This window comes from Phalacrocorax carbo, chromosome 4 (genome assembly GCF_963921805.1).
Source record: "Phalacrocorax carbo chromosome 4, bPhaCar2.1, whole genome shotgun sequence".
In the NCBI taxonomy this organism is placed as follows: Eukaryota; Metazoa; Chordata; class Aves; order Suliformes; family Phalacrocoracidae; genus Phalacrocorax; species Phalacrocorax carbo.
In genome coordinates this window covers 2570276-2805407 of record NC_087516.1, presented here as the reverse complement: position 1 = coordinate 2805407, position 235132 = coordinate 2570276, and the positions used below count along the sequence as shown (strand labels likewise).

Here is a 235132-nt window from a genome sequence, read left to right as displayed (position 1 = left end):
CATTCTACACGCCCCCCCCCCCCGCGCCGCTCATGGGCGCGTCCAGCCCCCCCCCCGGCCCCCTCCCCCCGCTATGGTTGGGCTCGTCCGAACCCCCGGAGCCCCGTGGGACGGTGTGACACGGACCCCCGGAGCCCGCTGTGACACTGACCCCCACAGACCCCCGCTGTGACACTGACCCCCCACAGACCCCCGCTGTGACACGGACCCCCCGAGCCCCGCTGTGACACGGACCCCCCGAGCCCCGCTGTGACACGGACCCCCCACAGACCCCCGCTGTGACACGGACCCCCCTGATCCCCGCTGTGACACGGACCCCCCGAGCCCTGCTGTGACACGGACCCCCACGGACCCCCGCTGTGACACGGACCCCCCGATCCCCGCTGTGACACGGACCCCCCCGAGCCCTGCTGTGACACGGACCCCCACGGACCCCCACGCGACGCTGTGACACGGAGCCCCACGAAACCCCACAGGACGGTGTGCCCTGGCCTCCCCCAAAGCATTGCCCCCCCAAATGCCCTACAGCACATGGCTGTGCCCCGCCCTGCCCCCCGCCCCCCCAGCATTGCACCCCCCCATCCCGAAATACCATTTCCCACACCGCTGTGCCCCAAAACAGCGGCAGCCCTGTTCAGGCACCCCTCTGGGGCGAGTCACCAGCACCCCCACTATCTCCCATTGTAACAGTCCCCAGGAGATCCCCCTTCCCCGCCAGCATATCGCCCCAGTCTGTGCTGGCCATGCCCTGGTACCAGCACAACCGCCCTCACGGACACCTTTTATTCAGTTTACATCAGAAATTCGGGGGGCAAAGGGAGCAAAGCCCCCAGCCCCTCCTGCAAACAGAGCTGAGCTTCGCCTCCTCTGTCCAGCCCTGTCCTGCCCAGCCCGGAGGTGCCAGCCTCACCACAGACCCTGGACTTTGACCCCCCCTTTCCCAGTCTCTCCCATTTTTCTGTTATTGCATTTTCCTGCCATCCCCTTGGCCCTGCGTGTTGCATCCAGCTTCCAGCACCATGATGCCGGAGCAGGGATTTTAGGTCCCTCACACAAACACCCCCAAGTACCAGTAACTAAAGGACTGAGGTCAACACGATGTGGGGAAGGATCTGGAGCCGGGGTTTGATGAACCATGCAGGGGCACATAGCTTGAAACCTATTAATCACGCACCCCCTGGCTGTGGGGAACGCATCATTCTCCCCCTGCATCCTCCTGCCTCGTCATCATAGCCCCCGGGGAAAGGACGGCCGCCCCGTGGCATGACAAGCGGTTGAGTAAGCATTAAGGAAAATTGAATTTGCTGTCGCTGCTCTCACCCCGCCATGTGGTCCTCTGCCCCCCCCCAGAGAAAGCCCAACGTCAATCTGTGACGGCCCAGCTCGCTGCGCTCGTCGTTGTCCCCGTTAATCACCCTGGCTCCTCGTCCCTGGTGGACAACGAGATAAGACCGTTTGTCTGCTTCTAATTTTAATTACACTACCATTTGCCAAGAGCAGCATAAAGCCCAGAATCTGCAGCCTTTGGGGGCGATGGAGACGTGGGCTGCTAAAAGCAAACTCCTCCTCGCTTTGCAATGGACCCCAACGCAAACGGGGGGCACACGGGGAGCGATCGGGGGCTCTGCACTCCCCCCAAACACCTCACTCTTAACTCAGTGCAGACAAGAACAGGTTCCATAGTGTTATTTCCTTTTTTCTCCCAAAGCCAAAATTGGACTTTGCTCACTGCCACAGAGCGGAGAAGACAAGATAAATACGCTGCGCCATGACCCAGCTGCCCTGGGGCAACTGGGAAATGTTTTAGCTGGCCTCACGGATAAATCTCAGATGGGATCGATGCACGGCTGTCCCTAAGCCATGGGTTACACCACCCGGCCCCGACTCCTGTGCCGACAGGGAGCTGGCACCGTCTCGATCGCAAGCTCTCCCTATGTTTTTAAGCCCCTGGACGTGTTTTGAAATGAGCTTGCTAAGGCAGCGTCAACAATGGGAACTGAAGCACCAAAAGGAAAAGCAGACCCCGTCGGTCTTCGTCAGCATTGCTAAAAACCCTTGGCTTCCCTCCAGAAAGCCCCTAAAACATGGCCCTCCTGTTCTCTTGTTGTGTGCTGAATGGGTCAGCCTCCTGCAGAGCTCCTTCCAGTTGCTCCTGTCCTAGCCTGTGGACCTCCAGCCTCCAAAAGGTTTTCCCAGGCTCCCTCCACACCCAGCACCCGTGCAGGGAAGGGGACATGTCCTAACAGTGTGCCCTTGCCGTCCTTTCCCTTCAACGAGCCCCTTTCTTAACATCTGAATGCCATGTTGGCTCCTTCCATCTTCCCCTTGGCATGCAACCAAGACGCTGATGGCCGTGATCCATCACCGTAAGGGTGTTCACGTGCCTGCCCAGGGGCTTGCAGAGCTCCAGAGCCCCAGAACCACAGCAAGACCTTTTTGAGAGAGGAGAGGAGAGGGGACAGGGATCTTCCCAGGACTGGGGGTAGTGCAATTTTGCTCCTAAGGCTCCTTTTTCTTCCAACAAGGGAAGACATTTTGCACCACTGGTGCGTTGCACCAGGCTGTTATCTGCAGCCTTGCATTTCCCTTGGGTGCAGGGTGATGCAAAAGCAGATCAACAGCCTGGAAAACACCCAACAGAGAGGTCAGACTTCCTGGAGAAGGAGTGAAGGGGAAGGGGTGTCTGGCAGCACGGCTGGGAAAGGGCACGACGTCAGCTGTTGTTCCTGCTCCCTGGCTTCCTGAGCTTCGCTGTCTACTATTGTTCCACATTTTGAAGACAGCAAAAGCTGAATGAAATCCATAACAATTACCAAAGGAAGAAAGAGGAAAGCGGAGTGCTTTGGAAAAGGGGGAAAGCTGCTGCTGATGTTCCTTGGTAGGTCCTCCTGACCTAGATCTTGTCCAACAGTAAACCACCAAATCTGGGTTAAGTCTCTATTCGCTTGACCTGAGAGGGCTCTCTCTCGCTGTGCTTTCGGCTTGGGTACCTCAACATTGGCATCTGCCTATGGAAACAGCTGCCTTCGCACCCTCTCCCAGGAATACCTTTTTATTTTTAGTAAATCCCTGCTGCGCTGATGGAGGAAACAATATTGGATACACAGAGGCCAAAAATAGCCCTCGTTCGCCCCGAGACATGCACCTGGAGAGGTCTTCTGTCCCCCCACCCACCGGGGACACATGAACTTCTCACCCTGGGCTGGCAACTGCTTGGGAGGTCGCATTTGATTTAAAAATTAATTCAAACATCCCGTGCTGCTGGCCCGTGCACAACACTTCCCCGCGAAAGGCGTGGGCTGCTGGGTTTGTTGGCTGCGGGAAGGCTTTAATGTCCTGGTGCATCCCACAGAGCCACCCATGAGCCATCCTGGAGGACTTTCTAGGATGATCAAACCTCAGTTTACCAGCAGGAAGACCTACCTCCATCCCTTGTGTTCGACTGGGGAGAGGCAACCGCAGAAATAAAGCCAGAGGTCACAGCTCCGGCTCTGGCTCTTGTGACGGTGCCTGGCACAGCTGAGATGCAGCTGGTAACTGCAGAAGCAATAGCACAACGGCTACAAATACAAACGAACAGAAAAGCTTTATGGCTTACAGAAATCTCACTGTGAGCTTCCAGCTTCCTCCGAGCCAAGGATCCATCTTTTGGGGCTTTCAAGTGTTGTTTTTTTTTTTTCCTATCCCTATATAGCATCAAGAATACAATGAACCATTTTCGCACCGTAACAGCACTTTTAAGGAAATAATTCAGACTTCTCGGAGAGCAAAAATGAAGCGTGCCATCCTTCCACGGTAAACAAACAAGGGAGTCCCCTGCTGTGTTTCATAAGAACTGTTTTTCCTCCCTTCCGTTCAGATTTACGGGATCCCATTGCATTTATGGGCTCCCATAAATGTTTCAGCAGGATCCACCCTCCAGGCAGTGTCCTGAGATCAGTGGATGTTCGTACCGAGAACAAACTTGCTGCCTACAGAGCTATTCATGAAAAATTTATGAATAGCAGCAGACAGGGATAAACCAAGACTGTAACAAAAGTTTCCCACTTTTTACCTCGGGAGGGAGAACTGAATAATAAACTAGGATGGCGATAAAAACCTCCTTCTCCATTTATCCAAGTTCTTCAGGCTAAAAGATCTTAGTTCATCTCAAGCGCTGTTTTGGGAGGAGAGATATTAAGATTTCCTCTACCCTTAAATTATTGTTTTATTCTCAATGCAAAAGGCAGCCCCCAAGTCAAAGGAAATAAAGAGGCGACTTAGTTGCCCAGCGGGCTGAGGTCTGCACGTTTGTGCCACCATGAGTCTGGCACCGTGTGACCATGAAACACAGGGTGGGGATGCAGAGGATGAGGGACACGTGACACACTGAGATCCTGCAAGCACAGGAAACATATCACAAAAATAGCAGTGCTGACCCAGAGTTACGCAGAGTTTTTTCTCTTGTAGCCACTACTTTTTGTAAATGGAGAGTGTAGCTGAGAGAGAGATGAGGCTGAGGGTGACTGTGAACTGGAAGGGGTTTGTTAGATGTTCTGCTTGCAATAGCTAACTCCATGCAAGCAGGGAATGTGGTGCTTGTCCTGGTTTTGGCTGGGATAGAGCTGATTATCTTCACAGTACCAGTACGGGGCTGTGGTTTGGGTTTGGGCTGGAAACAGTGGTGATAATGTGGAGATGTTTTAGTTGCTGCTGAGCAGCGCTTACACTAGTCAAGGACTTTTTCAGCTCCCCACGCTCTGCCGGGCGCACAAGGGGTTGGGAGGGGACACGGCTGGGACGGTGACCCCAACTGACCCCAGGGATGTCCCACACCGCATGGGTCATGCTCGGCACATAGAGCTGGGGGGGGGGGAAGGAGGAAGGGGGTACATCTGGAGTGATGGTGTTTCCCTTCCCCAGTCACCGTTAGGCGTGATGGAGCCCGGCTGTCCTGGGGATGGCTGAGCTCCTGCCTGCCCGTGGGAAGCAGTGAATGAATTCCTTGGTTTGCTTTGCTTTTGCATGCAGCTTTTGCTTTACCTGTTAAATGGTCTTATCTCAAACCACTAGTTTTCTCACTTTTACCTTGCAATTCACTCCCCCATCCCACCAGGGGGGAGTGAGCGAGCAGCTGCATGGGGCTTGGTTGCTGACTGGGGCTAAACCATGACAGTGCTGTTGGTGGTCATTGCTGAAGTTGCCTTTGACTCCAGCGGTGGTTGGAGCAGAGAGGTGTTTGCTGCCAGATGGGGGAACCACCACCCCTAAGGAAAATTTAGTGTCATGGCTTCTTAATCCCAACACGGTCTGAGACATCTCCAGGTGCTACTGTACAGCACTCCTTGATGAGAAAAGAAATATTATTATTTTCTAAATTCCTGTCCAGCATTATTTCCACTGTGTTACTCTGTATGGCTCCATGGAATAAAACTCAGATCTCACAGAATCACAGAATCCCAGACTGGAGGGGCTGGAAGGGACCTCTGGAGCTCATCCCGTCCCACCCCATGCTGGAGCAGGCACCCCCAGAGCAGGGGCACAGGGCCGCGGCCAGGCGGGGGGTGAATGTCTCCAGGGAAGGGACCCCACAGCCTCTCTGGGCAGCCTGTGCCCCTGCTCTGGCACCCTCGAGCGGTTAAATTCACTTGGTTTGTTCAGCCTAATCTCATCTACCCATTCACCGTGTGACCCTGGAGGTTAAAGGCAGCATTTTCTGAAGCTGTTCGGCAACGTCAGATTTACCAGTGTGGGATTTTGCCTGACAAAAGACAGGAAATAATTGACGGGAGTGATGCGCTGGCTTCTCTCCCCTAACACCCTGGATGCTCTGGAAAGGCTCTGCAATGTGGGAACAGTCTGGATATGTCTTAGGATTATAGGATCACAGGGAAATTCAGCTTGGAAGGAACCTCAGGAGGTCTCTACTCCAACCTCCTGCTCAAAACAGGGTCAGTCATGAGGTCAGACCAGGTTGCACAGGGCTGTATTCAGTCTGCTTTGAAAGCCTCCAAGGCTGGAGATGGTGCAACCTCAAAGATTTCCCTGGGACCTTCTCTTCAAGTGCTTGCCCACGGCCACCACCCGCTCACCCTCAGCACTACAGCTGTCCTCCCGTTGGGTGGCCACCAGCTCTTGGATGCAACCAGCCCTGCACCCATCTTTTTTCCCTTCCTTTGATATAGTTGTTTCAACCTCAGATGAACAGAAGAAGCTGAGACCTACAGCGCTTGCTGTGTGGCCTCCCCTGCATCTCATTATCTCCAGGAACAGCTTCCCACCTCTCCCACCCTGCTTCCTCCAGGGCTCAAATCCCTCCTCTCACTGTGCTTCGCCCTTCCAGGAGCCGCCTCTCAACGCTGCCTGGGGATACACTTCTTAAAACATGATTTAAGCCAACAGCATCTGATTTTACAACTCTCCAGCTCGTTCTCAAGTCTCTACGTGTTGGCCTCAACCATCAGGCTGGGAAAAGGCTGCAACTTCAGGAAATGAAAGGTCTTCAAAGGCTGGATGTGTAAGTGAAGTGCATCTCTGAGCCTTTCCGTCTTCGGCAGAGCTCCTCAGCTGGTGGACCTGCAGAGCTCTGGGCTCCTCCTAAGGGGCCCACAGAAGGTGACTAAGAAAGCAAATTTGCCAGCATGCATATATTCACTTCAAATCCATTGCATCATACTGGAAAATTTTTAGGGGCTCTATGAAGATACGAATGAGCCATGTTGCACTGGTGCACATCTCCTCTCGGCTTTCCTCTCCTAAACAGACTGCCAGAAGCTGTTTCTCTCTCTCCGAGACTGTTTCCCTCCACCTCTCACCCACTGCTTTCCCCAGAAAAACAGCCAGAATTTCTCCATATCTAGAGTTTCGCACTCTTGGACTCCCTGTTTCCAGCTTGCAATGGTTTCTGGCTCAGAAGGTTGTGAGCTGACAAGGCCAGGGATGTCAGGAAGGGAAAATCCACCTAAGGTTTTCATCTCCTTTTGCCAACATTTCATTTAAGTACAATATTCATGTGGCCAATGCCAACACCTTCCTCAGCGTCCCACCCGCCTCCACATTCAGTCCAGTGCTGTGCACCCACAGAATCACAGCATCCCAGACTGGCGGGGGTTGGAAGGGCCCTCTGGAGCTCACCCCGTCCCACCCCTGCTGGAGCAGGCACCCCCAGAGCAGGGGCACAGGGCCGCGTCCAGGCGGGGGGTGAATGTCTCCAGGGAAGGGACCCCACAGCCTCTCTGGGCAGCCTGTGCCCCTGCTCTGGCACCCGCACAGGGAAGGGGTTTGTCCTCATGTTCAGGGGGAACTTCCCGTGTTCCAGCTTGTGCCCATGGCCCCTTGGCCTGGCGTTGGGCACCGCTGAAAAGAGTCCGGCCCATCCCCCTGACACCCACCCTTCAGATATTTATAGGCATTGATGAGATCCCCCCTCAGCCTTCTCTTCTCCAGGCTGAATAAGCCCAGGTCTCTCAGCCTTTCCTCACAAGGGAGATGCTCCAGTCCCCATGAGCATCTCTGTAGGTCTGTGCTGGGCTTTGCAAGAGGAGGCAACCACCACCAGTGCAGTGGGAACTGGGACCTAACTGCTCTGAACCCCCTTGTTGCCTTTTTTCTCCAAAGAAGGACATTTATGTCCTCAGACTCCATCACTAATTTCCAACCAACAGAGCCACCGCTGCCTTTCCACCTCCTTTTAAACCTCTTTTCTGGCAAAATGCAGCACCTGACCAGGGCCTCCTGCAGAGTTTCCTGGCTCTCTGGTGAAGCAGTACCTTGCTGACCACTTCGCCTCCCGCTCTGCCTTTTGGGTCCAGGGGAAGGAAACAGTAATGAGATCATTTGGAAAGCTATTTTTTTCTGATTTGGCTTACCCAGCAGGAAGCCAGGAGTCAGATCAGCAAACTCCGAATGGCAATTGCCTTCGCCCTTGGTGATAAATTAAACTTATTTTCTCTCATCTGTGAAAACGAAGGTGATAATTGAAACCAGCGGCACTCCATCCTCCTCCATCCTGCCTCGGTCCAGAGGGAGGAAGGCTGAGCTCACAGGTGCAGCCCCGTTTGGCGGAGGGGCCGTGGGAACCGGCGGGGACCCGCGAGTGGGACAAAGCCAGCAGCTGAAGCACCACTCCGGGCTCAGCTCCCAGGTTTTGTTCGGTGACGGATGGGGACGAACGCATTGTTCCCCCTCTGAGCCGTGTATTCATGGATTTGATGTTCGGCACGGATCCCGATGATCTACCGGGCGCACGCCATAGGCAGGCTGGGATGCGCTCAGCAAGCATCTCTGCGTGGCAGCATTCACGGCTCGCGAGCCGCCGCGTCCCTCTGTTACCAAGACAAATTAGAGAAATACGGTTTCATTTTATGGCTTGCTCCAACAGGGTCAGCTCTGAAGCCACTAGCAAAAGGATCCTTTGCAAATCAGATACATGATTACAGAGATTTTGAAGGGGATGTGCGGGGCGGTGGGGGGGAATGTTGTATTTGGTCAATTCGCTGCCCTTTGGCATGCGGTATTTTTGCGTCTGCAAGCGAGAAAAACAAAACCGCTCGTTTACGAAACAATAAGCAGAGACTAAAACCCAGCCTTGGGAAGGAAAACTGCTGAGAGCTTTCCCACTCCCAATTATTCTTGTGAAATACGCAGCTTGGGAAAGCACACAGGCGTAACCAGCCATAAATCTTGGTTTACTAATGAACTCCTCTCTCCCTACCTCTAGGACAGTTATGGCTGGAAAGTGAAATGCTGCAGCCTGTTGCTTAACAGCTGGGGAAAACTCCACCGAAAATCAGAGCTGGCAGGCAGGCTTCGGAGAAACTCTATTCTGATACCATCAAGCAACGTTTATTGTGTTTCATGAGCTAAAAAGTCTTAAAACACTTAAGGGAAAGCATCTAGAAGTAAGATCCAGCCGTGAAGAGCTTACGGAGAAGACACCACATTGATGTTAGGCACAGCCAGCTGCTGAGGCTCCCTGTAAGCTGTGCTTTGGCCCCACGTCTCTAAGAAATAACGTCCCAAAATCTGCTTTTTGGCTGGTGTTCGCTGCAGGACTGAACACTGAGCGCTGGAGAGGTCACGCTTTGCTGGAGCCAACTTCTTCATGACTCAAGAAACTTCAGCTCTTGCATCACCCTGGCCTCATTCAGCAGCTCCCATCCGTTTTCTGCAGTTTACTGCAGGGAGAGCCACTGGTCTATGCTGCGGGACAAGCGTGAAGCGCTTGGGTGGAGGATTATTTCAGATTATTTCACCTTTGCCAACATCATCATGTTGTTGCACACACCACGGGCCAAGGGAGAAGATCAAAGATGAATCCCACATCTTTCACATTGAAAAAAATGCTGATTCCATAGGGACGGCGGCCCTGACTTCTCGTCCCTAGGCGTGGGCAGGAATTGTCACTCCAACCCGGAGTACAAAAGCCTTTGTGGGCTCTTTATGCCTTGCACTAAACCCGCTCCAGCCTCTACAAGACCATGATTTACGACTTTCTATCTTCTCCGAGGGCTGTCCCAGCTGGTGCGACAGCGATTTGAGCAGGAACGGCTTTCTCAGCGGGTGTTGGTAAAGCACTAGATGCAACGGAGCGATATCTCAGTGGGGAATCCCATCGGCCTTAATGTATTGATTATCATTAGTAGTAATAATACTAATACAGCAGCAGAGAGATTAAAATGCTCGGTGCAGAGGCATAGGAACCCTCCCAGAGCTCGGTGAGCCGGCGACCAGCTCATGGGCTTGCCAGGAAGTGGTACCACCAGTTCTTTAACTGCACGGTGATATCTCTGTATTTCACCCCAAAGATGGCATCCATCTCATCGCCCACACGTATTTCCGAGAGGGGCAGTTAAATCCCCCGGAGCACATATGCGTGTCGCTGTCACCTAAGGTCACTCGGTTTGACGGGCAGCGTGGAAAGGAGGCGGCTGGTTTTCCCGTTCCCCGAGAAACGCAGCGCTGAGCCGGCTGGGCAGCCGCTTCCCAAGGGGTTTTCCCACCGCTCCGGTTCACACTTGCCAGCTTTCCTTCGGGAAAGGGCATGGTCAGCCCTTTCCTGGGAGTCATGCGTGACACCCGGTAGCAGCAGCTGGGTTATTTATGTAGCTCTGCTTGTCGGCTGGGGATACAGCACACAAAACGATCTCTAGTGGCTACTCGCGCAGGGATGCAGGGCAAAACTGAAATCGCAGCATTCATTTAAGCAAAGGCTCTGCACGCCTCCGAATACCAGGAGAGAGGAAAAAAACCCTCTTTAAAAAAAACACATGCTTTTCTTCCCAGCACCTTATGAGCCTCCTTCAATGGGAGAGTGCAGTGAGTCAACTGCGGCTATTATAATCTTTCCTCATGTAGAAGCTTTCATTCCTGCAGATATTTCGAATGAAACCACAAAATGAATCTACCAATCTTTTTGCCCCCACCATCCGATGCAGCTGCGTCTGAGATGCAACATGCCAGCCTGTGTCCACCGGCTAAAAGTCCCCCAAAATACAGCAGGCAGCCCTCATTAGCTATTTCTGGCTTGGGGCTGCCTATGCAAGTACTGAACATGTAGGGGAGATTTGTGGTGTCAAAGCACCAACTGAGGTTACCCTGCACCGACCCCGGGGCAAAACCCAGCCAAGATTACACGGACACGTTACAGTTGGGCTGGGAGGAGGGAAAGGAGGAGGATGCCGGTGTGCCACACCACAGATACACCTCCAGGTAGATCAGGAAGCAAAATCCATCATCGCAGGCTCATGAGAGCACAGCAGGGATGTGAGAGTCCCGATGATCTTGTGCAAAAGGCTCTGGATGCTCAAGCAAAGCAGCTGGTAACAGATTTTAGGTAGAAGACAGCACCCCATACGCTATGTTACCCCACTGGACCTCTATAGTTTGCTCCCATGAAAGAAAATCAGCTTTTTGCAGCTCCCATTTTTCCCGGGGCAGTTCTGCTGCCAGTTGCCCCGGTGATAAATCTTCCTGCCGATAGCCCTCAGCAGGCAGTGCAGAAGGGGTGCTTAGTCTATAATCCTGTTAAATATGTAGCGAAATTTCTTACTTCTTACTCTACAGCAGTTTTTCTCCTTCTTCACTCGCAAGGGGTAGAGCATGAGCCCTTTGCGAACATCTGCTGGCTCTGAGGGTCATGGGGAAGCTGGGCAGCAGCTGTAAGCCAATGCACAGAGCAAACGATGTCCCCATTCCCTCTTCACCCTACACTGGACTTCGTTGCTTTGACACTCTTCTCGAGACATGAATCATAGCCATGCAAATTGGCAGAGCCCCAGCATTTTAGGAAGAGATGATAACCAAAGCAGCAGGCTCAGCTCCCCGGTCCACAAAGAAAAACAGGGGAAAACTCCCATGTTTGGCTTCCCCAAGGAACCAGTTGCCCATCTTGGCTGTTACCGGCACCGTGGTGGCACCTAGAAGCCCCAAGAGAGACGTGAGTCCCCGATGGATGGATAAATATCTGTGCAGATCGCTGTTGGTGTGACGATGCTGCTGCCCGTGTCCCCAGCAATGAGCACAGCGGCGGGGCTCAGCCAGGCCGGGATCTCCGTTTCAAAGGCAGGAGCTGCCGGCGGAGGTCACGAGCTGGGGGCTGCCCGGGAGGGCTGGGACGGAGCTGCAGCACATACCTGAAAAAAGGAGCCAATTTTTTCACAAACCGACGTCCGTGTCCCCGTTTCGCCGTACACGAAACCCCCAGCGCTTTGCTGGGAGCCACAAGCGAAACATATGGGGACAGAAAGGCAACCTCAAGTGTCATTAGCGGGGAAAATAAATACACGCTAGGTGTCTCACCTCCCTTGTCCAGTTTGATATCTGGAACTAATTTTGTTGTCATTCTGATGAGTGACGAGATAATTGATGCAGCTGGGCTATTCAGCCCATTCCAAAGAAACGCTTTTTTCATTATTTCAGGCAGTGATTACACGCTCCCAGCCAAATTGCTTCTGCATGTAACTCCATTAAGGCAGCGCCTTTACCCTGGGGATGGGCTTAGCCCTCACTGTTTAAACAGCGTGTTCGCATTTCTTTGTTCTGTGGGAGACAAAGGAAAAGCTTTTTTCCTAAATAGAAAAAAAATAGGGAAATCTGGTGTCTTCCCGTGCAAAACAGGACACTTAAGATGAAATCGCAGATAATGAGAAATGATCCATGCTTGCCCCAGAGTCAGGAAAATGGCCAAAATACTGTCTTCAGAATACCTTCAAAATACTCTCTGTTTTCTAGAGCGCGCCGAGCGTGGGGAAGGAGGAGCGTGCCGCTCACCTGGCACAGCGGAGATGCTGCATTTGCGTGACAGATCTGGGGACGATGATCAGTAACGATTCCCCGACCAGCTGGGAGACATTTCTAGTCGAGGGGTGCTTTATGCAGGCGAGGGGACTGCAGAAAGCGAGACGAGAGCTAAAATGGGAGGAGGGGGGAAGCAGCCCAGGATAATCACTGTGGCAGCATCTGCGGAAACATCCGCAAAGCCCTTCGTGTCGATGCTCTGGGCTTTTTTTCCACACTCGGGAGCGAACAGCACGACGCCCGCCGTGCTGTGCTGGCAATGTAATACAACAAGGTCCAGTGGTACGAAATGAGATTTCATTGCTGCTAGTTTTCAAAATAATAACATGAGGAAACAGGGTTGTGCATTGAATAGGAAGTATCTGCAAAATGCAAGTGGGGTTTGTGTGAGTACAATTCCTATTTAGCCAGCACAGTAATATTCACTGTTTACAAGCTAAAAGGAAGCTAAAATGAGGATATAAAACAGTGTCCTCCACCGAAAGCACAGAAATAGGATCGCCCTATTGTCAAGAGAAGGGCGTGAGGAAACTCCCGTCTTTGACCTTGACTTTGACCTTGTCTGCCTTCTGTCCTGTGTTATCCTGAGCTTTTCATTTAGAGCTTTACCTTGTTGATCTTTAAAAAGGCAACAATAGGAACCGAGCTGTCAAGTTAAATGGCAATTTATTGCTGTCGCCCGGCATCAGAAACAAAGGAGTTGGGCTTTTACACGGCCGCCTCCTGGCAACACTAATTTCAAGCACAGCCCTTCAGCAAAGTGCTCTCTTGCAGCCCATTCAATGAAAATGTGTCACTGATCTCACGAGCAAAGGCCTCGCAGGGCAGGGCCCTTCGGCCGCCGGCTTTGGGCTGCTCCGAAGGCGAACGAGACAAAATCCTGCAAAGGCCAAATACCCTATTTTTTTGTGAAAAGCGGTGTTTTTACAATGAGATGGCTCACTGGAGATAGCTTTTATCATCACAGACCTGTGTATAGCCCCGGGGGTGAGGAAGGAGGGCGATGTTCACAGAATCCCACAATCCCAGATCAGGAGGGGTTGGAAGGGCCCTCTGGAGCTCATCCCGTCCCACCCCTGCTGGAGCAGGCACCCCCAGAGCAGGGGCACAGGGCCACGGCCAGGCGGGGGGTGAATGTCTCCAGGGAAGGGACCCCACAGCCTCTCTGGGCAGCCTGTGCCCCTGCTCTGGCACCCGCACAGGGAAGGGGTTTGTCCTCATGTTCAGGGGGAACTTCCCGTGTTCCAGCTTGTGCCCGTGGCCCCTTGGCCTGGCGTTGGGCACCGCTGAAAAGAGCCTGGCCCATCCCCCTGACACCCACCCTTCAGATATTTATAGGCACTGATGAGATCCCCCCTCAGCCTTCTCTTCTCCAGGCTGAACAAGCCCAGGTCTCTCAGCCTTTCCTCACAAGGGAGATGCTCCAGCCCCTGATCACCTTGGCAGCTCTGCGCTGGGCTTGCTCCAGCAGTTCCCTGCCCTTCTTGAACTGGGAAGCCCAGACCTGGACGCAGCCCCCCAGATGTGGCCTCACTGGGGCAGAGCAGAGGGGGAGGAGAACCTCCCTTGCCCTGCTGGCCACACGCCTTTCCATGCACCCCAGGGCACCGCTGGCCCCCTTGGCCCCAAGGGCCCGGTGCTGGCTCAGGGTCACCTCGCTGCCCCCCAGCACCCACCCAGAGCCGCCCTCCAACAGGTCCCCCCCAGCCTGTGCTGGTGCGGGGGGTTGTTCCTCCCCAGGGGCAGGACCTCACATCACGCTGATATTGCATGCAGGGGTACCTGCCTCTGCCCTCTCTCCCTTGGGACTTTATGTCTACTTTCGGTACAAATCACAGCATTATCTTCCCTTCCATTAAAACTATGACATCTCAGAAATCTGTGTTGAAATTCTAGCTCAGTACAAGCCCCCAACAGCTCAAAACCTGCTATGAAACCACAAGCCTGCAAAATGGACCTTCAGATAAGAGCTGGGGAAGAGGAAGTTGAGGTGAAACTCACTTCATTTTTAACACATACCTTACACTTACCCCGCGGCACCTCCCCAGGCAGTAGGAGTGATCTATGTGTCATCCCAAGTCTGCCTGTGACAAGTAGAGCCAAGCACACTTTACTTCAACCGTGTCATTGTAACTCCTCCATGAAGGAGGAGGCACAGTGTCCACATCAACATGAGACCTTTAGGATTGTGCTAGTTATAGCACGTCAGGTCACTTGGTGTAAAAGCATCCACTGACTTAGAAAACCATTTGGGTTTTTTAAAGCCTGGAGCTTTGCCTTTGCTGTGCTGTCCCAGAAGAAGTCTTTACGAGAGGTGGTCAAGATAACTTTGCTATCATGGTTTTAAGAGATGAACCAGGAATATAAAATGTATGGTTTCATAGAGTTGTAGGATCAATCAAAGAATCAATCATAGAATCATAGAATTTGGGTTGGAAGGGACTTTTAGAGGCCATCCAGCCCAACCCCCTGCAGTGAGCAGGGACACCCCCAACCAGACCAGGTCGCTCAGAGCCCCGTCCAACCTGACCTTGGGTGTTCCCAGGGATGGGGCATCGACCACCTCTCGGGGCAGCCTGGGCCAGGGTTTCACCACCCTCATAGTAAAAAATTACTTCCTTATATGTAGTCTTTCTAGTTTCATATTGGAAGATCTCACTGCTATTGCTGAGCCCAGGCAGAAGAGCAGGGCTGAGGGGATGGGATTTCACTAACATCTTGTTTCAGGGAAGGAGTCATGAAATCACCACACTTCACTTATCCCATCATAAAACGCAAAGAAGGTGCATCAGCCTTTGTAAACTTCTTGATGCAGATGAGTTAAAACTATCCGAGGGCCTGCTACCATTGCAGTTGCATTGTAGATCTTCCCGCAATCAAACAGCATCCCCTAGTTCCTCTTGGTATTCAAAAGCAGTTAGAAAACTCTTTTAAAAAATAGGAGAAAAGAATATGTAATGCGTAAGGGTTTTCTTAGGAAACAGCCCCAGAAGAAAACCATGAACCACCTCCTGCCACAGAGAGGGGATTACAGCAGTGAGAGGTGAGGGCAACCCAGCGGCACATTCCCGAGCGGACGCAGAGGGTGCAGGGAGGCTTTCAGGAGCGGATTACGCCGGGCTGGGTGTTCCTCCGCTTAATAGGAGGCAGGATTTCTTTTCTCTCTGAATTTATATTTCTCCCTTCTGCAGTGCACTAACTTTCTTTGTTAACACCGCTGCACCACGGGCCCAACGAGTCGGCACCCGTCCGCAGAGCCACGCGCCGCTCCGCTCGGGCGCAGACCTAAATGTCAAGCACAAAACCCACGGCGCTGGGGATGCGCCTTTTAAATATCAGGAGTTTCGAAGTTGGTGATGGGTCATTTCTTGACCCTATTTATGATCCAAAGAAGGTTCAGCTAAAGCACAGGAAGGGGCAGACGACGAGTCAGCAGGGTGAGACTCGAGTGCCCGCCGCATGTGCAAAACCCTCACTTGAGCTGGGTATATCTTCTCCCTAGATGGGCTACAAAATGCTTCTGGGATTAACACTCTTATTAACTTAAATATATCGTATTAACTTAAATAACAACTCAGAAATGTTTACATACTTGAGAAAACTTTGCTTGCATAGGAAATTCTCTGCACTGGGAAGATTTTTCACCTCCCGCTATCTGAATTTATAAAAAATCCTTTCTCTGTAGGCGCACCTATATATGCATAGGTGAGTAAGCTCCCCATTTCTAAGAGCATCCGCAGTGGAGGCTGGCCCAATTTTGCTATCAAATAGCAGAAAATATCTAAGGCTGGATGTGCACTGGGTCGTGAGCCGATGTTTCCATAGATCTCCTGCGGCTTCGTGCCTCTCGCCTTTGCTGCAGTGCTGCCATTGCCGCCTGCACGGAAAAGTGCTCAGAGGAGTCCTTGCTTCGTGGGCACCAGGAGGCAGCAAATACACAATAAAGATGCAAAGCCAAAGAGAAAATATATCCTGACTGTTGCTTTGCCTCCTATAGCTGTTGCTTTGCCTCCTGTAATTGTTGCTTTGCCTATTGATGTTGCTTAGCTGGGGAAGTATCAAAATGTACCACCACGTTCCTGTTTTCAATTGCAGCAGCTTCTTCCTTCTGGGGCTGCAGAGTTTTGCTGGCTCACGCCGTCCCTTTTCCTCCAGGCAAAACCTGACATTTTGCTTTCACCTGCAGCACGAGATGCAGCTGGATCCTGAAAGGAGCCCTGTGCCATGGTGCCAGGGCTGGAAACTCTGCAGGAAAGTAACAGCCCTCCTGGCTTCTGCACAGACACGGAGTTTGCTTCTGGAGGTAGAAAATACAGTGGCGTTTGCGTCACTCTGTGCCTTAACATTTGGTAATGTGGTGTAACGTGGGGTCTGTGATTTACTCCTGGGAATGCAAGGACGGCTGCACTGGACCAGGGGAGATCCCGTTAGCCAGTGCTCATCTCTGCAATGGGCGCACACCAAGAGCCCTTTCTCCAAAGCCTCCTGCGAGCGGGTGCTCGCAAACTGGCTGAAGACACCTTTCTGGGCTGAGCAGGCAAATATCGATACCACCCTCAAAAATCCTGGAGGGGGCAATCACAGATGAGAAGTTCCCAAATTAAGTCGAGGGATAAAGAGTCTGTGAAGGAATCACCACGGCCAGCAAAATACGGGTGCAGCAGGTCCCTGGGGCAAAATCACCTTCCCGTAATGGTCACATCCTTAAAGCAAGGCATAGTCGTTTCTGGAGGGCACTGATACCAGGGCCTAGCAGCAAAGTGTGAGCACTCAGTGATTAATTCTCTCTGCCACCCACTAAAAGCATTTTTCCTCCCTCCTCCCCACCCCAAAGAATCACCCAGTTAGAGTGAAAAGCCAAAAGGGCGAGACTAACCCTGGAGGGCAAACCAGGATTGTCAAGAGACTGCCACGGAGAAGAGCGTGCCCATCTACAGCAGGATGAGCTCACGCACACCGCCAGATTATTTTCTTCAAAACTTCCTCTGAAGCGATGCAAGGTTTGGTGCAGCAGACATAGTCCCTGCAGAAATGCTGCAGCAGATGAGACGTACGAATTCCCGGCACAGCAGATCTTTGATATTACATAGCTCTTCCATATAACCAACACCCGAGAGTCAGAAGTTAATGAAGCCATATTTATATGGGAAATAAAAAGGGCTCTTAACATATTTTTTAAATAGAAAAGGAGATTCCCTCTCCGAACAGGTTGCTGAGGGGTGGGTGGGGATATTGCAGCACCGGTTCCGTTCGCTGAGATGCCTCCAAGCACAGGTGCTCCAGTTTCACCCCCAGTCACCGCACTTGGCGGAGGGCTGTCACCCCCACGGCGGGTGCAGAAGGTCACCGGGAGGTGCACGGTGCTTCCAGCCTTGCAGCCTCTCCCCTTGCTGTCCGACAAAACCCGCTGTGGATATTCTGCTGCTCGGCTGGATTTGAAAGCGATGCAGCAAAGCGGCTCGGCCCCCTGAGACTTTGGAATAAATCAGCTTTTATTGCTCCTCCAGTGTCGCTGCATTGTGTCATACCCTTCTGGACAGACCTCCGAGGTGTCAGTGCTGACAAGGTTGAGACAGGTCGTCTAGGGCCCTCTTCTGGCACGCAGTTAGACTAAGTCTTAAAATTTGGACCTGGCATAGATTTAACTAAGCCATTCCACTTGCACAGCAAAATTCAGCCTCATGATGTCATGCCCGTCCTCTCCAGAAGCGGTCGTGGTGGCTTGGTAACCAGTGAGCCGACCGCCCAGAGGAATGCAGCCGGACGCGTTTCAGCCAGGTGTCAAGAAACATGGTACTGGCTGGGCGTGATCCGATGCTTGCCGTGTTTCTGGGTAGGTGTCATGGTTTTAGCTGGGATAGAGTTAACTTCACCGCAGCTGGCGCAGCGCTGTGCTTTGGGCTTAGTCTGAAAGCAACGCTGATAACACACAGCTGTTGTAGCTGTTGCTCGGTAGCCCTTGTACTAGCCAAGGGCTTTTGCAGCTTCCCAGGCTCTGCCGGGCGCAGGGGAGGCCGGGAGGGGAGGGGGCACAGCCGAGAGAGCAGATCCAAACTGGCCACAGGGATATTCCATACCATGTAACGTCACACCCAGTGTGTTACCTGGGGGGGGCTGGCTGGGGGAGGCGGGCAGCGATCGCGGCTCGGGGATGGGCAGCGTCGGTCGGCGGGTGGTGAGCGGCTGTATGGCTTGTGGGTTTTTTTCCCTTTTCCTTTCTATATTATTATTATTATTATCATCACCATCATTATTATCACAATCATTATTACTATCATTAACTATTTTAATTATTAAACTGTTCTTATCTCCACCCACAATTTTTCTCCTTTTGCTACTCCGATTCCCTCCCCCGTCCCACCGGGGTGGGGGCAGCGAGCGAGCGGCTGCGGGGTGTTTAGTTGCCGACTGGGGCTGAACCACGGCAGCAGGAAACAGCTCGTCATTGGTAAGGCAAAGAAGCCAATGTGAAAGCCTAGCGGCCGACCTCGCTAAATTTGTAGGCAGACATCTCTGTAAGTTCAGCTTGACCTTTAAGGTTGTTTCTGGACCATTGCTGAAATCCAGGACTTACCAAAGGAGGTGGCTACACTGAGTTTTGTTCTCGTATTTATTCTGAGGTGCATGTTTAAGGAGGCTTTCTCTTCTGGAAGGGCTGACCGTGCAGCAGAAGCCGTACAGTGATGCCTTGGGCCATGTGTTGCCTGCAACACGAACTTTCATGCTCCAGGCCCAGGGCTGGGATCCTTGGGCTGGAATCCCTGGGGGGTGATCAGGACTTTGGTGATGGGGGTCTCCAGCTGAATGGAGAAAAGGCATTTCCAGCCAAGACGGGGAGTCACGAACCTGGACGAGGAGCTGCAAGTGCAGTTTCTAGTGGGAAGAAACCATCGTGGCCTGTGAGACTGCTCCTCCACACGGCTCGCAGTACCAAATAAATCACTGGTCTAAATAAATCACTGGTGATCCAAAGGGCATCGGCCTGGCAGTTTCTTTTTCCTGCAGGAGGCTCAGGTCCTGGGGCCCCTCTCTGAAACATCTACAGCAATTACACACCTGAGATCTCTGTGTATTTGCAGTTCAGAGTGCTGGGAGGTTTGCTCTGAGCACAGGATCAAGCTCTTCCTCCATCTCTCTCTCTAGGGAGGCCCCTTAACAGCTATTGACTCAGTAAAGCACAAAATGAACTAAACAGCAGTGCTGTGACATATTGGTTATTCCTCTATTTACTGTTTGGACCTTGAGCAATGCCAAGTGCAGACAGCAGGACTGAAATAGCGTTCCCTTGCTCCCCTAAGCTCCCTGCAGCATATGCAAAAGCCCTGAGGACCCCGTCCTATCTTCTTCCTAATTTGTATTAGGAAAAAATTATATTTCCGCCTCCCCATGAAAATTATTATCCTTCCAGCCAAGAGCTGAGCACGGCTCTAGGGATCCCATCAGGACGGCTGAGTCCGTGGCCAGAGTTAAGTGGGATGGAAATGTGCAAACTCTTTAGGATTCTGCCCAAATTCTCCCGCCGTGTAATTCAGCTTGGCAGCACAGGATAATGCAAGTTTCACTAACTTGATGAATGTCTTAGATCATCTGCAGACCAAACAGATGCTGTGCTGAATAAATACACCTATAACTTATTCATCGTAGTGTGCTGAATGGCATCCTTAGTGCGGCTAGGGAGGAGGAAAGTGGAGACGCTTACCATAACACGCTGCAGGAAGAGGACTGCCCTAATATTGATGCTGGATACTGCATCCTGAATAAACAAGTTAATATGCACCTAAGCTGCTAGGCCCATTACTTTTTTTTTTTTGGGGGGGGGGGGTGTGTATTTCAGCCTTATTTCCAAAGCACAACACCCCGCTGGAGTAAATCACTCCAGGAGGCAGAAATGAAAACTAAAGGTGCAGGGAAGAGCAACCCAAATTTAGGACTCTCTGACATTGCTGAGGTCTTTGCAATGCGCTGGATTTGTCTTCCCAGCGCAGATGTGGTAGAGATGCTGCCCTCCCCACCTTACAGAGTTGGCTCAAAGGTGTTTGAAACGAATACCAAATTTATTTAAGCTTCAGTCTCTCATGGATTCCCTTAGAAATTTTGCACCCGAATGCTTTAAAGGATTAGCACAGTGCCCTGCTGCAGCTGGGTGGGAAGTGAGCTTTCATTGCTAGACTGGTTGGAGGGTAAAATCATCTGTGCTGGAGCCATACCTCTGCAGGAGCTTTGCAGGGATTGAAAATCCAATTTCAAGTTATTCAACCACTGTGAAACCTTTAATCCTTGCAAAATTCAAGGTAAAAGAAAAATTAAAGAAACAAGAACAACACACCGTCAGCTTCTCTACTCTCTGACAGGATAAATGTATCCAACAAGGTGAAGTAATCAGGTATGCACCTGACAGGCCACAAGCATGTCAAAAAGACTCAAAAACTCACTTTTGATATTGATCTCCTACAATTCCCTCGGGATTAGAGCAGTTTTTCCCCACCCTTGAATCACAAGCAGCAGCACAGACACGCATGGAGGGTGCAGGGGAGCTGGGAATGCGTTTTGCTCCGGGACAGAATAGCCCACGCTGTAAGACTGGAGACAGATTTCAGTTTTGAGGGGTAGATTTTCAGCTGCAGAAGCAAAGCAGAACAGTAACGACTCCTCGTGCCTGACAGCCTCGGCGAATACCATGGCCTGGGCCAGAAGAGACACGACCCAGGGGAGTCAGTCTGGGCTATCCAACCAGTGAGTGGTTGGGCTCGTTGGAAATACGGGCTTGTTTTTGAAAAACATTGGTTCACCTGAATGTTTTGTCCAGATTTGCATCTGACACCCCCCCGTGAGTCTACCTCGAAGCTAAGGACCACGCTTCTGCACAGCAGGACCAGGCTTTCCGGGAGAGTTCAGGAGCAGCTGCCAAGTCTAGGGGCTTCTAGCTTTCCAAGGGAGAGGAAGGGGGAAGCGGTTTCTGGTTTGGAGTGAAAACACCAAAATAAAGCTCTCCACTTCCCAAAGAACATCCACGTTGCAGCCAGGCCAACTAAATGATGTCAGCCTGGATTTTGGCTCTGCATGGACCTTCTTGCATTGAAATGGCTTCTCTGTTGCTGGATGACAGGCAGAAGGTAAAGCCTGACCTTTGCATCTCTGCTTCTCTCTGCCACGTTGGACTGGACCTCTGTAGTGGCCGATCCGAGCTATCGTGGTGTCTCCCACACATCCATCTCCAGACCAAATCAAGAGGGACACCATTCTCTTGGAGCAGGAACGTCTGGGCTGCAACCCTCCACTTGGGAATGAATTGCTGACTGGCTGCGCCGTGCAGCAGAAGGACAACACGGAATACAGTTGTTCTCCACCTTGGTTCGTTCGTATAGTTTGAAGACGATTTGTTATAGCTGTGCCTGCAAAATGGCACGCGGGTGCCTCATCCGTGCCCTCAGCTACCCAGCCAGGAGGGACAACCTGGCCATGCCTTGTCCCACAGCATCCCACAGACCGCGACGAACCCTTTCATTCCCACCAAGACAGGTAATGGCCTTGTAGAGCCTGGAAAGATGGGGGGAAATGCTTTTACATGCAGGTTAAGTAATTCAGGATTTGGTTCTGAAGCTCTGCTTTTAAAAGGACATTGGATTCTTGCCTCGTTTGCGCTGGAGTGAGCAGCATTAGCACGGGTAATTCAGAGTCCTGCCTTGTTGGCTGGTTGCCACATCTACGCATTTCTCACAGATGTTTTTGCTTCCACTCTAGCCCGTTGCACTGTCTGGCTGTGAAAAATGGGATGTTGGGTTTGGGCTCAAACCACCTGATCCTAAGGACACCCCAAGAGCTTGTAGTTTGAGGTTTATTCTTTCTTTTTTAGTTCAGCTCCCTTCGGGACCATCTTTCTGCAGAGATTTGCTGGTTCTCAGCCCTAAACTACCCTACAGCGATGGTCCCTGGGCTGACTGCAAAGCTTGGGGTAACGTGGAGCGGCTCTGCCTTGAGCAGCCAAGTCAAGACCTGAGCTTCTGAGGTTTGGATCTGCTTCTGTCTCTGTTAACTGCACTAACTGAGACTTTGTCGGGAAGCATGAGCACCCGAGCAACAAACAACCCACCACTGCGTGGAAAATGCTCAGCTGGGATCTTAGTTTGATTTTCTACCTTCAAGTACCTGAAGGTAGAAACCAAAACCACCCTCAGCGCAACGCGATGTCCGTCATTCCCATCTCGCACCACCGCGAGCCAGGTCCATGTCCCAACCTGCAAGTCTTTTTAGCCTCATCATGGTGTTAATGAAGACAACCGCCTTGGCTCGGTTGCCTTTCGTATGGTCCTCAGGCATCCCTGATCCCTATCTCATCACCTGGGTGCTTGACAAGTCCCTGTGCGCTCTTTGAAGTTTGATGGTAGGCTTGTGCAGAAATCTCAGCCCTACCTTCAGCTTCTGCTGGCGATACCTGGACCCCGAAGAAAGGTTTGGTCTCTGCTGGACCTGCAGAGAAGGGATTCACCGGAACCTTTTCCTCCTGCAGGCTCAGACAGTTTTTCTGCTTGGTTTTTGTGATCTGTCCATGCATTTCCCTTCTCCTCCGCTGTCACATCTGTACACCAATTACACCCAGGCTGCTGTAAGCAGCGTTCATAACTGCCAAAACCAAAGCAGGCTTCCTCTAGGAAAACAAAAGTCATTAAAATTAATAACCTGCCAGGAACTCATGATACAGTGAATCAGCATTTAAACTCAGATCTCGCTAGGCTCTCTGCAGCCCAGCCTCGTAGGGCTTGGAAGCTGGAAGAAACAAGTTTCAAATAATTGTGTGTTCATGCTTGGATTTTAATTATATCCACATGCAGACACCATCTGACATTTTATGAGCGGTTCTCTTAAAGGCACGAGTTCGGGATAACCACAAAATCCAAGGGTGGCAGTGCACGAATTATGCATTTTACTCCAGCAAGGTGTAACTACACCTATTTATTCCACATGTACATGTGTTTAAAGCTCTTTGTCCGTCCATCCTTCCACCCATCCAGATATAAATTATGTTTGAACGTGATTTCAAGACCCTGCCTCTCTGTTTATCAGAGACAGCTCACCCCAGCCTACTAAATCCTGTGCAAAGGCAATGGGAGGAAAGCCAGCCCTGAACTGCAAGGTCTGTAACGAGCTCCCAGACAGCTGCTCTGTAAATCAGGGGACTTGCATGATCCTATAAATCATGACTCTGATTAGGGTCAGAGGCTGCACGTGCTACACAAAGTAATGCCCGGGACTGCTGGGATCACTGGGCTCCCATGGGAAGAGAGCCAGCCTTTCTCTGCACAGCAAACTGCAAATTACTGGGCTCTGCAAAGTCCTTGGCTCAGAGGAGTCCAGCACCAAACAAAATAAATCCTGGTCTTTTAGGGATTCTGCTCTCACCTGATCTAGATGTCTGTCTCTAGAGGAGGAGGAAAAAGAGCTGCACTGCCAGATTTAATATCTTATAATGGCTCCACTCGGAAACTGCTCAGAGCTTTGCAATATGCCAAGCAATCCTGGTGGAGACGGATCAGCAGTCAGAGTGCAGGCGAAGGGGGTCAGCCATGCAAAAGAAAAGTAGTTTATCCACATTTCTGAGGCCCAGAAATTACACAGAGCCACAAACTAGAATAGCTGCCACGCTAGTATCAGCCACGTGAGTCTCAGCACGTTTGACACGCAGCAAGTCACCGGCACGTGGCCCCCTCGTCTGTCAGATAAAAATCATTTACTTGAAGCCAAGGAAAAAGGAATATTTCGTGTAGGGCCACAAAAATGCTCTGAGATCTGGAGCCCCTCTGCTACGAGGCCAGGCTGGGAGAGCTGGGGTGGTTCAGCCTGGGGAAGGGAAGGCTGCGGGGAGACCTTATTGTGGCCTTCCAGTGCTTAGAGGGGTCTGATAAGAAAGAGGGGGACAGACTTCTTAGCAGGGCCTGTGTCAATAGGACAAGGGGTGATGGTTTTAAACTAGAAGAGGGTAGATTCAGGCTAGATCTAAGGAAGAGATTTTTTACAATGAGGGTGGTGAAACCCTGGCCCAGGCTGCCCCGAGAGGTGGTCGATGCCCCATCCCTGGGAACACCCAAGGCCAGGCTGGACGGGGCTCTGAGCGACCTGGTCTGGTTGAAGATGTCCCTGCTTATGCCAGGGGGTTGGGCTGGATGGGCTCTAAAGGTCCCTCCCAACCCAAACCATGCCATGATTCTACAATTCTATGATTACAAGATTAAGCCAACTTCAGTCACGCTCTCATCTGCTCAGCAACTAAACATGGCATTGTTTTCATGACACTCTTTCTCCGTAAGGCACCAAACACACCTGTGAACGTCACCCATCTGAAGGCACAGGATGGGCGCCAGACACAAGCCGGGAGGAGACAGACCAGCAGCGATGCTGATGTTCCAGCGGAGAAGGGAATACGCAGCGGGACTTGATTCACTTGCACAAACGCTGAGCAGGCACAGCCGGCGCAGGTGTGTTTCTGGTTATACTCATCTGCGGGGTTATCCTTGGGCCAGGCTTCATAGGCTGCATGGGAACCAGAAACGTGCTGCCTGTTTAATATCTGTATTTTCTTGTTTGTTCAACACTCTAAGAAGATGACCGGAAATTCTTTACATTTAATGCCGGGCAGGTTACATCCTGCAGTGTAATTTCATTAGCTTCTCTGGGTACGTGGAGCACGAATTTGATCGGTTCAAAGCTGTACTCTGTTCGCCAGCCACACAAACAAGGAGGGAAAAATCAATCCATAAAGTAGCAGTGATTTTGCTGCAGCTGAATGCAAACTGACACAAACAGCCTCTTAATTAGCTAAAGAGATAATGAAACCACTTAGTCATGGAAGCATGCACGCGTACACACACAGACATATACACAAGTTCGCTTTGGGAAGGTCTACCCGGGGCTACCAGTGAAAAACATGGGGTATCCTACAGATCTGCTCGATAGTGGGCTAGTAATTTTGGAGGAAGGAAGATCTATAAAGGCCCCAGGTGGAGTTTGACCAGTGCTTCCTAGGAGCAGCCGCTGATGCTCTGATCTTTACTGGGCACGTGAGACGGAGCCAGAGATTTGCAGAGGACCTGAGAGCAGCAGAAACTTCATCCAGGGCATCAGGACCTGCCTTGCTTGCATGCTGCCCTCCCTCCCCAGGCTTTCATCTTTTATGCTTATAGTTTAGGATCTGCAGCCTCCTGAGACGGCATCGTATCCCTGCACGTCTGAGCTGTAACCTAGTCGGTCCCACCTTGCCATTTGTCTCCCAGCTGGTCTCTCCCAGCCATGCCCGCCTGGCAGCAGTGTAAGCTGTTAGCTGGTGGAGACAGCTCTGCCCCATACCCTCTAGCTGCTGCCCAGCAGCTTTTAGGTTGACGTATACGACAATATATTTACATGTCAACTCTAAAATGAAAGCCAAAATCCCCTACGACTGCGCGGGTCAATGCCACAGGTCCAGCTTTCAGCCTCCTCACACCCAACCCTTGCAAAGCACGCTCCGCACCCCCAGCAGCGCGGCTCAGGGCGGCAGTGCGTGAACAGCGCGGACGATGACACGGGCAGACGTTTCGCTTCAGAAAAGCCTTGCAAAGCCAGCAGGCATCTTACACCGCTCCCCGTCCGCGGGGCTGGGCAGGGAAAGGCTGGGCTGCTCCCTCTGGGGATGGGCACGTCCCGTGGCAGGTCCTGCTCGCGCGGAGGTTGTCCCATAGTGGCACACAGCTCTTGGCTCTGCGTGGTGGGGGAGGCTGATGAACCCTGCAAATATAATCAGAGTCCTGGAGAACAAGCAAAAACTCCTGATACTTTGCCACAGACAATATATTCATTTTCTGATTAAGGTTAAGCATCAGAAAAATGGACTCGTGGATGGATGTTTGCATGGCAGATGAGAAGGCAAAGCAGAGGCAGCAATAGGGATGTTATTCTTAATTTAACCTGTTGCATGAAGAGTTACCACCCATGACAACATGGTGCCGTCACACAGCAATAACCTCTTGTGCCAGACATTGCGGGGTGGTATGTTGTGATGTTAAGAAGGAATTGGCTGACTCAGAAGAGGCAACAGGGCTTTCAGCTCCATTTTGCCACTTCAGAGCTCACTGATGAGAAAATGAGAAAAGCGATGGTTGCACACAGCTTGAAAAGCAGGGAAACACCTCGCCAAGCTCATCACACCCCGTAACTCCTGGAGGCAAATTTCTACCAGAGCACCAAGCTTCTCCAGTTAGCCCATCACCTCCTGCATAGCTCGCCCTGCACCTGCTCCGTTCGCCCCATCCTGTAGAGGGGAGTTAAAATCATCACACTTTTAATGTTCTACTTCCAATTTCAAGAAGCTCTTGATCTGGGTGCCAGCTCTTAGAGGGCAATGAAGACTCCCCATTCGGGGTCACGATGAGCTCAGATGTTCCCAGCTGCAACAGGACACCTGGCTATGGCCAGAAAAAATCAAAGGGTGGAGGAGCTGCTGCATAAGCCCAGGTCCACGGCTGTCGCTGTCAGCACCTCTGTCAGATGCTTCACAGGAAGGGACAAGGCGCTTCTGCATTTGTCTGGGGGTAAGCCAGCAGTTTTTACATCATCTTCCTTCTTGCTCAGCTTTGTGGAGCACCTAATCATTGACCACCATTGGGAGGGAGACTAAATCCTGGAAGGACAGATCAGTGGTGATGACAAGCTGAGCCTAAGGAAGGCTCACTATTAAAAGCCCTTCTTGTCCTGAGGGACTTTAGCGTGTCCCTTATGGCACTTGACCAGAAGGGAGTGCCAAAACACAGTAGAAATGACCACCCTGTAGGAATCTGCTCCGTCACCAGTGTTTTCAAAACTGCCTCTTTAAATCATGAAAATGCAACCTCCTCCTGGGAAAGGGGGAATTTGATAACCAGCCAAAAAACTGTTACACAGTCATTCGTGGTCACGATGAAGAGTACTGTGTCTAAATGAAGCCACAGATGCAATTTATATCAAAGGTTTTCAGGATCTGAAGTCTAAGTTTAGCTTCTTAAATCAGTAAATTTGAGTTCCTGTGGTTTTCCAAGCTGAGATCTGATATTTCTCACTAACCTCAGCGAGAGTCAGCTTGTTCCAGCGTGGACAGTGCTAATCACGAGGTCTGTGTTGCAGGGGGTGAGAGGAAGAGGAAGGATGGTGGTACAGAAACTGCTTCCCAGGTGGACAGTGCATCACTCATCGCAGGTGCCTCACTGCAGAGTCAAGTGGATGGGTGTTTTATAAGACAAGAATTGCATGGCAGGAAAGAACAGCATAAATGAGCAGTTTTTACAGAGAAGGCTTTTAGCAGGGTTTGTGGATGAAGCAGGAGTGGGAACACGCACAATCTATATGTCCCAAGCAAAGCAAGGGCACCGTGTGGTCCAGAACCCCCGGGGTGGCCAGCTATTAAAAATACCAGTAGTCCCCAAGGTTTAAGGTGATGGGATGCCTTCAGATCCCTCTGATATTACTCACAGCCCAGGTTTTGGTGTCCCACAGCTACTTGCTTCTTTAGGCAGAAAGGGAGCAAACTGTGATGGGCTGCGCTTCATCGCTGCCAGTGGGAACCGGTGTTAGATCTGATCGATATCTGAGCCCTGATTCCGGCTTTTCACGGCATCATGATCTAACGGGATGGAGGAGATGAACAGACAAGGGAGGGGTTTTTGGAGGACCTGCCTCTTTGCCAAAAGCACCACAGGACCACAGAAGAAATAAAATGAATCGAATCTCCCTGCAAGGCTGGAGAAGTTTTTAAAACTTATTGTTTGGAGAGGGGAAAAACATACACTGTGAGGTTTGACTCGCGCCAGGACCATCTGGGATCTGAGCACGCCGCCCTGAACCACCCCGCGCTTCGCATCGCCAATGCCCACGGCTTTGGGAGACGCTCTGGTAACTTTGGAGGCAGGTTGTTCCCGTGAGGCTAAAAGCACTGGTAAACTGGGACAGCAGCTGAGCAGCCTGCACCTATGCTTCAGAGCGAAAAATACTCCGAAACAGGCACAGGCTTAACAGAGAGGGAAATGAAGAGGAAAAATGGCTTTTCCAGGCCCAGAAAGCAGATGGAGGCGGGCAGCACACTGCTTTCCCAATGGGTGCTTGAAAAGGACTTGCATATGACACCTCCTCTCCTGCAGGGTTATTTCTTATCAATTTAAAAGAAAAACTCCTCCCTGACACCTCTTTTTTCCCCTCTGCTCCTTCCCATCCCTCCAGGCCCCTGTGCAATTTCGCTGGATTTGCAGCATCTTGTTCACTGTGGTCCGAGGAGGGCTGAGCGAGTGTGCAGTTCCCGGGCAGATTTAGTAAGAACCAGCTATTTATCATTCTCCTGGCTCTTACGAAACGCAGACAAATCCACCCTCCAGTCAAGTTTATTTGTGGCCTTTTACGTTGCATTTTGGAGCGTGTCATTCTGTGTATTTTTGCAGGAACAAGAGCAATCTTAAAGAAGCATTAAATAATGAATTGCCTTAAGTAATAGCCCTGCTGATACTGCTAATGACCAGGAATCCTGTCATCTTTGGTTAGAAGTACAATAATACATGGCTTACGCGTGGGTATTTTAAGCATGCATCAGCAAAACATCTGGAAGTTTAAGTTAGTGATTAAATAAACCGCTGTGTATCTTTTAGGGTGATAGTTTTAGAGTTACTGTTTTGGTAAATAACCCACAGACACAAAATAATGTTACATAAATAAACGTACTTAATCTTTCATCTTCTGGTTTTTATGCCTCTTCACTAGCTGGCATCTGCAAAAGCAAAAGGGCGTTTTTTTTTAATTCTCCCATTAATAACAGAGCATAAAACATAAAGGAAAAATAACTCCAGTACCAGCTGGGTACAGAGGGACCGATGCCAGTGTGGAATCTGGGTCGATTTACGTACACTGAGATTTTCAAGTGACAGATTAATTGGCTTGATAATGATTCACTGAAAGCAGGGAGAACTGGAGATGTCACGCTCCCCATCCCCCTGCCTCTACACGTGACAGCCAAGGGTTATTCTGCTCACTTTGCTCGGGTGCTTTGTGGGGTTCTCCCACCACCTCTGGAGAAATGAAGGGGGTTCATATCACCTTCTGAGGTTTCTCCCCAAGCCAGTTAGATCCAGGAGGGCTGGTGCCTTCAACAGCAAGCCCCCTTCCGAACTGCAGAGAATAAATGCTGGTCGCAATTATAAAAAGAAAATAGTACAGGAGACCAGTGAAGGAACTGTGAAATGAAAGTCAGTTTTGTTTTTTTTTTATTTATATTTGCACAGGCCAAAAAAAATTGTGTCTGGTTAAGAAGATGTAAGCAAAGATCCATCGCAGAGCCACCACCATTAACTTGTGATGTTGAAATGGAGTTGGGATGATGACAGTAGCAAGATAAGTGGAACACAAATAATGACGTGCCCTATCAATAATCTGCAGGAAGCCCTGCTTCCCCACCTCTGCGGGAGCTGCGGAGAGGAGATCTGCGCTGTCAGCATTAATCAAACCAGGGAGACTGGTCTGGGTGGTGGAGACATTGCCTGTGGTCCAGCAGATGCCAACCCTGGCCATTGTCCAGGGGCACATCTGGATGCAAGGTGGATTTGGGCGAGTAGGGCATGGACAGGAGGTACATGTCTCTTAGGAGACATGGTATTGTTGGGTTGACAATTGGACTTGATCCTAGAGGTCTTTTCCAACCTTAATGATTCTATAATTCCACAGGGGTGAGGTCTACAGCCCCTGTGGCTCCTCTTTCCCACCCTGAGTAAAGCACGGGGTGTCCCATGTGGACAGTCCGGTGGCTTTTATGGAAAACAAGCGTCAACAACTTCTGAATGTAGTGTGACTTGCAACCACATTGATGGGAAACCACAGGAAAAATGAAACAAACCAGGAGTTTCTGGACTTCCAAGTTGGTGTCTGGGATCTCCAGCTAATTCAAGTGAAATGGGGTGGGGTTTTCTTCAGGTCTCTAGGGTTTGGCTGAGTGTCTGATTTCTTTTCACAGTGGAGCTCTAGCACATTTGCCTTCTGCTTCCCCAAGGGTGCTGGAGGACAGGGGTGTGAGGACTGGTCCCAGCAGAGCTTAGTGGTGGGCCCTTAGCTGGGCCCTCCAAGGAGACTCAAGCCAGGAGGCAGAAAGGCGCACACAAGACATGGGACTTTCTTCTTCTGCAATGACTGTAGATATTGGCCCTTAGGCACCACTCAGCTGAAAATTCCCAGTTTTATTGCGCTGTCTCCGATGTATTCATTCCTTACTGCATGGGGGGTTTTTTATTCACATGGAGCAACACCTTCTTCAATTTATTTCTTTGACCTTTAGATACCAGAGATCCCCAACCACCTCCCCAGTCCCGTTTCCGAGGTGCCTCCCCACAACCTATTTTCCCATGACCATCATGATGAAAGATCCCTGGCCTTCTTCCCCATGCAATCACGCCTCCAAAAAAACCAACCCATCTTTTTCATTTCCTTTGATATTAGCTCCACAGATTTCGTTTTCTCAGAGAGATCGATACCCAAATGTCTGTGTGATTATTGCAGCTTCACGAGTCTACAGCTGGAGGTCACCTCCAGGCTCGTTCATAAATAAATCATAAAATGTTATTATTTATATAGTGTCAACAGTGTGATAAATGCAACATAAGGCAAATTTGCTCTGGCAGCCAACTTCCAATCTGTTTTCTTCCTGCAGATTTCTGATCCAGCTAAATGGAGCGCTCTCTGTGCAATTGCTCAGCTCCTCTGAGAAGCGAGATTTAACCCCCTTGCAGTCAGTGGGGTCTCACCATTGATTCACAGCCCATCCGAGGCTCACCCCTTGTGCCTCATCTCCCACGTGGATAGGCTGGGAGCTCCTTTGCAGTCTCATTTCCCCCCCCTTCAACCATCCAACCTGAGTACTGATGTCTACGATCATGGCTGGTCAGTTTGCGGGGCTCAAAGACCACCACGCCGCAGCCGTGAGGATGTGTCGGTGATGGGAATGAGGGTTAGAAATAGCTTGAGACAGGGAGGGGTTTTCCATTTCTTGCTAATCTGCTAAGAAATGAAGGTTGCAGGCGGCTTCTTGCCTCTAGCGTTGTATGGGGATGGCCAAACCCTCGGAGCCTGAACAGGCAATGGAGCAAGCCTGGAGAGCCAGGGTTCAAAAGAGCATTTTGCTCCCACTGCATCACAAATGTCAGGGCAAACAGCAGCTGCAATTAGGCAAAGCCTCAGCTGGCCAATTAGACAGACACTTCCAAGGAGTTTTTCCCACTGAACAAGTTATTTCTGCTGCTGGGACAGTCTCCTGCGAGAGATAACGGCAGCAGATTGGTTATTTTAATTGCTTCATTTAGTTTGTGTAAATATTATCAGAAAGCGACCTTTAGCATCTACCAGCACGGCGTGAAGTCCTTCCCTGCGCAGAAACCTGTTTCACAGAGCCTCTGAACCACTTCCCTTACATATAAATGACCCAGGAGATACTTCACTCTGACAGGGCAAACCGGGCGCTTTGAAATAACCCGCAAGCAAGCGCGCAATTTAGCTAGAGAGCCGGCCGTGCGTCTCCTCCGCGATGGGTTTGCACCAAGAAAGGACGAACCCAAAGCGTGGCTGCAGCCTGGATTTCACAACTCCGGCATCTCCCCTGACTTGTTGAATAGCCCCGTGGAGCACAAGCTTCGAGTCCCAGTCAACTAATGTTGAGAGCTGGTCTTCCTCCGTGCGCCTGAAGGCAGCAAGCTCTGGTCTGAAGGCACCGGGATGTGCAGGCTCCAGCAAGAGGAGAGCACCTCCGGAGCAGAGTTTGCTTCAGTCCTGTGGGCTTTGGAGGAAGGACGGGTCTGTGCAGAGAAACTCTGCCTTGCCCTCAGTTTGGAGGAATAAAACCCAGCCTATATCTGCAGGGTACAAGGCAAATCCTTTAGATCCATATTTTCTATAGCTAGTAGTTTTTATTGGACTAAGTTGAAATATTTGCCGATGCAAATGAGAGGTAAGTTTCACTGAGAATGAAGATTTAATTAAAACTCAGCTTGGAAAAAGAATATAAATAGCTTACAAGTGTTTCAAAGGTAGCAAAACAGAACATTTTAACATTCAAGAGTGAAGCCTTTTTGTTTTTCATTTCAGAAGGGCTTTTCATTTCAGTGTCTTACATACTGAAAAAGAAAAGAGTCAAAATAGAAGCAGAACATTTTGATTGACCAGAAGGTTTGGGGGATTTTCAGTGGTACTCTCCAGGAGAGGTTGCAATGTTTTCTCTGACTCAGAGCAAGAACCTGATTTGGAAGTGTGGCATTTTTTCATGCTGAAATGGTGCCCTCCCTGTAACCCACCGGCGATTACAGATGATTTACATACTGGGCTTGAGCGAAACACGGTGGAGGAACACCACCCAGTCATTTAGGGCAGGAAGCAAAGAATATTTTATCTAACCGAGACAACGATGTGCTGGGAAGTGGGCTGGAAAATTGGGCTTCTCATCTCCAGCTTTTGGAAACAACGCGGAGACCTGCCAGCGCCGTCACGCCGTCGAGCCCTCAGCTTCATCCAGAAGCAGCGCATCCCACCACGTCGCCTAAGACAACACCGAAGCGATGGTCCTGTACAGGCTCAGGGGCGACAGCGCAAAAAATCTGCTCTCCCAGGCTGGGTTAATGGGGACACGCTTGGAGCGACCAGTTTCCTACCCTCTTCTCTCCACAGACGTGCTCCTAGGGCTGCTGGCAGCCGCAAGATGGTCCCTATGTATTTTCTTCCTCCAAGACTGAGCTGGAAATAAAAATATTTCTACAGCCTCAACATTTTTTTTTTGAACAACCTCGATGCTACCTGCATTGCAGTTCTGCAAATTAATCTTGCGGATGCTCGCACACACACACACAGAGTCACTATCGGTACGGTCGGTACATGAAAACAAACCCACCGTGCAGACAGCCTGAGTCACCGCTGGTAGGAAGGGAGGCTGGTGCGGGGGAAAATACAGCTAGAGAGATCGATATGCTTGACTCGGTGTATCACAAGCACTGGAGAAAATCCCATCAATAAGATATTAATCAACCCACAAAACACCTTTACCTCCCTCCTTCCTCAAACATTTGATCAGTGAATATAAAAGCACACAAAGGTCACGGAAAGAAAAGCAGCTGTAAGAGGTGGTTGGTGTCTCCGTGTGGTTGTTAACAGGAAAGAGGAGAAGCAGAGAAAGCAGCAATGGGGGAAGAAAACAGGGATGTCAAAGGGCCTTTGGATAAAAGAGAACCTCGTCAGCATCCTTGATAACGAAGGGTTACAGCTCACGCTCACCGGGGCAGACACCTGGGCGTGTGAGCAGGCACCTTCATCGCTTCTGCTTCAGCTTTGTGCCTCCTGTTCACCAGGGACATGATCCTTCCAAAACATGGGGAGCCACAACCCTGGGAGGGTGTGAAATTCCAGGAGGGCAGGGAAGGAAAAAGCAAGATGTCTGTTTTCTGCTCTAAAGGCACTTTGCTTTAGCAGATTTGCAACCTCCTCATCTGGATCACCCAAGAGAGGACGGCTGGGTTGAAACCTGCCTGTCGAATTTGCCCTGCCTGCGGAGACGATCTCAGCCAACATGAATTAAAATTCAATTGCTTTCCATTGTTGACGCTGCTCCTCTGCTGCGTGGCACGTCATTCAGCAGGGACAGCGGAAAGGCACGAGAGTTTTTGAGCCTCGTTGCCTCTTCATCAGTGCTACCAGGAGGCTTTCAGCCAAGGGCATGACTCTGTTTGGATTAGGTTTAATGCGGAGGAGAGCCTTTGGACATGGCAAACAATATTTACATCCACCGAGACCGGAGGAAGAATGATCTGAGGAGAAACAGGCAGCAAAGAAGGAGTCCTGAAAGATTCAGTCCTGGAAGACGAGGAAGAAACATCAAAAGGGATAAACAAAGAAGCAAAAAGCTGATGAGCTGGGTGACATATTTGGGTGAAAACCACAGCAACAATCCCTGTCTGTATGTCAGGGATCAGATGCTCTCTAAGTGAGAGAAAAGGGATTGAAATGGAATTTGAACCAAGTAATTGCATATTTTATCTCCTGTTTTCAGTCTTGTTAGTTCAAAAGGAAAAAAAAAAAAAACCACTGAAAAGAAACAACAACCTCCTTTGTCTTACCGTGCTAAATATTTTGCCTTCCCAAATCAATGAAAATGAAATTCCTCTTTCTCCTTCAGCCCTCTACCAGCTATTCCGTCTCCCGTGCGAGAAAGGGCTGTGAATACATTAACATACAGATGCACCTGATCACTGCCCGAGCTAAAGACAAGGAGCTTTCTCTGGAGCAGACTGCACGGTGCAGCTGGAGCAATTATCACTTCACCAGTCCTGGAGACAGTAAAATTGGTCTGGGACATAAAAAAAAAAAAAAGGAGAAGGGAAAGAAGAGATTCGTGTCTTCGATTTAACTAGGTGATGGCTCTCAATTAGCACAGAATAAAGGTTTCTTGCGATTTCAGAGTCATCCTCCACACCTCTCCAATGCAGAGAGTGAGCAGATCAGAAGAGAGAAATTCAAGACACGCACTTCTTGTTGTCCAGCTGGTTTTTGTTCCTCTTCGACGCTTGGGACTGGAGTACTTTCCTACCCGGGTAGTTGATCAAGAACATCTCAGGTCTGGTTGCATTTTATACAAAGATGTCTCGTATCTGTGGTAACTTGCTCTTTTCCCCCCCTGGACTGTCATGGTAGGGCCACGGTTACAGCAGTATCACAGATGCTACACTAAGAGGTATTGATGCAGCAGCTGGGTCCAAGGTTGGAGCCAGTAGCCCATAAAGCAGATTTAATGACGATTTAATGAAGATTTTTAAAGCAGATTTAAAGCAGATTTAATCATTTCATATGCAACAGAACGGACTTGGGCTGCAAAGTCAAGTGGACAGGAACGAAACCATCTTTGGCATCATCTCCTTGTGCATCCTGCCTGGACACTGAACGAGGACATTGCCACGTGGAATAGGTCCTTTTGCAAGATCCCTGGGCATTTTCTGCTTGTTTTTTTTTGTTTTGTTTTGTTTTAAATGAATATGGGGATTTGTACCAGGTGAGAAGAACCGCTCCCTCCTTGCAGCCCTTGATGTCTGCAGGCTGAGTGGTTGCGTTAGCCTGGGGGCAAGGCTTGCCCCAGGGTCTCTGGTCCAGCTGAGGTGCTCATCCCTAACGCAGGCGCCAGCCCGGCTGTATAAAGGCAGCACAGATGATGCTCCACTCCCTCCCTTCCCCTCTTTGGGGGAATTTGGCAGCCCGGGTGGGATGCTAACGGCAGTATCTGTCACTGACTCATTGTTTATGTCGCTTAAAAGCCAATAAAGCTGCTACGTGGAGGAAAAGCCACCCCACGCACTGCCAGTGCCACGCGGCTCCTCAGCCGCATCCAGAGCCACAGCTGACGGTGCGTCCCCACTGCCAAGGTCGGGGCCATGGGACCTCGTCGTGTCCCCTGTCCCCGCTCCATCCCTTCCCCTCCTTGGGCCAGGAGGGCTTCTTCCATGGCCAGTGGCCCCAAGGAGCTTCAGCACCCTCCTCACATCCTTGCTGGATGAGGGATTCAACTTGTAGCCTGCACTAGGGGTTTTCAAGAGAGAAAAATCAGGAAAACCATGAAAATAAGCAAGCAATGGTATTTTTACCCTTCCTATACCAGCAGAGTTAATGCTAAGGGAGTTTGTAGATCTGGACAAAAAGAGGGAGGTTTAAAGAAAGACTGAGCAAGATCAACCTCTGTCTTAACGAAAAGGCTTCAGAGGTGCTGCAGAATTGGACTAATTAATCAAATGAATTAAATGACTGCAAGATTGACTAGTAGTGTGGCTTGGTGAAAGGAAGGGGAAGAGAAGAGAGACTGGAAATTGTATGTCCTTTTTCTAGAAAGATGCTGAATTTAGTTTCCAATGCCTCAGTTCAGCCAGGCAGGTTTTAAACGTGGCCTGCTCAGACCTGATCAGAAATCTTTGTTGTTTAGATTAAGCAGCCTATCTTTATTTACCCTGGAATTTCTATAATACACAAACTCTTTGGGCAAACCCTTCTTTAGGATTTAGGCTTTATTTTTAATGGGCGTTTGAATGTAGGCTGGTGAGACACCACCCTGACTTTTCCCTTCCCTTGAGGAAACAAGCAAGGCAGTGTGTCATAAATTAGTTAATTTTCCTTCACAAAGAGGACGTTTACTATTAACTGTCCCTGTTAATTTCTTGCACTGCCTGGTAATGAAATACTTAATGCCAAGGTCTTTATGCTGCCCTCTGACTTGCCAGCACCATAAGGATGTGAATGAGGATATTAAATGCAGAGGAAAGAAAAGGCCTGAGAGGTCAGGGAAGCGTCTCAGGAGGAGCCCAGGAGCAGCAATAGCAAAACATTTGTGATGAACATGTTATTTCCATGGAAATGAGGCGGCCCGCAGGAATAGTGAGCAGTTTCATAGCTCGGCTTTACTGGCAAGCACTCGTCTTGCCGGGGAGGGGGGGATGCACTGAGAGCTGGGGACCCCTGAGAGACACGGAGGAAAAACCTCCACAACCAGTTCAATGGCCCCAGTTGATGCTTGATGGCGATTTGGCCACTTTTTTTTCTCAGAATGCCTCTATGTGGCAGTGTGAAGCTCCAAGGCAGTTTTTCCTGGCTCTGAAGGTAGAGCGGCCAAGGAAGGGATGACCTCTTGGTCTTGCTCAGCCGCTCAGCACTTAGAGCATCAGCTTGGACAAGGCTATGCTTAAACAGGTTGATATGTACGTGCAAAGTCTAAGGATCGCTTTTCCTATAGGTTTCTGCCCATGGAAGGAATGTTGGTTTTATTTTTTCCCCGTTGATCTAATCTGTCTGGTTTTTCCCTCAGTCAGCTGAGCTCGTGAGTCATTTGTAACTCAGGAAAGGCAGTCATGGCAAGTCATGCCAAGCCAAGCCCAGCTTCAAAACGAATCCGACCCAACCCTCCTCCCAGAGACTTCCACCTCCCTTCATTAAGAGGCTCTTTGTCTCTTCTATTGTCAAGTGGGATTGCGGGGAAAAAAAAAAACAAGAAAAAAATTTTCCCACTGTGTCCTGTCTAGTTTCATAAATTATTCGTATAATTTCTGGCTTCTCTGAGCTGAAGCAATCTCAATTTAAAGCAGTTATTATTCTCTGTGGGCCAGATCTTTGACACATAAAAGAATGGTTCTTGTTGGCTTTATTCACAGATTTTGAGGCTGAAAAGGATCATTGTGTTTGTGCAATTGGACCCCCAGAATAATTCAAGCCATGGGATTTGGCTGAATTAATTTGCATTTCAAGCGTGTAGGATTTGAAGATCCTACAAATGGCCAGAGTGGTTCAACCTAAAGCTTCCCTTAGCCCTGGATCCTGGGTGCCCCTGGCTAATGACAGAGTATCACAGTAAATGCAGAGTGGTCTTTCCCTGGAGACCCCCGTAGCCTGCAGCTTGCCATGGCTCAGGGAATGCCAGGGACAAACTGGATGGTCTGGTGTTTAACAGAGTTGGCCGGTTGCTTTCTGAACCCATGAAATGTGTTAGCTTCCACATAGAATCACAGAATCATTAAGGTTGGAAAAGACCTCTAGGATCAGCAAGTCCAACCACCAACCCAGCACCCCCAGGCCTCCTAAACCATGTCCCCAGGTGCCACGTCTGCACGGTGTCTGACCCCCCCAGGGATGGTGACTCCCCCACCTCTCTGGGCAGCCTGTGCCAGGGCCTGACCGCTCTGGCAGGGAAGGCATTTTCCCTCATCTCCAACCTAAACCTCCCCTGACGCAGCCTGAGGCCGTTCCCTCTCGTCCTGTCACTGGTGACTTGGGAGCAGAGACCGACCCCCCCCTCACTCCAGCCCCTCTCAGGCAGCTGCAGAGAGCGAGAAGGGCTCCCCTCAGCCCCCTCTTCTCCAGGCTAAACCCCCCCAGCCCCCTCAGCCGCCCCCCAGCACACTTGTGCTCCAGACCCTGCCCCAGCCCCGCTGCCCTTCTCTGGACACGCTCCAGCCCCTCAAGGCCCTTCTTGTCCAGAGGGGCCCAAAACATAAGCCTACAGACACCAGCAGCACTGGTTAACCCTCCTCTGTGCCTGTTTTGAACCAGCTAACCTATAATCTCACTTAATGCCCCCAAACTGTTCCACCATCGGCGTGGATGGACGTCACCTCCTCCGTGCGCCGCTTCTCAAGAGCACAGACTTTAGGAAAAAAATGCCGGTCTTGACTTTGATCTTGGAGAAGTCAACACACCTATGTTAAGTTATAGCTGGTGGTCAGAGGAGACAGATTCTTCATCTTAGCTGCAAACCTGGACCTATTCGTAAGCCCTCCTGCAGCCCCAACCCTGGAGCAGAGGGGTCCATCCTGCCCAAGACCTGATGTGGTCTCCTCCTCACGCTGTGGCCGGTCCTGCCCTGCTGCCTCCCTGAGTAGTCATCAGCACATCCGTGGGCTCCCCAACTTCTACCACATTGGTGGTGAGAGGGGGCCCTGGTGCAACTTGCGCTGGCCAGCTGCCATCCCCATCCCCACTGCCTCCAAAATGTCATTTTTACAGCCCCTCTAGGTCAGGGGACCTCTTCACCCCTCAGCTTTGACCAAACTGGACAAAATGTGGCGGTGGGACCTGAGGGTCAGCATGGAAACTGCGCCCACCTGCAGGAGTGGTGCTCAGCTTGGTCTTCCCGCAGTGCATTCACCAAACTCTTGGCCTTCACACCCCTTCCTGCTTCTCATTAGTTTAAATTTCATTATTTTTCTTCTAAAAAGAGAAGGACAAAAGATCCCGTTTGCCTGGCCACCCCCGCCCTGCACCTGCTTCTGAGGGCGATCACAGATGTCGAACAGGACTTCACCAAACCACCGGTGCCCCAGCAAAACCCCATCTGCAGATGCCCTGAACCACGAGTGCTGTTGCAGCATCGCCAGCTAAGCCAGGACCACCGCTTAGCCCAGGCATATTTGGGCCGAGTTCATTTCTTCACAGCAATATCCAGCTCTCCACTTTGCAACCAGGATAATATTTTTGAAGGAAATACCTCCAAGCATAATAAAACACAAAATGCAAATGGAAGGTGCTAGAGGCTTGCTCGTAGGACACTTCTATTTTTCTCCCCACCTTTTCAAGCCAGTATCTTCCCCTTCCACTCCTCCATCCTTCCAGGGAAGCTTTTCTTGTCTTTTACCAGGTTCATGGCTGTAAGTGAACGGGAGCGTATTGAAGAAACCAAATGCCCTGGTGCAGGAATCGCCTGTAAGGCTCCGACCTCCAAAGGGGTAACCCCAGAGAGATGTCCATCCTCCTCAGAGCCAAAGGACGTGGGGCTCTGTAGCAGAGCCCTGCAGCGCTGCACTGTGCAGCATTTTGGGTTCCATTGCAGGAAACCACTTAGGTACGTGTTTAATTTTAAAGACATGCTTAACTCCTTCCCCAGAGCAGGTTTTCTTTCCCCAGCGAGAGCTGAGGCAAACACCGTCTTTGATTTCCAGGGTATTCATCCGGAATTTTTCATGAGCCCTGAACTCGGTAAAAGCGCTTTTAATCTCTTACCAGCAAACAAGTTTCTTTGGTTAATAAAATATGACTCCACCTAGAAGGATTCAAGGCATCCTTTGATTTGTGCTCCTTGAGCAGGAATCGAGCTGCCTTGAGTTGTCCTTGAAGGGGAGCAATGGAAGGGGACAGAAAAACTTTATACAGCTGCTGGCAATAAATTATTAAAACCTTTATGAATACAACATATTATCTGTCCCAGTGCCTTCAGGCATTTTCTGTTCCTTTTGTGCTTTCAAAGCAATTAATCTTGCGACTGCTCATCACTTTCAGAGCCAGTCTTACAAGTCTGGAGAATGTGTGAAAATCAAAGAAATTGCAGACGGCAAGCGGCGGCTGAGCTCAGGCGGCCGCCCTGCCCACCAGCGTGGGCTTGCACCACGGGACCATCCTCAGCGGGATGTTTTCTGGGGTTGTGCCTATCGGAAATTGCACGTTCCCCATGCTGGGACCCTCATCCCTTGCTTGGTGAGCTGCTCCTGGCTGTTAGAAAATGCTTCTTCCTCGCCAGCCTTTTCCTCCTTCTTATATTAATCACATTAGTCCCAACTCCCTCATCTGTGCGACCCCTGAATCACTTATTTCTTGTTGGCAGTCCTTGTCTGCCTCCCAAGTGCCAAACAGATAATTGCGCTGTTTTGTTACTTTTTTTCTTGTCATAACCCAAAAAAATTAAAATCTTCATTTACTTCTACGCTTGTCAGGAATGTTTCACTTGATGTAAAACCACATGGGCCCCTACACAGCATGCAAAGAGCGCAGTTCTTCGTAGCCTCCCCGCTCATGCAGTATCTCCTGGTGGGAAACACGGACCAGGGGGCCCTGCCCAGGGAGATCCCAGGCTCCCAGATGGAAGTGGGAGCTGAAGGATGCTCTTCTCCATCTCTCTGCTGGCGTTGGGCAATTCTGTGTGAGTAATGAAAGAGAAAAGAGAAGGATCCTTCAATTTTCTTTTCTTTCTGGGAGAAGGCCCTACACCATGAGCTAGAGATATTCCCAGCATCACCTTGGCAAATACTTAAGTGCTTCACACTTGGTTGAACGGCTCGATCAGGACAGATCATGAGAGAGCCCCGATCCACGTCAGACACCAGCCAGCCTTGTTATGGCAAGGGAGAAGCGGTTTAGATTTAAGCACTGGTGCGTGGATTGTGGGGACCCTAAAACTGCCCCTTTAGACTGTTGCGTGGGGTTGAAGGCATCCTACAGCCCTGCCGGGCCAGTCCCAGGGGCAGGTTGGTGCAGCCGCTGCTGACTTTACCACTAAAACAGGGCTTCACCTGTCGCTCCAGCAACCTCTCTGCCCAGATTCTGCAGGGTTTTTTTGCCTGCCAAAAATAATCTGGCTTGTATTTGTAAATAGCCCGAGATCCTAATTTTGGCAAATCTAGCCTTGCTGAGAAAGTTTCTCCTTGCGATGGCACAGCCTGTGGAAGCTGGGCTTCTCCAAACGCTGTCATGGTGGGTTGCAAAGCCTCTTCCCAGCAGCTTGGGAGGAGAGCCTGCAGCTCGGGCAGCGCTTCTCACCACGGGGAGGTCAGAGCCGTCAGCCACATCCCCTGAAGAGCTGATGATCGGCTCAGCTGGAAGGTGCTACAGATCCAACCTGGCGGGTGAAGTATGGGGTGATTACACCCAGCTCCAAAAGGAAGGGCGGAAGGGGTGAGGTTGGAGCCGCTCACTTCGCAACAGGAGCACATCCTGGGGAAAAACCCTGGCAACTGGGATGTGATTTGTCAGCTCTTTAGGAAAAGGAGAGGCTGCAAAGCATGGCTGCATGGAGAAGTGTCCAGGAGGGAGCAGAGAGGTGGGGGTGGCAGTGCCCGCCCGGCTGGTGCTGTCCTTGCTGGGAGCCGGAGCACAGCAGCAGGGCTGGGGGCAGCGGGGTTTGCAGAGCAGCCAGGAGATGGAGCCCACACACAAGGCACCAGGGATGGAGCCTGATCTCACCCCTGCCAGACCACGCTGAAGGAGACCAGCGGCCTGGCGTGGGGGTGCTCTGGTGAGAGGCAGCCCTGGGCAGCCTCACATAAGGGGGCTTATGTGCACAATGGCTCATGCCACCTCCCCATCTTCTCAAGGGTCCCCCAGGTACAAGCAAAGAGCCACCAATGGCCTGTTCTTGTTGATGGTCTCAACGCCCGACTGTCACACGCATCAGTTGACCCAAACGTTGCCCCCCCTTGCACAGTGTCACAGACGGACGCCAGGTTACGGATGGGCTCAGCCGGGACGTCGGAGTAAAAGGACAGCTGTGCAGCTCTCGTGTCCAAGTACAGGGTCCCCCAGTGTGTGGCCACAACCCGGTCGTCTTGTGACAAGTGGGCTGGCACTGGGGTAGACCTTGTCACAAAACCAAGGGAAGAGGAGGAAGAGCACAAAGCCCCTGTGGGGTTTGTGGTCCAGCACAGCTGGAAGGTTCCCCGCTGCTGTCATCTCCATTGAACATACCCAGGATCGGCTCTGACCTGATTTTTCTTCCTGGCAGCTAAGTAGGAGTGTCTCTGCCTCTGCTCTGAGTCTGCCTGCAGAAGCAGTGGTCCCGGCTGTGGCCAACAGATAAACCAACCTCCTCCTCCTGAAAGGCTTGTGTGCTCACACCGCAGACAAGGCGGTGTGTCCCTCTGGTGTGACAAGCACACAGACGGGATTTGGGAGCTTCCATGTCATTGCCTCCTGGCTCAGTGAGGCACCCCGAGATATGGAGACAGAAGAACAGCCCTGACTTTTAGACCATTCTTTCTGCAGAAACCCGCAGATGCCTCTTGCCATGGCTGGGTACGTGGCTGTCCGGCATCAGCACCTCAAGGCAGCTGGCCCTCCAGCCAGAGAGCCAACAGTGGGAGACCCCACCCCAGAGGGAGGCCACCTGTTTGGGATCAAGCCTTCTTTATTTTGTCATCTATCACACTCATGCCTCCCTCCAGAGAGCTGTACTTCTTGGCTATTAGACCTTACTCATGCTATCAAGTGACCAAAGATAAGGAAAATCCTTTCCAGAGCCCAAGGATCTGATCAGGGGTTGGGGTATGATCACTAGTTTCCCATTAAGCAACAAGGGCTGAATTTCACCAGGTGGTCTTTTACCATTTTCACAGAAAAGCAGGGTTTTCTTGGTCTGGGCCATCCGACCAGTGTTGCCTAGATGTTCTGCAGCAGAGCAGCCCAGGACTCAAACTCCATCACCCCTATTTCAGCCATTACATGGTTATATTATGGTGGATTTCAGTTAAGCTGTTCAAGTCAGTTCACCCACATCGACTTCTCAGCTTCACAAACAGCTTCTCTATTGACCAGGAGGATGTTGTCATGGTTTAACCCCAGCCTGCAACCAAACCCCATGTGGCTGCTCGCTCACCGCCCCCACCCAAGTGGGATGGGGGAGAGAATCAGAAGGGTAACTGCGAACGTCCCCCCTTCCTCCTCCTTCCCCCCTTTCATATGCTGAGCGTGATGCCATGAGGTGTGGGACATCCCTGGGGTCAGCTGTCCTGGCTGTGTCCCCTCCCAACCCCTTGTGCGCCCGGCAGAGCGTGGGGAGCTGAAAAAGTCCTTGACTAGTGTAAGCGCTGCTCAGCAGCAACTAAAACATCTCCGCATTATCACCACTGTTTCCAGCCCAAACCCAAACCACAGCCCCGTACTGGTACTGTGAAGAAAATCAGCTCTATCCCAGCCAAAACCAGGACATTCTCCACCCTTTATTCCATACCATTTAGGTCAGAACCTCTTTAACTGCCAACTGCCTTTCCATCCTTTGATATAATACACAGATACAATTCTCTTAGCCTATGGACCACCCCCGTAAAATGCCTTTAAATTATCTTTAAAATGTCCACAAATGTCCACTGAGTTCATTCAGTCCATGGCTTTGGGCTCCATCTATCATAACAGTCTTTCAGGGCAGGAGGGATGGTGTTCTGGTGTTGCGTGCAGTTACTGGGCACCAAAGCCAGCTCAGGTCGGGTCACGGCTGCACTTGTGCTGCTTCTTGTAAGGCTCGTCCTCCATTGGTTCGGGTGGTTCCTGTAACATGCAACCGAAACCACAGGTTATAACAATTTAAAGGTAGAACCATCACAATCGCCACCCCTGGCCCCTTTGGGCCAGGTTATAGGCTTTAGCATTGCAGTGAACTCTCCCCCTTGCTCCCAGCCTGGCTAGCAACAAGGGGTTCCTGCTACAGTAAATCCCATACCCTACAACTCAAATCCTGGGTTACAACACTTTAAAGATACTGCCATTACAATCTCCACCCCCGGTCCCTTCGGACCAGACCATCGGGTTTAACATAGCAGTGAACTCCTGCCCTTGCCCCCGCTCTGAGCTGGGCTTATCCACAGACTGCAGTCCCTTACGGTTGTACCTGCTCCAAGGGGTACACCTGCTGTGGTGCAGACTTATCCACAGCCACAGTTGCTTCAGGGTGTGCCTTCTCCAGCGTGGACTTATCCTTGGGCCACAACCCCTTCAGAGTTATACCTGCTGCAGCACAGACATAACCACAGCCACGGATGCTCCAAGACATACCTGCTCTGGCATGGGCTTATCCACGGCTACAGACGCTTCGGGGTGTCCTGCTCCCACGTGGACTCATCCACAGGTCACAGTCCCTTCAACTCGAGTTCACGCTGGCGTCGCAGCACAGGAACAGCAGCGGGGCCCTGGCGGTCGGCCAGCCCAGGCACATGGCCACCGCTGTTATCAAACTGTTCCCAGGCACGGCAGGGGAAGGCGATAAGCACTACGGCAGAACAGCAAGCAGCGAAAGCAAAAAGCAGCCACTAACGAGCACTAGGCTCTAACATACAGTGAGGCAAGCAAGCCTCACGGCGAGCACAAAAGCCAGCCGATTAATAGCTAATCAGCAATAACAGCTAGAAATTCGATCTAGCACATTCCAGTCGAATCTGTCGCTATCTCAAACCCTTCGAGCCCCACGTTAGGTGCCAAAAAGGACTGTTGTGGTTTAACCCCAGCCAGGAACTCAGCCCCACGCAGCTGCTCGCTCACCCACCCCTGGTGGGACAGGGGAGAGGAGCAGGAGGGTAAAAGTGAGAAAACTCATGGGCTGAGATAAAGACAGTCTAACAGGTAAAGCAAAAGCCGCGCACACAAGCAAAGCAAACCAAGGAATCCATTCCCTCCTTCCCACGGGCAGGCAGGAGCTCAGCCATCCCCAGGACAGCAGGGCTCCATCATGGGTAAAGGTGACTTGGGAAGGGAAACGCCATCGCTCCCAATGTCCCCCCCTTCCTTCTTCTTCCCCCAGCTCTATGTGCTGAGCATGACCCATGTGGTGTGGGACATCCCTGGGGTCAGCTGGGGTCACTGTCCCAGCCGTGTCCCCTCCCAACCCCTTGTGAGCCCGGCAGAGCGTGGGGAGCTGAAAAAGTCCTTGACTAGTGTAAGCGCTGCTCAGCAGCAACTAAAACATCTCCGCATTATCACCACTGTTTCCAGCCCAAACCCAAACCACAGCCCCGTACTGGTACTGTGAAGATAATCAGCTCTATCCCAGCCGAAACCAGGACGGATGTTCTGAGCAGGGAGGTGGGAGCAATGGTCCCATTCCCAGCACATGGGAGCCCGGGTCCAAACTGGCTCCAGTATAAAACACCTCCTGGAGATTCCTGCTTCCCGCAGCTCCCTCTAGGGACAACCGCCCCAGCACATCCCGCCCGCCCGTGGGGGCCCCCCGCTCATAATGCCCTTTTATAAGGCTTCACAAAGCCCTTCTTGGTTCATATCCAGGCTGCTAAGAAAGGTTGCCAAGGGTGTCCCTGCAAACAATAAGGGGCCTCTGTTTGTAAGGCGGCTGCAGTCATAAATGCTTTTTTTGTGATCTCTAAACGAAAATAGCTTCTTCTTTCCCAGCAGATCTCCTTCTTCTGTGTCTTCAAGTCACATCTGATTGCTGAAGCACACAGGGGCCTTTCTGCTAGCAGTGTGGTAGTAACGACGCTGCTTGGGGGAAGCGAGCTCTCTCCTCCTTTGCTAACATCCTTGCCAGCTGGGTCCTTGTTGCAAGCTTATTTATCGCTTGTGGAGTCCAAAAGCCTCCAAGCGCAGTTGGCATCACCTGGCAGCGCTCTTCACAACGTAATTCTGTCGAGCCATTCAGCAAGCTAGATGGAAACCCTGCCGAGGAAAGCTGTGGAGCCCCCATCCCTGGAAGTGTTCAAGCTCTGGTTGGACGGGGCTTTGAGCAACCTGGTCTAGTGAAAGATGTCCCTGCCCATGGCAGGGGTTGGACTAGATGGCCTTTGAAGGTCCCTTCCAAACCCAAACCATGCTATGATTCCATGATTTCATGAGCTCTGTCTCCCAGAGGCCAGTAGAAAAGAGGTCTTAGGAAAGTCACATTTCTCCTTCCAACTCAAGCGGTTACGTGTGGAGCAAATTCCAAAAACTCACCTCTTTTTGTTTTTTTAATCTTAAAAAGCCCAAAGACACTTTTGGGTTGGGACAGGAGGAAACTTGTGTTAGACTAGACTTAAAAACCCTCACCATCGCAGACAGGCCACCTTAAGAGCACGCAGAGGCAGGGCGAAGCCTGCACCACATTCCTCTCTAACCACAGCCTGTGTGGAGACTTCTGAGCCTAATCACTGCCCTGCTTTGAAGGTGGTTGTTAGCATCTGTTAAGCACCTTCATGAAGGCAGGTAGCTGAAACAATAGCTCTTTCCACAGGCATGTGTCCCTTCAAAGTGAAGGTGGACATCTGTCCACCAAGGAGGTGGCAGAAAAGAATTTGCTAGAGTGGTTTGGGGCAGGGGCAGGCAGACGTATGAGGGGTAAATGGCTCCATCGAGGAGCTGAAGGACATGGGGACAAGTTCTGTGCCCCAGCATGGTGCCAAGGCTATGCTAATGCCTGGTGAGAATAACCCATCCCTTGCATCCCCGGGCACGGAGCGGTGCAGGCAGAGCGCAGGCAGCTCATTCACACAAAGCGTGCTCTAGCTTCCCAGGCTTCCAGGATCCCAAATAAACCCCACAGCCTGAAGGTGACAGAGCAGAGAAACGACCCTCAATACATAAAATGAACTTAAATAAAACCAGTTGCAAGTTGGTCACTATGAAATAAAACAATCTGATCAGAAGTTACGTAGATGGAGAACTCCTCAGGACAAACTTGCCCCTCTTCTGTGCTACTTGCCAGGAGCCAGCTAAGCTCTGCTCTTTCCCCAGACATCCCTACAGGGCCTGTGCATCGATTCCTTATTTTCAGATCTCCAGATTGAAGAAGGGTGTAGGATAACGGTGAGGGTTAAGAGATGCACAGAACTGGCCTTACACAAATAAATTTTAAAGAGATCCTGTAAAGCCTTCTACCATCTTGGCCGAGGGGGGAACGACTGAGAAGACAGAGGCACTGAGAGACAGACTTCCTAGAGATGCACAGCGAAGGGACAAGATGCAAGTTGCAGGAAAGAGAAATCCAGCTCGATGTAAGGAAGAAAATATGCACCGTGATGGTGACTAAACACAGGAACAGGAGCAGAGCAAGGCGCAGTCACTGTCTTTGTGCTCAAAACCCTGACCCCGAGCGACTTGATCCAACTTGGAAGTTAGCTCTGCTTTGAGCAGGGGTTGGACTGGAGATCTCCGAGGTACCCTCCAGCCTCAGTTGTTTTATGATTCTGTGTAATGAGGTGAAACCACTGATCAGGGGTTTCCAGGTAGGTGCACCGAAGGCTTGACCCACCCTATGCAACAGCTTATCTTTAGTTGTTATTTGTACTGCACAGGTGGTCTCAATGTGACCATATTACAACCTGTCTGATCATCAAACCAGCAGATAAAAGCTTGACCAGACTCTCTGCAGCCCTCTTGAAGCCACCTACAGCTAGTGCAGCCCTTTTTATTAATTCGCTGAATGGTTCCCCCAACACCTCTAGATAAGGCTGTCATTTCCTGCCTGTTGGCAGAGGACCTTCCCATCAGGGTCTCTTCTCCGAGGTGCCGTTGCCCTGTGGTCCACCAGAGGCCATTTCAGAGGAGAGCACCACAACCTCCAAGGCGTGGGGAAGCACGGATATGGCAGATAGTCCCCCAGCCCCGACAGATGAATCACGCTGTCGAAATCCCAGCTCTGGCGCAGGCATGGGTTTCCTGGGAAGAGGAAAGAGTTTCACCCTTGGGCTTTGAGGGAAGGGTGTTGGGGCAGCTCAGATATGGAAAAGGTACCGCTTGGAGCAGGAACATGTGCAGCTATCTGCTACTCTGCGGCATCGACTTTGTGCCAGCACACGGGCTCACACGGTGCATTTGAGATACGCTCACCTTTGGTTTCCTCGGTTGAAGTGCCAAAGCCCGGGAGAGCTGAGAACACCACTCTGCAGGCAGAGAGATCCAGGGACGTAAAATTTATGAGCACATGTTGCTGCACACTCGTCTGACCGATACTTCTCAACACGGTATGTGTTTTCCCCACCTCGCTCCCTGTAGAGTAACATCATCTATTAATTAACCTAAATGGCTGAACACATGCTTTCCTGTTAGTGAACAATAGGCAAAACCAGATGACCCATGAATGAAAAATAAGGTGGTGACACGCTCTGAGCAACGTTGCTCCATGATAGACACTGACACGGCAGGATGGATTGTCCTATGATAAAAAATCAGGCCCAGGAGTGATGGACTTGGCTTGAAGCAGGGCTAACTCTTGAGCAGCCGTGATATGGGCTTAAATAAACCACTGCAAGAAATCATCAGGGCTGAGAATGGACCAGAATGGCTGGGCAGCGGCCGAGCATCATTCCATCCGCTTTGCGCGATGAGTTTAGTGGCCTCCCTAGACCGGACAGGCTGCTTCAGCGAAGCTGTGGTGAGTAATTATCTCCTTTCATGGTAATATCAGGAGGATTTGGTGACAGAGACTGAACCCCTCCCTCCCCATAAAGCGCAGAGCCATGTTAGAAAGGCCAAGTGTGGGATGAACTGCTCGGACAGAGACTTGTTCTGCTGGTGAATCCTTCAGAGACCGAAATGTGCAGCTTGCCTTATCAGCGCCCGTGTGACAGCCCCACGGGGGGACCACCCTCTTCAGAGAGGCATGGCCAGCCTCTCCTCTGTGGTCATGGCCTCAGATGCTGCTGAGGAGCCAGCTAATATTATTAACGTTACTAATAAATAGCGAGAGAGATCAAGCTGCCCTCACAGAGGGAAATTTCTCCTTCCAGGGTAAGTAGCCTCCTCCAGGGTAAATTAACAACCACTTGCTTTCACCCCAACAGACCCCTCTGGCCACCTCGCTCAGCGGGGGGGGAGGCTTTACCAATCCCCTGAAAATCTAAGCCCCTGACTCCTGCATTATTCTGAGCAGCTGTGCCCTAAATCTGGGCTCATCAGCTAGAGCCCTGACAGCCTGTGCAGCTCAGCTGGGAGGCAGAATAAACACCCCATCATTTCTATCACATTTCAGAGCCCCCAGGGCTGAGGCTGGGCTATTAGGAGATAACGCTTGGAGATAGGAAGCAAGAGGAAAAATTGCTGCCTCAGGGAGATACAGAGAGTAAAGAGGGAAAATAGCGAAACGGCTGAGGTGTCTGCAACACAGGGTCCTGCTGGCATCGTCAATCTAAACGTAGGCACAGATAACAGCGCTGTGCATGCTGGAGATAAATCCCCATCTGTGGGCTGCGTGGATGTGAGACTGGATGTGGGACATGGCTGTAAAGGCAGAAGCCAGGACCTGCATCCTTTTAGCTGTGCCAGGACTTTGGGCTAAACCCCACGTGCAAGAACATCGCCAGTGAAAGTTTGCAGGAGGTCCCTCATCTGGACAATCCCTGGTATCACCTACCACCACCTGCTTTCAAACCAGAATACTCTTTTGTGTTCTTAGGAAGGTCTATCAACATTTCTTCCCAGACACCAGGAAGGATGCTTTCTTCTGCACAGCTCAGCAAGCCATAGGTGCCGTCATCGCTACGTGGGTCTCCATCACAGGTCGCTGCACAGAATCCCCTTCGGGCATTTCAGGGGGTCATCACTGAGGACCCCCACCATGGACACCTTGACACTACCCCTTGCAAGACCTCCAGAACAACTGTGGGACACCCCACGGTAACCGCTGCTGCTCCGTGGAGATGACTCTGCCTGTGCTGTCATTGGGACAAATATCTCAGACGCCCACTGCATTCCCACCAGTTTTCTTTGGCCAAATGCATGTGAAACACGCTCAACTCTGATGGTCAAGGGTGGCAAGGGTGGTGGGGGTGCTGGAGATGGGGAGGAGGATGGAGTCACCAGCACTTGCAGACTCTCAGGGTTGGGAGAAACACATGAAGATGATCTCCAAGACAAGGAATTAAAAAGACAAATGCACAGGTCTTGGATTAATCCTGCGGTGAAGCTTTGGAAATCCTGGACTCCAGGGTAGGAGAGGGTTAAGAAAAAGCTCTGAGCCGGGCCTTCACTCTCTGACTACATTGGATGCTCCGAAGGAGGAGCCCCAGAAGGCCTCCTACCCTTTTGATCAGGCTCAAAAGAGAATGTCTCTCATCATTAAAGTCAATTCTTCCAGGATGGCAGGGAGGGGCATTTTCACGGCTGATTAGCTTTGCAAAGCTCAGGCCAATTCAGCTGTTATGGGGAGATATATTGCGCTCCTGCCTTGCAATAGCCAGCCCAGTTTGCCCGAGCAGGTAACCAGCCGCGCTCAGAGCGATGCCCGGAGCGGGAGCCACTGCACCAAAAATACTGCACTGGGCACTGAAGAAGGTAGCAAAGCTTCAAAGCCAGATTTGAAGCCCTGCAGTTTCTTGCTTGCTGTCCTGGCTGTGGTTGCGTTAGATGTCTACGTTCAACTAAAAACTGAGGCCAGAGACGGGTGAATGCTATGAGAGCGGGGCAGAGAAGTGAGTTACTGAGGTGCTGTGCTCTGGAAAGCAAACCCTGATTTCAATAAGCTTTTCCTTTTCATTCCCTTCTTCTCCTTTTCCTTCTGGCTATGCCAAAAGGGAACCAAATCCCATACGACAAGTTTCCACCTGGCCTCCCCACAGTACCTCCCATTCAGAAGCAGCCGAACTGGGCTTTGGGGGAGACAAGGGCTCTGCCAGATTCTGGGAGGCTGCAAAGGGGGAGGGAGCCAATGCCTTCTTGAGGGCGTTTGCTGCTGCAAAAGGTTTTGTTCCCAGTTACTCCTGCACTTGATTTAAACGCTGCACAAAAATCCCCTTCTCTGATGCAAAGAGAAACCGTTTGAACCTGCCTGCAGCTGGGGTCGGCTGGGGAAGGTTAAGTGCAGGGCACAGAGGGACAGTCTCCTGCGTGCAAAATGGGGGATTTCTGGCTACCTGAGATGCTGTACCCTTGCTTCAGCGAGCTGGAAAGGAGAGGCGGTCGCTGGGGCTGTAGGCAGCCAGCGCGAGCTGGAGTGAACTTCGGCGTGCTCCCACTGGCATCAGGGAGCTGGGATGCATCGAGAGCATGCATCAGGAGGAGACGGGAAAGCACGGGGCTTTATCCCGTCTCTTTCATCTTAGAGTCAGACGCCAGAAATAGGTTTATAAGAAAAGCCACAGGACTGGGACGTACGATGCGCTGCGCCAAGGGCAGGTGAGCTGCGGCATCCCTGGAAAAGCTACTCGTGGCATTGATCCAGGCACTTGGTACAGAAACAGAGCAGTGCTGGTGGGATGGGCAAGCCCGCTGGGTAATTAGGGAAGATGTGAGGGACACAGAAGATGCCAGCGGGTCGTTTGTGAATGCTGGGTGCTGGCAGAGCCACCGGGATGCTCTCTGTGTATCTGCTCACGTGCAGCTTGGTTTGACTCAGCAGCGAGAAGCTGGCAGGCAGAGAACTTCACAGGCCAATTTCTGGCCATCTGCATGTTCTTGGCCCCGATTCTGTCACCCTGCAGCGGGGACAGGCCAAAGTGACGTTGACCCGAACTGTGTCTGGGCTGAGCTATCCCAGCTCAGTGGCCTGTGTACAATGGCTGAAGGCAGCAAACACAGAAGTCAGGGTATCCCAGGATGAGGATCTCAAGACTCACGTATTAGCAGCAGGTCCTCTGCTCCACCACTCGTTTCAGACCTGGTAAGGAAGAGCACAGGCACTGTGGAGAGCTTTTCCAGTCCGTACTTTGAGCCTTCCCAACAAGTGGTTGTCAACCCTGCACCCAGTCATCTCCAGAGACATTGCTTTGGTGGCTTCTCCACCCATCTCATATCAGAGCTTCATTATCCTGACCATGCCCTAAGAAACACTCCTCCAGTGATTAACTCGAGCCTCATTTGTTTCAGCTGAAGCCTGCATTTGGCCTGTTGACAGGGGCATGGAGGACAGCTTCTCTCTGGAGACAAGGGCTGGTCACTGATCCATGAAATCCCATGGCTTCTCACCCCAGCGACCTTGTCCACTGTGTCTCCTAAGCGCAGTTTGGGCTCACACGACAGAACTAAGCCCTGGATGATCGAGGTTAAAATAAGTTCATTATCTCAGCGCCTACAAAGAGAGCTAACTTCCCTGAGAGCACCCGGCCTCCTGAGTCACCCTCATCCAACCTCCTGCTTGCCCCTTTATCAGCCATCAGCACTTTCCGGGTAGACAGGTGACTTTTACAGCGTCATCTCACACAAGGCAAATCCTCTAAAAACAGTCAGCAGAGCATTTAATCGCTGTCTCCGCAGCGATGCTCATCTGAACACAAGACGAGCTCCCCTCCCTAAGCCTTTATAATCCTTATGCCTCTAACGTGAGATACCAGGCTGGGGAAAATAATATCAGCAGTTCCAATTCTTGGATTAGGTGTCCCCCAGCAGCTTCTGAAACTGCGCTAACCATCAGCCAGGAGTTCGCCGTGCTCCGTGGGCTTGTGGAGAAGAGGAAGGTATTTTCACACCAGGAGAAAAATAATATAGAAATGGGAAAAAAATATATTAACATCCCTCACAGAACAGCTCTCGCAGAAATATCCACTCTCCGAGGGAGAGGACTCCCTAAATTGATGTCAGGCGCTCACGGACCATGGCACGGTACACGTGAGGAAATTAAGGAGTTTGCGGTGTTAAAGCTGTGGCAAAAGACGTGGAAAAGAGGTTTACAGCTGGATATTTGCTGTAAAATACTTCCCCTTCACCTCTATTCTGACATTTTTATAAGACAATGTAAAAATGTTTATATTCAACAATGCCGTTTGCTGTTTATTTAAGTAATAACAATCGAGCCCGCAGGCATTTCCTGGAGATAACCTTCTGGCGAGGAGCTTTTCGCGTTTTAACTGCTCATTAATTCTCCAGTGAATATCTTGGTTTGACACCATTATCGAGACTGCTGTTTGATCACTGTTGAGACTATAATGCAATCACTTAATGGTAGGCTGTTATTTTTCAGCACTTAATTATAGTGGGGTGCTTGTTGTGTGTCGTTAAAATTACTCCACCGTAAAAATCCCTGTTCTTAAACCCCCCCACCTCCCACCCCCCACCCCCGTTCCCACTCATAAATCCCCGTGTCGCCTGCTGAGTTATTTCCCCCTCGTGCTCCTCTCTCCTTAGCCCGAGATCTGTGCACAGGTGAATCATGTTGGTTTTTTTGCTATTTTTGCCCCAAAGGTAATCTGTTCATTTCTGAGCAAAGGCAGAGTGAAAAAAAAAATAAAAATAAAAAGAGTTCATGGGCCTCGTCACGCAAAAGAACCACTTCACGTGGTCATGAGGTTTCTGTGCAAGCTGAAGGGACGGAAGCTGGCCGGAGGGGTAGGGTTATTTATGGCACCTCTCCATGAGCATGTTGGGACTCCCCCATAAAGCATCGCTGCTGGGATCATCTTCCCAGCTCACCCCTCAAACACATCGCCCGTGTGACTCCATCCTCCCACGGCCTCGCAGCCCGAGGCTGTGCCGAACAACAGCTCCTTCTTTTCAACCGCGATTCCTTTCTCCGTGTAGCTGCACCCTTTTGCAACCCCCAGAGTTTGACATTTTCACCTGCTTTTTCCTTAACGCTCTCCCCAGTCGTGCCCGTGGAACTCCCCTCCGGTGCCTGGAAGGCCACCTCTCGCTGAAGTCTGCAAGTCACAGCTCTTCAATGTTATGCTCATCATCCCTCTCACCCCCTTTGCTTGGCTCCTCCATTTGCTGAGCCCTGCTGGCCACTCGATCATAAGCCTTCTGCAGAAGAGATGTTCCGCTTTGCTTAACATCCCACGCTCCAAACCTCTAATCCTCACCCGAGGTCCTGACGATACACGTATGATTTAATCGACACGGGATAATAATTGAGATTTATAATCAAAATGGAGGCAAAGAAGAAGCAGTGTGAAAATTCTGAGATATGTATGGAAATATGGAGAAACCACTAGCAAATCAGCACATATTGCGTCCTCGGTGCAGGGAATGCTGGAGCACAGGAGCACTTGGGCCACCAGGCGTATGCATCAATCGTGCTTGACAATGGAAAAATTGAATACTCTACCGATAATTCCCACTAGAAACACCTTGATCTCTCTTAGAACTATTGCAATATACACACTCTCACTATGAGATGCGATTCAATACCATTTTAAAGAAAATACATGATCATTAGCCAGTGAAAGTTACCCGGGACCATCTGAAGATGTCAGCCTGGCAGACCCCGGCAGGGCACGTTTCTGTGCAGGGGTTTCAGGCCAGTTCCGGGACTGGTCGTAAGCATATGCGGCGTGTAGTAGATTACAATATCCATGTATGTGAGTCTGGAACATGTTCAAGTGCAGCGGTATGCTCCGGGCCGGAGAGACCACCACCACTGCCTGCTGCCACCGCAGCTCCAGGGTCTCCGAGACCTTCTCCTCAGGAGCAGCGGCTGAGCCCCCTTCCCCAGCTCCGCACACGTGTGTGCAAGCTATCACGAGCTACTTCTGGCTTCTGTATCACCAGTATGGGCTCACCTCCAGCTCACACAGCAGGCGACGTTTGTTTTCAGCGACCAGTAACTGAGCATACTGATATGCTCCAGGTCTGTAACAGCTCAACAGCCTTGCCATGGGACAGAGGACGGGCTAGAGACCTCCCAAAGCCGCCTACAGACATACAATTGTAAAATTGCACCCCGGAATTGCTTAGGAGAACATGTAGATCTAGAGCAGTGATCGTGCTTTATAGGTAGAAACCTGTATTGGAGACAGCACGTGCAAGACTGTTCCGCAGAGCCCCCTGTTGCACAGGCAGGCGTTCCCACGGCCGCAATGGCAGGACTCTGCGCTGCTAAAGCACCTAAGCAACATAACCCGAGCCCAAACCCACCAGAGCTGGCAGCAGCTGACTTGAGGACCTCAGAGAGCACGGTCCTCCAGCAGAGAGGACTCGTTCCCAGCAGCCCTAAGCACTGCAGCGCTGAGACCTCAGTCGGGAGCTCTGAAGCTCGGGCTGTGCCATGGGGCAGACGCAACAGGTTGCCCTCACGTAGGCGTGAGTGTCCCTGTATGAAAGCAAAACCCTGCCGTGCTTCGGTCGGTAGGTGAGCGGGATCCAGGTATGTGCTGTGTTTAGACAGCCTTTACAGTCCCAGGGGAGAGTACGTGCCACAGGGCTGCAACGTAGACATGTAGGGCAGCTCAAGAAAACCCCATGCTGAAACGTTCTCTATATAGAGAGAACCTCTGGGACTAGCTCAGATGGAGACATCTGTGCTGTCAGTGTCTCAGGCCAGCTGAGATGGGTCCCACCCTTCGAGAGAGAGGCAGTGCTATTGAACAAACATCAAACAACTGGGAGCCGATGCAGCACTTCTGGGCTGGAGCAAGGACGGCGTTCACGGCTTTGCAAAGGCCATCACCGCCTACTCATCGCTGGAACACGGTTCAGCCAAGGAATTCATTTTCTTGGCTCTCCCTGGCTGTTCAGGGCTTAACCACAACAACTTAACGCTGGTCTCTGCACGCCGTTAGCAAACGTGCTGGTCATATTGATTGCCTGAGTCTCAAAGCTGTTCCTTCCAGATGGGTAGTGTTCTATGTGCTTAAATAGCATCTTTATCTCCCAGTACCAAACATAAGCTGACTCACAGATCCCCAGATAACGCCTCTATCCAATGTTGTTTCTAAAACACAGGATCCTGCTACAAAGACACCTCTTGGGAGTGCCTTGGTGAAGCGCCCGCTCTGTTTTCTGTCTGCATTCTCAAACACAGCCGCAGCAGAAACTACCTCTGTGTGCAGGGAGTAGATCCTTTCAGCAAACTTCCTGCACAAGACAGTTCCAAACTCTTTCCAGACCATCATTTCTGGTTTTGGCAGGCGTCCCTTCGCCTCCCAACAGTCTTGGACTTGGACTTGCCTGTCGGGGGGAACACGGTGCTCATAAGCCGCCTCCGAGCCTGCCACCTTCGCCGGCGGAGCGTCCCTGCAGCCTCCCTGCGCAGGGATGTGCAACAAGCAACGTGCTGAGGGAGGGTTGTTTTTTCCCTATTCCTCCACCCCCCCACCTCTCCTCCTCTGCTGCCTTTGCTCAGACTGGACACTCACACGACGATGACGCCGAGGAGAGCTCAAAGCAGTGGAAGAAAAGCCGAAAAGCCTTTTTATATTAATTTTATAAATCACAATACATTTTACATTTTAGTAATATTAATTTAAACTGGAAAAAAATAAAACCAAACCCAACCCCCAAGACCTTTTCGGATTATAATGAGACACTGTTTCCTCCAGAGAAGCCCAAGGGATTACATAGCAATATTCTTCTTGAGCCAAATGTTACGCTTCCTTAAACAGCTGCACAGGGCTCAGCCTGCAGAGGCAATGACCCCGAATCGTGCCGCGGAGCTGAGCTCTTACAGCAGCACCTGGGAGCCCAGACACGCGAGGGCCTCAGGGCTGCAGATGGGGTGGGAGTACAAGTTGCACCGCGGGCAGGGGCAACAGGATGGAGGCAAACAGCCTCGATGATCTAAGCCTCGGTCTCTCCTTGCCTCTGACTCCACGAACTGTATCCCATAAATCCTACGAAAACAGAGCCTGGCAGTCCCATCTGTTTTCTTTTCACCTTCCTTCCCCCTTTCCCGCACCATCTCTCTACCCTTGCACCCTGGGTTTTACAACGATTCAGCCTGCTGAGCAAAGGCCGTTGCGGGTCTGCTCCCAGCAGTTTATTCCTCCTTCCCATGCCTCCCCAAAACCATGCCCTGGTGACTCCTCTTGACGGAATCATCCCGATTTAAACAAGTGAGGAGCGAGCATTCTTCCCTCCAAGTTTCTTTTGCTCCTAAAATTGGTTTAATCCTTTGTTAAGCCCTATAACGTGTAGGTATTTGCGGCTGTACTGGACTTAAGTAGCATGAAACTATTAATCTTGTTTTAGTGGTCAGAGGTGTTGACTAGCCATTTATTTCCAAGCCCCAAATATTGCCCTGAGGTGGTTTGAGCTGCTTGGAGGAAGGGGGGAGGGTTGAACCAAGTGATTTCTTCCAAGCTAAATTTTTCTGTGATTCCATGTTTCTGCTTGCTCCGTCCATAAGAAAACACATGCCTGTATTTTGTGCGTGCTCTGTAAGTAATCACGTATCCTCCTCTTTGAGGCATTTCCTACTCTAATGCTGTTCCTGCAACCTCTAGTAAAATACCTGCTCCAACGCTGTTATTACCCTGGCCTTTATTATCCCCATTATACTTTGCACAACTATTTTGCGCTGGGGTGCAAGAGGCGTTTAGAGAACTGGTTTCAATTTAAAATCAGTAAGTCCTTACTGGTTTGGCCTGTCACGATAGGAGGAAGTCAAATGTGTTGATGTAATCTAGAAAGCAAGTTCCTTTTGTGCTGTTTCAACAGCGCGTGGACAAGCCCACGGGGAAGTTTCACTCTCGTTAAGCTGCAGGCATAAGTTTAACTACACGTCCAGCCACTCCCACGGAAGCCAGCCAGACCATTCACCCTCTTAATTACAAGTCCATGTGTAAAAGTTTGGGTAAAGTGTAGTTTAATAAACTTTGTATAAATGCTAGGCTTCGGATCCCAGAGGACCTGTGTTTGCTGAAACCAAATGAGCCTGAGGTGGCTGAACAACAGGGTTTACAGCTGTTCTGCAAACACAGTCCTCAGCCAATTATTAAGTTGATTTAAACCAGCATAATTTCACCCAGGGAAATTACCAGCAGCCTAGCCCCTGTCTCACTTAGCACTGAATGCCGCAGCCCCAGTTCCCTTTTTGCTTATACTGTGCAAAAGGAGCAGCTCTCCTATAGCTGATGGTGTTAGACTGGTGTGAAACAGGAGCTACCTTCAGGCAGGCTCTTCCAAAGCTGGGCAGGCAATGCTCCGAAGCCCGGAGCCTCGCCGGCACCGGCGCGCTCTGCAGCTTGCAAGGCGTCTCAGGGATGACACCCATGAAACCCAACACAGTTGAACGCATAATTTCACTCCATTCCTCAGCCGTGAACATATAGATTTGGTGCACTTCTACAACAGCCCCCAGTGGAAATCTGGCTGAGAGTAAGCAAGGTGCAAGGAACTTCAGCGGCGTCACCACTAAGGGTGTAAGGGTATTAAAAAAAGGTATTAAGGCTTTGAGAAGAAAGGTGCTACTGATGGAGAAGAGCCCAAATTGAGACTCAGGCGTTTCTCTTCTCATAAAAGCCAGGATGAGGGTATTTGTGCTTTCAGTGACTTTATTTTTTTAATGATCTCTCTTTCCTCCAGCATGAAGCCAAGCTCATAATAGCTACTACCAGCCCTCCATGAAAGCTAATGGAGAGCTCGTGGACCAGCAGCCCAGTGTGGCACAGAAAGGCCACCGGACGGAGCGTGGTGGAGCCAGAGGTGTGGAATCCCATGGTGGTTTTTGCCTGGAATCCCGAGGAGTCAGCTGTGGAAAGGACTTTGCACTGGCTGGCTTTTTAGCAGGGCGTTTTCGTGCGCAGCCACATCAGGTCTTCAGCAGGAGCGGCTCTCCTGAGAGCTACTAACGAACGTGCTGGATTCATTAGCCTCCGCCAAGGGGCAGGTGCCTGAAGAACCGCAGCCAGCCCTGCTCTGTCCCCTGGGGAGCTCTGTCAGGGAGAAGTGAGCGAGCAAGAAGCGTACATTCCAGCTGTGGCTTTGACAGGGGGTCACCGAAACAGCCCTGAAGCCCACAGCTGGTGTTTCCTGGCACGGCTGCTCTCCTGGTCACAGCCAGGGAAGGTGGTTAAGGCTTCAAGCAGCTGAGAAAATGGAGATTAGCATCTTCTCCCAGATGGTGAATAACTTACAGTTGTCTTTCCCAAGAGCTAGAAGGAGTCAGCCTGATGTGTGAGCCAGAGTGAGGAAGAAGGAGAACTGGTAGCAGAGCTAAGAGACAGAAATAAAGCTAACCGGTGTCTACGGGTGTGTTTATGCTTCAATCCTTCAGTTAATTACTGCCTGTTGGTAGAATTGCACCCAGCAGAGGTTGGGTACGGCACAGGGTCTGTCTGTGCAGCAGCCAGAAACGCACCTGCATCCCTGGAGCGGTGCCTGACCTCCCTGTAATCCCGCTGACTCTGGTTCCCGGGCGGTGAAAGCCGCCACGGGGACGGCGGTGCCAGGGGCTGACGAGGGAAGGTGTTTCCATCCTGGCTACATGAGTCAGCCCGAGCCAGGCCGCATGTCAAGGGCAGCAATCGTGTTTCCTTGTAGCAGCATTGTCGAGGGTTGGGCGGCACCGTTCGACTCCCTCCAGAAGGGCAAAGGCAAGGAAGCGGTGCGCTTCCACGAGCCTCTAAAATGAGCTGGGAAAGAGGAGATGATGGGGAGGTACAAATGCAAGAGTGTCTCCCTCCCTCCCCTTGCTCCCTCCTCTTCCTCACCAATCTGATCTCTCTCCGGGAGGCGAGACCTCTTCAAACAGACCCAGCACCGTCTGCCTCCCTGTCTGCCGAAGCACCTTTGGGACGGTGTTGCTAGCGGGGTCTGGCACCCGTCGCGGGGATGCTGAGGCTCTCACTTTACCAAGCCACCATGGGCACCAGCTGCTCCCCCGGCCCCGACGTTGGAGGAGAGAGTCCCCGAGGTCAGACACAGCAGAGATGCTTCTCTGCGAGAAAGGCAGAGCGTCTGGCGCGGCCCCTAACAACATGCAGCCTGTCCTCACCGTTTTGTTCCGTTTTTTGTTCTGAACATACAAAACTGCCTCGCCTCCCTTTATTCCTCCCAAGAATACCCCGCATAATCATGGCAGCTCCTCTCTTTTCAGGCCTTGCCCTCCAGCTGAATGTGCCGAGGGCCACATTGTACCAGGCTTCGGCGGCGGCTCTGAATGCCTTTCGTTACCCTCTCGCTCTGTTTTGGGAGGAAGGAGGGAAGACAGAGCTATTTTTGTAGCATCTAGGCTCTCCCCAGACTGCATCTAACTTGCTATTGTTGGTCAATGATCTTTCAGTTACTGGCTACACTTGGGACTTTGGTCTGTTCTTGCAAAAAAGGGCTGATGTATTCAGCGCGCTCTTTCCAAAGAGCAGGCTTGGGTGGGACGATTAGGCTGCGCAGGAGAGTTGCTCGCAAACAAAGCCTTTCTTTTTAGAAATATGAGTTTGAAAGTGCAGCTGGCTCTTTTTTCTGCAGCAAATTTACCGTTCTGTGGTAGTTTTTGCGTGCTGGCGATTTTTCTGTTCCCAAGGAGTGCAAGCTACTTTCTTTTGATGTTATTTTTTTTCCTTTTTCCTCCTTACTCTTTATACAATACCCTGATTTTTGTTATGAAGCTGGAGGTTATCTCAAAATATGCCAGGATTCCAGAGGAGTGGCTTTACAGAGATTATGGCTCTGGGCTGGGAGCCACACTTTCCAGGTTTGGACCTAACTTTAGTCCCTGTCTATACACATGAACATTTTCCCAAACAGACACTCCGTTTTCATAGTTACCCAGCTTGAGGCAATCTGATGTTGGTCTTCAGAGCCTGCGCATCTTCCCACTAAAATCAGATGGAGATATACGGGTCAAACATTTCCATAAAGCTCTTTCAAGACACGACCTGGAAATAGAAAATCTATGAGAAAAACAGAAGCAGAGCGAGTATACTGCGAGTAACTCGGCCACCGCGCTGCTTTTTGCTGAACCGGCATCGATCCAACAGCCTGTACAGAATCGTACAGGATGAAATAGTGTTTCTTTTGAATTAGCTGTAAGTCCAAGGTCATTACATTTGTAACGACTAGAGCTCTGGCAGGGCTCTGCGCAGGGACCGGTGTTACAACCCAGGTCCGTGGGGGGTAGTTACCGGCTCACTAACCACCGTTGCCACAGCAGCTTTGGAAGGGCGCAATGTTCTTCTTTTCTCTCGTAATTCCTACAGTTCCAATAAAGTTTTATTACTAGTTTCCCCCTACCCTAAAAATGAAAGGTCTAAAGCAACTGTGCAGATGCAGGTATTTTTCAGCTATTCGTCGTCACCAATCAGACCTTTGTTCCTGGCAGCACTTTAGTTATTATATTTCGTTCCTTATTAAGCATATTTTCGAAGGACCTTTGGTCATTACGTCCGAATCGAAACGAAGGAAAAAGAGAGGTGAAAGCAGACCTCTAGCAAACTCCGAGTTTATGCCTAAATGTGCTTAATAATTGGATGTGTGTTGTCAGACATCCTCACGGCAGGATTTCCAGGTGGGTGGGTGGAAAATAGAGGGTTTCTGTGCTCACTCCTGCTGTTCTGACACTTGTATCAGCTGGGGACCTTCGGTGGGAAAGCTCCTTATTTGCATGAGAGAGGGAGGACTTGTGCCAGCGTGAGGTCTGGGGAATGATCACAGAAACCAAAAGAAAACACGGGTGAGGTGTTTGCAGGAAGGCTGAATTCTGGAAAGGAAAAAAAACCAACAACCTGAAGCAAGCCCTTCAAACGACCCAGAGAGTGTTTTGAAGGAAGATCACAGAGAGTTGTTAAGCGTGGGGTTGGCCCACACATTTCCCCAGACAGCAACCGAGCACCATCTCAATATATGAATATATTTCGGTCTGGGGCCGATCCTGTTCAGGCTCAGACTTCACCGGCGCTGCAGAGGCGAAGCACCAAGGGAAGAGGAGCTTTGGGGCAAACAGGTTTTTGTTTTGAGTCATTTCAGTTGCTTGGCCTGAAGTTGTATTTAGTGAGAAAGGCTTTAGCACTACATGTGAGCTGCTTTTTGCAATAGCAGGTATTTATTTCTTGCTGTTCTCTTCAGCCCAGAAAGGCGAGGAATTTCTGTTGGGGTGCAAAGGATGATCTCAGTGCTGTTTGGCAGGATGATATCCTTTTTCTTCCTCTCGCTGTTTGTAGAATGAGGAGGATGTTTTGGATATGGAGCAAGGACATGCTGCTGGAGCCAGACGACCCCGTGTTGTCTGGATACAAGCAGAGCAGCTGGAAGGACCTCCACTAGAAGGGACAGGGCTGGGAGCTGCTGAGGGTTTGGGAACATGGGCAGAGGTTGCAATGGGTGGAAACAGCAGGTCGGGTGAGGAACAGCAAAACAGGCGATGCTGGGTTATGAGCTAACTGGAAATAGCTGCTTCCAGGCCCTTGGGAAGGGAGTTATTGGTAGCGTTTAGGGTTCCTGTGAAACAGCTCATCTCAATAGAAGCAAAAAAAGCTTGTATAATGCAGCGTTATGGTTATGGCTTCATGTGATTTTTGACCCCAGATATCACCATGGCTTGATCCATTTTGAGTCGTGCAGATAAACAGACCAAGCAACCAGCTTCCCAGGGCAGCTCCATTGTTTACGCATCCGTGATACCCAGCTCAGCCGTGACTCAGCCGTCAGCAATGATGTTCTGACCTTATTAATATCAATAGGAGTCTTCTTAATGAGGACGTAATTTCACCCCAGAGGCCAATTCATTAATTAGCATCTCTGGCTATCCTGTCATTGGGCCTATGAAGAGGGTAGAAACTTGACTTAAATACTGAGCAAATATGTGCTGAGTAAATATGCGCTCAATTGCACTTATAACGACAACATACAGGGTCATAAAAGTTTGGCAGCAAGAGGGAAAAGAGGCAAGTGTAGCGTCTCACTCCGACCATAATTCAGTGCTGGTACCTGCTCATTGTAGCCTTGCATAAAATCAAGGAAATTCTTGCTTCATTATTTTTTGATTGCACGTGCTGCACAAAGCTGTGGGAGAGTCACTGAAATGCTGCTCCGATTTTGTTTTTTAGCGGTGATACCCGGGACTCTTCCATCCCTCACCACAATCCCCCCGCTTCGTGCGGTTTAGCAAAAACACCATTGTCCTGCTGCGCCTGTTTCCAGGAAAGGGTGTTTTAATCATTCTAGTGCATCTATTATGAAATATTTCTGTTTTCCGAAATAAAAATAGCCTAGCTTGCACTCTGGGCTAACCCAACTCCTCCCCTTCCAAAGCGTATTTTCATGTTGGAAAGTTGCCTGCTAATAAAAACAAACAGACAAAAAGGTATTTTTGAACATTCTTTGCATGTTAAAAATGAACAGATTAAACTTAATTTACCAGTAATGATCTCCCACAGTTAATGTTTCATGCAGACAGCAACGGGGCGCAGTGTGATCCCTAACAAGGTCAGGAAAGGATTTCTTCTATTGTGCAACATTCACGGATGTTAGTCTTCTCTAAAGTATTCGAGATTGGCCACCGGCAGCTGGTGAATGCTCTATTAGCTGCACTACTAACTTGTCACGGTGGGAGAACTCTCTCTCCCGACTCTCATTTGCTGGATGAGTTTCTTAACTCTTCATTTAAAGGAGTTAAAGTTTGCTTGATAAAAAAACACAGATCTGAGGAAATGTTAGGGAAAAATTGTCGGAAAAAGGGTGGGGAGACATATAAGGAGAGGTGGCGTCTTGTGTTTTTCCACCTAGCTGGAAAAAAACCCCACTCAGATTGTTAAGTGAGCGAGCTTCTTCAAGTCTGACACTGACGCGGAGGAGTTCAACGGAAGTCCAGGATGGGAACAGTTTCTCCAAGTTTATTCTCACCATGTTAACCAATGTTTTTGCTTTCAACCTCTTGTGCAACAACTGGCTACGTTTGGCAAGACAAGGGGAGAGCAGGTGTTGTGAAAATACAAGTATTGTTGTCTCTGGTAACTGCAAGCGAATACAAATAGATGTGGGGAGAGACAAAGCAGAGGATGGAGGTGATATTTGACAGCAGATGCCAACCTCAGGCCTGAGCTGGTAATATTTAACTAGCGCAGGCGGTACAGGAGCCGTGCCAGAGAAGTTTCCACCGTTGGGAGCCCTTTGGCTTGAGCTGGCGGGAGCAAGGTGTGCTGGCAGCACCTGTGTGACGCAGCGAGGACGATCCAGAGAGCATCGTCACGCGCTGGCTATGCCCTGAGCTGGGCGAGTCTCAGAGCCAGGCTGGCTTTTGCTGGCAGCACCTTGGATAACGGCAGCGGATGGTACCTGAATCGGCAGGTTCAGGGCATGGTGGCAGTTGTTTGTGTCCCAGGAATATATATATGTATATAGGAATACCCTCCCTGCGCCTCCACCTCTGGGTAGCCTAGAAGGTATTCGTAACCTATTTCTCATCTCTCGCATCTTTTTGGTTCCCCGTAACAGGTCAGCCCAGCACAACATTTTTAAACTGAATGCAAGACTTCATTTTCCTGCTTGGGGCCTCAAGCAGAGAAGGCAAAATACATGAACAATGGTTTTGTTGACAGAGGCTTGACTGACAAAAAGACCCAAACTGGTCTTTAGATGGTTTCTTTTCTATCTGCTCAGCACCCTCCATGGTAACTCACCTAGAAATCACGAGGTTCTGACTGAAGAACCTCCTGCAGCTCAGACAAGTAACTAATATTTTGATTTCTAAATAAAAAATGAACTATTTAAATATGGTGAGTTGGCTATTTCCATGCAGTCTGTTGTCCGTCTTTGTATTACTGTACCTAAAGACCGGTCACACTTTTTTATTGGAAAAAATGTGAATAGTATCTTTTTTCACCTTTTATTTAAAATAAAAATAACAATATTCCTCAGCTGTTGACATCCTTCCACATTTGAAACAAGGTTTTAAATTAACTACTTGAGTAACTCCAGTCAGATTAATGGAGACAGGCCAAAAGCAACGTTTACCCAAGAACTCCAACACTGTCAACTTTCTCACTCCTTCTTCACCCCACCGAAAATGAAAGGTCTGATCATTTCGAATGGCATCTGTGTTTCTGCTCCACCCTTCCTGCTGCAAGTGGCATCTTTGCTAGCATCTATAGAGAACACTCTGCTGCTCTGCCCACAAACTCAGGAAAGGACCAGAGATTTAACCTCTGCAATTCTTCTCCCTCAGTCCTTTGCTCTTAAAAATTAAGGCCTAAAAATCCTTGGAGAGCATTAGCTTAACTTGTTTTCCAGGGTAGGAAGGTATTCATTTTTGCAGATCCCTGTTTTCTTGCTTACAGAATCAAATAATAAGACAGATGCATATTCCCAATTTTAAAGAGGAAACCTTTGCTACCAAGCGATGACAGATGTCCCACGCTTGGTTTTTTTGTGCCACTGTAATTCTTGCATGAACAGCAGACTATTTACTTTGCTTAAGCCAGACCCAACCACAGCAGATCTCAGCACTAACCAAACCGGCGGTTGGAAAACCCCAAAGCACAACCTGAGCACAAACAACTCCCTCTTCAGCTGCTCCCGCTTCCAGCGCCTAACGCAGCATCCCCTCCCATGGCCTCAGCCCCGCGTGGAGACGCCCGTGGACGGGACACCCCTCTCCTCACGGCAAGCCCCTGCCCACACACAGGTGGAAGACCCTGTCACAAACTAAGCAAGATCCATCATTTAAACAAAAAAACCTCCAAACTCAGTGCTTTTTTCCCATATTTTCCCTCACTTTCACCCTCGAGGCCTCCCACATGCCTCAGTGCCGCCCTCACCGAGGCCTCCCTGCTCCCCCCCCCTCCCCCCGCCCTGCTGCTTTAGGGACGGTTTTGTGGCGGGGGGTGTAACCCTCTGACGGGTCTTTTACCCCCCGGGACAACCGGGGAGGGGGGGTACGGCGACACCCCCAGCGTGGCGGGAAACACCCCGCTCTATGCTCCTCGGGCGGCAGAAGCGCCCGGCGCGGGGCCGCTCTACCCAGCCCCCCGCCACCCGACTCGCTGGCAGGAGGAGGGGAAACCCGCTGCCAGTGGCCGGCGTGCGGGTGACGTCATCGGCCGCGGCCCGGCGGCGCCGCCTGGCTGCTGCGCGTTCCTCCCTCCGTCTCCTTCCCGCCCTTCGCGGCCACCGTAGCGGGAGCGGCGGAAGCCCCCACCCCCCCGCCCTCACCGGCCACCGTCCCGGGAGGCGCCGCCGCGGCGGCGGATGGTCCGCGTTGTCCCGCCGCCCCCCGCCCGCCCCTCCCGGAGTCGGCGTCGTCGTTGTCGTCGTCAGATGGCGCGGGAGCGCGCGGTGCGGCGGGGCCCGGCTTGGAGGAGCGGGAGGCCGCCGCCGCCGCGGCGGTTGTTGTTGGCTTTGCTGCTGTTGTTAATGCCGGCGTTACCGGGGTTGGGGCCCGCCGCTGCCGCCGCCGCTGAGGAGGAGGAGACGGTGGCGGTGAAGGAATGCGACAAGCCGTGCGCTAACGGCGGGCGGTGCCAGCCGGCCAGCGGGCAGTGCGAGTGTCAGCCCGGCTGGGTGGGCGACCAGTGCCAGCACTGCGGGGGGCGCTTCAGGTGGGTCCCCTGAAACGGGAGGGGGGGGCCTCTGCGGGTCCCCGGTCGGCGACAATATGGCCGTGGGTGCGAGGGGCCGGTGGGGGGTACGGGACGGCGCGGAGGGATGGGTGTGCGGGGATAGCCGGGGCCTGGTGTCCCCGGTTCGGGGGACACTCGGGGGCAACAGGGAGGGGGGTGCGAGAAGGGTTGGGGTTCAGGGTTTTGGGGTTCCAAAAAGGGGTGGGAGTCTCCGGGGGTGAGGCTGCCCAGGGGTGAGTCTTGGGGGGGGGAGGCATGGGTGCGAGGGGCACATCTGCGTGGCGGTAAGGGTGCAGGGGTAAGGGCGGGGTGGCAGCGTGTTGAGGGGGACAATAGAGGTTTGGGTGTCCCCGGTTGAGTTTATGTGGGGACAAGTCTGAGGGGAACAGGGGTGCGGGCGTGAGGGGCTGTTCCAGGGGGGGTGTGGGTGCTAAGGGCTGGTGGGAGCTGGGTGGGGGAACAACAGGGATTTGGGGGGTGTGTGTGTGTGTCTGGGAGCCACAGGGATGTGGCTGCGAGGGAGCAGGCTTAGGGGGTGACAGGAGCGTGGGTGCCAGCGTGTACAAGGCCAGATCTGGGGTGTAAGCGGTTGGGGCTGCACAGAGAGGGTCTGCGAGTAACGGGGTGTGGGTGTCGGGTGCCCCCCGCCAGCAGCGCTTGGCGTGGAAGCAGCGGTTGGTGAGTACAGGGTGTTTGTACGGCAAAGAAGTGCCTCTGAGGGGACGGTGGTTTGGGTGTTGGTTGCTGGGGTTGTACGGGGGTAACTGGGGATCCGTTGTGGGTGTGAGGGGCTGTGGCTGTGCAGGCGCAGGGGTGTGGGTGTAGGGCACCGGGTGGGTGTGGGTCTGGGCGCAATGGACTGCGCAGGGCTGAGCCTGGGAGTCGATGGGATGAGAATAGGTCTGGAGAGAAGGGAAAGGTGGGGGAGATTGGGGAGGGGGTCGTATTGGGGGCCGCAGAGGTGGGTTTGGGGGCCGCGTAGGTAGAAGTCTGAAGGGTGGTGGGTGAACGAGGGCTGGTTTTGTGTGCGGAGGTGGCTGGTGTTGAGGAGTGGGTGCCTGGGCTAGAGGACAGCAGGGTGGGGGGCCGGTTCCTGGGCAAGGGCAGACATGGGAGAGAGACTGGCGTGCAGATGGGGGACTGGATCCGGCTGGGAGCGGGTTGGAGTGGGAGAGGAAGGGCGTGCAAGTGGGTGTTAGGGCTGGGTGGAGGCAATAGGGGTGTTTGGTGGGGTTTAAGCAAGCTCATCTTGGCAGGTAGCGTAAGCAGGTGTTGGTTAAGGGTGCATTCGGGAGAGATATGCACAGGGGAGAGAAGCAGCGTCCTAAGGGGGGGCAGCTGGCACGTGGGGAGGGTCAGCTCGTGGGGCAGAGGGGTGCGTGCAGCAGTGGTGCTGGCTCTTGGGGAGGGGCAGTGGGAATAAGAGCCTGGTGGAGGGAAGCTCCTGGGTTTGCTGGGGGACAAGGCCAGATCTGGGCAGCTGGAGGGGATTGAACAGGACGGGGGGTGGTGTGAGAGTCCTGCCTCTTTGAGGGGAAAAAAAGGCTCAAGAGTGGTTCTGGGCAGAGGGACGGCGACCCCCCGGCTCTGCGCTTGTCCAGGCTGTGTGCATATTTGTGTGTTGGGGGGTGAGGGGTGGCTGCACAGGTGATCTTTGGGCTGTGCAGTCCTGGAAAGCACGTTGCCTGCAGTGCTGAGGCCGGTTCTGGTGGTGATGGGATACTCAGTTGGGTTGTGTGTCTAGAGCCTATCCCATAGGATGAGAAATGGGAAATCTTCATGGGAATAGGCTGGAAATGCACCCTGGCTTCTCTGTTTTCAGTGGATGAGGTTTCTGTAAGATGGTTACCTGCTTTGGTTTTATCAGCGAGAGAGGCAGCCTGTGTGTCTGCATGCGTTGGGTGAATTCCCCATGCAGGGGTCGTTCCTGGAAAGGAAGGAAATGTAAAAAGGGTGAATTTTCTAGGCAGCGATTGCTTTCTTGGGGAGCTGCGCCTGAAAAGTACCAACCACCCTTAACAACGCTCCTTGCTGGGGGAAGGGGAGCCGTCTGTGTAAGCCGAACTCATGGAGGAAAAACACTTTGCGTGCTTTAGGAGTTGAGGTTTCTATTTTTTTATTTGTATATTTTGACAGTCTGTAGATGGGGGTGTGATGCAGCTAGTTTGAAAGGGGTTTGTGTGGCAGCCATGCTAGGCTAGGTGAGCCCTGGAAGTCGAATGCTTCCTTTTTAATGTTTTTACCACTGTCACGTTAAGAATTTTCTTCTGGCTGGGAGAGAGCGTTGCGAGGTAGCCACCTTGAGCGGTTTAGGTTATTGGTCATTTTAGGGGGACCTGGTTTGGTTAAGGGCAGAGGGGCTTTTCTGGATGGCAAAACTGGTACTGCTGAATAGCAAAAGAATTGGTATATATCCACTGGTAATGGCTTTTTTTTTTAGCCTCTTGTCTGTTTTGGTAAAGCTTCTTGTGTCTTTTTCACATATAATTCCGGTCTAAAGTTTTGACTAAAAAATATAATGTATGTTTTTCTTTCCAGATGTTTTACTTAGCCGTTTATAAACGGCTAAATAATGTTTATAAACTTTGAACTCTGAGAAGCGCAAACAAGTGTTTTTAGCGATGTTTAGAGCTTTGCAGTCACAACTTTCACATGCCTTTGGGTTTACTCTGTCTCCTGTCAGAAATGGCACTGCAGGGTTTTTAGTTTTTGGTGCGGGGCTGTCAAGAGCTTGGCTTTAAAAGCCTTGGCGTGTTATTAGAGGCCGTAGGTACAAACGGGAAATAGGAAGACAGGTGAAAATTATTTTGTAAGTGTGGTATATTCCACATGCTTATCTGCTTGAGTGAGAGATGTAATTAAATTCGGTATGTTAACCTTCCGGTCCTTATCTAGATGTGTACGATGACTATATTTGTGGCCTTGACTTTTTTGTTTATGTTGAACGCCGGGTTTGTCATGATACAACTTGTGCTTCGCTGACCTACTAATCCCTCACACCTTCCTGCGGTAGCAGCGAAGAGCGAACGTCGCAGCTTCGCGTTGCAGCCCGCTAATATCCTACTTACCGCCTTCATTAGGAAAGTCTGTTTATTTAGATCGCGGTTAGAAACGCAGGTAACAAACGTGGGGTGGAAAGTTTTCTTTCTTGTTTCACCCAAACTGCGGAAGGGGAGATGATGCGTGGTGTGTTACTGTTCTAGCGTGGATGCGTGGGGGTTTTTCACATGGGTGTGGTGTGCTGTGACTTCTTGAAAAGAAAAGGGCATAGTAGAAGCGTGCGTGCACGTGGTTTTGTTAGTGATCGTTCCTGGTTGTAGGGATGGCTGCTGAGAAAACACTGGCCCCTGCACAGATCCGTGGTGCTCTTGGTAGGGTAGGTGATGGAGTTATGAAGGACTTCAGGTGATGCTCCTTTTTTTGAGATGTGGAACCAGCCGCTTGAATTCGTTAAAGATAAAGATCTTGGTTTTTCAAGGAAACTGAAATAGAAAATATAGGACATGCCTGATGCACCGGTGTTTTCTATTTCTGTACAAACCTCCCGTGGGCTTCTGTGCCAGCTGGAGTCTGCTGCAGGCCAGTGGCTCTAAGCTGCCGTGATCCGGGCAGGAGAGGACTACTGCTGGGAGGGCTGGGAAGCCTCCCAGTCGCAGAGCTGCAGCAGGATGCTGGAGAGAGCGTTTTCGAGCAGCGGAAGCTCAGGAGCGCCAAACTCGAGCGTGAACTTTCAGTGTTGGGTGTTGTACAGTCAGAAGGATGCTGCAAGCTCTGAGACCACAGGCTCTTCAAAGCGCTTCCCATAGCTCAGTGACACAACCTCTTCTCTTGCTTAAATTGGATTGTTTCAGCTGCTGATCAGCAGACAGACGAGGGCTGCCGAGGGAGGTAAAGCACAGGTTAAGAAATGACCGCTAGTTTACATAGATGTATTGGCCATTGATCGTAGAGGTTTGGATAAACAAATTTAGGACAGTGCTTGCCTTCTGGAACAGTAATTGTATGAGGATTGTGTGTATAGGCACGCTGATGGGCAACTTGATGTATGATTGTAGCTGAAAATACGACCAGACTGTATTTGTGACTGTATAATGCAGTACCAAATGATTCCAGAGAACTGTTTTTTGTGGGTAAAGGGAAAAGGGACTGGTTGTCCTTTCATGGTAATATTGGGTTTTTATTTTTATTTTTATTTTTGAGGTGGGAGATGGAAGATGCTAAGCAGTGCTTAGCAATGCAACACGACGGTTGGAAGGGAATAATAAAAGATTAGAGTGTATCTTTTAAACTACCTTTTTATTAATTTAATGGAGGCAGTTATGGGCTGCTGATTGAACGTATTAAGGAGTTGGTGGTAATGCAGTGTCCTTGGCCGAAGAATATTACAGTGAAGGGGAATTTCCTCTCTAGAAGATTTGGGTAAATCATAACCGCAGAGAGTGCCTATCTGGCAAAGAACTATCACAGTCCCCATTCTTAAATAAAGGGGAACTTTTGGTCAAAAGCTAACATAGAAAACCATTGTCTTAAAAAAGCTACCTGATGCAGTTTAAAGCTCTAGGAAGGTCAGGAAACTACTTAATATATCTGAGGATGTTGGCAATTTGAATCAAATCAGTTTAAGTGCTCAAATTAGATTTGGGTGCTGCATTTGTGCCTGATCCCCATCCTGTTTCTCTCTTTTCATTAGTCCATTATCGTGCTTTAATATGATTTTCTCTTCCATGTTGCTGTGTGAAAGGCTCGCTCAAATGTTGTGCACTGGTAATAAAAGAATAAGCTATTCAAGGAGGAAATACTTAAGCATTATCAATTTTAAAGAATCCACTGGGGAGAAAAGAACCTTCATATGCTTTTATTTCGTTCTTGGAGGCATTATTTCCATCTCTGGATTTATAATATTGCTAGGAGGTGTGTGTATACCTGTTTAAATATGTATGTCTGTATTTCTATCTATATATGTATTTAGATGGCCTGTTCATTGAGAGACATGCTCGTGGCTGACATTTCATCCTAATTCTCACTTTTATTGTTACTTTCATTGTTTTATTGGACAGTCTCATATTTTACTGGGGCTGTTTTAAGAACAAAAATCCATCTGTGAAGTAATTCAATATTTTTGAAATATCTGAGATGTTCGACGCTTTTTGCCTTGCACTGAATAGCCAGCATAAATATTTGCCTTGCGTGAGGTTTTGTTAATGTTCGCAAGAAGCTCAGTTCTTATCGTTGCTTTTCAGTCTGCTTTATAGAAAGGAGTCAATAGTGGAAAATTCAGAACAGTAAGACAGTGCAGCGCGGGCGCTAGATCCTTCCTGTCAGCCCTGCTTCGTGCACATCAAACCTCTTCACCGTTGGAGCACTAGTTATTGGAATTATTGAACAGCTCACTGTTCAGCTTGTGAGGGAGAGGAGTAAGCGTCCAGCTGCTGTCTTCTTGCTAAGCACGTCGGAGCGTTGGGACCTCCGGCAACGGTGCAGGTAGAGGATCATGTTCCTCCACCTGCCAGTTGCAGGAACATATCACTGCCTGAGACGTGATTGCGAATGTTGCCTTTCCTGCAGTGGTCGTCAGGGAAGACATTCCTGTCTCGCTTCTCTATGTCTGTTTGAATATCAGGGAATAGCTGCCTGAGTCACTTCAGCAGAAGTTGTCTGACACTGTTCTAGATTTTTCCATTATTTCACAATCTCGGTTGCTTCTTTCATTCTGGATCCAAAATAAGCTCACGTCCACCCGGGTGTTCGCTGCCATCTTAGTCAATTTACATTTAACATAAATGACTTCTATTGAAATCCCAACAAATGGCTGAGGTTAGCACTGCTTTCACGGAAACGGCTTTTTTTTTTTTTTAAGCTTTCAAAAGAAATAGGACCAGCAACGCTTTTATCGTGTGTCCTGATAAAGTTAAATAACATTTGGAATATATGTGGTGAATTTCACTTTCCTGGCTTGTTCCTCTGAAGCTTTCGTGAGCAATCAATTTTAAAACCATGAACTTACTGCGCCTAACGTGTCTATGAAGATCCACGCTGAAAATCCTCTCTATATTGAGATAATGCTGCTTCTGACCAAACTGTTGTATTATTGCATTAATTTAAGAGGCCCTCAGGTGCTCTTTTCTTAAACAGCTGGTTTCCTTGAAGAATTTTTTTCCTGTTTGAAGCACAGCACTTGGAGTTAGCTTCTTAATCTGGTAGAGCTTTGCTTTTTTCCCTTGCACTCAACGTGTTGTCAGCCAGTTGTTCTTTAGGAGCTCTTAAATCCCATCTTCGAAAGCAGAGTGAAAAGATACAGTAAAAAAATGCAGAAGGTGGGGCTGAGAATTATGTCATTTTGTAGGTAGAGTGGTTTTGGTGGAGGAGGAGCGAGGCACTCCAAACTGGAATTCACCCGAAGGAGGACTGCAACAATTTTATTACAGTACTTTGTTCTTGCACGGCCACGTGCTAACACCTGCCTGTGTAACCACGGCAGCGTCTTGAAAGCAGGGCTGGAAAACTTGGTGGTCAATTTTACAGCCAGAACAGCGATGATAAGTTGCTTTTGTGCTTGCTCGGAATCAAATTTTGCCTTCAAAAAAATTTTTTTTCTCTTTGCTTTGAATCAAATACTCATTTAGTCGCCGAAACATTGAACCAGTAATGATGTTTGCTCTTTGTTTCCTGCTTTTGTTCCCTCGCTTTGTCTGTGGCTGATCCACGTGGACTTCCTTTAGAGTCTACTTGAGACTGTCGCTGATACCCTTCCCTCCCTTTGCTTAAAATAAATATTTATCTGATAGAGATGCAGGTTGCTGCGAGGGTTTCATGCATATGATTCAGGGCACGGTCTTGGCTTGTAGAACCTGAAACCCGTGGGATTCTCAGAACGGAAGGGCTCTGTGCTGGTTGCAGAGTAGTGAAATCGTTGGGGTTGGTAAGAGACCTTCGCTGCACGCAGGGCAGGGCTTCGTGTGAAAACCTGCTGAGCTAAACTGGGTACCTCAGAATAGTGGGGGATTTTGAGAATAATGTTTGAAAGAAGATGGAGTCAGTGGTTTGGGCTGATAGCATCTCGTGTGACAAAGAATTTAAATGTTTAACTGATTGGCTGAGCTGTTCGTGCTAAAGAAGGGCAGCTGATCTCTGAATGTCGGTTGTATGAAATACTTCGAGGACACCCCAGGATCTAGTTAACGTTCCTCGTACTGATTGCGGCTTAATTTGGTAAACCAGGTATCCCTGCAGTATTGTCAGATTCAGTATTTTCAGTTCTCTGAAAGCGCAGAAGCGGAATGAAGCCGGTGCAAGGGAGATCATGGTAGCGGAGGTGGTCTGGGCTTTCCAACCAAGGGTTTTCCACTGTGTAAACTACCTATTTATTTTTTTTTTACGCCCCCCCGCCCCCCCCCCCGCCATGCCTGCTGAGCTTGTAGCTGCGGAAGAAGTTGTTCTGCTGTATACAGACACTCATCTTGGATGTGCTCGTTGCTTGTCACAAAAATTCAAGTAGGGGTTGTCGCTTTGTGTAGGTACAGGGTGTTACGTGTCCTGTCGTGGGGGAAAACTATCCATAATGTCTCTTACCATTAGTCAGTGCTGCTCGGCTTTCTGTGGAGGCTAACGCAGGGTGTACGGACGCAGCTGTGAAAATCCCAGTTTTTCTGTTATTTGTCTTCTCTTTCTATTTCCTGTTTTGTTTTGTTTTTTTTCAGAAACCTTGGGGGTGTTTTGCTAGTTTCTGTAATCTGAAAGGATCCAAAATAAGGAAGGCTACGTTCGGAAAACACCCTTTTGAAGGCTTTCTTATTAGTCAGTGTTTGTATTGCATGAAAATTTAATACCCGTCTCCAAGGTGGTGCTTGTCTGCTCGAACTATAAGAAGCTCGGCACAGATGAATTAGCATTTTTTGTAAACTCCTTTTAGGAACCCAAATACAGAAGATGAGAGCTATTTTTTCCATTCAGAAAATTTAGAGTTGGATTTAACATTATTTCATTGTGAAGTGAAAGAATGACTATGTCTTCAATTAATCTGCTTTTAAAGCTGCGGTAGTTTTCATCCCTGCTGTTTTTAACAGACATTGGTATTGCTATGAAAAAAAAATTATACCTCCAGCACATTTAGCTGTGGCGAGTTGCTGCGGGTGTAATGTATAGCTGTGCATTGAGTGGTTTGGGGTTTTTTTCCCCCCCGATGTCTTTGTGCGTGTGTCATTATATCCTTCCTTTCACAGTTTTGTAATGCTCCAAGTGTTAGTATTGCGGCTCTGTTGCCAGATATTTTGAATTTAATTGCCTTATCCGGAGAAAATCTATGATTGATGTTCACCCTGTGAACAATTTTTGGATTTCATTGCTTGCTACGATCGAGCACATGTTTGAGTTCTTCTAAAATAAACTTTTCGAGATGGCTTTGCGAAGGTTTTTTGTAGCTATGTGCAGCGTGTTTCCTGCCAAAGTTGTGCACCTGCCTGTTTAATGATTAATTTACAGGACTGATACCCTATTCATGCAGAGGGGAGAGGGTCACGTGAATTTTATAGCTATTTCAGAGCTTTGTATCTCCAATGCCTGGCCTGGTTGCATACTTTGATCTTGTGCGGAATCAGCAAAGGTGATGCCAAGAAGAAAATTTCTACCCATTGCAAGACCCGAGACGCAAAGTAGGAAGGGGCTGAAGCGCTGACTGTGCCGTCAGCGTTGCAAGACAAAATTCAGGGAAAACTCCTGCGTTATTTCCCGTCGAGGACTTCCGTGCTGCTAGAAAAGAAATCTTCTACTCCATCCGAATTATGAGCAGACATCGACGTTGCTGGTCCGCTGGAAGAGAAGTACTGAATTCCAAATAATCTGTTGGGAAGTGATTACTTTCGAGGTCACTGATGGTTCTGGGACAAGAAAAATCTCATGATGTTTATATTTTTTTCAAATGGAGATTAGGATGAGGCATAATTGTAGGGTCAGTTCCTTTTATTTTTGTAGAAACATATTGTTGGACAAGATACACTCTGTTTCCAGATGCGTTTATTTATAGTTGCTGCCTGCTTGCTTGACAGTATGTTAGTGCACTTTTGTTAACTGATTGATTTATTGCATTCAAACACATAACAGGCAGATCTTTAAATCTGGGTCAGTCAGTGTCTGTTTCCCACAAGCGCAGGTTGCAGCGATTCTTTAAAGTCAGTGTTTTTCGTTTTGGGAATGGTAATGGGTGTTTAAACATGCCCTCGTTCAACTTTTGGAGGATGAATCATTTTGAGGAGGTGTTGAAATAGTTCAAAGTCAAAAACAGAACTTGACTTCCCGCCTATGCACATGTTTTCTAAAACATCCTTTCTAATGTTGCTGGAAATACTTTTGTCGTCTTAGTGGATATCGGTGATATTCTGTTAACTTGTTTTATTTGGATTTATATGGTGAGCCCAAAGACAACTCGGAGCGTTGTAAATCATAACGTTAAAATAGTAATTCTTGGATGATTTGCAGCTATTCTCAGTAACCTGAACTGTTGAGGATTTCTGGGACGGCAGGCAAATGCTGCCTCAGTACCCCCATAATTCCCTAATGCGAATGGCACACTAACAACTTCTGTGCAGGTTTGGTGGTTGAATGTGAGAGGATGGGGAGTCGGATTTCTGGTGGAAAACAGGAATGTGTGATCCAGTTGGAAAAGCTGTAGCGAGTTTATAGCCTGTAACTTTTCTAGTGGCACCTAAGGAAGAACAGAGAAGGGGGTAAGGGGGTGTCAGTCCTGGAAGGGTGAGGGGGGTGAATAAATGGCGAACTGCCCAAGGTTGGCACGCTGGTTGGTTTGATAAAACGTGCAGGTCATTCCTTCCGAAACGCGTCTGGAGTTGCGACCGAAGCGGTTTGTTTTCCGCTCTCCGGTTCTGCCTGAGCCCCGGCGCTGGGTGGCTGCGCGCATCCTCGGCTGGCAGGCACGGCAGCCTCGGGGCCGGGGGTGGGAACCCGGCCCGAGCGGAGAGGGAGAGCTCCAGCGGTGCGCTTGTGCCAGCCCGGGGGTCGAGGAAGGGCGGTGGATGGCTGCACAAACTGAACTATCTGCAGGTCCTTGGTTACTGTGAGCTGTAACAAGGCTTATGGATAAGAAAATGTGGGTTCCCCTTGCTTAATGCTGGCGGGAAGGGAGGTGTGACGTGTTCTGGTGGCTTGGAGGTAGAGAGCAGCTTTTCTTCTTTGTCTGTGTTTCCCGGTAATGTCTTTCTAAGCAAAGATACTCAGGTTTTACATCGCTGTAAGTTGTGGGAGCGTCTCCTCTGCAAGAAAAGGACGGTATCACAGCCGGCATCGCTGCTCCTGTTTTTCCCCGCCTTCAGCTCTGCCAAAACTCTGAAGTACCACCGTATCAGTTTGTGCTTTACTTCAGAAAAGGCGTGGGGAGTAGCCTTAGCGTTCGCCGGGTGCGATTGCCTTGAAATCAGTGACCACGCAACTTGTAGGAATCAAACTGAAGTATGGTTCATCATCTAATCTCCTTGGTTCGGTTTCCCTGTCTATGAAAGAAGGACAAGTTATTTATCCGTTTTAAAGATGGTTTAATGATGATGCTGTTTACGCAGGAATTGGGGGGTTTAGAAGCCATACTTTAGTGGCAGCTTTTCATGGCAAATGGTATCCAACTTGTCTATTCTGAGGATAAATCTGTCCTACAGAAGAAATGTGGGTAACGTTACTATAAATATGCCTAAATCATCTTCACTGAGGCTTATGAAAAAGGATATTGTGTGTTGAAAGTGATGAAGTTTAAATGTGATCTTAATGTCTCTATCCGGTGCTGACAGGAATTTGTCATGTGGAATTAAAATTAAAAAAAAAAAAATCACCGTGAAAATCGTGTGATCCGATCAAAGCTGGTCAAGGCCTCAGAATATCTTCTGTGCCTCAAGTTTGCTTGTTTTCAGTGCAAGATGTGTATGTATGAGAGTATGCGTGAGATGAGACATCGTGCTGAAGGATCCTCCTAAAACCCACTGGTTTTTCAGCATCTCAAGGCAGATAGGACAGAAACAGGGTCAAACGTGAGTGTGGACATGAAGGTATAGTGCCTTACCCTGTAAAATTGTATACCAGGCCTCCTCAAGCAGTGAACTGTGGTGAGCTGTATTTTACCATGAGGCTCGTGAAAGCTGGTGAGACCTTGCAGGACCTCATCGCTGCTGGTGGTGGTGTCCCACAGAGAACGAGGAGCAGCCTCCGGAGCAAGTCGCTATGGCTGGGCTGGGCTGGAGCTTCTTTCTGGGAAGGTGGAGGGAGGTTTTCCCTTTTTTGTGGGTTGATGTAACTTCATGCATCTTTTTCTGGTGTAAAAACATAGGCTGTGCCATGGCACTCGGGGCATGCGCAACTGGTGTGATGCAAATACTTCTGCCGTTCCCATCTTCCAACCTCTGTGTTCCCCCTCAGTCCCGAGATCTTTCGCTACGTGTAGGCTTTATGCAGCCTTCTAGGAAGCAGCTGTGTTTCTGTGATCTCTTGAAGAAGGATTTGAGAGCCACTCTTTACACCCTGTGTGAGGAGGAGGGAAGGGCATTCTGCCCTGTTGCTTTGCAGAGCCACTGCAGTTTGGAAGTGGTTGTATGGAGTGAGCTTCCCCCTCCTCTGATTCTGTAGCATTACCAGAAAAAGAGGTTTAGTTTTCCCTCTGTTGAGGCTGGAGAACAGGAGAAGGCAGCTCTTGGAAAGGGATTCCTTGCTTTCACCTGTAGATTTGAAGAAGAAATTCTGTAGGAGGCAACTCTGTTATGTGTCCATTGATTTCTGTTTATACTTTAAATTTTTATACATTTCCTATTGATTTAAAATTATGATGGACATCAGCAAGTTTGCAAAAACCTGAGCATTTCATGGCTACGGTTCATGGGGTCCTCTCTGGGCATCAAGGCTGTCTTGCTTTTCTGTAGCAAGGTCAGTAAATAGGCGAACTCCTGTCATCCACCAAAGGAGATCTTACGGTTCAGGTTTAGGAAGACTTACAGGACACTGTAGACAGAACTGGAATTGCTGATTCCTGTGTTGTCTTGTAACATAAGTGTTGTGAATGGTGTGGCCAGAAGCACAAATTCACACTGAAAAATTAAGAGTAGCTGGATGAAGGCCACTATCCATTGATACTGGATGAGATAAACCGCTATGAATGACTTCTCTGGGATCTGACATATCTGAAGGAAAAAAAAAAGGCACTCATTTTGAGGCCAGAAGGTATTGTGGAGACTTAAGTTCTTCTAATTCACGCCTGTGATAGGAGCGGTACAAGTGCTGTGCCTAATGAACAGACTGTGCGGCCGAAGCCCTTCGGGAGCCTGGGCTGTTGATGGGCTAAAGATTTACAGCAGGTCAGGACTGTAACTTGGCACAACTTGTTATTGCCTTTAATCTCCAATTAAATAAAAAACCCCTGATAGCTATAATTTTAACGGGGTTAAGTGTGTGTGTGTATGTATATATATCTATATCTCTCTACACACACACACACACATATATATCTGTGCAGTGACTGTCTGGCATTTTGACAGAGGTTCTCCTTTCTGCTAATGACTCGGATTGGAAATCACTCTGTAGCAAAGAATCTTTTTATGAGTTTTTCCCTTGGTTGTACATGTTCATTGTTAGCTCTTGAATATACGGAAAGGTCTTTCAAAACAAACTCTGGAAAACCTTGGCCCTAATTAGTCTTGTCTTGCTGTAACTTTAGTGTGGAGTGAAAATAGTAGGAGTGGTAAGCTTCTAAATTTTCTTGCTGGGATGTTCTTTTGGCAGTTACCTCTGCGCCTCTTAGGTGTGAACCGCGTGTAGTGTAGGTAAAGCTGTACAGTTACCTAGGTGTGGAATTGAAGTAATGAATGTGCAGGTCACTTGATGTTCCTTAATATATAATGCTTATTTAAGTGATGGATCTGAGGAGAAGAGAGGACCGGGTCAGCAATGTGAAATAGTCGTCCAAAGTAGTTTTGAGATATATATATATATGTATATATAATGTGAAGTGTATTATGTATCATGTCATCCTAATCTTGTTAGCAAAGCTCTTACTGATTGTACAATAAAATATCACAGCCAGCAAATGTATCTTTAAGGTATTGTTTAGGACATTTGCTTACATGTAGAGTAAACTAAACCCAACCTTTTCACGTGTTGTATTTTGAAATTAAACCCTGCTCAGGAGCTAAAAATATAAGTAAGAAGTTAGGAGTTGCCTTTCGAGGAATGCTGTCCATAGACTGCATGGGAGGCGACCACGCTAACGTAGGCGCCGAGTCCTTCGGGTGACTAAGGACAGCTGATGCCAATACGCCACCTTCAGCCTTACTCCCAGCCATCTTCAGAAGTATCTCTGCAGGAGCTTAGCGTGTGCAGGTGAAGCCAAAGAGAGTGCAGCGTGCTTCTCCGCTGTCTTTGCTTCCCGGGGGTGTTGATGGCAAACTCATGGCAGCAAATTGCAACGGGATTGAAAACGGGGAAGAGAAATCTCTGCCCATCCGTTTGGGGTTTTTAAAATTTTTTTTCTTACACAGTCGTGCTTTGGACCTTGACTTCTTCCCCGTGTTTTCCATGAAGTTTCAGTTCAGAAGGGTGTAGCACGCTTCCCTCTCCAGGTGAATTAATGCAGGATAGAATTACAGGATTGATTTACGAACCGATTAACTGCTTTGATGTCTAACTGATTCAGTACAAGTACGTACTTCGCTGCTCTTGTTGGCTGAGGCTGGGGCGTTGTCAGACTACTGATGCAAATCAGAGTCCTAGCTGTCAATCTAAAACTGGTCTCGGAGAGCTGTTTTCCACACCAGCGTGTTGGAGAATGCGGAGTCCTTTCCGAAGTTGACTGTTAAACTGCTGAGCTCATCCTGAGCGCTCGAAATGAGAACGTGGCACATATGGATGCAGATCGTATTACTTATTTGTGCTGAGGGAGGACGTAGGAGTCCTAGTCATAACATTTGGATTGTGTTCCCCCTAAAATAGTCCATGTTGTACGTTGTCTTGATTATTTGTACCGATGGGATTCACGTTCACTGGTTCAGATATAAATTTTCTGCCTTTTTCACTGCTACTGTTTTTATCTTGATGCTTTGGTTCTGTTTTCAGAAGTTGTGCCACATCCTCTCTATCCTTAATTCACTTTTAAAATCTTTTCTCCGTGTAATTATAATCAAATTTTGCCCTTGGGCAGGTGTACTCATAATCTTTTTAAGAGCAGTTTTAAAAATAGTGAGGGTGAAGAGCTGATTATAGAAAGTAACGTTAGTTGAGTCTTTGGACTGTGGAATAGTGATGTGTGGTGTCTATTTAAAAAAAAAAAAGTTGTGGGGAAGATGATCTGTGCATCCACAGACCCATCAATCTGACCTTGAGAGCAAACAGGGCTTCGGGGCGGGTTAAAGGAAAGAATGATTGGAGACAGGCAGAAATTGCCAGCTAGGTTTGCCATTTGTAAGCGAGGCTATTTTAAACAAAATACATCTTTGGCAAGAGCGCTAATGATATATCTGTGTGTGGGGGGATGTGTTTTAAGCATCGTTTAGGATGAAAGCATCTGTAACAGATAAATGTCATGTGGTCTTTGGAAGCCCGTTTGATTCAATGTCACCTGGAGTATTATTGAAATCGAGAAGCTGGGCTACGCTACGTGATGTAGGAAGAACTTTTCACCTCTGGTGCGGTAGCCAGGAAAACTGGAGGAAGCTGACAATCAGGTTAATCTTCTGTTCTGTCATTTCTAGTGACATAAAATTAATCAGGCGCCTTCTCAAATGGCCGGTATCGAAGGGTAGCGGTTGATGAGGTGTTAAACAGGTGGCGTTTAAAAGGGGAGTATGCGTTTGATCAGAAGTTGGAGCTGGAACCTGATGTCATATTTTCGTTCATGACCTGGGTAGAGCGCACAGATGTGCACTTATGATGTAACTTATGACGTCGCTGGGTACGGAGATCACGCTGTCATCCTGGGAAAGCAGGGTGAATGAAGTGACAGAATGGGGATGAAACCGCGTTGTGCCATGCGGCGTTACGCTCGCGCCGATTTACAGACAAAAGCCTGTTAAGATGAAGTTACAGCAAAAAGGTCCAGAAACAGTAACCGGTCGTTGAATGGTGGTTATTTGTCAGCATGATGCGTTTCAAAAGGCAGTGAGGAGAGGGAGGGAAAATGATATTTAGGTTCAAAGCACTGGTAAGAACATCTCCTGGGTAATATCATCACCCTTTGATCAGCTGTTTTGTTTTTAATCACCTGTTAGCAAAGAAGATTCTTCTGCTCTTATTTTTAGGGGGTCTGATTGTCATTTATGCTCAGGTTCTTTACATCCGTTGATTAGGAAATGCTGTTGCCCGCAGCTATTTCTTGCCAGCGTCAGAAACGGTCGTATTCGTTCAGCGAGCCTTCGTGGGTGCTGAACATAAACTATTATTTCAGTTACTGAAGGCGCACTTTGCTAAGCACGTAACTCGTCTTGTGATTCGGAAAAATGGAACAAATAATGTCGGTTCCAAATGAAAAAAATCCCAACTTTTAATCCGGAGAGTTTGATGAGTCACTTTGGCACCAGTCATTCGATGATGCTGTGCGTGGCTCGCTCTACAACCCAGTGGTGCTGCCATCTACTTGGATGCGTTACGAACTGGAAGTCAGTAATTGCAGAGCCTTTTGTCATGCAGTCTTCCCTTTTAACCCTATTAAATTGTATTAGAAGTCGTTTGTTTTTTTTTCACACGTTGCCCTCCAGCTCACAGCTTGGACTGGGAGCAGATACAGATATTTTGTTTCCTCGTCATCACTATGTCACTATTTCCCCCAAATGGAAAAAAAATATTCTTGTATTAAATTTTAACTATGTGGAAAGTTATATAAAGGCCTGTAACACTCTTAATCTAGAACAACAGCCTCGAATGGAAACAATTAAAGCAAAATAATGTGTTTGTTATGGCTCAGCATTGTTCGGCGCGGTGAACTCGTGACCGCAGAGCAGGCTGGGTGTTCTCACCCTGAGCTTTCTACCCAGAGGTGAAGTTAACCCCAAAACCACTGTCGGAGGAAGCCTGATGTTTCGGAGGCCTCACAAGAGGTCTCAGGTGCTCCTCTGTATTAAAAATTAATTTGCTGGAAGTCCAATTTTTTTCACTGCTGGCAGTGATATAATGTTTGGGGTTGTTTGGGGTTTTTTTTTTTTTCCCTTTCATTTTGAAGTGCAAGGTTTTACGTTTCCAGCTTTCTGCTGGAACTTGTGTTCTCCCGGCTTTGTTGTGGATCAGTGGAACCTGTGCAACAGCGCTTATATATGTTAGAGTTTTTATGTAAAATTTCAATATGGCTTATTTGCAAATTCCTTTTTTCCTTCCCTAGATTCACTTATATAAATGATTTTCCATCTGTTGCACCCTTCCTCCCTGAGCCGCAAAGCGATTATTTGTAATACAACTCTGAGATGATGCTGTTGGTGACCTCGCAGCAGTTTCGCACTCACACGTTACTTTTACGTAACGCTTCACTACACTGAGACTTTCCTAAAATACTTCTCTTGCCAGCGCACCCCTGTTTGGTGCATGTGACTAGGTTAGGCAGGGTTCTAAAGGCTCTTCAGCAAATTAGCGACCGGACGAGGTTTTAGAGTATCAAGGCTCGCTTGGCCGAGCAATATACGCTTGTTGACAAGCCACAGCACAGCTCATGTAGAAATAATTCTGTCTCCAGAGAAAAGAGGACGCAGAGCCATGGGAAAACGGCAGCTTTTCAGTTCAATACGGAGCGGTGAGGATCAGAGGCGAAAGACAGATCTGAACCAAACACGGAATAAATGAATCAGCTGTGACTTTTACTACCCGGTCTCGGTGCGTGAATTACTTATTGATTATTATGCCAACCAACATTAACAGTGTGAAATCCTCCTTCTCGTTGAGGTAGCAAACCTGCCATGTAGATAGTAACTAAATTCCTTCGGGTTCGGAAGCAACGGCAATGATGAACTCACAAATTTAGTACGAGCTCTGTAAAAACGCCCTGTTTGCTTTCTGATGTTAAAAGGGGCTGTTGCGAAAGGTCCCGCCCTCCGTTGGATGGGCTAGTTTAATCATTGTCTTTGGCCAGAGCCCTGTTGGCATTCAACGACGTTGTGTTTCATGAACAGCAAACATACTCTTGGATTCGGCGTTAAAACTGTTGACCACACATAGCAGAAAATGGTGGCTCAAGTTAAGCTCTGAAATTAACGGCCCGGCTCTTAAAAAGGCTGAGCATTGAATATTTATCCTTTTTTTTTTGCTTTTTCTGTCTTTAAAATACCTGCCCTTTCACACAGTCGTTGCGGGGGAGAAAATAATTATGTAGTTTATTACGTAGTTGATGGTAAGGGTTCAAACGCTTCTGATCCTTCCTGCTTTTGTGGTGTTACTGCCTTCGTTTGAAGGTTTGTGCTGCTGTACGTAGGGCAGCTGCTGCTTTCTCACCTGTAATGTTTAACTACTGGTGAGGAGTTAACGTGCTTTAACTTTGCAGCTAAAATTTAAATCAACTTCTTTCCTGGGGAATGCCGTTTCATGGGTCGAGAGTTGTTGGATGCTTCAAGCTCCCGCTTGTTAAACTTGCAGAGGTGAGAAACGCACCCCCTAAGTAGAGGGTTACACAGCTTGAGAATCTAACTGAATACTTCCACTTTCTCTAAAACAGGGTTTATAATTAATGGAACAATTTGACTGTGAGCCAGTTTGACCAGCCTGGATTAAGCTAAATAAAACCCAAATGCTTTGAGCAAGTTTTGTCTCCCTTTTCCCAAATCGGGCTGTAATAAATAAAGTAACGCAATGCAAAAAGCTCAAAATAGTACGGCAGAGCTCTTGGCAGGCAAGAAAGCATGTGTTTCTGCAGGCAGGATGAAGGGAAAAACCAAGTTGGGTCTCCATCCTCGTCTTGCTTGGCCTTGCGGCAGTCTGCTGCGCCAGCTCTCCTTCGTCTCAGAGCTCATCCCGGCCGGTGACGCTCCTGAGAGCCGGGCACTGCCTTCCTCTCTGCTTTCCTGTGAATCGCGTTTGCTTTTTGAGCTTGCAGCTCTCCGTATTCAAGTATAAAAGAGCTGTGGCACGACCAGTGCTATAGGAACCCCACCCAGTGGTCCCGGTACTCGGGCTGCTCAGAGGGGCTCTGAAATGGGACGCGTGAGTTTTAAGATTTCTAAGGAAACATTGTGCAACCGTCGTTTTTATGGGTTTTTTTCGTCTTTGAAAGGGCTGCATGCGAGTCTCTTGAAGCTCGTAGTTAAAAGAGCTCTCTAGAGGCCACTATGAACCTTCTCTGCAGTATCAGCAGTGATTGCCAAGTACCACGTCTATAAAATACCTCCCGCTGCCTTTAAGCCTAGAAAGACACCAGCCACGCGAGTTTTTATTGATACCTTTGCATAGATAATTTTAGCACAAGAACAAAATGGTTCCTGAAAACTGTTACGTCCAGTGACTGATATCTATGTATTTTTTAATGTGTCAAAGAGGAATTTATTACCGTGATTGCTTCACCTCTTATTCCTTGTTCTATAAATTATCTCTGACAGATTAATTTAAAGCCCAGCAAATGAGAGGAAGTGACTGACCTTATGACGCATTGATACGTCTGTGGTTAGGGCTGGAACACATTCAGCTTGAAATTTCTTCCTTTTAATAACCTGAAGTTTGGTATTTATTGTGTTAAACCGCAGAAATGAGTACTAAGACTAAGCCCTCGGTCCTACGCCGTGAGATTCATAAGCCCAACAGCGGGGCGGGGAGCTGGCTAGGGCCAGGAATAAAAGGGCAGTCGAGAAAAGAGCCTTGTAGATGCACAAGTCGCATCAACACCTTGAAATCCTTCTCACGAATGCAGAGTGCGGCCGGGCGGACAATGCAGCGTTGTTCGAGTGTGCTGGAGGGAAGCACTTGACGTCAAGTGGGTTATTGCGTTCTGCTCTGGAGGACTCTGCCTAAGTGGTTCTCCTAATCCTTCCTGATAGGGTACACGGAAGCATCACGTCTTAGTTTCAGCAATTTTAAGGCAGGAATGTGCTTTTTCATGCAGGGTTTAAGGGTGCTTGCCGTAGGTGATTAAAAATAATGTTTTAAGACATCTCGGTTATGAATAGAGGAAACTAAATGAAACTACAAGAAGGTAACTGGGAGACTGGAACCAGGCAAAACCTTTTCCATTCCTGTTTTTCTTAATAAACAAATGTGAACAGAGCAACATTCGTGTGAGATTCCTTATTAGTGCAAACGTGCTTTTCCTATGGATGTTATCGGAGTGAGGAAAGAATCTCTGGTGACTAAATCCTAAATACGGAGGTGGGTTTTTTTTTATAGCCCATTAGTTGAGAGGTGGCCTGTAAATCCTGCTGGGCTTGGTAGTGAAGTGAGGGCTTAATTCGAAACTTTGCATAAGTGGTGTTGAGCCACCGTCTTTGTTTTTGTTGTTACGAATCTGTTGGGAGCAGATGGAATTTCATTTTTTTTTTTTTTCCTGCTACTGTCCAAGAATAACTCATTTCTAAGTCATTTCAGAGGCGATGGGAAAGGTGCATATGGCAGCCTTGGAGAGGGAAGCAATGATTTTTGCAGCTACGCCTTCCCTCGGGGAGTTTGGCTCTTTGCTGGATGGCTGTCAGCTCTGCAGACCCGCTCCTCCGGAGCGCCCGCCCCGACTCCGGCGCTCAGAGGACTCCCGTAACCGCGTTATTTTCTGTGTTGACCCCAGTGTTCATTAAATAGTTTGTCTGTTGGATTTGTTGTTTTGTAGTTTTGGGGGTTTGTTTTGGATTTTTTTCTTTTAAGGGAGAGTTTTTGCTCTGTAGTGATTACCGAGCGAGCTGTATGTTAGATGCTGCTGTACTACAAGAAAAGAGAGAAGAAAAATCCTCCGTGTATGCATGTATGCAACTGAGAAATCAGTAGGCTGGCGGTCGTGACCTTCCCTGCACCGCCGAGCTATTTCATAGCCAAATACTCAAGAGCTACTTATCTTATAAAGAAATGCTAACAGATCCAGGATTATAAAGATATCGTAGCGAGTCTGTTGCTAAGGCTGCGTTGACACAAACCATAAATTCTGCATTATGTGCCAATGAGTGCATTGTTTCCAAATTTATTCAAAACATTTATTCAAAAAATAAAATGGTTTCTCATCGTCTTTGCTTGGTTAAAATACACTTGAAAAGTCTATTGTTTGGAAGGTTTTTTCTTCTTTTTAAAGTGAGTTTTGCTGTTTCTTCCATCCCGGTAAGGAGTCATGGTGTGGTGTTTAAATAGCCAAGAATCTCTCTTGGTGGGTTAGGAAATATCTGATACGCATCGTAAAATTAATTGTTCAGATGCATTTAATAAAGCGTAGCAGTTTATAGTGGCTAAAAATACCCCTTTTCCTAAGGGACTTTTACTTGCTGGTCCCAGCGGGGCTGACAGACAGGCTCTGGTATTTGAAAACTACTTCAACTCTTCACCTCCTTGAGTTCAGAGCTGTTGAACTACTGGATGTCTTTCACATTTGGTTTATTTTCTCAGGCTCTTAAAATAAACAGCGGTGGCTTGAGTGGCGTGGGTTTACTTCATTCTTGCAAGAAGCTGGTGGAAAAGCTCAGGCTAGCTAGTGGAGTAAGCTGAGTGTGGTAAAACTCATCTGTGCCAGCAGCAGAAAGCTTTCATTTACAGAATTCAGATGATTTAACCAAACCTACGTAAAGCCTGGCCTTTTCTCCATTCACTAAGCCAAGATACTGGCGCTCTATTTGGGTGTAAGCTGGAGCAGGTGTCTTCCCATCTCCTAGGTGTGAATGGCATCATATCAAAAACTGTCTTTCCGTACGGCGGCAACCAAATGAGGGATTCGCAGAGCGTTCGTAGAGTTGATCGAATTTGTTGACTCTTGCAGAGGAATTTCACCAGCCGTTTAACTTCCCCCGATGAAAGTCTGCACGCCGGCGGGTTTGCACAGGGGGATTTTTGTGCTCGCCCAGTGTGCGGCTGTATCGCGCTGACTCTGGCGCCGAGTCGAACGTACAGGTTGGTGTGAATATGAAGATGTGCTAGAGTTGCGTTTTGATAGCAAACCAGTTCTCGAGGAGCCTTAGAGTTCAATATACCTTTTTCTCCCTCCCCCCTCCCCTTGTTTACCATCCTGATGCCAGATTTTGCAGGGTGGTATGTACCCTATTTCGGCAGCAGCGTGACTGTGCTTGGGGGCGTATGGTGTCGATGAGCCCGGCGTGCTGCTGCGGCAGAAGGGGAGTGAGAACGCGTAGCTGTACGAGCGCTCGGTATTTGCGGTTTTAGTATGTAAATGTAGTCCTGCCTAAATTCGAGTCATATGAATTTCTCTTTCTTTTTGAGTTTTGTTCATTTTAACAGAGGGGAACCTCTCAAGGAAGCTTAACTGTGTACATCTGCCTTGATTAAATACTTGAAGTATTCAATATTTAGCTCCTTTTTTTTCCTACTTGGTGTGAAATTGCTTTCATTAAAAATGAGTCATTTGGGGAAAATACCACTCGTGCTTTTCTGCAAAGGGTTACAAACCGTTCTTTTTCGTGCTGTGATTAAGAATTTAGCACAGTGGTCTGTGGGATAGAGGAACAGCTGGCTTAAACTGGAAAACGTAAGGGGAGAAGGGCTGATATACTGAGTGTTTATGGAAGGTGATTAGAATTCTGTACCAGCACGTACGTGGACACGAGAAGTCCCTGTACAACGAGAAATGAGAAAAGAGAGCTTTTTGTTCCCATCTTTCTTCCTCCTGGATATTGGCCATCTGAAGTTCAGTGTTGCTTCGTTATGTTGTGAAGGTAGGCGCTCATTTCCAGTTGCTTCTGCAGGTGTTGACAGCTGTTCAGTGGGAGGGGAACAGAGCTGGAAACAGCACTCGGCTCTGCGGTCAAGGATGAGTGGCGAGCTGGGCTCGCCTCCATGAGCCGGCGGTCATAGGCCCCGGTTGAATGACCGCTCATGATCTTTCAAGTGCGTGTGCTGGAGAGGCTGTTCGGAAAGAGCTCGTGCGGCTGCAGAGGATACGTCTGGGAGCAGGATTCACTGCAGTGAGGTACAAAATGGAATATCTTAATCAGATTTTAGAAGACTGTATTGATCAAAAAGGATGGTTTATTTTTATTATTGGTGCTCTGTGGACTTCTCCATCTCCCCTCTATTAATGCCCTCTCTGTCCCCTCCTTAAAACCAAAGAATATTTACATGCCTTTCATTCTTTAAGGTAACATACATGAGAAGAACACTTTTGGGTGGACAGTATATCCTTGTATGAGCTGAACATACACGCTTTATTTCTAGGGGACCACACTTGTCGTGTTCTCTAAAGTTTAAATTTAACGTTCAATGCTTGCGAGGGCTCCTATGGATGCTGCGTTATTCCTGCTAGTGGCATCCTTGACAACAGTGTCCATATTAGCACGTTTATCAAGGTATAATCAGATTACTCTCTTACCTGAAAAACTGTTTCATCAATAAAACCAATATTTTCTTCCACGTTTGTTTTTCGGATGCGTAGCTGTCAAACGCTATGTCGGTATGTCACTGGAGTCAAGAAGCAGAATAAAAACCTGTGCCACTTGTGGCATTTTACTGGGTGGAGGAGCTCTTGTGAATATGCAGTAAAAACTGTTGCAGCAACAAATCGATGTAGACAAACCCAGGCTGCCCCAAACGCACGTTCCAGCCCGGATTCCTCTTTGACTATTGATTCCCTGCTCTTCGCATGACCTCTTCTGCGTCGTGTCAGCCCAGAAGCCTTTGAATTGTTAGAGCTTGTCATTCTGTAGGTTCCCAAAACCCTCTCTGGGTCTCAGGACGTACTTAATGATCTACACCTGAGGATGTACGTCAAAATCTTTTTTCCAGGTCGGGACTAAATGGAAGTTAACCTTCACGCGAAGCCGTTTTCTAACCTCTCTTATTTTTTTAGGGAACAGTTTTCCCAGCAGGTAACACTGGTACATATTGCTTAGAAATTTTTGAATGTCAGGCAGGAAAGAAAAGGAATTATTTCTATCCCTGTTAGGAAAATGGGTCAGGCTGTTATATTTATTTATAGGATGTCTCAATATTTTCATTTTCCTTTTTTTTTTTGCTGCAAAACTGACTGATCTCTGGCTTGAGCTCTTCTGTAAATGCTGCCACCAGGTACTGCGCTCTGCATTTGCCCTGGGGCTCAGCGGTGGTGGAGGGGGCCGGGTTTGCAGCTAGAACAGACTTTAAACATGCTCCTTGAGGGTTCGAACGGAGTATTTTGGGGTGCATTGGTTAGGAAGAACTGGACGGCGGTTCTGTGCGTAGCTTTGGAAAGAGGAAGGGATTGCTGCTGCTGATTTTACTTCTGGTGCAATGACTTGTTTTTTTTGCGTATGTCTTAGCAAAGTGCAGCAGAACGATGGTCCTCTGCTCCGTGGGGATGGCCTTAAACGCCACTTATTTCCAGTTCCTGCCAGGTGGAAGGTTAAGTTGGCAGCTCAACCCCATTTCATTCGCAATACAACACCCGTCCCAGCAGTGAATGCTTTTGCCTGGCTTTAAATATAGGATTGGTAACTTGAAGGCTTATCAAAGTAAAGTGCTCTTCAACCAGAGGAGAATATTGACGTGTTTGTCAATCCTGAGCATGTGCTTTAAAAATTTTAATTACGGTGCCTTATTTACAAGGTACACAGGTGTGGTGTACTGCAATTTAAATGCTTCTACATGTACTTAAGATACATTTTTCACTAATTGAATGTTTCTAATTTTGGGAAAGTGCCGAAAAATCATCCGACAAACCTTGTGTGCGATTTGCAACTGAGCGTGAATCACAATTAACTTTTGAAACAGAAGGGCGGGCAGAATGAGAACTGAAAAGATGTTGGGTGCTAGAAAAACGGATTCAGATGGGTAGAATCAGAAATGCGTCTTGGAATGGTCTAAAATAGCTCATTTGTAAAGATATATATTTTTGGGGGGGTAGATGATTAAGCCTTTGAGCTAGCAAGATCTTGAAAAAATTTGCCTAGATGTGGGTAAAGTTGGTTTAAGGTTCTGCATAGACCAAGTATGTGTGTAGACTCTTTTCTCTTGAAGTTACGCCGCTTGTATTTTATCCTGATATGAGTTGGAAGTCTTGCATGTATGAATACAGATGATACAAGCAGAAATTACTAATCTAGAATGGTGTGTAGAATTTGTTATATTTTTTTAGTTCCTAACCAGGATTGAAGTAGTGCGACGCTTCATTTTTTCAAAAGCGGCTCTACGACCCTCCAGAATGTGGTAATGAATTCAACTAATAAAGGATTCTGCCCTCACTCCCTTTTAGAAAAAGTAAAAGTAAGTAAAAAAAGTAAACAAAAACTTAATGAATGGAGCTGAAGTTTGGTAAATGTGAACTGGAACTTGGACACCGATTAAGAAAAAATAAATGAGATGGATTTTTTAAATGCTTCTGAGTATATTCAGAGCCATTATTTTTTTCTTGGAAGATACACTTCATTTAAGCGTAGGTTATCGTGTATGCCTTCTATATTACTTGAAGCCAGGCTGGATCACCTAACGCAATGAACTTGTTTTGATCTCCAGTGGTAGAGCTTGATGGGACCTGTCTGGCTCCGGAGGTCTTTCACCATTAGCCTTTCATGGTCCTCTTTGACAATCGCAGTAACGTCCTTTCTCCTTAGTTTTGTCTTGCCAGGCGTTGACTTTTGGGCGATGCTGAGGCCATTCGTGTCGGGTGAGACTGTTTACAAGGGCTCTTGGCCGAAGGTTGTAAGGATTCATTGCGTGCAAGGGAAAGAGAGGAGTCGATCTATTCCTTTTTGTGCTGCAAAATTAGATGGTTTATGGTGTGTGAGCTTTATTTGCTTCTGCTCTGCGCTGTTGTCTCCTCCTGCCTGGTGCGAAGCTGCCAACTTCCTGCTATAAACTCCAGGAGCGTTTCACGACCACCAGGGAAGGAAGAGTCTCGAGTTCTTCTAGGCATTACAAACACTTGCAGCTAAATTATCTTTATTTCAAAGAACTAGGCCAAGATCCAGTAAATGGATTTGTGAACAGATGGGGAAAGCGTAGCGCAACTGTTAGATCAGCTTAATAGACAGCTGCTGTAGCGTGCGCCATCTGCGTGGCCGTTGTCTCGGGTACGGGCGTTGGATAAAGGTGGGCTGCGAGGGGATGCCATGAAGTGGCCTTTTTTCATGGTAACGTTTCTGCATGTAATAGAGGCACTGGGGAAAGTGTTTTGAAGGAAAAAAAAGGCTGATAATCAAGACTGGAGTTGTGGTATGGAGGCAGCGATCGATTATGATACAGATAGTAGAGCAAAGCCACATAAATCTGCACGTAGAAAATGCTGCTTGTGTGAAGAAGGTGCTCCTGCGGTGTAATGATTATAATATCTTTTATTCTTTGTTTTCCCCAGTAAATTTGAATGAGGGGAAGGATTTGCAGTAGTCAAGGTACACAATAATGTTTACATTTACACTGCAGTTTGGGTGTTTGATTCGACAGAGATAAAGCTGAGGTTATGCAGTGAACAGGGCTGTTTTGTGGTCTCTGAGATGGGGCTGGCAATAACGAAATAGGGGGACAGACAGGGATCTAAATTTGGGATATTTTCAGTTTGAATTTAATAGCTGGAGAAACTCAGAGACAAGAAGATCTGGTGGAGCTACAGCACGTTTCTGGTGTATCTGAACGCAGATGCTCTTACAAGGCCGTGTCTCTCACCAGTGCTTGTGAAACGCTGGTGTCTTTTGGGACCCAGCCCAGGTTGGTGGGTGGGTTTTATCCCCCCCTCCCCAGTGCTTCTGACATGAGGAAATGGGGTTGGAAGGAAATCAGCTTTCCTTAATCATTTCTGTTGTCTGAGTGTTGAGGTTGGGTCATCTGGTGTCTTGTGAAGTGATTTCTCCCTTGATATAATTCACTTACCCTACAAACCCAAGAGTTACAATAGTAAGAGAGGAAGCAAGCTTCTTCCATAAAGAGGAGCTGGAGTGCCTTTTTAGATTTGATGCACCAGAAGCTGTGCTGGCACCCAGCGAGAGCTGGGCAGGCTGGAGAGCTGGGCCCAGGGGAGCCTCAGGGAATTCAACCAGAGCCAGTGCAGGGTCCTGCCGCACCAGGCTGGGGGTGACCTGCTGGAGGGCGGCTCTGCTGAGAGGCCCTGGGGGTGCTGGGGGGCAGCGAGGTGACCCTGAGCCAGCACCGGGCCCTTGGGGCCAAGGGGGCCAGCGGTGTCCTGGGGTGCATGGAAAGGCGTGTGGGCAGCAGGGCGAGGGAGGTTCTCCTCCCCCTCTGCTCTGCCCCAGTGAGGCCACATCTGGGGGGCTGCGTCCAGGTCTGGGCTCCCCAGTTCAAGAAGGACAGGGAACTGCTGGAGAGAGTCCAGGGGAGAGCTACGGAGATGGTCAGGGGACTGGAGCATCTCCCTTGTGAGGAAAGGCTGAGAGACCTGGGCTTGTTCAGCCTGGAGAAGAGAAGGCTGAGGGGGGATCTCATCAGTGCCTATAAATATCTGAAGGGTGGGTGTCAGGGGGATGGGCCGGGCTCTTTTCAGCGGTGCCCAACGCCAGGCCAAGGGGCCACGGGCACAAGCTGGAACACGGGAAGTTCCCCCTGAACATGAGGACAAACCCCTTCCCTGTGCGGGTGCCAGAGCAGGGGCACAGGCTGCCCAGAGAGGCTGTGGGGTCCCTTCCCTGGAGACATTCACCCCCCGCCTGGACGCGGCCCTGTGCCCCTGCTCTGGGGGTGCCTGCTCCAGCAGGGGTGGGATGGGGTGAGCTCCAGAGGGCCCTTCCAACCCCCGCCAGTCTGGGATTCTGTGATTCTGTGAACATCGCCCTTCCTCACCCACGGGGCTTCCCCAGCAGGAGAGTTGGGTGGGCAAACAAAACTTTAAAGGAATAACTAGACAACTGGCAGGTGCTCCAGGTGTGGCTCAGCTTACTTAAGCCATGGAGGGGACGTGTTTCAAGATCGGCGCTGATGCCCGAAGCAGCTGGCAGCTCCAGCGGGATAACGGCAGAGGCAGCAGCCAGCCCTGAGGGAGATGGCTTCAGTGGCGTTCATTTTCGGTGACAGCAGAAGAGCAGGAGCTGGGACGGGGTGTCAGGATTGGGAGCCCAATGGAGATACTGGTGGCCAACTGGAGAGGGGCAATGCTTGAAAATACTTGGATTCTAGCTTGTTGAGTAAATGATTTCTAAGACTGTAGCAGCGTTTGTGCCTTTTGAGCTCTCTCAGGCTGTCGACGGTCATGCAGTGTCTTCAGAGCACAGCAGCTTGTCAGATCATGGCGTATCTTTGAGGAGCAAAGAGGGATTTAGCAGGTTTGCGAGCGTCAGTGCTGCAGGTTGTGACTCAGACAGGAGAGGCTGCGGCGATATGTTTTACCTGCTGCATTTTCTCTGAGCATCCTTTCTCAGACCTCGACGGGCTTTTCAGGCTCTGCCCTTATCTCTGATCAGCAGCCAGGAAATAACTTTCCATAGTTTCACATATCTCACGCAGAAGGGCAAAGCTAATCTCTTCCTTTGAATAAACAGTGTTTCCCATATCAAATTAACTGTGTCAGTCATTCAGGTTTGGTTTTTTATTTTTTCTCTGAAGCAAGACAGCTCTTTAGCATCAATTCAGCCATCCCAGGGAAAATGGGATGAAAACAGAAGATATTAAGCGTAGAGGGTGATAGTCACTCCCCTCTGACCTCTCCGCCATGGTGAGATTGGCAGAGCGACCTTGAAATACCTGATTCTCTCTGGGAGGAAAACCCCGATGAAGGCAACGCAGGGGATGGTTTTGTGAGTGTTGGAACAGTGGCGTGTTGCTGTGAGACCGGTTTACGATGCTCTTTGCTTTCAAAGCCATCACATTTTCTAGGGATTTCATGCCTGTGTGCCTCTCTGCACAGTATGGCAGTCAGTGGAGTTATTTTTGGAATTTTGAGCTCTTGCTTTCCAAATTGAGTGTTCAGGTCAGCTGGGGGTTGTAGCAAGCTACTGGGAGGAACCTTCACCTCCCCTTTGTGCAGCTTGTGGCTTGGTGGGAATTGCTTGAGTGCTCTTCGCTGGAACTGTTACGGAGTGTCCCTGTTGAGGCTGGGATGATATTTCTTCAGATCATGTGTCAACCCGCCACCATCCAGGGGAGGAGGACGTGGGCTGGGCTTCTTGAAGAGGTGGGTAGTGCCATCCAGAAGCTCATACCCCACAGTTTTGGAAATCCACAGGGTAGAGCTGTCTTGAAGCTGAGGCAGAAACTGGTGCGATAGCACCGCGGAGGAGTAACTGAAAAAGCATCAGGATGAACAAGCAGTGCCTTTGCACCCTTAGTTATAGAGTTAAGGTGGTCAGATAGGGCATTTCTGGGATTGAGTTTACTCATCTTTAGGACTCTTATCTTGGTTGCACTGGAGGCTTCCGATGTGGGAGGGAGTCCCTACATACACCCTGAGTAGCTCATAGGCTTTGGTTAGGTACCTCGTGCTGCGTAGGGTAAATCCTTATCAAACTTGATTTTGCTTTAATGTCATTACCTTCGTCTGTGTGAGACCTGGCATGTAATTAATTGTATCTCCCCAGCTGTACCCGTGGTGTGGCACCTAGCTGGCAGAAGAGGGGATTTAGCTGTCCTATGTTAGAATTTAATGAGAGATGTGTAGATTTTGTTCCTCTGCCTCGCATCCCCTATCTGGCTGATACCATTCCATGTCTATAAATCAGGGCATCTGCTTGTAGGAAACCCTCCAAGGATATAGCCTTTAACCTCAGTGCATTTATTGAGAAAATGAACACAGCTAAATTGTTAATCAATTTAGGCTAGAATGCCATTGTTCTGGTAATAGGCTGTAACAGCCCTTTCTTTATTGGTTTCAACTTCAAATTCACCCGAAACAATGGCTTTTAATTGTGAGGTGCTTGAGAAGGGGAGAGAGGAGGAAAAGTCATTGTTTGCTTCAGTCTCTACATTTAGCAGCTTCAAAATTATGATGAGCAACTGGGTTTGGTGGTTTTTTTTGTTGTTTTGGGGGTTTTTTTGTTTGTATGTTTTGTTTTTTTGTGGAAAGTCTGTGATAAAACTCTCCAGACAATATGAGTTACAAGTGTCGCTGCAGTCTTTCTGAAAGCAATACAAACCCCTTTTGAGATCCACTGATGATCTCTTAGAGGTTAAGTTTTAATGTATTTTATAAACCAGACCAGCCTGCCTACCTTTTCTGGCGAGTGATGGAGAAAAGGCAATCTGCATTTTCTCCTCCTGATGAAAATAAATATTTCAGCACCTCGTTGCCAGCATGTGGCCTGCCTTTAATGATGCGATGCTTTGGAAATAAGTGCTGCAAAATGATTTAACTTAGAAGCTACTCCTGAGTTTGTGACTTTTTGTACTCAGCTATTAGCAAGAGGATTGCTTCAGATTTATTAGATGGTAATTAGAGAGCAGCTTTGAGTCTTCGCTGCGTTGTGGAGTTCGTGTCTCTGTAGGAGCTTTGTCAGTGGATACTGATTTGTATTTGAAAAATATACGCTGCTCACATTATTTATGTGATTATTAAAAACACATGGATTTATTTGGTATGCTCCAATACTCGCATTTGGCTTTTTACCTGGGAGGTGCCATTGCTTGCTGTCTGATTTTCCTGTGTTGGCATTGTGCTTTTCGGGGCTCCCAGAACCAGGGGGGAGTAGCTAAATACACAGAATTCTTTTACGTACAGTATTTCTCTCTGAAGCAGGCTCTTTTTTGTGAGATCTCCATCCTTTTCATCGCTTCCCTTTTGTCTTTGTCTTACAAAAAGCTGAAACGGGCAGCACCCAAGGTTGGAGCCCTTTGAATGCGTGTGCTGTAGATTCAGCTCCCCGACTCCCCTTTTTTTCCCTTCGATTCTTAAATATTGCAGTCCACTTGAAAAATCAGTGAAAACTTTACACCAGCTGTACATAACACTGTGGCCACCTGGTAGTGTTTGAAACAAGCCTTAAGTAGTGTGTATATGCACATGAGCGTACGTATATGTTTTCAAATCTCAGTTTTGGAAGCAGATCCTTGCGGTTGTTTTTCCACCCTGGAGGTTTTAAGGTCAATATGGTAGCATATGCTTTGTGTGTATTTTTCCATCCTTGTGTAGGTGTGTTTATGCATCACAGAGACTACTTGAGGGACCTTGCTTTTTTGTTTTCTTGGGGTGCAGTAGCAACTGCTCCTTGCAGAGTAGTAGATGTAACACCCAAGTAGTACAGAAATGCTTCTGGTAATGTCGTGTACTACTAAGTTAACAAAGACAAATGGGAATCGATTACTTTCCACACTTTATGGGATCTGATTTTTGCATCTGAGTGACAAAATTAAAAATATGCACAAAGCATTTAGTAGGGTAAAAGACCTCAGAGCCTGGTGGCGTCGGTAGTAGGTTACCCAGGGGTAGGAGCCTTCTAGTGTACGTCGTGAGAGTAGTTCTAGTGCATAGCCCAGTGTATGGCATGAAAATGTCCCCTGTTGCTGTAGAATCATGGAATCATCGCATGGTTTGGGTTGGAAGGGACCTTAAAGATCATCTAGCCCAACCCCCTGTCCCACTAGACCAGGTTGCTCAAAGCCCCGTCCAGCCTGGCCTTGAACAAACACTTGCAGGGATGGGGCATCCACAGCTTCTCTGGGCAGCCCGTTCCAGTGCCTCACCACCCTCAGAGTGAAGAATTTCATCCCTATATCTAATCTAAATCTACCCTCTTTCAGTTTAAAACCGTTACCCGTTGTCCTGTCAGTACCCTCCCTGATGAGCAGTCCCTGCCCATCTTCCCTGTAGGCCCCCTCTAAGTACTGGGAGGCTGCTAGAAGGTCTCCCTTGACCTCTCTAGGCTAAACCACCCCAGCTCTCTCAGCCTGTCCTCACAGGGGAATTACTTTGTTCCTGGAGTGCTTTTCCTTCTCCAGTTACTCATGTATTCCCTTCCTGAGCCTTCGCTCAAGGAAGCCAAGCCACTGTGTAGGACGTGTCCTCGTTATCAGTGCCCACCAGCACCCAGCGAGACACCGTCGCGTGTAGCGCAGCCAGGACTGACTTGGAGAGGACGGGGGGTTTGTCTGCGTTCTTAAACTAGAGCTGGGAGATCAGTTTAGCTTTCTCTATGGAATGTAAAGATAAAATTTCAGCTTCAGTTTGCTTTTAGTGCTTAGTATTTATTTCTGTCTGTCTTGGAGCGTGTCTCGTAGATTTGCTAATGCCCTGCCCGTGCCAGGCAGTACGTGGGATAAGACCAGAGTTCTTATTTCTTCTGCTTTCAGAGACGTCAGCTCTCATTTTTTTAATGTCCTGTATTTGTTCGTAATGGCAGCAGCTTCTAAAGCTCCTTAAGGAATCTGAGCGACTTACAGATAAGTATTTAACCAGTAGCATATCAAGGGAATTTGTCTTTGGTTACTTTTTTAAAACCAAATCCTGTGTTTTGATTTTACATTGCTGAAATACGATTAAATTATGTTGATGTTGAAATTCTCTTTTTTGTTTTCCCCCTGAGATATGACATGGCTGGGGCTACAGGACTAATGGGATTATTATTTTTCTTTTCCCCATCACTCTTGATAGCGTTTCTGTGGTAAATGGTTTAGTAATTGTTTCCAGAGAAAACTGTTCGGAGAGTTTCCTGAGTAGAGGCTCTCTGAGAGCTCGGCAGATTGCATAAAGTTGTTTTTAGCTTGCGAGGCTTGCTCAGGTTTCCAGAGTCTGTTCACTCTTGGTTGCATGCAAAGTGCTGTCAGCGTTGAAGCGTCGATACAGTTTGGTTCCTAGCTTTCCCGCAGATATTATTTTCAAAAAGATGCACTTCTAGACAAAAAGTCTGGATGTTATTGCCTGCAACTTGGAATTTGCATATTTTTGTTTGCAAGTTCCTGGTCAGTAGATAAGTAATTTGAATTTTCAAAGATGTTGAAGCCTTAAAACACACACACACACGTGTGTGTTTGTTTATCTATATCAACGTCTACTTCTACCTGTGTCTCCATAGAAGGTACAGATGCTGCCTGTGCTCCTGAAAATTGGAGTTGTTTCTTCACTTGCTTAAACACAGATCTCTTGCAGAACTTCAGTAACTGGCTTTTAAAAATCTTAAGCTAAATTTACGAGGTTGAAAAGTATTCTAATAAATTAATATAGAGGAAGAGGAAGGTAGTTTTCAAAATCTGTGGGTTTTGCCTTTTTAATTTGGATCAGAGGTGAACCTTAGAAGTGCTCCATGGAAAAGGTTCTGGAAAACCATTTTGACTCAGTCAAAATATTTGAAAAAGATCAGATGTTAACGCTAACAGATCACTGGGAAAAGACACAGCGAAAAGTTCCAAGGCACCAGTTTTGGGAACTTCTGATGTCGTTTCCTTCGCTTTTCTGCCAAATCTGATTTTGCGGAGTGTTTTTGTTTTACTGAAACTGTGTTTTAATAGGACATTTTAATTTTCCCAGAAGGCTGTGATGTGCTCCAGCCATGCACCGACGACGGAGTTTATAACCTCCCTAGGTAGGAATCCTGTTTCGGGTGCTAATTTGTGCTCTGCCAGAACGTGGTGTTTGGGCTTCTTCAGATACTGCCTCCATTGGATGTCATCCTTCCCTGTAATTTATTTTCAGCAGTTTCTGCTATAATTTCAGCTCTTTGTTCAAACCAATCTGGAATAGTTTGAATAGTGCATGTGAGGTGGGAGCGTGTAGCTGAGCCGTCTGGCTCCGGGTTTTGTCTTCTGCCCACGCGTGCTCCTACCAGGCTCAATGCTAAGGCAGAAGACGCAGAATCTCAGTTGCCCATTTTTTGGGAGCCCAAGTGATGCATCAGATCCGCTGCCCTAAACCCTTGCTAGATCGGTCGCCTTCTGCCTTGATGAAGTGGGATTGTCTTCTCTTGTTGTCCACGGTCTTTGAAGAAAACATACCCTGTGAAAATCTATGCAAAGGAGAAGTTAAGCTGCAGCCAGAAGATTGTTACCTTCTTTTTGTCTTAGAGTGTGGATGCGTTTGGTTGACTCATTTTGAGCAGGAGTAATGGGAACGTGACAGCAGGTTTTGCACAGCGTTGCTCGCTCTTTCCAGTACTTGGAGTCATGCTCATTACAGGTTACGAGCATAAATATCATTTTCCTTCATGCCACAGCAAAGGGTTAAGCGTAGTTCTAAATTCTATTGCGAGCTTTTCATCAGCCCTTCTGAGCTCCAGACCGGGTTTGCTGCTGCTGGTTTGGACATCCCTGCAAGCAGTGTCTAGACAAATCCCGTCATCTAGAATTTGCCCTGTACAGAGTTTTGCAGATGTTGACAAAAATGAGTCCTTTGGTGCCTTTGTTCCCTTCCCTCTTTCAGTGGCATCTTGAATTTTTAATGGTTTTAAGTGCTGGAGTTCATGGAGTGTCCTGGGATGAATGTTTCCAACTGTACTTCCTGCTTTTACATGCTTTGCCAGAGTCTTTTGCTACTGTCAAGTTGTCACCCCCTATTTGTAGGTGCAGAGGGGAAGGGCTGTTGTAGGGTAGTCCTGGCACCGTCCTGGCAGTGGGGACCGCTCAGCTCTTTGATCACTCATCATGGGATGACGGGGTGGGAATGTGCTACCGAAGGTGGTGAAGAAGCAGAACTGCCATGCTCTGACATCGTCCTGAGTTACGCAGCCCTTGATGCATGAGGAATTAAGGTCTTATTTTACACTAGAGGGTTATGGGGATCAGCCCTCCGTTCAGGAGGTCGTCCAGGACTTTGTGAAGAGGCAGATCCAGACTGGGTGAGAGGTCGCACCATGGACTTCATCTGAACTTCTTGCAAGAATCGTGTAGTTTGCGTAAATAAGTAGTTTCGGAATAACTTCCACTTTTGCGTTAGGGAAGTCCTTTTGCTGGCTGCATGGTATTAGCCTGTGTATTAGTCTTTGTTTGTGGGGGAAGGTCTCCCCCGCCCTCAGGGTGCTGATTTGAAACAATGCCATCAATCTGATAGAGAAAGCATCGCTTAACTGTCGTTCTCTCAAGATGATCATCCGAAAGCATGTACAGAGAGTTTTAACGGGAATCCCAACTCCCCGATTGTTTTGTTGTATTGTTGGTTTGTTTGTCGTGGCTCTTAAGTAAATATAAATCTCGTCGTGGGTCTTCTACATTTAGGAAGTCCTTTATGAATTTTTAATACCATTGGAGACTAAAACTTGTCTTTGTTTTTTATTTACAGGCTCACCGGCCCTTCAGGATATGTCACGGATGGGCCTGGAAATTACAAATACAAAACAAAATGCACCTGGCTCATTGAAGGAAGGTGAGTGTAGTAAACATCTTGGGTTCTAGTGTGGCTTCTTGTCACATTTAGGTGATGTTTATCTGCATTGGGTGTTTTTAGATCTCCTGATTCTTATTTTTGCCGTTCTTATAGCTAGATAGGGCAGCACTTAGGTGTTCTTGGTAAATAAGGGGGTTTTGTGCAATTGAGCCCTCCAAACTGACTCCTGAGTTTGAGGTTTGTTGTGTAAAATAACCCTTTGTATTGAAACCGCATGTGGGAAATGAGAATAAATGCGTCTGTGTAAATAAATAAAGAACTAGAAGTTATTTAACTTTCACCGTAGCAGGGCATTCAGATGCTTGGGATTCACTGTGTATGGGACTTTTTGGCAGCATGAAAATACCAGAGCAAACTCTGTTAAAGCTCTTGTTCATTAAGAATCAGTTTCTGTAATGATGCACTTCAGATGCTTATTTATTCACTAAGCCACGAGGACATCAGAGAGACTTGACCTTTTTTGCAAAGGTCTTCTCAACTCCATGAAGTCCCTTAGACCTCTTCCCCTCATTTCTCTACCCTTCCTGTGTTTGATCTTTATACTGCTTATAGTGATTTCTTGTAGAGGTTTTAGGAGCAGCCTATTTAGTTCATATCCTTTGACCGTCATCTGATGGTACAGATGGTTCAGAGCATCTGACTTGGTGAAATATGATTTTCATAGTACCAGGCTGACACCAGGACTGTAAAATGGATTTGCATAGTCTTTGCATGGTCAGCTATGATGCTGTGTGTTAAGTCACATTCCAGACTGTTCCCTGAATCTGTAAGTAGAGAGGTTTGTGAATTGGAACAAATCATGTGGAAGCATGAGCTTGCATGGAAGGCCTGTAAGCTGAGCCCTCTTGGCATCTTGAGAACTTACTAAAAGCCCAGAGTACGATTTCCCTTAGTCTTCTCCCTATGTTTAGGAGGTCTGATGAGCGGGGCGGGGGGAGTTGGTATTCACTTCATCTACTTCAGACGTTTATTTTGGATGAGTAAGTTAAATGCCTAAGCTCCCAAGATATGCAGAGGTGTGAGGGCTAAGCTGTTCCAGAGAGCCATCCAGAACACTGGAACTGGGAGCCTACCCTCACTATTAGCTGTAAAAGGAGCCCAGTTCTTTAATGCGGTTAAGATCAAAAGCTAGATGCTCGGAGTGGCAACACCTCTTAATTTTTGTCGGTAATAAAAATACACTTGCAGTGAGTTTGGAATTACAGATAATTAAAAAATGTTTTGCAAGAATGTAAGTACAGACAAACCAGCCTCGGCAATTCCAGCACAGCCAGCTTGACCCTCATAACTTCTTTTTTCTAAAGGATAACGTGATTGATATTTTTATCAGAAAAGAAGTGCTGCTCATGGGATAATGTCACCATAAGTGCTCCCGCAGCCTTTGCTCGCTAGTTCCGAGAGGCTTCCTAGAGGACTTCCACTGCGTGGGGTTTGCAGGGAGATCTTACCTGCTGAAGAGAGGTGTACAAAAATGGTCCTCCTTCGTTCGTAGCCTGGCATTTAAGTCAGTGACCTTTTCCTGCTTCTGATTGTGTGTACCCTGCTGTCAGAGGGTGGTGGTAAACAGAAAGGAGATAATCACGCTGATTAAAACAGCTGAAAAATGCACCCTTGTGAAAATAGCTCAAGCTCTGTGCCAAATGTGAAATTCCCAGAGAGATCTGGACTTGGAAAACAGCGCCTGCAAAGCTGTTAAATTCTGCTGGGTGCCCTCACCTCGTTGCTGGCGTACGGGTTGGTGTGTGGAGGGCTTTGGAGGCTAGCAAGTAAAGGTACAAGCCAAACGTGCAATTGAAGACGCTAGATACATTCAGATGTAAAATAAGCCGTGTCCCCCTTACTGTACTCGTTTCCTTTTTGCACCATTCCTGACTCTTCCTGGCTGGTGTCTGTGCTGTGTCCTCGTCCTGGGGGTGTCCTTTCCGTTTTTCCCAGCAAGGCAAGGCAGATGAGATCTGGCCAGCCTGAGGATCCTGTCTGAGGCAGAACCTGTAGCCACGTGCCTTGTGATTCTGCAAATGATGCTGTCTGTTAATGAGTCGTTAGCCGAAGCAGAGATAATATCTTTTCTTTTTTTTTGCTTTTGGTCTAAAGCTTTTATTGATTAACTATTTCTTTCTGCTCTACAGCTGTGAGACCGTTAAAACAGAAGCAAACCCCCTACAATTTCATAGGCTGCTCGGTTTTGAAAAAATGGGTGCTCTTTGTTCCTTTTCTTTAAGCAAGACGTTATCCTTCAGTTACATCTGCTGCTCTTTTCCCGAAGGCCTGGAGTAGATCATTGCGCCTGTCAAAAAATAGTCTTTTGCAGAATAACTCCCTAAAGAATTTCCCTTCTGTGGGAAGGAAGGACTCTATGGCAAGCTGACATTTTATTAATTGATTTGATTAGGATGAACGAGGATTTCGTCTGAACCCAGGGGCAACGCTGTTGAAGAGATCCTAATCTGTCCTTTCAACAGCTACAGATGTGGGCAGAAAAAAGCACTGCTGCTAGAGATTCACTCTCTTTTTATCTCGGGGTCCAAGCACAGTGTCAGTGGTGTTTTCACCTTCCCTGAGTTGAGACCTAAATTGCATATCCTGGGTGGCTTCTGTGTGATTCTCTTTAGATGTATCTTTGCATATTAACCATGAAACCAACGGTATCTAAATGTGTGCTACTTGGTGATGGCTTAGTGGGCATCTTTTGTGTATGGAATGAAAGAAATGCTGATGTGTTTTGGGGTCTGAACTACCCTTCCCATTCCCCCGTCAACTAAATAAAACCTTGTTCCTGCTGGTGCATCGCAGATCAGGCCCCTTGATGGTCTCCTCTTGACTTAGTAAGTCAACAGAGTAGGCTCTTGGCCGGTGGTGTTGATATCGGGGTGTGCTGGTCCCACTGTGTTCAGGTGGAAGGCAGCAAGTCTCTTCCCAGGACTTCCAGCTCCTTCATTCTCAACTGGTCCCAGTATTTTTTGTAACACAGCTCCAGAAGAAAGTCAAACAACCTGGTTAGCATTTGTAAGGAATGCGGGGCAGTGAGTGGTTACTGCATCTTGGCAGTCCAAGTAATAACCAAAGACCTTACGTTTGGCAAAAGGTAAAGCCTCAGGGCCTCCCGTCCTGTAGAAGACGGGTCTCCTTTGCTTTCTGTTGACCTGTTTTCGACAGCTCCCAGAAAGCGGTGAGCAAGACCAAGAATTTCTTCAGCATCCACCGAGGCATATTTCCCCTTTCCAGTTTGGAGGGATTTCCCTCAGGAGGGCCATCCTGCAGTACTGCACAAGTAATAACGTAATAGAAGAAAGATTTCTGTCAGCTTTTGGGCAAGTAAATAATCTCAGGGCATCGTAACCATATCAATCTGCAGAAAATCCCTTGAACAAGAGAAATAGCTCTGGTTAGTTCCCTGGTGGTGGCTGTGATTCTTCATAGAATCATTTAGGTTGGAACTTTAAGGTCATTGAGTCCAACCATAAAGCTAACGCTGCCAAGTCCACCACTAAACTGTGTCCCTAAGTGCCACATCTACATGGGAATGTATTGTCCGTGTAGATTTTCCATGCTTACCCCTGCAAAGCCCTGTCATTAGGGGAGTCAGGGCTGGTAAAGAGCAGAGGGCTGGCAGTGCCTGCTCTTCAATTTCTGCTGTTGGTGGTGGGGAAAGGTTTAAGGACACAGTTTTTCTGACCATAAAGAATCTGTTGCTTAATACCAGGGGAGCGTGCACACCAAAAAAGAAAGCCGCAGTGTGTTTGATGGATTAAACTAAGGCACTCGGTTTTAGTCTTGTTTAAAAGAGAGGAGCTTCGCACCGGAGGAGTTTGTTGGAGGGGCTTTGCCATGTGTGTCACGTGGCTAATTACAAATCTTTTATTTCTTATGATTTTTTTTACAGGCCAAACACAATCCTCAGGCTTCGATTCAATCACTTTGCCACAGAGTGCAGCTGGGACCACTTGTATGTGTATGATGGAGATTCAATTTACGCTCCCTTACTGGCAGCTTTTAGGTGAGTTCTCCTCGGTAAGAATCTAACTGTACTCAGTGGTGTTTCTTTAACTTGGAGCCTGAATCAAACGTGGCTCCTAGCAGTATAAATATGCTCCAGTAATCTAAATATATAATACTGCAAATACAGCACATACAGCAAGCGTCCTTTTGTGCTGTCATCATCAGCATAAACAATTAAGGAGTTGTCTTTGCTTTTACAATGAACAAATCATGTTCCTACACTGTAGCATGTAAGTATTATGTTTTCATTTCCAAATCCTGGGTATTTGAGAGACAAAAAAATTATTGTCATCTGGTGGAGCTTGAGACGATTTGGTATGCAGGCTCCTTCTAAAGTAGAAAACGGCCTCGTTTATCAGGTTTGAACATGACTTAAGTTTAACCCTTAGTGTGTCAATGCTGACAGAAGGCAAAAACCGGTCAATCAATATTGCAGGCACATAGGTCTCGCAGAACCGTGTATATCCTTAATGTACCTTAAACTTTAAATTTTTAAACTCTTCGGAGCACGTTCAGAAACAACAAGGATGGGTCAGAGACCCTTGTAAAAACATGTGTAAAAATATCTCTTCTCCTGATGGATGACTGGTATTTGGCTCATCTGCCTGTGGTGAGAGACCCGTTTGTGGATGCTGGTTAACAGCTGATGTTTCACGAGGAGACCTAAATATAACTTGTGCATTTATGTGCTTTAGTCTTGCAGTGACAAGCACCACCTTATGTTTTCTATTCTTTTAGCTGAAATTAAAAAAATAATCCCAAATTGTGTATGGAAAAACTAATGGTTCCCTTTGGACTCTGCTTGTTCCAAGTGGCTGATTAACTAATTCCAGAATTAACCTTCTGCTGTGCTTCCTTCTGTTTGTGAAATGAAGTGCTAAAAATAGTTTGTGTTTGTTCTTAAAAATCCTTGTAATCTCTATGAGAGAAGATCAGCGTAGGAACAAAAAGTCGATTAAAAAAAAAAACAAACCAAAACCACCACGTGTTTCTTTTGGTCTTCAGCTGAAAATGCCGAGTTGTTCTACAGTGGAAGAATGCTTCCTGTAAAACTTCAGACTAACCTGAGGACAAAACAGGACACGCAAATGAATTAGTACATTATTCTCACTGCATCTGAAGGAGAAACCTTCTCTCTCCTAAAAATCTCCCAAAACCTGGAAGTGCAACCTGGAAGCACTCTCCTGGTGTCACGCACTGAATTGATAGGCAGGGAGAGGAGGAAATGTCATCCTGACTCATAGTCATTTTGCTCTAATCGAGCTAATTTTTAATACGCTGTTGAAAAGGTGGAGTGATTGTGATTTGTGCCTGCAGTTTCTTGTGTGTTTTCCAAAAATGAATAAGCTTTTTAAATTGAGGTTAGAAGTAGTTCACAGCATTAACAGTTATGGTTCAGACTTCAAAATCGTCTGTAAATCACTAGGAAGTCCGTGCCTGAGGACAAGCAAGCGTGAGCTTAATATAACAACATTTTTGAGGTAGGAGAAAAATTATTTTTTTAATTGCTTCTTTAGATGACATTTGAATTTCATCTTCATTAATAGTGAGCTCTGTTGTTCAGCAAACCAGGTTCAGGAACTAGCAGATGCTTCTAATTTTGAGGAAGTGCAAAAAAGCATCTGTTGAAAAATACCTTTCTCTGCTGCAAAAATAAATGTACTAGAATTTTTCCAAGAGTAGTGTTCATCTTTTATCTCTTTTCTTGGCTTATGTTAAATTTTAATATTAACCATAACCATATTTCACTTTTCTCTATTTTTGCACCGGGCCAGGGGATTTGCGAGATTGAGCTTTGTACAGTTGGACACTGTAAACTTTGGAGTTTGTTGATAAACACCGTAAATTCCTCCCTCTCTAAAGCTCAGTTTTTGTTACCTCCCTGGCTCTTTCCAGCAGTTGCCTGAGCCCTCGCTACCTTCACTGCTCTGATCTTGTTTTCCTGACCTTCTCATACTCGCTTGTGTTTGTTCACAGTACGGTATTTACCCTGAATATAAGATGATCTTGGAAATCCTCGTCACAGCACTACAGAGAAACTTTCATTTGGTTTCATCAATTTTATTTTTTTTTAACGGCAATAAATATTTGCATAATGCAAACATTTACACAGCGCAAGTGTCTGCATAAGCTGTTTACTAAACTCCTTGTAGTCTGTGTGCCCCCAGGGCCACCCGGTCCTGCACATTAAGCTTTTTTTCTATTGAGAAAGGTTAAAAATATCTTTGCTGGTTTATACTTGTGATCATAGGCAGCATGAGACTGTATAAATGTGCTGCTTCAAAAATGCAATAAAAGAATGTGGAGGAAACAGAAAACCAGCGTGTTTCTGCACAGAGTGAAGAAATCTGAAGCAGATCAACCCCACTCATCACTTGTGAACTTTGCTGGTCGTGTTTTTAACCTTACTCCATGTTAAACATTTACTGGAGCTGCTTTTGCACCTTCGTTTTCATTTTGCGCCGGTGGGCGGGGGGTGTTCTCCTCTTCAAAAGCAATCGTTCTTTTGCAAGACCTTTGGCCATGGCTCTGCACTGGCCCTGGGGGTGAGACCACTCAGAAGCGCCTCGCCGTTGCCGTCGGGTGCCCGATGGATGGTCGTGGTGGCAGCGCTGACAGATGGCTGCGGCTGCCCCGTGGCCACTTGCTGGGCTGGCTGCTCTGCGGTGCCTCCACGCGAGCTCTCGTACCCCCAGAAAATGGGAGCAGCCCACCTTCCTTTCATTACTTGCAGGTGGATTTGGCACTTGAACAGCCGAATGTGAGTCTAAGCACAGGACGTGGGGTGAGTTGGGTTGGAAGGGACCCTGGTCTTGATCCCTCACTCAAAGCAAGGCCACCTCCAAAGTGGGATCAGGCCTTGCTCAAGACCTTGCCCAGTCCAGTTGTGAATTTCTCTTAAGGATGGAGATCTTGTTGATCCTCTGGGCCGGTGGTCCAGCGCTTGACCACCCTCGTGGTAAAAAAATAAAAATCTTATGCTAATACCCAGTCAGAACTTCCTTTGCTGTTGCTTCATGTCCATTTTCCATGACTGTCTGGTGCTGTCTCCTCCGTAATCTCTCCTTAGGTAGTCGAAGGCAGCAATTAGATTTCTTCCTATCTTCAGCCATCTCTCCTCCAGGCTAAACAAACCTCGCTTTTTCCGCCTCTACTCGTACATCGTGTGGGTGTCCCCCTTCTATTTTTACCCTTCTATTCCCTCAATTCTTTGGCAGAAACCATAACCCACGTTGCTGCCGTGGGCACACGCAAAGGCGCTCTCTTTCTTCTGCTTTGTCCTCAGCGCCCTTCCTGAACTAACCTGCAAAGCCTGCCTACCCCTCACCATCGACTTGTCTTACATTGCTTAGAGCGAACGATCAGCTGATAACAGCAGGGGGGTTGCTAACGAGGACTAATTACACTGCGAAAGGTACAAACCATGTTGAGGTGGTACTATTTGTGTTACGAGAGTATCCAGAGGAGCTAATCAGCTTAGAGCTGATGTTAAATGGGCTTACAGGAGGAAGCAGTCCTTGCCTCCGGCACACATAGGCAGGGAACAAACTGCAGATGTATGTGCTGTGGTTAAAGGTTCCATCCCTGGAAACACCCAAGGTCAGGCTGGACAGGGCTCTGAGTGACCTGGTCTGGTTGGGGGTGTCCCTGCTCACTGCAGTAGAGTTGGCCTGGATGGGCTCTAAAGGTCTCTTCCAACCGAAATATTCTATGATTCCACGAAAGATGATGAAGGGACTGTTTAATGCTTCAGTTTTATTGCTCTGTTTGCTTCAAAACATGGGTTGGGTGACCTTCACTCATGTGCGTAACCAGGTTTTTGCCTGTCAGTGTTTTCTCCCTCTGATGGAGCTGGCACTCAGCGCATAATCAGCCATCCTCTCCCAAATCTGTTTTTATTCTGCATCCTGAGGTAGGAGATATATTATATATATAATATATATTGTATGGGCTGTGGTGCAGTATGGTCAGCATGCACACACTCGCTTCATGGAGCAGTTCAGTGGACTTCCAGGCCTGCAGCGTTGCCTGGGGTTGGTGTGACCCAAGGGCAGGACCCGGCACTGGGCCTCTACAACAGGTCCCAGCTGGGTCTGTCTGTAGCACCGTGAGGGAAGATGGTTTCAAGACTGGGTGTTGCCCGTTCTCAGTAATGAGTCTTTTTTTGTTTTAATTTTATAAGTGTCACTGTAATGCTTTGTTTCCTTGAAAGTCTATGTTCGGGAGCCATCTTGCTGCACGGGAATATTAGCTTTTCCTTTAAGAAAATTAATTTGAGATGTCTCCTTGTTTTCATCCTTCCTTTTGTATTTTTTGGCATGAATTTATTTTTAGTTTCTTGTAATTTCTACTTTTGGCAGGTTTTTTTTTTTGTTTATTTCTATTCTTGCAGTTGTGAGTACGGTGATGTGCAATAAGGAGAAACGGTGTTATTTTGTATATGTGTGTGTCCAGATGGGTCAAAGGATTAAAAAATGACAAGAGAACGGTTCGTCATTGTGTTTTGATAGATCGAGAATCCAGTATACTACCAGTGTTCTGGTATCACCTTTATTCTTTCACTTCTCTGTGATCTGTATTCTGTATTTTCTCCTTGTCCTTTCATGTCTTCTACCTTCTTCCTTCTTGCCTGTTTTCTGCTCAGTAGCATCTTATGCTTTTCATCTCTGCCACGCTGGCAGGTTGTGTCTCAGGAGAAAATGATGAATACACCATCACCGTGACGCTTGCATGGCAAATCAAGGAACAGTAATAGAGAAGGTGCTCTTTGTTTTAAATAATTCCCATTTTTCTATGGCGTAGGGGAGTGAGCAAGGCAGGCGGTGGGTGCAGGGCGATAGAGAAGTTGGGTCTCCTGGATATTGTTTTTCACTCAGCCACTGACTCTACAAATCCAGCACAAGGAAAATAGAAGTTGTTTCAGGGCAAAACAGAGGTTTGCCTTTCAACGCCTAAGAAATAGAGTCATTGGACGGCTTAGCTGAGTAGGAGTATTTATTTGCTTTGGAGTAGCGATGATTGACAATTGCGAAATGTTTTGAAACCTTATGAAAAGAAATAGAAGCGGTACATTGTGAAATAGGCTAATCTTGGCCAGAGTCGAGTCTCTGAGAGATTCCGGATTGTAGTTTAAAGGAAGTTTTGCATAATCCTTTATCGTTTTGATTCTGCTTATTGGATTCTTTTTTTTTTTTCATGGCAGATAATGTGAATTTTTCTTGTGCCGGTTTATTCAAAACATTGCTCTGCACATGCTAATTTATTTGTGGTTTGCAAGGTTTGACCTCTGAAGGACCTTATCGTTATCGTCGTGTTGTGTTCTCTTCATGGCCGTCTCTGAGCGCAATTACGATCTGTCTGTTAAGTTTCATCGGGCCGTTTTAAACTTGTGTTGGTGGGATAACGTCCTCTTTAGTATATTTGCATACCCGTCATCAGAAAAAGATATAAAGAAGGGAGCAAGCGGGAGCAGCGGTGAGAGCATCTGCTACAGAGGTACCTCCGTTCTTCCCAAACAAACCCCAAAACTGAGATTTTTAAGGGAGAACAAATCAGTGTCCGGTGCTAGTCCTTTTATTAGGAGAGATTATTGGTGGGGATTTTGTTTCTCTCACTACCGCTATTCGCTCTGTACTTTTTGTTCTTTGCTGCCGTTGCTTTCCCTGCTCCAGGGCTTTCCAGTTAGATTGCCCTGTAATATCGGTGATAAGTGCTGCAAGAATAAAACCAAAGAAGAGTAAATCAGAACAAAGGAGTTTTCTCTTGTCCCTGAGCTGTAGTTTGCCCTGCCCTGAATTATACTGAGATGTCTGTTCCCCTGTAGCGGAGACATACCTTCCTACAGTTTGCATTACAGAGGAAAACGGATGAATCAAATAGCAAGGAGAAGTTTATTAGACTTCTTGTTCTTTGTTTCGGGAGACGGTCTTTTGGGAGAGATCATCCTCTGATGAGAAGTCTCCGATTATAGAATGAAACAGGCACCTCAACGCATGGATGAAAAAGCAGTGAATTTTGCCTTTTAATCCCATCTCCTCGAGATCTGAAAGGAGGAGAAATAATTGGCTTTCTCACAAGGAAGTATTAATTGAGCTACATATCTGCAAAGGTGCTGGAGTTGTTTAGCCAAAACACGGGATCGGGTCACTGCGTTTTTATGGCATGTCGATTAAAAAAAAGGATATCTTTTTGTCTACAAGAAGGTGGTTGTGCAGGAAGGCTGTTGTACAGATTTGCGGCTTTACCCCACCGTAGGTAACACGCTCCTCTGTTACTCTTGGTGCAAACATCCCCAACATCTCTAGCAAAAGCTTTTGGAAAGGATCACCGGGTGTCTCTGTTATTCTTCAAGCACACCATTGTGTTGTATCACGGGGACAGAAAAATTCAGGTCACAAAAAAGTGCTTTCCAGGCGATGTGAATGGGTTGCTGTGGATAGCTGTGAGCGTTTTCCTCGGGTGTAGAAACTCATTTACCCGGTCCTAGGGAACTGTCTTCAAATGCATTTGCTTTCTGTTCTAAATAGAGGAAAAATAAAGCTCTTTTCAGGGGGAAAAATTCTTTTCATAGTTGCTTTTTAGTCGATGGTGCCCTCGGATATTCAGAAGTCGCGGGGCATGAAGCCAGGCTCAGCTGCCTTCCCAGGAGAGCTGCTGCCTGCCTGCAGCCCCGGAGCGGCCCGAGCTGCCTTGGGTTCCCTGCTCGACACGCTCCGCTCTGGGGTCTAGAGTCTCTCTTTGTCAAAAAGCTTTGACTTAGTCTTTGAAAATAGGACTGAGGCTGGGGGAAGGATGGTTCTCTACAAGAAAATAGCAGCTGACTATGAATGGTGGCAGGCGGTGCACTTAGATAAAGGCTTTTAAAAAAGTAAATTCAATAGACTTCCAATTTATGCTTCCTCCTATGTCTTTTGTATCAGGGAGGAATTGACTTCTTTGTTTGGTGTTGTCAGGCTTCTGTTGAAAGAAGAATAAACATTCCCTTTCAGATATCAACTATTTTGCGCAAGAGGTAAATAGGTAGTAGTTACTCTTTTTAAGAGACATTTAGTCCCCTTTTCAGCTTACTCCAAGTGTTTTGGCAAACCACTACACAACTCTGTACCTTATCCAATCTCAAATACTGTATATACTTTTGCCCACCATCCTTCCTTCTCTCCACCACGCCTGGAAAACCAAAAGGCCGGAGGATCTGGCAGAACGTGGAAGGGTGTAGGGGAACAGCCAGGCGCGACCACACGTGTGAAGCCATGAACGAGGTGGGAACAGCAAGCGCGAGAGTCTTTTAGGACAGAAAAGGCAACAAATGTGGATGGGATGGGTCGGATGGAGCTTTATGAAAGAGCGGATGGCAGGAAGATGGTCGGTAAGGGTGGTTGTACTTATTTCTCATAGAGGAAAAGCCCAAGAGGCATCAGTGAATGACGAGGCGGCAGATGTAAAGCGAGGGTAGGAAATCCTCTCTCTGCCATCGCGGAGTTAAATTGTTGACCTCCCTGCTGCACATTTTCCAGGTGGAAAGGGTATATAAACGGTTGAGAAAGGAATTAGATAGAAGCCCGAGTGAATGGTTCATTTAAATGTGCGGATTTGGGTGCGTTCTCCAGGTCAAAGCACCTGAAGTGTGGGTTTCTGGAAGGTGGATAACACATCGCCAAAATGTTCCGTGCTTGCTTTGTTTGTCGCAGCCTTTCCGAAGCATTTGCTGTAGCCCTTAGTCAGGAGGAAATACTGGGCTCTGCAGGCCTTTGGTTTGGCTTGGTACAGCAGGTGTCGTGCTTTGGGGACGCAGTAATTTCTGGTTTTCAGACATGGCACCTTGTTATAGGAACGGGTCGGGTTTAGATCATGGCAGAATAATAAGGGGGGAAAAGTAGGTTTTTGGTAAGAATAACTGGAATTCTAGACAGCTTCAGGTTTACTCAGGCTAAACACTTCTAATATACATTTATCTTTCAGAAGAGCCCAGCTGATTACTTCAGGGTTTTCTATTTGCATTCCTTCCGGCAGCCATCCCTTCTTGTAGACCAAAGTCGTACGTGTTGAGGGCGGCAGTAATGCCTTCCCTCGATGGCCTCGGCATCCGAGTGTGTCCGCACTCCTGGCTCAGTGACGTGGTCACTGTATTGCGGACAAATAAGCCAAAGCAAGAGGGCTTAATGAACTGGTCCCTGAAGAATGTGGTTTTATCTGAGAGGGTCTTGAGGGTGCTTAGGCCTTTGAGAAGGGGGTTGTTTTGCGGTTGGTTGGGTATCCATGCTCACACGTCGAGACATTTTCTTTTGAATATTTACGGAGTTCTGTTGAAGAAGAACAATCCGATAACACTGCGCTATGGGAATGATCATTACACAAATTATTTTCATTTATTTGAAGTATAATCAAATACCTTGAGTTTTACTAATACTGATGCACTTACTATCGTTGCGTTGCTCCCTTTTCACTTCTGACATTGTTTTTTTTTCTTTCTTTTTCAGTGGTCTTATTGTTCCTGAGAAAGACAGCAACGAAACAGTACCAGAAGTTGTAGCTACTTCTGGATATGCTCTTCTGCATTTCTTCAGTGATGCTGCCTATAATTTAACAGGGTTTAACATCACATATAAGTAAGTAGTACCCCTCCAAAGCGATGTTGCAGGTTGAGCAAAAGGAGGTTTCCCCTTTTCTCAGTTTTGCCTTGAAATAAGCAATTGCCACCGAAGCATGTAATTATGAGTAGATACTTGCATTTAGATTTTTATCTTTATTACACCCTTGCAACGGCTAATAACTGTAATGTGCTCAGCATTAACCTCAGTTGTCAATTGTAAGCGTGGCAAATGTTTGCTCAGAAAGACAACATATTATTTATTTTATGTTAGACTTACTTGATCATATTCAGTCAACCAGCACGGACGTATTTTGTGCACGTGTGCGCTCTTTTGCGTTCTGCAGAGATAATTCTGCACAAACCCACTTCTGCATAAGCAGACTTGTTTCCCTTGGGACGCTGGGCTGTACTTACTGCTGGGGATCCTCAGGCAGGTGTTTTTGGGGTGCTCTTATTCAGTCCTTGGATCAAATTGCTTCATCTGTCTCTGTTTTAGTCTGGAATGGTTTTGTTATGTTCTTTGGTTCATATTTTAAATATTATAGGTGGGTGCTTTCTGTTCGCTAACATCTATTTAGTCCTCATTGGTAAGCTTTTAAAAAATAATTCTAGGGAACTGCCTAATTCATCGACTGCTTCTAGAAAGGCTGTGTTTTGAAGTAAACGCTCTCAGTGTGGGCATACTAGAGAGATGGAATCGCTTGCTTCTGGTGGGGATCATGGGCTTTGAGTTGTTTGCTCCTACAGATACAAATTACATTCGTGCTGCACTGGGAGGTTTTAATTTGGGTGTAACTTGCAGAAGTTCTCACCTTTCTTTCAAAAAAATATCGGCTGCAAAATCCTGGTCGTAACCGACTTTCTGCAAAGCTGAAAGTTTTCCTTAAAATGAAGCGCTCAGGTTTTTGAATTCTAGTCTTGGTGCTTTCATCTTTATCAAGCGCTTCAATATACAGTGGATTTTTTGAAAAAGGCGGGGCATCCAGCACCCCTTGCAAGCTCCAGAGGAAAAAGAGGAGCTTTTGCAAAGTTACTTGAAACGCAGGAGCTGCAGCAGTAGCGTTTTGAGTCTGGCTGATACCGTGAGCCATCACACCATCTGCCGCCGGCTGTCGGTATTGCGGTACGGCGGAGGCCTTCTCCTAACGAATAACCTGCCTTTTTAAAGTTCTTTTAAGGTATTTTAGTATTTCTTTAACTCTTCAGTTCCTTGATCGTTTCGAACAATTTTCAAGTACTGTTTTGTGTTTTGTTTCTTCTGTGTCTTCTGGTCGTTAGGTTTCCTCCTAACATTTTTGTAGAGAGTAGATAGAAGGGTATATTTATTTCTTTTCAGTTTAACAGTCGTTATAGTTACTAATGGACATAGGCACTCGACAAACGCTTGAGAAATTACGGGCTTGGAGCCGGTGACTCCACCTGTCACATGACAGTGAGAATATTGGGTGCTGATCCCCATCTGTGAGAGATACCAGTTGATACACCAGCAAAAATGGGAATTTGGCAATGAATAGGGTCTCTGAATTTGGATCGTCACCAAGGATGTATCTGGTTTTGCCTCAGCTACATTGCAGATATTACAAAACCAGAAATTGTTCAAAGCAGGCGCATCTTTGGCTTGGGATTCATCTCAAGTGTGTTCCCTTGGTAAGCAGATCCCAGAATAGCACTTAATTGTGAGTAGTTTAAGTACAAATTTCACAGACACCACAGAAGCCTTAAGCGCTGATTAAATTCTTCACTTACTGTTGGGCGTTTTAAGGCAATTCATTTGCATTACAAATGGCTAAAAATCATCTTGATCATTTTTTGGAGGCGTTGTAACGTTTCACTCTTTAAGTGAGGCAGCTCCGTAGATCATAGAGAACAAATCTCTACAGGTCTGTTGCATCAGATTCCAGATGAGCGGCTCTCGTTGGTTTGTATGGTAACAAATAGCTGTATTAACTTCTGTCCAGCATCGCTCTTGTATTCGTTAATACGAGGTACGGCTTGGGAATCTGTTTCATTACTGTCAAACCTTCTTTCCCTGACGTTCGCAGTTTCAATATGTGTCCCAATAATTGCTCCGGCCGAGGAGAGTGCAAGCTCAATAACAGCAGCGATGCTCTTGAATGTGAATGTGCCAAATACTGGAAGGGAGAAGCTTGTGATATTCCCTACTGCACAGATGATTGCGGGGCGCCCGAGAGAGGTCATTGCAACTTTAATGATACTAAGGCATGTTTATGCTCTGCAGGCTGGCAAGGTAAGTCTCCTGAATCATATGGAGAAGCTCTTGGATGCCTTTTCGATTGCTAAAATGCTCTTGCATTTTAATTGGGAGTATTTAATTGGGAAATTAAGAGCAGCCCTGCAGAGAAGGACTTGGGGGTGCTGGGGGTGAAGAGCTGGGCACGAGCCGGCGATGTGCGCTCGCAGCCCAGAAAGCCAACCGTGCCCTGGGCTGCATCCCCAGCAGCGCGGGCAGCAGGGCGAGGGAGGGGGTCCTGCCCCCCTGCCCCGCTCTGTGAGACCCCCCTGCAGCGCCGCCTCCAGCTCGGGGCTCCTCAGCACGGGAAGGACATGGGGCTGTTGGAGCGGGGCCAGAGGGGGCACAGAAATGCTCCGGGGGCTGGAGCCCCTCTGCTGCGAGGCCGGGCTGGGAGAGCTGGGGTGGTTCAGCCTGGGGAAGGGAAGGCTGTGGGGAGACCTTACTGGGCCTCCCAGTGCTTAAAGGGGCACTGTAGGAAGGATGGGGGCAGCCTTTTTAGCAAGGCCTGTTGTGACAGGACAAGGGGTGATGGTTTGAACCTAAAGGAGGGGAGATTTAGGCTGGATCTAAGGAAGAAAGGTTTTACAGAGAGGATGGTGAAACCCTGGCCCAGGCTGCCCCGAGAGGCGGTCGATGCCCCATCCCTGGGAACACCCAAGGCCAGGCTGGACGGGGCTCTGAGCGACCTGGTCTGGTTGAAGATGTCCCTGCTCACTGCAGGGGGTTGGGCTGGGTGGCCTCTAAAGGTCCCTCCCAACCCAAACCATGCCGTGCTTCTATGATTTGAGAATGTTCTGCCTCACAAGTGTTAGCATTTTGACTAGGAACACAGTATCTAACTTTTCATATCAGAACATCATACTTCATTTGTAACAAATGCTTTTAAAAGCAGCTATGCTACCCTGCAGAGCAGTGCTAACCTGGCATCGGATAAAAACTTTAAACCTCATTCCTGTGCACCTAAAGCAAATTTGAGCCTGGTGGCACGAATTAATCTGTTTTAACACACAGAAGGCCTCGTTCTCACATCCAGGTATGCTCGTCAGTCATGTCAGCCTTAGCAACAGTTTGGACTAAACGTACATGTTTCCTTTAGAAAGATAGACTGATGTGGAAGGATTAGTCTTCCATGAAATGCAACCAGCTACCACCACTCAGCTGTGCTGCAAAAACAGCGTTAGGCGCTGTGGAAAGAATCCAGGTTAGCAAAAGGAGCATCCTGAGGAGAATGCACCCAGTACTGAGGGTAGCACGGCTGCCTCTGGGATAGAAAAGCAGCCACAGGTAACGTGCTTCAGGGCTGGAAGACCACATCCCCGTACGCAGTGCGGTGCTTCCTGATGCTTATTTGGAGTCCGGCCGTGCACAGACAGCGAAGGTGCCTTTATGTTTGCTTAATTTTTAGCCTACCCCTCTTTTTTCCATGCCTTTCATTTTTGTAGCAGATTGGTGTAAGGGGAGAAGAAAACCCCAAAAGCCCCAGCACAAAGCATAGCAGAATGAGATGCAAGCTGCTCTCCCCTTTCTTATTCTGAAGCTTTTTTACATCTGAAAATGGTCACTCTACCTCAGAAAACAGGAATTTTGAAGGGTTCCAGTCTTGGAACCAGATTCCAGTCTGCTTTCCTGAACTGGAGATCATTGCTGCTAGAAGCTCTGCAAGAACAAGCAGCTGTTGTTAGTTACAGTCACAACCATAACTCTGTTACACAGCGATTCACTTTTATGACTGCCTAAAGGCCGTCCTCATAAACCTATTCCCTTTTCAAGCCTTGAGCCTCTTCAGCAGGTTCTGTGCTCTCTGTTGTCTGTATTAACCCTGTGCGTGTGGATGGCTGACGCTGAGAAAAAGGAAGAGCATCCACGCTGCTTTCTACTCTGCCGCGACCTCGCCGCTTGCTGCTCCTCTTCTGCCACGCCACGGGGACGCGTGAGGGGAAGCCTGGCAGTGAAAAAGTTGGCTAAAGAGCAGCAGAAATACAGGGAAGAATAAGAAGTGAACAAGGCACAAAAATGTACTGCTGAGAAGGAGAATGAGAAGAGGGAAGGATAGCTGTAGACCCGTGGGTTTTTATAGCATGCTGCCGAGCGGGTCTCCCGAAGCTTTCACAGGTTGTGTGAGGGCTTCTGAGGGCACGCGATAGCTGGGAGATACCCTCTTAGTGAGGAGTGGGAAGGGGTCTGCACCGTGCCCCGCTGTAATCACAGTGGGGGAGAGCAGGGCAGAGCGTCGTCGCTAATTCTTCTACTCTGGAACTGCTTTTTAGTTCTGAAAACAGTTGTAAATTGGAAGTATGCGGTGTTATGGCTGGGAGATCGCACACTGGTTGTTTCATCACAGGTTGCTGGTGCGGGCGAGGAAACAAGGATCACAGCTTTCACCTGTTACCTGGCCATGCACCGTCTTTGTCACCTGTGGTGCGGGATATTGACCTCTAGCTGAAATACAGGCTTCGGAAAAAAATCAACTTAATTTTTAAACCTTCCTTTCCCAGGTCCTGGCTGTTCAATTCCCGTTCCTGCAAATCAGTCGTTTTGGACCCGGGAGGAATATGCTCTTCCAAAACTTCCTAGAGCGTCTCACAAAACCGTAATCCATGACAATAAAATGTGGATTGTTGGAGGTTATGTCTTCAATCATTCTGACTCTCAGAAGGTTTTAGCGTGAGTATAAACCTAGATAATAAAGTCTAAGTAGAGGAACTTAGGTTTGAGTGTTATTTTTAGAAAATGCCAGCCGACATGCTGTGCTTTGGCCTACGCTCCATCTCCAGGGGAAAACAGCAGTCTTAAAAACTTAGATTCACGTGTGAGATGTGGGAAAACGCTGCAAAGAGGTGCTAATTTTGAAAAGAATTGTGTAGGATTCCTGATGTTCAGTGAATTTTTGATTCCTCTGCTTCTGACAGCATTTAACTTCACTGTAAATTTCTAGGCTAGCTTCTAAATCATATCTGGCCTCGTATTCAGAGGGTAGTTTTGCTTCAGTGTTATTATCCCTTCCTTATATCTGTGTGACTTCAGAGCGTTTGGCTCCTTAGTTGATACATAGGGGTTGCTGCGCACGTTTGTGGGTAGCGGATGGGATACCAGACAGGGAGCGGCATTTAGCATGATGCCATTTATGCAGTTAGTTGAGGAGATTAACAGTAACTAAGATACCAAATAATAATTGTGTACCTCACGGAAAACCCCCATAGAAAACATTTCAGGCTTCCTCTTGAGCTTGGTGGCGTTTGGGCAGATCTAGGCAAAAGCTGGATGTTTCCCTGGGCGTACCTGCACACCTTGCTGGCACGGACCCAAGGCAGAGCTCAGGTCCAGCGGTAAGTAGGGATGTTAAAGAAGAGCTGAAAATGCACGCTTAGTTGTAGAATAGTTACTGATTACTTCCAAAATTTACTTTTTCAAAGTCACGCCTGATTTTTCAACAGATACCCTGTGGCTCCATTGAATACTTCCTCAGAGATGATTTTATCTTAGGAGGCTGTAAGCCTGACAGCTATAGTTCGTTCTTTTATCTAAACAGCCACAGGCCATTTTCAGAGCAAAAGGTTTATCTTGTTTCAGGTTACCAGAAAAAATATGCTTGAATGCCGAAGACATAATTAAAAAAAGGCTCTTAAACACTGGCAGGTTCTTTTTCTGTCATGTAGTCGGAACTTACATGAGCTTAGTGTAAAGTTTTTGTGCTCTTTTGGATGGATCGTGTGGTTTAAGTTGCCATAGCTTAGCAGGCAACGCCTTAGCTCTTGCTTTTGCATGGGCAAGAAAACCCAAGGTAAAGCAAATCAATACGTGGACGCTAAGTAACAGAGCAGGCTTGACTGGATTTTTTTAATCCATAAGGAGTCTGTGTGTGCTTTGTGCATGCTGAAATCTTGGTATCTAGGACTTCTGCTAATGAAAATAATTTGCCACATATCCTGGAAAGGCCAAGCAATAATCTCCTCAGCTTCTATATCTGCTTTGGGCCCCTTCTATATCCTTTTTGGGCCCCTAAGGACGAGGATGTTGAGGGTGTGATCCAGAAGGGGGGACGTGTCCAGAGAAGGGCAGCGGGGCTGGGGCAGGGTCTGGAGCACAAGTGTGCTGGGGGGCGGCTGAGGGGGCTGGGGGGGTTTAGCCTGGAGAAGAGGGGGCTGAGGGGAGCCCTTCTCGCTCTCTGCAGCTGCCTGAGAGGGGCTGGAGTGAGGCGGGGGTCGGTCTCTGCTCCCAAGTCACCAGTGACAGGACGAGAGGGAACGGCCTCAGGCTGCGTCAGCGGAGGTTTAGGTTGGAGATGAGGGAAAATGCCTTCCCTGCCAGAGCGGTCAGGCCCTGGCACAGGCTGCCCAGAGAGGTGGGGGCGTCACCGTCCCTGGGGGGGTTCAAACACCGTGCAGACGTGGCACTTGGGGACATGGTTTAAGACACATGGTGGCGTTGGGTTGATGGTTGGCCTTGCTGATCCTAAAGGTCTTTTCCAACCTTAATGGTTCTATGTTTCTATGAAATTAATTCAACTTTTATTATACAGGTATGATCTTATTTCTGAAGAGTGGCTTCCACTGGACAACACTGTGAACTCAGTAGAGATGAGATATGGTCATTCATTGGCATTACATAAGGTAAGTTCAGTGCTGCAGACTCACCTCCCGGCTGATTCCTCCCTCTTTCCCCTCTATGGCCACCCCTTTCCACAGATCAGCCTCGCTTTGCAAGAAGCATTTCTCCTTCACAGCCTTGTCCATGGATATCCCAGTCTGTGTAATTGTACTCCAAGGAGTCGGTGGACTGGTATCCTAGGAAGTCTGTAGTTCCTTTGCTTGTGTGTTCCTTCTTCGCCCTTTTCTCAGAGATTTTAAAGCTGACTGAGGTCAGTAAGTCCGTTATTTCCTTCTTACTGTCTCTGCTCACAAGACACGCCTGACAGCTAGAGTTCGCTGGAGTTCAGCTGCTTCCCCAACGGCCTTTTGTGCAGACCACATAAATATTTTTATGAGCTCTGTTGTCCAAGGCATCAAAGCAGAGCTGATGAATTAAGGCTTTTTGGAGCTTTTTCTGCTTCTTCAGTAGACCTCTGCGTCAGTTCTTTCAACATCTGAAATGGCAAGTGGGTTTGACTGTTTCTTACCTTATTTCTCACCTGCGTGCCTTGCTGTGGGTGCAGGCCACATGAAAGCAGAATGGCAAAGTCTTTGAAAAGGAAATGAGCTAATCCTTTACTGACCTTTGGTTTTGGAATGTTAATTGGCTCATCACAGTGCAAGCCTATATAAAGCTTAATTATAAACACTTGAAAAACTCTACACAGCACCATTCACAAACAGAACACTTCAAGAACCTGAGAAGGATGGAAATTCCTACCTGCGAGGGCTCAATGCATGTTCTACAAATAACTGTTCAAAAGTAGGGTGTGATCCAGAAGAAGGGACATGCCCAGAGAAGGGCAGCGGGGCTGGGGCAGGGTCTGGAGCACAAGTGTGCTGGGGGGCGGCTGGGGGAGCTGGGGGGGTTTAGCCTGGAGCAGAGGGGGCTGAGGGGAGCCCTTCTCGCTCTCTGCAGCTGCCTGAGAGGGGCTGGAGTGAGGGGGGGGTCGGTCTCTGCTCCCAAGTCACCAGTGACAGGACGAGAGGGAACGGCCTCAGGCTGCGTCAGGGGAGGTTTAGGTTGGAGATGAGGGAAAATGCCTTCCCTGCCAGAGCGGTCAGGCCCTGGCACAGGCTGCCCCGAGAGGTGGGGGAGTCACCGTCCCTGGGGGGGTTCAAACACCGTGCAGACGTGGCACTCGGGGACATGGTTTAGTGGTGGACTTGGCAGTGTTAGGTTAATGGTGGAACTCGATGATCTTAAGGGTCTTTTCCAACCTAAATGGTTCTGTGTTTCTGTGATAACTGGATTTACCATCAGTGACGGGCAGTGGTTCTCAGGGGGACCGGCTATAGTAGGGGTTTCCCTTTCCAAGGTTACCGCCTTGTCAGTAGGGAAACAGGGCTTCACTACACAATTTGGTGGATTCATGACTGACTCCTAGATGCCTGGAGGATCCCACAAAGGAAACTGGATAGAGTCGTGGAACTTTGCTCTTACAGGATGATTAATAAAACCCTCTCTAACTCTCCTGGCTCCCTTCTTTCCAAAGGGTCCTTTGTCAGTGCATTAACTTGGAAGAGAAAGCTTTTAGTGTACAGACACAGAGGAGTTTCCATCATAACTGCCTTTCTTCCCAGCTATCTTCTGCTGTTTGCATTTGCAAGCTATGGGAGGGATTCAGCTTGCTTATCAAATCACCCAACTTCAGGTGCTTAACTTTGGGTGCCTTTCGGAGCCTCTGAGCTTCATCTGTAGTGAAAACAGACCTAGTCAGCACAGGTGTTGAAATCTGGAGAGCAAATCAGCTCACCCAAAAGTAGCCTCACCTTCCCTGCTTTGATCAGTTGAATTACTCTCCAGGCTCCACTATATTTTAGATAATATCTTTACAGACTCAGCTAACATACAGGCACATAAATTTCTATGTCTGTCGTCTGAAGGTCAGTCCTGCCCCACGTACCCCTTCCCTCCATACCCTGATGGAGAGTGAATTGTGTGCGTTGAAGGTATTCTGGCATTACAGACTTGGGTACCAACCCTGGCGGTTGTGGTTGCTTTCATGTGAAATGTGACTGGCGAGGGAGATACGTTCTCCTTGAGAGAGGAGAAAAACCTTTAGGCTGAGAGAAGATAAAATACCATAACTTCATTACTTACATATTACCTGTTCCTAAATGCCAAACTTTTTGGCCTCATTTTAAATCTGACTTCTTTCAGGATGATATATACATGTATGGTGGAAAAATAGATGCGACAGGGAACGTGACCAGCCAGCTGTGGGTGTTCCACATTCCCACCCAGACCTGGACTCAAGTGACGCCGAAAGCCAAGGAGCAGTACGCTGTTGTCGGCCACTCGGCACACATCGTCACCCTGCAAGACGGCAGCGCGGTCATGCTTGTCATCTTTGGGCACTGCCCTCTTTATGGGTATATCAGCAATGTCCAGGAATACAACCTGGGTGAGTGCGGCCCTACCTACCGTTGGCTTCAGTTGCGAGAGTTGATCTGAAAATTATTTAAATGATCCATATTCACACAGCAAAACAAAGACAGATACGTTCTTCTCCTGTTTGTATTTATGAGAAGGTCAGTCTAACTTCCAGCGTTTGTATAACACAAACACGGAGCAGGCAGCCACGTGCCTCCAGCTTTATACAGCTTGTTAGGTCCCAAGCGCAAAAAAGCTGTAATTGAGAGGCGAAGCAGGATAGCTGTGGGACAATTTCATTTAATTTTCCTCTCTCCCTCTGACAAAGCAAACGCTTTTGAAATGGTTTTTAGTATCCTGCGAAGACAAGAATGGCTGTAACAATTCAGACCAAGTATCTACTTAACCTGATACCCATGTCTCCAGTAGTGATTAGCGAATGCCATGGGGATCAGGGAGTAACCTTCTGGCCTTCCATTTGCCCCATAACTCTGGGAATAGTCCAACCTCTGACTTTAGGATCCAGAGATTTCCAATATCATCAGTGGAGAAGTGTAGGAAGCTCTCCAGATGAACTGAGCTGCCGAGCATGGCTGCTGTGAAAAGGCTCTCTGGAGGCATGTCCTTTGCTCCACTGACCAGGTGGAGAACAAAGTGCTAAGCACAGCAAGGTCACAACGTGAATGTGCTGGTGGTTGTCAGAAATAGCGGCCCTCTCTGCACTTTTCCACCTGTTATCCTTCTCCTTCAGTCACCCGCATCCAGAGGATCTGCTGGAGCTTACTCTGGTTCATTGGTGTCCACACGAGCGAGCTGCCTGCCTCTGGGAGAAAGCTAGGGGAAAGCGGGATGGGTCGGGCAGGGATTTGGTTTTCTGCCGTTCTGTTTTTCCCATGTGTGATCTTGCAGACTAGTCGGTTCCTTTGCCTTTTGTGTGCCTGCTCTGCCCTGGAGTTAGGAAGCCTGTGCAGGGTTTCATTCTGCCCTTGCTACGGAGATTTGGTGTGTAATTTAGCATTTTTGTTTCAGCTGCCATTATATTATGTCTAGAGTGCTTCAAATCAATGTTATTTTAGTGAGTGGGATATAGGACCATTAATCACATACTAGTTTTTAACTGCAGTGTTCTCCGCAGTCATACTTACCTTGGCTTCAGTGCTGTCTGGCTTTATATACGTATAAAATAAAAGCGCTCTTGGGTACCATTCTGAATCGAGCCGTGGTGCGGGCACTTTCATGTCATTGAAACGCAGTATATTATTTCTGCACTTTTTATCTCTCGTTTACTTAGCTTGTCCGCAAAATGTAATAAATGACTGTAGAAGAGACGTTCCTGGTCTAATTAAAAATACTTGAGAATACTTCTTGACAACAAACTCCTTGAAGGAGCATGTTTTTGGGTATAAAGTGATAAAGGCAGCGTCTAGAGCTGAATCAAGGGAAACCCAATTTGTTTCACCACCAGATTTGTTGATAAGTTATTAATGGAGATAAATTAACCATCTTTTGTCGCCCGCATTTTTCATTTCTCAGCCACAAACACATGGAGCATTTTACAGACGAGCGGAGCTTTGGTGCAAGGAGGGTACGGTCACAGTAGCGTTTACGATCCAAATACAAGATCAATTTATATCCATGGAGGTTACAAAGCATTCAGTGCCAACAAATACAGGCTAGCAGATGACTTGTACAAATACGAAGTTGATTCCCGTATGTGGTAAGTCAGTCCTCCCTCCCGTACACCGCCCCGTCATCATTTTTGTTTGTAGGGGACGGGAGGATGGGGTATTTGATAAGGGTACATACAGTAGTACGTAATTGCCTGCATTCAGGATAGATGGTGTGCTCCTGTATCTGTTATTTTTACGTTCCTTTATGAATAGAGACTCATATAATCACATACAATCAAGGCTGTGAATACGCCAAGAAATCCATTTTAATCTATTGTCGTATTAAAGCTGAAAAGAAAAATATTTGATGGGATTTTCTTGCCAGCCGTACAGGCTGTGCATACGAGTGCAGTTGCTGCAGTCAAGTGAGTGATAATTCATTCTGCAGTTAAGACCGCAAAAGAATTTCTATTATAACCCCATTTTCTTCTGGCTCTGTAACTGCTCGCAACATTCATTTCTTAAGCTGAAATCTTCCGTGATTTTTTTTTCCTGCCCAAAGGTGAGTTTTATTGAAAAGCTATAGCAAACCTTCACAACCGTGAGCTATCGAAGTGAAACGAATTTTCCTCAATTCTGTGTTTTTCTTAAAGTTGTTTTTAAAGCCTCCTGATGAAAAGGAGACTGTCTTTTGAATGAGCCCATGTAAATATGAGTCACCACATCACCTTTTTTGAGAGTTTAAAAGAGCTTGTATTTCTGCAGCAACTGTTTGCGAGTCGATACTGATAAGGAAGGTAACTAGTGACTAATTTCCAAAAACCTTCCTTCCTGCCCCGTTGCCCTTGCAGTAATAACCGCGCTTCCTTTCTATGGTCATTTGAGCCCCACTTCGGCCGTGGAGCGGGCAAATCTGGCTGAGGAGGCAGAAAGCGTTACAAATGCGACGATATTCTGCCAAACCGCTGCAGCACCAACTTCCTTCCGTCGTACCTATTTTGTCAGTCTCGAGAGGACTGCCGGAGCAGGCGAGCAGCCGCCTCGCAGCGAGGCGTGTAGGAGCGTCTGCTCGTCTTTATCTATACATTTTTGGTACCAGTGACTGTTTTTTTTGCTCTTCAGTTATTTAGGCCCACTCTCCCTCCTGTGATTTCATGGAAGGGCAATAAAGCAGTCCCCTGATCTTTATTTTGGCAAGCGTATTTCTCCCCTCGTTCCCCCCGGTGTTTCGACTGGCAGCTTCGCGGTCTTAACGCCGTAGCCCTGGCAGGGACGGAGCGATGCTCCGAGAGCCCCCGTGTGCTGCGGTACCTCTGCTCGTGCGTTAGGAGCGGGTCCCGTGTCCGGGTCGCTGATACACCGTTTGCTGACTGTTTCATCGTGTAAGCCTGGGCTTCGGCGCGGGCCGCGTGCGGGGTGCTGCAGTTGTGCAGGGCTGCTGTGACAGCCTGCAGGCAGCGACGCCGCTGCCTGCGACACAGCTGGGGCCGTGGCCGGGGGTTTTCCTGCGGTCCCACCCTCTCAAAGCGGTGGGGAGGTTGTACAAAGGGTGACCCTGTGTGCGCAGTGCCCTTAATCACGCTGATTAAAGGGGAGATCAGTGACGAGTGTGATTAATGCCTCCTGTGATTTGGTCATGGATGAGGCATTGAGTTTTGCAGGTATTAAGCTGTGGGGCTCCGTTAGCAGCAGCTGCACAGATTTCCTTAAAATAGGCTTGTTAGTTTTGAGCAAGAGGTGATGCCCAGATTGAAAGAATTCTTTAGGTTACTATAAAATCAGAGTTCCTCTAAAATACAGGAGTCCTCTGGGGCAGCGTCCGTATCAGCAGTTGCAGCTGATTGTGCTCCAAAACCCAGTTAGTGTGAAAACTTGATAATCCCTAGGGAAGGAATTGATGATTTTAAGATCCATAGCTTTGGAAAGAGGCTTTCATAGATATATTTCTCCTATAAATTGGCGAGCAGATGGGAAGATGAGAGAATTAAATTACAGAAGGAATTGAACAGTGTGGAAAGTAAGTTGTTAAATACCTCGTTAGAAAAGGTAGTTAAGTAATATCCCCCCTCCCCTCCTCCCCACAACCCCGAAACCTCCTTCAGCTTGGATTTACGGATTGCTCTGTCTTTGCCAAGTACTAATCAGTATCAGTAATGCATGTATTTTGTTTTTATTTCTGAAGGACAATTCTTAAAGACAGTAGATTTTTTCGCTATTTGCACACGGCTGTGATAACGAGTGGAACCATGCTGGTGTTTGGAGGAAACACGCACAATGACACCTCCATGAGCCACGGCGCAAAGTGCTTTTCTTCCGATTTTATGGCGTATGATATCGGTAAGTCCTCGCAGAAATAAGACTTAAAAAAACCCCAACTCTTGGATATTCAAAAAGAGCTGCCTTCAGGAAGACTAATTTACATGCTGGGTATATTATATCAACTGCTACTGAGCGTACTGCAGAAGAATGTGTAATCAGGAGTGGCTCGTTTAGCTTGCTACACATTTCCAGGCAAACGAGCTGGTGCAGCGATTTCTAGGCGAACACAGCAGCAGTTATTTGGCCGACAGTTTATACACAAACTTGGGCGTTAAAAATAATTTCTTAAATGGAAAGCATATTGTTCTACTGTCTTGGCCGTAAAGCTAGCCTGATATTTTGAGGGTGTTTTAAATCTATGCTCTCTCAAAACCACAGTCTGTTGGAACAGTTACACGCACTGGACGCTGCTGAAGCTCAACTTGTACGTTACACGCTCCTGTTTTAACTGCAGGCTGGCTGACTTGCTTGGCTCCGCTCTTTGTAATGCCAGGTTTGATATAGGTGTGCTTTATAAGCATAAATATCCCCGTAAGCACTATTTAACCAAAAAGCCGGATGATTAGATTCGATTTGGAAGGATTGGGTTTTGGTGAGTTTGAGTAGCTAGCCAGAAGAGGGCAGCATTTATTTGTGCATTTGAAGTCCAGAGACGACGCATTTAAGAAGCAAAGAAAAGAAATGGTATAAAAGAAGGCGCGTGCACACCCAGATAATTCACACTGAAGCAAATCACCATTCTGTTCTCATACCGCATTCTACCTTCCGCTCTCAGAACGCCTGAAATGCGGGCTCTCGTGATTCATTCCCTGAAATAATCACGTAAACCTGAATTCTTGGAGTCCACTGAGGTGTCGCTCCTGGTTTGTGAAAGGACTACGCAAGCGAACGGATCACTTCCAGCCGCAGGGTTTGGCACCCTTGTGCCGTTGTGCTGCCTGTTACAGGGATCGTTCTCTTCCGCTTCCTGTGATTTCAAGTCATATCCCTGTGGAATTTATTGTGTGCTCCTGACTAGCTGGATTTTGAGTGTTGTCTTGAATTGAAAGAGGTGTTCCTACGGTCCAGACAGAGCAGTTTTTTTTTTAAACTTTGCCAGCAATAGCGATAGATTTTTCTTGCTACATTTTGCTGTGGTCCCTGACCCACTGAACTGTCCGTTAGCTGCAAAACACAAATGTCATTAATTTGACAAAATATGCCAATAACGATGTTCATTTTGATTCAATTTAGTTAAGAGGCAGGTTCCTGTTACATGAAATGGGCGTTGTAGTCAGCTTGCCCAGTCCTTCCCAGTTCTACACAGGTGTTCTGGTGCTCTTGGGTACCCTCATTCCTTAAGGTAGAGACTCTCAGGCCAGAACAACAGCTTTTTTTCACAAAAAGACAATTTTTTCTTTCCTTTTCATGGCAAGGCACCTTTCTTCACATGACCAAATTAAAATTTAAGACTCCATTAAAATGCTGTCTAAAATAAAGGCTTCAAAACCAGATCTTCCCTTTAACCTTTGCCATTACAACTCATTTCTGCACTAACTCATTTTCTTCACCTCGTCAAATTCTTCTGGTTTTCTTTCCTCAAACTTCTAAGCAATCTGACCATGTGCACTGAGTGTCGTGAGGACATGTTATCTTCTTTTTTGTGTGTAGGATGCAAACAGCTGTCACTGAGGTGTGTGCTGAGACCCTCTGGAGGTTTAACAGATGAGGTAGATCCGAGAATGCATTAATGCTTCCCATCCCTTTTGTGCTCCACTAGATCAGGTTGGGGCTTATTCAGTCCAGCTTGTCCAGGTAATGCCCGGCTTTGGAGGGTTTCAGCCTGGCAATGCGGCCGTCTGCCCGCATGTGCGGTTCTTGCGGCTTCTCAGGACGAGCTTTTGGATGGCGTTGGTGTTCGGGTCGGGCGAGCACTTGGCTAGAGCAGTCTCGCAGTATTTTTCCTACGTTGTACGACCAGTTAGCCCTTCCTAGCCCCAAAGGTGGTCTCTCCAGCCTCTGTACGAGTTTCCTGCTCTGCAGCAGTTCAGTCTCTGGGTGGACAAATGTCTTACTTGAACCCTCTACCTCCTCTCAACAATTCACAGCAGCGAAGGAGCCGCATGTGAGTTGCAGCCCTTCCCTCGCTGTGTTTGTCTCCAGGAGTGACGAGGCGAGGGCTGTGCTTTCCGAAGGGTCACGTCCCTTGCCTATGGGAGGTCTCTAGAACAAGAACAGAAACTTCACAGGCAGACTGGCTCAAAATGCAGTTACTGTGGTTTAAGCAGCCGTTCTTCTTCACTTCTAAATAAGTTTTAACTTTATGCTTTTTTAAAAAATCAGCGTGAAAAGTTCATGTAAAGGCTATGCTTATATAATCATCTTTTCTCCCCACAGGAGGGAAATTAAGAGTCTTCTATTTACCCCATCAAAAATTCAGTTCTGATGACAAATGTAGAAAGAGGCTGGATGTGTTCATAACATACGTGTTCTATTTGAATAGTGTATTTCACAAATCCTGTGCATTTTAAGTTTTAGGCTTGGCTTAACTCATAAGTCAGGAAGGAGAGAATTCTCTGTATTTTCAGAATCATTCATTTTTTCCAATACTTAATCTTCAGTTAAAGATGGGAAAGAAGCTTAGAAAGCAAAACATTCCAGGCCTTCTATTAATCTAGAAAAATATGTTTCTTGGCCTCGCATAACTCACAACTCGCTGGATAAAAATTGCAAATTGCTGCCTGATTTTGCTGAAGTCTCCTGTTAAAAATTGGAACCGGGCATGCTTGTCTCAGGAGCGATGCCGGGCTAGGTTAAATCCTTTGAAAATGGAACAAAATAATGGTTTATCGAAGTATTAAATCCAACCAAGTGGGTCCTGTATCTTTTCTTCAAGAGTGCTGATAAATAAAAGGTTCTGCGGGAGCAGAGGTTAGGAACGGTTGTTTCACCCAACAGTTCTCTCCAATTAAATGTGGTGAAGAATTAGTGAGGTTGTTGCCTTCGCCCTCTGTTTATCTACGTTCTGGTTTGGGTTCGTGGGCTTTTTTTTTTTTTAAATTATTTTCGGAGGCTCGGTCCATGGCGCGACAGTTTTATCTTGTATTAAAGAATCTGCGAGTATTTGAGGGCTCTGTAGATCTTTACAGCAGATTGACTTTTCTGTTCTAATTGCATAAACCGCGTGCAGCTGCCTCGGGGACGTGGGCCGCCAAGGCGATCCCGTCCACTTCGCGAGGTTTGTGTGATATGAATTGGACTGATTTCTCCTGCTTTTGTTCCTTTGATTGCTCGGTGGGTTATATGTTCCTTAGGTTGGGTTTTTCTTTTTTTTTTTCGTGCTGCCTAAAGGAAGAAATTACCTGAGAAACGGAGTAAAAAATGAAGCAGAACTTATAAATGTTATGCTAATAGAAAAAGATGGAATAATCTCACATTATATTAAAAGAGAAAAACAACCACAAATCCTTAAGCTATGATGAGTGAAAAATATTTTTAAAAACATGGATATCTACCCTCTAGGAACATAATTGCAATGGAGGAAAAAAAAGAAAAAAAAAAAAAGTCTGTGTTCTCAGAGATGCTGGTTTGGGGCAAAACTGCAAATAATTCACATAGAAACAGATAAAAACTGAACTTGTTATGCAGTGAAAAATTCCACTAGTAAAGGAGGAAAAGGGACTCAAGCCACCGCCATTTAATTACACGTGATTGCCAGAAGGCTGGTAACCCCTTCGACACAACGCCCTGAGACTGTCCTTTCTCCTGAACTGTTTAGATGAGGGAGCAGAGCCCTTAGGGCCTTCCCTTCCCTTTTAGTCCCACCGTGGCAGCTGGGGCGAAGACTAAGTCTTAAATCTTGCCCAAGAAGGCTACGCAGTGCTGTCGTGAACTGCCCTGTTTCGTTCGAGGTTTGCGTTTTGGTGGCGGGCGGAATGGTCTCTCCCGTCGTTCAAGTACTTCGGGATCTTTCAGGAGGCGTGCTGCTTCAGTTGAATCATTAATGATGCTGAGGAACGTTTCTGAAATGAGCTTTCCTTAATCCTAGCTTGCGATCGGTGGGCTGTTCTTCCTCGCCCGGGTCTCCATCATGATGTCAACAGGTTTGGACATTCTGCCGTGCTGTACAACAGGTAAGGTTACAAACGAGCTGGGGGGCGGCGGCTTTTTTCAAACCTCGATAACTGTACGGGTGTAGATCGGTAACGGTGAGACCAGAGGGTTGAGGTGCTGTTGCAAACCGCTCAAAGTTCTCAGATCTGCACTCTTGTAATGTCTGCAGCACCCACCTGCCCCTCTCGGCCCTTCTTCACTGGACTAAACTGTCTCAGCTCACTTAGTTCTTTCAAAAATTGTTGTGTTTTTTTTTTTAAATATATCTGTTTCTTATTTTTTATATATATTTCTATTTCTTTCAAAATTTTGTCATTTCATTTATTTCATAACTCTGATTCTTACTTAGCTGCGCTGACACCTTTTGTCTCCAAACCTTCCCCTCATGGTTTCTAAACCTGTCCGTGTTTCAGTTTGCATAGCTTATCCCGTGCGGCTCCTCTTCACGTGGTGTTCAGCATTTAGGTGAAATCTGTAGGTGGGGTTTCTGCTGTTAAGCATTACATCACTGTAATAACAGCCGTGCTTTCAGGTGAGCACCTGCTCCTGTATTTGAGTCTGTGGAACCAAGTTTGAGAAAGGGTATTTCTTAGGAGTCTTTTGTTCTGCTTCCCTTATCCTGTGAGGATACTTTCTGTAAATCAGTAACATTATTTAAAGCTCAGTTTAAGCCAGGCAGATAAGTGCCACTGCGTTGAGAAGGTGGGTGTGCTTCTAGATACTCTTTTTGCCTCTAAAAACTCACTCACTACCTGCTTGCTTCAGTGTATGCTGAACACCAGCCGTGCATTTGCTTCTCCGAAGGACAACTAAGCCTGTTCTCCTTTTCATCCTCAAGTAGGATGAAAATCAGATTAAAAAATATTTATTATTCAACCAAAACTTCTTTTCAGTTGCATCAACTCTTCGTCACTGTCTCATTAAATGTGCGTTTACAAACATGGATGCACAGGGATTTTTAGGTGGCATTTTTCTGTAGCTAATGAAATTTGATAGTTCCTGAAGCAGTTGTGATACTAAAAGAAGGTTTAAAAAAACTCACCTTCCCCTTCTCCCAGTATTATTTTGGTTTGGGGTTTGGTTTGGGGGTTTTTTTTTTTTTTTAAGGTGACAGAGTGACTCTTTGCTCAGTCGCAAACAGCCGCGGAAACAACTGTGGTTTAGCCGCAGCCCTGTAGCAAGATGTGACAACGCTGAATTGTTTTGTCACAGTTTCTGAACGCTGGTTTAATGGTGTGATACCGCGTCCCCGGTTTTTAGCCTTCCTCCCTCTCTGGCCACTGTTCCTTACGGGAGGATCCCACCTTTCTGCAGATTTCACGTGGAGTCAAATGGGTCAGGCGCCACCCAGGGTTTTGGCCGAAGGAGAAGGTTGGTCCGTGACCTCGGCCTGGTTTGACTCTGTCTCAACATCCGTGTGTTGAGATTCTGTGGCTTTTCTGAAACAGTGGAACTTGACTGACCTTTTCTTTAGTGCCGCCCTTAACCAGGAGCTATTTATTTCAATTTAGACCTGCTGGAATATCATAGAACACCTTGCTCACACCTTGAATCACATTGACTTGCAGCCGCGCCTGGTCTGTAAACACAGGGACAAATATTTATGTCTTTACCTGCATTTTGTCTAGCACCATGTATGTATTTGGAGGCTTCAACAGCCTCCTGCTGAGCGACATACTGAAGTACACACCCGAGAGATGTGAAGCTTTTGACAACGAAACAGCCTGCTCGCGAGCAGGTCCCGGTGTCAGGTGCGTGTGGGCTGCCACCCCTCCTCACTGCCTCCCCTGGGAAATGGCGACCTTGGAGCAGCAGCAAAAGGTCTTTGAAGACTGTCCTCCCAAGCCAGGTAGGTGTCACGTTCTTTCCATTCCCCTTTCCAAAAGGCGCGCGGAGCCTTTTTCTTTTCCACATTCTGTCCTGCGTTAGTTGTATGCCATTATCAAAATCAGTTTAAGATGGAGGGGCCGTAGCTCTGCCTCCATAAGTGCCCTGGGAGACCTTCCTCTGACCAAGCGGCCGCAGTGGCTTGGAGGTGTTTCCACCTCTCCTTCCCCCTGAAGCTGCTTCTTTTATTTCCTGCCATGCTGCTTGTATTTACTTTCCTATCCCGAACAGACGACACCGGTCAGGAATCAGGCCTGTCGATGTTTGCTCCAAGAACCAGCCAGCAATTAGCTGGGAGCACCCCGGGGCGTGGGTCCCGCGCCATTAGCCTGTGCTCCGCAAGAGAGACAGCAGGAAGAGTGTTTTAAGAAAAGTTACTTTATTTCTCCTTCTACAGTATTATATGGATAGGGGCATACAAAAAGAACGTTTGTTTTAAGGTCTGATTCCTGTGTTCTCCCCTATGATAATTTTTAAACAACTTTTCGACGCTTTATCCTGATGCGTTTGTTGCTCTGAATTGAATTATCGAAACCTTGATTCTGTAATAGATGGCAGCCTTTAATTATTTAAAAGAAATTGATGTAAAGGGACATTGCTTTGATGGGCTCTCAACGTACAATAAACTCTCACAATACAGAGGCGTTAAGTGATTGGGAAGATGAAGTGGAAAGCTCAAGTTTTGCATGAAAATGCTCCATGTAATTGAAGGCCAGGCTGGCAGCAAAATGGGCCTGGGGTGGGAGATTTTCCCCGTCCTTGGGAGACGTCCTCTGGCATCATTTGCCTGGGCACTGACTGAGCACACGTGCCCGCTCGTAGTTCACGCGCTTCCATGTCTTGGTGCGTTTTCTGGCGGTGTGTTTTACGGATCCTCGGGCACTAAAAATGATTGATGGTGCAAATGACTGTGATTTTCTATCAGTTCAGTCACATGAAAGTACCTGATTTGCTAAGTAGTCGATAACGGGAAATCTACAGGCACTACTGTTTGGTTGTATCTTTTGCTGTATATAATCAAGTTCTTAGAGCTCTGTCAGGAAATGCCTGTTTTTGGTCATGCAGGTTTTTTTCTTTAATAGCTGTAGACAATGAAAAATGTGATCAGATTACAGACTGCTACAGCTGTACAGCAAACACAAACAACTGTCAATGGTGCACTGACCAGTGTATCTCAATGCATAACAACTGCACAGAGGAACAGGTAAAGTCTCTCTAATACTTCTGTAGTTTAAATTTAACCTTTGAAATATGAAATGCCCAGACGCCTTCGTCCGTCGGTGTTATGACCCATGGTGGTTTGTTATTTCCAGCGCTTGCGTAGCTCTGAGCTGCTGTCATGCCTGGATTTTGTTCCCCAAGTTGGTCCAAGGGCTTTTTGTGGGGCTTTCCACTTAAGATAGGAGGATGGCGGAGGGCGGGGAAGAGGCTGTGTGATTATTCACTAAGGCACACAGGCATCGGGGTTTGCTGGCAGTAGAGCCCTCCCTAGAAAAAAACCACCCCTTTATAAAAGCTCTAGTAAGGAAAATGTGTCAGGTGGCGGCCTGGGGGAATATCCTGAATGTGCAGTCCAGGCTGTGTCCACTGGCACAGCTTCGAATATATGCCTTGCTTTGTAGGTCTGAACTGTGCGGTTCAGCGTGGTGGTCATGGCTGTTAGAGACCCATACTGGTTAGGCGGGAAAACAACTCACCTGTGCTATTTATTTCAGGTTCCTATTACTGCATATGACAACTGTCCTAAGGATAACCCTGCCTACTACTGTAACAAAAAGACAAGTTGTAAAAGCTGTGCCATGGATCAGAACTGTCAGTGGGAACCTAGGAATCAGGAGTGCATCGCTCTACCAGGTAGGTGTTGGTTGTATTTGTGTAAGAAAAAAAAAACCCCAAATTCACCCAGTCCAAATGTTGTGGGTTTTTTTTTCCGCTTGTTTTGGGGGTGTTTTTACCCCCAAATCTGTAATATTTTAGCGCTAAGCTGAAGTAAAAATGTTGTTTAATCATACCAGCTTTGGTATGAAACTTTATTTCTAGTAAATTCAGAAAGTCTGATGGAATATTTTTCAGTCCCAATTGACTGAAGAGGAGTATGACCATTTGTATAATTATGAGGCTGTATTTCATCTTTCTCTCTTCATTTGATAAAAGCAGTACTGTTGATATAATAGGCTTCTGCAAGATATTAGATTTAATAATGCATGCTATTTAATTTTAGAAACTAGAATTGTGCAAAAGCGTAATGGCACATACTGGACAAATTAGGCAAATAACACCTAAAGTGTATAAGGAAAATTCTCTTATTAGAGTGTTTCCAGGGGGAGCTCAGAGGAGATGATTATTAGCTCCCCTGTAGTAACATTTTTTTTTTCCCAGGGAGAGAAATATAGCATCTTCAGTGATTAGTGTTGGTAGTTAATAAAATATAGAGAAAGGGAAGAAACCACCACAGGCAGGACCTTTCAATGGGCCTGGAAAGCCTTCCCCTAAAGGTCTGGATGTGTCCAGGTCTGGTGTTTGCTAGTCTGGAAAAGCGAAAAGATGAAGAGACTTTGGAGAACAGAGTGAGGAAAAACATCTTATAACAAGACAGGTAAAGAACCTGGTCTGTTTAGTTTGTTGTAGAAAAGGGGGTGACTTGATCATACATGTAAAAAAGCCCATCTGAAAAATTGACACTTGAGAGCTTTTCAATCTGTTAGATAAATCTAAACTGAGGTGGTGGAGCCAGATGTCAGCTCTGCAGCAATTCAGACTGAAAATGTCCATCGGGTTTCTCTGTAAGGATAGTTAGGAGTGAGGGAAATAATTAACCACGACGTATAAGGAGATCTTCAGCAGTGGGCACGGCCGTGCTCAAGGTGAAACGGGGATTAATGCTGGAAGTTCAGTGCTGTGGACAGGATTAGCACAACCACCCCCTTCTGTATCCTAACAGCTGGGGTTGAGTAAGTGACTTTAAGAAAAATACTCATTTGCTTTCCTTTGCTCGCGCTTCTACAGTGATTTCATTATTCGATGTTGTAGGTAAGTGCTCTGAGTACCTACTCCAGGTAAAAAAATGGTAATGTCACACTTCAGCTCCCCCAACAGCTTTCCTTTTCCTCCGACGTTGTTATATATTGATACTTCCGAGCATGCCGATAAGTCGTGCTGGTTTGGGACAGGGCTGTAGGTTTTATTTTGGTGGAAGAGCTCTTTCACTGCTGCGAGCGTTGTGAGGGTCACCTGCATCTCTGGTTTTACTCTCTCCCCCCTCTAGAAAATATCTGTGGAACAAACTGGCATTTGGTGGGCAACTCCTGCTTGAAAATCACAAATGCAAAGGAGAACTATGATCATGCCAAACTGTCCTGCAGATCCAACGGTGCTTTGCTGGCTTCTCTCACGACCCAGAAAAAGGTAGAATTTGTTCTAAAGGAGCTGCAGAAGATGCAGTCTTCGGTGAGTGCTTCTCTTTTATGTCCCCTGAGTAATTAAGCTCTGACTGTGGAGAAGTCCTTGCTGTGGTATTGTATGCTCCGTACAGAATAGGCCTGCCTCTTAACTGAAGAGGACTGATTTTTCTTTTGAAATTCAACATACCCTATGGGTGCTTTTGAACTGAAATTGTAGAGAATGTAAATGGGAAAGATAAATATAAACATACCGGGTGCCTCAAAGGTATTGCTTTCTATAATGAAATCACACGCGCATTTCTCCTGTGGGATACATGACTGCAGCAGGAGTCCTCTCGTGACTCGTACACAATATTTTATAAATAAAGGTCCCTTTGGGGCACTGGAGGTGTTTAACGTAAAGCATTTAAAGTTATTTATTCCGCTCAGGAAAGCGGCTGTTTAAAATGTCGGCTTCTTACTCTGTAGAGCTGTTTGGCTTATTTGGAGTTATTTATGTTTGATTTAGTGGCAGGTGCTTTTCTGTCAGAGATGGTGAGAAGTGAATTGGAATCTGTCCCTTTTCATGCATCAATAAAATAAAGATATTTTTTCTCTCCCCCAGTCCCTGGCAGAAGCGTGGAGGTGTGCGGGGCGGGTTGTGTGGATGGTGCTAAAGCCCTAACAAAGAACGATGCTGTGCAGCTTTGCTGAGAGGCCTGGCTTAGGCTGCTGAGCTGCTGTGGCTTGATGGCACGTCGGAGTAACTCCTCGTGGGTCCCAGAGGCCGCTGTGGGCAGGGCTGGCAGTCAGGAAGAGTTTTATATAGGAAAAATGAGGCTGGAGGCAGTAGGGTTGCTGCTTTTCAGAGGAGAACGTACTTCAGTACTAAAGAGAAACATTCCCCTGTTGAAAGGAGAACGTTCCCTGCTTTGATTCCCTTTGTAATTTTAAAGTGGCATTTCAACAACTGCAGGGTTTTCGGGGGGGGGGGGTTCAATTTAGCCAAGAAAAGATGCAATTCAGGCGGGATTGTTAAATCTTTTGTAAAGAGAGGAAGCCAAGCCTGTGATATTGTAAAAGTACGTGGTTCCAACAGCTCCAGGTGTTTCTGGATATCCCGGTGGTTAAGTGCAGTGTAAATTCCTAAAGACACATGGCAGCCCTTCCCTAATAGTGTTTGAACCTTACGCTGTTGAGAAAGAAATTGTTAATTTACGGGTTTTTTTTCAGGTACAGTATCATTTTAAAACTAAGGCTTAGAAATCTAAAGAAACCATTAGCCCCTTTTAGTAGATATTAGTATTGAGTGCTTGGCATGTGGGAAGATACCTTTGCTCAAAAGCCACCCTGTGTCTGGTACTTGTATTTTTGCTGTTCAACGGCACGCCGCTGCGGTGCTGGAGGAGGCTGTGTTTTGCAGTTACTCCTTTTATAAGTCAGGTATGTGTAGATGTTTTATAATAAGAAGAAAATGTGTTTGTGTTGGCACATAGTGCTGTGGAACCCTGTTGCTGTTAGAAGTTGCAGCTCTAAGGTTTGAGGGTGTGTAAAATCAGTTTGAAGCAGGTGATGGTTATGTATAGCAGTGAGGGAAGATGTATGGTGTAAAGCTTTCCTCGGACAGCTGTGCCACCGAAGCGCTTTGATGGAGAAAAGATTTTTAACAGTCATATAACATATTGTAGCAATACAATTAAAGTGCCTCTCCTCAAAACAAAAGTGTGCAAAAGATAATTTGCCAGTAGAAATAGGTGTGTTACGGGTTCTTCGCATGGACAATTTTATGGCCAGCAACACTAATTTAGGTTTGCCCTGCTCTGTCTCTCCACGCCTCCATATATACACACTCTTGAACAGCAGAGGTCTCCTAGCCAGAATGTAGAGTAGGTAGATTTTAAATCGTATAGGGGACTGCTAGTTTTCTTCCTCGTGTCAAACTGTACCTCCAGAAACCTTTTCTCCTGTGTCTAGCCATTTACAGCAGTCACAAACACGTAAAGAGCAACTTGCAGTTCATTTTGTAGTCGGCCAGTGTGAATGTTTGACTGCTTCTCCTGGTTTAGATAGCTAGGACCCAAGTGACCAAGTGCTAGGACTTGTGACCCAAGGGCCGGGTCCTGCCCTTGGGTCACACCAACCCCAGGCAGCGCCCCAGGCCTGGGGCAGAGGGGCTGGGAAGTGCCCGGCGGAGAAGGCCCTGGGGGTGCTGGCTGACAGCCGGCTGGGCATGAGCCAGCAGTGCCCGGGTGGCCAAGGAGGCCACCAGCCCCCGGGCTTGTGTCAGCACTGGGGTGGCCAGCAGGAGCCGGGCAGGGATGGGGCCCCTGTGCTCGGCCCTGGGGAGGCCCCACCTCGAGTGCTGGGCTCAGGGTTGGGCCCCTCGGGACAAGAAGGGCCTGGAGGGGCTGGAGCGTGTCCAGAGAAGGGCAGCGGGGCTGGGGCAGGGTCTGGAGCACAAGTGTGCTGGGGGGCGGCTGGGGGGGCTGGGGGGGTTTAGCCTGGAGCAGAGGGGGCTGAGGGGAGCCCTTCTCGCTCTCTGCAGCTGCCTGAGAGGGGCTGGAGTGAGGGGGGGGTCGGTCTCTGCTCCCAAGTCACCAGTGACAGGACGAGAGGGAACGGCCTCAGGCTGCGTCAGGGGAGGTTTAGGTTGGAGATGAGGGAAAATGCCTTCCCTGCCAGAGGGGTCAGGCCCTGGCACAGGCTGCCCAGAGAGGTGGGGGAGTCACTGTCGTGGAGGTATTTAAAAGGTGTGTAGACGTGGTGCTTGAGGATATGGTTTAGTGGTGGACTTGGCAGTGTTAGGTTAGTGGTTGGACTCGATGATCTTAAGGGTCTTTTCCAAACTTAATGATTCTATGATTCTGTGATTCTATGAAATACAGTTTGGAAAACAGAAAAAAAAATAAAATCTGGTGTTTCCTGAAGGATTTCTCTGTCTCTGTGGCATTTAACTCTGACAGCACTGCGAGACAAGTATTTCCCTCATTATATTTTTACAACACCAAACCTGGCAAAGTTGTTATGAGCATTATATGGTGATGTGTATTTTCTTTTAATACCTAAGCTAATAAAACTGGGTATTAAATCTCTCATTTTCCTTTATTTCTAGCCCAAAACCTTGACTCCGTGGGTTGGACTGAGGAAAATCAACGTATCGTATTGGTGCTGGGAAGACATGTCTCCCTTCACCAACACCCTGCTCCAGTGGCTCCCCGATGAACCGAGTGATGCTGGATTTTGTGGTTATTTAGCTGAGCCTTTCCAGCAAGGACTGAAGGCAGCAACGTGCATCAACGAAGTCAATGGCAGTGTCTGCGAAAGGCCAGGTAAAGATACCGACCTTGTGTGTCTCGTGGGGACTGGGTTGGCTAACATGTATTTATATTTCCTAGAGAGTAAAGAGGATCCCGTTCGTTACATTTAAAACTGGCCACACTGTGACTTTGTCAAAGAAAAATGGTTCTGAGAGTGTGTCTTGTGTAGGTATTTAATGCAGGAGTTGGAGATTTTAATAACAGCTCTACGTTTACACTGTTAACTGTAAAATGCTTGAAGTACGTTATAGTTTAATTATTTTTCTCTAAATTGCATACCTGGATGTGACATTTAGGTTAATTATGGTATGGAGCAATTAAAAAAAAAAAACAAACCACAAAAAACTTTCCAATTGAACTCCCCTTTCCTTCCCTCCCTGCTCCGTAGCCAGAGGAGGATTTTATCAAAGTTTGAAATTAATTGGGCAAGACACTCTGGAGATATGACAGCATTGAAAAAGATGCTATTTGCTCTTGGGAAAACTCTTCTAGCTTTGTTGGAACTGCGTATCTTTTAAATTTGCTTGGTCTGTTAACTCTCCATTAGAGCTGATTATTTCTGAAGACCGGTTAGTGCCTCTTTAAGTTTTAATAAAGTTGGTTGATTACATAAAATTTCTAAGTCATTTCTAAGCTACACCACCTTAAATCATTCTTTGGGGGAGTGCAGGATACGGATCATGAATGTGGAACCTGAACTCCAGATTTTGTATATTTTAACTTGCAGCACTTGGAATTGGTTTAAGCTTTAACTTGTTTTTTTATGGTCTGAGAACAGTTACTTGAAACAGATGATAAAGCACTGGCTCGCACCAGAAACTCCTGAGTTAGTTCTGCTTTTGAGGCTCATTTTATGTGTGGAACTGATCAAATAACTTTAAAACAGCGTGCTCACATAAAACGTGGGGTTTCTTCCCAACGCTTCGCTTGGGGGATTGTCTAAGGAACACACCAACTGACCTGAAGAGAGATAAAGACCACACTCATAACACTATTTACATTGTTTTTTAGGTGGATACCCTAAAAAAGTTAACACTCATGAAAGATATATAGTAAGAGAAATGATTTTACAGTATTTACTGCATTTCTCATATTCACCGTGGTATTAGTTATCTCCAGCCCCACCGAGCAACACCACACCACAAAGGAAGCGTTTCAAGTCTGTGATACTGAACTGAATAACAGACAGGGCTTTTTGTCTCCTATCTTTCTATCCTGGGGCTCGTTACCTGTTTCTTTCTGGCAGAAAGCTGACTCTTGTCCTCCCGCCCGCAGCTAACCACAGCGCCAAGCAGTGCCGCACGCCCTGCGCCCTGCGGACGATGTGCGGCGAGTGCACGAGCGGCAGCTCCGAGTGCATGTGGTGCAGCAACATGAAGCAGTGCGTGGACTCGAACGCTTACGTGGCCTCTTTCCCCTACGGGCAGTGCATGGAGTGGTACACCATGAGCAGTTGTCCGCGTGAGTAATTGCTCCTGAGTCTTGGCGGGTGGGCTGGAGTCTTGTATTTGCTGACACTTGCTGGCAAAAGTCATCAAAGTCTGCACTTCGGTCATACTGGCCAGGGGACTTTCAAAAATAAGAGGGACCTGACCCCAGGAGCTTAGTGTGTGTGGCTTCGTCCTGCGGCGTACTCTGCAGCGTGTAGAGCATTAAACAGAATTAGGTCCCGGTTATGGGAACTATCCATTAACCTAAATTGCAGGTAATCACAGAATCCGAGACTGGGGGCTGGAAGGGCCCTCTGGAGCTCACCCCGTCCCACCCCCTGCTGGAGCAGGCACCCCCAGAGCAGGGGCACAGGGCCGCGTCCAGGCGGGGGGTGAATGTCTCCAGGGAAGGGACCCCACAGCCTCTCTGGGCAGCCTGTGCCCCTGCTCTGGCACCCGCACAGGGAAGGGGTTTGTCCTCATGTTCAGGGGGAACTTCCCGTGTTCCAGCTTGTGCCCGTGGCCCCTTGGCCTGGCGTTGGGCACCGCTGAAAAGAGCCCAGCCCCATCCCCCTGACACTCACCCTTCAGATATTTATAGGCACTGATGAGATCCCCCCTCAGCCTTCTCTTCTCCAGGCTGAACAAGCCCAGGTCTCTCAGCCTTTCCTCACAAGGGAGATGCTCCAGCCCCTGATCCCCTTGGCAGCTCTGCGCTGGCCTTGCTCCAGCAGTTCCCTGTCCTTCTTGAACTGGGAGGCCCAGACCTGGCCGCAGCCCCCCAGATGTGGCCTCACTGGGGCAGAGCAGAGGGGGAGGAGAACCTCCCTCGCCCTGCTGGCCACACGCCTTTCCATGCCCCCCAGGGCACCGCTGGCCCCCTTGGCCCCAAGGGCCCGGTGCGGGCTCAGGATCACCTCGCTGCCCCCCAGCACCCCCAGGGCCTTCCCAGCAGAGCCGCTCCCCAGCAGGTCCCCCCCAGCCTGTGCCGGTTGGGGGGGGTTGTTGCTCCCCAAGGGGCAGCTGGGGAGGAGGCTTTCAAGTGAGTTGATGAAACCTCCACTTTTTTTTCAGAGAGAGAAGTACTTCTTTCACTATATGAATTCCTGCCCTTCAAATTAATTGTTACATAATTTCATGTGATTAACTTCTTTTTGTATCTCTTCTGTATCTCTTTTGTTCACATGTGGAGACATCTAATTTAATATTGGATCATGAAATCCAAATTGGGGTTTACACGAGTGTTTTGTTCTGAAGTATTGTCTACATACAGCCCACAGTAGGAATTTCTGATGTATTTTAAATAAAGGTTCCCCCCCCCCACCCATTTAGGTAGAGTTGAGGCAACTGCAAAAGATTTATGGTACTTTGGAATGCCACTTTTTGTGTGCAAACTGGGGTGTAATCATCTAGAAATCTAAAAAGTGGTCAAACAGTTTTATCAAGTGTTTTTATTTATGTTGAATTCTGTAGGAGGCGAGCTGGGCCGGGGAGCCAGGAAAGCCAGGGCTCTCCGGGTAGTAGAGGGAGAGGAGTGCATTGGTTCCCCAGGAGGGAAGTTGAGCGGTTTGAGTTGCTGCAGTTGCTCCAGGAACTTTTGGAAGCAGCTGAGGATAAGCCTGAGAAGCTCAAAGTGTTGCAAAATAAGAGATGGAGAAAATAAGTTTCAAATAACAGTGAAACAGGGCAGCGTGAGCTTCCCATATTGCCAGAGGTCAAAAGTCAGAGGAGGAAGCATCAAGCAGGAGATGAGTAGGCTGAAACAATGGAAAACAGTTTTTTTTTTTTCCTACTACTTTTATTTTTAAAGGCAAATATTGTCAATTTAAACATCAAGATAGGAAGTCTGCTTGTCTTGGAACACCAGGAATCTACACAATATTTTTTAAGACGGTATGGGGAAAGCAACAGAAAAACCCTTCTGTATGTGAAGAGTTTGTCACCCCTGAAATAAAACCCCATTTGAGAAAGGAATAGTTAAAGGGTGGCGATGGCTTTTAGCTGATTGCTGGGCCCAGGGGATCTGCATGTGGCTCACTGAGCATCCTAAGAAGGCAGATTCTCTTTGGTATTAGTATTCTGTGCTTTTTGACTCAGATAAAATACCTGAAACAGTAGCGTGTGATATGAAAACGTGTGGTAAGAAGCGAGTAAACAAACTGGGTTGTAGCCTTTGCTTCTGGGTGGCTCGTGGTATCATCCGATCTGTTGTAAATCAGTCAGAGATCTTTTGTGGTTGGAAACGTGAACCTCCGGTTTTAGTGGGTGGTGTTTAATGGTTAGAAAAACCTGACGTGTGTATCACGTTGGTTCGTAACGCGCTCGCTGATTAATGCACCCTTTGGTCGTTATCCTAGACTCTAGACTGAATATGCTGATAGGAACGAATATGTGTGTTACACTGACTGTCAGAACAAATGTTTACAGATTTGGTGAGAGAAATACTTAAGGTCACAAAAGACATACACGGGTTCCTGTGTTCCTTGTCGCCTGTGTTCTGGAACAGTGATTTATTCCACATTTTGATGTTTGTTTTTTTTAATAGCTGAAAACTGTTCAGGCTATTGCACGTGCGCTCACTGTTTGGAGCAGCCTGGCTGTGGCTGGTGCACCGATCCGAGCAACACCGGCAAGGGGAAGTGCATCGAAGGCTCCTACAGAGGTCCGGTCAAGATGCCAACCCCGTCTGCAACAGGGAAACACAGCCTGGAGCCCGTCCTTAATGTCAGCATGTGTCCTGTGGAGAACAGCTACAACTGGTCCTTTATTCAGTGTCCAGGTGAATGAGCAAGGCTGAATTGTTCAAGCATTTCAGCCGTAGCAACAGTTAAATGCAAGGGGGGAGGCTTTTTCGGACTGTAGGGATGTCTGTGTTCCCTCGTGTTAATGGAGGGAGGAAAAGAGCTTGGAGGGCACACAAATAATGCATTTTGAGATGGAAGTTCTGCAGGTACCTGTAGGTGAGCTGCAGAGATTTGCTGCTTGAAGACTTACCTATGCATTACGCTAGAGAAATTTGTCCTTTCCCTACAAACCTTTACTGATTTTTTGACTATATTCATTTTAGGGTGGTTTGAAAGAAAGGCAATTCATTCTTTGAAGGTTGATTTAACTGCTAGTAATTCCCAGGGCCATTCTGATATAATGTTTTTGACACCAAACACACAGAATAAAATTACTTGACTGCTGCTAAACCCTTCCTTCCCCACTCCTCCTTGTAAATCTCTCCCACCAGCTGCTTCCAGTCCCATCTGTCCCAATATCCACGCAGTGTTTTGGAGTTCAGTTTTCCATGTGTTGCTTTAAACTTCAGGTTTTCAGCACACTTCTCTTTGGGTTCATGTGTCGCCGGCAAGGCTGTGAGAACCTCTTTGGAAGGCGCACGAAACGGTTTCGTTCCACCTCTGCAGGACACAGACTTCTGAGATGCTCTGGGAGGTGCTGTACCTGAGCACAAATACTCATCCTCTTCTGTTTTCTTTAGCCTGCCAGTGTAACGGGCACAGTAAGTGCGTAAATGAAAGCATCTGTGAAAAGTGTGAAAATCTCACAACTGGCAAACACTGTGAAACTTGCATCTCGGGCTACTACGGTGATCCTACCAATGGGGGAACGTGTCAGCGTAAGTGATGCCTTAAGTCTTCCTGCACTGAAGTCTTTGCTGTTTTTCGCTCTTTACTCATTCCTCTGCTATCTTAACTGAAATTATACCCCGATAATACATTTTTTTCTTTCCTGCAAGCAAGGCACGATCCTTGTTTCTTCAAATCTAAGATATGGAAAGTGCTTGATGAAATTCTTTCACTTTCATTGCACAGATAAAGATGATTTTTTACCCTCCTTTGTAAACTTTAAATGACCACCGTGAAAAATGCATGCGTTTTAGTGTTTGACGATCCTGATTTGAAAAGAAACAGTGTTAATCCCAATGTATTGAACAAATTTCTGCTTCTCTAAAGTTCACCTTCTATCACATCTGGTCAATGTGTTGTGTGTTTATTGTTGTAACTGTCTGCTTCATAAAGGGCTTGCCATATTTCACTGAGGAGCTGGCTGGATTTCAGCTGAGGATTAGGTGATCCCTGTTAAAATTGCATTTTAAGTTTGTAAAGTGCTTTGGGACTCTTTGGCACGAAGAACGGTTTCCAGTTGTGCAAGATCCAGTTAACAAACTGGGGGAAAAAAACCTTTCTCAGAGGACCAGTACATGTAATACTGAGAAATGAACATGTAAGATTTGAAGTTTTGGCCTTGAACCTCGCAACGTTATTCTGAATTGCTGCAAATTTTGTAGCGTAGCACGGGGAGACCGCTTGTTAACCAGAATCCAGCTGTGGTAGGCGATATGCAGGTATAAGGGCAGGTGCTTCTTGCTCCGAAGAGCTTTGATGGAATGCATTTCGGTGGAGTGCTATCCTTAGAGTGATGGAAGAGGCAGAACAGAAATAACGTCGTTTGGTGTCAGAGTAGTATTGGTACTTCCATGAAACGGGTGGTTTGTAGGCATCCTGGAAGAAATAAGGTGATTAATGAGGGGATATGGAAGGAGCAACTCAAAGCCTTCAAACTGTGGAGACAGTCCAGTAGAAAATACCTGGAAATTCATTTAGTGTCTGTACTGGAAGTAGCACTGACCTTCTGGATGAAGATGAGAGTCAATAGCTGGAGCACAAATGTCCTATTCCCTAAAGCAGGAGCAGGCAGGCGATATCTGAGGCTATGAAGAACCACCGCCCAGCGGACAGATTCAAGGAAGGGGATGAAAAGGTCAGAGACAGGGTCAAGGCTGCCCTGCTTAGGGAAGAGGGTGTTGCAGTAGCGGGGATGTGAGGTGACAACAGGCGGCGCAGCGGCACGGGTACAAAGGAGAAGGTGCATCTGTGAGACTTGATTTCAGAACATGATCTGTGAGATTATATACAGCTGATATTCTTAAACTCATTTCATGTGAAGATAATTGGAAGTGCAGGGATGAATAAATTGAGACTGAGTTGGCCTGAGAAAATATATAATTCTACTCCGGGCCTTCAGGTTTAATCATTGGATCCCAACGTGCCTTTTGATATTTGTTGCTTTTCTATGCATGTGGAAATTGAGTAAGTTACTTCGGACTCTTTCACATGAGGATTGTCCAAAAATAGTTTGTTGTTGAGATAATGAATGATAGACTCAAATCATCCAGATGCCTGAAAAAGAAATTAGAAAATGTGTTGAGAGATTGTGGAACAGCATTCATTTGTTATCTGATGAAACTAGTAGCTCATGTCAAAAGTGCTTTGCTCTCAAGTGCTTTGGGCCCGCGTTTTTAATTTGCTGTGATTTAACGCTGTTTACTGTGAAGGCGAAAGAATGAGGGAAGCAGGAAGCTGAGCAGGAAGACTAAGGTGGGTTGGAAGAGGGAAAGCGAGAGGAAATCATCCTATGTGATGCAGCCAGGTGACTGCTGGCCATTAGTCATTTTTGCTCGGTGAGGCTTCCAGGGGGGAATTCTTCAGATGAGGATCAGCTGATGGACAACAGAGCCAGCTCCCACTTTTTCCCTCCTCTGAGCCTCCCTTCTTTCCTGTTAATGATGTGCAGATTCCACTCTTTTTGTGCATTTATGTGCAATGTTGTGAGCTGCTCTGTTTTTAGAGCCTGCAGTCACATCCGCTGGAGGTGGGCGTTGGTACAACTCCACCCTGATGCACAAGCATCCATGTAATTGCACGCTTAGTGCGTAGTGTGAGTCCTGGTAGTTTGATGTGCAGATTTGCAGTGTTACCTCAGTGGCCCCAGCAGCATGGGGACCATAAATATCCTCAAAATGGCAAATTTTGAGGACCTTGAGGGGCTGGAGCGTGTCCAGAGAAGGGCAGCGGGGCTGGGGCAGGGTCTGGAGCACAAGTGTGCTGGGGGGCGGCTGAGGGGGCTGGGGGGGTTTAGCCTGGAGCAGAGGGGGCTGAGGGGAGCCCTTCTCGCTCTCTGCAGCTGCCTGAGAGGGGCTGGAGTGAGGGGGGGGTCGGTCTCTGCTCCCAAGTCACCAGTGACAGGACGAGAGGGAACGGCCTCAGGCTGCGTCAGGGGAGGTTTAGGTTGGAGATGAGGGAAAATGCCTTCCCTGCCAGAGCGGTCAGGCCCTGGCACAGGCTGCCCCGAGAGGTGGGGGAGTCACCGTCCCTGTGGGGGTTCAAACACCGTGCAGACGTGGCACTTGGGGCCATGGTTTAGGAGGCCTGGGGGTGTTGGGTTGATGGTTGGACTTGATCCCAGAGGTCTTTTCCAACCTTAATGGTTCTATGAAATATTCAGTGCTGGAAAAAGTGTTAGTGTTTGGTATTCCCTGTTCTGCTGAGCCATCAGGAGCTTGGACGACACAGTTGGGATAGCAGTTGCCTTTCAAACAGGTAAGGCTATGCAGAGCTGGAAGTGGTAATGATGGGCTTTAGAAGCCAGGGAAGAATAAAGATTGGATGGAATAAGGTGCCTTTTCCTGCTGCTCTGTGCCCCCAAGGCAGGTGAGCGTTGCTCTATCCCTTGTGATGAAAAATTTTTAATGAACTGCAGGTATTTCTCTGAAAGAATTGTTTGCTTATCATCAAGGCATGGGTATTTGCAGACCCAGGCAGATAATAACTAAATGGTAGGTAAATCGTTCCTCAGCGGTTGCTTTTAGGAAGTGTCCAATGTGGAGAAGTGTTAATCGGAAAGGGCAGGAAATGCAGCACATCAGGTGTAAAAATAGCTGCGAGGTGCTTTCTCTGCATTCAGGAATTTTTGAATTTTCTGGTTAAAGTTTCACATGAAAATATGCTAGGGGTAGATAAGAAAGTTATTTGCAAAAGAACGGGAGGCACTATTATGCCTGAAATCAGATTGCTGATGTGCCAGCGCTTCTGAATGCCTCCGTGGAGCACTTGCTGGTGGCCCAGGATGAGCTGCTGGTGCTGTGGTCCCGCCTGCTCCCTGCTCCCAGGGCTGCACGGGGGCTTTGGGGGACAGCTGAAGCGCTTGGCATGGGAAAATGGTGTTGGGCAGGCAGGCGATGCAGTCAGCGTTGGGATGCTGGGCCATCACAAATGCAGGAAGAGGAGCAGCCATCCCCGTGACGGTACCTGAATGAGGCTGTGACCCATGGTTTGTGGAAGGTGGAAGGAGAATCGCTGTAAGGTGTTTCACTGTCAGACTGTTGCCATGGTTCACAGTTGTCGTGGTTTAACCCCAGCCTGCAGCCAAGCCCCACGCAGCCGCTCGCTCGCTCCCCCCGGCAGGACGGGGGAGAGAATCGGAAGGGTAAAAGTGAGAAAACTCATGGGCTGAGATAAAGACAGTCTAAGAGGTAAAGCAAAAGCCGCGCACACAAGCAAAGCAAAACAAGGAATCCATTCCCTCCTTCCCACGGTCAGGCAGGAGCTCAGCCATCCCCAGGACAGCAGGGCTCCATCACACCTGATGGTGACTTGGGGAAGACAAATGCCATCACTCCTGATGTCCCCCCTTCCTCCTCCCCACCCCCCAGCTCTATGTGCTGAGCACGATGCCATGTGGTGTGGGACATCCCTGGGGTCAGCTGGGGTCACTGTCCTGCCCGTGTCCCCTCCCAACCCCTTGTGCCCCCCCCAGCCCCTCGCTGGTGGGGTGGGGTGAGGGGCAGGAAAGGCCTTGGCTCTGTGCAAGCCCTGCTTGGCAGGAACGGAAACACCCCTGGGTTGTCAACACTGTTTCCAGCACAAATCCAAACCACAGCCCCGTACCTGCTACTGTGGACAAAATTAACTCTACCCCAGCCACAACCAACACAACGGTCAAAAAGCTATTTCCAGTAATCTTGGCTCTGTGCTCTAGCATCAGACTCTGGAGGGAAGTTTTCATTTTTAGACTCTAGCGAGGATGTCTAGTACATTTTGTCAATAGTTTCTTTCCAAACTTCATAGTTGTTTGAAAAGCCACGTGAAAATTTCTCTTTGTGCATACTCCAGTCCTTTGGTGAATAATCTCCTGTTATGGGGCTCATTGGAAAATGGATAAATAAATAGACTCTGTCATTTTGAATAGAGATATTTGAGTTTTCAGTCTTCTTGATAAGCATGCCACTAAAGAGCAAGGTGAGGAAGCATTAATGTTAGTGCTCAAGGTACTGTGATCTGCATCTAAACAACATGAAATTGAAATTTCTCCTAATTTTTATGTATGTTAGTGTTGAATATTGATCGAAATTCCCTTTTCTTACCTTTAGCAAAGCATAAGGAAGGCAGTACAAGGCATTCTCTATAGTATTAAGGATTTTATTTTTAAAGTGCCACTAATGAGAAGTGTGTTTGCTTCACAGAATACAATTATTTTGTCAAATCTTCGGTCTACTTGTTCCCACAATAGGCCTTTATGTTTCTTCATATTTGGTTCCGTGTTGCTGCTAGGAAACCACTCATCCACATCAGAGAAGCACAATTAAGTGTCCCTGATACAATATAGCTTCCATTACATGCCAGCATAAAGAAGATATCAAAAGGGTTCATAAAATAAGGTCCAAGGTTGGCAAGGATATTCGGGATGGGGACTTCTTGCCTCAGAATCTGCTGGTACATTGAGCAGCACGTGGCTTCTTAACGGGGAGGCACCAGCCTTTAAAACATGTTATTTCCAGCAAGCTCAGGGACCACAAATGAGGGATCTTCTCTGTGTGTACTTTTTCCCTTCTTTTATTATAATTCCCCCGTGCGCAGGTCCAGATGAATGCACCTTCGTTGGTAGAACAGCTTCTAAAAGGCACTTACTTTCCGGGAAAAGTTGTTATATCCATTCTTCTATTTGTAGTGAACGTTATGTCAAAGACAACCGTTTGTGTTGGGTTTGTTGTTGTTCGTTGTTTTAGTTTTTGGGTTGTTTTTTTTTTGCATGTACCTCCCCTACTTCTCTCAGAATAAAGGTCTCAAAGTGTGTCAACTTGAGCATTCTTAGTTTGAACCAGGAGCAAATCTCCCATACGTCCCCGCTGTCTTACCTTGGTTTGCGCCTGGAGCAGGCTTGGGGTGTATGAGCTGGTCTATTTTGGACATGCCACAACCCCGATGTAGCCTGGGGATGTGCTGGTTTGCTTCAGCCACAACTCAGGGGCATTCAGCTCGTGAGCCCAGGCTACGGCCGTTCTAAAATACGTTGGGGCATGCGCCCCAGGCCGCTTACGGCACCGGCATCGTATCCTTAGCGCCGGGCGCGTTACAGTGCAGATACGCTGACGCTGCTGATAATGACGTTATTTTTTCAAAAGCCTCTTTATTTCTAGAAAAAGCCCTAAAAGCACCATGAGCTTTAATTGCCACAACCATCTTCTCTCAAGAGTTTTGAGTTTGAACCCTTTTAGCAAGCCCAAGCCTATTCCAAATATTGTCCTTTTCTTACCAGTTACGATATCCCCAGTGCTAGCTAACAACAAGAGAGGCAGTTAAATAATTTTTTGAGGCTAAAAAGCGCAGTCTGATGATGATTTCGTACAAAACATCAGTCCTGGAGCCCGCACTCACTCCGTTTTGACGCACGGTTCTATTTTTGGCTGCCTTCTGTATCACCAAGAAACCAAAGAGTACCAAATGGGTTTTCATATGCACTCTAATTGTTGATGTATCTCAGTTTGGCAACTAAAGGACTTAATTGCGATCAAATCTGTTTCTCTTGCCTCATTCAACATTGCGGTTTTTTTTTCCCTCCCCTCTGCTCAACAGCTTGCAAGTGCAATGGCCACGCGTCTGTCTGCAACACAAATACAGGGAAATGTTTCTGCACCACCAAGGGAATAAAAGGAGACGAGTGTCAACTGTGAGTTTGTTTCACTTTGTTATGTGGGATCAGAAGGCTGCACACACAGCGACGTGGAACCCCGATATTTTTTAATGATTGTATTTATGATGTCTCCGCTCATCTCTTCCTGCTGACAGTCGACTAACTTCATTGGCGGTGCAGCCAGCCGTGCTCCCCCTGCGGGGAGAACACGCACAGAATGATTTCCTGAAGTTTTCCATTTTTAAGAACATCTCAGCTGCCAATGTCATGCAGAAGGGATGGGGTGAAACAATAACGCCCTACCCTGCAAGCCATACGTACCGCTTTGCTTTATCCCTCAACAGTTTCTTTTTAATTGGTAGATTTTTACTCTCTGCGCACTCTGATGCTGTTCTGGGGGAGTGTAAATATATCTGAAATAGGACTTGGGCATCCAAGCGATTTAATGGAGCGGTTTCAGAGCAACAAATTTGCTGGAGGTTTCTCTGTAACGTAACAAATGCTTTTAGTGTAATGTTAGTGGAAATAATTTCATTCCACATAATTTCATTGCCAGGTTTATTTTGAAAGTGTTGCTCACGTGAGTAGTCGTTTACAGGACTAGATCCTGGAATAGCCATAAATGTAAATGGAAGCTTAAGCTTTTTGGCTGTAGTAATCCCGTTGCATGTATTGTGAAGAGCTAATAAATATATTCCAAATGGATGCAAAGGTTAATAACCACAATTTTATATTTGATTTTCACTGCTTACTAGTTTGACTTGCAGGGATCGTGAAATTTCTTCAGCAGCCTAATATAGCTCAGGCGTGCATCTTTCATTTTTAATTGTGCTCCGTTATCAGCACAGGTGGTGTTTTCTGATTTTTAGTAGCTGGGAATAAATAGAACTGAAAAAAATCCAATTATTAAGAAATATGTATTCTTTTTAGGTGTGAAGTCGAAAATAGATATCAGGGAAATCCACTTAAAGGAACTTGTTACTGTGAGTATTCTTGGGAATTTGTTTGGAGATAAAAAATGTGTTTGAAGTTTAAAATATGGTATTTAAAACTAGTTGCCTCAGCGTCTGTTTAAAATACAGGGGATTAAGGGAAGGACTAAAAAATAGTTTTAAACAACTTCAGTTTTCACAAAAATATTGTTTGAAGGGAATGAAAATACTCGTCTTGATAAGGTCTGTGCGATGGTTGGATCTTTCTGGACAAACCTTTGAATGTTTTTCGTGTGACTTTGAAATGATATCTGGTCTTCTGGGGAATACTCTGACCTATATACCCAATAAGTCACACCCAAAGCATGTCGTTCGAATTTTTGTAAGTGCAAAATAACTATTTTTTAAAACTCTGTTCCATGGTAGAATGGGTAGTTTCAAAACTGCCACGTTTTCTCTGAAATGAACAGTTGGATTCCCGTGCAATTCGAGAAGATACTTTGCCAAGATTCAGGTTACTTAATGGAAACTCTCCAGCTTCTGTTGACAAATATTAGCCGTTGGCACACTGGCAGGCATGGGTGGACGCAATCTTAAATTACATAAAGATGCAAGATTTTTGTGCAACGCAGAAATTTTCAACATGTTGTATTTAGCAAATTTGAATTCTGCTTGAGTCGCCAAGCAAGGGCACTGATGGCTTCTCACGACGGTCTCTTTGCAAGGATGACCTAATTCATTGCTGCCGACGGCAGGGGTGCTAAAGCGGGCAAAAAGGGGAAAAAGAGCTTAGGAAGAACCTTGTGCTATAGAGATTTGGTCTCCCTTGGTTTTCTTCCTTGAAAATTTCTTAGTGCTTGGTAGGAGTTGTGGGTAGACGTCAGAAGGTTGTCTAGGTTGTGTCTGTCCAACAAGGGGTCTCCAGGAGGCAAGATGAGAAAAATAACACCTGGTGTATAGCTTTGTATTTATCGTTGCGTGGAATATCTCTGCACGGCTTCGGGGGTACGTACAAGTCATAATACCGCGTTTTAATGAAAGGATACTGAGACCGGCGGTGTGTCCCCAAAACCGGCTGTGCACTCTTGGTTATCAGAGAGGTGAGACCCCAAACCTAGGCAGGCATGAGCGCAGGCGGGCACGCAGGTATGCTAAAACCTGGTCCTGGCATGCCTGGACATGACGTGACCCAGAGCAGGATGGCAGCTGGTTCCATTAACAAGTAGTTATTCCGTAGAAATCCTCTCTGTACAGCCCACCGATGTACAGAAACTTGTCATGCACGGAACGTAGGCCCCTCCCAAGTGGGGATTATGCAGTCTATTTTATTTTGCTACTATTCCCTTAGCACCTGGAGGTGTTGCAGTATGGAAAAAGTAAATGCCTTGGTGTATTTTTTACAAGGTACAGGTATGAAGAGCTGTTTAGATTAAGACTGGAGGGTATTGCCTGGAAAATGTAAGCAGAACCTTTTTCCCCTGTAGCCTCATCTTGAAAAGAGTTTTTTGTTCTTTTTTTGTGGGATCATACATAAGTCGGAGTCATTACTAACAGCGTGGTGACTCCTGGGCGTGCTCTCAGTGCAAGAAACACTTCCGCGACGTCATGCCTTGTTTTGCAGATGTTTGTTTTACTCCAAGGCACGGGGTAACTTTCTCCATCGTTCCCTACAGATACTCTTCTCATTGACTATCAGTTCACCTTCAGCCTTTCTCAAGAGGATGATCGCTATTACACAGCAATCAACTTTGTAGCAACACCCGAAGAGGTAAATTTTCTACCTTCCCTTTAAACTTCACCCTTTGGGTATCTGTTTATCATCTCTTGGCTCTGGAGGCGATGAATTGCTACAGTTCTGCGAGTCTCCATGTGTAGTCAATCTTAACATGGCACGTATCTCCAGGCCCACAATGCAGCCAGAGCTCTTCACAGATCCCAGAATCCCAGACTGGCGGGGGCTGGAAGGGCCCTCTGGAGCTCACCCCGTCCCACCCCTGCTGGAGCAGGCACCCCCAGAGCAGGGGCACAGGGCCGCGTCCAGGCGGGGGGTGAATGTCTCCAGGGAAGGGACCCCACAGCCTCTCTGGGCAGCCTGTGCCCCTGCTCTGGCACCCGCACAGGGAAGGGGTTTGTCCTCATGTTCAGGGGGAACTTCCCGTGTTCCAGCTTGTGCCCGTGGCCCCTTGGCCTGGCGTTGGGCACCACTGAAAAGAGCCCGGCCCAACCCCCTGACACCCACCCTTCAGATATTGATAAGCACTGATGAGATCCCCCCTCAGCCTTCTCTTCTCCAGGCTGAACAAGCCCAGGTCTCTCAGCCTTTCCTCACAAGGGAGATGCTCCAGCCCCTGAGCATCTTCGAGCTTAGCTTGGCCATGCAGTTTCAAATCTTCATGGTGAGGTTTCGTAAGGAACCACAGTTGATTCTTTAAAGTTGTTTGAACAACTGCTGAGTAACTCGAGTTTTCCTGTTCACCCAATACGCTGTGTCTCTTCTTCCTGTTTTATTCTATGCGTGTGACATGTTTTGTCCTTTATCATGCTTTCCTTGGGAAGGAGAATACTGCTTTCAGAAATCGTAAATAGTTCTTTGCTGGGTGTATTTGCTTCAAGTACATAACAAATTCCAGGATTATTTTCTTTTTCAGTGAACATTTGCTGGAAACAGTACAGTGAAATTGTTATCCTAAAAATGGGTTTTCTTGTTTTCTTTTTTCCACCCCAAGCAAAACAGAGACCTGGACATGTTTATCAATGCATCAAAAAACTTCAACCTCAACATTACTTGGTCCACAAGTTTTGCAGGTAAAATGAACATGGTCTAAGTTCCTTGGTAGCTTGTTTCAATTACCAGTTTTCAACAAACACAAATTTAATTGGGGAAACTTTTTTTTTAACCAATGAACTTGTTCTCTAATGGGTTTAAATGTTAGGCCCGGGGGGCAGAAGTAATATATTAAAAAACACTGCTTTTCTACCTTAATAGTGTATTTTGGAAACATCGAAGGTGCAAATTTGATTTTTAGTAATGCGGTGTTTTGGCGTACAGTGATTTTGATGACGCAGTGCTGCTTAAAATAGTAACATTCAGATGAGTAGTTAATTTTGTAACATTAAAATTCAGGATGCTTTGCCCTTTATAGTTGCCACTTAAAATGTGCATTGAAACATCTTTTCTCGCTGCTTTTTAACATTTGAAAACAGCTGGCACCCAGGCTGGGGAGGAAATTCCAGTCGTTTCGAGAACCAATATAAAAGAATACAAGGACAGTTTCTCCAATGAGAAATTTGATTTCCGCAACAATCCAAACATCACTTTCTTCGTTTACGTCAGCAATTTCACCTGGCCAATAAAAATACAGGTAGGAGCTGTTAACGTGTGTGTATAATTATTTAAAAGTACTTTTTTGTTCCTCTCAAGCAACGCGGCGGTTCGCTGTGCTTTGCGTTTTCCAAGCTGAACCAGCTCTCGGTATAATCCTGCAGCAGACAAAGGGTTTGACGTTCCCGATTAAGGGCACAATGGTGCGTCGCCTTCTGGTGTTGCCTCAGCCCAGTGGATCTCAAAATGCGCTGTGAAATAAAGCGGGATGCTTGCTCATTAACAGGGCCACGTTCTAACGAGGTCTCTGACTTTAAACGTGTAGTTATTGATGTTGAAGAAAACAAAGACTCATATAGCCATAAACCAAGCCGGGAAGGAGAAAATGGGAAATATTTATAGTGTCTCTTTTTAACGTCTTGTTCTCAAACGGCACAGCTCGAGGGCCACCCCCTTGCTCCTTGTGCTGCCCGAGACTGGTGGTACCCACAGAATAAGATGAAGATAAGGGTAAGAACCCTTAACTCAGTGCAGTCAGTTAACAGGCGCGTTGCCTCAGGCGTCAGACTGGCTGCGATAAGGCTAGTGCTGAAGAAGCGGTGGCTGAGGCTTGGTGGATCAAGAAAACACTCATAGATCACAGAGCCTCTGCAATCACAGAGACTCTGCAACTGCTGTGGCAGCTAATAATTCAGAGAAGCCTTGGCCACCTTCTTGCTCTGGGCTAAGTCAGGTATCAACCTGCAGTGTACTCAGAAACAGGCGCCCTTTGAAGGATGAAAGGACTTCCAGGTCTGGAAGGGAGATATCAAATCAACCATGTATATTCGAATTCTGCCTTTTTAAAGAAGGTTGGTCAAATGTGGGAAGCCGAATTCTTCCATCTTCACCCTTATTCGAACAATTGTTGTGTGAGAGCTGACACCTTCCCATTAATTTACTTGCTATTTCAGACACATCAGTTACACAAACTCACTGCAGGGGTCACTTCCAACGAAGATAATGCACGTGATGATATTGCGCAAGGAAATGAGGTGCACGTGGAAAAGTGGTCCTTAAACTGTAGTGATATTTGTCAAGGTATTTCATGAACTTTTTAAAAAGCATTAGGGATACTTGTGAAATGTCTGCAGCACCTTCTGGTGGGTTTTAAGTACTCAGGAAACTTTGTCTTGTTGGTTGCAGGGTTTGATAGGCTGATTATGGACTGCGTTTTGGTCCTTTTGAATATCACATACAATATCGGTAATCGTTTTCCTGCCTGGAGAGTTTTTGCTTTACAAATTGCTGAAGTCTTAGTTCATTGTCAAATCCTAATTTTTAGATGTGGAGGAATTTGCAAGAGCTGCAAGGTAAAACCTCTATGTCCCTGGCCCGTCAGTCTCACTTCTGTGCCTGGCAAAATTATGGAGAAGATTAGTCTGGGAGTTATTGAAAAACACCTGAAAGACCACGCAGTCATTGGTCCCAGCCAGCACGGGCTCACGAGGGAAAAGTGCTGCTTATCAAACTTAATTTTCTTCTGTGACAAGGTCACCCACCCGGCTGACCAAGGGAAGCCAGTCAATGGGATCTTTTTGGATTTCAGTAAAGCTTTCGATACTGCCTCTCACAGGCTCCTCCTGGACAAAATGCCCAGCACAAGCTGGATAAACACGCAATGCAGGGGGTGGGTGATGGGCTGATGGGTCGGGCTCAGAGGGTCATAGGAAATGGGGTCACATCGGGCTGGCGGCCGGTCACTAGCGGGGTTCTGCAGGGATCCATCCCGGGGCCGGCGCTCTTTCATCTCTCCATGTCCAGCTCAGGACATTCTATGATTCTGTGATACTCAAGCAGCGAGTACTAAGCCTCATTGTTTTTATTCAGTAGAGAAAGTAATGTCCTGTGTCAAAGGTGGGCACCTGGTAATGATTTATTTTAATATTCAAGCTTCTCTTTTATCAAATTGGTGATCACAGGAGTCAGAAACACAGATTAGGTTGGCTGATAGTTTATTTTCCATAACCAGTGCTGGACTGTACCTTACCCTGATTTATTTATTTGCCATTTCTTGACGCAGAGCTGTGTGTGATGACTTTGTAGATGTTTAAGAACACTGCTGTCTCCTGTCCCTTCAGCTCTCCTGTGTTTACTCCAGTCTCCAGCCTACCTGTACTTACAGTGAATTTCTGCTCGCTTTTCCTATGCCAGTGTTGTCATTGAGCTTAAATGTCCCCTCTGTCCTCTTTGGCAGCTGGATCTCCCGCTTTCCCGGGATGAATTTAGACAAGTTATATCCTCTCTCAGCCTTTAGTGTTTTGTTTGCTGGCTTAAGCAAGACAAACCCTCATCATCTTGTCTTGTGGAACAGGTTATTCAGGTTCAGTTGCCTGATTTGTTTTTCCTCTGCGCTCGCTTCTATTAATCTCACTTGTACAGTTTTGATCAGCCGTGTATAAGGTCATGGAGCTCAGGTCTCACCATTGCTTTGTCGAGCAGTATCTTGAGGTTCTTTATGGACCTTTCTAGGTACTTTTATGGCAGTATTTTGCGTTGTTCGTTCTCATGGCTGCAGCGATTAATAGTCCTTACTCATTTTAATATCCCCTGTTCTTTCACATCCTTGTTTTCCAGCTGATGAGCTCCCAGTCTTGATAGCAAGCATTCTTCTCAGTCCCTAATAGCATCGTAAAAAGTTATCTCGCTGCCGTTACTGGGCAATACTGCCAGTCCTGAAGATCATGTAGTTGTTCTTCTGTGTTGTTCTGTGTACCATATTTTTACTGAAGATCCCCTTCAGCTTTGCCAGCAGATTGTGCAATTAGGACACTTTTCTTTTTGGGTCTGCGTCACTAATGAAGCTATCAGTCAAAGTCTGCCCAAATGCCATCCTTGGACTAACTTCTGCCCCCCTTAACCGCTATGATTCTTGAAATAATCTTCACCATCTTTCTCTAGCCCAGGAATTCCCAATGTATAGCAAGCCATGATGAAATTTGGATTAGCTCAGCTGTACTTTCTACGTCCATCTAATTAATTATTTTTTACAGGCAGGAAATAGCGGGCTGGCCCAGCAAAGCTTACTGCTGTCAGCTCTATTGCTTGTTGAATTCAGGCTTTTGTTTACTACTGCAGTTTATTCAGAACTTGTCCTGAAACGTTGCATATTATCGAGGTCTTGGGAGCGTGAATATTTAGATTCTCCCTCCTCCTCCGAATACAAGTTTTGAATTTTCCATAGTGCCGCGTGCGGCTGGTACATCGCTTTAACAGCCCTGCCATCAGAGGCGCTGCTTCATGTGCCGTTTCCTGTGGGATACATGCTCTCTGCCTTCACTGACTTTGAACCCATCGGAACATTTGAGTTTTTTTTCTCCACCATGCTTGTGTATCTTTTTATAACCTCGTTCCCATTAGGCACTTTGCCTTGCACCTCTGTTGAGCATCCTTGTCCTTAATGAAAACTCTAATTTACTTTTAGAGATATAGCTGATTGGTTTTAATCTCTTGCCTATCCTTACAGCGTACCCTCTTCCCTTTCCCTTTATGGTCTCCTTTACTTGTACGGCTGAAACTTCTCTTGCTATTTTGTTGATCACTCGCTGAGGTCTAGCACAGCTTGACATTTGGCAGTTCTTATTTTATCTCTGTACTACTTGATGGCTTCTTACTAATGAATCCTTTCCTCTGCATAACAGGTAGACTCTCTAATTGTTCCTAACATCCTTTTTGAGGTTAGTTCTGAGGATACAGCTTTCAAATAGTTTTGCATCTTTGACCTGAGAGAAATACTCAGATGGCTGCTTTCCCATTCCTTATCTCCTTAGTCCACTTGACTTTACTGTCGTATTTAATTTCTTACAGTTAAAAAGAGTGAACTTTGATTCTTTTACAACACTTACCTCGTTTTGTCCTTAATTTAATATGAATTTGCTTGTGTGCATTCAATCCAAGGTAATTTTATATCACCAGCTCTTCTTAATGTCCTTGTTACTTGCCAAAACAAAGTCTAAAATACCATCAGCTTTTACTGGTTGAGAGACCCTTTTGTGAAGAAGTCTGGCAGCGATATCACATCCAGGAATATGTGGTTCTTACAATTTCTATTAGCCTGCCCTTCAGTTTGTAGCTGAGAAACATTTTTTTCCCCCAAATTGATGTTTTTCTGTCATCTTTCTCTGAGTGCCTATTGGTGCTGAGTGTCTCAGTCCTTTCTCATGTTTGCAATAGAAGTTCTTCGTTACTTTGCTGTGGCTTTGTCGTCCTTCTCCAGGAAACCCACCTGTGCCTCCATCCACTGGAGATCTCACCGTAGCACAACATAGTATCCCTCCCTCTTTTCTTGCAGCAGTGCAGCAGCGTTGCTTGTGTGTGTGAGATAAAGTCAGTTTTCTTCTGCATCCTGTAACGACTGTTGGAAACGCAAGTCTCTGTTTTGCATTCCTAAATTTGACAAACAGCACTGAATCCCAGAACATCACAGAATCCCAGAGCGGTTGAGGTTGGAAGGGACCTTCTGAAGGTCAAAGGGTCCAACCTTCTGCTCAAACAGGGCCACCTAGAGCAAGTAGCCCAGGACCGTGTCCAAGCAGCTTTTGAATATCTCCAAGGATGGAGACTCCACAGTCACTCTGGGCAATCTGCCAGTGCTTGGTCACCCTCGCAGTCAAAAAGTGTTTCGTGATGTTGAGACAGACCCTCCTGTGTTTCACTTTGTGCCCATTGCCTCTGGTCCTGGCACTGACCACCACTGGAAAGAGCCTGGCTCTGTTGTCTGCACCCTCTCTTCAGGTATTTATAGATATTGATGAGATCCCCACCCTGAGCCTTCTCCAGGCTGAGCAGTCCCAGCTCTCTCAGCCTTTCTTCACAGAAGAGGTGCTCCAGGCCCTTCATCATCTTTGTAGCTCTTTGTTGGACCATGTCTCTCTTGTATTGGAGAGTCCAGAACTGGACCCAGTACTCCAGGTGTGGCCTTGCCAGTGCTGAGTAGTGGGGAAAGATCACCTCCCTTGACTGGCTGGCAGTGCTTTGTCTAATGCAGCCGTTGCAGGGTAAGCAAATACCATGGGAGTTCTTTGCGGCAAGGGCCCATTGCTGCCTTATGCTCAATTTGATGTCCACCAGGTCCTTTTTGCCAGGGTCCTTTCCACCTTGATATCTACCAGGTCCTTCTCGTCAAGGTCCCTTGATGACCCCCAGCTCCTTTTCTGCCAAGATGTTTTCCAGCTGGGTGACACCCAGCCTATATTGGTGCCTGGGCTTGCTCCCCTCCAGGGACAGGACTTCGCACTTCCCCGTGTTGAACTTCATGAGGCCCATTTCTCCAGCCTGTCAAGGTCCCTCTGGATGGCAGCATGACCCGCCGGTGTATCAGCCACTCCTCCCAGTTTGGTGTTGCCTGCGAACCTGATGAGGGTCCGCTCTGCTGCACAATCCACATCATTAATGAAGGCGTTAAATAGGATCAGACCCAATATTAACCCCTGAGGTACGCTGCTAGTTACTGGCCTCTAACTAGGCTTCATGCTGCTGGTCACCACCCTGTGGACCCAACCATTTGGCCAGTTTTCAGTCCACCTCTCTATCTCCTCATCTTAGCCAGTATCTGCTAGGTCTGCGCTGGTGAGGGCTGTCATTTCTCCTTCACAAAGAGCCTGTAGCCATATAGATCTGCTTTTAGCTTTCCTTTCAGTCTGTTCTCCATCTGGTGTAACTGTGCTGTCAAATCTGATGCCATGTGAAAGCTTTCCTGCACTGGATGCTAAGACACCATACACTTCTCACACCACCCAGGGGTACTGCTTTGCTCTAATTTCTTTTCCCCCCTCACCATCCTGATGATTTTTTTTCAGAGCAGTGGATGAGTAGGAGATGGTATTATGAAACATAATGGTTCCATAGAGGAAAAACTGGAGAAAAGTCAGTAAAAAAGTACAATTTGTCTCCAGGACTCGCTGTGTCCTTTCAGGTCTTGTGCAGTCTTCCATGGTGGGTCGAGCTGCCCTCAGTTGCCTTTAACTGGCATCTGTGTTCCTACCTGTCCTCGCTGTACCTCTTTCCTATTTGCTTTCCCTATTTTTCCCTTCTTTGTAAAGTCTTGGCTCTCTGTAGAGGTTTATCTTCAATAACAAGATAACTCAAGGTATGGATTTTTGGGACAAAGTCTTCCTATCAGTCGATCCTTGACTGGGATTCACTACAACATTTAAAATAGAGCCATGGGGTGGGTGACTTCTCGCTTCTTACCCTCTCGGCTGTCCTGGCTGCCCCGTCAGCACGCATCCCATGCTCCTTTCTTCTCAGAAATAGTTTTTACTCAGGCCTTTCCCATACTCCCTCTCTTATTTCTTCTTCTAAGACGTCAGCCCTTATTTCACTCCATAAAAGTTCCGATGCAGTTGGGTTTAGCCCTTCAGCGCAAGCTGGCTCGTTAATTAAAACTACATGGTGCAGCGTGGCCGGGATGCAAACTGGTTTTCTTAATCTCAGAGACTGCCTCCTACAGTTCTGCTCATTGCAGTTACGCGGTTCGACTCCGTGCAGCTGGAGAACATGCTTCAATTTCCCTTTGGAAATTAGAGTGGTTTTAATAGAAGAAGTATGGTGCCGTCAGTGAAACCCTGCTCCGCCAGACTGCTGGAAAATATTCTCTCCTTGTGTGTGTGCGCGTCACCTGGCTGCTTACGCCTGTGTTTGGACCGTTCCTATGCGGTGCAGCGTGTCCAGCTGGTGTTTGGGTTTTTTTTTTGTTTGTTTGAATAGCATCATAAACAGTAATTGTATGTACACTCTTCTGGCTTATTTTCAATTTAGATAGGGTAGATGTATCTAAACCGAAGCGTTTATGTATATACAAAACGTTGCAACAGAGGACTTCAGAAACGTACAGTCTTTACTGCAGAGCAATTAATGTAAAATCCACGTTATTTTTTTTTAACTATTAGAAACTCTATTCTGAAGTTCTTGATCGAAATATCTCTCTCTCCCCCTCCTCTTGCCTGTTAACTTCTGGACTTGGAGAGTATAAATGCTCTTTTGTGTTAGAGATAGCTGTGTCCCTGCCAATGCTGAATTCTGGCTTTTTTTCTTGCCTTCTTGCTCCGCCTCTCTTCAAAACCACTTCAGTTCGGGGTTGGTTTTTTTTTTTTAAGTATATTGGTTTAGGATGTCTTTCCCTGCCTGCTTTAATGACTTGAAACGATTATTTTGTAAAAGACCTAAGGCTGCAAAATGCAGAAAGCCTTCAAAACACAGCCATCTGCTTCCTAATACCTCCTCTCCGAGGGGTTTCCGAGTATGAAAGCTGCGTTGGGGAGTTCACTTAAAACCTTAGCTTGCCCAGCTGTCTTGAAAACCCAGGTAAGGTCGTGTCGAAAACAGCTGGCTGTTTCCATTCTCTCTGCTTCGCAGCTCCTCTCTGCTCTCTGGCATGGCCACGGTGACTTTATAAGCGTTGTGCAAGCCCCAGCTGTTCACCTTTCTCTCTTTTGCTTGGAAACCACTGCCCTAAATGGTCCGTGTCTTCCACCGAACAGAGAGCGCCCTTCCGAAAAGGGCATGGGTGGGTGTTGTTGGGGTCGCTGTTTTTCTGCAGTCATGGAAACGTAAGACGATCTTCCCCCCCCTTATTTTTTCTGTTTTCTTAATCTTTGTTGTAAGTTTGCTTTGTTATTCATTCAAAATATATCTTGGATCAGAAAAGAGCTCTAGGATACAAACGCTCAGCTATACAATATTGCAATAAGAAGCAAGGAGGTTCAGGGCAGGAACTTTCAGAGGAGTTCGTTGGATGGAAACCCATGAAGACAAAAGTCAGCTCTCTCAGAGGTGAAACTTCAGTTCTGGAGCTGACAGGTACTTAGTGGTGAGAATTTGGAACTTTTTTGATACTTGTGTATCAACGAGATACACAGCAGTATCCGTCAGCAGGTTTTAACAGCGTTTAAACTGGCCTGTATTTACCTGGAGCAGATTTGAGTGAGTGAGTCCCCCTCCTGAATGCCCAGGGGGTGAAAATTAGAGTTGCTGATACAGCTGACTTCGCCCCTTTTTAATGGCTGTAAGCTTTCTGCTCCGTTACAGCCTGCTGCTGACGGTGTTTTCTACCTCTCACCAAATATAAACTTGTGTTCTTACCTTGTTTCATGCCCAAACTATTGTTTTCATTAACATTCTGTCCCATTTGATTTTAGGTGGGTTTCTCCCAGATTCAGAGCCCCCACTACGAAGCCTTTTGAAGTGATCTCTGCTTTCTGAGTATATGTAAGACGCCTAGGAGCTGATTAAGGAAGAAACACAGTTTGTAATTGAATCATTAACTGGCAATTGCCTCCTCTCTTTCCCTCGCGTTGGTTGAAGTATTTTAATTTGAATGCGCTTAAGCGTTAATTATAAGCCAAATGCTTCAAGGAACAAAAAGAGGCAAACGGATTTCGCAGCCTCTTGCATACAAAAAGCACCCCATACCCTTCGCAAAATCTCGCTAGCTATTCACTATGTATTGTTTGCTCGGCAATTCATCGTCATGTTGGGCTTCAAAAGAGCGCCACCGTGACTACGCAGCATCAGCGCACGTGCCGCCCGCGAGCGCTTGCCGGAGCGCTGCGGCAGCGTTAGGCAGTTTACGTGGTTTGAGGGCTGGCAGTGTTTGATAGCTGGTGGGAAATTTTCAAGTCGCTTCCATTGCTGCCTTCCACTCCGATTTCATAAAGGCTGGAGTGGAAAACCAGCTAAAATTACTGTCTGCGTTTTTTAGTTTCTCAAACTTCTGCATGGGCTGTTGAAGGCGCTTTCTGGGTTCCTCCAGCTGATTTATTTCAGGACTGTGGGTCTTCATAGTCTGTTCTAAAGCTTGATTCCTTCCTACACAGCAAGTTAATGCGCTGTGGATAGCTTAATTCGGTCACATAATGCGTTGTCACAATTATTCTAGATATTTCAAAAGATGCTGTTTACCGTGGTAGGAAAATATTTGTGAAGCCACCCAAACCGGTGGATTGGTGTCTGGTTCCTCTGCTGAAATCACGAATGGTGAACAGAAAGGTGGAAACAATTCATCTCCCTTAAACTGATCGCTGCTTTCCGAGGAGCCGCCAACAGTTCAAGCGCTGAAACTGTAACAAATGGGAGACCTGAAAATTGAGGACAGCCTCAATCGTGCCCCGATTAAATCGGCCTTTTTGTTCACAGCGCTTTCTCGCGGTGACGGACCGGGTGCCTGTCGCTAATCCGTGTATGTACGCTCGCCCACGCCTGGGTTACGCAGCCTGCCTGCCGCTCTGTGTACAGAAACTACAGCGTGCGCTGTCCCAGGGCATGAAACGTAAACTCTTCCGTGCAAACCCCTTGGGTGAGGCCCTCTGGAACGAACCACCTTCCTTTGGGACCCTCCCATCACTGCCTTCTGTCGCTTTTGTTGACTTCCTGCTGGCGCAGACATCGCCAGGGCGACCGAGTCCAAGTTTTGAAGCAAAATGCACATTTTAGTGTCCCATTTGAGAGTTGCACTGCTGCGATTGAATGCAATTTCAAAGAGACGTGGGAGTACGATTCTGCTCTGAATAAAGCTTTCAGAAATGACACTTTCTTGGATTCGAGTGCTTTGTATATTAGACCTGTGACTGCTAATTTTGATACATTTTTATGACCTTTTCTTCTTTCCTTAGTTGTTAGTCGAAGGGAACAGCCTAAGCTCTGTTTATTCCCGTGCACCAGAAGATGTCTGTTTTGCTTCTCATTGCAACCGAAGGGTTTGCTCTAGGATTGTATTATTTTCACTAATGGACTCCTTTGACCTGTAAAACAGTTCCCACTGGTTTACAATGATACGCTGAAAACGTATGTAGGAATGTGAGAGAGCGGATTCTCGTCACATCTCTTTGGCTTTGCAGAGCTGGCAACAACGGTGTAAATGTGTCTCTTTCTTAAGCCGGTAGATGTTTCCTGTGTTAGTGCGTAGGCAAAGTTCACGTAGAGCCATATGCTGCTGGAGGCAGTTGGATTTCAGAGTAGGGATGAATGATAAACTAGACTGAGAATCGTCTAGGGAATGGCGCTCTGGCTGATCAAAGCAGGCTCATTTTCTCTTGTGCTGAATGTGGCTATTTAAGTGGGAAATAGTAGCCAACATTTTATAAAGTGCCAGGAATTACATTCCTAAGAAGTCTTCACTATCCTCAGACAAAGCTCTTAGGCCAATCTTTATCATCATTATTTTAATGTTTCAGGGTTCTTGTGTCCAGCAGCATGGAAATAGTGAAATGTTCCCCAAGTTCTCATTTTTCAAAGGAAATCTCCTTCATTAAAGCAGTTTTGGATTAAATTTCTTCTTCTGATACTCCTTCTCCATCCTGTGATTTTTGTTGGCAATGTTACCCATAAAACAGGTGGTCTCCATTAGCATGAATCTTAATACCATTTTCAGTTAAGCTTTAATTTTACTTGCCGTTCGGAGGCATTTGTTTTCTTGCAGAGCTGAGTGATGGATGGCACCTCACTGCGGCCAAGGAAGCTTTGGGGTACCCGTAGCTCCTGCCAGGTGAGGAAGGCGGTTCTGCTCGGCTTAGGGACGGAGCTGGAGGAACGTCACATCCCACGCTTCCACCTTCCTTTTGTTTTAGGCTTTCCACTTCTTTAAGGTGACATGAATATTACCAGCAGTGGTGCTCTCTAGGGTTACCTCTTTGAGGTTTGCAGCCTAACTAAAAGCCTTTGATAATGCACGTAATAAGATTGAGCGAAGAAACCGTACCGCAGTTAAAAAGCGGGGTCTGTAACTGACTCTAATATCCTGATCTGTCTCTGGAGGAGACGTTAGGCATTTGATACAGGGCGCATAATCCCTGAGGGCTGGACGTGGCCTGTGGAGGCTTCCAGCCTTTCTCTAAATTAATGTTGTTCTGTAATCAAAAGCCACAGGCTAATCGAATGAAAGCTCTCAGTAAGGGTAAAGGGAAAGAAAAAATGTCTTTGTTGTTGGCTAAAGAGAACAAAATACATACAGATAGATAGCGATTGCTTTGATAAAATAATTATGTAGCCTTGAAACCGTACTGAGGATGGTGATCTTGACAGCTTTCCTGCCAGGCCCTCAGTGCGCCTCATGTGCCTTTAATTAGGCGTAGACGTAGGTGCGGAGATATAATCATCCTTAGCTCTCTGGGACTGTTCAGTTCCAAAAAATGCTCTTTTTCTTCTGCTTGGGAAAGCACTGGAATGCCAGAGTTGTTTGCTAATGATGTCCCTTGCCTTTATTTAGATATAACTGCAGGTGCTTTTGAGCCCCTTTCACTGCATCTCCCTTGCTGTGGTAAAAGGCTCACTTTAAACCGAACAATGAAAGGTAAATCAATTTGTTAATCTGATGGAATTTGCTGTTGAATGTAATTACTTTTGGAGACATGCAATTACATGCTGATTTTTCAGAACAGGCAAACTGACATCTTCTGCTGGGGATGGAAAGATTTAAAACAGAACAGTTAAATGATACTTTAAAACATGAAACAGCTGCTTCCTTTATATCTGCTCCTGCCTTCTTGTATTTGGCCTAAACCGATGACATTTTTCTCCTTTTAGAAGTTGTTCCTTTTCATATTAAGTAGTATTTTTGTTAACAGCTTCTTAAATCCTTACAAACTGGGGTTTCTCTCAAAGGCAGTTAACCCTTGCTAGGATGTATTGCAAGTTCAGCACCTTTTTACTGAAGGTGGTGGCTTCAGCAACCTTGAAAATTGCTCACGCTAAATAGTCCCCAAATGCTGTGTTGTTGCATGGGATTTTTATCCTTTTACCCAACCATTGAAACCTTGGGGGTTTGTATCTACAACCTGAGCTACACTTGGGATGAACCACAGTAACTCAGGTGTCTGCTGCTAGCTAGGTACTCGTATCTGAACTCACAGGTTCAGGTTGGAGATGAGGGAAAATGCCTTCCCTGCCAGAGCGGTCAGGCCCTGGCACAGGCTGCCCAGAGAGGTGGGGGAGTCACCGTCCCTGGGGGTGGTTCAAACACCGTGCAGACGTGGCACTTGGGGCCATGGTTTAGGAGGCCTGGGGGTGTTGGGTTGATGGTTGGCCTTGATCCCAGAGGTCTTTTCCAACCTTCATGATTCTATGATTTTTGTTGTTCAATCAGTCCATTACTGAGCCATTCTCAAAGATGGAAGGCTGGGCTAGATGGATATTTGTTCTAACTCAGAAAGGCTCATTTTATATTGTTAATTTGCCGCTAAATAGATGATATCATTCTGAACTATCTTTGTTTGTGAGGTTTATTGTGACATCTTCACGTAGCATTGGAAGTCTGCTCGTGTGGCTGTTGCAAAACTTTAGCTGGATAAATAAGAAAAGTTATAGGAGAACGGAGAGACATAGACTGAGATTCAGATTTGATAATACCAGGAGGATTTCTTAGGATTAGGGGGTTTTTGGATATATGAGAGTAAGATATGTATAGATTGTCTTACTTTGAAGGGAACCGGTCTTTTCTGTTCCTTTTAAGAGGCAGGGCTGGAAAGCATAATATGAAAAAAATGCAGAATTAATTTTCTGTGGAAGCAAAGTCCACATTAGGCAATTCATTTCTTCTGGGTGAGGCCCAGGGTGATGGTGTGCTGGTTGATTGTAGTTGCTGTACTTCTGTGCCGAACAGCTCTTGAAAATACAGTGTGCCACCGCTGAATGTAAATGTAAACCTCAAGTTCAAATATATTTCAGAAAACGAGCGATGTGGGCCGTTGCTGGGAAGCTTTTACAGCTACCCAAAGAGCTAGATATATTCCTTATTCGAAAGCTTATTTAAAGAGTCAAAGAATAGTAAGCAGAGTTAATGAAGAGGAGAAAAGTGCACTGCCAATAAAATATAAGAAGCCAGCACACTCAAATGCAACAGTAGACGCAGCCCGGCTAAACCACGGGGGAAAAATAGATCCTGTACTAACACAGGGTGACAAAACCAAAAAGCCCCTGGCTTGTTCAGCCAACAGACGTGGAGCCAGAGCCACCGGCGCTCAGATAACAGCTCTCAGCTGGCTCTGCGGGTCTGCGTTTGTTAAAAACAAACCATTCCTGGAACGTCGCTAAAACTTCTTTTTCTCTCACTTACGTTTCCTGACTTCATGTTATTAAGGTGTTTTTTTTTTTACTCTACCGTATCGGCAAACCTTGCTGGCAGCAGTGTTGGCAAGCGGCGCGGAGGGCGGGGGTCAGGGCGGTGTAGCGCTCCCCCAGCCCCGAGTTACGATAGATTTCTGGGGCAGCTGGGGCTTTCGTTGGTTTTGTTTCTAAATCAGTTTCTTTTTTTTTTTTCCTTCTCTTTTTTTCCTTAATTATGACTGTCGTGTGTAGTTATTTCTCCAAAGGGTCTGTTTTGCATGCAAGGCTAGTACCATCCTGGTTCCTACACCTGGACCCAAAGCGTCTTTAAATTAGCTGAATATTTTGACCACGGGGAGTGAAATAAATCATGATAAATTGATTTGTCAGTTCAGGTTTTTACTGCAAAGTTCTTCATGACAAAATGGTCAAATACCCATTCTAGAAAGCCTTTAGTGATAGATAGTAACTACCTGTCCTTTTTTTTAATGCTAATATATGAGCTTACATATAGGTTGCTCATTTTTCCCTCTCCAGCAGTGTTTTTTTTTTCACGTCAAGATTTCTCTGACGCCAAATCATAGCCAAGGCTCTCAACAAATAAAACCTTGAGGAGTAAAACAGCCCAGCCTGCGCTTTCGGACTTGACAGCTTCCAAAACGGTTACCGATGCTGCGTGAGGAGGCCGCCCTGCCATCGGCCCGTGCACGAGCTCGCAGGCGCCGTGTTCCGCCGCATAACGCTTCCTTCCGGAGCGCTTGCTGTTTTCCCTCTGTTTGCACGCTGGAGGCGCAGAGCGCGCTGCCGGTTCTCCAGCTGCCGTGGAGAAAAAATACATCTGTTAAAGCTCCCAGCATTTTCTCTCATAACTACACAAGCGCATAATTTAAGAACAATCCCGAAATGGGTTGAACTTTCGATTATTTTGTGAACCTTTGCTTCTTCTATCTTCTTTTTTTCTCCCTGCAAACAGGTAGTTTGTTGATAGTAAGTTTGGTGGGTTTTTTTTTCCCCCTTTACTGCGCAGGAACGTGGCGCCAGGTTTGAATCGGCGTGTGGCTTCGGTGTTGTGCAATAATGTGCGAAATGTTGTGGCTAAAAGGTCGTTTTATTTTATTATTTATATAAATATATACTTATTTTACTTTGAACTATAGATACAATTTTATATGGATGTAATATAAAAATATATGTACTTATTCTACTACTTTATTTTATTAAGGATGTAAAATCCTTAGAATTTCTGTAGAGACTTCCGAGGCTGGCACATTGCAAACCTTTTGTGATACAGATTAAGTGTTTTAAATCTTTCCTCCCCATATGATCCTTAGAAATCAGGGCTTCCTCAGAGGGAGGCAGAGCTATTTCTCCGCCAACACCACCGCGCCCAGGAGCTCCGTCTCGCGCATATTTCCAGTGTTTTGTCTGGTCAGAAGTCGTGCAAGCCGTAAGGTTTTGCCCGTTTCCATCTGTCAGCTATTTTGCAGCCTGGAATAAAAACTCCCTAATACGTATTTAGCTGCTTTACTCTTCTTTCTGTTCCCGATTCCCTCTTGCGTACGTATGTTGCAAGCTCTTTAGGGAAACATCTTTTATTCCTTTTAAGCTTTTGGCACGCAAGTGGTTGTAGAGTGTAAAGCTCATCTTTTTGCTGCACTTTCAGGGTCAGCGAGAGCGTTTGAGCTTTGTGTGCTAAAGTTTTCTTTTTTTTTCCATGTTGAAACTCTCCATAAGTAGTTGGTGTGCTGACAAACGTAACTCCCCCTGCGTGCAGGCGGTGTCGGAGCTGTGCTCGGCACGGAGCCGAGGAACGGGATCCTTCACAAAGGCATCCACGCAGCAGCGTCCGATACTGGAGGGGAGGTACTTGAGGACTTGCAACTGGGAAGAGTGGAGTGTTTAAGGCTAGCGGCTCGCGTTCTCTGTCGAGTTCTTGTATTTTTAACAACTTTTTTTCCAAGTAGCTCAAAACTGCCTTGTCTCCAGAATAGTTGCAGTCGCGTAGAGATCCAGATGTTTAAAATAAGGAATACATCAGCGTTTTTTCTCTTAAAAGGCTCATACGGTGGCAAGAAAGCTCACTCTGTAACCAAAATGTTATTCTCAGCTGCAGATTAGACCCTATTTTCTTCTTTCCGGGGCATGAGCAAACTTGCTTCGTGCTTTGCGAGCAAGCCGAGCTCTGGTGCCGGGACTTGTGTCGGGGCACTCGGCGCGGCGCGGCTCGCAGCACCCGCGTCCCCTGCAAGCCGCCTGCCAGCTGCCAGCCGTTCAGCCTAACGCACGAGCGCCGGGTCCCTTCTGCCAAGTTCAGGATAACTCGAAACAGCTTTGCAGCATAAACACATCTGAGGGCCAGTACGAGGGTTGATATTTTATACAGGTTTTCAAGAAGTCTCCTATTTTTGAGCTTGTTGCTTTTAAGCCGTGGAAAATGTGCATTTATTTTTTTTAAAATGAGGGATTTTATTGCATTGTTTTTCTCAGCTGAATTCCTCTTAAAGGAGTGAATTCCTTACCTGCATTTCATTTGATAAGCAAGACCTTTTAGCAAAGAGTTTATTTTTCCTCTAGTTAAACATCTAAAGTAGAAATGGCACGAAGTTTTTGTGCTGTGCTTGAGAAGGTGCTGTTGCTTAGAGGTGTAGAATTAAAACAGGCAGCACATAGGATTGCTCCAGGAATCCATATTCAGGTGACTTCTACCAAGCCTGTAGGTCAGTCTTCAAGGTTCGGTGTGGACAAGAGTTGGCAAACAAGATGAAATCCCTTTTTGGACAAAAAGAAGCACTTTGGAAGCGATTTCTTTGGGAGCACAAGCGATGGGAGAACATGTCTTTTCTAGACTTTTTTTTTTCCCCCCTTTTCCTTCTGAATTCCAAGCATACAGTTGCATTCAGAGGTATTAGCTGGACACCTTACCAACACCTAGATTTTTGAGAGGCCAACGGTAAGTAAAGATTTTTGTCTGCAGGCAGTACGCGAGGTTGGGAGAGTTTTGACCGTTCAGTTCTTGTTTCCAAACACTTAAAATAGTTTAAAGGAGTGGTGGTTTTTTTTCTATAACTGAAGTCGGTGGGGCTGTTTACTGCCAGAAGTGATTAATGTTTTTAGATTGTCGTCTCCGGTTGATGATGGTGATTTGCCTGAGCTTAACTTCCGTTATCATGAAATACACTATTTTTAACATTAGTCTTAAGAGTGAGCTATTATGTAAGAGTTCACCAGAATTCAACAGTGACAAGTTGAAACAACTGAACAACCAGTTCAGTTGTTTGCAAGAACCCAAATGAGGCAGAATTACCTGCGTCCTGTGCTCTCTGCTTTGGGGAGGGCTCGTACCCAAAGCCTGGGGGAGTTCAAACGCACCTCAGAGGTCCTCTTCCCATGGAAATCCATCGTACTGGGTTTTGAATTATAATTTGTCCATCTCAGCTGGTTGGTTCTACTCCTCGTCCTCCTTGGGCTGCCTCTCCACTGAACGTCCTCTCAAACTTTCCGAAGCCGATGGGGATTTTTGCTGAAGTTCTTTTAGAAGAAGTTGCTACGTGACTTTGCAGTCTCACCTCGGCCTCTGGGCCTGCGGAGTCCCCCGCAAGGATGCCAGGACGGCTAGTTGCTGCAATGCAAAGCACAGTCGCACGTTGCATTTCTGGGGCGGCGTTATAGGTGTGAATTCCTTCTCTAACCCTCCTCGGAGGCTACGTAACTCCTGGTTGGGAAGAGTTGGGACAGTACCTCTTCAGCCACTGCAGCAAGGTTTGTCAGAAGACATGCTTCACAATCCTTTAATGCCAACCACAAGCGTGCCGCTGTTGTTCACAGCAGGCAACGAGCAGGAGCTCATAGGAAGGAGCAGCCAGCAACTGACCCCAAACTCCACTGTCGAAAGAGAATTTAGAAGGCTGTGAATTCTTGCCTGGATTTTCCTACAGCCTGGAACCACCACCTGTGCCTCCCCAACTCATGAGGTTCACCACCACAGCCCTACCTTTGCTGCTATTTCAGCTCCTCCATCTTACTGCTGTAGCTCTGATGGCGAGAGCTGGGCCTGATTTATTTTGGTTTGTATTTATTTCTATTTTTGTATGTATTTTGATTTCTTTCTCGCCTGCAAAATTGCTACAGTAGCCTTGAGTTACCCGATTGCTCTCCTCTTATGTGACCATCTTCAGTGTGCAGGTAGGATAGAGAGTGGATGCAGCAGAGGTCTGGGAACTACTGGGAATGTAGTGGATGCTACAGAGCTATGGGAACGGATGATCTTCAGTTTTAAGGTGTTTGCCTGACATTCAGAAGAGCTGCCTTTTATCTGGCCCTGCCTCAGGTTTCTTACGGCATTTGGTAGGGCGTTACGGCAATGAGAAGGTGCGCGGGGTCTGATCCGAGATGGCTGTTCCAATCATGGGACTTTCCAGAATGTTGCTAGCGCCCTTTAAATTTAGATGAGCATCACTATTGAATACCTGGCTGTTTGTTCAACAAACACGTTTGTCGGATTTGTATGGTCATTTTTTCTGATGCAGAGAAATGGGGGGCTAAATCTTAAGCACTGTTTTGAACGTAGGGGCAGCTCTGCCCGCGTTGGCTCTGCACAGCAACCTGAGAGCTCGCGCGGGGTGACAAGGCAGATATAATTGGCATTTCTGAGCCAACTGCTGGCTGCAGCCAATTAGCTGAAAAGTGACAATTTGTGACTACTGCAGTAAGGCGGCACGGTATTGGAATATCAATCAATTTCTATCTCGGTATAAGTTCAGAAGTGAACTAGTTTTTATATTTGCCACAGTATCAGGTGTTTGCGCCGTAAAGCTCAACGGCTTAGTTAGTTTTGCAGCAAGTGAGGAGTAAGTCATTTATCTCTTTCATTGGTCCTCCACACAGGAGCAATGTGGCTCGGTGTAGAAGTGTGAAAATGAAATTTTAGTGGAGATTTTATTTTCCCTTGTTGTAGAATGTAAATCTGAGCATGTGAACCTCCTCAGCTGCAGCAAGTTGAGAAGTTTGTCTTCTGCAAAACACAAAGCAGCAGTCTAGTGAGCGTGCTTGGATGCACCCTGGTTTTTTAGCTTCTGAGGAGCGATGAGTTAATTCTTTTAATGCAAGCAGGAACAGATCAGTCCAGACCTATGCCTAGGACTTCTCTGCTTTCTGTGGTCCACCTCCCCTGGACCTTTAGCTGTCAGATCAGCTGCTGTTGCAGCTGTAGGTGGTTATCCCCTACTCGAATTTGTCAGCTTTTAATTGAGCAATCCTCCTTCTGATGCCCACACCTACACCATCAGGTGCATTACAAACTCTCTGGGATCCCCCACCTCCAAATCGTGTTCCACGTCAACTTGCTGTGTGTCAGGGTTTTTCAAGTTAGAGTTAATTGCTGTAAGACCCTTCCTTCTCTCAGACTTAGTGCCTAGAGGATCTTTTCCCTGCGGGGCAAGTTGTTCTTGCAGCTTTTGAAGACTTACAGGGGTCAAGTCCACTTAAATTTTCTTCCTAACCTCAAACTTGGGGATGTAGTTTTGCTGTTCATTTGAAATAAGCCCGTGGTGCCTCTAAAATGGGAATGTCCTGCTGCCTCCGTGGTGTTGGCACCGCATTGCCCAATGGTGCCGTAAGTGTGACCAGGGTATGAATCCACCCGAAAGCTGGCTCAGCAAAGATCAGTTTTCAGCTGCGGTGGGTTCTGTGATCTGGTTTACTACACAGCTGCAAATACACCGTACGCTCTCTGGGTAATGGGAAATACGGGAGCAAGTGGTTAAAGGGAGGGGGCGGACGCACACTTGGGCACCAGCAGCGCTTATGGAAGGGTTAAAAGGTTGGTGTAATCGTGGTCTATAACAAGTTTTGCTTTGTTTTCTTAGAGATTTGTTTTCTCAGTGTAGGTGTCTTACTCTGCACTTCACTAAGCATTAACCCTGCACACAGGCAAGGAGTTGTAATACTTCTTTTGCCTTTTGGAGATTCAACGTCCACATTTTGCTGTCAAATATCTTCATTCACTGAAATTCGTATTCCAAATCCAAACTGTACTTCGTACATCTGAATGCAAATAGTTTGGGTCTTGACTGAGACAGGGCACAATGCTAATCAACCCTTTTCAGGGTGAAGATGGACAGAGGGCAAATGACCCCCTTGCACCCGAAAAGAAACTGTCCTTTGGGATACTGTGACACAGGGCTCCTGAAACAAAGCTGGTGTATGTTCTCCTCCTTGAGCACCAACAATTAGAACAGGGCTTGGTAGGTGTTTTAATATAATCGTGGTTTCTCTCAGCTGTTGGTCATCCTACTGCATTTGCTTGTTACCTCTTACACCTGGATTACAAGTATAATCCATGTACATTTAACGGTTTTGTTCTGTAACATTTTGTGAGGGGTTAGCCCATGTCCATTGTCACCAAGATCTACCATAATGCAAAGAAGAGAAGAAAGAGCCAGATATTAATGACCTTATTCTTTCCAGGTTGATACACAATGTTAAAACAGGGGATGGGTGGTCTTGCCGTAGCCTGCTCTTCTGTACTTTGTGGTTTACTCCATGGCCTGATCTGAAAGGTAGAAATAATTACAATAATGAAGCATTCCCTCTCTATCCTGATGTTGGGACACATTGGTCAGGTCTCTCACTGGATTCAGTTGCCTTTCAAGGCTCCTACAGCCCGAATTTATCTGATTCATCTTACTCAAGTTTGTGGATTTGTATTTTGGGGTGGGAGAACAGGGATGAAGGCTGTTAAACCTGCTTATCAGCCTTATATTGTGAGCGTTTTCTGTGTTTTGTCACTCTGGATCAGACTTATAAAAATCAAGGTTCACTTTTAAGCTTACCATCACATCAGAGAGTTTTGCAAGAGAGAGGCAAAGTGATTCTTGTAAGCTTGAATTTCTTCTACTGTTCAGTGAAGTTGTTCTTCCATCATTTTCGTTGAACCACATAAGCTTTTAACACTGGGGCGTGCTGACTCAGTTTCCACTCTCTCTGTGCTTCTTGACACTGGAACCAGATTTAATAAAGCGGTAATCACTTCCTTTGTGTTGCTCAACATCTAGTCCAATGTCTGTGTGCCTTATCACGAACAGCTGCATGCAGTGTGGTGTGATATTCACGGAATCCCAGATCAGGAGGGGTTGGAAGGGCCCTCTGGAGCTCACCCCGTCCCACCCCTGCTGGAGCAGGCACCCCCAGAGCAGGGGCACAGGGCCGCGTCCAGGCGGGGGGTGAATGTCTCCAGGGAAGGGACCCCACAGCCTCTCTGGGCAGCCTGTGCCCCTGCTCTGGCACCCGCACGGGGAAGGGGCTTGTCCTCATGTTCAGGGGGAACTTCCCGTGTTCCAGCTTGTGCCCGTGGCCCCTTGGCCTGGCGTTGGGCACCACTGAAAAGAGCCCGGCCCCATCCTCCTGACACCCACCCTTCAGATATTTATAGGCATTGATGAGATCCCCCCTCAGCCTTCTCTTCTCCAGGCTGAACAAGCCCAGGTCTCTCAGCCTTTCCTCACAAGGGAGATGCTCCAGCCCCTGACCATCTCCGTAGCTCTCCCCTGGACTCCCTCCAGCAGCTCCCTGCCCTTCATGTAACTGGGAAGCCCAGACCTGGACGCAGCACCCCAGATGTGGCCTCACTGGGGCAGAGCAGAGGGGGAGGAGAACCTCCCTCGCCCTGCTGGCCACGCTCCTTTCCATGCCCCCCAGGGCACCGCTGGCCCCCTTGGCCCCAAGGGCCCGGTGCTGGCTCAGGGTCACCTCGCTGCCCCCCAGCACCCCCAGGGCCTCTCAGCAGAGCCGCCCTCCAGCAGGTCCCCCCCAGCCTGTGCTGGTGCGGGGGGTTGTTCCTCCCCAGGGGCAGGACCCTGCACTGGCTCTGGTTGAATCCCCTGAGGCTCCCCTGGGCCCAGCTCTCCAGCCTGCCCAGCCCTCGCTGGATGCCAGCACAGCTTCTGGTGCATCAGCCGCTCCTCCCGGCTTGGGATCGTGAGGGAACTCGCTGAGGGGACGCTCTGTCCCTTCCCCCAGGTCACTGATGGATGTGTTGACCAGGACTGGCCCCAGCACAGACCCGTGGGGAACATCCAGTAGTGACAGGCCCCTGGCCAGACTCTGCCCTGTTGATCACACTGAGACAGTTCGGGAGCCACCTGCCCAAAAAGGGTCATCTTGCCCTGCTCCTCCCTTGGGTTACTGCTGAGTTCACCTCATCTCTCAGTGATCTGGGTCAGCTCAAAAATACCAGTGGTTAGCTCTGCCTGGCTGAACAACTCGCCTTGGCTCACTAGAGATGTTCACATGTGGCAGAGCCGGGACCACCTTTTAGGTGGTGGAGCTGGATTGTTAAATTGGCTCGTTTTTCCCCGAAACCTCACCGCTGCGGCTGTCGGAGTTGGCCTGCTGCTCCTGTTGAGTGGAGAGCACCAAGAACAATATGCGTTTTCTGCCATGTGTTTCACTAGGGCACGCTGGATTTGTGTTTAGAAGAGAACTGCAGCCGGGAACAATGTTTCTCTTGAGCAGAAGAGCGCTGTTTTCCCCCCATCGCTATCACAGAGGGCAAAGTGAATGTTTTGATGACTTTGGCATCACTCAAGAATACTTAAAAACCATTTGTTTTTCAGCAGGTCCTTTGACAGAAGCGCAGGCACTCAGCATTCAGGCCACAGCATCCTCTTACTGTTGCCTGTATTCTCCAAGGTCAAATTGAATCCTTGCCTCTAACCATTAAAAAAAAAAAAAAAAACAACGAAGGAGCGAAAGTGGAGTTGCTGAGGAAGAAATAGAGGAAGATGCACATAAATATCATTTGCAGCTTGTTTGGCCTGGTGGCTTTATCTCTTTGAAAGCCCTTGGAGCTCCCAGCCTTTCAGACTTGTGTGCTGCTTTTTTGTTCGTTAACTTTGGCGCTGAGACTATATTTAAATACAAATTAAAGCGGCTTGAAATCTCTGGATTTCCGTGGGTTTCAGTGCTGCATGGTCCCGTAGACTTGCAAAACACGAGTGCTGTAGCGTTCTCCCACCCGCTAGGTGCGGCTAATGGATCTAGCAGTAGGGACCCTTTTGATGTCTTCTGAATTAGCAGCAAGCACCGAACGCCGGTAGCCTGCTTCACGTCGCGCCTTCTCCGTTGTACATCTCCGGTTTCACAAGTTAATTAGACTTTTATTTTTCTTTCCTTTACAATTCTATTCTAGGAGCGCGTCCGCTTCAAAATATCAGGTCCAATTTCACTTTTTCTCATCCCTAATATGAAGTAGGGTTGAAAAGGAAGGCAGTGCTGATACGAATTGAGTCGCTTTATAGTGGAGAAAGGCAAAAATGTGGCGTGTAAATAATCCGGAACTGTTAGCAGGGAAAGAAAAGTTGTAGAAACGATGTTTTCGGTGTTTGTTCTTGTTTTCTCAGGCATTTAGATAACCAAAATGCTCTGAATTCTGTTATGAAAATGCCATACTTGAAGTGTTCTGCAGTACATCAGCAGTTCTTCAGTTAACAAGTTTAGATTAGGAATACTAATACTGTATATAATACTAGAAATCACTTGGGTTCGGAGAGAGGTTTGCCCCGTCCCCATTGTGGCTAACAGTTTGGCTTCTGTTTCTCTAAAATAAGAGTAATGTCCAGCACCAGTGGAAGGAGTTATGTTGCGATGATTTATCTGTCATTCTATTACAGGTGAGTGAGAGGAATTACTCACTTTTGCTTCTTGCTATATTTAACCAAAAACATATTTCTACGGAATTTCTCATTGGTTTGGTGATACTAATTTTTCTTAGTGGTGTATGAAATTCAAGTACTTTTTAATGAGTTCAAAGGACTCGCCAATCAAAAGAAATGGAGGCTTAAGTAACTTTAGACATGGTTGCACTTACAGCCTGAAGGTGAACTTGCTTCAGAATATGAAGTTGACTAAGGGTCATCTGGACCCATTTTTTGCACAAAATTATTCTCTTGAAATTATTCTCCAGTTTCTTTTCCCTTGGCGCGCAGGCTTGGGTACTAACGCAAAGCGATTCCTGGTATGTAATCGTCCCAATTTGTTTGTCAAAATTTATATCAGTCACAGGCTGTGGTTTAACGCCTGAAGTATTTTGACTTTGAAATACCAACCGTCACTAAATGCCGCCTGGGCTCAGGTTGCATTTCCTTTACACAAAATATTTTGTGGCCAAGTGCTTTGCCCTTAACTCCGTCAAAATGTGTGTATAACGATTTCAAAGCCAGTGCGCTTTTTAGATGTCGTCGCGTAGTTAGAGGGAGCCAAAATTTCTTCTTGGCTTAATATTTTATGCTGATCAAATGATAAAGAAAGTAAAGCTCTTAATTATACATTTTTATCAGCCTGCAGAGCCAGCTATTCTTATTCACCTGGAAAGCAGCCAAATCCTTTTGATACTGCAAATGATGTGGCATTAGGAAAAGCGTGATAGGCCAGTATGGCTTTCCAGGTGCCTCTTCAGATCAGATAAACACAAGCGTTATAATATTATCTGGAATTAACGTAATTAATTTTTGGATCTGTTTTGATCTTAACTACTTCAGGATACTGCATTATCCCTGCGAACATGGTATGGAGCACCTCTGAAGGGCACGTGTGTTATGGAAGTGGCAATTTGGTGTTGTAGCTGAGCTGAGGTTCTGCTCGGTACCTGGAGAAGGCTCCCCCCGTCCCCAGCAGGAGATACGCGGCGTTTTCTTGCAGTTACGCTGCTCATTCCTTTGGTCCCAAATTAGTTTTTTGAGAATGGATAAATGAATCTTCTCCTGTCATTTAAACTTAATTAAAAATCCATACTGCTAAGAAATTTGTGCCATATTTTCCCTATATTCAGAATGAACAGTCTACTTCTAACAGCTATTTCGAACAAAACTTCCTCTGTAACTGAATTAATTGAATCCTAGGAACAGATTATATTAGGGGAAATTAAGCTCTAAGTAAGCAAACCATTAACAATTATGATACTAAATTGCCTGTGACACAGATTGGTCAGGTTTAATAGCATAAAGTGTTTTCGGCGTGCGAGAAGTAAATTGCAGAAACCAACCTAGGCTTTTTTTTAAAAATCTGTGTATGAGGAACAGATCCTCAGTTGGTCTTTGCAAGAGAAGAGCTCCGACAGGTGGGCAAAAGAACCGCCGCTGCTAAAGCATTTCTAGTGCTTCTCTGTGAAACAAACCCAGATCTTCCTTCTCTGTTTCATTTCCTACACTTTTGTTCCCCAAGGCTGGGAAGCCCGTCCCTTGTAACAGTCTAGAGACGAGTTCGCCATCTCAATCATCTTTCATAGACTCTCTCCTTATGTAAAATTAGCAGATATTTGTTTCTTCTTCACATTCTAATGGGAGCAAGTTTCGGTTTCCATCACAGAAACTGGTCCTAATGACCATCTGGAGAGGACTCGCCCGCTGATGATTTCTTTGTGCTTTTAATTTTCTTTTTCTACAAAAGGATTTTAAAATATAAGCTCTTGACACATAATAAGGTCTTTGTTTTGAAATGCATCTTTCAGAGTCGATGTACATCATAGTTATTCTCAGACCATATTTCTATATGCTGGATATATCATGTTTGTATTTTGGGATGTGATATTTTAGTATGAAGAATCTTTGCCTTAAAGAACTGCCAGAATAGTTGTGCGAATACAAAACCACCTCAGTTGCCATGCTCTGAGTTTTAAAATAAAAAGGGAAATCGTCCTCACTCTTTCTTAGCAGAAAGCTGTTGGGAAGCACTTTATAAGGAAAAAAATCAACACGAAGTGATGTGTTTTCTCGTCTTCTGTAGGCAGTAATACCGAGGTCACAAGCATCTGGTCTGCAGGTTTCCAGTTAGCTTTCCAGCGGAGCTGGAGTTCTGCGCTGTGAAGGAGCTTTCAACTTCAGAGCCTTTCGATATATTCATACAAAACTTATTTTGCTCACCTTCTATACCAAGTTACAATGGATATTTAAAGCAAATATAATTAATAGAAGGTGTTCTTGACCAACAGGAATCCAAGCAGTAACTCCTTTGGCTTTCATGAGTTGTGGAAGGTGGCTGTTGCTGGGAGGAGAGATTTGTAGCTCTGCCGGTGGTACCCTAACGTGTTGTTTATTAAGGAAAAAAAAAAAACAAAACCAGCAAATGACACCTGAAGTGAATTTGATATCTGTGGAAAGCTTTTGTAGCTGAAGTGCAGATTTCAGTTTAGTTTGGAAATAAATTCAGTTGCTTCATGAAAGAGTTAATATCCTGTTGTCACGCTGAGATTGATAGTCAGAGGAAATAGGAGGTACCTGGAAAGAACTTCTGATTCCTAATATTGCAGAAGTTGCCTTTCTGTTGGCTTGCCTCCCCTCTGCTTTGTTATTTTTAACCAGGCTCCCTAATCTTTCCTTTTGCCTCTAACCACCTCCCAATTTCCTGCTCGCTTCTTCCCTCTGTTTTTTGTCCAAAATATTCGCTTGTTTTTCCCTTTTCTTTGCAGTGTGAGTGGACTGCAGGAAAGTGAGTTAAGATGAATGCCATAGCTGTTTTTACAGTGTCTATTCTCTTCTGTGTTTCATGCCTTTTTGCTGCTCTTGGTGTAAGTTACTTATTCAAGGAGATTTTATGTAAGAATATGGTTCGAATAGGGGAACACGTTTCTGAACTTCTCAGTGTTGTACTTCGGGTTGCTGTGTATACAGTAATTAAAAATGCTCTACTTCAGCTCTTTAAAATGTCTGTATTCTAATTTATTGAGCTAGAGTTTTCTCCGAGGTAGTTAATGTGCGCTGAAGACCGTTCCTTGGACGCTGCTGGGAGAGAGACATGTTCCTTGTTTAGGTTCATTTGTTGGATATGTGTTTTCAAAATAATGTGAAGTTATGGCTTGTTTTCTTTTCCCTCAGAATATTCCAGTGCTTTTTCAAAACAGCGTTCAAAAACGTTAATTGGCTTAAGTAAAGTTCTATTTCATTGTAATTTTTTGAGCCCACCAGCAATGCATCTTAAATATGAATTTTCTCTTCAGTAATTAATAGACAACATTTGCTTTTCTTTTGCAGATTGCATTCTCACAACACAGCAACTTTATGGACCTGGTACAGTTCTTTGTGACATTCTTCAGGTACTTTTCATTTAAGATAGCTAAATGTTTATTCTGGAGGAAAAATATTTGGGGTTTTTCACTGTAGTGTTTGGGGGGGTTTGTTGTTTGCTTGGTTGGGTTTTTTCAATTAAATATCCTGCTTACGTCGCAGCCTAGAAAATGGAAATCCCTACCATGTTTCAAGTATTTAATTAGGAAATACGTTAAAATTGTCTGCCCGTCGTTGCAGATGCATCTTGTCTTGTGCATGCTGGGAAAGAGAGGTTAGAGGAGGGGGTGGAGGCTTTTTGAAATGGAGGAGTTACTTTTAAAGTGGTATAGAAGACATCTTTTGAGTTACCACATCACCCAAATAATGTGTGTCTTAAAGAAATTGCAGCTATTCACACATCGTCAGAAACAAATCATAAATTAAGGAAGTAATTTTGCAAAGAATTAAGCAGGGACTAATTTCGACCTCTTTAGGGTAGCACCTTTTGATTTGAAACTGAACTCTGAAAATCCGTCAAGTTAAATACAAGCCTAGGTTTCAACACAATTGAAGCCAAATACCCTTCTGCCCTTCATAAACTGCTTGCTAAAGTTAATTTCTTAGGGCGATGCGAACCGATGATGCCGTAGGAGCTGGAACCAACAGAAGCGATTTCGATAGCTGTTTCCTCTTCCATCCTTCAAAAAATCATAGCCCTGACAAAGAGGTTCAATGTCTCCCCAAGCATAGCAGGCCATCGCTTTAAGGTTTCAAAACCTAATGTGTTAGCCTCTGTTTTAGGAACTGTAATACTCCACAAATATAAACCAATACTTGATCAATACGGAGAGCTCCCTCAGGAGGGATATACATGGAGTAAACAGTACCCCAGATCTTACAACCTGTTTTAAAGCAAGCAATATTATGCCTACTTTAAAAATGCCTAATATAATGCCTGATATAATGCCTACATTAAAAATGAGCAGTGGGAATAATATCTTGCTTTAGATTCCACGCTAAATTTAATTAAATCAAGGAGCTCCAGATGGGTCCTTCAGACAAGTGGTTAATATCAATTATTTTTTTAGTATGTAGCTTTTACGGAGCAGAGTGTGCTTTAATGCAATCCCAGGTAAACAGCAGACTTGAACCACCACCTTGCTTCCATTGATATGAAGGAAGTCCTACATCAGACTTAAGCATTTTTTCTGCTGAATCCATCACAATCAAGGTCTTCCCTAAAAATCTTTGTGGCAGGGTAATTACTTGTAAGGAGAACAAGGAGGGAAGTAGTTGGTTCCTTAGTTCCTTTTTAATGGCATATGATCAATCTGCGCTTTAAAAACTATCCATTAGTTCTTTACAGACCCAGATCCACCTGCATATGAGAGTTTGGAACTCTTTAGTATGAGTAACTCCTCCAATTCCATTATTGGAAGAGAAGCACAGTTTGAAGCAGAAGATATGAGCATTCTATATCTCAATGAGCACAAGCAGCTGAAGATATGTGTCCAAAAGTTAGGCAGATTGCAGATAGTTAGCAGTGATTTTCCATCCCTCCCTCACTGCTATCACATGGATCTCCTTGAGAAGTAATTTTGAAATATTATTTAACATCCTCACATGTCAGCGAAGTAAGAACGTCTGTATTTGGCAGAAGACAGTTTATTGGTGTTTTCGAACCAAGCGTTAATAATGCATTAAAAATTCTTCGATTCTTTAACTGTAACTGCGGCTAAGTTCCTCTCCCAGTATTTTATTTTACAATCACTATAACTTGCTAAATAACCAGTGTATTAGAACAGCGTGATTCATCTTTGCTGTTTGTAGGGGAAACTACTGAAACACTTGCATTTTCAGTGCTCTGGGGTGCGTTTCATAATTACAGTTGAATCCAAGTTAGACTATAAATAAGCGATATCTGATAGCCCCCTGTGATGGCATGAGATAGAGTCAGCTAAAAGTTTGCACACTAAGCAGAGGCAATTAAAGTTCTTTCTGCAAAGCCTAAAGACAGTTGGCGAAACCACCTTTGAGGTATAGGCCACCTCGAAGTCAAAAACTGAGGTATCTCTCAATTCTTTGGGTGTAATGGATGCACAAAGAGACTTTGGCCTGGAAAACGGATGTTTAAAATTACTTTCCTTATCACGTTCAAGGGTCTTGCTTCATTTGGCCATTCTGTGGGAAATTTTGTGGGAAATTTTCTGTGCTGCTGATGCTGAAGCACATTCCCATCTTCCACAAGTAATTCTTTCCACTGCATTGTAACCTCATCCTTTTCTTCCATGCTACTGGAAGAAACATCTGTGCCTTGAGCTGAATGGGGAACCATAGAGGGAAATGGGGGGTTTAGATTCGCAGTTTCATTGGTGATGTTTGTGATGATTTAGGTCACAGAATCCGAGACTGACGGGGGTTGGAAGGGCCCTCTGGAGCTCACCCCATCCCACCCCTGCTGGAGCAGGCACCCCCAGAGCAGGGGCACAGGGCCGCGTCCAGGCGGGGGGTGAATGTCTCCAGGGAAGGGACCCCACAGCCTCTCTGGGCAGCCTGTGCCCCTGCTCTGGCACCCGCACAGGGAAGGGGTTTGTCCTCATGTTCAGGGGGAACTTCCCGTGTTCCAGCTTGTGCCCGTGGCCCCTTGGCCTGGCGTTGGGCAGCACTGAAAAGAGCCCGGCCCCATCCCCCTGACACCCGCCCTTCAGGTATTTATAGGCATTGATGAGATCCCCCCTCAGCCTTCTCTTCTCCAGGCTGAACAAGCCCAGGTCTCTCAGCCTTTCCTCACAAGGGAGATGCTCCAGCTCCCTGATCACCTTGGCAGCTCTGTGCTGGGCTTTTTTCCAGTAGTTCCCTGCCCTTCTTGAACTGGGGGGCCCAGACCTGGCCGCAGCCCCCCAGATGTGGCCTCACTGGGGCAGAGCAGAGGGGGAGGAGAACCTCCCTCGCCCTGCTGCCCATGCTCCTTTCCATGCACCCCAGGGCACCGCTGGCCCCCTTGGCCCCAGGGGCCCGGTGCTGGCTCAAAGGTCAAGGCAGTCCCTCCAGCGGGCACTGGAGTACAAGCGGGGTTGCCAAACCCCAGCGCTGCTCAATGCCTCCATGAGGCACACAGTGTTCTGGAGAAGCCAGGAACCCAGCCATGCATTTAAACAACAGCAGTCACTGTGGAGCAGGACAAATGGGACTGCTGGATTTGATTTCCATTTCATTTAAGAGCGAGGCTACTTTGGGTGAGAGGGGGTGTGCCTCCCACTTAGAGGTGCTGTGAGACTCTTGGAGCTCGTTCCGGAGTCAGTCCTCAGTGCAAAGTCGGGTGTGTGGCTGTATGTTACCCTTATTTTATTTTGCAACACATGAACGTTTTATTTTAAGCTAAGAAAATGTCAGTGGATAAAGGTTGGGTAGAACGGTGAAGTTACAGGGTCTTTAATATTGCATTATAATTGGAGCCGCAGGAGAAATGATATTCTAACCGTTGTTAACCTTTGCAAAGCTAAGTGAACTGCAACCAAACTGGGTTTTTTCTGTTTCCTCCTCTGCTTTTCGTAACCATAGCTCTTTAATTTACAAATCTTGCTGTTGTCTTTCAGCAGATAATTTCAGCTATTTTGACAGTCTCTAGCAAACAATTTTATTAGTATCTGTGCTTCCTTGTCTTCCAAAAAAATCCATGTATGCTATCACACTGATATATATATTTCTCACCAGTGTACTTTTGCATACAGAAGATGTGAAAATATTTATCATTTTGAATATTTGGCCTTCCAAACTCACATTGCTCACCCATGATCCTTCTTCTTCCTTTTATTAAAAAAAAAAAAAAGTGCATCTGTATTTCTTCTGTGCTTTTCTGCTTTATTGGCCAGTTCTGTAGAGATTTATAAGAGGAGTATGAAGAACATTTTGAACAAAATAAGGCTTTGTAAGCACCAGAAGAAAGAGCAGAACAAGAGTTGAAAGCATGGCTTGCGTTCTTACTGGCCACCCAGTTGGCTGTAAAGCAGTCAAGGTGCGTGCTGGTACCCGTGCAAGTTGTTGGGAGGAGACCTCCTGCTCCAAAACCAGGAGGGTGGCAGCAAGGTGACAGCACGTCACCGCTGCCATTCCTTTTCCTCGTGTAGCAGCCCGTAGAAACCCAAAATGAGGGTATGGAGGCACTGACCAACAGACTTGCCTAAAAGATGAGAAGTGTGAAGTGAATAAAACTGAAGCCAAAGGGTCCTGCCAAAGAAGCTGTTGAGCCCTACAGGGTATAAAAGACCTATAAACCCTATAAACCAGGTTTGCTGTCTCCAGGAAAGAAGCCAGGAGATGTGGTGAGGACCTGACGGCCAGCATCACTTGTCCTCTGTGGGGGACAGAAGGGGGTGTTGGCTGGACCAGCTGGCCTACACATTTGGTGTTTGTGGGGGTGAGTGTGAATGGGTATAATCGATTTTTCTCTGAGGTTTTGTTAAATAAAATCACCTTCAGCCTGGATAAGAGGAGGCTGCGGGGAGACCTTACTGCGGTACTTAAAGGGGCTGGTAAGAAAGATGGGGACAGACTTTTTAGCAGGGCCTGCAGCAATAGAACAAGGGGTGATGGTTTGAAACTGAAAGAGGGTAGATTCAGGCTGGATGCAAGGAAGAAATGTTTTACAGTGAGGGTGGTGAAACCCTGGCCCAGGCTGCCCCGAGAGGTGGTCGATGCCCCATCCCTGGGAACACCCAAGGCCAGGCTGGACGGGGCTCTGAGCGACCTGGTCTGGGTGAAGATGTCCCTGCTCACTGCAGGGGGTTGGGCTGGATGGCCTCTAAAGGTCCCTCCCAACCCAACCCATTCTGTGATTCTCTTCTATGATATCATGGGGTTTGTTACATTGATTTACCATAGACCTCTGATGTTTTCTACTGCATTTCTGTCCTGCATCCTCACGTGGACAGTTCACCCTGCTGCTGTTTGTCTCGTCTTTCATATCTGCCCTTGAAACATCCTTCTAGGGGTGTTCAACACTGACACTCTCTAGTCCCATCGTAGTCTTACAGTGATTATTAGATAAAGTTACAAGTTTTCTGTTTTCATGGTGGCACATGAAACCTCATGTGCCTCTGCTGAGGTCTGAATATCATATAGTGTCATTTTACTTTGGTGCAAATAATTGGACTTGTTCCTCAGAAGAACTTCCGAGGGAGCGCTGTTTGTCTCCGTACAACAGTCAGGCAGATGGTTTAATGTGCTGGATATTGTTTTTCCTGGCTGTAAACACTTGCCCAGTGTTTTCAATAAGTGGGAATGGCCTGTTGCAATAATTCAAATCTGGTGTTGTGCTGCAGATGTTTTATTTACCCTTTTTGCTTATTAAATAATTTCTTACTGCAGTAGAAGTGGCTTTCCTAAATATGTGCCTACAGTACAGTCTGCATCACTTTGTTTTCAAGGAAAAGGAAGAGCTTGGGAATATATTTATGTAAACTTCATCTTGTTAGAAATAACCAGCTCAGCACCCATGACTTCCTGCTTTCCACGTTGTCCTCATCACTCTCTACTTTGTCCTCCACAACGGTCACACGTGGCCCAGGGCAGCGAGGCCATTTGGTCTCTCCTCCATTGATTAGTCCCATCATTATCTGCGCCCATTTATGCTTTTGGCCTCTAAAGCCTCCTGTGACAACATAGTGGTGTGATATAAGCACTTTGGGGTTTTAAACCTTCATTGAGAGGGATTTAGCTTATAGCGTTGACATCTTAATTTAGGATTGGGTGTGTGTTGTGTCAAAGCTGCTCTTCTAGTCAGTGCGGGTGATGGACACCAAAGCACAGTTCGGTTACCAGACCTAAGGGTCCGCTCCAGGGTGAGCCGCAGAGCTCTCCGCGGACCGCTGGCTGTAGTTCGGCTGGGTATTTCTCATGAGCTGAGTTGTCAAGAAGACCAGGTTAGTGCAGAGACTACAGAAGAGGAGAACTGAGAGTGGAAGGCGCCTACAGGGCCAAGGCCATGCTTGGTCCCCGGTCCCACTTGTAGCCTGCTCAAACGTCCCTGCCTTCGGAGTAGCTTGTTCTCGTGCCTGAAAATAGAATGAGGGGAAAAAAATCTTCAAAACACAGGTCAAAAACAACACTGATTTTCGTTCCAGTTTCATCATGTGTCCCATGATTTTTGGTATGTTTATTTAAAGCTCCATCTTCTAGACCTGCAAGATGACTTTTTTCCCTTTATTTAATGTTATCCCCATTGTGATACCATAGATAGACTTGCAAATCTGAACCCTAAAAAGCAAACCAAAATGAAATAAAAACCCCAAAACAAACAAAAAATCAGACAAATTCATTAACACCTGCTTTCCCAAACGACCTCAAACCCTTAGCTAGACTGATCTTGTGTTTCTGGAAGCTGCCACGAGTTTACAGGGTGTCAGGTTAGTTGTGCTAGCCAATAAGTAGATTTTTAAAACAGGCACAAAAGAAAAATCGCATCACCTGCCACAAATAAGGCGAGTCGTGGCTTCTTAAACCCAGGTGCCACGTTCAGATCAGGTCGTGAATCTGTAGATCAGCTCTGTTGGTTTGCTGTTGGCTGTTTGGCAAAGGCCAACTGTGCAAACCCTGTGCGCTCCCGCGTTGTATACTTGTTCCGATTATTTCGAGGTTTAGTGCATCGAGTACTTCAAAATGTGTCCTATAATTCTCCAGCACATTAAAATTTACTTCTAAATAGCACTTAAATAGCTTCCAATTCATCAAAATAATTTGGAATGTGTTTTTTCTAGTAATCATTGCAGTGCTTTCTGAAATTATTAAGTGACCTATATATGTTAAAGCATATTAGTATTGAAGCTGCTGTATATTTTGGCATTTAAAATTGCCATTTTTTACTAGCGATTCTGATGTTGATAAACATTGTAGGAGAGTTTAATAATTGGGCCCTAATATGCCGGATGGATTTTCTTCTTTCCTCCTGAGAATGCGTCATATCAAAGTGCTGATGAAGTTTTCCAGCCATTTAAAAATGAAAGTGTACTTGTTTGAAGAGTTTTAAGGATACCTGGAGTGGAGCGAATGTCCCCTCTGCTATGAGAAGGAGCTCAGAGTACAGACTAAAACCAGACAGGGTGTTTAAGTTCAGATTTTTGTGTTGGGATGGGAATACTCTGTGGTATAAAGAGCGCTGAAGGCTTATCAGCTAAGGATTAACGCATGTGTTGAGGCCAGCTGAGGGGAGATTACTTCTAGCTGTGTTGCTCATTTATTGTACTTAAAGAGTCTAATCTTAGATAATCTAAACTTAAATAATCTAATAAATAATTAGGCATTACTTAATTAAGCTATTTATCAAATAGAATATTGTCCATAAAATCTAAGTGTAACTTCTCCCTGTACTGCAATATTTGTTGCTGCATAAGCAGAAACTGTTATAACTTGTATAGGCCAATGAAGGCTGCATTTGGTAGAACCTGGCCCAAATGAGGAGTCGTGTTCAAATTTCCGTGGGATGAAAAACTCTCCGAGGGTGTTAGATGGCTCTAGATGGCTCCTTTTCCTTCCAGTCTGGTTTCACATCTGAGTTTTCTGATGGAAAAATTGAACTGCTCTCAAACTGGGCTCGTTCCTGGCCTTAGGAAAACAGAAATCCAACCGCTGATAGTTGAGGTACAGCTACTGGGTGAGCTGCTTTGCCTGTACGTGACATCTGCAGGACCGCCTGCAGACTACGCTGGCATGTTACGAGCCCAGGAACATTTCTGTCCCCTCTACTTTCTTTTCGGAGAGACAGATGGGGAGGAACGATACAAAAGCGTTGTTTGAGATGGGAGGAGGTGCAGAGAGACTTGAACAAACATTGGATTTCAGGGATGAAGGAGGCTCTTGGTAGGCTATTATTTTTGGAGGGGAAAGAAACAGGAGAAGATAAAGCAAGTCCTGCAGCGAAGGTTTATTTTTAAAGCCATTTGGAAATGGGTGGATGCTGGTTGCTGGCAGAGCGAGCGCTGAGGCTGTTCAGGGGAAAGCAGGGCAGAGCACGGCGCTTGACTAACACTCTGCCAACCATGGACTTTCACACCAAATCATTTTCCAACACAGCTCTCATTCCTTGCAGATGTTTATTTCGGCTGCTTCCATATTTGCACAGTTGCTTTCCAAGAGAAGCTATGGGAGGGAGAAAAAAGCTTTAAAGCTACTGACGTGAAGACAGGTCTTTTTGACTTATTTCAGGATGGTTTAGGCTGAGTAAACCCAGCAGATAGATCTTGACTTTGCTCTACCCCCAGGGCTCTTCCAGCAGGTGATGGACTGCAGCCCAGCAAGCCGACGCTGCCTTTTATTCCTCCCCAAGTGCTGCCAAGGGGAGGTGGTGCAGGGGGGGAAATATATTTCCTTAGCGGCTTTATAGCTTTTGTGGGTATTTGCTGCCTCCTTGTGACGGTACCAAGATGTATGGTGCTGTGCCTTTGAAATACAGGGCAGTGTGGTGAGCGTTTTCGAAAGAGTTTTTATTAGTCTTTAATTGCTAATTCCTTTCTGTGCTTTCTTCAGAAAGTCTTGGCTGTGGTGCCAGGAATTAGGCAGGAAAGAGAAACGCGTGAAAGACGCTGGCACGTGCAGTCTTGTGCAATGCTGCGGTTCGGAAAGGAGATTTAATATATGGATAAAGGTGATCCTCTTAGTTCTCCTCTCTAGCTTTCTTCTTCAAGGGATTAAATGTAGGGAGATGCCGTTTTCAAATCAACCAAACACAAGGACTCCATATCTGACATTTACAACTCACTGAGGTCACTTTTTTCCTAAAAAGGAGCCACCCTCATAGGAGCTCAGCATGTATTGACGTGTATCTTCGGTTCGGTGCGTGTGTTCCTGGTGCTGTCTGATAGGTACATGTGAATGGAGGACATGCGGTGACACACAGGGTCACCTACAGAAAGGTGGAGGTCTCATTTGCTTTGCTGGGTGTGCACGGCACAAAGCAGCTTCTTCTGTATGTGTGATCTCTCGAGAAACTCCTCCTGAAGGTAAATCTCTCTGAAATGTGGCTTTATAACATGGAGGTGCTAGAGATTGATGAAGCATCTGGCCTTTTTCCTCTGCCCTTTGGACGTCCACCTCCTTTCCTCAGGTAAATGAGTATTGAGGAGGTAGACTCGGAAAAGCCGTGGCAGTAGCTGTTGCCTAAGCTGCATCTAAAATGCTTTATCCTGAGATGAAACTTCTCACTGGAGTCACAACATGAACTCAGTCACCTGGCAGGCGTTGCGCTTTGGCAGCCTGTCCTGGGGACTCCTGCAGGGGTTTTGAATACTGTTGTTTTCATGGTCAAATTAAATGTGAAGGCAGGAACAATTTTCCCTGCTGCCTTGAAGATTTTGTTTTATTTCCACCCTCCATTTGTACATTGACATTAAAACGTTACTGAAAACAAAGCAGATCAAAGATTTAGCTCGTGGTCTAAGCTGTGCTGGTTTTGCTTGGATATACTTTGGATTTTTGCTCTTCAGGGAACACAGTCTTCTTTGGGCCTCGGACATAAAGCAAATGTTGTGCCTTAGAAAGACTTGAGGTTTCTTTCGGGAAAAAGTGAGCTTAAAAGAAGAAAACAAGCTTACCAAAGCCATTGAGTAAGTGTGGTGGCATTCATGCCGTGGGGAGATAACAGGAGTCCCAAGACAAGCGTGGGCGCTCAGAAGTCCTGCGAGTCCAGCATTCACTCGTGCCTCTTTCAGTGTGGCAAAAGTGAAAATCCATCTTGTCCAAACATGACCTTTACAGGAGAGAAATACTGTTTCCAGGTGGTACGAGAAAGAAAGGGGAAGCTGAGGGTGTGAAATCCTCAGTCATCAGTAACGCATGCTAGCTTCTTTACCAAAATAGCAATTAAAGATTTAATGTCTATGCATTACTAGTTAATGGGGGCATGTTGTTTTTTGCTGCAAAAGTCAGTATTAAGCCAGTACCTCTCAGAAAGGCAAGTAAAACACCCATTAAAAATGCTTGTCTGTGTTTGCCAAAAAACGCCTAGGCTTTTACAGTGAAGTAATGTTAGATTTTAACATAGAGAGAAAATATGGGGGAAGTGATTTGGAATACGTACCTCTTACAATGAAAAAGGCTAAACAAATCTCCCCGTGATCCTGCTTAAATTTGTAAAGATATAGGCACCATAGGAGTCCGTAGAAAGCCGTGCAGACATTTTAATGCTGAAGTCACGCAAGTGCCAATTTTTTAATATCACATACTATATGATAGTAAGACATGCTTCTGTGCATACCTAAGCCTGAAAAATATGATCGCATTGCCTACTGTCTGCCCTTTGAGTGTTCGGTCCCTCATCACACGGCGTTTTCTTAATATATAGGCTGTGGATAGTGATACGTAATCAGGAACAGGCCCTCCTCCTGCATCTCAGGGAATGGTTCCTGCTGTCTATCTGTTTTTTAATGAGAAATATTTCCAAGACTTTGCACTCCTCTCCACTAAAGAATTTGCCGTTGTAGAGTAGGGCCCCCAGTTGCTGAAGCAGCGCTTGAAGGACAGAACGTGCAGTCCCTCGCAGCTCGTAGAAGGCAAACGGCACGGTGTGTGCGAAGAGAGGGGACAAGAGGGAACTGGTGGGATGAGATGCCATCCCAGCTACCTGAAAGGAGGTTGTAGCGAGGCGGGGGTCGGTCTCTGCTCCCAGGTCACCAGTGACAGGACGAGAGGGAACGGCCTCAGGCTGCGTCAGGGGAGGTTTAGGTTGGAGATGAGGGAAAATGCCTTCCCTGCCAGAGCGGTCAGGCCCTGGCACAGGCTGCCCAGAGAGGTGGGGGAGTCACCATCCCTGGGGGTATTTAAAAGACGTGTAGACGTGGTGCCTGAGGATATGGTTTAGTGGTGGGCTTTGTGCAACAGGTTAGCGGTTGGACTCGATGACCTTAAAAGTCTTCCAACCTTAACGATTCTATGATTCTGTGATTCTGTGATCATCGTAAGCTGTGGGTTTTTTGGTCAGCAGTGCAAACGGCAGCTTCGTGTCCGAGTAGAAGTAGTCATCGGGGTCACGGACGTTTGTGTGAGTAGGGTGGGAGAGCGCAGGGGAAACCGCCGCGTTGTTTGGAAGTGGGAGCTTTGGGGATCTACAAAAAGGATCAATTTTTGGAAGCAGAGCGGAGTTTGGTTTTGCAGGCAGGGAGTATTGAGCGGTGGCAGTTTTTCTCCCACCGTAGGCTTTCCTGCGTGGCTGTGGGTTTCCGTTGGGAGCCCCAGAACAACGAGAACCAAGCCATGCCCAGAGGCAGGGAGAGGGCCACGCCAGTTCCCCCTTCAGCAGAAATCCCCATTCAAACATACAGAGCACAGCGGTCGGCGTAAATAGTGCACTTTTGGAAATAAGTCATCTATTCTGGTTAATCTTCCTTTAAGCACTCTCTTTAAATATCCGCTAGAGTGTGGGGAGGGAGGTTTGGAGACACTGTCTCTTACCCGTCAGTGCGGTACGTGAGCAGAGGGACGATCGCTGGGGTTCAGGTGTACAAAAGGAAAAATTGTCATCTTCGAAAGCTTGTGTGCCTTGAAGTTGCTCATTAAGTATTCAGTGTGATAAGATCGTAACTGTCAATAAAGTCAGCTTTTATTACTCTTATTATTATTACAACTGCTTTTTGTTATATCTGCTTCTTTGCATTTTCCCTAGAAGTTGATAAACCTATTCATCCCTTTCTCCTCTTTAGATTTCTAAAAAAAGCAATATAGATTTGGGGCAATCAAGAAATGCCTGTAGTTGTGCCAGTTAAAAAGAATTGAACCGCCATACGCTTTATCTTATTTGTGTCATTTGGAAAAGAAAAAGTAATCAAGTTTCTCTGCTTCTTTCAAGGCTTTTCTTTTTTGGGTTATCCTCTCACTTTAAATATCGCCAAAGATAGTCAATACTGGCTTTTCCAATTTGATTAAATCTTTGGGCCTTGCTGTTCTGACCTCCTGGTGAAAATTGGCAGATGTCCTATAAGGAGGTCAAATAGATAACTTTGGAACAGTTTCCCCTGCAAATAGAGGTTCCTCACCAGGTGTCACAAGCACTGAACTGCGCCAAGCATTGTGCACTGCTGTATTTTCTTTCAGCAAAGTAGCTCTAAGTGGTAGATGAACTTCTAGTCTAGTTTTTTGTGCTCTGCTAGAGTTTTTCTGCTGCCGTTATGTTATGAACGAGGACAATAAGATATTTTTTTTTATTTTTCTTCCTTTACAGTTGTTTCCTGTCTTTGCTCCTGGTGGCAGCTGTGGTTTGGAAGATTAAACAAAGTTGCTGGGCATCGCGACGAAGAGAGGTTGAAAATGACAAGACGAATGCTATCTCTTAAATGACTTTTTTATAGTTGTTCTCTCCCGTGTTTATTCACATATGCATAAAATTAACCTTCAGTTAAGGATAAGCTCCACTAATCTATAAATGCTTCTGTTTGGGGGATTTATAATAGTGTACTTTTGATTACAGTTTCAGTGGCAAATTATACCATTTTAGTATCCTGTTGCTGCAGTTACTGTGAAGCACAAAAAAATAGGGGTGAGTGTCCTGCATTCCCAGAACTCAGGGTTCTAGGCAGCATAAATCCCAAACCCCCTCAAATTAGGAGATTCTTTACAAAAGAGGAAGTTTCTGCACTGAAGCTCCGAACCTCATTAGCTCCCGCTTTAATCTGTTAAAAAAAAAAAAGGCTAATCCCACTTTTCAAAATTAAACCTTATCTAAATGGCTTGGAGTTGTTTTAGCTTTTGATTCCCTGGAGCAGAGTGGCATAAGAGAAAGGTGGGAGAAGCCACCCACCATTTGGAAACCTGTGGTGTACTACTTCAAAAGGCAACTTCTAGTGCCACAGCTTTCTCCTCCTCACCTACCCGCGGACCATGCCAGCTTCCCAACTTCTTCTTGTTTGCGGCATGTAAAAAAATATGTGCTTTAAACCACCAAAATACGGTTCCTTCTTGTTTGTCCTTGATGCATTTGGTGATTTTTTTTTTTTCACCACCCTTTCTTTCTACTTCTCAGTTGAAGCTAATTTAATAGAATCATGGCATGGTTTGGGTTGGGAGGGACCTTTAGAGGCCATCCAGCCCAACCCCCTGCCGTGAGCAGGGACATCTTCAACCAGATCAGGTCGCTCAGAGCCCCGTCCAGCCTGGCCTTGGGTGTTCCCAGGGATGGGGCATCGACCACCTCTCGGGGCAACCTGGGCCAGGGTTTCACCACCCTCAGTGTAAAAATTTCTTCCTTAGATCTAGCCTAAATCTACCCCTTGTCCTGTCACAACAGGCCCTGTTAAAAAGTCTGTCCCCATCTTTCTTACAAGCCCCTTTAAGTACTGCAATAAGGTCTCCCCACAGCCTTCTCTTCTCCAGGCTGAACCACCCCAACTCTCCCAGCCCGGCCTCGCAGCAGAGGGGCTCCAGCCCTCGGAGCATTTCTGTGCCCCCTCTGGCCCTGCTCCAACAGCCCCATGTCCTTCCCGTGCTGAGGAGCCCCGAGCTGGAGGCGGCGCTGCAGGGGGGTCTCACAGAGCGGGGCAGGGGGGCAGGACCCCCTCCCTCGCCCGGCTGCCCGCGCTGCTGGGGATGCAGCCCAGGGCACGGTTGGGTGTCTGGGCTGCGAGCGCACATCGCCGGCTCGTGCCCAGCTCTTCACCCCCAGCACCCCCAAGTCCTTCTCCGCAGGGCTGCTCCCAGTCCCCCCACCCCCCAGCCTGTTCTGATACCGGGGGCTGCCCCGGCCCAGGGGCAGGACCTTGCGCTTGGCCCTGTTGAACCTCATGAGGCTCTCCCAGGCCCACCTCTCCCTCTTGTCCAGGTCTCTCTGGATGACATCCCATCCTTCTGGCATGTCAGCTGCCCCGCTCAGCTTGGTGTCACCTGCAAACCTGCTGAGGGTGCCCTCGATCCCACTGTCTGTGTCATTGATGAAGATATTAAACAGCACTGGTCCCAGTACGGACCCCCTGAGGGACACCACTTGTCACCTGTCTCCATCTGGACACTGAGCCATTGACCATGACCCTCTGGATGCGACCATCCAGCCAATTCCTCATCCACTGAACAGCCTACCTATCAAATCTATATCTCCCTAGTTTAGAGAGAAGGATGCTGTGGGGGACCGTGTCAAAGGCCTTACAGAAGTCCAGATAGATGACATCCATAGCTCTTCCCTTGCCCACTGATGCAGTCACTCCATCAGAGGAGGCCACGAGGTTGGTCAGGCAGGACTTGCCTGTGGTGAAGCCATGCTGGCTGCCTTGAATGACCTTCCTGTCCTCCATGTGCCTTAGCATTCCTTCTAGGAGGATCTGTTCCATGATCTTCCCCGGCACAGAAGTGAGGCTGACAGGTTGGTAGTTGCCCAGGTCCTTCTTTCTACCCTTTTTAAAGACGGGCACAATGTTTCCCTTTTCCAGTCCCTGGGGACTTCACCTGACTGCCACGACTTTTCAGATATCATGGAGAGTGTCTTAGCAACTACATCAGCCAATTCCCTCAGGACTCTGGGATGCATCTCGTCAGGTCCCGTAGACTTGTGTATATCCAGGTTCCTCAGGCAGTCACGAACCTGATCTTCCCTTCCCATTTCACGTTGCACCCTAAGCACGCAGGGTGACCAAGATAGGATGGCCAATATGTTGTCACTCAGTAGCATAAAGAATGCCTCCTTATTTCTAATTTTAAGCATAAATGCAGAGATGTGTAGTAGGGCTGTGCAGAGAAGCAAGTCCTGTGTGCGGCAAGGCAGATGACCGCAGGTTCCTGGGGTTTTCTTGCTGTGGTAAGCACTAAAACCACAGAAGGCAGAGCCTTGTGTCATGTACAAATACAGTAGAGGTCGAGCTGGGCTGTGCCTGGGATTATTTTTAGGAGCTTTGCCTTGTGCAATCAGTTTTCTTGTATGCAAATTGAGAGAAGCCAGACTTTATTCGAGTGAGTCCGTGTGCTCTTTCTATATGTAAGCATCTATACATCATCACCCAAGAGCAGGTATCATTCCCTAAGGAGTGTGGTGTGTTTCTCCCCTGCTTTTGGATTTTAGGGTGAAATCTGCCCATTTCCGTAGATTTTCCTCCCAGCTGTCCTGCTGGGATGAAGCTCTTGGCAGCTGCTGGCACCCAGCTGTGTAACTGCTCTATTCAAGGGTGTTTCATTCATACTCAGTAGTTGATCAAGAGTATTCTGGGGATTAATTTTTACAGTGCCGTAATTCTGTGCAAGTGCCCATACCTTGCATATCTTCAAATATCTGGTGCTACTTTCCAGTGCAGTAGCAGAAATAGTATCATTTTATTCAATCTGAGGATCTCCTTTCTTATAACAACACAGATTTATGTCTGATAACTCTTTTCCTCTTCTTCCTCTTTCTGCTTCAGATGTTTTTGCTCTTACTAGTGAACTCAAGTGCATAATATAATCGGTGGTTTTCAAACAGATAACCCTTAATCTTTGGAATAATTTGTCTTTCAAGTTTTCTGTATTCTCTGAAGGTAGATAAATTTTGAGTAGGGCAGTTGGTTTTTTCCTTCTCATTTTATTGGAAAGAAAGTAAGCCAGAGTCAGCTTACTCTGACCCTGTTGGCTCCTGAGGTTAAATGTTATAAGGAATATAGGCTGAGAAGTAAATACTGTGCTTTGGAGCTCAGTTAAAATATTTTAGCATTTGCCTAAATGAAAAATGACTCTATTACCTTCAGATTCCTAAAGTTATTTCAGACTGATGCGTGTTTTAAGGGAAAAAGCTGGAGTACTGGCAACATATCGGCGTGTTTTAGTCTTAAATTCAGTTTACAGGTGTGACTATTTGATGGGCAGGTCATCAGTATGTTCTTTTCCTGGCAGATTCCCATCTTCTGCAGTTACTTGTCCTGCTCTTTCTTTACATCTAGTGACTCTTACCTTGTACTTCCTAGATCTCTGCTATTCCGTTCCTCTTTTGTTCTAAATACTTGTAAAACTTGAGGAAACATTCTTAAAATCTTTGCCATGGCATTCTTAGATATATTAATAAAGACTGTCTCCCAAAAAAAAAGTCTGCCCAAAGATTCTTTGACTTTTTGGTATAATCGAAGATTATTTTATAGCTTGCAGGGTGTTTTTTTAAAATACGGACTCTCAATAAATCCTAGCAAGGCGCTCTTTAAACATTAGTAGTTAAAATAATGATTCATAGCAGTTTGCTGCAGTGCAAGTTTTAAGTGTACACAAGTTTACCCCTCTGTTCTGAGGGTGTTGCTGAAGCGTGTAATTTTAGATTTGCCACTCTTCCTTCCGGAGGAGGGGGCGGCTCTCTTTGGTTTGCTCCATTACCCTTACAGGAGTCCTGCGTCACAGAGTTTGCAGGCTGGCTCAGTGTTGGGGCCAGTCCTGTTCAGTATCTTCATTGATGATCTGGATGAGGGGATCAAGAGCACCCTCAGTAAGTTTGCAGATGACACCAAGCTGGGCAGGAGAGTCGCTCTGCTGGAGGGCAGGAAGGCTCTGCAGAGGGACCTGGACAGGCTGGATCCATGGGCCGAGGCCACTTGTGTGAGGTTTAACAAGGCCAAGGGCCGGGTCCTGCCCTTGGGTCACACCAACCCCAGGCAGCGCCCCAGGCCTGGGGCAGAGGGGCTGGGAAGTGCCCGGCGGAGAAGGCCCTGGGGGGGCTGGCTGACAGCCGGCTGGGCATGAGCCAGCAGTGCCCGGGTGGCCAAGGAGGCCACCAGCCCCCGGGCTTGTGTCAGCACTGGGGTGGCCAGCAGGGGCCGGGCAGGGATGGGGCCCCTGTGCTCGGCCCTGGGGAGGCCCCACCTCGAATGCTGGGCTCAGGTTTGGGCCCCTCGGGACAAGAAGGGCCTGGAGGGGCTGGAGCGTGTCCAGAGAAGGGCAGCGGGGCTGGGGCAGGGTCTGGAGCACAAGTGTGCTGGGGGGCGGCTGAGGGGGCTGGGGGGGTTTAGCCTGGAGCAGAGGGGGCTGAGGGGAGCCCTTCTCGCTCTCGGCAGCTGCCTGAGAGGGGCTGGAGTGAGGGGGGGGGCTGGTCTCTGCTCCCAAGTCACCAGTGACAGGACGAGAGGGAACGGCCTCAGGCTGCGTCAGGGGAGGTTTAGGTTGGAGATGAGGGAAAATGCCTTCCCTGCCAGAGCGGTCAGGCCCTGGCACAGGCTGCCCAGAGAGGTGGGGGAGTCACCGTCCCTGGGGGTATTTAAAAGATGTGTAGACGTGGTGCTTGAGGATATGGCTTAGTGGTGGACTTGGCAGTGTTAGGTTAGTGGTTGGACTCGATGATCTTAAGGGTCTTTTCCAACCTTAACGGTTCTATGATTCTGTGACTGGGAAAAACAGAGTTTGTTTGAGAGCCTTTTTTTCTCCTCTATAAACTGCTGACACAGTTGATGGAGACCACCTCCTCCACCTCCTCCCACCACGCCACAGTTTAGTGGCAGGGTGAAAGGAAAGGTGATGAAGCGGCGGTGGCAGGACACCCGATTCAGACAGCATACTGTAATCTTCAAGTTAAAATATGCTGCAGCCCTGGAGGAAGATATTTCTCTGGTTTGAGCTATATTTTTAGAAGTAGTCAAGTTACCGTCGCCTGTCTCCCATGGGTTGTGCCGTAGTAATTCTGCGCGTGTTCTCTAATCTTAACCCAAAAGTAAGTAAGTTATAATGCAATCTGCAGGTAATTCCCAGCTATCAATCACTTCTGTTTCCAATATAAGCATTGTAAGTGCCTAACTTCTTATCGCAGTGCAGAGCGAAAAGTAGATGGCTGAAGCTTAATCTGAAATATGTATAGGACAGGAAAGGGAGTGTGTTGAAAGGTCTAGTAGCCAAAATTATTCAGACAGTATTGCTTGGAATGATGTGCTGGGAGAAGCTGTACAGCTGTGCTTGGTGTGTCAGGTTAATGGAACAGAGCATCATCATTTGGTGGAAACTAAATTTGCGTTACTCCTTACTGAGGAAGAGGTGTAGTACAAATCATAGAATCATAGAACGGTTTGGGTTGGAAGGGACCTTTAGAGGTCATCTAGTCCAACCCCCAAAACCCAGAATCTACATCACGATCTTGTAAAATATGATTCCCCTTACTGGTTTTTTTTTCCCCCCTTTGTGCAGCTAATCCTCTTTGACCAGCTGCTTGCACATGTCAGTGCTGATGTTCCTCAGCCTTAAGGCTAAGGGGTCTTCTGGGTGTGCAAACGCGGCATATCAAATGTATAGTTGTAGGAAAATGAGTTTGGAGCACTGAGCAAAAGTTCAGGCCTTGCAGAGTATAAAACTTGACCTGAAGTAAAAATGGGAACAATTTGTGTCATATCAGGCATGGAGGAGATGGGATCGTAAATTGTGTGTTTATTCCCTCTCCAGCGAGCACCAAGTTTAAGTATCTTCAGACATCTTAAAGAGGGAAAATGGAAATAAAAAGGCAGCTTTTATAGGAGGCTTAGGAAGAGGTGAATGGCATTAGGAAATAGGGATAGGAAACCTTTCTATCTTGTCTCTAGAAAATGACACATTAAATGTATCAAGGTGGTAACAGAGAATAATGCACAAAGTACAAGAGTGGCATTAGGGATTTAATATGCCCGTCTGCTGTCATGAATTTTCTGTCCTATTGTTTTATTTTAGCATCCAAATCCTAGTCTCTTCACCCTCAGCCTGCTGCTTCTCCTCCACTTTGAGCAAGAAATAGCTCTTCTTTAACATTTGCAGCAAATGGAGTGAGGGTAGTGATTTGGCCAACCCAGTGTACCTGTCTGCGTGAGGGTCAGCGGCATCACCCTCCGTGCCCCGCTGGGATGCACTGGGAGCAGCAGCACCAAACATGTACGCGGAGAGCTAAATCTGGGTGTCGAGCTCAGTGGCGCCCTTAACATACACAGAATTGCCTACAGCTCCTTTCTTGCCAAGACTCTCCAGGACCGAACACTTTCACTCTGTGCCCTGCCCAACTTATTCCGGATGGGTTTTATGTATTGATTTACTGCAGGGATTATCCTTCTCTTTCTTGATCTCATTGCTGAAACCTTTTTCCCTCCCAGGTGTATTCAAAAATGTAGCAGCACTTCTTTTATTAGCAGCATCCTCTGCTGTAACATCCATGAACACTGAATACCACTTAGGCAGGCGGTTTTCTGTATTCATTTTACAGCAAAGACTTTCCAAGGGATGTGCGCTGTGTATTATTTATTGCCCTGCCTTTGTTTTGTTCCCCTCCCTGCTCTCACCTGTCAGTATTTCATTCATCTCTCATATCTTCCCTCTTAGACTGTGATTTAGGGTTATCTTTTGTCAAAGAAAAGGATTCAGGATTGGAATATTTTTTCCAAATGTAACTGTAAATCAGGATCTTCATCTCTGTGTAGAATCTCCAGTGGTGTCTTGGAAGGCTCTGGTATTGGCCTTACGCAAGAACATTAAAAGGTCAGGCTACAAATGTCCCTAAATTTGGGCAGTCACAGGTGCTTTGGAGGGCTTGTAAGAAACAAGGTGTGCTGGTGCTGATCTTGAACGCTGTATTCTCCAAGCTCCCAGCGACCTTCTTGTTCGGTAGTGCCGACAGTGCTATTCAGTGTCTGTCACCTGAGGAGAAAACATTACCTTCTTGTTGGTGTGCTTTGTAGAGGAAACACTAACTGGAGGAGTGAGAAAACTCAGTTGTCTCAGGGTGAAACGTAAGCCTGTGTGTGTATTTTTTTTAAACAGTTAGGGAAGGTTTCCTTCCCATCATACTTGTTCCCTGGAAAATAGACTGAAATGATGGTGGCCGTGGTGAACTAATAACTGTAGGTAAATTCCCAGTTCCTGCGTTTATAAGTACAGTACTAAAATAAGAGCATAGCATTAGTATTGTGTGTAACCAGGTATTGGGGTACTCTGTCCACTCTGGTCTCAGCCACGTCTTGGGTGTTGCAGATGGTACAGAGCAACCCTGCAAGATTAATTTGTTGTCTGGAAGATAAGCGAGAGACTAAAGCATCGCCAATTACTCGTTTTATCCAAGGAAAAACATACTGAGATTTGATGATGTGAGTCAGCATCTGTGAAAAGGAATCATAGAAGATTCATGATGGGATGAGGGTCTTGTTTAAAAGATCAGCCAAAGGCATAACGCCCGGTGTCTGCAACTGGGGGTAAAAAAGTCAGAAGCTATTTTGGTTTTCTTCTCTTTTTAATGGCGAGGGTAGCAATGCCAACAGTTGTTTTTTAGAAACACGGCGCTCAGATCAGGGTTTGAGTGCTTTTGGGAGGATCTTTTCTAGGTCAGTCCAAGTCACGTGCTTGTGGAAATCACATGGTGCAGTTTGGTGGCTTGTACTATGCAGGAGATCAGATCAAATAATCGTAACTTTTTCTGCTACCCCTAAATTTAAAATCTATGAATGGGCACCAACTCATGGTGCCTGTAGGCTTTTTCCAAAATACAAATGCTGCGTGCGCTCTGCAATGATCTGTGTGGCTTTGGTCACCAACTGCAGGAAATGATAGCAGAAACAAGAGATGCCCTGAAGAGGAAAACCATCCCAAAATATTAATGTTGACAAGAGATTCCAGCTCAGGGGGAAATTGATGGTCCATTTTTGTTTGAACATGCTACTGTCACTTCTGTGCCTAATTAAGCTCGTCTCTGGTTGAACTTGCAGATGGCCAGTTACAGCTGACCGTTTGTAGCTTTAATATGTCCATGCAGGACACCATCCTATCAGGCTGGCAATCACGTAGGCAGGGTTGGCGTCCAACTGAGCTCTTCTCACATAGTCTTTAGTGGTGTTGCCGCTAGAGAATTAAGTTGGGTTTAGTATATCCCAAAAAAGAACTGTTGGCCAGGATTTGCGATGATGAAGCTTGACTATCAAGTCTAGCTCTAGGAGAGCTCAGCCCCATTTAAAAAACCCCACAACTGTGTGTGTATTGAAGCCGTTGTCATGTCAGAGCCCTAAGTCTCTCTCTGATGATAGGAATCAGTGGTACAGGTATCCAATTTAGCTATTTGGAAAAATCAGGGAGAGAAGCAGTGTTGTGTAATTATGCGAGAAGAGCTCTAGTCAATCAAAGGCGCGCTCTGCTATTGTGTTATTATCTGGTACTGGTACGTATTTTAGTCTGCATGGACTATATACTTCTGGTCTTTTAAAAAGAAATTATATCTTATTCTTCTTATTAAAGGTCAGTTTTTCTGTGCCCTCCTACTGGGCATGATTATGATGAATAACTTATCTTAATCAGCCCTGAATTAAATATCTTCTGTCATTTCAGCATGAGGCAACTTCCCAGCAGCTTTGCTTTCTGGTTTGTTATAGTTTTGAAGTGTGGAAATGCCTACTGAGAAGCATTTGAACATTAATTCTCTCCTCCTCTCTCTTTCAACATAGCCTGCAAAGTCAGTTACAAAACTAATTAGCTAACATCAATATGTGCACTGCTCTAGGGGCTTAAAAACTTAATTTTCAGTGATGATGGAAGTGTCAGAGAAAATTGTTTGTTTGTTGACTTACATGGTAGTTAATGTAATTGTAGCTAAATGCTTTAAATCACTTATTTCTGAGACAATGTGGTTCATCCTCGTAGAATATTTATATCTTATATGTTTGTTTCTTTGCTGATGCCCCTTTTTATTTTGGAGTAGGTAATTCCATTGACTTCCTCCCTTTCCCCCAGGGTCACCAAGAAACTACAATGTAAAGCAAAGGTTCCCGCACCAGGATATATAGGTTACTTCAGAGTAATGCGCAGCGATGCCTGAACACCCGTCTTTGCTGGCCACGTAGGCTCCAGCTCCACCAACTGCTACTGCCACCGCCGCTGGGAAGGACACCTTCTCCACAGGGAACCCCAGGAGGGTGGTGTCCCCTTCCCACGCTGGCTGTCAGTAGCCTGCGAGCTGCAGGTTTGGCAGATGTCATTACAGGAGAGCTCAGGGACAACTTCTCCAGACAAGGTTTTTCTAAGTTAGTCACGCAGCGGTGCCCGGAAATCGGTGGTTGATCGTTTATGTGCATACGTGAATAGGTATTTGTGCACAAATGGGACGAGTCGCCTTCTGAATTCAAATGAAGCTCTTAGAGCGGTTCAGGATGTGCAGGAATAAGCTCAAAATGCCTGTCTACCAGTGCAACCACTCTACCCATTATGTTTTTGGAAGGACCGGAGTGCTCTCTGTCCTCTGACCCCAGCAAAATCACTGACACTTCGGTTAGCAAGCGGCCAAGTCAGAGCTAATAAGCTTTGCTGGGAGAATTGTGTTACCCTTTGCTCAGCCTGTGCGGCGAGACCTTTAGGTATTTGCTTGGGCTGTGTGTTCGATGTGCTGTGCAGAGCCTTGGAGTGAACACGTAAGAGGATTGACACACTTGAATAACTTTGCAGAATTGACGCTGTTTAAAAGACTGGTCAGGAAGAAGGAGACAACTTTGTTCTGTTTCCCTCTCACCCTCTGTTCAGCTTCGGCTGGGGGGGACGAACCACAGCCAGAGTTGCTGAATCCATGTTGGACAGTGGCATCTTCACACTCTGCATGGTAGAGCTCCCCGCTTCAGCTTAATACAGGAAAATCCCAAATATTCTGTTCTGCCCAAAATCTTTTTCTTTCTTCCTAAATGTCTTAAACAACAACAGTATCGTAGAATCACAGAATGGTTTGGGTTGGGAGGGACCTTTCGAGGCCATCCAGCCCAACCCCCTGCAGTGAGCAGGGACACCCCCAACCAGACCAGGTCGCTCAGAGCCCCGTCCAGCCTGGCCTTGGGTGTTCCCAGGGATGGGGCATCGACCACCTCTCGGGGCAGCCTGGGCCAGGGTTTCACCACCCTCACTGTAAAACATTTCTTCCTTGCATCCACCCTGAATCTACCCTCTTTCAGTTTCAAACCATCACCCCTTGTTCTCATAGCAAAAAATTTCTTCCTTATATCCAGTGTAAATCTCCCCTCCTCTAGTTTAAAACCAAGTACAAATCGGCTTGTTTCCATACCTTATGTTTCTTCTCTCACCATGACACCAGAGCCGTTACTTTCTTTAGACTTGCTGGTGTTTTTGAGTTCTCTGGGATTTTCCCCATTGGACCAGTTTATCTCTGCAATACAGACAGGGTAGTGGTTCAAAACACAGAGGTGATTTCAGAGTATCCCGGCTTTTCAGGCTGGCTGTGGAGACCAGGGAGAGCACAGCTGGTGATTTTGGTTGTTCATCAGAGAGCGGAGCTTGATTTTTTTTCAATGGTGGTGCAGAAATACAGCAGAGACCCAGTTCAGCAGGAGGTTGATCGTAGCCTTAGCTTTGCAGCACCATCCCAAATCCACTGCAACCTCAAAGGCTGCGATAGGAATCCTCAAAGGATGGCCTTTAATTGTATTTGTCTCATCAAAGTAAAGGAATGTGTAGCTTGCTCTGGTGAAATATCTTCAGGAGAAGTTCCTCTAAATCCAAAATGTTGTCTCCTGAGGATGCCCACAGTAGCTGTGCTTTTAAAAGCAACAAAGTATGGGTCCAGAAAGGTCTGAATTTCAGAAATACCTTGAAGGATTAAATCTATAAAATTCCTGAGGAAAAAAAACTGTGGATAAGACTATTGCCTTTTTCTGGCCCCCCTTTTTAAAGCTCACCTCCTTTGTCTATAGACCGGTGTAATGCTACCAGGCGTTCCTGCTGATACCCCACCTGAGCACGTCCTCTCTGCTGGAAATAACTTGGCTCCCTTTCCTGTGGGGTCCTGCTTGCTTCTCTTTTACACTACCTTAAAATGAAAGCTCGTCCGTGCCCGTGGTCCACTTAGCACACCCGTGGTTTTTTCCTCCTTGAGCTTCGACTTCTTTCCTTCTCATCTCTGTTGAAAATTGAGATGAAACACTCACGTAAAAACCTGAGTTCGTTACAAGTTCTAGACAGCTGTTGGGGTTTGGTTTTTTTTTTAAAATGCATTCTTTAGAAGGAGCAAATAAGATCCCAAACGTATGGCTTGCTTCTGGAAAAATCGGCATCCGTTCATGGCTGAAAATACCAGAGCCCCATCCCAAAACGTACTGTAGCCCTGTGCTCATAAAGAGCCTCTGCAGGGGCAGTTGCTGAGATGGATGGTAGCAGGATGGTTATACAGAGACCGGTGACTGCTTTATTATTGTGAATAAAATGTTCGGGCTTTTCTTGTCAGAAAACACAGCATAAGTTATATTAGTCAATTAACCTGGTAACCTGAAGAGCTGTTTTTCTTTTGCCTGAGAGCCTGCGCTACTGCATGAAAAGGTTTTCCTGCATTCCTCTGGCCGTTTTTCTCCTATCAGTAACACACTATTCATTTTGGATTATCCATTACTCAACACGTATGAATTTAAAGAATCACTGGTATGAAACCCTGCATTTCTGCACCGTTCGCTCCTGATCTGTACCTCTAGTCCTGGGCACCGTGAGATGAGCAGCCTCCGTGGTCTCCCATCGTCCCTGCTGTTTGTCTCCTCCTCACCACTGTTGATTTTTTATTTTACTGTCAGGCTCTCTTAGTGTCTGGTTGCACCAACACCTTCAGGCATTGTTTCAACACTTCCCATTCTGCAATTGCTTTAACTTGGGATTATATTTTTTTATGGAAGGAGTTTTCCTACTGTTAGTGGAGAAAAAAATCAAATGAAAGTCGTGCAGGTTCTCACAGGTTGTGGTTAATTAAATATTAAAGGCCAGTCGTGTGTTCCAATACACGCTTCTTGATGTGTTTTTACGGCAAGCCTGTCAAACATTTTGCCATTAAGATCCTCCTCAGACCTAAGTGATTTAAAGTATTCCCAGGTTGTCCTGTTAATTGTGTGACCTAGAAACCAAAGGTTTGCTTGGAAGAGTATTGAGGTTCATTATTTTAAATCTCAGAAAGCCAGTCATGAGTAGTGAAGGTAAGCCCCGTTCTGGGGTATCTTGATGTTAAGTGCTGCTGATTTCTAATGACACGCTCAATGTCTTGGCTAGGGAAATGCCACAGTTTCTCCCTTACAACATAATAAAATCTTTTAATTAAAATTTTGACACACCAAATAAATATCAAAGGATATATACATGCACAGGTTAAATATGCACAGTGCGTGCCTTGGGGGAAAGAGTGACATTCTGGTTACAGAACAATTCTTTCTCAAATTTATTCTTAATTTGGGGGCGAATTGTGTAAAATGATTTGTGCTATGCCGGAAGGTGCTGTTAGGAAAAGGAGAGGGAACTCTTGCCTGGTTGAGGAGAGAAGGCTGAGGGGGGATCTCATCAATGCCTATAAATATCTGAAGGGCGGGTGTCAGGAGGATGGGCCGGGCTCTTTTCAGCGGTGCCCAACGCCAGGCCAAGGGGCCACGGGCACAAGCTGGAACACGGGAAGCTCCCCCTGAACAGGAGGACAAACCCCTTCCCTGTGCGGGTGCCAGAGCAGGGGCACAGGCTGCCCAGAGAGGCTGTGGGGTCCCTTCCCTGGAGACATTCACCCCCCGCCTGGACGCGGCCCTGTGCCCCTGCTCTGGGGGTGCCTGCTCCAGCAGGGGTGGGACGGGGTGAGCTCCAGAGGGCCCTTCCAACCCCCGCCAGTCTGGGATCCTGTGAAAAGGAAAAGGAAGCTGCTGTTGTCCCTCAGACTTTCGCTGCTTTGGTTGTAGCTGGGACCTTTGGTTTTACCTGCTGAGAGTCAGCTGGCTTTGGGACAACCCTGAAAGTGATGGCTTTCACAGAATCACAGAATTTTCTCATAATTAAGTGGAACTTCCAACTCTCCTTGGCCAGTTCAGGAAATGAAGGCAGTACCGTTGCTGTCAGAATTGCTTTTCACAGTGCTTTGTTGTAGCACAGCTCTGCCTTCGCAGCGCTGCTCGGGGTTTTATTTCTTGAAGCTACTATTGACTTCAGCAGGAGTCACGTTGCCGAATTGCACGTTTCCTGTAGTAAACTGAACTTCCTTCAAAGAGCTAATAGCTTTTAGTTCGTAAGTCTCTTGGACATCTTCATCAGGACAGCTTGTTCTTTGATTTTATAGCCATTAAACAAAGCACTTTATGATAGCTGAAGGGGACAATTGCAGGAACAACAACCCAGCAATCTGTTTCACACTTGCTTTAGTCTGCAATCTGCTGGCGTGCTTTAAATATTCGAAAACTCCTCGCGTTCTTTACCCAAGTGTGAGTTACACACAAGTTTGCTTGCAAATGCTTCATACGGCCCTGTTTGTGTCAATTCGTTGGGTTTGGGTTTTTTTTTTGCTTTGTGACAGTATCTACAATCTGCTCTGAAATGCCTTTTTTTTTTTCTTATATACCCCCCCAACCTTAGTTGAGTTGATCCCGTCGTGCCTCCCTGCCACCTTGCCTGAACCCCAAGCTTACAGAGACAGTCTCCCAGTTTTCTACACACACAAAAAAAACCCAAAACCCAAAAAAACCCCAAAATAAAAGATGGCTTGGCAAAGAAAAGACCGTAGAAGGTTTATGAGTTCAAGAAAATGGAGATGTAATTACTTTTGCCCCAGCGAGTTGCATGCTGGATAGCAGCATCTTCCTTCTGCCTGCATGCTGGCACCTCTTCTGCTGTGCTGGGAGTGGACAGGACATCTTCCCTGGGTTATTTGGAGCGCGATGTGTTTTGTGGTGTTTTCTTTAGTGCTTTCTTAGTGCTGTGAACGATCAATTAGGGCTTGGAGTGTCAAATTGCCCAGAATTAATGGAGAAATGCAGGTGGTGATGATGGGAAGTATAGAGGGCATTCGGTAGTGGCTCAATCTTGCTTAAAAACTGAGTATAACTAGTATTTCTGCAGCTAAGTGGTAATGCTAAAAGCGTAAAGCTGCATACAACAAGTGGTTGTAGGCAGTTGCTGCACTTAAGGGTAAGACTGCTGGTTTTTTACACGCTCTACAAAGTTTATGCCTCTTCCCTTATTAAACGGGCACCAAGTCACATCAGACCCATTCCTTCTGGGAATTAGGGCTATGGCTTCTGCATCCCCGTATAGGTTGGGTAGCTCGCTGTTAGTGTTAGAGATTAGCCACTGAAACCAAAAAGAAGCGTGTCCACAGCTCAGCTAAAACAGAGATGCTGTTTCCAGCCCAGCCGTATAGGAAATGTATTTTTGTGTGTGTGTGTGTGTGTGTGTGTGTGTGTGTGTGTGTGTTAAAAATAGGGAGCTGCATTGTAATGCTTGAAAGTGCTTAAGACTACAGTAAAAAGATGTCTTGTGTCATGAAGGCTTGCAGAGATTTACCAGGGAAAAGGTATTCTATTTTAATAAAACGTATTGCGACGAGGACACGCTTGCCATTTGATACATTTGCTGCATTCAGAAAGGAAACAAACAATAAAAAAAGATGATTATTCAATAGACACCTGACAGCATTTTGCTAGTGCTGTTATAAAAAAATATCAAATTCTTTCTTACAGTAGTTACGTGCTGCTGCCAGTTTAATTTTAAAATGGTTCCCACAAATCCTATGGCGTCCTGTCATGTCCCAGAGGGGTGATGACAAACAACTAGAGTATCGCAGCTTAAGAAGTAAAGAACTGCTTTATGGAGACTTAAGCAGATGCGTTTTCCCTCACGAACGAGTCAGGCTAAGGCTGTGCACGTAGCTTCACTCGCAGTAACCTGTTAAGTTGGGAGTAATGTGAATATTTACAATTATCTGTCTGTACCCTTAAGCCCGTTAAAACAGCAGGAGGTTATTTTTCCACGTTCATTGATATCCCTTCGTATTGGGTGAAAACTCTCAGATGCATGTTTTTTTCGTCTTTGTGTTGGAACAATATAATAATAATATTTTTCTGTTTATTAAATTAGCAACTACTCCGTGAGATGCAACAGATGGCAAGTCGCCCCTTCGCCTCCATCAACGTTGCCTTAGAAACAGACGAAGAGCCGCCAGATCTCATTGGGGGAAGCATAAAGGTGAGAGCTGGTGCTTTAGGATGGTGCTTACCACGATTAATCGTGGATGCTCGTTTTAAACTGTGGTTAACGTGATAATCCCAAATCCTCTATTTGTTATATACCTGCAAGAAACCGTAAGCCCGTGAGGCCCAACAGATAGTGGTTTTATTTGCTTTTATCCCTTCAAGTATGCACGTACGACTTTTGGCTGGTTTAGATGGAAATTATGCTGTTTGTAGGGTATGAGATTTTGTGTTTGCACTGTTAGTGTTTGTGCCCTGTAACAGAGGAGAACGCAGCTTTACACAGTAGAACATTTGGCTAGAAATAGCTATAGGTGCTGCAAACAGAAGCCGTTTTTCTGCGAAACCTCAAAGCCAACAGGAATATAATCGTGTGTATGTACTGTGATAGTGTTAACATATTTCTGATTATAAATGTATGTTCAAAGACATCCTGTGATGTGCAAATAGGTGTGTGGAGGAATCTGTCTTACACCAGGCTGGCGCGTTCTCAGACACAACATGTTGTATTTTTAGGAAAAGCGTATTTAAAAGGAGACTTGTGAATTAAAAGATCTTTTTAACGTGGTGCTTTGAACAGCAGACTTGTATACAAAAAGGGAAAATCAAGAACCTGAGAACGCTGATTACTTTTGTTTCCTGTCTAAGGTAGCTGTTTTGTTTTATTTAGACTTCACCTTTTTGGAAGTCTTCCTCATTAGTCCAGGCACAAAGTTTCTCACCTTCTCTTACGGTGAGAAGAGAGCAAGTTCTGCTTTTCAATAAAAAAGTGTGTCTTTTAATTATTGTAAAACACATGAAAACAATCTGACCCAAGAACTTCTGTTTGGTGAGTAATATTTAAGTCTTGGCCTTAGTATCAGGATATGCCACAGTTACGGTTGCCTTTTTAGCCTTAGCTAGTCCTTACTTATCTGTGCATATGGTCTTTTGTAACACCTTTTTCACCTGATCGGTGTCCTGCAGCATCTTCACAGAATCACAGAACCCCAGGTGGGAAGGGACCTCAGGGATCATCTAGTCCAACCTTTCTGGGAAGAGCCCAGCCTAGACAAGACGGCCCAGCACCCTGTCCAGACGACTCTTGAAGGTGCCCAACGTGGCCGAGTCAACCCCTTCCCTGGGGAGATTATTCCAACGGTGACTGTCCTCACCATGAAAAACTTCCCTCTCGTGTCCAATCGGAATCTCCCCAAGAGCAACTTGTGTCCATCCCCCTTGTCCTCTCCATGGGACTCCATGTAAAAAGGGAGTCTCTATCTTCTCTGTAGCTGCCCCTTAAGTACTGGTACATGGGGATGAGATCCTCCCTGAGCCTCCTTTTCTCAAGGCTGAACAAACCCAGCTCTCCCAGCCTATCCTCGTATGGCAGCTTCCCAGTCCTTTGATCATCTTGGTGGCCCCTCTCTGGGCCCCTTCCAGCCTGGCCACATCCTTTTTGTAGAGCGGGGACCAGAACTGTACACAGCGCTCCAGGTGTGGCCTGACAAGCGCTGAGTAGAGCGGGATAACAACTTCTTTCTCTCTGCTGGTGATGCCCTTTTTGGTGCAACCCAGCACCCTGTTGGCCTTCTTGGCCGCAGCAGCCACTGTTTGCTCATGTTGAGCTTTCTGTCCACCAGGACCCCCAGGTCCCTTCCCATAGAGCTGCTCTCCAGCCAGGTGGATCCCCGTCTGTGCTGCACTCCTGGATTATGTTTTCCCAGGTGCATGAGCTTACACTTGTCCTTGTTGCATTTCATAAGGTTCTTGCTGGCCCACTCCTCCAGCCTACCCAGATCTCCCTGCAGAGCAGCTCTCCCTTCTGGAATGGCTACTTCCCCACTCAACTTGGTGTCATCAGCAAACTTCATCAGCCTACACTTGATCCCATTATCCAGGTCACTTATAAAGATGCTGAATAACATTGGGCCCAATATCGATCCCTCGGGGACTCCACGAGTGACAGGTTGCCACTTGGAAAAGGAGCTATTCACCACGACCCTTTGGGTGCGGCCTGTCAGCCAGTTCCCCACCCACTGCACAGACCCCTTGTCTAGGCCATAACACATTAATTTCTCCAGCAGGAGACCGTGGGGGACCGTATCAAAGGCCTTGGAGAAGTCCAGGTAGACAATGTCCACCGCCCGCCCCATGTCAACCATGTCAATCTTCTGGGTGGACACTGCATAGAAGAAGCTTTTCAATATATGGTCTTAGTTTCATCATTTATTCTGGTTATTTACTGTGCTCCGCCCAAACCTTTAGTCCCAGGCTTGAATGATTCCTGTGATTGCCCTGCGTTTGAGTGCTTCATGAATCAATCGTGACCTTTCTCCGAAGTCGGGGATTATTGTCCCTGTTCTGCAGAGATGAACCTTGGAGCGTAGTGAAAATAAAGTAAAATTTTCAAAGGTAATTTGAGGTAATTGAGTGACAGGGCAGCTAAGCTGACCTGTCTCTGGGACCTCTCCTTGGAGGCTCTGGGTGGTTCTGCTCCCCACTGGCTTTCGTCTGACTCCGGATCATTCGGTTTTTCTGAGTTTTTATTTCTCTGCTTCTGTTACAAGGATGGTGGGCACTGGAAGTCACTAGCCGCTAATGGCTCACCAAGACTTCGAAACACATGCTTGTAAAATTGGATTGTCACTCAACAAATTATAATGAGCCTTTTTTTCATCGCTTCATCGAAGAAGCCGTGGGATGTGTATGGGTGTTCCCGTCAGGCTGGAGGCGGGTTTTTGAGGCTGTAGCCTGACGGCTGATGGTTTTGGGTTGCTGTCTGTCTGGGGGCGGTTCCCCTCCTCTCTTCCCATTCTCTGGAAACAAGCTAACTAAAGGCCACCTTTCCTGTAGGATCAGGCCAGAACAAAGTGTCCCAGACCTTTTAATCCCTTTGACAAGTTTGTCTATGCTCACAAACTACAGAGAAGATAGTAAACTTTGGATGGATCGCTTACGTTCTGCTCAGTGTGTTGTGTCTTCTCTTGTTCAGCTGGCAGTGCTTCCACCTTTTCATCTGGGCGGCGTCGTTCGCTTGCCCCTCCGTACCTCTCTGCTCTCTGTTTTCTTCTCACTTTCTTCTTTGATTACGGGGATGTTGAACTCTTCTCTTCTGAATGGCTTCCGTAGACAGTGCCGCAGACAGGATTTCGTCTTTCTCTCGCTTGCAGCCAAGCCTCCTTGATTTCCCATGTCAGCCATCATCTTCCCTGTCTCACTTGCCCAGCCTCCTTGGGTTACTCAAGAACGGGTGGAGAAGCCGGTTTTAATTGTAAGTGGGACTGTGGGCAGATGTCCTTTCTCAGAGCCAGGAAACTGCTAATGGCCCTCAGTGCTGATAACTCATACGAATGTTTCTTAGTCTGCTTCAAGCATAAATGAGATGATCTGATTCAAGCAAACAGCACAAACCTTGTACAGCAGCCTGAAGCCAAGTAGGGAACGTGGACCTGGACGGTTGTGCCAGCAGGTAACTTCATCTGCTGGAAGATCTGGGCGCAGAACGAGGATGCTTTTCCATGACAAGGAGAGTCGCTAAATTTTGGAGGGGTTTATATGGGTTTTTTTAATCATCTTGGAAAATTTGGGTAGAGGATAGAAGTGCGTATTACAGTCTGGAGTTTTTCAGCAAAGACAAAATCGCGTGGAGAAGGAGGCTCAGGAAGCTTGCGGGTTGTGAGCAATTTGGGGAATGACACTTCTGAGATAGTCTGGCCTGTTGGATGCTGTGTATAAATGGATTTAAATAGAAGTGAAAAAGAAGTCTCAGTGTTTATGGGTCAGCTTTGGTTTTTCTCCTCATCCTTTTCGCACCTGCATGGGAAAAAAAATCCTAGCAGGCGGGAGCTGCAGGAAGTCAGGCTGGGACGATACAGAAACGTGTAATTGCGTTTTCCTTTGTGTTTTGTCTGTTCTTTTAATTATTAGCCAAGAAAAGAGTGAAACGTTGCTATGTTGTTGGACTGTAAGCCGTTCTCCAGTTCCTCTGCCATTCGCCATGTCCAAATTTGAGAGCCTTCACTTTAATGCAAGAAACCCAGACTTGCGTTACCATAAATGCATTGATGTTTTTCTCTCCCCATGTGAATCAAAGGCTTTGGTTAATAACGAGTTTATTTGAGGGTTACAAAGGAGAAGTGGAAAACGGGATGTCTTGTCTGCAAGAGATTAATTTCCTTTTCCATTGTGCATAGCCAGTTGGCAGCCAGCATCAAGCTAGTTCCATCCTAAGCTAATGTTTTCCAGCTGGACAGTATTAGAACCGTGTTTTCAATTAGTATTTTTCCTGGGGTACTTAGAAGTAATAGAAAGTGATTTACCTGCAGGGAAACCGTTCATATTACAGTCTGCAGCTAGGCAACACGTAACTAGCTGCTTTGGTTTATTTCCCACTCAGCAAATACCCAGTGGATCACAAATCTACCACTAAATTTGCTTAGTTATTACAAAATCCATTGGCTTTTCTCTGCAGCTTTTTTGTGCGTTCTCAGGTGCTGCCTATCGCAATTTTTCTTCTAAGAGTATTTAACGTCCCTGGGTATCTGGGACTCATCCAAGTGTCTGAACTGGTTTTACTGTAACTCAGGCTTTTTTAGGTCTTGCTACCTAATTAATCTAGGTTTTGTAGTCCTCTGCAGTGATTTTTAGAAGAAGCTTCCCTGAAAAAATTTGAAAAGTTAATAATTTTGGCATTGATTTCCAGGTGACTTGAAGCTGGTAACGGCACGACGTTAACGCTTGTAGATTCTTGGGAAAAACACATACACAGCGTAGCAAGGAAACGCTTCGCTTGAGCAAAACACCTAGAGGATCAACAAGAAAATTGTTGCATTAGAAAAAATTCATCCTTAAGTCAGGAAAAAAATTGTCTTGGAAGCTTTTGGAGGATTTGAAAATCACTCTTGTAAAACAGAGCATTTGCCTAGTAGAGCTGGTCCGTAGAGCAGCCTTTGCTGTGCTGGGTGCAGGGATCCAACATGCGAAGCCAGTGTTAAGAGGTGATTATTTTTGCATCTGTAATCAACAGGCTGTGCATATCTATAGTTTCCTAAACGGCGCGAGAGAAGTATTTGGTGAGGAAAATCCTTGTGAAGTTCATTTAGCGTGTTCTGTACCTTCATGCCGACATGCATTTAATTCTGCTGTGTTAGGCTTCTGAGGGCAAAACAGCTTCACTGCAAATCCTTAATCAGGCGTCAGCTCACCAAGCTGGCTGATTTCTTAAAAATAGCAGAAAAATTGATGGAAAATAGCATCTTACTCTAGTAATTAGTTTGCTTTGTTATGGAAGAAAGTGCTGTTGAGTGGTTTAAAGACTGCCAGAAGGTCCCATCTGTTCATGAAGTACAGAGATGAAGTGGTGGGCTGATTTAGGAGTGGGCAAGGGATACCACAGATTTATATGTTCCGTCTACATGTATTTCGCATCTGAGTGGTGCCCTTGTTAAATTCCTTTTTACATTGCAATGAAGTTGCAAGCATCAGTAATGAGCAGAGAAGTGAGTAGCTAGAAGTCCTGTGCCAGAGGGCGATGGGCTTGGGGACGCTGCAGGGGTACCACTGCCCTGAGGAACGATGTGAAATGAAGCATCGTCCAGCTCCAGCACTTCTAGAGGGCGACTTCATCTAAATTTTCACGCGTAGCTCTATGCTGGGCTGTTCCGTGCAGTGAGAGAAGTGAAGAACCACTAAGGGCCAGGGAACTGATGGTTTTTATGGCTGTTACCCTGTTCTGGTTGTCACCCTTGGCGCCTCATTTCCTCCTTAGTTCACATGTTATTGCCCCATTATTAGTCCATCAAATTTATATGGTATTGCCCCATTATTAGTCCATCAAATTTGCTGATGGACCAGCTTCTGTGACCCCCTCCCAACCCACTTCACTTAAAATGAGCCAGGTTAGCATCAGCACAGCGAGCACAACGTCTCCCATGTCGCCATACCGTCAAGCTGAGATGGGGTTCTCATGCAAGCAGGCAGATTTGGAAGGATGGCAGGATTGAGCGGTGATATATTAAAGTAGTCTTAAGCAGAAAAGGCCTGGCTATCGAGGTGCATTGGGGTGGGACAGGTAGGTTAGGTTTTTTCCCAAGGGTGGTGTAAATAAGCTGAAAGGGAAAGTCATTCATTATCCTTAGAAGGATAATAGTCGGAAGAAGGGGATGAAATTGAGGGGGGAAAACATAAACTGAATAATCTTAATCTGATGTGGCAGTTGCTGGAGACGTTTCACGCGCAGCCTTCAAGGCCAGAGCGGCTGGTTTTATTTCGCCTGACCTATCTAAGGCAGGCTGCTCAGGCTTGTTAGCTTGCCTTTTGAAATGCAATTTGATTTCTAATATATTATTTCTGGGGTTTCTAGCGTTTGCTGGTTCTAGGAGCTTTTCCCTGCGTTAAAGCTAAGGCGTTCAAAGCATGTCAGTGCGTAGCTCTCCTTGTCTTTAGCAAAAGCCCTTCCACTCGTTAGACCCGGTCCGTGTACGCGAGGGGATGGCAGGAGCCCTCCCGTTGCATCAGGGTGACGAGGGACATACAACAAGCGACATCCCAGCCTGTACTTTATATTTGGTGTTAATTCTGCTTGTGCTGACTCACTTTCTAATTCATGGAGAAGCGTATGATCGCCTTTGAAGGAGTGCCACGCTAGAAGGAGTTGCCAGTGGTAAGAAGGGAGCGTTACCTGGGCAGCCGAGGTGTGTAAAACGGATTAGCTGCACTAGAACTGCATATAGGCTGGCTGCGATCCCTACTGCGAGAGCAACAACAAAAAGACCTGAGAAAACCTTCACCTAATGAATTATTTCCAGTTAACTAGTGCCCGGTATCTTGTTTTGATTTCTGTTGCAAAATTAGGCGCTTGGGGGGGAAACTTTTGCCACTTCCATCATATAATATGGAATATAAATATTTGGAAGGGAGCTATCGTGGGAACAACAGAGACATCTGTTAAGCCTGCCTTGTATTTAGGGAATATTAGGCTGATAATTGAGATTTAACTAGTTTTAGATTGGAACACTGTAAATTTTTCAGCAGGATAGACCCTGATTTTAGCTGATAAGGAGGAGTGTGCTGAGGGAGAGGAAGGAGCACGAAGCTTCCCACGGGAGAGGGTTTCTCTAAGCTCTTTTTTCCCTCTAGTGCAAATGAGCGTCTCCTCTGATTGAAGTACTAATAACAGCAGCAGCCTCCCTAGAACATTGTCGGGGACCTATCTGCATGCCTTTATGCCAAGTAGTTGTCTTGTGTTTGGGGTCTTCATCCAACTGTCCTGTTTCATTGCTATTTTACTTGCATTTTTTCATATGCAAAACCCAGCCAAGTGGTCAAAAAGAACCAGAAAACTCCTGCCTCTTCACCCACATAAAATCAAAATAATTATCCCCTGTTGGCCATACGATTTTGCCCAGATTTGATACCCATGGCCTCGTCTATCCCCTCCCCAGGATATCAGCAGGGGATTGGAAAAGAAGGGCGAGTGTTGGCTTACATGAGGGGCAATGCTCAAAGCATGAGATTTTGTCATTTCAGGGTGACTGCTTTTGAAATACAAACTCGCCTCGCAAAATCCTTTCCTTCACCGAGAGCTCGTGTCTGTGTTTTGCTGGATTGACAACGTGCCCTTTAAAATAGGAAGCAGTTTTCTGAAATGCAGTGGGAGCAAACTCGGAGCCCCATGAGGCTGGTTTGCGCGTATGCTCCCGGTTATTGGTAACTCGGGATGCTCGGATCTGTATTTTCGATTTCAGGCTGTTAACGTTCATCTAAGGCTTTGGATATGGTTTTTATTTAGTTCCTCACACGCAGGAACCCAGTGTTGGGGCCGAGTTGTGCGCAATTCATTCCCCAGCCCCTGTATCGCTTCCAAGGTAGATATCGGGGACAAGGTAAATGTAAATTTTTAATCTAAACTCATTTACTGCAAATTATTGCTGGAAGTTCATTCATCTCTATCTTGGAGGACATACATATTACCCTGAGAATATGATTTTTAAAACTTAATGCCCTATTTTTTATAGAAAATTGCTTGTAACTTATTTTACAAATGTTCAGTCAGCTTTTAATGGCACAATTTAAAAACTTGCAAATGGAATTTGACCCTTTTTCTATGGCGTGAAATCATCTGAAGAAGTGGAATCAAATAATAAAGTTGAACTGTTTCAGTAATGTTCCTCTTCTCTTCCCCCACCATAAGGTTTTTCCTTTATTTTAATTTCCTTACTGGAAATTGAAAACCATGTAAGAGTTATTTGATCAAACCATAGAAATATGTTTTCTTGTTAAGGAAAAAAAATTCTCTACAGTATTTTTTTTTTATACAATTTGAAAAGCAATATGCTGGCAGTGTATTACAGCACCTAAATAAAATTGATGCTGTGTTTTTTAAATTACACAGAATATTTATTGTTCTAGCCATTAGTTTTATGTGACACATTATTAACCTTTAGAATTTGTCGAATATAAGCAGCGTAAATAGAAATAATGAGATGACATAAAAAAAGAAATGTTTAGGTTGAACATCATGCAATTCAACTTGATTGCGAAAAGCATTTGGCTGTGAAATTGTCTCCCAAGGGAACCGGTGGTGCACTCCGCACCTGGGTCACCTAGAAATAGCCCAGACAAGTCCTGGAAAATGCCCTGTTTGTGTAGAAAATCCTGCTGGAGAAGCCGGACTAATTAGATGACCTAATAGGTCTCTTACTGCTTTTAACTCCTATAATTGTTTAAGCTTTACGCATATTAAGTACATATCAAAACTCATAAACAGCTGAAATTGCTTGGCTTTTTAGTGCTGCTTTTGGCCAATAAAGTCATCTGTGGAAAACAGCTGAGAACGGATTTCGCTGCCTCCAGGAATAACGGGGTTGTGTCACCACTTACTAAAATACCATGAACTTTATGTTTTCACCCAAAAAAGGGCACTCACTGTTTCCAAGCGCTGCCTAACGCAAAACGCGCGGCAGTGCTTCACGGTTAAAAAACCAATGCGGCAGCGCACCTTCCTGACGGTGCACCTTGCCCAGGAAAGCGTGTTTAAATCTGTGCACCAGGCTGAGAGTCTTTGTTGGGTTTTTTTGGTCTTTGTTCGACGTTTGCACTATCCTGATTCCTAGCTGTTGGGTTTTGATCACCATTCCCATGGATCACAGTTTTGCTAGTGTGGAGGAGCGAAGTCCATCAGAGGAGAAAAGTTCAAGTTATTTGTGGGCAGGTGGGCGAGGGAGGGGGTGCTGCCCCTCTGCCCCGCTCTGTGAGACCCCCCTGCAGCGCCGCCTCCAGCTCGGGGCTCCTCAGCACGGGAAGGACACGGGGCTGTTGGAGCGGGGCCAGAGGGGGCACAGAAATGCTCCGAGGGCTGGAGCCCCTCTGCTGCGAGGCCGGGCTGGGAGAGTTGGGGTGGTTCAGCCTGGGGAAGGGAAGGCTGCGGGGAGACCTTATTGGGGCCTTCCAGTGCTTAAAGGGGGACTCTAGGAAGGATGGGGGCGACCTCTTTAGCAAGGCCTGTTGTGACAGGACAAGGCCTGATAGTTTGAAACTAGAGGAGGGCAGATTTAGGCTGGATGTAAGGAAAAAATGTTTTACAGAGAGGATGGTGAAACCCTGGCCCAGGCTGCCCCGAGAGGTGGTCGATGCCCCATCCCTGGGAACACCCAAGGCCAGGCTGGACAGGGCTCTGAGCGACCTGGTCTGGTTGAAGATGTCCCTGCTCACTGCAGGGGGTTGGGATGGATGGCCTCTAAGGGTCCCTCCCAACCCAAACCATGCTATGATCAGCTGTGCGAAGAGCTCTGAGAGCCAGAGCTCTGGCGCACTCACAATATTTCTCTGAGGACAAGGAGTAGCTCGGGGGAAGGTTGCCGGACGGGTCGGCCAGCTGCAGTAGTCTGGCATAGCACAGATACATCCCGGGCAGCAGAGCATCGCCGTCACTGGCCCCCTCCTGGTTACAACCAGAAGGGAGATAGATGGTCTTCTGGCTACGTGTTTGTTACTGCTTCTGTGCCTGGCTGGGTGCAAGCATGCTCTGTGTTTCTTGAATCAAGGGCACAGCTCCTTTCTGTGGGGCTGTTGGGTAGCAATTTGGCTCGTGTGGGTTGACCCATCACCAAAGCTGAGATCCTTTTATCCCGTTAACCATGGTCTTCGCCCGCGCGCCCCAGCAGCTGGGCTGCGCGTTCCCCTCTGTGCCCCTCTCCTGGTGTGGGACTCTGCTGCTCAGGCACCGCGTGAAGCAGTCATCCTGTGCCAAGTGTCTGAGGGATGCACCTTATTTGCATAGATTTGAATAATGTCTACTTTATTGTGCCATTAAGCCTTCAATAAAAAGGAATTGCTTCTGTAATTCAACAATGAGTTTATCAAAACACTCTAAATGAAAGTCTTTGGCAGAGGCTGGTTTTAACCATCTGACGAAAGGTGTTACAAAGTTTGGAGATTCACGTTTTTTTGTGGTTTTTTTTTATTTTTAAGTGGGCTGTTAAAAGCCACCTGTCAGACTGAAGCACAAGCATTTATAATGACTTGATCTCTGGCTCCTGAGTCCACTCCAAAGCTTGCGGAAGAGCAGCTTGGATCTGCCACAGGAGCATTCAGAAGCCACGCAGGAGAGAGACATGCAGCAGAGGTGGGGAGGGAAGGGAGATGTGAGCTCTTTTTAGGTCCCTCCACGAATATTCAGCTTGATGAAGCCAGCTAGCTTGTCCTTCGCTGCTTTGCGCCGCGCTAGCACCTACATAGGTCATGTCAAAACACAAGCCGGCCCACGGCAAGGCCAGCTGTGGGTGAGATCCTCAGTCAAGACAGCCATTACGTGGCTGCGTGTTTTCCTCCCTGTCCTGCAGAATACGGTCCCCAGGCCCCACTGCCGGGTCGCTCTGTATCTCGCAGAGGGCGCAGTATGCCCTTCACTCCCGGCTGACCTCTCGCTTGGATCAGATTCATCATTCCTGTCACTCGGCGTGTGAGTCATTTCATCAGGCTGCGCTTTGTCTCTTGGCCTGGCGAGCGCACGCTTGGAGATGAGATGCAGTATGAGTCACAGTTCAAAAAGCAGGTGCCCAAACTGGTGCTGTCAAAAATAAATTCGCAGGACTTGATTCTTTATGCCAGTTTTTGCTGTTATTAACTGCGGCTTGTCTCGGGAAAACAGCTGGTTTTGATGGACACTAGACCATTTTTTCCTCTTTTAGGTTTAAGATTGAGATTAGGTGCAGCAAGATGATTTTGCGCTTAGTATATTCCTTCCAAGCTAGCTTGCAGCTGCCTGACAGATTTTGGATGCAACATTATAGAAAGTATCCGTCCTTGTTTTGCATGGTTAATAGAAACAAAGTTCCCCACGTGCTGAAACATTTAACAACTTTTTATTAATATTCAGCTTTTCTGGGCAGATTGGCAAGGGAAGGGAGGAGGCTCAGAGGCATGTCCTCTGCCCTCAGCTATCCATGGTACATCAGATAGATGAAAAACTCACTGCAGCATGAGAGTCAGACTCATCCCTATGAAAGAACAGTGAATTTTAGGTATTGGCATGGCCAGGGTCTGCTGTCGCTCGCTGGGGGACAGCACTGGCTGCCTGTTTGGGGCTCTCTCAGCACCAGTGACACCTGCGTAGGAGCTCCTCGTGGTTCGGAGTGGGATCGGGAGAGCGGAAGGGAAGAAGACGTGTGACCTTGAGGAACGAAATGAAAATCCCATGAAGAGGGAAAGATTGTGCCCACAGGGACTCATAATGAGAGTTCTACTGCACGCTCAGGGTTCATTACTTGGAAAGGGCAGAGGAAGAGAAAGGGTCTTGCTTGGGGCTGAGAGATGAGCTAAATTACTCTCGAAGTCCCTTCAGCTCTGTGACGGAGCGCTGTATAATGAACTGCTTCCTTACCATTTTATGATGTGCAGGAGAATCAGGGTGGTTTTGATACCATTACCCTGTCAAAGCCTGAAATGCATCTGAGGTCACCCATGGGCCAGAGCAGCAGACAAGTTGCAGACGGACTGTTGGGAGAGCTGGAGAAGGGAGTATTTGTGTTCAGAGAAGAAATTCAGAGCGTTGCTTGTTCAGATGAGCCAAACGAAGGCCAAGAAGGACACTAGGGGAAAGCCCAGGGAGAGGGTTAAGGCACAGAAGAACATCAGATGGATGAATAAATTTAAGTGGGAAAGAATTGAGATTAGAAGGAAGTTTCTGGTGTCAGAGCGGTGAGATCCAGGAGCAGGGAGCCTCTGGAAAGGTCTCACAGCGGTGATGGCACAGGCTGAAAGTGTAACTACTTCTAAAGCAGAGCAGTGCACTTTCATGTGCAGGCACCTGCATTAGCGAAGGGCTGGAGTCAGTGATTGTGAGAAGTATTTTCCAGCCTCCTGTTGCTGCATATTGGCTGGAGGATGATGAGCGCGCTGCTGAGCATCCCCATGACGTTACAAAGGATGTTGGGAAAGAGTTGCACTGAAGAGCTTACGGTGGGGAAGGAACAGAGTTGCAGAACCGTTTCGATTAGAATCATAGACTGCTTTGGGTTGGGAGGGGCCTTTAAAAGTCATCTAGTCCTATCCCCCTGCAGTGAGCAGGGACATCTTCAACCAGACCAGGTTGCTCAGAGCCCCGTCCAGCCTGGCCTTGAATGTTTCCAGGGATGGGGCATCGACCACCTCTCGGGGCAACCTGGGCCAGTACTTCACCACCCTCACTGTAAAAATTTTTTCCTTCGATCTAGCCTGAATCTACCCTTTTATTTTAAAACCATCACCCCTTGTCCTGTCACCACAGGCCTTGCTAAAGAAGCTGCCCCCATCCTTCCTAGAGTCCCCCTTTAAGCACTGGGAGGCCCCAATAAGGTCTCCCCGCAGCCTTCTCTTCCCCAGGCTGAACAACCCCAGCTCTCCCAGCCCAGTCTCGCAGCAGAGGAGCTCTATCTGATAATTTTTGTGGCCATTAATCCGGTAGGAGTTAAAGGCAAATACATTAAAAATGTATTAGAAAAGATACTCTCTTCTTGGCTTGTTCAATTGCTCCTTCATCCCTCTCTTCCCCCACCGCTGCTCTGCTTGGTCTTTGCCGCTGCTCAGCGCCGAGGATGAGTGCGAGTGCTCGCTGTTACACGCAAGCACCGTGCTCCAACCTCGGGGGTGCAGCAGGACTGTTTTATTAACAGTGGGATATGTAAGGTGCCTGGCTCTCTCCAAAAGAAAATAGACTTTGTGCTCGGTGCATGCTCCCACTCGTACGCCAGAAGTCCGTGGGCTGTGTTTTTGCAGTTGCCTTCTCTGTGCTCTCTCCATTACCTCTGGTAATTGAGTCGCCTGTGGGATACAGCACCGGGGTATGCTTGGCTGCTTTGTGGGAAAAGCATTATTTTGAGTTTGATCCCGTGGTTGGGGGTGGGGAGCAGATGAAGAAATCTGCAATCATAAACCAGGCAGCCGGCAGCTGACGTCGTTACAGCCTGTAGAATGCGTATTTATCTACCTTGCACAGACTAACAAATTGTTGTTGCAGTCATTACAGTAAATATGAGATATGAAAACAGTTTTAAGTTTCATTTTGCTTGCTGTCATCTCTTTTTTTTCTTTTTTATCGAGCAGCAGTAATTTAATAGCATTGTTTGACTCCTGTTCGGTTTTTTCCAGTGCCTTGTATTGAGTTTTTGTTGAACATTTAAGTACAGTAGTACAGTTTTATGCGGAATGGAAAAAGCAATAATTATTTCATTAATACCAGGGTAGAATTTGTCCATACAAAATGAGAAATCAGAAAGCACTGAGTGTGTCAGGTAAAATAGTGTTTCTCAGCTTTTTTTGCTGATGTAAAGGAAACGGAGGCACTCTCTTGTCCCTGTACTCCTAGGCGTAGATTTGCATCCTCATCCTACTGTTGCGCCGTCCCACGATCACGTTGATGGCGTGTAATTGTGTGTGGGATCGGGGCCCGGCTCAGGTAAGAACGTATTTTAGTTTCTGGGCTGTGCTGTTGCATTTTGTCTTTCTAATAACTTATAGCAATTAGCAAATGATCGTTCAAATAAGATCTTAACAAGAGTACAATGGGAGGGTGATGTTCAAAGGCCTGAGGGTCAGCAAGGGATCCATTCCCCTGCTCCTCTAGGCTGGGAGAAAGCTGGCTGCCCGTTACATCTTCATAGTTACCAATTCACATTTTGTCTGAAAACTTTATTTCATGTCCGTGTTTCACAGAATCCCAGACTGGCGGGGGCTGGAAGGGCCCTCTGGAGCCCATCCCGTCCCACCCCCTGCTGGAGCAGGCACCCCCAGAGCAGGGGCACAGGGCCGCGTCCAGGCGGGGGGTGAATGTCTCCAGGGAAGGGACCCCACAGCCTCTCTGGGCAGCCTGTGCCCCTGCTCTGGCACCCGCACAGGGAAGGGGTTTGTCCTCATGTTCAGGGGGAACTTCCCGTGTTCCAGCTTGTGCCCGTGGCCCCTTGGCCTGGCGTTGGGCACCGCTGAAAAGAGCCCAGTCCCACCCCACTGACACCCGCCCTTCAGATATTGATAAGCATTGATGAGATCCCCCCTCAGCCTTCTCTTCTCCAGGCTGAACAAGCCCAGGTCTCTCAGCCTTTCCTCACAAGGGAGATGCTCCAGGCCCCTGATGTGCCTGTTGCATTTTCCCCTGGAATTTGCCTGTTTGCAATATAAGTGCGAAATATTCATATTCAAAGTAACGAGGCTCCAGTAAAGCATGTTAAGAGTAGTCCATCTTGGGATACAACGGGTTGCTGAAACAGAGCCAGGATCACAAACTGATCCTCTGCTCTACAGAATCTTCTCCTTTTGATTGAAAAAAGGACAGTACAATCCAGTAGACTTTCTAAAGCACTTTCAGCTGCCAGAGCAACCAGCTACCGAAGAACCTAGAAAGTGGCCTATAAGACTGCTGGAAAATGAACACCGTCCCTTGGGAAAGAAGAGAAATGAAAGACAAAATTCGGGGAGCACAGCTTAAAGCAAACAGTGAAAGAGAGTGAGTGGTTTGGGGGTAAATGCTCTTCACCGTGTCAATGCATACAGCGCTGCGAAGGTGTTAGGTAGGGTTAAACTCTGAAAATAGACGTTGACCTGCCAAATCACGGTGGTCAGACGTGCCGGTATTTGTGATACGCTGCTGTTGGGTTCGGAGGAGGAAAAAGCCCTCAATCCTGTCGTTCAGTGTAAGCTGCTCCTTTGTTCTTGAATTTAAGGAGAAATACAAGCCTTGTGCCGTGCTTGACTTTTTAATATCTAGATTTTTATTAAGTAAATGTGGTTTTTTGCGATGACTGGGGTTTTGATCGTTACTAACGTTGGTTTTAGCTTTGCTAGCTACACGCTGGAAATCCGCCAAGCGCAGAAACATGCTTCGTGCCCTGAAGCTTGTACAATCTGAGAAAGACGACGGTGGGGTAAGAGGGGGCATGTAACACACCGTATAACATTTGTTTTCTCCTCTTGCTTCCCTCGCTGCAGACTGTACCAAAGCCAATAGCGCTGGAGCCCTGCTTTGGGAACAAAGCAGCCGTTCTCTCTGTATTCGTGAGGTTGCCTCGAGGACTTGGGGGTATACCACCACCGGGACAGTCAGGTGAGGAATATCGCCGGTCTCTGCCAGCTTGGTATTAACTCTGTGCTCCTTCCCCAGCCTCACAGACTCACCTTACAGTTCCAGACTCCATCCCGCAGCAGTTGCCATACCCATGCCGTAGCTGTGGATGCGCTCGGGTTATTTTAAGCTTGGGCCCTGCTAGCTTCTGACCTGAGGTTTCATTCAATTTCTTGGGTCAGTTGGTGGATGAACATGTGGCATTTGGATTACACTTTAATTTATGGCTGGGGAAAAAAGGGGATCTGGTACAGACAGGTTTGCAGTAGTTACTTATGAACGTAACTTGGTCTCCCAGCCTATTCTGTCCAAACTCAGCTCCATTTGTAGAGAGACATCAAGCCTTCCAAAGCATCCGTGCCCTCCTCTTAGCAGCTCTGGACAGACAGATTTTCTCCATCCAGCTTGTTTTCCCTGTTTCCAGCCCCTTCTTAAGCACTAAACCTACCTGCAGGGCTCTGAGACACAGTCTCCTGGGGAATTTGTGATTTAACGGGGGTTTCTCCAGCGCCCGCTGAGCACGGTGAAGCAGAGGATCTTAAACGTGTATTAGCTGGGTTTGAGATAGATGGGTTTGGTTGTGAGCTGCACTGAGCTAAATCCCAGATGGCCAGCACTGGTTTGTTTGTGGAGCTGCCAAGAGGAGGTTGCAGAGATGATGGATGTCCGGGAAGTGCACCGGAACCTCCGTACACACGTGCTTTCGGGATTTTTTCTGGCCCATCTACTGGTGCAGAGAAAGACACCTCTTAATATTATGGGTTTCGCATCCATTAATACCCACGCTTCTTATTTCCAGCTTTTTCTGCTGCAGTTGCTTTCAATAAAACGTACAATATTTAAAAGGCTTATTTCGGAATAGCTGCTAGAGTTTAATCTCTTAAGCGAAACCATTTTTCTAGTTTGCTTTTTTGAAGAAGAACTCAAAAAATGATACTCATTTTGTGCCTTGGAGGGTTTTTCTCAGCTGCGGCAGGATTTTTTCTGTGACTGTTCCGTTCCGTGACTATTCTGTTTTGTTGCCTCAGGTCTTGCAGTGGCCAGTGCGCTGGTGGACATTTCACAACAGATGCCAATTGCCTACAAAGAGAAATCGGGTGCAATACGAAATCGGAAACAGCAGCCCCCTGCACAGCCAGGAACCTGTATTTGATGCATGGACATCAGAAACTGTCTAGGGTTTTAAACAAAACGGAAAAGTAATACCTAGTAGGAGGCGGAGAAAGATTTTGGAGTTGTGTCACGAGAGACTGGAAGCACTCGAGAAAGACGCAACTTCTTTGAACTCAACTTTTTCTCTCATCTGCGTGATAGTTGGCTTTGTTTGACAACTGCTCCACTTAAGTTTTACTGACACGTGGCTTCAGATTGCTCCTTTGTTTTCTTCGAGTTTAAAGTAAAATAATTTTATTGCAGGTCCCGTAACATCCGATCGCCGCCATTCATGGTCAGTGTAAATAGAATAGTAGTCCGATATGAATGACACTCAGGTTTATACATGGAAAGTGCTTTGTAGTTCATGTATTTATCAAACTGTACAAAAAGAAAAAGACGCAGTGTTTACAGGTGTCAGCTCTCAACACATAAACACTACTATTAATCTTCAAAGCATCTTCATCCTTTGTTTTCATTTAATATCTTTATTCCCTCATTATTTCAGTGGAACTCTCTTCCAGATACAGCGTTTTTGTGGTCATCGTGGTCCGGAACATCAGGAACGCGAAAGCTGGCGTGGTTTAAAGGTTGACGTCGCGCGTTGCTCAGACCACATGCAATGCCTGGAGAAGCTGAATGTTGCTTTTGGAGGACTCCGTGTTTACATAGTCTTAACCCGCTTGGAGTACACCACACACAAGTGCCTAGACTTGAACAGATCTAGGGAGTGAGGAGACTGCTACACACATTTCTACTTAACATAATTATATTCCTTTTAAATATATGTATACGCACATATATATAGTCACCCAAGGCAATCTTTGTTCTTAATATATCACGTGCAGTCAGGGGAAAATGGCATTTTCCTGACCAACAAACCACTCAGCCAGATGGAAATATCTGGAGGGGAAGGAGAGTTTCAGTATCCCGTAAGAAAACTCCTGGTTTCACCAGCGCTTTTAATAGAAGCAGTTTGTGTTCCAGGTCAGATATGTTATATTCCTTCTGATTTTTCTCTGCCCGTTTGGCCTCTTTCCCTCCCCCGTCCTTCCTGCCAGTCTTCTGGACGAGAGCTGAGCTGGGTCAGGGCTCAAGAGGCATCGCTCCTCGGCAGTAAGACTTGCTTCATCTCCTTACACGGTGTAAAAAGCAACGCTCCGGGCGCCAGATCATTTCAGGAGGAAGTAAAATAGAACTTGAAATAAAAAGCAAGGAGAGCAGCTTCGTTTGGCCACAGGTTTGCGCTTTATGCCGTTTATTTGCCATTTGGGTTGAACTCTCTTAGGTGTAGAAGAAGGTGGCTTGTTGGTGGGAGGAAGGGACGCGCGAACAGCAGAGAGAAGGCTTGGCTTTGGTGGGGACGTATCAAGCCATCCGAAGTACCCCGACTGGCTGGGATTATGTTTCAAGGTTCAAGGTTGGGCTTAACCCCATCAGTCTGTGCGTGCAGGTGCCCAGTGTCTTCCTCGCATCTGGAATGCGGCGCAGTGCCGGGGCCGCTGCGCGAGGCTGTGACGTTGGCAGGAAGATGTTACGCGAAGGCGCCAAACGAGGCGTGTAATTGTGGCTGGGTCGCAGTAGGTGCCGTTTCCTTGTCGCCGAGTCGCTGGTTGCTGATGAGGGCGTCTAGTATTTATGAATCGGAGAAGTACCAAATCAAGGGGGGGTGAAGGAAAGTGCTCTTGAACCCTCCGGCCAGGTAGCAGCCTTTTCCCAGGTGAAAGCCAAGCAACCGCATCTTTTTTTGTGCACATTTTGGTGATCATATCAGAGCCACCTGTTCCTTTTTTGGGTTTTTTTTTGTTGTTTTTTTTTTAAAAAAACCACCCTATTTTGAAGAAGCTCTTTGGAGCGCGTCAGCATCGCAGTAAAGACGTGAATTGCCGTGCGTGTCCGGGCGGCAGTGACAGGGGACAGCCTGCTGGTTTCAGGACCGTGGTGGATTATAACGCTGATTTAACGTGGCGTTTAACAAATATAACAGAATTGCAGAAAAAAATATTGGGGGAAAAATGCATTTTATATATTTATATTTATATATATAATGCATCTGTTTCTAAACTAGACGGCTAAGTGCCCTCTGGGGAAAAGAAATCACGGGAGGGAAAGGGGTGAGCTCCGTCTTTTAGAATGAAGGGGTTTAGGCAATTTAACTTTTGATGCACAAATGTGCGCTGACGCACAGATTACCTCAGACAGATTCATCTGAAAATATTTTCTAACTTCCTATGCGTACAGGGCCGACCTGAACTAGAGAAATTCTACCGGACTGAAATCCCTCCCCTGTTACTCCGTTACACATTCTCAGCTGCGATGCACATCCTCACACTGGGAGATGTCATCCGCTCGCTTCTCCAGCACCTTTTCTTTGGGGGGAGGAAATCTGCCAACCCAAATTGAGAAAGCTCTTGTGCTTAAGTCTCCGTAATTAGGACGGCACTTAAGCAGGTGCTTAAAGTTGTTGCTTAGGTTTTCCTGAAGAGGTTTCAGAACACCAGGCCTGGAGGGGTGATATATTTTTACAGTAACAAAAAGACATAAATGGGTTTTTATTCCCCTCCCCCCTGCCCCGGAGAGCTGGGTCGTCTGGTCTCAAAAGCTTCTGCTGGAGCATGCCCAGAACTGTAGCCACAAAGTTAGGGGTCGGGTGTTGGAAAGACAAGCAAAATGGATCAAAACCTTGAGATTTAGCAGAACCAAAAAATGTAAATAGAGGAAGGAGAGTTATTTATACAAATAAAACGAAACGGCTCCTTTAGGATGTAGCTCTGCCCTGCATCTTATCTCCATACTGATGAGGGGAAAAGAGAACTCTCATACATATCTCTGCTGCAAACAGTTTCATCCCGATTTAAAGGTAAAATAGAGACGAAGGTGGGAATGGATGGGGGGAAGGAGAATTGCCGGTGCTTTATCACTAGGCCAATATCAGAAGTGAAGGATTTGTGGGTTTGGGGGAAAGAGCAAGCTTATTTCATGGGAGAATCTGTAAATAAATGAAAAATAACACACCGATTTTGCACTTGTACATAAACTATACAGTAGCGTGCAGAACATTGAAAGATTTAAAGTGTATATAAACCAGAAAAATATTGAATGTATTTTTGATGCATTTTAAATGATGTATGAGTTTTGTCTTAATAACTTCTTCATATGATGAGTATTAGATAACTTTCCAGAGCTTTAAAGAAACATCGAATTATATTCGTGATATCTCGCAGTATAAAGCAGGGAGGCATAACCTGACTTTTATGTATTCAAATGCATTTCACTTTAATGTATAAGCGAAGTAAAATACGGCTCTTCCGTTTGAAAGGGGAAAAAGAACAACGCTTGAAGACAGGTAATAAATGTCCTTAAAGCAGTCATTACTCGGAGGATTAAGTCAGCAGTTTAAGCCTCTACCGTTAAGACTCTGCAAGTGATTTTCCATTCAGAATCACTATTTTCAAGTGTTTATAACTGGCTGAAATTCAGCGTTCAAGGTCTCAACCCTCAGAAGAGTTTTATTTGAGAGTAGCCCTTAAAAAAATTAGTAAAAAATCAGAAATGTTGTAGCCCTTCTAGAAAGCAACGGTGCCATTGGATCTCCAAATAACATACTTTCTTTCGGTTCCCTGTTTTCCATTCTTTTTAGCCCAGAATTTTCTCTGGGCCGTTGTAGCACGAGTGACAAGAGACCCTGCCGTGGCGCGGGTCAACGTATTGAATACAAGAAGGATTATGGGACGCAGCTTCTTGCGTTACTGCCACTCTCCCTGGGCTTAAAACGCGCTGTTTTGACATGGCCAAAACAAAGCTACACATGATGGGGTAATGCCTGTGATTAGCACGAAGTCGTAGCGTATAATTTACCAAAATTTGATGGTATGGTACCATAAAAGCACGACGGCCCCCGTTGGCGGGTACGGGCTTCCGTAGGGGTAGTTTGTGTACTAAATATTGCTCAGAAACATTTTCTCTGCGGTAAATGTTTACCGAAATACATAGTCACCGGGTTTATAATATGGTTTTAAAACGGCAGCTCAGCTAGATTGGCCCTAAAGAAGCTGAAATGAGCTTTTGATGACGTACCCTGGCTCGGGGCTGAAATAAAACATTAGGCTTTTCCCCAAACCTGCTGAAAGTCCAGTGCCACAAAGAGGAGGCTGATCCTCCGCCTCTGACTGCTCCCGATGTTAGCGGCTGCTCTCTCTTTTCCACGAGACCCTGAGATAGGGACCGGGCTGCACCTCTGAACCCGTAACGCCCTTTTCCCTGCAAACGGGGCTTTGCCGGCACCGAGCTGGCGAGAACGCAAAGAACGGCCCCCACGTGCCAGGAGCGGCTTTTAACCTCATCCGTCCGACTCGGAGCGAGCCGGGGCATCTCTCCTCTTCCCGTTTGCTTTTCATCTTCACTTGGGAATGCCCTAGGAGGGGAGGGGGGTTGGGTTTTCGGAGCCTCCTGAGCGAAGGTGCGAGGGCGGGTGGGAGAGGGAGCAGCGCGTGCTTTGGGTGGGAAGGTGCCGCTGGCAGGCTCGGGAGCGAAGGGAAGGGAGGGGTAGGGGCGCATTTCTCTTTTTCGGGTGTGTCGGTGGCGATTTTAGTCAAATTCACACTCTTTCCGTTGATAGCTGCTTAAATTAGTTTAGCTTTCCATGCTGGGAATCCTACAATAACGTGGATGTGCTGGGTTTTTTCTGCTTGTGCATCAGGGCAGGTTTTATCCTGTTTGTGATTTTGTTCTAACACTAGACATGGACTATTTTTGTGCGTCTTCCAGGTACTATAGTTCTTTAGATGGTTCCTCTACATTTTTCATTGACTCCACAAACCTCACCAGAAGAAAGAAGTTAAAAAAATAATAAAATGTGGAGGAGTGTAACATATGTCAGTCCATTTATTTTTTTTGTTTTTAAAAAAAAAGGCAAAAAGAAAATAAAAATAGAGTTTTCTATTACTCTGAAATTTGTGCACAATAAATTGTCTTTACACTTTGATCCTTGAATTAATTGTATTCTGGATTTTTTTTTCCTTTTTCTTTTTTTTGGTCTGTAATTATTTATGATTCTCATCTGTGTTCAGACTTGAGCTTAGTTTGTTAATATGTATAATTTAGCATTTATTGCATCCATATGTAAATATGAGCAAGTATTGTAAACTATTTCATTGCCGGGGATCGTGGGTGTTATACATACACACATTTAGGACTGCAGTTTTTTGGTATAATTTTTTGTATTGTAAAATAACAGCTAATTTAAAGCAGGAACGAGAAGATTATTGGGAGATCTGTGCATTTTAAATACAAATGTGAAGTACATGTATATAAATAAAAGCAAATAATGCAAATCTTTCCTCTGAAATAAAAAGTAGATGATCTGGTTAATTTCCCCCCCCCCCCCCCCCCCCCCCCGCTTTTTCTTCTCCCTTTTCCCCCTCTCCTTCCTGAAAATAGGGAGAAGAAATGGCTCAAGATGTTTTTAAAGACTCCTGGCTGGGGTTGGGGGGGTGGTGGATCTCCCGGTGCTCGTGTCCCCCCGAGCAGGCTGGGTTCACCCTGGGCCAGGGACCCAATTTGGGAGGAAAAAGGAGACGAGCCCTCCAGCAACGCACGGGGGGAGGCTGCTGTGTCCCCACACTGCCTTGCAATGCCCCAAAGCCTTCATCGCCACGTAGGAGGGCAGGTCCCTTAGGGAAGCTCTTGGTCCCTGAAGCTGTCTCTGAAGGGCAGTGGAAGGGAGGAGCATCCTAAAGAGGCGTCCGAGTCTTCACTACAGGGAAAAAGGGGCTCATCCTCCTCCGTGCAGGTCACCTGGGATAGTCCGGGCTGAAGAGGGAATTTATTTGTTCCACCCTCAATGCTGGGGTCAGGGGTCCTTGCTCTTGTGATACAGCTGGCCTTTCTTCGGTTCGGCAACTGTCCCAAAGCTCAGGGCTTCTGCGTCCGGGGTTCAAGTCAGTCCGACAGAAATAGATCTCGGCCTCTTCCCTTTCTTACCCTCAGTGCTAATCTCTCCACTGAAACACTCCTTCCTCTCAATCAGAAGAGAAAAATCTGACATCCCTGGAGACCGTATCGTCCAAAGAGCTTTGCCAGTAATTTTGCAACCTTACCAAACGTTGGTGCCAGCTGGCGTTTCAGATGCACACAAAAGCTAGGAGAGCGAAGTCGGAGGTGACCTCTCCTCTCCCAGCCCTTGGAAGCCCGTGTGCAGCACGCCCCTGCATCCAGAAACAGATTCCTGCCGAGACGCAATCTGTTGTTCTCCATTTATTTTTATGTCGCTCTTCAGCTTTGAAATTAAGCACTGCTGAGATGAAGCAGAGTTGAACCTGACATTTATGAGCCATGAAGGTTTCAGTCACCGCTGTCTCCTAAGGCTGTTGTGCTACTTCATCCCATGGCATTAAACTTGGATGCCGAAGCCCAATTCTCAGAAATTGCTGCCGAGCTGAGCGGAGCATGCCGGTCTGAAAGCACAGCGTGGTGTGTCCAGACTTGAAATGAAGTGGGCAGGGGGTAGTGGTTTTAAAGCTAGTTTAAGCTCATTTTGGACAGCAGGATAAAACGTAGAGGTATGGGGCCATATTTCATCCCTGCTCTGATTTTTCTTCTTGTCTTCTAGCAAAGAAAAAGAGAGTTACAGGGAAGGAGCGGGAGACAGCGTGGAGGCTCTCCAAGGCTCTGCGTACGTCCAGGATGATGCTCTTCACCGTGTCACCTATCATTAACGAACGCAGCTGCGTAAGGAGCCAGAGAGGTATTTGCCGTGCAGCTTTTCTTTCCACAAGACTTAAATATCGATCATCTACAGAAAGAGGGGAAGCAATTTTAAGTCTTTTTACAAAGCAACCCATCTAACTCGACCACCCTACAGAAAGGCTGGTCTTTGGGTGGGGCTGGGTGTTGTTTCTCCTTACCCAAGGAAAAGGTGGGGTTCGGGGCAACTCTTGGCGGGGTCACACACCACTGGTTAGTAGTAAAATCATCTGTTGGTATGGTGGAAGCACAAACACTTGCTTTTTTCCCCCATTAATGGGAAGAGGGGAGGAAAGAGACACGTACAAATGAGCCAGAGCTCCGCAGCTAGCACGGCTTAACCATTTTGGAAAAAAAAAACACCAATTTGCAGCAGTTTTTCTGTTTCTCCTTGGAAGTTTTGATTTCTGAACTAATTAAGTAGCAACAAAGCAGGTGATCGAGTGACAAAAGGAAAACTCAGAGCCATTTTTAGAGGCATAACGTAAAGCAGGTGGGGGGATCTTTCAGTAAGATGACTGATGGGACCTGATGATGAATTTATGGGCTAGTGGTGGTGCTTCAGGTGTCACCATCAGTCAGAGGTGGGCTGAGCTCCCAGTGTCCCCCATTGCAGGGGTGGCCGGGAACAGCAACACCTCCCCAAACTGTGTCTGCAACACAGAGAGACCCAACGCCCTCGGTTGCACGATTCCGGGACACCAGCCATCACCCATGGCCAACACTGAGGTCAGGTCCGTGATGGCCTTGGAGGGCTGTTCTCTCCTTGGTGGCTCCAGAGAGGCTGCGCTAGGGGTGTCTGAGGGGCAGTAAGAGCTGCCCCCAAACAAACAAGCAAGATCCGACGGTGAGGTGCACGATCAGACCCTTCCTTCCCCCGCTGCTTCTCTGTGTTCCCGGATCCCCACTCAGACCTTCTCGTGCATCTGCCAGAAGCCACGTCTGCAGGGAGCCAAAAAACACTGCCAGAAATGCTTCTGACCACTCTGGCTCTGACAGGGAGGATAACGACCTGCTCCTCTCTAGTGCCCTGGCGAGAAGCCCTTAGCTCAGCTCCACGAGCCCACAGCCTGCCGGCCCGGGGCTGCTTCTGACCTCAGCCCAGCGGCAGTGACCAGCAATGCCACAGGAGGGTGGGATTTCATCTTTTGGAGGTGTTAAAACAGAACCAAACATGCAGACGTGGCACCTGGGGCCATGGTTTAGGAGGCCTGGGGGTGCTGGGTTGGTGGTTGGACCTGATGAGCCTAGAGGTCTTTTCCAACCTTGATGATTGTGCGATTCTGTGACCTCCCCTGATCCCCGCGCTGGCCCCTGACATCAGTTTGGAAGCAGAGATTTACCGGGGAGGTGTGGATTGCAACAGCTAATCATGAAACATCGTCGTGATGAGGAATGAAAGCATGGAGCTGACTCCGGTGTCTGCCTCTCCCCATCCATCCCACCAGCACCTCGCTGACTGTTTCACCAAGTCTGCCTTCCAGTTCGCAGCCACAGCGTGCCTCCGACAGCGCGACGGGCAGCATTTCCATTGACACGTTCCCTGGGATCCCTGCTCCCACCAAAAATCATTTCCATTTCTCCTTAGAAGAAGGAAAAAAAAAAAAAAAGGTGCTTTGAACATTTTTCATGTCAGAGCTAATTCTGCAGCGCTTGCCTTTGGCTAACATCCGCCGTTTCCGCGCTTGGTGTGGAAACACAACATTTCAATAACTGAAGCGAGCTGCATCCACCCCTGTCAGCACATTAGCGCCGTTTGCATGGAGATAACGGATGGTAAATTGTTGTTTCTGCTTTAAACGTCCCCTCGCAGCAGTTGTACATCAGCTGCAGGGTTTTGCTTGTGCTGCGTCTGCAGTCACAACGCGATGGGGATCGTCGGTCCCCACCCGGTCCTGCCTGCAGGTCTCTCCTCCGAACCTCCAGAGATGCCCCAGGCTCATCTCTGCCCTGGGGGATACAGAGGTTGTAGGCCCTTTTCTGTGGGAATTGGGGGAAATCGCTTCACCTGCTCTTGCTTCAGCCTTCATCCCTGGCTGATGGCCCCAGCTGGAGGAGGGAGTGGGGCTCAGTTTTGTTGTGGGCACAGCGTGTGCCCCAGAAAACCAGACCCAGACCCAGAGATGTGATAGACGTGAGGGTCAGGCAAAGCCCCCCTCCAGCTATTGGTGGTGCTCCGCCTCCAAAAATCTCTTCACCCTGAATTCAGAGTGATTTCCAGGCTTGCTTGAAGCCAGTTGCTGTGTCCCCGAGCAAGGATGCCCTAACCAGCCCCGTGCTTCGCCCCGCACTGATCAAGCCCGCAGACGCTGCCCCGGCACGTAGCTGTCAGGAGTGAGGACAGACCCTGCGACCATGGGAGTCCCGAGGGCTCCTTCACGGCCAGGTCCCCCTTGAAACCCGGCACCCGCTGGCACCCCCATCGCCCGCCAGATTTTCGGGTGCTGACCTTGGGCGAGCGGCCACCTGCCAAGAAGCAGGGAAAATGCATCAAACCTGCGATGTTTTCACAGCACGTTTCAGGTTCAACCAGCTGGAACTTTCCCAGGAAATTTTCTTTGTGTCGGCAAAACCCCGGCCGCCGACACAGCCCGTGTGCTGTGGGGAAGGAAACGGCTGTGACGAGAGACTCGAGTCTGGCCCTAACCCTCAGGTTTTGCTCCCCCTCTGCACCCTCAGCCGCTTCGTGCATCCATGAAGACAAACATGATTTTGGGAAGGAAAAACTGCAACGTTTCTGGGTTCGACCTTGAACTCACTTTGCGTTTAGGAACCGACTTGAATTTCACACATTATTTTTATATAAATTTAATATACATTTGTTTTCTAGAATTTTTTTTTCCACCCAAAATTGGCAAGAAAACATTCAGTTTGCCTCTAATCAATTTTCCTGTGATTTCTCTTTTGTTTTTTTTCAAGTTGCCAAAAATAACTCACAGATGTTCGTGGCATGAACAGAAGTCTCCCAGGCTGGCATGAGCCGCCACCCTCCCTCCTCCTCCATCTCCCCTCCTCCTGTGCCCTGCGGGACGGTGCAGCACCAGCCCCCCACCCCGGTTATTTCCACCACCCCCTCCCCGGGTTGTGCGGT

General features: G+C 47.1%; 1 protein-coding gene across 2 annotated transcripts; it reads left to right on the top strand.

The window, feature by feature from the left end:
• The first annotated feature begins 65965 nt into the window (after nucleotides 1–65965).
• On the top strand, nucleotides 65966–225753 carry ATRN (attractin). Of its 2 annotated transcripts, XM_064448827.1 has the most exons (29): nucleotides 65968–66383; nucleotides 100594–100677; nucleotides 104582–104695; nucleotides 113175–113303; nucleotides 115330–115535; nucleotides 118037–118205; nucleotides 120061–120151; nucleotides 122334–122577; nucleotides 124080–124263; nucleotides 126339–126493; nucleotides 130503–130587; nucleotides 132196–132416; nucleotides 133537–133658; nucleotides 134170–134308; nucleotides 135720–135901; nucleotides 138947–139163; nucleotides 140427–140612; nucleotides 143127–143360; nucleotides 144066–144203; nucleotides 150280–150373; nucleotides 151268–151320; nucleotides 152943–153037; nucleotides 153996–154074; nucleotides 154474–154631; nucleotides 180691–180752; nucleotides 192911–192989; nucleotides 208459–208566; nucleotides 224013–224127; nucleotides 225174–225753. In XM_064448827.1, the coding sequence occupies exons 1-29, from the start codon at nucleotides 66034–66036 to the stop codon at nucleotides 225296–225298; spliced, it is 4218 nt and encodes a 1405-aa protein (XP_064304897.1). In that variant the 5' UTR covers nucleotides 65968–66033; the 3' UTR covers nucleotides 225299–225753. The 2 variants fall into 2 exon arrangements, with proteins under 2 accessions (XP_064304898.1, XP_064304897.1); XM_064448828.1 differs by lacking the exons at nucleotides 180691–180752; nucleotides 192911–192989; nucleotides 208459–208566; nucleotides 224013–224127; nucleotides 225174–225753 and adding an exon at nucleotides 162769–164150 and having other exon boundaries at nucleotides 65966–66383.
• The last annotated feature ends 9379 nt before the right edge of the window (nucleotides 225754–235132 follow it).

Coding starts and splice junctions, on each gene's coding strand:
- ATRN (XM_064448827.1), top strand. CDS start 66,034: ATGGTCCGCGTTGTCCCGCCGCCCCCCGCCCGCCCCTCCCGGAGTCGG. Junction 132,417..133,536: donor AGACTGTCCTCCCAAGCCAG/GTAGGTGTCACG, acceptor TTTCTTTAATAG/CTGTAGACAATGAAAAATGT. Junction 143,361..144,065: donor GTCCTTTATTCAGTGTCCAG/GTGAATGAGCAA, acceptor TGTTTTCTTTAG/CCTGCCAGTGTAACGGGCAC.